The sequence below is a fragment of the Salmo salar genome, chromosome ssa02 (assembly GCF_905237065.1).
Source record: "Salmo salar chromosome ssa02, Ssal_v3.1, whole genome shotgun sequence".
Classification (NCBI taxonomy): domain Eukaryota; kingdom Metazoa; phylum Chordata; class Actinopteri; order Salmoniformes; family Salmonidae; genus Salmo; species Salmo salar.
Window position 1 is genome coordinate 84,262,072 of NC_059443.1, and position 205,686 is coordinate 84,467,757.

General features: G+C 42.8%; 6 protein-coding genes and 2 long non-coding RNA genes across 13 annotated transcripts; 5 read left to right on the plus strand and 3 right to left on the minus strand.

Annotated features, from left to right (window-relative positions):
* Positions 1–933: 933 nt before the first annotated feature.
* On the minus strand, positions 934–8,249 carry LOC106593219 (Golgi apparatus membrane protein TVP23 homolog A). Of its 3 annotated transcripts, XM_045711349.1 has the most exons (7): positions 7,233–8,249; positions 7,043–7,131; positions 5,398–5,542; positions 5,239–5,328; positions 5,033–5,158; positions 3,629–3,779; positions 934–1,845 (listed from the first exon to the last, which is right to left on the minus strand). In XM_045711349.1, exons 1-7 carry the CDS (start codon positions 7,239–7,241, stop codon positions 1,535–1,537), a joined length of 921 nt encoding a protein of 306 aa, XP_045567305.1. In that variant the 5' UTR covers positions 7,242–8,249; the 3' UTR covers positions 934–1,534. The 3 variants fall into 3 exon arrangements, with proteins under 3 accessions (XP_045567305.1, XP_045567314.1, XP_045567302.1); XM_045711358.1 differs by lacking the exon at positions 5,239–5,328; XM_045711346.1 differs by having other exon boundaries at positions 5,239–5,542.
* Positions 8,250–9,684: 1,435 nt separating this feature from the next.
* LOC106593218 (suppressor of cytokine signaling 1) lies at positions 9,685–18,372 on the minus strand. Of its 3 annotated transcripts, none has more exons than XM_045711343.1 (3): positions 17,690–18,372; positions 11,106–11,940; positions 9,685–10,452 (listed from the first exon to the last, which is right to left on the minus strand). In XM_045711343.1, the coding sequence occupies exons 2-3, from the start codon at positions 11,810–11,812 to the stop codon at positions 10,125–10,127; spliced, it is 1,035 nt and encodes a 344-aa protein (XP_045567299.1). In that variant the 5' UTR covers positions 11,813–11,940; positions 17,690–18,372; the 3' UTR covers positions 9,685–10,124. The 3 variants fall into 3 exon arrangements, with proteins under 3 accessions (XP_045567299.1, XP_045567287.1, XP_045567294.1); XM_045711331.1 differs by having other exon boundaries at positions 9,685–10,566; positions 10,812–11,940; XM_045711338.1 differs by having other exon boundaries at positions 10,173–10,452; positions 10,567–11,940.
* A 3,025-nt stretch (positions 18,373–21,397) lies between these two features.
* On the plus strand, positions 21,398–22,846 carry LOC123731979 (uncharacterized). The gene is made up of 3 exons (XR_006762954.1): positions 21,398–21,989; positions 22,423–22,590; positions 22,791–22,846. It is a non-coding gene; the product is annotated as an uncharacterized lncRNA (long non-coding RNA).
* Positions 22,847–30,936: 8,090 nt separating this feature from the next.
* On the minus strand, positions 30,937–35,169 carry LOC106591602 (uncharacterized). Its single transcript, XR_006762955.1, has 4 exons — positions 35,029–35,169; positions 34,798–34,868; positions 31,382–31,474; positions 30,937–31,269 (listed from the first exon to the last, which is right to left on the minus strand). It is a non-coding gene; the product is annotated as an uncharacterized lncRNA (long non-coding RNA).
* A 3,637-nt stretch (positions 35,170–38,806) lies between these two features.
* On the plus strand, positions 38,807–147,341 carry LOC106594520 (protein kinase C beta type). Of its 2 annotated transcripts, none has more exons than XM_045711380.1 (17): positions 38,807–39,355; positions 41,556–41,587; positions 92,038–92,117; positions 97,620–97,731; positions 102,663–102,791; positions 108,056–108,212; positions 119,046–119,180; positions 122,157–122,253; positions 122,973–123,116; positions 124,540–124,713; positions 130,136–130,227; positions 130,318–130,380; positions 136,005–136,143; positions 136,248–136,328; positions 136,439–136,546; positions 136,620–136,760; positions 140,448–140,921. In XM_045711380.1, exons 1-17 carry the CDS (start codon positions 39,153–39,155, stop codon positions 140,595–140,597), a joined length of 2,037 nt encoding a protein of 678 aa, XP_045567336.1. In that variant the 5' UTR covers positions 38,807–39,152; the 3' UTR covers positions 140,598–140,921. The 2 variants fall into 2 exon arrangements, with proteins under 2 accessions (XP_045567336.1, XP_045567342.1); XM_045711386.1 differs by lacking the exon at positions 140,448–140,921 and adding an exon at positions 146,679–147,341 and having other exon boundaries at positions 38,883–39,355.
* Positions 141,487–144,416, plus strand: LOC123731984 (phosphopantothenoylcysteine decarboxylase subunit VHS3). The gene is made up of 2 exons (XM_045711400.1): positions 141,487–142,317; positions 142,815–144,416. The coding sequence occupies exon 2, from the start codon at positions 143,826–143,828 to the stop codon at positions 144,222–144,224; it is 399 nt and encodes a 132-aa protein (XP_045567356.1). The 5' UTR covers positions 141,487–142,317; positions 142,815–143,825; the 3' UTR covers positions 144,225–144,416.
* Positions 147,342–161,669: 14,328 nt separating the features above from the next.
* LOC106594488 (voltage-dependent calcium channel gamma-3 subunit-like) lies at positions 161,670–172,220 on the plus strand. The gene is made up of 4 exons (XM_014185861.2): positions 161,670–161,997; positions 171,140–171,223; positions 171,346–171,486; positions 171,631–172,220. Exons 1-4 carry the CDS (start codon positions 161,784–161,786, stop codon positions 172,218–172,220), a joined length of 1,029 nt encoding a protein of 342 aa, XP_014041336.2. The 5' UTR covers positions 161,670–161,783.
* A 7,303-nt stretch (positions 172,221–179,523) lies between these two features.
* Positions 179,524–183,434, plus strand: LOC100194924 (retinoblastoma binding protein 6). Its single transcript, NM_001139953.1, is given in 3 exon segments — positions 179,524–180,548; positions 182,021–182,120; positions 182,342–183,434. Coding segments are annotated over 3 exon segments (354 nt in total). The 5' UTR covers positions 179,524–180,382; the 3' UTR covers positions 182,430–183,434.
* The last annotated feature ends 22,252 nt before the right edge of the window (positions 183,435–205,686 follow it).

Sequence of the window (205,686 nt, forward strand, 5' to 3'; positions counted from 1 at the left end):
CACATCCCTGACCAAGGTCCTTCTCCCCCGATTGCTCAGTTTGGCCGGGCAGCCAGCTCTAGGAAAAGTCTTGGTGGTTCCAAACTTCTTCCATTTAAGAATGATGGAGGCCGCTGTGTTCTTCAATGCTGCATAAATGTTTTGGTACCTTTCCATAGATCTGTGCTTTGACATAATCCTGTCTCTGAGCTCTACGGACAATTCCTTCGACCTCATGGCTTGGTTTTTGCTCTGACATGCACTGTCAACTGTGGGACCTTATATAGACAGGTGTGTGCCTTTACAAACCATGTCAAATCAATTGAATTTACCACAGGTGGACTCCAATCAAGTTGTAGAAACATCTCAAGGATGATCAATGTAAACAGGATTCTCCTGAAATCAATTTCTGGTCTCATAGCAAAGGGTCTGAATACTTATGTAGATACGGTATTCCTGTTTTTTATTTTTAATACATTTGCAAAAATGTCTAAAAACTTGTTTTCACTTTGTCATTATGGGGTATTGTGATGTCATTATGGGGTATTGTGATGTCATTATGGGGTATTGTGTGTAGATTGATGAGGAGGAAAAATAATAATTGAATACATTTTAGAACAAGGCGGTAACGTAACAAAATGTGGAAAAAGTCAAGGGGTCTGAATACTTTTCCGAATGCACTGTATATATTTTATTGTCACATACACCAGATAGGTGCAGTGAAATGTGTTGTTTAACAGAGTCAGCCGTAGTATTACGGCGCCCCTAGAGCAAATGAGGGTTAAGTGCCTTGCTCAAGGGCACGTCGACAGATTTTTCACCGTTTCGGCTCTTCCAACCACTAGGCTACCTGCCGCCCCGTTATCCTCAACCACATATCACAGTCATAGTCAGTATATTAACCTCAATAAAACAGCACAAACACAATATTACATCCAGAATGAGAGACACCGCTTCAATTCTTCAGTGTTTTAATTATGTTCATCAGACAGACAGGAAACAGGAAGATGTTTTTGTTCTATTAGCCATCAGACAGACAGGAAACAGAAAGGTGTGTTTGTTCTATTAGCCATCAGACAGACAGGAAACAGAAAGGTGTGTTTGTTCTATTAGCCATCAGACAGACAGGAAACAGAAAGGTGTGTTTGTTCTATTAGCCATCAGACAGACAGGAAACAGAAAGGTGTGTTTGTTCTATTAGCCATCAGACAGACAGGAAACAGAAAGGTGTGTTTGTTCTATTAGCCATCAGACAGACAGGAAACAGAAAGGTGTGTTTGTTCTATTAGCCATCAGACAGACAGGAAACAGAAAGGTGTGTTTGTTCTATTAGCCATCAGACAGACAGGAAACAGAAAGGTGTGTTTGTTCTATTAGCCATCAGACAGACAGGAAACAGAAAGGTGTGTTTGTTCTATTAGCCATCAGACAGACAGGAAACAGAAAGGTGTGTTTGTTCTATTAGCCATCAGACAGACAGGAAACAGATTATAACATCATCAGAAGTAAAAAATACTGTATATATTCATAGAAATATAAATTTAAATCAAAATAATTAAAATGCTGAATATGAAACTAATGTAATTCCAGTAGCTTTGATGTTGGGAGGCCTTGGAGAGGCTTCTGTAAATCCCCTTCTGAGTTCCAGAACATTTCCTGCTCTGTCTGTCACACACACACACACACACACACACACACACACACACACACACACACACACACACACACACACACACACACACACACACACAGAGAGAGAGAGAGAGAGAAGAAGGCAGCTGCAGGTGATTCCTATTCCATCACAGCATTCTAGAGATGATATCAGGCTGAAATACCAGGAACAGAGGAGACCAGTCACACAGGGTCCTGTTCATTAGAGAACAGAGGAGACCAGTCACACAGGGTCCTGTTCATTAGAGAACAGAGTAGCAAAACAAAAAGTCACAATAGGGGTTTCTTACTGGACCAATTAAAGATGTCATTATTGTCCAGGTTAGTCCCTCCCTGCCTGTTTCTTAAATGACTGTCATTATTGTCCAGGCTAGTCGTGAAACAGGCAGGCCATGTAATACAACATTAAGAAACATGTCTGCCAGAACACATCCCTTTGTCGTCAGATGGTAGCAGTGTAGTATGATCTGTGTGACAGCCAGAGAGGGAGTCTCAGATGGTAGCAGTGTAGTATGATCTGTGTGACAGCCAGAGAGGGAGTCTCAGATGGTAGCAGTGTAGTATGATCTGTGTGACAGCCAGAGAGGGAGTCTCAGATGGTAGCAGTGTAGTATGATCTGTGTGACAGCCAGAGAGGGAGTCTCAGATGGTAGCAGTGTAGTATGATCTGTGTGACAGCCAGAGAGGGAGTCTCAGATGGTAGCAGTGTAGTATGATCTGTGTGACAGCCAGAGAGGGAGTCTTAGCCCAGTGGCCGGGGAGAGATTCATTTTATTTCTATGTGAAATATGTAGTGGGTAGTTTCAGGAGTTAGCTCCACTAATACATGGTAAAAAAGTAAATAAACTACCACCAAGTTACTGCAAATTGTACTTAAATGACTAGTTGGATTACAGTGGGGTCTGAAATTAGCCCTTGATAAAGATGATCAATAATGACTGTATAAAAAAATGAATTCAAATACTGAGCTATATTCTAGGCTCAAAAATATTTGGAAATTATTTTATACGACCCATAATATTATTGACACACCTTAATATTATTGACACCCTTAAATATTATTGACACCTCTAAATATTATTGACACCCCTAAATATTATTGACACCCCTAAATATTATTGACACCTCTAAATATTATTGACACCCCTAAATATTATTGACACCTCTAAATATTATTGACACCCCTAAATATTATTGACACCCCTTAATATTATTGACACCCTTAAAAGATTATTGACACCTCTAAATATTATTGACACTCCTAAATATTATTGACACCCCTTAATATTATTGACACCCCTTAATATTATTGACACCCTTAAAGATTATTGACACCCCTAAACATTATTGACACCCCTAAAGATTTTTTAAAATAAAGTAGTCAAAAGTGCAGTATTTGGTCCCATATTCGTAGCATGCAATGACTACATCAAACTGGCGACCATTCATTTCTATTGGGCACAAAATAACCTTTAACCTCTACTACTCCCCAACACTGACTTTAAGCTCTGACCTCTACTACTCCCCAACACTGACTATAACCTCTAACCCCTGACATCTACTACTCCCCAACACTGACTATAACCTCTAACCTCTGACCTCTACTACTCCCCAACACTGCCTATAACCTCTAACCTCTACTACTCCCCAACACTGACTACAACCTCTAACCCCTGACCTCTACTACTCCCCAACACTGACTACAACCTCTAACCCCTGACCTCTACTACTCCCCAACAATGACTACAACCTCTAACCCCTGACCTCTACTACTCCCCAACACTGACTATAACCTCTAACCCCTGACCTCTACTACTCCCCAACACTGACTATAACCTCTAACCTCTAACCCCTGACCTCTACTACTCCCCAACACTGACTATAACCTCTAACCCCTGATCTCTACTAGTCATAGTCATTATGAAACAGACAGAGAGGGATTAACCTGGACAACTGACTATAACCTCTAACCCCTCACCTCTAACCCCTAACCTCACCCGGTGGAGGAAGTGCTGTCCCTGCAGGAAAGAGGAAGTGGATGTGGGTGGGGCTTCCTGTCTGCCGTTCTTGCAGCGCAGGTAACCATATAGATTTGCCACCTGGAGAGAGATACTGGCTACCACCAACACCTGGGGGGAGAGGGAGTACGTGAGTCTGTGTGTGTGTTTTATTGTGTACAAAATACAGCAGATATTGTTGTTGTGGGGGGAGACCAGAGGGAGGTGCTGATTCTGGAGGTGGGCTGCTCATTTGACTGTTACATGGAACCTGCCTGTTGCTGACAAGCTTCTTAAATACCAGCCCCTTGTATCACACACTTGGACAGCCTTGGTTACGAGTGCAGATAAGTAGCACTGATATTTAGTCGTCTCGGTCACGTACAGCGGCTATAGAAAACCTGCACGGCAGAGTTGGGTAAAGTTGATAGACTCTTAATGACATTTATTGATAGCTTTAATGGCTGCCAAAGGTGCTTTCACCAAGTATTAACTCAGGGGTGTGGAGACTTAACTCAGGGGGGATGGAGACTTAACTCAGGGGGGATGGAGACTTAACTCAGGGGGGATGGAGACTTAACTCAGGGGGGATGGAGACTTAACTCAGGGGGGATGGAGACTTAACTCAGGGGTGTGGAGACTTAACTCAGGGGGGGTGGAGACTTAACTCAGGGGGGATGGAGACTTAACTCAGGGGACTTAACTCAGGGGGGTGGAGACTTAAGTGGAGACTTAACTCAAGGGGGTGGAGACTTATCCAATTATCATATCAGTTTTATTTTGACAATTTCCTCTAACTTTCTTTAACTTACAATGGAGAAGGTACTGCTCTGTTTCAGCTGTTATGGTCAGTCTAGCTGTATGGAGAACAAGGTACTGCTCTGTTTCAGCTGTTATGGTCAGTCTAGCTGTATGGAGGAGAAGGTACTGCTCTGTTTCAGCTGTTATGGTCAGTCTAGCTGTATGGAGAAGAAGGTACTGCTCTGTTTCAGCTGTTATGGTCAGTCTAGCTGTATGGAGAACAAGGTACTGCTCTGTTTCTGCTGTTATGGTCAGTCTAGCTGTATGGAGAAGAAGGTACTGCTCTGTTTCAGCTGTTATGGTCAGTCTAGCTGTATGGAGAACAAGGTACTGCTCTGTTTCAGCTGTTATGGTCAGTCTAGCTGTATGGACAAGAAGGTACTGCTCTGTTTCAGCTGTTATGGTCAGTCTAGCTGTATGGAGAAGAAGGTACTGCTCTGTTTCAGAAGTATGGAAAGGAGATTCTTTCTGTATCCTGACAGGGTCCAATGCAGCCGTTGTGTGTGTTTGTGTGTGTGTGTGTGTGTGTGTGTGTGTGTGTGTGTGTGTGTGTGTGTGTGTGTGTGTGTGTGTGTGTGTGTTACCAGCCAGTGTATGTTCAGACAGAACAGGGTAGTGAAGAAGAAGCCGGTCCAGATGAGAGGACAGATGATCAGACCCGACCAGAAGATCCTGGCCTCCACCTCCGTACCACCGGCCTGGGGAGAGGACTACACACATAGACATCAGAGGACTACACAACACAACACCAACTTAGAACTGCATTGCCTTCCACACACCAGCGTCTCACCTTCCTGTCCTCAAACACCCAGAGGCTTCTCCCATCCTCATCGATCTGGTTCCACCATCGCAGACCCACCAACAACCTGCCTGTCACATTCTGACACACACACACGTGAGAAAGTGTGTGTGTGTGTGTGTGTGTGTGTGTGTGTGTGTGTGTTCTCACCTTAACGGACCAGAAGTCGCAGGACAGCAGAGTGATGATCATAATGAAGCAGGAAGTAAAGCTCTTGGTGAACCAATCACAGAGCAGGTAGGTTACTATGGCAGCCACTCGGAAGAACAGGTGCAGGAAGGAGGCGAGGGGATGTCTGGAAAGTCAGTCAATCAGCCAGTCAGTCAATCAGCCAGTCAGTCAATCAGCCAGTCAATCAGACAGTCAAACTTAAACAGAATAATTTCAAACCTGGTAATTTTACAATTTTTATATCCAAAAAGCGAAAATTGTAGAATATATAAACAGTACCAGTCAAAGGTTTGGACACACCTACTCATTCAATGGTTTTTCTTTATTTTTACTATTTTCTACATTGTAGAATAATGGTGAAGACATCAAAACTATGAAATAACACATATGGAATCATGTAGTAACCAAAGTAGCCACCCTTTGCCTTGATGACAGCTTTGCACATTCTTGGCATTTTCTCAACCAGCTTCATGAGGTAGTAACCTGGAATGCATTTCAATTAACAGGTGTCCATTTTTTTTTAAATGTGTGGAATTTCTTTCCTTCTTAATGCATTTGAGCCAATCAGTTGTGCTGTGACAAGGTAGGGGTGGTATACAGAAGATAGCCCTATTTGGTAAAAGACCAAGTCCATATTATGGCAAGAACAGCTCAAATAAGCAAAGAGAAACGACAGTCCATCATTATTTTAAGACATGAAGGTCAGTCAATACGGAAAATGTCAAGTTACTTCAAGTACTGTCGAAAAACCATCAAGCGCTATGATGACATTGTCTATCACGAGGACCGCCACAGAAAAGGAAGAACCAGAGTTACCTCTGCTGCAGATATGACTGTACTTGAAGAAACTTGCCATTTTCCAGATTGACTGACCTTCATGTCTTAGAGTAATGATGGACTGTCGTTTCTCTTTGCTTATTTGAGCTGTTCTTGCCATAATATGGACTTGGTCTTTTACCAAATAGGGCTATCTTCTGTATACCACCCCTACCTTGTCACAACACAACTGATTGGCTCAAATGCATTAAGAAGGAAAGAAATTCCACAAATTAACTTTTAACAAGGCACACCTGTTAATTGAAATGCATTCCAGGTGACTACCTCATGAAGCTGGTTGAGAGAATTCCAAGAATGTGCAAAGCTGCCATCAAGGCAAAGGGTGGCTACTTTGAAGAATCTCAAATATAAAATATGTTTTGATTTGTTTAACACTTTTTTGGTTACTACATGATTCCATATGTGCTATTTCATAGTTTTGATGTCGTCAATATTATTATACAATGTAGAAAATAGTCAAATTAAAGAAAAACCCTTTAATGAGAAGGTGTGTCCAAACTCCTGACTCGTACTATACATCCATGTAGACCTATAGAGGGTAGGTTACTGCTCTAGTCTCTATTACTGGGTACATCCATGTAGACCTATAGAGGGTAGGTTACTGCTCTAGTCTCTATTACTGGGTACATCCATGTAGACCTATAGAGGGTAGGTTACCTCTCTAGTCTCTATTACTGGGTACATCCATGTAGACCTATAGAGGGTAGGTTACTGCTCTAGTCTCTATTACTGGGTACATCCATGTAGACCTATAGAGGGTAGGTTCCTTCTCTGGTCTCTCCCTTACCGGATCTTTGCCCCCCTGAGCGCTCTCTGCTCCTCCTCCTCGGTACTGAAATCCAACTCCACATCCTCCGTGTCGTCCACGAGACCACCCTGAACCGGTGCACACACAACCGTAATCACACAAACCACTAGCTACCGACCGACCGGAGAAAGGATTTAATTAAAACAACAACACACGCAACCTAGCCTACCTGTTTCATTGTGAGCGATAGACGGGTGTTGTAGTCCAGACCTGTCCACTATTTGCTCAATAGGTCTGTTCTGACAGCCCTGTCCGTTGTTAATGGTGGATAGATTAGAGCAGGTGTCGCAGTGAAATGGGTCCGACTGGACCTCCTATCTAACCCACCAAAGAGACGGAGAGAGATGCTCTCGCATCAGCATCATCTGGAAAGAGAGATGCGAACTTTCTTTTTGTGAGAGAAACACGCTACGTTGCTATTTTAATATAGCCTACATTTAGCCGTATTATACAGTAGGCTATCCGGTCATCTGGGGTACTTAAGCTGTTGCTAAGACTTGTTTTATGTTTTGTTAGGTAGTAACGGACTGTTTTTTTTATGAGATTTTTTTCATCAGTAATAAGTGTTTACGTTCTTACCCGCTCTGACCAGCTCATGTCGCTGTCACTCCCAACAACCAACGGTTAGCGGCTCACTAGCAGCGCCCGTTCCAACAATAAAGTCAAAACTCTACCTTATTCCCTCCTTTCATTCCTGCTCTCCTGTCTCCTTTTGTGTGTGTGGTGTGTGTGTGTGTGTGTGTGTGTGTGTGTGTGTGTGTGTGTCAAGCAGTAATTTTATCATGAAACAGTATCAAAATATTGTATTCATTTTTAAATAACATAGAAAACGCTGAAGAAGTCTTTGCTATATTTAACAGACGCACGTTGATCATAAGACAACAGCTGTACAGTTAACACACATTCAACATTCAATATGTAGTTAATCCGGAAAATATTCAGACCCCTTCACTTTTTTCACATTTTGTTACATTACAGCCTTATAAAATGTATTAAATTGTGCCCACCCCTCATCAATCTACACACAATACCCCATAATGACAAAGCAAAAACAGGTTTTTATAAATGTTTGCTAATTTATTCAAAATAAAAAAACTTAAATATAACATTTCCATAAGTATTCAGACCCTTTACTCAGTACTTTGTTGAAGTATCTTTGGGTTCAAGTCCAGGTTTGGCTGTGCCACTCAAAGACATTCAGAGACTTGTCCCGAAGCCACTCCTGCGTTGTCTTGGCTGTGTGCTTAGGGTCGTTGTCCTGTTGGAAGGTGAACCTTCGCCCCCAGTCTGAGGTCCTGAGTGCTCTGGAGCAGGTTTTCATCAAGGATCTCTCTGAACTTTGCTCCGTTCATCTTTGCCTCGATCCTGACCAGTCTCCCAGGCCCTGCCACTGAAAAACATCCCCACATCATGATTCCTCCACCACCATGCTTCACCATAGGGATGGTGCCAAGTATGCTCCAGATGTGACACTTGGCATTCAGGCCATCAGACCAGAAAATCTTGAGAGTCCTTTAGGTGCATTTTTGCAAACTCCAAGCGGCTGTCGTGTGCCCTTTACTGAGGAGTGGCTTCTGTGACTACTCTACCTTAAAGGCCTGATTGGTGGAGTGCTGCAGGTTCTCCCATCTCCACAGAGGAACTCTGGAGCTCTGTCAGAGTGACCATCAGGTTTGTATTTGTATTTATTATGGATCCCCATTAGTTCCTGCCAAGGCAGCTACTCTTCCTGGGGTCCAAACACATTAAGGCACTTACATTACACAGAAAACCAAATTATTATTGTTTCAGTCCACACCTGCTCCAAGCAGTTTAGTCACCTCAACTTGCGCAATTTCCACATTATTCATTACGAGAGGTAGTTGAGGTTTAGGGTTTAGTGAATGATTTGTCCCAAATACAATGCTTTTAGTTTTGGAAATATTTAGGACTAACTTATTCCTTGCTACCCACTCCGAAACTAACTGCAGCTCTTTGTTAAGTGTTGCAGTCATTTCTGTCGCTGTAGTAGCTGACATGTATAGTGTTGAGTCATCCGCATACATAGACACTCTGCCTTTACTCAATAGCATGTAGCATGTCATTAGTAAAGACTGACCAAGGCCTTGCTCCCCTGATTGGTCAGTTTGTCTGGGCAGCCAGCTCTAGGAAGTCTTGTTGGTTCCAAAATTCTTCCATTTCAGAATGATGGAGGCCACTGTTTTGCTTCAATGCTGCAGACATTTTTTGGTACCCTTCCCCAGATCTGTGCCTCGACAAAATCCTGTCATCTCGGAGCTCTACGGACAATTCCATCAACATCATGGCTTGGTCTTTGCTCTGACATGCACTGTCAACTGTGGGACCTTATATAGACAGGTGTGTGCCTTTCCAAATCAAATCTATTGAATTTACCACAGGTGGACTCCAGTCAAGTCGTAGAAACATCTCAAGGATGATCAATGTACAGGTTGCACCTGAGCTCAATTTCAAGTCTCATAGTAAAGGGTCTGAATACTTATGTAAATAAGGTATCTGTTTTATTTTTTGCCCCAAATTCTAAAAACCTGTTTTCGCTTTGCCATTGTGGGGTATTGTGATGTCATTATGTGGTATTGTGATATCATTATGGGGTATTGTGATGTCATTATGGGGTATTGTGTGTAGATTGATGAGGGAAAAAATGATTAGATCCAGTTTAGAATAAGGAATAAAGGTTGGGAAACCAACCCACTGAACCTTCAGAACCACAGACCAGAACTACAGTACATGACCAGCCATAGAACAGGCCCAAGAGACAGAACCACAGAGAGACCAGAACCACAGACCAGAGACAGAACCACAGACAGAACCACAGACCAGAGACAGAACCACAGACCGAACCACAGAACCAGAACCACACAGATAAGAACCACAGACCAGAGACAGAACAACAGACCAGAGACAGAGAGGGTAAGAAACAGCAAATTCATATTCAGTTTTCTGGGGCTCCATTCCATTTTAGTTTTGGTCAGTACCGTCCAGAGAGTTTCAGTCTGTTGAAATGGAACTGGTCCCCAAACTCTCCAGTAGGAGGGTGAGTCTATATACTATAAGGATAGTCCTGTAGATACTGTGTGACCACCTGGTTAAGCTCAGGTAGTGAATCTATCCTCTCCGCTCCGTACAACTCGATGATTCGCCCCCTACACAGCTGCTGTAAGGTCATCGGTCGCTCCCTGCGCCACGCCCTCCGCAGCCGCCTATGGGATGACTCCATGTAGAACTGCAGCAAGGCGAACAATGAATCAAAGGCCTTGTTACTGCCGTTGAGGCGGAACCTCTGACTGGTTAAGAGGACGCGGACACTGATGGGCCCCTGGTCACCATGGTAACTGAGGGTGAAGAAGACGTCTGGCTGACTGCTGTCCCTGGCAACCACACAACCACATGACAGCACAACGTTACACAGGACGGAACAGCAGGGAGGAGGGGTGTGCTTGTTTGTTTCCTTACGAGGAACAATGTGTGTGTGTGGTGTATACCTGATGAGGAAGCTCCCAGGCGGTGTGTGTAGAATGGTGTGGTGTTTACCTGATGAGGAAGCTCCAGGGTGGTGTGTGTAGAATGGTGTGGTGTATACCTGATGAGGAAGCTCCCAGGCGGTGTGTGTAGAATAGTGTGGTGTATACCTGATGAGGAAGCTCCCAGGCGGTGTGTGTAGAATAGTGTGGTGTATACCTGATGAGGAAGTTCCCAGGCGGTGTGTGTAGAAGTGTGTGGTGTATACCTGATGAGGAAGCTCCCAGGCGGTGTGTGTAGAATGGTGTGGTGTTTACCTGATGAGGAAGCTCCAGGGTGGTGTGTGTAGAATGGTGTGGTGTATACCTGATGAGGAAGCTCCCAGGCGGTGTGTGTAGAATAGTGTGGTGTATACCTGATGAGGAAGCTCCCAGGCGGTATGTGTAGAATAGTGTGGTGTATACCTGATGAGGAAGTTCCCAGGCGGTGTGTGTAGAAGTGTGTGGTGTATACCTGATGAGGAAGCTCCCAGGCGGTGTGTGTAGAAGTGTGTGGTGTATACCTGATGAGGAAGCTCCCAGGCGGTGTGTGTAGAAGTGTGCGGTGGGCCTCCTCCATCTCCATAGGGCCCCAGTAGTAGCCACTGTGAACCAGCTGACGGTGTGTGTGTCGCACTAGAACATACTCCTGCTGGCTGAAGAAGGGCCGGAGGTGTGTGGTCCAGTAGTCTGGGATCGGATCGGGCAAGTGGAGAGGGGGTCTGAGGCAGGGGAGAGGAATGGGGAGAAGGCAGGGTCTGGGGCTTGGCCAGGGGAGAGGGATACTGGGTCTAGCCGTTCTAAAGCTGCTCTGTTGAGGCCACCAGAGATGGAGAGGACCGCCAGAACTGGTCTTGTCTGGAGGTCTGGTCAGGTTGTCTGTGCTGGTCTGGACTGTATTCTCTAGTTCTAAGAGTTGGATCTGTTGTTCTAAGTTCTGTTGTTCTAAGAGTTCATTCTCTTGACCTAGGAGTTCTAAGTTCTCGAGTTCTAGGACTTGGTTCTGTTGTTCTAAGTTCTGTTGTTCTAAGAGTTCATTCTCTTGACCTAGGAGTTCTAAGTTCTCGAGTTCTAGGACTTGGTTCTGTTGTTCTTGAACGCGGTTCTGTTGTTCTACGTGTTCTAGGGTTTTCCCTGGAAGCTGCTGGGTTCCGTCCTGGTTCTGTGTGGGTGCCGTGTGGTTCTGCGATGGTTCCACTGTGGTTGCTGCCAGAGTGTCTCTGACCATCATACAGAAGAGAGCCCTCCACTGGATCCCCCATCACCAGATCCCTACCATCCCATTGGTGGATCACTATCACATATCCAAATCCACTATAGGGGTGAGGAGAGAGAGATCCGGAATGATCTGGAGAGATCCTGGGAGAAGAGACAGACAGACAGGCGACAGTGTTATTGAGATGTTGTATAATAACATAGGCCACACACACACACACACACACACACACACACACACACACACACACACACTACAGGAACCACTAACGCTGGAAAGTTCAGTCTCCATCTCAGGTTTCAAGGACTCCGTCATGGACAGCTGTAGTTGTTATGGGAACCCAGTAATGCAGGCTGCTGATTGTGCTGCTTGTATTATGGTCTGCCATGTCGTTGCTGTGGATCTCCCTTCATGTAACCTTGTGGTCTCCCTTCTTGTAGTGTAGTGGTGTCATCTGTCCTAGTTAATGCTGTACCATGTGTAGGTGTTTAATATGTCTCCCTTCATCTAACATAGTGGTGTCTCTGTCTACTTTGTCCCTGGTGGTGTTATCGGTCCTAGTTAATGCTGTACCATGTGGTGGTGTTTAATGTTGGTCCAACATCTAGTGGAAATCCTTCCCAGAAGACTGCAGGCTTTTATAGCAGCAAATGCGGGACCAACTCCATATTAATACCCATGATTTTGGAATGAGATGTTCGAGGAGCAGGTGTCCACATACTTTTGGTCATGTAGTGTATCTGTGCTGTTGCCAAGAGTGTTCTGTCTATGTTCTCCATGTTTTTTATATATGTATTTAAACTTTATTTAACCAGGCAAGTCAGTTAAGAACAAATTGTTATTTACAATGACGGTCTACCCCTGGCCAAACCCCGGAGGACACTGGGCCAATTGTGCGCCGCCCTGTGGGACTCCCAATCACGGCCGGTTGTTATACAGGCTGGAATGGAACCAGGGTCTGTAGTGACGACTCTAGCACTGAGATGCAGTGCCTTAGACCGCTGTAATACAGCCTGGAATGGAACCAGGGTCTGTAGCGACGACTCTAGCACTGAGATGCAGTGCCTTAGACCGCTGTCATACAGCCTGGAATGGAACCAGGGTCTGTAGCGACGACTCTAGCACTGAGATGCAGTGCCTTAGACCGCTGTGATACAGCCTGGAATGGAACCAGGGTCTGTAGCGACGACTCTAGCACTGAGATGCAGTGCCTTAGACCGCTGTCATACAGCCTGGAATGGAACCAGGGTCTGTAGCGACGACTCTAGCACTGAGATGCAGTGCCTTAGACCGCTGTCATACAGCCTGGAATGGAACCAGGGTCTGTAGCGACGACTCTAGCACTGAGATGCAGTGCCTTAGACCGCTGTGATACAGCCTGGAATGGAACCAGGGTCTGTAGCGACGACTCTAGCACTGAGATGCAGTGCCTTAGACCGCTGTGATACAGCCTGGAATGGAACCAGGGTCTGTAGCGACGACTCTAGCACTGAGATGCAGTGCCTTAGACCGCTGTAATACAGCCTGGAATGGAACCAGGGTCTGTAGCGACGACTCTAGCACTGAGATGCAGTGCCTTAGACCGCTGTCATACAGCCTGGAATGGAACCAGGGTCTGTAGCGACGACTCTAGCACTGAGATGCAGTGCCTTAGACCGCTGCGCCACTCGGGAGCCCCCTTTCTTTTAATCCCCGCCCCCCTGCCCCACAGGAGGCTTTTTGCTTCTTGCCAGGCAATCATTCTAAATAACAATGTGTTCTTCATTGACCTGCCAAGCATTTCGCTACACCCGCAATAACATTTGCTAAATATGTGTATGTGACCAATAACATTTGATTTTGATTTAAAAAATAAAACAAATAATCACACACAGTGTCTTATCTTCCTAGTTCTAGCTGTTAACAGGACAGTGTCTTATCTTCCTAGTTCTAGCTGCTAACAGGACAGTGTCGTATCTTCCTAGTTCTAGCTGCTAACAGGACAGTGTCTTATATTCCTAGTTCTAGCTGCTAACAGGACAGTGTCTTATCTTCCTAGTTCTAGCTGCTAACAGGACAGTGTCTTATCTTCCTAGTTCTAGCTGCTAACAGCACAGTGTCGTATCTTCCTAGTTCTAGCTGCTAACAGGACAGTGTCGTATCTTCCTAGTTCTAGCTGCTAACAGCACAGTGTCGTATCTTCCTAGTTCTAGCTGCTAACAGGACAGTGTCTTATCTTCCTAGTTCTAGCTGCTAACAGGACAGTGTCTTATCTTCCTAGTTCTAGCTGCTAACAGGACAGTGTCTTATATTCCTAGTTCTAGCTGCTAACAGGACAGTGTCTTATCTTCCTAGTTCTAGCTGCTAACAGGACAGTGTCTTATCTTCCTAGTTCTAGCTGCTAACAGGACAGTGTCTTATCTTCCTAGTTCTAGCTGCTAACAGGACAGTGTCTTATCTTCCTAGTTCGAGCTGCTAACAGGACAGTGTCTTATCTTCCTAGTTCGAGCTGCTAACAGGACAGTGTCTTATCTTCCTAGTTCTAGCTGCTAACAGGACAGTGTCTTATCTTCCTAGTTCGAGCTGCTAACAGGACAGTGTCTTATCTTCCTAGTTCTAGCTGCTAACAGGACAGTGTCTTATCTTCCTAGTTCTAGCTGCTAACAGGACAGTGTCTTATCTTCCTAGTTAGAGCTGCTAACAGGACAGTGTCTTATCTTCCTAGTTCTAGCTGCTAACAGGACAGTGTCTTATCTTCCTAGTTAGAGCTGCTAACAGGACAGTGTCTTATCTTCCTAGTTCTAGCTGTTAACAGGACAGTGTCTTATCTTCCTAGTTAGAGCTGCTAACAGGACAGTGTCTTATCTTCCTAGTTCTAGCTGCTAACAGGACAGTGTCTTATCTTCCTAGTTCGAGCTGCTAACAGGACAGTGTCTTATCTTCCTAGTTATAGCTGCTAACAGGACAGTGTCTTATCTTCCTAGTTCTAGCTGTTAACAGGACAGTGTCTTATCTTCCTAGTTAGAGCTGCTAACAGGACAGTGTCTTATCTTCCTAGTTACCAAGGACAGTCTATCTTCCTAGTCTGCTAACAGGACAGTGTCTTATCTTCCTAGTTCTAGCTGTTAACAGGACAGTGTCTTATCTTCCTAGTTAGAGCTGCTAACAGGACAGTGTCTTATCTTCCTAGTTCTAGCTGTTAACATCAACATCGAAGATGGCGTAGCTGTCAGATGTCTTTGTCATGTCGCGTCCCATGTATATATCTTTTTATATCATTTTCTTCACATTCTTTTAAAAAAATGTCCTAAACCTCAACTTCTAAATACTCTCCTGCAACCTGCCTCACCCAATGTGGTGTGGATCTGTTTTTTTTCTAAAGTATTTCTATTTACCTCCGAACTGGAATACCTCAACTGAAGCTAGCTAGCTATCTAGCTATCGGCTATCAGTCAGCTAACCACTGCTAGCGGTCATCAGCTAACCTTTAGCTCGGAAAGCTCTCGCCAGTTCGTACAACGCGTTTCAAACCAGAGCATACCGGACCTATTTTTCTCTCCATATCCCCGGATTCCTAACGCAAACTCTGAACCTTTTCATCTGGATCATGGCAGCTAGCTAACCGCAACCCGGGTTGACTACTCCTGGCTAACGTTTCCGTCCCGGAGCAAACACCAACTAGCCTGGAGCTAGCCCATGCTAGACCCATCTCCCGGCTAGGGCTCCTGGGCTACTCCTGAAGCCCACTCCTCAGCTACAATATCCAGACCCCTTCTACTGCCGGTACGGGGCACGGAACCCCGCCGATCCTTCACGACTGGAATACCGACATAATCTGCCCGAGGATCCCAACATGCCCCTCAGGCGTGACGTCCCCTGAAGGCCCATTCTGCTAACTGCGGCCTGCTAGCTATCTAGAGCACATTGGACTGTTAGCTGATCCATCGGCCAGTTTCTTGGACCACTAGACCCATTTTTCCAATTGGACTTGGACCCCTCTGCCACTTGGAACCCTACTAATTCCACAACTGGTCTATCGACGTCACCGCACGAGGAGGCAAAAACAGACTTTCCCCCATCGCGACGTCCCTCTAAGGCCCTTATGCTAGCTTGCTAGCCCCGGCCTGCTAACTGTCTGAATCGCCGTGTTCCCAGCCAGCCCAACCACTCACTGGACCCATACGATCACTTGGCTACGCATGCCTCTCCCTAATATCAATATGCCTTGTCCATTACTGTCCTGGTTAGTGATTACTGTCTTATTTCACTGTAGAGCCTCTAGCCCTGCTCAATATGCCTTTACCAACCATGTTGTTCCACCTCCCACATATGCGATGACATCACCTGGTTTAAACGTCTCTAGAGACTATATCTCTCTCATCATTACTCAATGCCTAGGTTTACCTCCACTGTATTCACATCCTACCATACCTTTGTCTGTACATTATGCCTTGAATCTATGCTATCGTGCCCAGAAACCTGCTCCTTTTACTCTCTGTTCCGAACGTGCTAGACGGCCAGTTCTTATAGCCTTTAGCCGTACCCTTATCCTACTTCTCCTCTGTTGATGTGGAGGTTAATCCAGGTCCTGCAGTGCCTAGCTCCACTCCCACTCCCCAGGTGCTCTCATTTGTTGACTTATGTAACCGTAAAAGCCTTGGTTTCATGCATGTTAACATTAGAAGCCTACTCCCTAAGTTTGCTTTATACACTGCTTTAGCACATTCTGCCAGCCCAGGTGTCTTAGCCGTGTCTGAATCCTGGCTTAGGAAAACAACCAAAACCCTGAAATTTCCATCCCTAACTATAACATTTTCCACCAAAATAGAACTGCCAAAGGGGGCAATGTTGCAATCTACTGCAGAGATAGAACTGTGCAGGCTATCTTACTATCCATGTCTGTACCAAAACATTTCGAGCACACACCCGTAGCACGCGCTCAAGCAGGTATATCTCACTGGTCACCCCCAAAGCCAATTCTTCCTTTGGCCGCCTCTCCTTCCAGTTCTCTGCTGCCAATGACTGGAACGAACTGCAAACATCTCTGAAGCTGGAGACTCTTACCTCCCTCGCTAGCTTTAAGCACCAGCTGTCAGAGCAGCTCACAGATCACTGCACCTGTACATAGCTCTTCTGTAAATAGGCCATCCAATCTACCTCATCCCCATACTGTATTTATTTATTTATCTTGCTCCTTTGCACCCCAGTATCTCAACTTGCACATTCATCTTCTGCCCATCCTACCATTCCAGTGTTTAATTGCTATATTGTAATTACTTTGCCACCATGGCCTATTTATTGCCTTACCTCTCTTATCCTCCCTCATTTGCACATGCTGTATATAGATTTTTCTACTGTATTGTTTGTTTATTCCATGTGTAACTCTGTATTGTTGTATGTGTCGAACTGATTTGCTTTATCTTGGCCAGGTCGCAGTTGCAAATGAGTACTTGTTCCCAAATAGCCTACCTTTTTAGATAAAGGTGAAATTAAAAATTAAAAAAACAGGACAGTGTCTTATCTTCCTATTCATTGGCTGTTATAAACATAATCAGAGGAGCGATAACAGGACTGTGCCTGGAAGATTCTGGCAGCAGCAGCAAGACGGGTTGTAGGAAACACTTTCACTTTCGATCTGACTGTCATCAGCTCTGCGGTTGGTTCAATTATAACGCCTGGACATGCAAACCAGCTCATTGTGCAAACTGTCTCGAACTTCAAGTTACAGCTCACCAGTTGCCATTCAAACGTTCTTTATATTCTTTATACATTCATCGGTTTACCCCAATACAGCACAACACCACCCAACTTCATTCAAAGTAAAATACCTTCATATATTCCCGATAAATGCAACAAAAATATGACCGTAGTCTTGTTTCAAATGGAGCAAGTTGGGGAGCGTCAGGCGCTTACCGTTCTCTGGAGAGGCATGCGACGTTAACCAAATGGGTAGGTGGTGGGAGACTTCCCTCTAAGAATGTAGATACTCAGCGTGCAATGCGTAAGCTATAAATCACACCATTACGTTACCGTCAAGGTTTTCATGTCCCGTTTTCAGACACATGTAGCCATATATGCTACTTAAGTTTCACAGATCTTGGATGTAGTAGCCTGCCAGTCAACCATGTTGCCTTTACTGTCGTCTGCCTGAAACGGTATGTTGAGTTTAACGAAATCCAAAAAAAGTTCAACGAACACGGCACCGTAACTCCTCCCCTCAAAGTGTCCGGAGTCCTGTGACCGCACGCGTTTTCCAAGAACCCTCCAAACGTTCTCTTTCGTTATACATTGTATACTTCATTAAAACGGTCCCTTGTAGGTATATTAAAATCTGTACACTCCCCCTGGTGAAAAGGGGAGGACGAGAATCCTGTGCATGTGTTGTAAGGAGGAGAAGAGAGCTGCTTTGTGATGAGAGGAATTTGCAGCAGGGGTGTGACTGTGACAAGGGTGACTAAGTGTTTTTTGGCTTCCATACCTACTGTACTTGTTTAATGTACCTAGGGGTTAGGTTCTGATCAGATGTGTGTGAGAGAGAGAGAGATTTGACCTTTATTTAACGAGGCAAGTCAGTTAAGAACCCATTCTTATTTACAATGACGGCCTATCAGGGAACAGTGGGTTAACTGCCTTGTTCAGGGGCAGAATGACAGATTTGTACCTTGTCAGCTCAGGGATTTGATCCAGCAACCTTTCGGTTAAACAACGCTCTAACCACCAGTCTACCTGCCACCCCCCCCCAAAAAGAAAAAGATAGAGAGATGGAGAGAGAAAAAGAGAGAAAAAGAGAGAGAGAGAGAGAGAGAGAGAAAGAGAAAAAGAGAGAGAGAGAGGGAGAGAAAAGAGAGAGGGAGAGAGAAAGAGAGAGAGAGAGAGAGAAAAGAGAGGGAGAGAAAAGAGAGAGGGAGAGAAAAAGAGAGAGAGAGAAAAAGAGAGAGAGAGAAAGAGATGGAGAGACGGAGAGAGGGAGAGAAGGAGAGAGAAAAAAGAGAGAGAGAGATGGAGAGAGAAAAAGAGAGAGAAAAAGAGAAAAAGTTAGAGAAAAAGAGAGAGAGAGAGGTTCTGATCAGGTATGTGAGTGTGTGACAGGGTGAATATATACTGAACAACAATTTAAACGCAACATGCAACAATTTCTAAGGTTTTACTGAGTTACATTTCGTTTAAGGAAATCAGTCAATTGAAATAAATTCATTAGGCCCTAATCTATGGATTTCACATGACTGGGCAGGGCATAGCCATGGTTGGGCCTGTTGAAGTTATTTTAATTGACTGATTTCTTTAAACGAACTGTAACTCAGTAAAACATTAGAAATTGTTGCATGTTGCATAGGCCCACCCAATTGGGAGCCAGGCCGACCCACCGACCCACTAGGGAGCCAGGCCCAGCCAATCAGAATTTTTTTTTTCCCCACAAAAGGGCTTTATTACAGACAGAAATATTCCTCAGCAGAACCCCCCCCCCCCCGCACACACACACACTGATGAACCCGCAGGTGTAGAAGCCAGATGTGGAGGTCCTGGGCTGGCCTGGTTACACATGGTCTGCGGTTGTGAGGCAGGTTGGATGTACTGCCAAATTCTCTAAAACGACATTGGAAGCGGCTTATGGTAGAGAAATTAACATTACATTCTCTGGCAACAGCTCTGGTGGGCATTCCTGCAGTCAGCATGCCAATTGCACGCTCCCTCAAAATTTGAGACTGTGGCATTGTGTTGTTTGACAAAACTGCACCTTTTAGAGTGGCCTTTTATTGTCCCCAGCACAAGGTGAACCTGTGTAATGGCCATGCTGTTTAATCAGCTTCTTGATATGCCACACCTGTCAGGTGGATGAATTATCTTGGCAAAGGAGAAATGCTCGCTAACAGGGATGCAAACACATTTCTGCACAAAATGTGAGAGAAATAAGCTTTTTGTGCGTATGGAACATTTCTTTAATTTCAGCTCATGAAACAAGCACTTTACATGTTGCGTTTATATTTTTGTTCAGTGTAATTTGAGCGTCCAAGATTTACGTTAAATATGTTCCGTCTAGTCTATGAGATGGCTACATGTGAGGCTGCGAGGCTACATGTGAGTTCCCATAAGTGTGTGTGTGTGTGTGTGTGTGTGTGTGTGTGTGTGTGTGTGTGTGTGTGTGCGTGCCCGTGTGTGTTACCGTGTGTGTGTGTGTGCGTAAGTGCCCGTGTGTGTGTGTGCACGTGTGTATGTGTGTGCGTACGTGCCCGTGTGTGTACGTGTGTGTGTGTGTGTGCGTGCGTACGTGCCCGTGTGTGTGTGCGTATACGTGCCCGTGTGTGTTCCCATGTGTGTGTGTGTGTGTGCGCGTACTTGCCCGTGTGTGTGTGCGTATACGTGCCCGTGTGTGTTCCGATGTGTGTGTGTGTGTGTGTATGTGTGTGTGTGTGTGTGTGTGTATACGTGTGTGCGTATGTGTGTGTGTGCGTGCGTACGTGCCCGTGTGTGTTCCCATGTGTGTGTGTGTGTGTGTGTGTGTGTGTGTGTGTACGTGTGTGTGTATGTGTGTGTGTGCGTGCGTACGTGCCCGTGTGTGTTCCGATGAGTGTGTGTGTGTGTGTGTGTGTGTGTGTGTGTGTGTGTGTGTGTGTGTGTGTGTGTGTGTGTGTGTTTGGTACGTGTGTGCGTATGTGTGTGTGTGTGTGCGTGCGTACGTGCCCGTGTGTGTTCCGTGTGTGTGTGTGTGTGTGTGTGTGTGTGTGTGTGTGTGTGTGTCTGTGTGTGTGTGTGTGTGTGTTCCTGTGTGTGTGTGTGTGCGTATGTGCCCGTGTGTGTGTGTGTGTGTGTGTGTGTGTGTGTGTGTGTGTGTGTGTTGTGTGTGTGTGTGTGTGTGTGCGTATACATGCCTGTGTCTGTTCCCATGAGAGCCTTGGGTTCCTGCCAGCTGGTAAGAACACACTTTTACTTTCGCTTTTGCTCCCCTTTCTCAGAAATCATGTGATTTTTCAGCACTGTGTTTGTGTGTGTGTGTGTGTGTGTGTGTGTGTGTGTGTGTGTGTGTGTGTGTGTGTGTGTGTGTGTGTGTGTGTTGATAACATATGTTATGAAGATAGGGATATGAGAGGGTGACCTTGGGTCTAATGACCAGACTCAGCTCATTCAGACAGACAGACAGACAGACAGACAGACAGACAGACAGACAGACAGACAGACAGACAGACAGACAGACAGACAGACAGACAGACAGACAGACAGACAGACAGACAGACAGACAGACAGACAGACAGACAGACATGTTGAAGTCATTGTCTTATCTTGGCAAAGGAGAAATGCTCCCTAACAGGGATGTAAAATAATGTGTGCACAACATTTGAGAGAAATCATCTTTTTCTTTGTATGGAACATTTCTATGACCTTATTCCAGCTCATGGAACATTTATAGGACCTTATTCCAGCTCATGGAACATTTATAGGACCTTATTCCAGCTCATGAAACATTTATAGGACCTTATTCCAGCTCATGGAACATTTATAGGACCTTATTCCAGCTCATGGAACACAGGACCAGCCCTTGACATGTCACACTAGTTTTCATTGGGAAGGCAGATAAAGCGTTTTAATCTAAAGCTATAACTTTAGCATGTGAAAACACAGGATCCTACTCCTTTGTTTTGAGCCGACTTCGTCCTGGGCTTTGAACGGGGAACCTGGTTCACCCCCGGGAAGCAGCCCGGTTCCTAAACTAATGCAATTCACTTTCACCCGGTGCAAAACACACCTACCCTGGAGCCTGGGTCAGATTAATGGAATCCCCTCAATGAGACACCTACCCTGGAGCCTGGGTCAGATTAATGGAATCCCCTCAATGAGACACCTACCCTGGAGCCTGGGTCAGATTAATGGAATCCCCTCAATGAGCACCTACCCTGGAGCCTGGGTCAGATTAATGGAATCCCCTCAATGAGACACCTACCCTGGAGCCTGGGTCAGATTAATGGAATCCCCTCAATGAGACATCTACCCTGGAGCCTGGGTCAGATTAATGGAATCCCCTCAATGAGACACCTACCCTGGAGCCTGGGTCAGATTGATGGAATCCCCTCAATGAGACACCTACCCTGGAGCCTGGGTCAGATTAATGGAATCCCCTCAATGAGGTACCTACCCTGGAGACCGGGTCAGATTAATGGAATCCCCTCAATGAGAGACATTGGCATCTGTTGGCTCAGACTAATGGCGGATGATATTTGAGGTTTGTGGGCAGGGCTTCAATGAACCAATCGCTTTTTTACTTCACAACCCTTGACTTGTTCCACATTTTGTTGTTGTTACAAAGTGGATTAAAATAGATTTCATTGTCATCTTTTGTCAATGATCTACAACAAAATACTTGTGTAGATCATTTATTTGATATAATACATATATATATATATATATATATATATATATATATATATATATATATATATATATATATATATAAAATACTCTGTAATATGATGGGACCAACACATATTGTATTTATATTGTTGTTCAGTGTAGTAAGGTAGGCTTGTTTCCATAGAGACCACCTATAACTAGTAAGGTAGACTACCTACAGTAGGCTGTATAAGGGCCTGTCGTGCCAAATAGTGTCCCCCTCGACGTCACAATGGGATTCTATGAGTTCTAATTTCTGTTGCTAGGGCTGTTGCTAGGCGCCCGGGGAACAGTGGGCCAGTCTACATATGAAGATGTCCCAATGAAGAGCAGTGGTTCTCAGTTCTGGGGACTCAAAGATGGGCACATTTTTGTTTCTGCCTTCACACTGCACAGCTGATTCAAATGATCAACTCATCATCAAGCTTCAAGTGGTATTTATGTGTTCATTTGTGCTGCTATCCTTGATATGATCCTGTTATTGTCACATGCTACACATGTACATATGTGTGCCCATGCATCTATCAATCCAATGTTATCATGATTTGTTATCAGGGATATTATACTTTAGTAATCCACAATGACCTGGTGATGTAACAGTCTAATAATTACATTGTCTTCCATATTCCTACAGATACCTTGTAACTGGAGATTCCTTCAAAACGATTGCCTACAGTTACCGTGTAGGGCACTGCAAGGTTGGGTGACCAGGGTCATCTGGGACTGCCTCCTGGAGGAATTCAGGCGTGTGAAGGCTACCTGTGTCCTGCCTAACCGGTTGAAATATTGTTTTAAATTTGTATAAAGATGTGGGGTTTTTTTTCAGATATTGGCTGTGAAGATGGTAAGTTGTTTGGTAAGTATATAGCATACGTATCTGTCTTGTATTCCAAGTAATGTTTACAAGCATGTAAATATTTGTATATTTTTCCATTTGTTTGCTGGTAAATATTTGAAACTTGCTCGAATTGGCTGTAAATGTATACATTTGCATATTAAATGTATTCATTGCAAGTAAAATGTTCAATTGACTGAAATTCACTGTTCAGTTGCCCAGTTACAGACTTAAAAAAAAAAAAAAAAAAATGTAACCTTTGTTTAAATAGGCAAGAACAAACGCTTATTTTCAATGACGGCCTAGGAACTCTGGGTTAACTGCCTTGTTCAGGGGCAGAACAACAGACTTTTACTTTGTCAGCTCAGGGATTCAATCTAGCAACCTTTTGGTTACTGGCACAGTGCTCTAACCACTAGGCTACCTGGTCCTTAACCCCTTCTCCCTAGCCATTCATCTTCTGTGTCCAATTCCAAATCTAATTTTAGACCAGGGTTGGTATGGAATTGGACATTGGTTTTTAGTTAGTGTTTGCATATCTGGAGGTTCTAGATTTGTGTATGTAATATGGCAGAAGTGTCCCGGAGTCCATTACACAGCCGGGTTGAGTCAGCACCATATTGCTACACCTATCCAAGTCCATTACACAGCCGGGGTTGAGTCATCACCATATTGCTACACCTATCCAAGTCCATTACACAGCCGGGTTGAGTCATCACCATATTGCTACACCTATCCAAGCCCATTTCACAGCCGGGTTGAGTCATCACCATATTGCTACACCTATCCAAGCCCATTTCACAGCCGGGTTGAGTCATCACCATATTGCTACACCTATCCAAGTCCATTACACAGCCGGGTTGAGTCATCACCATATTGCTACACCTATCCAAGCCCATTACACAGCCGGGTTGAGTCATCACCATATTGCTTCACCTATCCAAGCCCATTACACAGCCGGGTGGAGTCAGCACCATATTGCTACACCTATCCAAGTCCATTACACAGCCGGGTTGAGTCAGCACCATATTGCTACACCTATCCAAGCCCATTTCACAGCCGGGTTGAGTCATCACCATATTGCTACACCTATCCAAGCCCATTTCACAGCTGGGTTGAGTCAGCACCATATTGCTACACCTATCCAAGCCCATTTCACAGCTGGGTTGAGTCAGCACCATATTGCTACACCTATCCAAGCCCATTACACAGCCGGGTTGAGTCAGCACCATATTGCTACACCTATCCAAGCCCATTTCACAGCTGGGTTGAGTCAGCACCATATTGCTACACCTATCCAAGCCCCATCAAGTCACACACTACAAAGATAGAGCAGGGGGTTAAAGGCCTTAATTAAAAAACGAAATCCTTCTCTCGGCCTGTACCTTGACGTGGTGAAAGGGCTTCCAACTAAACCAGGCCCATGTTATTGATCCCCTGCAGGGGCGCCATATAGGGGGGAAAGTTAGGACTGTTCTAAGGGCCTGTGACTGACAGGGGCCCTAAACAATTATTAGAACATTAGGTATATATTTTTTTCAATATTAAATTATTAACCTATTATAATAATAATATAATATTTGATTTACAATGTACTAATAAAACGAACGGTTTCGTTTTCCTTTCTTGTTTTTGGCAAAAAGTAAACATCCAGAGAGCCTCGCCCCCCCCTCTCTATTTACATGAAATGGTTCGGTCCTGCCCCCAAACCAGGCGGTACTTGCTAGCAGTGAATTGCCCATGTCTCAGCTTCCAAAATAAAAATCTGGCTTCCAAAAACGGAAAGAAAGAAAAGAAAGACAGGAGAGAGAAAAGAAACGGTGACAGAATGTCACCCATTTCTTCACAAAGGAAGGAGTGTGTAGTCCGTGAGTGGTGGAAATGAACCTGTTAGTTTAGTCCATAGTGAAACAGGCTACTTTTGCTCCCCTAACATTAGTTACTTCATATCTTCACGGAAAATGTTGAATGTTTACATTTCGCTCCTCTTTTATCCGACATTTAATCAATGCAAGAAAACCTTTAGCAAGCTATTCATACTAAATCCGTTGTCCCTGCCCCTGCCTGGTGCCAGGCCCTCCAGATACAGCTTCAGGCTCACCAGCCCTGTCTCCCCATCCCCCCCGAACCAGCCCCGTCTCCCCATCCCCATCCCCCTGAACCAGCCCTGTCTCCCCATCCCCATACCCCTGAACCTGCCCTGTCTCCCCATCCCCATACCCCTGAACCAGCCCTGTCTCCCAACTGAAGGAGGTGAGCAGCATTGTGTTGAATGACATGTCAGTTGGCATAATTGCAGGTTCTGCAATTCATTGAGGACAGGAATGTGATTCTCCAGTCAGGACAAATCTCACTTGACACAGTGGCAGCCAATATCAATAGCCTTAAAGGAAGAGATGCAGGCTCTTAGAGATGGATGGGAGTCTCTCCTGTCTGAGGCAACACTGGGATGATGCACCTCAATGTAGCACGGAACACAACCACCAGAGGAAAGGGAAGAGATTCCATGATGAGACCTCTCAAGAGGAGACAGCTCAGGACAGTGCAGTAATGGTGTTTTGGAAACAGTGGTTTTTAACTGCTATGGACAACATCCTAAGTAACTTGGACACTAGGTTCCACACCACTGCAAAAAATAGTAGAATCATTTTCTGCTGTTTTGAAAGTTGGGCAGATTAGTGAGGATAAAGTCCCTTCTGTGTGCCAGCCACTGATCATGATGTGTTCCAGAGATCTTACACCTGAGTTTCATAATGAAGTAAGACACCTGAACACTGGATATGCTGCCACTTTCCCCCCTAACGTGCCCCTCTTGGTCTCCTGAACACTGGATATGCTGCCACTTTCCCCCCTAACGTGCCCCTCTTGGTCTCCTGAACACTGGATATGCTGCCACTTTCCCCCCTAACTTGTCCCCTCTTGGTCTCCTGAACACTGGATATGCTGCCACTTTCCCCCCTAACGTGCCCCTCTTGGTCTCCTGAACACTGGATATGCTGCCACTTCCCCCCTAACGTGCCCCTCTTGGTCTCCTGAACACTGGATATGCTGCCACTTCCCCCCTAACTTGTCCCCTCTTGGTCTCCTGAACACTGGATATGCTGCCACTTTCCCCCTAACGTGCCCCTCTTGGTCTCCTGAACACTGGATATGCTGCCACTTTCCCCCCTAACGTGCCCCTCTTGGTCTCCTGAACACTGGATATGCTGCCACTTCCCCCCTAACTTGTCCCCTCTTGGTCTCCTGAACACTGGATATGCTGCCACTTTCCCCCCTAACGTGCCCCTCTTGGTCTCCTGAACACTGGATATGCTGCCACTTTCCCCCCTAACGTGCCCCTCTTGGTCTCCTGAACACTGGATATGCTGCCACTTTCCCCCCTAATGTGTCCCCTCTTGGTCTCCTGAACACTGGATATGCTGCCACTTTCCCCCCTAACGTGCCCCTCTTGGTCTCCTGAACACTGGATATGCTGCCACTTTCCCCCTAACGTGCCCCTCTTGGTCTCCTGAACACTGGATATGCTGCCACTTCCCCCTAACGTGTCCCCTCTTGGTCTCCTGAACACTGGATATGCTGCCACTTCCCCCCTAACTTGTCCCCTCTTGGTCTCCTGAACACTGGATATGCTGCCACTTCCCCCCCTAACTTGTCCCCTCTTGGTCTCCTGAACACTGGATATGCTGCCACTTCCCCCTAACTTGTCCCCTCTTGGTCTCCTGAACACTGGATATGCTGCCACTTCCCCCCTAACTTGTCCCCTCTTGGTCTCCTGAACACTGGATATGCTGCCACTTCCCCCTAACTTGTCCCCTCTTGGTCTCCTGAACACTGGATATGCTGCCGCTTCCCCCCTAACTTGTCCCCTCTTGGTCTCCTGAACACTGGATATGCTGCCACTTCCCCCTAACTTGTCCCCTCTTGGTCTCCTGAACACTGGATATGCTGCCACTTCCCCCTAACTTGTCCCCTCTTGGTCTCCTGAACACTGGATATGCTGCCACTTTCCCCCTAACTTGTCCCCTCTTGGTCTCCTGAACACTGGATATGCTGCCACTTCCCCCCTAACTTGTCCCCTCTTGGTCTCCTGAACACTGGATATGCTGCCACTTCCCCCCTAACTTGTCCCCTCTTGGTCTCCTGAACACTGGATATGCTGCCACTTCCCCCCTAACTTGTCCCCTCTTGGTCTCCTGAACACTGGATATGCTGCCACTTCCCCCCTAACGTGTCCCTCTTGGTCTCCTGAACACTGGATATGCTGCCACTTCCCCCTAACTTGTCCCCTCTTGGTCTCCTGAACACTGGATATGCTGCCACTTCCCCCCTAACTTGTCCCCTCTTGGTCTCCTGAACACTGGATATGCTGCCACTTTCCCCCCTAACTTGTCCCCTCTTGGTCTCCTGAACACTGGATATGCTGCCACTTCCCCCCTAACTTGTCCCCTCTTGGTCTCCTGAACACTGGATATGCTGCCACTTCCCCCCTAACTTGTCCCCTCTTGGTCTCCTGAACACTGGATATGCTGCCACTTCCCCCCTAACTTGTCCCCTCTTGGTCTCCTGAACACTGGATATGCTGCCACTTCCCCCCTAACGTGTCCCTCTTGGTCTCCTGAACACTGGATATGCTGCCACTTCCCCCCCTAACGTGTCCCTCTTGGTCTCCTGAACACTGGATATGCTGCCACTTCCCCCCCCTAACGTGCCCCTCTTGGTCTCCTGAATGCAGTCTGTAAGATGCAGTTGCAAAGCATTGTTGGAGAAGTGTTCATTGCTTTACGTATATTTTGCACACAGCCTGTGACTGTTGCTGGTGACGAGAGAGCTTTCAGTAAGATAAAACTGATTTTATTTCAACTATTTGAGGTCCACTATGTCCCAGGACAGGCTTTGCAGTCTTGCAATGCTGTCCATTGAAAGTCAGTTAGCTAAAAAGCTGGACTTCAAAGACTTGATCAGTGACTTTGCTAGCAAGAAGGCTCGGCGCTGGGCTCTTGGTGAGTAAGGCTGAGTAAGGGCCAGTGATAACTGTTAAATGGCATGACCATGGATATTGGATCACTACACACATGATACCCACAGGCTGAGAACAAGATATATCTCAAAGTGATTGCTGGATTGGCATAGAATTTGTTGTGCACAATCAAGACCCCAAGTGGAAGAAACCTATTGATTTGGTGACCTCTTGACCTTTCCTCTAGCGCCACCATCAGGCCTTTTCATTTCCATGTTGTTTTCCATTTCCACTTCTACAGCTGCTTATTTTCTAGTTGGTAAATATACTCAGTTCAAACATCTGCTGCTGATTTTATTCTTTTCATTATAGATGATAATGTTCATTTATTTTAATTGAAGAGGTTCATGAATATTTAAGTTATATTTATTTTAAGTTATTCATTAACGTTAAGAGAATTTTCCATTCAAGATTTTGTTACTATTAAAATGACATTTAGACTGTAAAAGATGGCCTTTAGCACATTTCTTATAGAGGGTATCAGTCTTGCATCAAATAGTGAATTCCACTGTATGCAGAATGTTGCATGCATGTCTGCAGTGTTATATTTTCACAGCTCACTGTCAGTAAATATCCTACAGTAAATACTGGATTACAGGAGAGTTGCGCAAGCCTGCAAAGGTAGAGTTATGTAAAGCTTTGAATGGGTGGATTGGGTTCTGGAGGTGTGTGGTTACAGGTAATTGTGCAGGGTTGGTGTGGCCTGTGGTGGTGGGGCCCAATGTGATATATTTTCATGGGGCCCAAAATCCCTGACTGAGACTGGCTGCCTGTCGAGGACACGTGACAGGAAGAACTAGCCGCAGCACCTGATCAAGCATCTCTTGATTCTGCCTCTCTCCTCATCCTTTCTCTCCTCTCCCTCCAGATGAAATTCTGCATCGAGTGACGTCTGATTGCCCAAGAATCTGCCCACTCATCCCCTCCTGCATCTCATTACAGCATGCAAAGCTACTGTTATTGTCACGTTGTCGTTATCTGCTAATAAAGTTTGCTAGCCGTATCATACTGGGCACATAATATGTGAGATACACAGATGAACTAAAAACACGCAGAACAAAAGAGAGCAGCAGAGGCTGGGCTTTGCAGTCTCCCTCTTCAAGTCCCTCTTCTGAGGCTGCCTGTTGAGAACAAGTGACAGGCAGAACCTCCCGACCACACAGCACCCAGCTCTTTATTACACACACACCAGAATTATGTATTTCATTCTGATTGCCATGTGAGTGGTCCCCCCCCCCCAAAAAAACATCTGTGAAAATAAATGAATGAGACAACTGTACCAAAAACTAATCAAAGTTTATGTATTAAAATCTTAAATATTGTCAGGTTGGTTTTCACAGCTGTTTCACAAGGTGTTCATTATTGTAAGGTTTCCTTTGATGGTATTTATTTGTTCCACATTATTCATTGTTGTATCCTAGAACCTACAATAGAGACATATATATATATTCAACCACAAGGGTGTACTAATGAGCAACGCGAGATCTATTTGTTTCTATCATAATAGAGGACTAGTGAAATGATATTATTTCAGCGTAGATGACGGAAGTTCAGGTTAAAATGAAAACATGACAGCCAGACAAGCCAGTGTATGAATTAAATGGATTTCCATATGAATGGAGTGGAAATTAGCTCACCTCCTGGTCTGTAGGGTAAGTAACTTTAATGTGTCAAGCAGATTACACGTTTTCTTTGCCATTTACGAAACGTAGCAACGTTTAAGACATGGATTTCATGTTGAAATGTTAACAAGGTACCAAAGAAATAGTTTGAATTAATGTTTTCATTTTATTAGCTAAACAAAACTTGTTTAAACAGCAAAATTGTAGTGGAAATCAGCCTTGTTTGCATAGCGATGATGAAAAGAACGTCATTTAGGCTGTAATGATCTCCAAAATTCTAATTATTAGGTCATCACACCGTTGATATAGCAACGGACGCTAATAGTTTATCCAATCCCATTGTGACGTAGAGGGGGACACTATTTGGCGCGACAGGCCCTTGTTTCCATAGAGACCATATATAACCAGAAAGGTAGGCTACATACAGTAAGGCTGCATATTTAAGCAATAAGGCCAGAGGGGACGTGGCATATGGCCAATATACCAAAGACTGATCTTAGGCACGACGCAAAGCGGAGAGCCTGGGGTATATTGGCCATATACCACAAACCCCCGAGGTGCCTTAGTGCTTTTATAAACTGGTTACCAACGTAATTAGAGCAGTAAAAATAAAATGTTTTGTCATACCCGTGGTAAACGATCTGATATACCACGGCTTTCAGCCAATCAGCACTCGAACCACCCAGTTTATGTAGTACATTCTCTCTCTCCCCCTCTCTCTCCACAGCGCCACCCCGTGGCCAGACATACACGCTGCAGCCTGGAGCTCCCAGTAGTGTGTTGTCATGGTTACCGGTTAGTCTGAATGCCAGGATGGATTCTGCTCCGTTCTATTCTGGGTTAGAGATTAAACCAAGACGACACAGAGACATCGTGACTGGATTAAATTCTATTTATTAACATTGAGAGAGAGAGCGAGAGAGAGAGAGAGCGAGAGAGAAAGGGAGGGAGGGAGCGGAAGAGAGGGAGGGAGCGGAAAAGAGGGAGGGAGCGGAAGAGGGAGGGAGCGGAAGAGGGAGGGAGCGGAAGAGGGAGGGAGCGGAAGAGGGAGGGAGAGAGTGAGAGTGAGAGGGAGGGAGCGGAAGAGAGGGAGGGAGCGGTAGAGAGAGGGAGAGAGTGAGAGTGAGAGAGAGGGAGGGGAGGGAGGGAGCGGAAGAGGGAGGGAGCGGAAGAGGGAGGGAGCGGAAGAGGGAGGGAGCGGAAGAGGGAGGGAGCGGAAGAGGGAGGGAGAGAGTGAGAGTGAGAGGGAGGGAGCGGAAGAGAGGGAGGGAGCGGAAGAGAGAGGGAGAGAGTGAGAGTGAGAGAGAGGGAGGGGAGGGAGGGAGCGGAAGAGGGAGGGAGAGAGGGAGGGAGCGGAAGAGGGAGGGAGAGAGTGAGAGAGAGAGGGAGGGGAGGGAGCGGAAGAGAGGGAGGGAGCGGAAGAGAGAGAGAGCGCTGCTGTTATGAATCTCTGATTTGGTAGTATTGGAAAACAATGTGAATATCAGGTCAATAAAGCGTTGGACATTGGACATTGAACATTGAGAGAGGGTGTCAGTCAGGCAGTGGGGCTGGCTACTCTGGGGTCCTCTTTACTCCGTTTGTGTATCATATAGGCTGCTGCTGACAACGCTAGGACACCATAGGTAGCCAGGACAAACTAGAGAGATAGAGACAGAGAGAGGTTATGTCAGCAGTATAATACTCTTCTAGAGCTATGGCAGCAGCAGCTAGTGTGTGTGTATATATAAATATATATATATATATCTTACGTTGCGTCGGCCCTGTAGTGTGTAGCTGTTGAAATGTCTCCTCCAGCCAGTCAGGTTAACAGTAGCTGGAGCCTCCATACCAAACAACTGTCTCTGTTACACACACACACACACACACACACAGAGAGATAGATAGACACACAGACAGACACGCAGACAGACAGGTGAGGACAATCTGAATGAACACATCTTGATGACATCACAGTGATTAGGTATTAGGGGATTCCATTAATCTGACCCAGGCTCCGTGTCTCATTGAGGGGATTCCATTAATCTGACCCAGGCTCCAGGGTAGGTGTCTCATTGAGGGGATTCCATTAATCTGACCCAGGCTCCAGGGTAGGTGTCTCATTGAGGGGATTCCATTAATCTGACCCGGTCTCCAGGGTAGGTGTCTCATTGAGGGGATTCCATTAATCTGACCCAGGCTCCAGGGTAGGTGTCTCATTGAGGGGATTCCATTAATCTGACCCAGGCTCCAGGGTAGGTGTCTCATTGAGGGGATTCCATTAATCTGACCCAGGCTCCAGGGTAGGTGTCTCATTGAGGGGATTCCATTAATCTGACCAAGGCTCCAGGGTAGGTGTCTCATTGAGGGGATTCCATTAATCTGACCCAGGCTCCAGGGTAGGTGTCTCATTGAGGGGATTCCATTAATCTGACCCAGGCTCCAGGGTAGGTGTCTCATTGAGGGGATTCCATTAATCTGACCCGGTCTCCAGGGTAGGTGTGTTTTGCACCGGGTGAAAGTGAATTGCATTAGTTTAGGAACCGGGCTGCTTCCCGGGTGTGAACCAGGTTCCCCGTTCAAAGCCCAGGACGAAGTCGGCTCAAAACATAAGTGCCGAAATTAAACACGTGGAGTGATGAGTAGGATTGTGTGTTAAGGGTCGACGGCAGAGGTGTGGTATTGGTTAAGGGTCGACGGCGGAGGTGTGGTATTGGTTAAGGGTCGACGGCGGAGGTGTGGTATTGGTTAAGGGTCGACGGCGGAGGTGTGGTATTGGTTAAGGGTCGACGGCGGAGGTGTGGTATTGGTTAAGGGTCGACGGCAGAGGTGTGGTATTGGTTAAGGGTCGACGGCAGAGGTGTGGTATTGGTTAAGGGTCGACGGCGGAGGTGTGGTATTGGTTAAGGGTCGACGGGCGGAGGTGTGGTATTGGTTAAGGGTCGACGGCGGAGGTGTGGTATTGGTTAAGGGTCGACGGCGGAGGTGTGGTATTGGTTAAGGGTCGACGGCAGAGGGGTGGTATTGGTTAAGGGTCGACGGCAGAGGTGTGGTATTGATTAAGGGTCGACGGCGGAGGTGTGGTATTGGTTAAGGGTCGACGGCGGAGGGGTGGTATTGGTTACGGGTCGACGGTAGAGGTGTGGTATTGGTTAAGGGTCGACGGCAGAGGTGTGGTATTGGTTAAGGGTCGACGGCGGAGGTGTGGTATTGGTTAAGGGTCGACGGCGGAGGTGTGGTATTGGTTAAGGGTCGACGGCAGAGGTGTGGTATTGGTTAAGGGTCGACGGCGGAGGTGTGGTATTGGTTAAGGGTCGACGGCGGAGGTGTGGTATTGGTTAAGGGTCGACGGCGGAGGTGTGGTATTGGTTAAGGGTCGACGGCGGAGGTGTGGTATTGGTTAAGGGTCGACGGCGGAGGTGTGGTATTGGTTAAGGGTCGACGGCAGAGGGGTGGTATTGGTTAAGGGTCGACGGCAGAGGTGTGGTATTGATTAAGGGTCGACGGCGGAGGTGTGGTATTGGTTAAGGGTCGACGGCGGAGGGGTGGTATTGGTTACGGGTCGACGGCAGAGGTGTGGTATTGGTTAAGGGTCGACGGCAGAGGTGTGGTATTGGTTAAGGGTCGACGGCGGAGGTGTGGTATTGGTTAAGGGTCGACGACGGAGGTGTGGTATTGGTTAAGGGTTGACGGCGGAGGGGTGGTATTGGTTAAGGGTCGACGGCAGAGGTGTGGTATGGCAGAGGTGTGGTATTGGTTAAGGGTCGACAGCGGAGGTGTGGTATTGGTTAAGGGTCGACGGCGGAGGTGTGGTATTGGTTAAGGGTCGACGGCGGAGGTGTGGTATTGGTTAAGGGTTGACGGCGGAGGGGTGGTATTGGTTAAGGGTCGACGGCAGAGGTGTGGTATTGGTTAAGGGTCGACTGCAGAGGTGTGGTATTGGTTACGGGTCGACGGCGGAGGTGTGGTATTGGTTAAGGGTCGACGGCAGAGGTGTGGTATTGGTTAAGGGTCGACGGCGGAGGTGTGGTATTGGTTAAGGGTCGACGGCAGAGGTGTGGTATGGCAGAGGTGTGGTATTGGTTAAGGGTCGACGGCGGAGGTGTGGTATTGGTTAAGGGTCGACGGCAGAGGTGTGGTATTGGTTAAGGGTCGACGGCGGAGGTGTGGTATTGGTTAAGGGTCGACGGCGGAGGTGTGGTATTGGTTAAGGGTCGACGGCGGAGGTGTGGTATTGGTTAAGGGTCGACGGCAGAGGTGTGGTATTGGTTAAGGGTCGACGGCGGAGGTGTGGTATTGGTTAAGGGTCGACGGCAGAGGTGTGGTATTGGTTAAGGGTCGACGGCAGAGGTGTGGTATTGGTTAAGGGTCGACGGCGGAGGTGTGGTATTGGTTAAGGGTCGACGGCGGAGGTGTGGTATTGGTTAAGGGTCGACGGCGGAGGTGTGGTATTGGTTAAGGGTCGACGGCGGAGGGGTGGTATTGGTTAAGGGTCGACGGCAGAGGTGTGGTACGGCAGAGGTGTGGTATTGGTTAAGGGTCGACGGCGGAGGTGTGGTATTGGTTAAGGGTCGACGTCGGAGGTGTGGTATTGGTTAAGGGTCGACGTCGGAGGTGTGGTATTGGTTAAGGGTCGACGGCGGAGGTGTGGTATTGGTTAAGGGTCGACGGCAGAGGTGTGGTATTGGTTAAGGGTCGACGGCAGAGGTGTGGTATTGGTTAAATACATTGAACTAAAGTGCTAAAGAACACCAACATATAAAGTGCTGGTCCCATGTTTCATGAACTGAAATAAGAACATCTCAGACATTTTCCATACGCACAAAAAGCTTTATTTTATCACAAATGTGTTTATATCCCTGTTAGTGAGCATTTATCCTGTGCCCAGATAATCCATCCACCTGACAGGTGTGGCAAATCAAGAAGCTGATTAAACAGCATGGCCATCACACCAGTGCATCTGGTGCAGTTGACATTAAAAAGGCCACTAAAATGTGCAGTTTTGTCACACAACAGATGTCTCAAGTTGAAGGAGTGTGCAGTAATGTCAACCAGAGGTGTTGATGTTCATTATTCTACCATAAACCGCCTCCTATGTCGTTACAGATAATTTAGCAGTATATTTAGTCGTCTTATGGCTTGGATGTAGAAGCTGGGGAGGGGGGGGGGGGTCACTCGGTTTACCGACCTTCACCTCGGTGATCAGATGACCGAAGCTCGTGAGCGGGATCCGTGTCTTTACCGGGGAAGTTGGCATGGCTGAGGAAACGGTTCACAACAAGATAACATTATTGGCTGAAGGTTAGGTTCATGTCACGTTCACTAGCCTGCTACAACACATGCAAATAACTAACCGGCGTTTCAAACCAGACAACAGTTAGAATACCATGAACACAGACTCATGCCACAATACACTCACCGTAACAGCTCGGTAAGGACACACCACTATCCTTCCTTACAAATTGTTTCGATATGTAACCTTTCTTCCGGTTTCATTTGATGGACAGTGTATGTACCCAGTCAGGCATTAACATTCAAAATCCCATCCAATGACAGTTACACAAGCGGCAATGTCGGATCCCAGCGTGTCTTCTCCTAAACAGCCAGCAGGTGGCGCCAGAAACACGCAGTTGAACAGAGAGCCGACAATGCTGCAGACATTTCATTCTAAAGGCCTTTAATGGCGTGGGACACATGTTTACATTCCCAGAGCAAGTTAAATAAACAGACAGTAACAGTAAACATTACACACACAAAAGTTTCAAAAGAGCATAAAGACGTTTAAAATGAAGAATTTCATTCCAAAACACAATATATACATTTTCAGAAATGTTGGTAAATTAACTTTTATTGTTTAAAGACATTATGAAGTAGATTAGATAGTGGGGGAAAAAACACACCAATTATGGCATGGGGTTGTTCAATGATAGATTTTAAACAAATACATGTCTTATCACTTGATGGTTTCACTACAGAGGGACAAATAATGTTGTTTTATTAAAAAAAACTCAGAGAAATAACATGTTTTATACTGTCAAATGAGACAAATAACTCATGTTTTATAAAGAACTGTGCAAATAATACATTTGTGACATCTATATATATATATATATATACAGTTGAAGTCGGATGTTTACATACATCTTAGACAAATACATTTAAACCCCCCCCCCCTCAGTCTCTACACTGTCAAAGCAGACAATGTACAGACAGCCACAGACAGACAATAGACCTCAATATGAGGTCTAAACGGTTAGTGTCACAAAACTACCGATAATTTACTAAAGTTACCGGAATCTTCAGTCATTTTGGTAAATAACAGGTAATCTATGGTAACTTTGGAAATGTATACGCTCCTCCGCTCTCTCCACTGGCTTCCAGTTGAAGCTCGCATCCGCTACAAGACCATGGTGATTGCCTACGGAGCTGTGAAGGGAACGGCACCTCCATACCTTCAGGCTCTGATCAGGCCCTACACCCAAACAAGGGCACTGCGTTCATCCACCTCTGGCCTGCTGGCCCCCCTACCTCTGAGGAAGCACAGTTCCCGCTCAGCCCAGTCAAAACTGTTCGCTGCTCTGGCACCCCAATGGTGGAACAAGCTCCCTCACGACGCCAGGACAGCGGAGTCAATCACCACCTTCCGGAGACACCTGAAACCCCACCTCTTTAAGGAATACCTGGGATAGGATAAAGTAATCCTTCTACCCCCCCCCTTAAAAGATTTAGATGCACTATTGTAAAGTGGTTGTTCCACTGGATATCATAAGGTGAATGCACCAATTTGTAAGTCGCTCTGGATAAGAGCGTCTGCTAAATGACTTAAATGTAATGTAATGTATACTTTAAAAAATATATATGAATATTATAGTATTCATGTTTTATATCTGTATGCTTATTGTCCATGAGTTTCTATTGGATAGATAGACCATATGGTATAAGACTAAAATAGCCAAATGAATGGGAAAAAAGCATCTAATCAACAATGTCATTATTTCCAATGACCTCTGCAACTCTTGACAACTACAGACTATTGTTGTTGTCCTCCTGAGGAAACCTGTGATGCAATGCTGTTGTAATGGAGAGGTGAACAATCACCACATTCCAGATGGAAGTGTGTGTGTGTGTGTGTTGTCCCTAGAGACACACCGACTACATTCATGTACATACTACCTCAATTGGGCCGACCAACCAATTGGCTAACCGGGCTATCTGCATTGTGTCCCGCCAACCCCTCTTTTACGCTACTGCTACTCTCTGTTCATCATATATGCATAGTCACTTTAACCATATCTACATGTACATACTACCTCAATCAGCCTGACTAACCGGTGTCTGTATGTAGCCTCGCTACTGTACATACATTTACATTTTAGTCATTTAGCAGACGCTCTTATCCAGAGCAGCTTACAGTAAGTAGTGAGTGCATACATTTCATAAAAAAATAATTGAGTATTTTTTTTTTTTTCTGTACATAGCCTGTCTTTTTACTGTTGTTTTATTTTTTTACCTACCTATTGTTCACCTAATACCTTTTTTGCACTATTGGTTAGAGCCTGTAAGTAAGCATTTCACTGAGGTCTACACCTGTTGTATTCGGCGCACGTGACAAATTTTGATTTGATATGATCCAAGGACATGTTTTCCTAGTGGTTTATCTCCTTGATGGTTCAGATCTGGAGAGAGGCTGGGCTGACCCTAGATCTTTACCTACCAGGATCCACATCACTCCCTTAGAGCTCTGTGGCTTCACCCTCCTATTCTACCGGGATCCACATCACTCCCTTAGAGCTCTGTGGCTTCACCCTCCTATTCTACCGTGATCCACATCACTCCCTTAGAGCTCTGTGGCTTCACCCTCCTATTCTATCGGGATCCACATCACTCCCTTAGAGCTCTGTGGCTTCACCCTCCTATTCTACCGTGATCCACATCACTCCCTTAGAGCTCTGTGGCTTCACCCTCCTATTCTACCGGGATCCACATCACTCCCTTAGAGCTCTGTGGCTTCACCCTCCTATTCTACCGGGATCCACATCACTCCCTTAGAGCTCTGTGGCTTCACCCTCCTATTCTATCGGGATCCACATCACTCCCTTAGAGCTCTGTGGCTTCACCCTCCTATTCTACCGTGATCCACATCACTCCCTTAGAGCTCTGTGGCTTCACCCTCCTATTCTACCGTGATCCACATCACTCCCTTAGAGCTCTGTGGCTTCACCCTCCTATTCTACCGGGATCCACATCACTCCCTTAGAGCTCTGTGGCTTCACCCTCCTATTCTACCGGGATCCACATCACTCCCTTAGAGCTCTGTGGCTTCACCCTCCTATTCTACCGGGATCCACATCACTCCCTTAGAGCTCTGTGGCTTCACCCTCCTATTCTACCGTGATCCACATCACTCCCTTAGAGCTCTGTGGCTTCACCCTCCTATTGCACAGTTCTATATCCTGGTGTTTTATCTATTCCACAGTTCTATATCCTGGTGTTTTATCTATTCCACAGTTCTATATCCTGGTGTTTTATCTATTCCACAGTTCTATATCCTGGTGTTTTATCTATTCCACAGTTCTATATCCTGGTGTTTTATCTATTCCACAGTTCTATATCCTGGTGTTTTATCTATTCCACAGTTCTATATCCTGGTGTTGTATCTATTCCACAGTTCTATATCCTGGTGTTTTATCTATTCCACAGTTCTATATCCTGGTGTTTTATCTATTCCACAGTTCTATATCCTGGTGTTTTATCTATTCCACAGTTCTATATCCTGGTGTTTTATCTATTCCACAGTTCTATATCCTGGTGTTTTATCTATTCCACAGTTCTATATCCTGGTGTTGTATCTATTCCACAGTTCTATATCCTGGTGTTCTATCTATTCTACAGTTCTATTCCATCATCCTCTACATTCTAGAGTTCCACCCATGTCCTTCTCTCTCTCACTGGCTGAGTGGCTGATCAGGTGATCTTCAACAAGGGTTTACTTGTTTATCTCCCTGGGGATGTTTTAGACCTACATTCACAAACATTCAACAACACAGCCCTTCTCTCTGTCAGTATCTCTGTCTCTCTCGTGACCTAGGCTAAACCCATACCTACTGTTCACGCAAATGTTTGCGACAAAAACAGTCCCTCTGTCTCTTCCTACACACTCACACCGTGCACCGTGGAATTCCGAGTAGATAAGGGGGAGGGCCTTCGTTGCCCCCTATCTCACGGTTTCAGCGCAACACTCTTCCTGCAAACAACATACACACTGCATGAGGCGCTCCGCTCACACACCAGCAGCACGTCGCCACAGCTGTAGCAGCGCTTCTCAGTCTCCGGGGGCTGTGGGAGTTCCGAGCGAACAGGGAAGCAGGGCCCACGGGGAGTCGGGGACCCAGCAGTGTGAGGCTTGGCAGGAGTCCGGATATTCACACCGAGCGAACACCGGGGGGAAACCGACACCGAGAGAGGAAGAAGGGAGGGAGGCACCTGCTGAAAAGGCACACAACTCTCTCTTTCCTCCTCATTTCAGAACACTTCCGCGTTAAAATGGCTGACCGCGAGCAGGGCAGCAGCGACGGAGAGAGCTCGAGCACCGGGGGATCCGAGCGGCGGGAGAGCGGGGCCGCGAGGGGCTTCGCGCGCCAAGGAGCTCTGCGCCAGAAGAACGTGCACGAGGTCAAGGACCACAAGTTCATCGCGCGCTTCTTCAAGCAGCCCACATTCTGCAGCCACTGCACGGACTTCATCTGGTTAGTGTGCGTGCGTGGGGGATGTGCGTGGGGGATGTGTGTGCGGCGCGCAGGGTACAGGTGATTCACTTGCTGCTGAATGACTTTAGCCAGACAGAGAGACGGAGAGACGGCATGAATCGCAAACAAGAGATTTAACCCACAGCCTCCAAAACCCGAATGGAACGTGGTTCTATAACCATGAATCCGTCAGTGTAGTGTCCTGTGTGTGGTCAGACCCATCAGACAGATAGGCAGTCTATCGACCGTTCTACCGCATCACACACTGACTCCAGGTTGTGTGTGTGTGTGTGTGTGTGTGTGTGTGTGTGTGTGTGTGTGTGTGTCAGTGTGACACCATTCAGGGATGTTATGATGATCTGTTTTATCTTCAACTCATTAAGTACAAACTTAATGGGGTGACAGGTAGACTGGTGGTTAGAAGGGGGGCAGGTAGACTGGTGGTTAGAAGGGGGGCAGGTAGACTGGTGGTTGGAAGGGGGGCAGGTAGACTGGTGGTTAGAAGGGGGGCAGGTAGACTGGTGGTTAGAAGGGGGGCAGGTAGACTGGTGGTTAGAAGGGGGGGCAGGTAGACTGGTGGTTAGAAGGGGGGGGCAGGTAGACTGGTGGTTAGAAGGGGGGCAGGTAGACTGGTGGTTAGAAGGGGGGGCAGGTAGACTGGTGGTTAGAAGGGGGGGCAGGTAGACTGGTGGTTAGAAGGGGGGGACAGGTAGACTGGTGGTTAGAAGGGGGGCAGGTAGACTGGTGGTTAGAAGGGGGGGCAGGTAGACTGGTGGTTAGAAGGGGGGGCAGGTAGACTGGTGGTTAGAAGGGGGGACAGGTAGACTGGTGGTTAGAAGGGGGGCAGGTAGACTGGTGGTTAGAAGGGGGGCAGGTAGACTGGTGGTTAGAAGGGGGGGCAGGTAGACTGGTGGTTGGAAGGGGGGGCAGGTAGACTGGTGGTTAGAAGGGGGGGCAGGTAGACTGGTGGTTGGAAGGGGGGGCAGGTAGACTGGTGGTTGGAAGGGGGGGCAGGTAGACTGGTGGTTGGAAAGGGGGGCAGGTAGACTGGTGGTTAGAAGGGGGGGCAGGTAGACTGGTGGTTGGAAGGGGGGGCAGGTAGACTGGTGGTTGGGAGGGGGGGCAGGTAGACTGGTGGTTAGAAGGGGGGGGCAGGTAGACTGGTGGTTAGAAGGGGGGCAGGTAGACTGGTGGTTAGAAGGGGGGCAGGTAGACTGGTGGTTAGAAGGGGGGGCAGGTAGACTGGTGGTTGGAAGGGGGGCAGGTAGACTGGTGGTTAGAAGGGGGGCAGGTAGACTGGTGGTTGGAAGGGGGGCAGGTAGACTGGTGGTTGGAAGGGGGGCAGGTAGACTGGTGGTTGGAAAGGGGGGCAGGTAGACTGGTGGTTAGAAGGGGGGCAGGTAGACTGGTGGTTGGAAGGGGGGGCAGGTAGACTGGTGGTTGGGAGGGGGGCAGGTAGACTGGTGGTTAGAAGGGGGGGCAGGTAGACTGGTGGTTAGAAGGGGGGGCAGGTAGACTGGTGGTTAGAAGGGGGCAGGTAGACTGGTGGTTAGAAGGGGGGGCAGGTAGACTGGTGGTTAGAAGGGGGGGCAGGTAGACTGGTGGTTAGAAGGGGGGGCAGGTAGACTGGTGCTTAGAAGGGGGGGCAGGTAGACTGGTGCTTAGAAGGGGGGGGCAGGTAGACTGGTGCTTAGAAGGGGGGCAGGTAGACTGGTGGTTAGAAGGGGGGCAGGTAGACTGGTGGTTAGAAGGGGGGGCAGGTAGACTGGTGGTTAGAAGGGGGGGCAGGTAGACTGGTGGTTAGAAGGGGGGGGCAGGTAGACTGGTGGTTAGAGCGTTGGACTAGTAACTGAAAGGTAGCTGGATCGAATCCCCGAGCTGACAAGGTACAAATCTGTCATTCTGCCCCTGAACAAGGCAGTTAAACCACTGTTCCCTGGTAGGCCGTCATTGTAAAATAAGAATTTGTTCTTAACTGATTTGCCTAGTTAAATAAAGGTTACAAACATAGTTAACTGTTTTATCTGTTGTTTTATCTGTAATGTGGATGCTTTGGTGTGTTTGGACCCCAGGAAGAGTAGCTACTGAGGATCCCTAATAAATACAACCACAATTCCAACGTTAGAAAGAGGTGTGTTGTCGTGAGGACATTCCATCATCAGAGTCTATACTAAACGTCATGTTTCATTTCTCTTCACAGGGGTTTCGGGAAGCAAGGTTTCCAGTGTCAAGGTAGGACTTATCAACAGGCCTATTGGCCTACTGTAGCAACCTAGTCTATATATTGTAGTAGGTTACTATAGCAGCCTAGTCTATATATTGTAGTAGGTTACTATAGCAGCCTAGTCTATATATTGTAGTAGGTTACTATAGCAGCCTATATATTGTAGTAGGTTACTATAGCAGCCTAGTCTATATATTGTAGTAGGTTACTGTAGCAGCCTAGTCTATATATTGTAGTAAGTTACTATAGCAGCCTAGTCTATATATTGTAGTTGGTTACTATAGCAGCCTAGTCTATATATTGTAGTAGGTTACTATAGCAGCCTAGTCTATATATTGTAGTAGGTTACTATAGCAGCCTAGTCTATATATTGTAGTAGGTTACTATAGCAGCCTAGTCTATATATTGTAGTAGGTTACTGTAGCAGCCTAGTCTATATATTGTAGTAGGTTACTATAGCAGCCTAGTCTATATATTGTAGTAGGTTACTATAGCAGCCTAGTCTATATATTGTAGTAGGTTACTGTAGCAGCCTAGTCTATATATTGTAGTAACTTATTATATACCACGTCATTATAATACAGTAGCCAAATGTATTGACTATAAATATTTCCCACATTGCTATGGTGATCTGTTGATGGTTAACGGTTAGACCCGATGTCTGCTCCTGTCTTCTGGTCCGTCTCAGTTGGTGACAGGGGGTTCCGTTGCCACCGGGAGGAGTAGGTTACAGGGGGAGGAACGAGGGCAGCGGGTGGGTGTCCAGCTGTGATGTCGCGCGGCGCTGTGATTGATCCCAGTCATTATTTATAGCAGGGATGGGTAACCGGGGGGCCTCATCATGATGGGTAACTTTGATGTGGGTGGGGGCCGCTCATCATGATGGGTCTTTGATGGGGTGGGGGCCGCTCATCATGATGGGTCTTTGATAGGGGTGGGGGCCGCTCATCATGATGGGTCTTTAATAGGGGTGGGGGACGCTCATCATGATGGGTCTTTGATAGGGGTGGGGGCCGCTCATCATGATGGGTCTTTGATAGGGGTGGGGGCCGCTCGTCGTGACGTTGGTGGGGGCCGCTCGTCGTGACGGGGTGGGGGCCGCTCGTCGTGACGGGGGTGGGGGCCGCTCGTCGTGACGGGGGTGGGGGCCGCTCGTTGTGACCGGGGTGGGGGCCGCTCGTTGTGACGTTGGTGGGGGCCGCTCGTTGTGACGTTGGTGGGGGCCGCTCGTCGTGACGGGGTGGGGGCCGCTCGTCGTGACGGGGGTGGGGGCCGCTCGTCGTGACGGGGTGGGGACCGCTCGTCGTGACGTTGGTGGGGGGCGGGCGCTCGTCGTGACGGGGGTGGGGGCCGCTCGTCGTGACGGGGGTGGGGGCCGCTCGTCGCGACGGGGTGGGGGGCCGCTCGTCGCGACCGGGGTGGGGGCCGCTCGTCGCGACGGGGGTGGGGACCGCTCGTCGTGACGTTGGTGGGGGCCGCTCGTCGTGACGGTGGTGGGGGCCGCTCGTCGTGACGGGGGTGGGGACCGCTCGTCGTGACGTTGGTGGGGGCCGCTCGTCGTGATGGGGGTGGGGGCTGCTCGTCGTGGCGGGGGTGGGAGCCGCTCGTCGTGGTGGGTGTGGGGGCCGCTCGTCGTGGCGGGGGTGGGGGCCGCTCGTCGTGGTGGGGGTGGGAGCTGCTCGCTGGTCTGCGTACCCACATCCATAACCCCTCTTGACAACAGAGATCATTTGTGGGGTGGAGAGAAAACGTTTCAGTTTAAACCACGTTTGCTGCAGTGGTACACGTTTCCACAGGGTGCAGAGAAATGTTTATTTTTGATATGATATCTGAGTGAGAGTGACTAACAAAATCAATATGGCCACCCCCCGGACGGTAATTAGACCATGTTGCCAAATTTAGATAGCTGGCTACCTGACTAATTTAGGGGCCCATCCCTGATTTCTAGAGATTGCATCATCAGTGTGTGTGTGTGTGTCAGGTATAGACTGTATAAGCAGTCAAACAGTACTATGAGGTATGAAGCAGAAGGCTGCAGAGATTTTTACATTTTAGTCATTTAGCAGACGCTCTTATCCAGAGCGACTTACAGTAGTGAATGCATACATTTCATACATTTTTTATTAATTTTTTCTGTGCTGGCCCCCCGTGGGAATCGAACCTACAACCCTGGTGTTGCACCATGCTCTACCAACTGAGCTACAGGGAAGGCCAGATGGTACCAGTGTCTAGCCAGAACGTACAACAGAGAGGAGATGGTACCAGTGTCTAGCCAGAACGTACAACAGAGAGGAGATGGTACCAGTGTCTAGCCAGAACGTACAACAGAGAGGAGATGGTACCAGTGTCTAGCCAGAACGTACAACAGAGAGGAGATGGTACCAGTGTCTAGCCAGAACGTACAGCCGTTGAAGATGCTGCACACGTGATGCTACTGTGTCTTGGGGTGTGAGTTGTTGCTTCGTCAGGGTGGTAACACAGGAAATGCAAAGAGGGTGAAATGCAACACACACAGAGAGGCAGAAACCCACCCTTTCCGTCCCCAACAAAGCGGAAACAGACCACACTTGCTGATCTAGAAGAGACCCACAGACTAAAATACTGGGCTCTAATACTATATGATCTCTGTCTCTCTCTCTGGATCTCTGTCTCTTTTTCTGTCTGTCTCTTTATCTGTCTGTCTCTCTCTTTATCTGTCTGTCTCTCTCTCTTTTTCTGTCTGTCTCTGTCTGTGGATCTCTGTCTCTTTATCTCTCTGTCTCTGTCTCTGTCTGTCTCTGTCTCTTTATCTGTCTGTCTCTCTCTCTTTTTCTGTCTGTCTCTGTCTCTGGATCTCTGTCTCTTTATCTGTCTGTCTCTGTCTCTGTCTGTCTCTGTCTCTGGATCTCTGTCTCTTTATCTGTCTGTCTCTTTATCTGTCTGTCTCTCTCTTTATCTGTCTGTCTCTCTTTCTGGATCTCTGTCTTTTTCTCTGTCTCTTTTTCTGTCTGTCTCTTTATCTGTCTGTCTCTATCAATGGATCTCTGTCTTTTTCTCTCTCTCTCTCTTTATCTGTCTGTCTCTCTCTCTGGATCTCTGTCTCTCTCTCTTTATCTGTCTGTCTCTCTCTCTGGATCTCTGTCTCTGTCTCTTTATCTGTCTGTCTCTTTATCCGTCTGTCTCTCTCTCTGGATCTCTGTCTTTTTCTCTGTCTCTGTCTCTATCTGTCTGTCTCTCTCTCTTTATCTGTCTGTCTCTATCTGTCTCTCGCTCTCTCTCGCTTTCTCTCTCTCTCCTTCAGCTTGTGGTCTGTTGACAGTTCTCACCATGGCTATTTTTTGCTCTAATTTCACTGACAAATTTCAGAGAAGGAGAGGGGCAGACAGAGGAGAAGTGAGAGTAGTTTAGGGAAGCAGGCCAGTGTCTCCATCAGCAGATGTAAAATAATAATGAATGGCAGCAACAAGGAAAAGTTTTTACAAGTCTCTCAATCACTGTTTCAGGGCTCTGTACTCCCACACAGAGAGAGAGACACGTTCTTTATCTTCTAGGTAAAACAAGTCAAGACAAGATGTCTGGCATTCCTCCTCTCCTCTGAAACGTGTGTGTGTGTGTGTGTGTGTGTGTGTGTGTGTGTGTGTGTGTGTGTGTGTGTGTGTGTGTGTGTGTGTGTGTGTGTGTGTGTGTGTCAAAGTGGTTGACAAAGTGAGTGTGTGTGGCATGTCAAAGTGGGTTACTGTAACAGTCTATAGAGAGAGGGTCTGACTGGTAGGTTACTGTAACAGTCTATAGAGAGAGGGTCTGAATGGTAGGTTACTGTAACAGTCTATAGAGAGAGGGTCTGACTGGTAGGTTACTGTAACAGTCTATAGAGAGAGGGTCTGAATGGTAGGTTACTGTAACAGTCTATAGAGAGAGGGCCTGAATGGTAGGTTACTGTAACAGTCTATAGAGAGAGGGTCTGACTGGTAGGTTACTGTAACAGTCTATAGAGAGAGGGTCTGACTGGTAGGTTACTGTAACAGTCTATAGAGAGAGGGTCTGACTGGTAGGTTACTGTAACAGTCTATAGAGAGAGGGTCTGAATGGTAGGTTACTGTAACAGTCTATAGAGAGAGGGTCTGACTGGTAGGTTACTGTAACAGTCTATAGAGAGAGGGTCTGACTGGTAGGTTACTGTAACAGTCTATAGAGAGAGGGTCTGACTGGTAGGTTACTGTAACAGTCTATAGAGAGAGGGTCTGACTGGTAGGTTACTGTAACAGTCTATAGAGAGAGGGTCTGAATGGTAGGTTACTGTAACAGTCTATAGAGAGAGGGTCTGACTGGTAGGTTACTGTAACAGTTTATAGAGAGAGGGTCTGACTGGTAGGTTACTGTAACAGTCTATAGAGAGAGGGTCTGACTGGTAGGTTACTGTAACAGTCTATAGAGAGAGGGTCTGATTGGTAGGTTACTGTAACAGTCTATAGAGAGAGGGTCTGACTGGTAGGTTACTGTAACAGTCTATAGAGAGAGGGTCTGAATGGTAGGTTACTGTAACAGTCTATAGAGAGAGGGTCTGAATGGTAGGTTACTGTAACAGTCTATAGAGAGAGGGTCTGAATGGTAGGTTACTGTAACAGTCTATAGAGAGAGGGTCTGAATGGTAGGTTACTGTAACAGTCTATAGAGAGAGGGTCTGAATGGTAGGTTACTGTAACAGTCTATAGAGAGAGGGTCTGAATGGTAGGTTACTGTAACAGTCTATAGAGAGAGGGTCTGAATGGTAGGTTACTGTAACAGTCGGTCCTTGGTGGATGTGGCCTTTACAATACCTGTTCTACAGGAAGGTGGAGGCTTGCTCTGGAGTATACTTCCTCTCTTTGTCGCTCTCTCTCCCTCCCTCTGTCTCTCTCTGTCTCTCTCTCCCTGTCAGTCCCGCTCTCCCTCTCCCGCCGTCTCCCGTTCACCCCCCCTCCCCTCTCTCTTAGGAGTTATCGTAACAGGGAATCTCTTGGGAGCAAGCCATGACTGGCAGAGGGTCAGGTGTGTGTGTTTTAGTTATGCTCTGACTGTGTTGACTGTGTGGACTGTGTTGACTGTGTCCCAATTATACATTCATTCCTTCCCTCTCTGTCTCTCCCTCTCTGTCTCTCCCTCTCTCCCTCTCTGTCTCTCCCTCTCTGTCTCTCCCTCTCTGTCTCTCCCTTTCTGTCTCTCCCTCTCTGTCTCTCCCTCTCTGTCTCTCCCTCTCTGTCTCTCCCTTTCTGTCTCTCCCTTTCTGTCTCTCCCTTTCTGTCTCTCCCTCTCTGTCTCTCCCTCTCTGTCTCTCCCTTTCTGTCTCTCCCTCTCTGTCTCTCCCTCTCTGTCTCTCCCTTTCTGTCTCTCCCTTTCTGTCTCTCCCTCTCTGTCTCTCCCTCTCTGTCTCTCCCTCTCTGTCTCTCCCTTTCTGTCTCTCCCTTTCTGTCTCTCTGTCTCTCCCTTTCTGTCTCTCTGTCTCTCCCTTTCTGTATCTCTGTCTCTCCCTTTCTGTCTCTCCCTTTCTGTCTCTCCCTTTCTGTCTCTCCCTTTCTGTCTCTCCCTTTCTGTCTCTCCCTTTCTGTCTCTCTGTCTCTCCCTCTCTGTCTCTCTGTCTCTCCCTCTCTGTCTCTCCCTTTCTGTCTCTCCCTTTCTGTCTCTCCCTTTCTGTCTCTCCCTTTCTGTCTCTCTGTCTCTCCCTCTCTGTCTCTCCCTCTCTGTCTCTCCCTTTCTGTCTCTCCCTCTCTGTCTCTCCCTCTCTGTCTCTCCCTTTCTGTCTCTCCCTTTCTGTCTCTCCCTCTCTGTCTCTCCCTCTCTGTCTCTCCCTTTCTGTCTCTCCCTCTCTGTCTCTCCCTCTCTGTCTCTCCCTTTCTGTCTCTCCCTTTCTGTCTCTCCCTTTCTGTCTCTCTGTCTCTCCCTTTCTGTCTCTCCCTTTCTGTCTCTCTGTCTCTCCCTTTCTGTATCTCTGTCTCTCCCTCTCTGTCTCTCCCTCTCTGTCTCTCCCTCTCTGTCTCTCCCTTTCTGTCTCTCCCTTTCTGTCTCTCCCTTTCTGTCTCTCTGTCTCTCCCTTTCTGTATCTCTGTCTCTCTGTCTCTCTGTCTCTCTGTCTCTGGCTCTCCCTCTCTGTCTCTCTCTCTCCCTCTCTGTCTCTCCCTCTCTGTCTCTCTCCTCCTCTCTCTCCTCCTGCTCTTCTGAACCATAGGACACCTGTAGTAATGGGAGAGTGGTCTCCATGGTAACATGATGTCTGTTGGACGCAGTATTATGGGATGGTGTGTGTCATGCTGTGTTTTTGTGGGACCTGTCACCGTTATCACAGTGGTGGGATGTTTTGGTCTGTGTTGAGGTGGAGAGAGAGTGTCGATGGTGCGTGTGTCTGCGGTGAGGGTTTGCATTCTGTACAGCAAGTGCCCCTCATCACTGCTTGCCGAAGAGCAGAGAGCGAGAGAGAAGAACACATTAACAATAAACAGTGCATTCAGAAAGTATTCAGACCCCTTGACTTTTTCCAAATGTTGTTATGTTGGTTATACAAATGATTGATCAGATATTATATTGGTTATACAAATGATTGATCAGATATTATATTGGATATAAAAATGATTGATCAGATATTATATTGGTTATACAAATGATTGATCAGATATTATATTGGATATAAAAATGATTGATCAGATATTATATTGGTTATACAAATGATTGATCAGATATTATATTGGATATAAAAATGATTGATCAGATATTATATTGGTTATACAAATGATTGATCAGATATTATATTGGATATAAAAATGATTGATCAGATATTATATTGGTTATACAAATGATTGATCAGATATTATATTGGATATAAAAATGATTGATCAGATATTATATTGGTTATACAAATGATTGATCAGATATTATATTGGATATAAAAATGATTGATCAGATATTATATTGGTTATACAAATGATTGATCTGATATTATATTGGTTATACAAATGATTGATCAGATATTATATTGGTTATACAAATGATTGATCTGATATTATATTGGTTATACAAATGATTGATCAGATATTATATTGGTTATTGGCGACTACTAAGTATTTGTTCAACTTCCCACTTTGGGCTGGATGTGTGAATGTGTAGATCCTACATGCAGCATCTACTGTCCTCTCTCAGTGTGTCACCAGATCTTTAGTTTGAAAGCAACAGTTTATTTAAGCTATACTGCATCATATTCCCCCCCCAGCCCCCTAGCGATTCAACTTTTAGCCAATGAACTTCAGCCCCTCGCCATTTGAGTGACAGCTAACAAGATGAGAGAGAGAGAGAGAGCTGCACATACCGTGCCTTCAGAATGGATTCATACCTCTTGACTTATTACACATTCTGTTGTGTTAGTTTGAATTCAAACTTTCACCCTTCTACACCCCCATAATGAAAAAGTGAAAACATGTTTTCACAGCCCTGAGTGAATACATGTTAGAATCACCTTTGGTAGTGATTTAAAGCTGTGAGTCTTTCTGTGTCCGTCTCCAGCAGCTTTCCTTTTTACCCATCTACCATGGTAACATGATGTCTATGGTAGCTAGGTCTATGGTAGCTAGGTCTATGGTAGCTAGGTCTATGGTAGCTAGGTCTATGGTAGCTAGGTCTATGGTAGCTAGGTCTATAGTAGCTAGTCTGGAAGGTGAGGTAATATGTTAGTAGCTAGTCTGGAAGGAGAGGGAATATGTTAGTAGCTAGGTCTATGGTAGCTAGATCTATGGTAGCTAGATCTATGGTAGCTCGTCTGGAAGGAGAGGTAATATGTTAGTAGCTAGTCTGAAAGGAGAGGTCATATGTTAGTAGCTAGGTCTATGGTAGCTAGATCTATGGTAGCTAGTCTGGAAGGAGAAGGCAACTCCCAAGTAGCTGCTGATTGATGACTTAGACTTTACACTGTCTGACCAATCAATGAGCAGAATGCTATTTCACTGACCCAAACCTGAACTAAGCGAAGAGTTGGGAAACCTCCCTGGGTACAGAGATGAGTTAGTCATTTAAAAATCATGTTAAACACTATTATTGTACACAGAGTGAGTCCATGCAACTTATTATGTGACGTGTTGAGCACATTTTTACTCCTGAACTTATTTACACTTGTCATAACAAAGGGGCTGAATACCTATTGACTAAAGAGAGTTCAGCTTTTAATTTTTAATTCATTTGTAAAAAGAAATGTCTAAAAACATAATTCCACTTTGACATTATGGGGTATTGTGTGTAGGTCAGTGACAAAATTCAGGCTGTAACGCAGCAAAATGTGTAAAAAGTCCAGAGGTGTGAATATCTAATGAAGGCTCTGAATGTGACCTAGTAAAGAGGTGTGAATACTTAATGAAGGCTCTGAATGTGACGTAGTAAAGAGGTGTGAATACTTAATGAAGGCTCTGAATGTGACGTAGTAAAGAGGTGTGAATACTTAATGAAGGCTCTGGATGTAAAGAGGTGTGAATACTTAATGAAGGCTCTGGATGTGAAGTAGTAAAGTGGTGTGAATACTTAATGAAGGCTCTGGATGTGAAGTAGTAAAGAGGTGTGAATACTTAATGAAGGCTCTGGATGTAGAAAGGTGTGAATACCTAATGAAGGCTCTGAATGTAACGTAGTAAAGCGGTGTGAATACTTAATGAAGGCTCTGGATGTGAAGAAGGTGTGAATACTTAATGAAGGCTCTGGATGTGAAGAGGTGTGAATACCTAATGAAGGCTCTGAATGTGACGTAGTAAAGAGGTGTGAATACCTAATGAAGGCTCTGAATGTGACATAGTAAAGAGGTGTGAATACTTAATGAAGGCTCTGGATGTAAAGTAGTAAAAAGGTGTGAATACTTAATGAAGGCTCTGGATGTAAAGAGTTGTGAATACTTAACGAAGGCTCTGGATGTGAAGAGGGAAAGAGGTGTGAATACTTAATGAAGGCTCTGAATGTGACGTAGTAAAGAGCAGTGAATACCTAATGAAGGCTCTGTATGTGACGTAGTATGCAATTTTCAGGGACCACTTTTGACTTGCGAGTGGTAATTTCAGAACTACTGGCAAAAAAATATATATACAAAAGTACCAGAGAATCTCTAAAATTATTTGATCAGAAATTGGCTTTTGGCTATTAAGGAGATTGATTATCTACTGGCTGTCTGTTAAAATGATTGATGTTGGCTTTGTGTGTGTGTGTGTGTGTGTGTGTGTGTGTGTGTGTGTGTGTGTGTGTGTGTGTGTGTGTGTGCGCGCATTCAATCTGATAGGCAGACGGTTTCCTTAGTTCAGGTTTGTGTCAGTGGGGAGTGAAATAGCATTCTGCTCATTGATTGGTCAGACAGTGTAAAGTCTAAGTCATCAATCAGCAGCTACTTGGGAGTTGCCTTCTCCTTCCAGACTAGCTACCATAGATCTAGCTACCATAGACCCAGCTACTAACATATGACCTCTCCTTTCAGACTAGCTACTAACATATTACCTCTCCTTCCAGACGAGCTACCATAGATCTAGCTACCATAGACCCAGCTACTAACATATGACCTCTCCTTTCAGACTAGCTACTAACATATTACCTCTCCTTCCAGACTAGCTACCATAGATCTAGCTACTAACATATTACCTCTCCTTCCAGATGAGCTTCCATAGATCTAGCTACCATAGACCTAGCTACCATAGATCTAGCTACTAACATATTACCTCTCCTTCCAGACTAGCTACCATAGATCTAGCTACTAACATATTACCTCTCCTTCCAGACTAGCTACCATAGATCTAGCTACTAACATATTACCTCTCCTTCCAGACTAGCTACCATAGACCTAGCTACTAACATATGACCTCTTCTTCCAGACTAGCTACTAACATATGACCTCTCCTTCAAGGCTAGCTACCATAGACCTAGCTACCATAGATCTAGCTACTAACATATGAACTCTCCTTCCAGACTAGCTACCATAGACCTAGCTACCATAGACCTAGCTACTAACATATGACCTCTCCTTCCAGACTAGCTACTAATATATGACCTCTCCTTCCAGGCTAGCTACCATTGATCTAGCTACCATTGATCTAGCTACCATAGACCTAGCTACCATAGACCTAGCTACTAACATATGACCTCTCCTTCCAGACTAGCTACCATAGACCTAGCTACCATAGACCTAGCTACTAACATATGACCTCTCCTTCCAGACTAGCTACTAACATATGACCTCTCCTTCCAGGCTAGCTACCATAGACCTAGCTACCATAGACCTAGCTACCATAGACCTAGCTAATAACATATGACCTCTCCTTCCAGACTAGCTAGCATAGACCCAGCTACTAACATATGACCTCTCCTTCCAGACTAGCTACTAACATATAACCTCTCCTTCCAGGCTAGCTACCATAGACCTAGCTACTAACATATGACCTCTCCTTCCAGACTAGCTACCATAGATCTAGCTACCATAGACCCAGCTACTAAAATATGACCTCTCCTTCCAGACTAGCTACTAACATATGACCTCTCCTTCCAGACTAGCTACCATAGACCTAGCTACCATAGACCTAGCTACTAACATATGACCTCTCCTTCCAGGCTAGCTACCATAGACCTAGCTACCATAGACCTAGCTACCATAGACCTAGCTACCATAGACCTAGCTACCATAGACCTAGCTAATAACATATGACCTCTCCTTCCAGACTAGCTAGCATAGACCCAGCTACTAACATATGACCTCTCCTTCCAGACTAGCTACTAACATATGACCTCTCCTTCCAGACTAGCTACCATAGACCTAGCTACCATAGACCTCGCTACTAACATATGACCTCTCCTTCCAGACTAGCTACCATAGACCTAGCTACCATAGACCTAGCTACCATAGACCCAGCTACTAACATATGACCTCTCCTTCCAGACTAGCTACTAACATATGACCTCTCCTTCCAGACTAGCTACCATAGACCTAGCTACCATAGATCTAGCTACTAACATATGACCTCTCCTTCCAGACTAGCTACCATAGATCTAGCTACCATAGACCCAGCTACTAACATATGACCTCTCCTTCCAGACTAGCTACTAACATATGACCTCTCCTTCCAGACTAGCTACCATAGACCTAGCAACCATAGACCTAGCAACCATAGACCTAGCTACCATAGACCTAGCTACCGTAGACCTAGCTACCGTAGACCTAGCTACCGTAGACCTAGCTACCGTAGACCTAGCTACCGTAGACCTAGCTACCGTAGACCTAGCTACCGTAGACCTAGCTACTAACATATGACCTCTCATTCCAGACTAGCTACCATAGACCTAGCTATCATAGACCTAGCTACCATAGACCTAGCTACCATAGACCTAGCTACCATAGACCTACCTACCATAGACCTACCTACCATAGACCTAGCTACCATAGACCTAGCTACTAACATATTACCTCTCCTTTCAGATGAAATAAGTATGGGCAAGATAAAGAGAATTCTCTCTCTTCCTCCATCCTCCTCTCTGTCTCCTATAATTTGGGCCTGTTTTCAGGGGTTGCTCTAGTTCCTGTTTGGGGGGGGTTGACACTAACGCTATTTGAAAGCTGCAGTTGTCCGTTGGGGACAGCAAGCGGGGGCTTGGTCTCTGAAATAGTTCTATTGGATGCTGCAGCTGTCCGTCAGGGACAGCAGGCGGGGCTTGGTCTCTGCAGTGGTTCTATTGTTTGCTGCAGCTGTCCGTCAGGGACAGCAGGCGGGGCTTGGTCTCTGCAGTGGTTCTATTGTTTGCTGCAGCTGTCTGTCAGGGACAGCAGGCGGGGTTTGGTCTCTGCAGTGGTTCTTCCTCTTTAACCCCTCGTGGGTTGGCACTGTTCTGCCGGTTGCTAAGCAACAGTCCAGAGGACCCTTAAACCAGTCGCTAGGTATGTCTCTGTCTCACTACTTAGGAATGCTGTATCTGTGTGTGTGTGTCTGTGTGGTGAGTTAATCAGCAGTGATTTTTGTCAACCAAACCCCCAAAATGCTATTCTTCTTTCTCTCTCTTTCCCTCCCTCCCTCCCTCTCTCTTTCTGTCTTTCTGAAAGAGATGAAAATACAGACGATTCCTCCGCCCCCTCACACTGCCTCAATCCCAGCTGTGCCTCCCTCCCACACACACACACACACACACACACACACACACACACACACACACACACACACACACACACACACACACACACACACCTAGTAATGCACATACACTGCACCATAGGAGAGGTGGAGAGGGAGGGAGAGAGAGAGAAAGTTAACTATTTCTGTCCTCCAGGGGAAGCGCCCTCTCTTTCTCCCCTGTCTTTCTCTTCTCTCTCTTTCTCTCTCTCTCTCTTTCTCCCACATCTTTCTCATCTCTCTCTTTCTCCCCCATCTTTCTCTCCGTCTCTTTCTCTCTCTCTCCGTTTCTCTCTCAGGAGAATCACTGCATCGCTTGTCATTACTGTCACAGTGTCAGTGTCATTCCTGACAGTGACACACAGAAGGGGTGTGTGGGTAATGTGTATATACAGTGCATTCAGAAAATATTCAGACTGACTTTTTCCACATTTTGTTACGTTACAGTCTTACTCTAAAATTAATTAAATAAAAAAATGTCCTCATCAATCTACACACAATACCCCATAATGACATCACAATACCCCATAATGACATCACAATACCCCATAATGACAAAGCGAAAACAGTTTTTTTAATGTTTGCAAATGTATAAAAAAATTAAAACAGAAATACCTTATTTACATAAGCACTCAGACCCTTTGCTATGAGACTATATATTGAGTTCAGGTGCATCCTGTTTCCATTGATCATCCTTGAGATGTTTCTACAACTTGATTGGAGTCCACCTGTGGTAAATTCAATTGATTGAACATCATTTGGAAAGGCACACACCTGTCTATATAAGGTCCCACAGTTGACAGTGTATGTCAGAGCAAAAACCAAGCCATGAGGTCGAAGGAATTGTTCGTAGAGCTCCAAGTCACGATTGTGTCGATGCACAGATCTGGGGAAGGGTACCAAAACATTTCTGCAGCATTGAAGGACCCCAAGAACACAGTGGCCTCCATCATTCTTAAATAAAATAAGTTTGGAACCACCAAGACTCTTCCTAGAGCTGGCCGCACGGCCAAACTGAGCAATCGGGGGAGAAAGGCCTTGGTCAGGGTGGTGACCAAGAGCCCTATGGTCACTCTGACAGAGCTCTAGAGTTCCTCTGTAGAGATGGAAGAACCTTCCAGAAGGACAACCATCTCTGCAGCCCTCCACCAATCAGGCCTTTATGGTAGAGTGGCCAGACGGAAGCCACTCCTCAGTAAAAAACACATGACAGCCTGCTTGGAGTTTGACAAAAGGCACCTAAAGGACTCTGACCATGAGAACCAAGATTCTCTGGTCTGATGAAACCAAGATTGAATACTTTGGCCTGAATGCCAAGCGTCACAGCTGAAGGAAACTTGGTACCATCCCTACGGTGAAGCATGGTGGTGGCGGTATTATGCTGTGAGGATATTTTTCAGCAGAAGGGACTGGGAGACTAGTCAGGATCAAGGGAAAGATGAAAAAGAGCGAAGTACAGAGAGATCCTTGATGAAAACCTGCTCCAGAGCTCTCAGGATCTCAGACTGGGGGTGAAGGTTCACCTTCCAACAGGACAACGACCCTAAGCACACAGCCAAGACAACGCAAGAGTGGCTTTGGGACAAGTCTCTAAATGTCCTTGAGTGGCCCAGCAAGAGCCCGGACTTGAACCCGATCGAACATCTCTGGAGAGACCTGAAAATAGCTGTGCAGCGATGCTCCCTATCCAACCTGACAGAGCTTGAGAGGCTCTGCAGAGAGGAATGGGAGAAAGTCCCCAAATACAGGTGTGCCAAGGTTGTAGCATCATAACCAAGAAGACTCAATGCTGTAATCGCTGCCAAAGATGCTTCAACAAAGTACTAAGGTCTGAATACTTATGAATACACATTTTCTAGAAACCTGTTTTTGTTTTGCATTATGGGGTATTATGTGTAGATTGATGAGGTGGGAAAAAACAGATTTTATTCCACTGTAGAATAAGGCTGTAAAGTAACAAAATGTGGGAAAAGGCAATGTATATACAGTAGGATGTTCATTATAGAGACCTATAGAAGAGACTGTATATACAGTAGGATGTTCATTATATAGGACTATAGAAGAGACTGTATATACAGTAGGATGTTCATTATATAGGACTATAGAAGAGACTGTATACACAGTAGGATGTTCATTATATAGGACTATAGAAGAGACTGTATACACAGTAGGATGTTCATTATAGAGACCTATAGAAGAGACTGTATATACAATAAAATGTTCATTATAGAGACCTATAGAAGAGACTGTATATACAGTAGAATGTTCATTATAGAGACCTATAGAAGAGACTGTATATACAGTAGAATGTTCATTATATAGGACTTTAGAAGAGACTGTATATACAGTAGAATGTTCATTATAGGACTATAGAAGACACTGTATATACAGTAGAATGTTCATTATATAGAACTATAGAAGACACTGTATATACAGTAGAATGTTCATTATATAGGACTATCGAAGACACTGTATACACAGTAGGATGTTCATTATATAGGACTATAGAAGAGACTGTATATACAGTAGAATGTTCATTATAGAGACCTATAGAAGAGACTGTATATACAGTAGAATGTTCATTATATAGGACTTTAGAAGAGACTGTATATACAGTAGAATGTTCATTATATAGGACTATAGAAGACACTGTATATACAGTAGAATGTTCATTATATAGAACTATAGAAGACACTGTATATACAGTAGAATGTTCATTATATAGGACTATCGAAGACACTGTATACACAGTAGGATGTTCATTATATAGGACTATAGAAGAGACTGTATATACAGTAGAATGTTCATTATAGAGACCTATAGAAGAGACTGTATATACAGTAGAATGTTCATTATATAGGACTATAGAAGAGACTGTATATACAGTAGGTTGTTCATTATATAGGACTATAGAAGAGACTGTATATACATTAGAATGTTCATTATATAGGACTATAGAAGAGACTGTATATACAGTAGAATGTTCATTATATAGGACTATAGAAGAGACTGTATACACAGAAGGTTGTTCATTATAGAGACCTATAGAAGACACTGTATATACAGTAGAATGTTGATTATATAGGACTATAGAAGAGACTGTATATACAGTAGGTTGTTCATTATATAGGACTATAGAAGAGACTGTATATACAGTCGAATGTTCATTATAGAGACCTATAGAAGAGACTGTATATACAGTCGAATGTTCATTATATAGGACTATAGAAGAGACTGTATACACAGTAGGATGTTCATTATAGAGACCTATAGAAGAGACTGTATATACAATAGAATGTTCATTATAGAGACCTATAGAAGAGACTGTATATACAGTAGAATGTTCATTATAGAGACCTATAGAAGAGACTGTATATACAGTAGAATGTTCATTATATAGGACTATAGAAGAGACTGTATATACAGTAGAATGTTCATTATATAGGACTATAGAAGACACTGTATATACAGTAGAATGTTCATTATATAGAACTATAGAAGACACTGTATATACAGTAGAATGTTCATTATATAGGACTATAGAAGACACTGTATACACAGTAGGATGTTCATTATATAGGACTATAGAAGAGACTGTATATACAGTAGAATGTTCATTATAGAGACCTATAGAAGAGACTGTATACACAGTAGAATGTTCATTATATAGGACTATAGAAGACACTGTATACACAGTAGGATGTTCATTATATAGGACTATAGGAGACACTATGTATTCAGTAGAATGTTCATTATATAGGACTATTGAAGAGACTGTATATACAGTACAATGTTTATTATATAGGACTATAGAAGACACTATATATACAGTAGAATGTTCATTATATAGGACTATAGAAGAGACTGTATACACAGTAGGATGTTCATTATATAGGACTATAGAAGAGACTGTATATACAGTAGAATGTTCATTATAGAGACCTATAGAAGAGACTGTATATACAGTAGGATGTTCATTATGTAGGACTATAGAAGACACTATGTATACAGTAGAATGTTCATTATATAGGACTATAGAAGAGACTGTATATACAGTAGAATGTTTATTATATAGGACTATAGAAGACACTATATATACAGTAGAATGTTCATTATATAGGACTATAGAAGAGACTGTATATACAGTAGAATGTTCATTATAGAGACCTATAGAAGAGACTGTATATACAGTAGAATGTTCATTATATAGTACTATAGAAGAGACTGTATACACAGTATAATGTTCATTATATAGGACTGTAGAAGAGACTGTATATACAGTAGGTTGTTCATTATATAGGACTATAGAAGACACTGTATACACAGTAGGATGTTCATTATATAGGACTATAGAAGAGACTGTATATACAGTAGGATGTTCATTATATAGGACTATAGAAGAGACTGTATATACAGTAGGTTGTTCATTATATAGGACTATAGAAGACACTGTATACACAGTAGGATGTTCATTATATAGGACTATAGAAGAGACTGTATATACAGTAGAATGTTCATTATATAGGACTATAGAAGAGACTGTATATACAGTAGAATGTTGATTATATAGGACTATAGAAGAGACTGTATATACAGTAGGTTGTTCATTATATAGGACTATAGAAGAGACTGTATATACAGTCGAATGTTCATTATAGAGACCTATAGAAGAGACTGTATATACAGTCGAATGTTCATTATATAGGACTATAGAAGAGACTGTATACACAGTAGGATGTTCATTATAGAGACCTATAGAAGAGACTGTATATACAATAGAATGTTCATTATAGAGACCTATAGAAGAGACTGTATATACAGTAGAATGTTCATTATATAGGACTATAGAAGAGACTGTATATACAGTAGAATGTTCATTATATAGGACTATAGAAGAGACTGTATATACAGTAGAATGTTGATTATATAGGACTATAGAAGAGACTGTATATACAGTAGGTTGTTCATTATATAGGACTATAGAAGAGACTGTATATACAGTCGAATGTTCATTATAGAGACCTATAGAAGAGACTGTATATACAGTCGAATGTTCATTATATAGGACTATAGAAGAGACTGTATACACAGTAGGATGTTCATTATAGAGACCTATAGAAGAGACTGTATATACAATAGAATGTTCATTATAGAGACCTATAGAAGAGACTGTATATACAGTAGAATGTTCATTATAGAGACCTATAGAAGAGACTGTATATACAGTAGAATGTTCATTATATAGGACTATAGAAGAGACTGTATATACAGTAGAATGTTCATTATATAGGACTATAGAAGACACTGTATATACAGTAGAATGTTCATTATATAGAACTATAGAAGACACTGTATATACAGTAGAATGTTCATTATATAGGACTATAGAAGACACTGTATACACAGTAGGATGTTCATTATATAGGACTATAGAAGAGACTGTATATACAGTAGAATGTTCATTATAGAGACCTATAGAAGAGACTGTATACACAGTAGAATGTTCATTATATAGGACTATAGAAGACACTGTATACACAGTAGGATGTTCATTATATAGGACTATAGGAGACACTATGTATTCAGTAGAATGTTCATTATATAGGACTATTGAAGAGACTGTATATACAGTACAATGTTTATTATATAGGACTATAGAAGACACTATATATACAGTAGAATGTTCATTATATAGGACTATAGAAGAGACTGTATACACAGTAGGATGTTCATTATATAGGACTATAGAAGAGACTGTATATACAGTAGAATGTTCATTATAGAGACCTATAGAAGAGACTGTATATACAGTAGGATGTTCATTATGTAGGACTATAGAAGACACTATGTATACAGTAGAATGTTCATTATATAGGACTATAGAAGACACTGTATATACAGTAGAATGTTTATTATATAGGACTATAGAAGACACTATATATACAGTAGAATGTTCATTATATAGGACTATAGAAGAGACTGTATACACAGTAGGATGTTCATTATATAGGACTATAGAAGAGACTGTATATACAGTAGAATGTTCATTATAGAGACCTATAGAAGAGACTGTATATACAGTAGGATGTTCATTATATAGGACTATAGAAGACACTATGTATACAGTAGAATGTTCATTATATAGGACTATAGAAGAGACTGTATATACAGTTGAATGTTTATTATATAGGACTATAGAAGACACTATATATACAGTAGAATGTTCATTATATAGGACTATAGAAGAGACTGTATATACAGTAGAATGTTCATTATAAAGACCTATAGAAGAGACTGTATATACAGTAGAATGTTCATTATATAGGACTATAGAAGAGACTGTATATACAGTAGAATGTTCATTATATAGGACTATAGAAGACACTGTATATACAGTAGAATGTTCATTATATAGGACTATAGAAGACACTGTAGACACAGTAGGATGTTCATTATATAGGACTATAGAAGAGACTGTATATACAGTAGAATGTTCATTATAGAGACCTATAGAAGAGACTGTATACACAGTAGAATGTTCATTATATAGGACTATAGAAGAGACTGTATATACAGTGAATGTTCATTATAGAGACCTATAGAAGAGACTGTATATACAGTAGAATGTTCATTATATAGGACTATAGAAGAGACTGTATATACAGTAGGTTGTTCATTATATAGGACTATAGAAGAGACTGTATATACAGTAGAATGTTCATTATAGAGACCTATAGAAGAGACTGTATATACAGTAGAATGTTCATTATATAGGACTATAGAAGAGACTGTATATACAGTAGGTTGTTCATTATATAGGACTATAGAAGACACTGTATATACATTAGGATGTTCATTATATAGGACTATAGAAGAGACTGTATATACAGTAGAATGTTCATTATATAGGACTATAGAAGAGACTGTATACACAGTAGGTTGTTCATTATAGAGACCTATAGAAGACACTGTATATACAGTAGAATGTTCATTATATAGGACTATAGAAGAGACTGTATATACAGTAGAATGTTCATTTTATAGGACTATAGAAGAGACTGTATACACAGTAGGTTGTTCATTATAGAGACCTATAGAAGAGACTGTATATACAGTAGAATGTTCATTATATAGGACTATAGAAGAGACTGTATATACAGTAGAATGTTCATTATATAGGACTATAGAAGAGACTGTATATACAGTAGAATGTTCATTATATAGGACTATAGAAGAGACTGTATACACAGTAGAATGTTCATTATATAGGACTGTAGAAGAGACTGTATATACAGTAGGGTGTTCATTATATAGGACTATAGAAGACACTGTATACACAGTAGGATGTTCATTATATAGGACTATAGAAGAGACTGTATATACAGTAGGATGTTCATTATATAGGACTATAGAAGAGACTGTATACACAGTAGGTTGTTCATTATAGAGACCTATAGAAGACACTGTATATACAGTAGAATGTTCATTATATAGGAGTATAGAAGAGACTGTATACACAGTAGAATGTTCATTATACAGGACTATAGAAGAGACTGTATATACAGTAGAATGTTCATTATAGAGACCTATAGAAGAGACTGTATATACAGTAGAATGTTCATTATATAGGACTATAGAAGAGACTGTATATACAGTATGTTGTTCATTATATAGGACTATAGAAGAGACTGTATATACAGTAGAATGTTCATTATAGAGACCTATAGAAGAGACTGTATATACAGTAGAATGTTCATTATATAGGACTATAGAAGAGACTGTATATACAGTAGGTTGTTCATTATATAGGACTATAGAAGACACTGTATATACATTAGGATGTTCATTATATAGGACTATAGAAGAGACTGTATATACAGTAGAATGTTCATTATATAGGACTATAGAAGAGACTGTATACACAGTAGGTTGTTCATTATAGAGACCTATAGAAGACACTGTATATACAGTAGAATGTTCATTATATAGGACTATAGAAGAGACTGTATATACAGTAGAATGTTCATTTTATAGGACTATAGAAGAGACTGTATACACAGTAGGTTGTTCATTATAGAGACCTATAGAAGAGACTGTATATACAGTAGAATGTTCATTATATAGGACTATAGAAGAGACTGTATATACAGTAGGTTGTTCATTATATAGGACTATAGAAGAGACTGTATATACAGTAGAATGTTCATTATAGAGACCTATAGAAGAGACTGTATATACAGTAGAATGTTCATTATATAGGACTATAGAAGAGACTGTATATACAGTAGGTTGTTCATTATATAGGACTATAGAAGACACTGTATATACATTAGGATGTTCATTATATAGGACTATAGAAGAGACTGTATATACAGTAGAATGTTCATTATATAGGACTATAGAAGAGACTGTATACACAGTAGGTTGTTCATTATAGAGACCTATAGAAGACACTGTATATACAGTAGAATGTTCATTATATAGGACTATAGAAGAGACTGTATACACAGTAGAATGTTCATTATACAGGACTATAGAAGAGACTGTATATACAGTAGAATGTTCATTATATAGGACTATAGAAGAGACTGTATACACAGTAGGTTGTTCATTATAGAGACCTATAGAAGACACTATATACAGTAGAATGTTCATTATATAGGACTATCGAAGACACTGTATACACAGTAGGATGTTCATTATATAGGACTATAGAAGAGACTGTATACACAGTAGAATGTTCATTATACAGGACTATAGAAGAGACTGTATATACAGTAGAATGTTCATTTTATAGGACTATAGAAGAGACTGTATACACAGTAGGTTGTTCATTATAGAGACCTATAGAAGACACTATATACAGTAGAATGTTCATTATATAGGACTATAGAAGACACTGTATACACAGTAGGATGTTCATTATATAGGACTATAGGAGACACTATGTATACAGTAGAATGTTCATTATATAGGACTATAGAAGAGACTGTATATACAGTAGAATGTTTATTATATAGCACTATAGAAGACACTATATATACAGTAGAATGTTCATTATATAGGACTATAGAAGAGACTGTATACACAGTAGAATGTTCATTATATAGACCTATAGAAGAGACTGTATATACAGTAGAATGTTCATTATAGAGACCTATAGAAGAGACTGTATATACAGTAGGATGTTCATTATGTAGGACTATAGAAGACACTATGTATACAGTAGAATGTTCATTATATAGGACTATAGAAGAGACTGTATATACAGTAGAATGTTCATTATATAGCACTATAGAAGACACTATATATACAGTAGAATGTTCATTATATAGGACTATAGAAGAGACTGTATATACAGTAGAATGTTCATTATAGAGACCTATAGAAGAGACTGTATATACAGTAGAATGTTCATTATATAGGACTATAGAAGAGACTGTATATACAGTAGAATGTTCATTATATAGGACTATAGAAGAGACTGTATATACAGTAGAATGTTCATTATATAGGACTATAGAAGAGACTGTATATACAGTAGAATGTTCATTATATAGGACTATAGAAGAGACTGTATACACAGTAGAATGTTCATTATATAGGACTGTAGAAGAGACTGTATATACAGTAGGGTGTTCATTATATAGGACTATAGAAGACACTGTATACACAGTAGGATGTTCATTATATAGGACTATAGAAGAGACTGTATATACAGTAGGATGTTCATTATATAGGACTATAGAAGAGACTGTATACACAGTAGGTTGTTCATTATAGAGACCTATAGAAGACACTGTATATACAGTAGAATGTTCATTATATAGGACTATAGAAGACACTGTATATACAGTAGAATGTTCATTATATAGGACTATAGAAGAGACTGTATACACAGTAGAATGTTCATTATATAGGACTGTAGAAGAGACTGTATATACAGTAGGGTGTTCATTATATAGGACTATAGAAGACACTGTATACACAGTAGGATGTTCATTATATAGGACTATAGAAGAGACTGTATATACAGTAGGATGTTCATTATATAGGACTATAGAAGAGACTGTATACACAGTAGGTTGTTCATTATAGAGACCTATAGAAGACACTGTATATACAGTAGAATGTTCATTATATAGGACTATAGAAGAGACTGTATACACAGTAGAATGTTCATTATACAGGACTATAGAAGAGACTGTATATACAGTAGAATGTTCATTATATAGGACTATAGAAGAGACTGTATACACAGTAGGTTGTTCATTATAGAGACCTATAGAATACACTATATACAGTAGAATGTTCATTATATAGGACTATAGAAGACACTGTATACACAGTAGGATGTTCATTATATAGGACTATAGGAGACACTATGTATACTGTAGAATGTTCATTATATAGGACTATAGAAGAGACTGTATATACAGTAGAATGTTTATTATATAGGACTATAGAAGACACTATATATACAGTAGAATGTTCATTATATAGGACTATAGAAGAGACTGTATATACAGTAGAATGTTCATTATAGAGACCTAAAGAAGAGACTGTATATACAGCAGAATGTTCATTATATAGGACTATAGAAGAGACTGTATATACAGTAGAATGTTCATTATATAGGACTATAGAAGAGACTGTATACACAGTAGAATGTTCATTATATAGGACTGTAGAAGAGACTGTATATACTGTAGGGTGTTCATTATATAGGACTATAGAAGACACTGTATACACAGTAGGATGTTCATTATATAGGACTATAGAAGAGACTGTATATACAGTAGGATGTTCATTATATAGGACTATAGAAGAGACTGTATACACAGTAGGTTGTTCATTATAGAGACCTATAGAAGACACTGTATATATAGTAGAATGTTCATTATATAGGACTATAGAAGAGACTGTATACACAGTAGAATGTTCATTATACAGGACTATAGAAGAGACTGTATATACAGTAGAATGTTCATTATATAGGACTATAGAAGAGACTGTATACACAGTAGGTTGTTCATTATAGAGACCTATAGAAGACACTATATACAGTAGAATGTTCATTATATAGGACTATAGAAGACACTGTATACACAGTAGGATGTTCATTATATAGGACTATAGGAGACACTATGTATACAGTAGAATGTTCATTATATAGGACTATAGAAGAGACTGTATATACAGTAGAATGTTTTTTATATAGGACTATAGAAGACACTATATATACAGTAGAATGTTCATTATATAGGACTATAGAAGAGACTGTATACACAGTAGGATGTTCATTATATAGGACTATAGAAGAGACTGTATATACAGTAGAATGTTCATTATAGAGACCTTTAGAAGAGACTGTATATACAGTAGGATGTTCATTATATAGGACTATAGAAGACACTATGTATACAGTAGAATGTTCATTATATAGGACTTTAGAAGACACTGTATATACAGTTGAATGTTTATTATATAGGACTATAGAAGACACTATATATACAGTAGAATGTTCATTATATAGGACTATAGAAGAGACTGTATATACAGTAGAATGTTCATTATAGAGACCTATAGAAGAGACTGTATATACATTAGAATGTTCATTATATAGGACTATAGAAGAGACTGTATATACAGTAGAATGTTCATTATATAGGACTGTAGAAGACACTGTATATACAGTAGAATGTTCATTATATAGGACTATAGAAGACACTGTAGACACAGTAGGATGTTCATTATATAGGACTATAGAAGAGACTATATACAGTAGAATGTTCATTATAGAGACCTATAGAAGAGACTGTATACACAGTAGAATGTTCATTATATAGGACTATAGAAGAGACTGTATATACAGTAGAATGTTCATTATAGAGACCTATAGAAGAGACTGTATATACAGTAGAATGTTCATTATATAGGACTATAGAAGAGACTGTATATACAGTAGGTTGTTCATTATATAGGACTATAGAAGAGACTGTATACACAGTAGAATGTTCATTATACAGGACTATAGAAGAGACTGTATATACAGTAGAATGTTCATTTTATAGGACTATAGAAGAGACTGAATACACAGTAGGTTGTTCATTATAGAGACCTATAGAAGACACTATATACAGTAGAATGTTCATTATATAGGACTATAGAAGACACTGTATACACAGTAAGATGTTCATTATATAGGACTATAGGACACACTATGTATACAGTAGAATGTTCATTATATAGGACTATTGAAGAGACTGTATATACAGTAGAATGTTCATTATATAGGACTGTAGAAGAGACTGTATATACAGTAGGTTGTTCATTATATAGGACTATAGAAGACACTGTATACACAGTAGGATGGTCATTATATAGGACTATAGAAGTGACTGTATATACAGTAGGATGTTCATTATATAGGACTATAGAAGAGACTGTATACACAGTAGGTTGTTCATTATAGAGACCTATAGAAGACACTGTATATACAGTAGAATGTTCATTATATAGGACTATAGAAGAGACTGTATACACAGTAGAATGTTCATTATACAGGACTATTTAAGAGACTGTATATACAGTAGAATGTTCATTATATAGGACTATAGTAGAGACTGTATACACAGTAGGTTGTTCATTATAGAGACCTATAGAAGACACTATATACAGTAGAATGTTCATTATATAGGACTATAGAAGACACTGTATACACAGTAGGATGTTCATTATATAGGACTATAGGAGACACTATGTATACAGTAGAATGTTCATTATATAGGACTATAGAAGAGACTGTATATACAGTAGAATGTTTATTATATAGGACTATAGAAGACACTATATATACAGTAGAATGTTCATTATATAGGACTATAGAAGAGACTGTATACACAGTAGGATGTTCATTATATAGGACTATAGAAGAGACTGTATATACAGTAGAATGTTCATTATATAGGACTATAGAAGAGACTGTATACACAGTAGGTTGTTCATTATAGAGACCTATAGAAGACACTATATACAGTAGAATGTTCATTATATAGGACTATCGAAGACACTGTATACACAGTAGGATGTTCATTATATAGGACTATAGAAGAGACTGTATACACAGTAGAATGTTCATTATACAGGACTATAGAAGAGACTGTATATACAGTAGAATGTTCATTTTATAGGACTATAGAAGAGACTGTATACACAGTAGGTTGTTCATTATAGAGACCTATAGAAGACACTATATACAGTAGAATGTTCATTATATAGGACTATAGAAGACACTGTATACACAGTAGGATGTTCATTATATAGGACTATAGGAGACACTATGTATACAGTAGAATGTTCATTATATAGGACTATTGAAGAGACTGTATATACAGTAGAATGTTTATTATATAGGACTATAGAAGACACTATATATACAGTAGAAAGTTCATTATATAGGACTATAGAAGAGACTGTATACACAGTAGGATGTTCATTATATAGAACTATAGAAGAGACTGTATATACAGTAGAATGTTCATTATAGAGACCTATAGAAGAGACTGTATATACAGTAGGATGTTCATTATGTAGGACTATAGAAGACACTATGTATACAGTAGAATGTTCATTATATAGGACTATAGAAGAGACTGTATATACAGTAGAATGTTTATTATATAGCACTATAGAAGACACTATATATACAGTAGAATGTTCATTATATAGGACTATAGAAGAGACTGTATATACAGTAGAATGTTCATTATAGAGACCTATAGAAGAGACTGTATATACAGTAGAATGTTCATTATATAGGACTATAGAAGAGACTGTATATACAGTAGAATGTTCATTATATAGGACTATAGAAGAGACTGTATATACAGTAGAATGTTCATTATATAGGACTATAGAAGAGACTGTATATACAGTAGAATGTTCATTATATAGGACTATAGAAGACACTGTATACACAGTAGGTTGTTCATTATATAGGACTATAGAAGAGACTGTATATACAGTAGAATGTTCATTATAGAGACCTATAGAAGAGACTGTATACACAGTAGAATGTTCATTATATAGGACTATAGAAGAGACTGTATATACAGTAGAATGTTCATTATAGAGACCTATAGAAGAGACTGTATATACAGTAGAATGTTCATTATATAGGACTATAGAAGAGACTGTATATACAGTAGGTTGTTCATTATATAGGACTATAGAAGAGACTGTATACACAGTAGAATGTTCATTATACAGGACTATAGAAGAGACTGTATATACAGTAGAATGTTCATTTTATAGGACTATAGAAGAGACTGTATACACAGTAGGTTGTTCATTATAGAGCCCTATAGAAGACACTATATACAGTAGAATGTTCATTATATAGGACTATAGAAGAGACTGTATACACAGTAGAATGTTCATTATATAGGACTATAGAAGACACTGTATACACAGTAGAATGTTTATTATATAGGACTATAGAAGACACTATATATACAGTAGAATGTTCATTATATAGGACTATAGAAGAGACTGTATACACAGTAGGATGTTCATTATATACGACTATAGAAGAGACTGTATATACAGTAGAATGTTCATTATAGAGACCTATAGAAGAGACTGTATATACAGTAGAATGTTTATTATATAGGACTATAGAAGACACTATATATACAGTAGAATGTTCATTATATAGGACTATAGAAGAGACTGTATATACAGTAGAATGTTCATTATAGAGACCTATAGAAGAGACTGTATATACAGTAGAATGTTCATTATATAGGACTATAGAAGAGACTGTATATACAGTAGGATGTTCATTATATAGGACTATAGAAGAGACTGTATATACAGTAGGTTGTTCATTATATAGGACTATAGAAGAGACTGTATATACAGTAGAATGTTCATTATATAGGACTATTGAAGAGACTGTATATACAGTAGAATGTTCATTATATAGGACTGTAGAAGAGACTGTATATACAGTAGGTTGTTCATTATATAGGACTATAGAAGACACTGTATACACAGTAGGATGGTCATTATATAGGACTATAGAAGAGACTGTATATACAGTAGGATGTTCATTATATAGGACTATAGAAGAGACTGTATACACAGTAGGTTGTTCATTATAGAGACCTATAGAAGACACTGTATATACAGTAGAATGTTCATTATATAGGACTATAGAAGAGACTGTATACACAGTAGAATGTTCATTATACAGGACTATAGAAGAGACTGTATATACAGTAGAATGTTCATTATATAGGACTATAGAAGAGACTGTATACACAGTAGGATGTTCATTATATAGGACTATAGGAGACACTATGTATACAGTAGAATGTTCATTATATAGGACTATAGAAGACACTGTATACACAGTAGGATGTTCATTATATAGGACTATAGGAGACACTATGTATACAGTAGAATGTTCATTATATAGGACTATAGAAGAGACTGTATATACAGTAGAATGTTTATTATATAGGACTATAGAAGACACTATATATACAGTAGAATGTTCATTATATAGGACTATAGAAGAGACTGTATACACAGTAGGATGTTCATTATATAGGACTATAGAAGAGACTGTATATACAGTAGAATGTTCATTATAGAGACCTATAGAAGAGACTGTATATACAGTAGGATGTTCATTATATAGGTCTATAGAAGACACTATGTATACAGTAGAATGTTCATTATATAGGACTATAGAAGAGACTGTATATACAGTTGAATGTTTATTATATAGGACTATGGAAGACACTATATATACAGTAGAATGTTCATTATATAGGACTATAGAAGAGACTGTATATACAGTAGAATGTTCATTATAGAGACCTATAGAAGAGACTGTATATACAGTAGAATGTTCATTATATAGGACTATAGAAGAGACTGTATATACAGTAGAATGTTCATTATATAGGACTATAGAAGACACTGTATATACAGTAGAATGTTCATTATATAGGACTATAGAAGACACTGTAGACACAGTAGGATGTTCATTATATAGGACTATAGAAGAGACTGTATATACAGTAGAATGTTCATTATAGAGACCTATAGAAGAGACTGTATACACAGTAGAATGTTCATTATATAGGACTATAGAAGAGACTGTATATACAGTAGAATGTTCATTATAGAGACCTATAGAAGAGACTGTATATACAGTAGAATGTTCATTATATAGGACTATAGAAGAGACTGTATATACAGTAGGTTGTTCATTATATAGGACTATAGAAGAGACTGTATACACAGTAGAATGTTCATTATACAGGACTATAGAAGAGACTGTATATACAGTAGAATGTTCATTTTATAGGACTATAGAAGAGACTGAATACACAGTAGGTTGTTCATTATAGAGACCTATAGAAGACACTATATACAGTAGAATGTTCATTATATAGGACTATAGAAGACACTGTATACACAGTAAGATGTTCATTATATAGGACTATAGGAGACACTATGTATACAGTAGAATGTTCATTATATAGGACTATTGAAGAGACTGTATATACAGTAGAATGTTCATTATATAGGACTGTAGAATAGACTGTATATACAGTAGGTTGTTCATTATATAGGACTATAGAAGACACTGTATACACAGTAGGATGGTCATTATATAGGACTATAGAAGTGACTGTATATACAGTAGGATGTTCATTATATAGGACTATAGAAGAGACTGTATACACAGTAGGTTGTTCATTATAGAGACCTATAGAAGACACTGTATATACAGTAGAATGTTCATTATATAGGACTATAGAAGAGACTGTATACACAGTAGAATGTTCATTATACAGGACTATTTAAGAGACTGTATATACAGTAGAATGTTCATTATATAGGACTATAGTAGAGACTGTATACACAGTAGGTTGTTCATTATAGAGACCTATAGAAGACACTATATACAGTAGAATGTTCATTATATAGGACTATAGAAGACACTGTATACACAGTAGGATGTTCATTATATAGGACTATAGGAGACACTATGTATACAGTAGAATGTTCATTATATAGGACTATAGAAGAGACTGTATATACAGTAGAATGTTTATTATATAGGACTATAGAAGACACTATATATACAGTAGAATGTTCATTATATAGGACTATAGAAGAGACTGTATACACAGTAGGATGTTCATTATATAGGACTATAGAAGAGACTGTATATACAGTAGAATGTTCATTATAGAGACCTATAGAAGAGACTGTATATACAGTAGGATGTTCATTATATAGGACTATAGAAGACACTATGTATACAGTAGAATGTTCATTATATAGGACTATAGAAGAGACTGTATATACAGTTGAATGTTTATTATATAGGACTATAGAAGACACTATATATACAGTAGAATGTTCATTATATAGGACTATAGAAGAGACTGTATATACAGTAGAATGTTCATTATAGAGACCTATAGAAGAGACTGTATATACAGTAGAATGTTCATTATATAGGACTATAGAAGAGACTGTATATACAGTAGAATGTTCATTATATAGGACTTTAGAAGACACTGTATACACAGTAGGTTGTTCATTATATAGGACTATAGAAGAGACTGTATATACAGTAGAATGTTCATTATAGAGACCTATAGAAGAGACTGTATACACAGTAGAATGTTCATTATATAGGACTATAGAAGAGACTGTATATACAGTAGAATGTTCATTATAGAGACCTATAGAAGAGACTGTATATACAGTAGAATGTTCATTATATAGGACTATAGAAGAGACTGTATATACAGTAGGTTGTTCATTATATAGGACTATAGAAGAGACTGTATACACAGTAGAATGTTCATTATACAGGACTATAGAAGAGACTGTATATACAGTAGAATGTTCATTTTATAGGACTATAGAAGAGACTGTATACACAGTAGGTTGTTCATTATAGAGCCCTATAGAAGACACTATATACAGTAGAATGTTCATTATATAGGACTATAGAAGAGACTGTATACACAGTAGAATGTTCATTATATAGGACTATAGAAGAGACTGTATATACAGTAGGTTGTTCATTATATAGGACTATAGAAGACACTGTATACACAGTAGAATGTTTATTATATAGGACTATAGAAGACACTATATATACAGTAGAATGTTCATTATATAGGACTATAGAAGAGACTGTATACACAGTAGGATGTTCATTATATACGACTATAGAAGAGACTGTATATACAGTAGAATGTTTATTATATAGGACTATAGAAGACACTATATATACAGTAGAATGTTCATTATATAGGACTATAGAAGAGACTGTATATACAGTAGAATGTTCATTATAGAGACCTATAGAAGAGACTGTATATACAGTAGAATGTTCATTATATAGGACTATAGAAGAGACTGTATATACAGTAGGATGTTCATTATATAGGACTATAGAAGAGACTGTATATACAGTAGGTTGTTCATTATATAGGACTATAGAAGAGACTGTATATACAGTAGAATGTTCATTATATAGGACTATTGAAGAGACTGTATATACAGTAGAATGTTCATTATATAGGACTGTAGAAGAGACTGTATATACAGTAGGTTGTTCATTATATAGGACTATAGAAGACACTGTATACACAGTAGGATGGTCATTATATAGGACTATAGAAGAGACTGTATATACAGTAGGATGTTCATTATATAGGACTATAGAAGAGACTGTATACACAGTAGGTTGTTCATTATAGAGACCTATAGAAGACACTGTATATACAGTAGAATGTTCATTATATAGGACTATAGAAGAGACTGTATACACAGTAGAATGTTCATTATACAGGACTATAGAAGAGACTGTATATACAGTAGAATGTTCATTATATAGGACTATAGAAGAGACTGTATACACAGTAGGTTGTTCATTATAGAGACCTATAGAAGACACTATATACAGTAGAATGTTCATTATATAGGACTATAGAAGACACTGTATACACAGTAGGATGTTCATTATATAGGACTATAGGAGACACTATGTATACAGTAGAATGTTCATTATATAGGACTATAGAAGAGACTGTATATACAGTAGAATGTTTATTATATAGGACTATAGAAGACACTATATATACAGTAGAATGTTCATTATATAGGACTATAGAAGAGACTGTATACACAGTAGGATGTTCATTATATAGGACTATAGAAGAGACTGTATATACAGTAGAATGTTCATTATAGAGACCTATAGAAGAGACTGTATATACAGTAGGATGTTCATTATATAGGTCTATAGAAGACACTATGTATACAGTAGAATGTTCATTATATAGGACTATAGAAGAGACTGTATATACAGTTGAATGTTTATTATATAGGACTATGGAAGACACTATATATACAGTAGAATGTTCATTATATAGGACTATAGAAGAGACTGTATATACAGTAGAATGTTCATTATAGAGACCTATAGAAGAGACTGTATATACAGTAGAATGTTCATTATATAGGACTATAGAAGACACTGTATATACAGTAGAATGTTCATTATATAGGACTATAGAAGACACTGTAGACACAGTAGGATGTTCATTATATAGGACTATAGAAGAGACTGTATATACAGTAGAATGTTCATTATAGAGACCTATAGAAGAGACTGTATACACAGTAGAATGTTCATTATATAGGACTATAGAAGAGACTGTATATACAGTAGAATGTTCATTATAGAGACCTATAGAAGAGACTGTATATACAGTAGAATGTTCATTATATAGGACTATAGAAGAGACTGTATATACAGTAGAATGTTCATTATAGAGCCCTATAGAAGACACTATATACAGTAGAATGTTCATTATATAGGACTATAGAAGAGACTGTATACACAGTAGAATGTTCATTATATAGGACTATAGAAGAGACTGTATACACAGTAGAATGTTTATTATATAGGACTATAGAAGACACTGTATACACAGTAGGATGTTCATTATATAGGACTATAGGAGACACTATGTATACAGTAGAATGTTCATTATATAGGACTATAGAAGAGACTGTATATACAGTAGAATGTTTATTATATAGGACTATAGAAGACACTATATATACAGTAGAATGTTCATTATATAGGACTATAGAAGAGACTGTATACACAGTAGGATGTTCATTATATAGGACTATAGAAGAGACTGTATATACAGTAGAATGTTCATTATAGAGACCTTTAGAAGAGACTGTATATACAGTAGGATGTTCATTATATAGGACTATAGAAGACACTATGTATACAGTAGAATGTTCATTATATAGGACTATAGAAGACACTGTATATACAGTTGAATGTTTATTAATAACATGAAGACACTATATATACAGTAGAATGTTCATTATATAGGACTATAGAAGAGACTGTATATACAGTAGAATGTTCATTATAGAGACCTATAGAAGAGACTGTATATACATTAGAATGTTCATTATATAGGACTATAGAAGAGACTGTATATACAGTAGAATGTTCATTATATAGGACTGTAGAAGACACTGTATATACAGTAGAATGTTCATTATATAGGACTATAGAAGACACTGTAGACACAGTAGGATGTTCATTATATAGGACTATAGAAGAGACTGTATATACAGTAGAATGTTCATTATAGAGACCTATAGAAGAGACTGTATACACAGTAGAATGTTCATTATATAGGACTATAGAAGAGACTGTATATACAGTAGAATGTTCATTATAGAGACCTATAGAAGAGACTGTATATACAGTAGAATGTTCATTATATAGGACTATAGAAGAGACTGTATATACAGTAGGTTGTTCATTATATAGGACTATAGAAGAGACTGTATACACAGTAGAATGTTCATTATACAGGACTATAGAAGAGACTGTATATACAGTAGAATGTTCATTTTATAAGACTATAGAAGAGACTGAATACACAGTAGGTTGTTCATTATAGAGACCTATAGAAGACACTATATACAGTAGAATGTTCATTATATAGGACTATAGAAGACACTGTATACACAGTAAGATGTTCATTATATAGGACTATAGGAGACACTATGTATACAGTAGAATGTTCATTATATAGGACTATTGAAGAGACTGTATATACAGTAGAATGTTCATTATATAGGACTGTAGAAGAGACTGTATATACAGTAGGTTGTTCATTATATAGGACTATAGAAGACACTGTATACACAGTAGGATGGTCATTATATAGGACTATAGAAGTGACTGTATATACAGTAGGATGTTCATTATATAGGACTATAGAAGAGACTGTATACACAGTAGGTTGTTCATTATAGAGACCTATAGAAGACATTGTATATACAGTAGAATGTTCATTATATAGGACTATAGAAGAGACTGTATACACAGTAGAATGTTCATTATACAGGACTATTTAAGAGACTGTATATACAGTAGAATGTTCATTATATAGGACTATAGTAGAGACTGTATACACAGTAGGTTGTTCATTATAGAGACCTATAGAAGACACTATATACAGTAGAATGTTCATTATATAGGACTATAGAAGACACTGTATACACAGTAGGATGTTCATTATATAGGACTATAGGAGACACTATGTATACAGTAGAATGTTCATTATATAGGACTATAGAAGAGACTGTATATACAGTAGAATGTTTATTATATAGGACTATAGAAGACACTATATATACAGTAGAATGTTCATTATATAGGACTATAGAAGAGACTGTATACACAGTAGGATGTTCATTATATAGGACTATAGAAGAGACTGTATATACAGTAGAATGTTCAAATATAGAGACCTATAGAAGAGACTGTATATACAGTAGGATGTTCATTATATAGGACTATAGAAGACACTATGTATACAGTAGAATGTTCATTATATAGGACTATAGAAGAGACTGTATATACAGTTGAATGTTCATTATATAGGACTATAGACCTTTTACAGAGAATGTTCATTATATAGGACTATAGAAGAGACTGTATATACAGTAGAATGTTCATTATAGAGACCTATAGAAGAGACTGTATATACAGTAGAATGTTCATTATATAGGACTATAGAAGAGACTGTATATACAGTAGAATGTTCATTATATAGGACTATAGAAGACACTGTATACACAGTAGGTTGTTCATTATATAGGACTATAGAAGAGACTGTATATACAGTAGAATGTTCATTATAGAGACCTATAGAAGAGACTGTATACACAGTAGAATGTTCATTATATAGGACTATAGAAGAGACTGTATATACAGTAGAATGTTCATTATAGAGACCTATAGAAGAGACTGTATATACAGTAGAATGTTCATTATATAGGACTATAGAAGAGACTGTATATACAGTAGGTTGTTCATTATATAGGACTATAGAAGAGACTGTATACACAGTAGAATGTTCATTATACAGGACTATAGAAGAGACTGTATATACAGTAGAATGTTCATTTTATAGGACTATAGAAGAGACTGTATACACAGTAGGTTGTTCATTATAGAGCCCTATAGAAGACACTATATACAGTAGAATGTTCATTATATAGGACTATAGAAGAGACTGTATACACAGTAGAATGTTCATTATATAGGACTATAGAAGAGACTGTATATACAGTAGGTTGTTCATTATATAGGACTATAGAAGACACTGTATACACAGTAGAATGTTTATTATATAGGACTATAGAAGACACTATATATACAGTAGAATGTTCATTATATAGGACTATAGAAGAGACTGTATACACAGTAGGATGTTCATTATATACGACTATAGAAGAGACTGTACATACAGTAGAATGTTCATTATAGAGACCTATAGAAGAGACTGTATATACAGTAGAATGTTTATTATATAGGACTATAGAAGACACTATATATACAGTAGAATGTTCATTATATAGGACTATAGAAGAGACTGTATATACAGTAGAATGTTCATTATAGAGACCTATAGAAGAGACTGTATATACAGTAGAATGTTCATTATATAGGACTATAGAAGAGACTGTATATACAGTAGGATGTTCATTATATAGGACTATAGAAGAGACTGTATATACAGTAGGTTGTTCATTATATAGGACTATAGAAGAGACTGTATATACAGTAGAATGTTCATTATATAGGACTATTGAAGAGACTGTATATACAGTAGAATGTTCATTATATAGGACTGTAGATGAGACTGTATATACAGTAGGTTGTTCATTATATAGGACTATAGAAGACACTGTATACACAGTAGGATGGTCATTATATAGGACTATAGAAGAGACTGTATATACAGTAGGATGTTCATTATATAGGACTATAGGAGAGACTGTATACACAGTAGGTTGTTCATTATAGAGACCTATAGAAGACACTGTATATACAGTAGAATGTTCATTATATAGGACTATAGAAGAGACTGTATACACAGTAGAATGTTCATTATACAGGACTATAGAAGAGACTGTATATACAGTAGAATGTTCATTATATAGGACTATAGAAGAGACTGTATACACAGTAGGTTGTTCATTATAGAGACCTATAGAAGACACTATATACAGTAGAATGTTCATTATATAGGACTATAGAAGACACTGTATACACAGTAGGATGTTCATTATATAGGACTATAGGAGACACTATGTATACAGTAGAATGTTCATTATATAGGACTATAGAAGAGACTGTATATACAGTAGAATGTTTATTATATAGGACTATAGAAGACACTATATATACAGTAGAATGTTCATTATATAGGACTATAGAAGAGACTGTATACACAGTAGGATGTTCATTATATAGGACTATAGAAGAGACTGTATATACAGTAGAATGTTCATTATAGAGACCTATAGAAGAGACTGTATATACAGTAGGATGTTCATTATATAGGTCTATAGAAGACACTATGTATACAGTAGAATGTTCATTATATAGGACTATAGAAGAGACTGTATATACAGTTGAATGTTTATTATATAGGACTATGGAAGACACTATATATACAGTAGAATGTTCATTATATAGGACTATAGAAGAGACTGTATATACAGTAGAATGTTCATTATAGAGACCTATAGAAGAGACTGTATATACAGTAGAATGTTCATTATATAGGACTATAGAAGAGACTGTATATACAGTAGAATGTTCATTATATAGGACTATAGAAGACACTGTATATACAGTAGAATGTTCATTATATAGGACTATAGAAGACACTGTAGACACAGTAGGATGTTCATTATATAGGACTATAGAAGAGACTGTATATACAGTAGAATGTTCATTATAGAGACCTATAGAAGAGACTGTATACACAGTAGAATGTTCATTATATAGGACTATAGAAGAGACTGTATATACAGTAGAATGTTCATTATAGAGACCTATAGAAGAGACTGTATATACAGTAGAATGTTCATTATATAGGACTATAGAAGAGACTGTATATACAGTAGAATGTTCATTATAGAGCCCTATAGAAGACACTATATACAGTAGAATGTTCATTATATAGGACTATAGAAGAGACTGTATACACAGTAGAATGTTCATTATATAGGACTATAGAAGAGACTGTATATACAGTAGGTTGTTCATTATATAGGACTATAGAAGACACTGTATATACAGTAGAATGTTCATTATATAGGACTATAGAAGAGACTGTATACACAGTAGAATGTTCATTATACAGGACTATAGAAGAGACTGTATATACAGTAGAATGTTCATTATATAGGACTATAGAAGAGACTGTATACACAGTAGGTTGTTCATTATAGAGACCTATAGAAGACACTATATACAATAGAATGTTCATTATATAGGACTATAGAAGACACTGTATACACAGTAGGATGTTCATTATATAGGACTATAGGAGACACTATGTATACAGTAGAATGTTCATTATATAGGACTATAGAAGAGACTGTATATACAGTAGAATGTTTATTATATAGGACTATAGAAGACACTATATATACAGTAGAATGTTCATTATATAGGACTATAGAAGAGACTGTATACACAGTAGGATGTTCATTATATAGGACTATAGAAGAGACTGTATATACAGTAGAATGTTCATTATAGAGACCTATAGAAGAGACTGTATATACAGTAGGATGTTCATTATATAGGACTATAGAAGACACTATGTATACAGTAGAATGTTCATTATATAGGACTATAGAAGACACTGTATATACAGTTGAATGTTTATTATATAGGACTATAGAAGACACTGTATATACAGTAGAATGTTCATTATATAGGACTATAGAAGAGACTGTATATACAGTAGAATGTTCATTATATAGGACTATGGAAGACACTATATATACAGTAGAATGTTCATTATATAGGACTATAGAAGAGACTGTATATACAGTTGAATGTTTATTATATAGGACTATGGAAGACACTATATATACAGTAGAATGTTCATTATATAGGACTATAGAAGAGACTGTATACACAGTAGAATGTTCATTATATAGGACTATAGAAGAGACTGTATATACAGTAGGTTGTTCATTATATAGGACTATAGAAGACACTGTATACACAGTAGAATGTTTATTATATAGGACTATAGAAGACACTATATACAGTAGAATGTTCATTATATAGGACTATAGAAGAGACTGTATACACAGTAGAATGTTCATTATATAGGACTATAGAAGAGACTGTATATACAGTAGGTTGTTCATTATATAGGACTATAGAAGACACTGTATACACAGTAGAATGTTTATTATATAGGACTATAGAAGACACTATATATACAGTAGAATGTTCATTATATAGGACTATAGAAGAGACTGTATACACAGTAGGATGTTCATTATATACGACTATAGAAGAGACTGTACATACAGTAGAATGTTCATTATAGAGACCTATAGAAGAGACTGTATATACAGTAGAATGTTTATTATATAGGACTATAGAAGACACTATATATACAGTAGAATGTTCATTATATAGGACTATAGAAGAGACTGTATATACAGTAGAATGTTCATTATAGAGACCTATAGAAGAGACTGTATATACAGTAGAATGTTCATTATATAGGACTATAGAAGAGACTGTATATACAGTAGGATGTTCATTATATAGGACTATAGAAGAGACTGTATATACAGTAGGTTGTTCATTATATAGGACTATAGAAGAGACTGTATATACAGTAGAATGTTCATTATATAGGACTATTGAAGAGACTGTATATACAGTAGAATGTTCATTATATAGGACTGTAGATGAGACTGTATATACAGTAGGTTGTTCATTATATAGGACTATAGAAGACACTGTATACACAGTAGGATGGTCATTATATAGGACTATAGAAGAGACTGTATATACAGTAGGATGTTCATTATATAGGACTATAGAAGAGACTGTATACACAGTAGGTTGTTCATTATAGAGACCTATAGAAGACACTGTATATACAGTAGAATGTTCATTATATAGGACTATAGAAGAGACTGTATACACAGTAGAATGTTCATTATACAGGACTATAGAAGAGACTGTATATACAGTAGAATGTTCATTATATAGGACTATAGAAGAGACTGTATACACAGTAGGTTGTTCATTATATAGGACTATAGAAGACACTATATATACAGTAGAATGTTCATTATATAGGACTATAGAAGAGACTGTATACACAGTAGGATGTTCATTATATAGGACTATAGAAGAGACTGTATATACAGTAGAATGTTCATTATAGAGACCTATAGAAGAGACTGTATATACAGTAGGATGTTCATTATATAGGTCTATAGAAGACACTATGTATACAGTAGAATGTTCATTATATAGGACTATAGAAGAGACTGTATATACAGTTGAATGTTTATTATATAGGACTATGGAAGACACTATATATACAGTAGAATGTTCATTATATAGGACTATAGAAGAGACTGTATATACAGTAGAATGTTCATTATAGAGACCTATAGAAGAGACTGTATATACAGTAGAATGTTCATTATATAGGACTATAGAAGAGACTGTATATACAGTAGAATGTTCATTATATAGGACTATAGAAGACACTGTATATACAGTAGAATGTTCATTATATAGGACTATAGAAGACACTGTAGACACAGTAGGATGTTCATTATATAGGACTATAGAAGAGACTGTATATACAGTAGAATGTTCATTATAGAGACCTATAGAAGAGACTGTATACACAGTAGAATGTTCATTATATAGGACTATAGAAGAGACTGTATATACAGTAGAATGTTCATTATAGAGACCTATAGAAGAGACTGTATATACAGTAGAATGTTCATTATATAGGACTATAGAAGAGACTGTATATACAGTAGAATGTTCATTATAGAGCCCTATAGAAGACACTATATACAGTAGAATGTTCATTATATAGGACTATAGAAGAGACTGTATACACAGTAGAATGTTCATTATATAGGACTATAGAAGAGACTGTATATACAGTAGGTTGTTCATTATATAGGACTATAGAAGACACTGTATATACAGTAGAATGTTCATTATATAGGACTATAGAAGAGACTGTATACACAGTAGAATGTTCATTATACAGGACTATAGAAGAGACTGTATATACAGTAGAATGTTCATTATATAGGACTATAGAAGAGACTGTATACACAGTAGGTTGTTCATTATAGAGACCTATAGAAGACACTATATACAATAGAATGTTCATTATATAGGACTATAGAAGACACTGTATACACAGTAGGATGTTCATTATATAGGACTATAGGAGACACTATGTATACAGTAGAATGTTCATTATATAGGACTATAGAAGAGACTGTATATACAGTAGAATGTTTATTATATAGGACTATAGAAGACACTATATATACAGTAGAATGTTCATTATATAGGACTATAGAAGAGACTGTATACACAGTAGGATGTTCATTATATAGGACTATAGAAGAGACTGTATATACAGTAGAATGTTCATTATAGAGACCTATAGAAGAGACTGTATATACAGTAGGATGTTCATTATATAGGACTATAGAAGACACTATGTATACAGTAGAATGTTCATTATATAGGACTATAGAAGACACTGTATATACAGTTGAATGTTTATTATATAGGACTATAGAAGACACTGTATATACAGTAGAATGTTCATTATATAGGACTATAGAAGAGACTGTATATACAGTAGAATGTTCATTATATAGGACTATGGAAGACACTATATATACAGTAGAATGTTCATTATATAGGACTATAGAAGAGACTGTATATACAGTTGAATGTTTATTATATAGGACTATGGAAGACACTATATATACAGTAGAATGTTCATTATATAGGACTATAGAAGAGACTGTATACACAGTAGAATGTTCATTATATAGGACTATAGAAGAGACTGTATATACAGTAGGTTGTTCATTATATAGGACTATAGAAGACACTGTATACACAGTAGAATGTTTATTATATAGGACTATAGAAGACACTATATACAGTAGAATGTTCATTATATAGGACTATAGAAGAGACTGTATACACAGTAGAATGTTCATTATATAGGACTATAGAAGAGACTGTATATACAGTAGGTTGTTCATTATATAGGACTATAGAAGACACTGTATACACAGTAGAATGTTTATTATATAGGACTATAGAAGACACTATATATACAGTAGAATGTTCATTATATAGGACTATAGAAGAGACTGTATACACAGTAGGATGTTCATTATATACGACTATAGAAGAGACTGTACATACAGTAGAATGTTCATTATAGAGACCTATAGAAGAGACTGTATATACAGTAGAATGTTTATTATATAGGACTATAGAAGACACTATATATACAGTAGAATGTTCATTATATAGGACTATAGAAGAGACTGTATATACAGTAGAATGTTCATTATAGAGACCTATAGAAGAGACTGTATATACAGTAGAATGTTCATTATATAGGACTATAGAAGAGACTGTATATACAGTAGGATGTTCATTATATAGGACTATAGAAGAGACTGTATATACAGTAGGTTGTTCATTATATAGGACTATAGAAGAGACTGTATATACAGTAGAATGTTCATTATATAGGACTATTGAAGAGACTGTATATACAGTAGAATGTTCATTATATAGGACTGTAGATGAGACTGTATATACAGTAGGTTGTTCATTATATAGGACTATAGAAGACACTGTATACACAGTAGGATGGTCATTATATAGGACTATAGAAGAGACTGTATATACAGTAGGATGTTCATTATATAGGACTATAGAAGAGACTGTATACACAGTAGGTTGTTCATTATAGAGACCTATAGAAGACACTGTATATACAGTAGAATGTTCATTATATAGGACTATAGAAGAGACTGTATACACAGTAGAATGTTCATTATACAGGACTATAGAAGAGACTGTATATACAGTAGAATGTTCATTATATAGGACTATAGAAGAGACTGTATACACAGTAGGTTGTTTATTATATAGGACTATAGAAGACACTATATATACAGTAGAATGTTCATTATATAGGACTATAGAAGAGACTGTATACACAGTAGGATGTTCATTATATAGGACTATAGAAGAGACTGTATATACAGTAGAATGTTCATTATAGAGACCTATAGAAGAGACTGTATATACAGTAGGATGTTCATTATATAGGTCTATAGAAGACACTATGTATACAGTAGAATGTTCATTATATAGGACTATAGAAGAGACTGTATATACAGTTGAATGTTTATTATATAGGACTATGGAAGACACTATATATACAGTAGAATGTTCATTATATAGGACTATAGAAGAGACTGTATATACAGTAGAATGTTCATTATAGAGACCTATAGAAGAGACTGTATATACAGTAGAATGTTCATTATATAGGACTATAGAAGAGACTGTATATACAGTAGAATGTTCATTATATAGGACTATAGAAGACACTGTATATACAGTAGAATGTTCATTATATAGGACTATAGAAGACACTGTAGACACAGTAGGATGTTCATTATATAGGACTATAGAAGAGACTGTATATACAGTAGAATGTTCATTATAGAGACCTATAGAAGAGACTGTATACACAGTAGAATGTTCATTATATAGGACTATAGAAGAGACTGTATATACAGTAGAATGTTCATTATAGAGACCTATAGAAGAGACTGTATATACAGTAGAATGTTCATTATATAGGACTATAGAAGAGACTGTATATACAGTAGAATGTTCATTATAGAGCCCTATAGAAGACACTATATACAGTAGAATGTTCATTATATAGGACTATAGAAGAGACTGTATACACAGTAGAATGTTCATTATATAGGACTATAGAAGAGACTGTATATACAGTAGGTTGTTCATTATATAGGACTATAGAAGACACTGTATATACAGTAGAATGTTCATTATATAGGACTATAGAAGAGACTGTATACACAGTAGAATGTTCATTATACAGGACTATAGAAGAGACTGTATATACAGTAGAATGTTCATTATATAGGACTATAGAAGAGACTGTATACACAGTAGGTTGTTCATTATAGAGACCTATAGAAGACACTATATACAATAGAATGTTCATTATATAGGACTATAGAAGACACTGTATACACAGTAGGATGTTCATTATATAGGACTATAGGAGACACTATGTATACAGTAGAATGTTCATTATATAGGACTATAGAAGAGACTGTATATACAGTAGAATGTTTATTATATAGGACTATAGAAGACACTATATATACAGTAGAATGTTCATTATATAGGACTATAGAAGAGACTGTATATACAGTAGAATGTTCATTATAGAGACCTATAGAAGAGACTGTATATACAGTAGGATGTTCATTATATAGGACTATAGAAGACACTATGTATACAGTAGAATGTTCATTATATAGGACTATAGAAGACACTGTATATACAGTTGAATGTTTATTATATAGGACTATAGAAGACACTGTATATACAGTAGAATGTTCATTATATAGGACTATAGAAGAGACTGTATATACAGTAGAATGTTCATTATATAGGACTATGGAAGACACTATATATACAGTAGAATGTTCATTATATAGGACTATAGAAGAGACTGTATATACAGTTGAATGTTTATTATATAGGACTATGGAAGACACTATATATACAGTAGAATGTTCATTATATAGGACTATAGAAGAGACTGTATATACAGTAGAATGTTCATTATAGAGACCTATAGAAGAGACTGTATATACAGTAGAATGTTCATTATATAGGACTATAGAAGAGACTGTATATACAGTAGAATGTTCATTATATAGGACTATAGAAGACACTGTATATACAGTAGAATGTTCATTATATAGGACTATAGAAGACACTGTAGACACAGTAGGATGTTCATTATATAGGACTATAGAAGAGACTGTATATACAGTAGAATGTTCATTATAGAGACCTATAGAAGAGACTGTATACACAGTAGAATGTTCATTATATAGGACTATAGAAGAGACTGTATATACAGTAGAATGTTCATTATAGAGACCTATAGAAGAGACTGTATATACAGTAGAATGTTCATTATATAGGACTATAGAAGAGACTGTATATACAGTAGAATGTTCATTATAGAGCCCTATAGAAGACACTATATACAGTAGAATGTTCATTATATAGGACTATAGAAGAGACTGTATACACAGTAGAATGTTCATTATATAGGACTATAGAAGAGACTGTATATACAGTAGGTTGTTCATTATATAGGACTATAGAAGACACTGTATATACAGTAGAATGTTCATTATATAGGACTATAGAAGAGACTGTATACACAGTAGAATGTTCATTATACAGGACTATAGAAGAGACTGTATATACAGTAGAATGTTCATTATATAGGACTATAGAAGAGACTGTATACACAGTAGGTTGTTCATTATAGAGACCTATAGAAGACACTATATACAATAGAATGTTCATTATATAGGACTATAGAAGACACTGTATACACAGTAGGATGTTCATTATATAGGACTATAGGAGACACTATGTATACAGTAGAATGTTCATTATATAGGACTATAGAAGAGACTGTATATACAGTAGAATGTTTATTATATAGGACTATAGAAGACACTATATATACAGTAGAATGTTCATTATATAGGACTATAGAAGAGACTGTATACACAGTAGGATGTTCATTATATAGGACTATAGAAGAGACTGTATATACAGTAGAATGTTCATTATAGAGACCTATAGAAGAGACTGTATATACAGTAGGATGTTCATTATATAGGACTATAGAAGACACTATGTATACAGTAGAATGTTCATTATATAGGACTATAGAAGACACTGTATATACAGTTGAATGTTTATTATATAGGACTATAGAAGACACTGTATATACAGTAGAATGTTCATTATATAGGACTATAGAAGAGACTGTATATACAGTAGAATGTTCATTATAGAGACCTATAGAAGAGACTGTATATACATTAGAATGTTCATTATATAGTACTATAGAAGAGACTGTATATACAGTAGAATGTTCATTATATAGGACTATAGAAGACACTGTATATACAGTAGAATGTTCATTATATAGGACTATAGAAGACACTGTAGACACAGTAGGATGTTCATTATATAGGACTATAGAAGAGACTGTATATACAGTAGAATGTTCATTATAGAGACCTATAGAAGAGACTGTATACACAGTAGAATGTTCATTATATAGGACTATAGAAGAGACTGTATATACAGTAGAATGTTCATTATAGAGACCTATAGAAGAGACTGTATATACAGTAGAATGTTCATTATATAGGACTATAGAAGAGACTGTATATACAGTAGGTTGTTCATTATATAGGACTATAGAAGAGACTGTATACACAGTAGAATGTTCATTATACAGGACTATAGAAGAGACTGTATATACAGTAGAATGTTCATTTTATAGGACTATAGAAGAGACTGAATACACAGTAGGTTGTTCATTATAGAGACCTATAGAAGACACTATATACAGTAGAATGTTCATTATATAGGACTATAGAAGACACTGTATACACAGTAAGATGTTCATTATATAGGACTATAGGAGACACTATGTATACAGTAGAATGTTCATTATATAGGACTATTGAAGAGACTGTATATACAGTAGAATGTTCATTATATAGGACTGTAGAAGAGACTGTATATACAGTAGGTTGTTCATTATATAGGACTATAGAAGACACTGTATACACAGTAGGATGGTCATTATATAGGACTATAGAAGTGACTGTATATACAGTAGGATGTTCATTATATAGGACTATAGAAGAGACTGTATACACAGTAGGTTGTTCATTATAGAGACCTATAGAAGACACTGTATATACAGTAGAATGTTCATTATATAGGACTATAGAAGAGACTGTATACACAGTAGAATGTTCATTATACAGGACTATAGAAGAGACTGTATATACAGTAGAATGTTCATTATATAGGACTATAGAAGAGACTGTATACACAGTAGGTTGTTCATTATAGAGACCTATAGAAGACACTATATACAGTAGAATGTTCATTATATAGGACTATAGAAGACACTGTATACACAGTAGGATGTTCATTATATAGGACTATAGGAGACACTATGTATACAGTAGAATGTTCATTATATAGGACTATAGAAGAGACTGTATATACAGTAGAATGTTTATTATATAGGACTATAGAAGACACTATATATACAGTAGAATGTTCATTATATAGGACTATAGAAGAGACTGTATACACAGTAGTATGTTCATTATATAGGACTATAGAAGAGACTGTATATACAGTAGAATGTTCATTATAGAGACCTATAGAAGAGACTGTATATACAGTAGGATGTTCATTATATAGGACTATAGAAGACACTATGTATACAGTAGAATGTTCATTATATAGGACTATAGAAGAGACTGTATATACAGTTGAATGTTTATTATATAGGACTATAGAAGACACTATATATACAGTAGAATGTTCATTATATAGGACTATAGAAGAGACTGTATATACAGTAGAATGTTCATTATAGAGACCTATAGAAGAGACTGTATATACAGTAGAATGTTCATTATATAGGACTATAGAAGACACTGTATATACAGTAGAATGTTCATTATATAGGACTATAGAAGACACTGTAGACACAGTAGGATGTTCATTATATAGGACTATAGAAGAGACTGTATATACAGTAGAATGTTCATTATAGAGACCTATAGAAGAGACTGTATACACAGTAGAATGTTCATTATATAGGACTATAGAAGAGACTGTATATACAGTAGAATGTTCATTATAGAGACCTATAGAAGAGACTGTATATACAGTAGAATGTTCATTATATAGGACTATAGAAGAGACTGTATATACAGTAGGTTGTTCATTATATAGGACTATAGAAGAGACTGTATACACAGTAGAATGTTCATTATACAGGACTATAGAAGAGACTGTATATACAGTAGAATGTTCATTTTATAGGACTATAGAAGAGACTGTATACACAGTAGGTTGTTCATTATAGAGCCCTATAGAAGACACTATATACAGTAGAATGTTCATTATATAGGACTATAGAAGAGACTGTATACACAGTAGAATGTTCATTATATAGGACTATAGAAGAGACTGTATATACAGTAGGTTGTTCATTATATAGGACTATAGAAGACACTGTATACACAGTAGAATGTTTATTATATAGGACTATAGAAGACACTATATATACAGTAGAATGTTCATTATATAGGACTATAGAAGAGACTGTATACACAGTAGGATGTTCATTATATAGGACTATAGAAGAGACTGTATATACAGTAGAATGTTCATTATAGAGACCTATAGAAGAGACTGTATATACAGTAGAATGTTTATTATATAGGACTATAGAAGACACTATATATACAGTAGAATGTTCATTATATAGGACTATAGAAGAGACTGTATATACAGTAGAATGTTCATTATAGAGACCTATAGAAGAGACTGTATATACAGTAGAATGTTCATTATATAGGACTATAGAAGAGACTGTATATACAGTAGGATGTTCATTATATAGGACTATAGAAGAGACTGTATATACAGTAGGTTGTTCATTATATAGGACTATAGAAGAGACTGTATATACAGTAGAATGTTCATTATATAGGACTATTGAAGAGACTGTATATACAGTAGAATGTTCATTATATAGGACTGTAGAAGAGACTGTATATACAGTAGGTTGTTCATTATATAGGACTATAGAAGACACTGTATACACAGTAGGATGGTCATTATATAGGACTATAGAAGAGACTGTATATACAGTAGGATGTTCATTATATAGGACTATAGAAGAGACTGTATACACAGTAGGTTGTTCATTATAGAGACCTATAGAAGACACTGTATATACAGTAGAATGTTCATTATATAGGACTATAGAAGAGACTGTATACACAGTAGAATGTTCATTATACAGGACTATAGAAGAGACTGTATATACAGTAGAATGTTCATTATATAGGACTATAGAAGAGACTGTATACACAGTAGGTTGTTCATTATAGAGACCTATAGAAGACACTATGTATACAGTAGAATGTTCATTATATAGGACTATAGAAGAGACTGTATACACAGTAGGATGTTCATTATATAGGACTATAGAAGAGACTGTATATACAGTAGAATGTTCATTATATAGGACTATAGAAGAGACTGTATACACAGTAGAATGTTTATTATATAGGACTATAGAAGACACTATGTATACAGTAGAATGTTCATTATATAGGACTATAGAAGAGACTGTATACACAGTAGGATGTTCATTATATAGGACTATAGAAGAGACTGTATATACAGTAGAATGTTCATTATAGAGACCTATAGAAGAGACTGTATATACAGTAGGATGTTCATTATATAGGTCTATAGAAGACACTATGTATACAGTAGAATGTTCATTATATAGGACTATAGAAGAGACTGTATATACAGTTGAATGTTTATTATATAGGACTATGGAAGACACTATATATACAGTAGAATGTTCATTATATAGGACTATAGAAGAGACTGTATATACAGTAGAATGTTCATTATAGAGACCTATAGAAGAGACTGTATATACAGTAGAATGTTCATTATATAGGACTATAGAAGAGACTGTATATACAGTAGAATGTTCATTATATAGGACTATAGAAGACACTGTATATACAGTAGAATGTTCATTATATAGGACTATAGAAGACACTGTAGACACAGTAGGATGTTCATTATATAGGACTATAGAAGAGACTGTATACACAGTAGAATGTTCATTATACAGGACTATAGAAGAGACTGTATATACAGTAGAATGTTCATTTTATAGGACTATAGAAGAGACTGTATACACAGTAGGTTGTTCATTATAGAGCCCTATAGAAGACACTATATACAGTAGAATGTTCATTATATAGGACTATAGAAGAGACTGTATACACAGTAGAATGTTCATTATATAGGACTATAGAAGAGACTGTATATACAGTAGGTTGTTCATTATATAGGACTATAGAAGACACTGTATACACAGTAGAATGTTTATTATATAGGACTATAGAAGACACTATATATACAGTAGAATGTTCATTATATAGGACTATAGAAGAGACTGTATACACAGTAGGATGTTCATTATATAGGACTATAGAAGAGACTGTATATACAGTAGAATGTTCATTATAGAGACCTATAGAAGAGACTGTATATACAGTAGAATGTTTATTATATAGGACTATAGGAGACACTATATATACAGTAGAATGTTCATTATATAGGACTATAGAAGAGACTGTATATACAGTAGAATGTTCATTATAGAGACCTATAGAAGAGACTGTATATACAGTAGAATGTTCATTATATAGGACTATAGAAGAGACTGTTTATACAGTAGGATGTTCATTATATAGGACTATAGAAGAGACTGTATATACAGTAGGTTGTTCATTATATAGGACTATAGAAGAGACTGTATATACAGTAGAATGTTCATTATAGAGACCTATAGAAGACACTGTGTAAACGCTAGAAGGAAAAGCCTGGGATGTAATGTTTGATGAATAGAGAATCCAGGAAGGTTAAACCAGGTTCATGTTTGTCGGAGGAGGAGGAGGAGGAGGACTGAACGTCAGTTTAGTGCAGTAGAATAACATTATGTTGATCTACAGGATGACACACACACGCACCCTGCAGGCCCTGTTGGGCTCTCTCCGTGCCGCTAGGAACCCTGGGTAGGCCCCACCAGTTGCCAGGAGCTTCCTGCATAGTTAATGAGTCTGAATAATAAATAATGTCAACCTGTCTGACCTCACACACACACACACACACACACACACACACACACACACACACACACACACACACACACACACACACCTCTGTGATACCTTGTTGTGATGTGCAGCTGTGTCTAGGTGATGTGCAGCTGTGTCTAGGTGATGTGCAGCTGTGTCTAGGTGATGTGCAGCTGTGTCTAGGTGATGTATAGCTGTGTCTAGGTGATGTGTCTAGGTGATGTGTCTAGGTGATGTGTCTAGGTGATGTGTCTAGGTGATGTGCAGCTGTGTCTAGGTGATGTGTCTAGGTGATGTGTAGCTGTGTCTAGGTGATGTGTCTAGGTGATGTGTAGCTGTGTCTAGGTGATGTGTCTAGGTGATGTGTAGCTGTGTCTAGGTGATGTGTCTAGGTGATGTGTAGCTGTGTCTAGGTGATGTGTCTAGGTGATGTGTAGCTGTGTCTAGGTGATGTGTCTAGGTGATGTGTAGCTGTGTCTAGGTGATGTGTCTAGGTGATGTGTAGCTGTGTCTAGGTGATGTGCAGCTGTGTCTAGGTGATGTGCAGCTGTGTCTAGGTGATGTGCAGCTGTGTCTAGGTGATGTGTCTAGGTGATGTGTCTAGGTGATGTGTCTAGGTGATGTGCAGCTGTGTCTAGGTGATGTGCAGCTGTGTCTAGGTGATGTGATCTACAGTCTTTGGTTACCGTAGTAATGTGAAATATTATAGGATGTTTGTCCTGACACTTTCTCTCTCTCCCCTCCCCCCTCAGTGTGTTGTTTCGTGGTTCATAAACGCTGTCATGAGTTCGTCACCTTCTCCTGTCCGGGGGCTGACAAGAACGCATCAGACGTAAGTACTAACTCTCTCTCTCTCTCTCCTCGTAATGGTGATTCATCACTGATATCAACTCATATCCTTCCTCTCTTCATATCTCCCTTCCTCCCTCTCTGTCTCCTCCCTCTCTGGACTGTTCGTATCACAGTAACTTCTTTAACCCCAGATGTCAGTCAGTCTCTCCATTCCTCCCTCCATATCTCCATTTCTCCCTCCATATCTCCATTCCTCCCTCACTCTCTCCATATCTCCCTTCCTCCCTCTCTGTCTGGACCCCAGATGTCCTCTCTCGTTCCATTCTCGAATCGTTCCCAGCAGGAAAACCTTCCCCGATAACACACAACCCTCCCGTAGTATTCCCACCACGTTCCCAACAGCGTTCCCACAGTATTCCCACCTTTCTCCAATGTCCCCCCAGGGAAAAATCACAGGGATAAGACAGGCGCGTGGAGCGGGTTTGTGTGTTTGTGTTTTGTATGTGTGTGTTTGTTAAATATTGATTATGTGGCCACTGATTAAATGGCTGTTAAATGAGCCTGACATTAATAAAGACAAGGTCAGCACTGTCCTGTTCTTCTGGCTGCTCTTGTTTCATGGGTCTGTCTAAAAGAACAGGAGAGGGTCAGTCTCTCTCTCTCTCTCTCTTTCTGTGTCTCTCTCTCTGTCTCTCTCTCTCTCTGTGTCTCTCTCTCTCTCTCTCTCTCTCTCTCTCTCTCTCTCTTTCTGTGTCTCTCTCTCTGTCTCTCTCTCTCTGTGTCTCTCTCTCTCTCTCTCTGTCTGTCTCTCTCTCTCTCTTTCTGTGTCTCTCTCTCTGTCTCTCTCTCTCTCTGTGTCTCTCTCTCTCTCTCTCTGTGTCTCTCTCTCTCTCTCTCTGTGTCTCTCTCTCTGTCGCTCTCTGTGTCTCTCTCTCTCTCTCTCTCTCTCTCTCTCTCTCTCTCTGTGTCTCTCTCTCTCTCTCTCTGTGTCTCTTGCTCTCTCTGTGTCTCTCTCTGTGTCTCTCTCTGTGTCTCTCTCTGTGTCTCTCTCTGTGTGTCTCTATCTGTGTGTCTCTCTCTCTGTCTCCCTCTGTGTCTCTGTCTCTCTCTGTGTCTCTCTCTCTGTCTCTCTCTGTGTGTGTCTCTCTCTCTCGCTCTCTCTCTGTGTCTCTTGCTCTCTCTGTGTCTCTTGCGCTCTCTCTGTGTCTCTTGCTCTCTCTCTGTGTCTCTTGCTCTCTGTGTCTCTTGCTCTCTGTGTCTCTTGCTCTCTGTCTCTCTCGCTCTCTCTCTGTCTCTCGCTCTCTCTCTGTGTCTCTCGCTCTCTTTCTCGCTCTCTCTCTGTCTCTCGCTCTCTCTCTGTGTCTCTCGCTCTCTTTCTCGCTCTCTCTCTCTCTCGCTCTCTTTCTTGCTCTCTCTGTCTCTCTATGTGTCTCTCTGTCTCTCTCTCTCTTTCTGTCTCTGTGTGTCTCTTTCTCTCTCTGTGTCACTCTCTGTGTTTGTGTCTCTATCTGTGTCTGTCTGTGGTAAAGGAATGTTGACCATTGCCCTCTCCCCTGTTGACCTCATAAAGCATGAGAGATAATGGAATGTACAACGTGGCACCGCTAGGTTAATCAACTAATAACACACCTCCCTCAACACATACAGTTGAAGTCGGAAGTTTACATACACTAAGTTGACTGTGCCTTTAAACAGCTTGGAAAATTCCAGAAAATGATGTCATGGCTTTAGAAGCTTCTGATAGGCTAATTGACATCATTTGAGTCAATTGGAGGTGTACCTGTGGATGTATTTCAAGGCCTACCTTCAAACTCAGTGCGTCTTTGCTTGACATCATGGGAAAATCAAAAGAAATCAGGCAAGACCTCAGAATAAATATTGTAGACCTCCACAAGTCTGGTTCATCCTTGGGAGCAATTTCCAAATGCCTGAAGGTACCATGTTCATCTGTACAAACAATAGTACGCAAGTATAAACACCATGGGACCACGCAGCCGTCATACCGCTCAGGAAGGAGACGCGTTCTGTCTCCTAGAGATTAATGTACTTTGGTGCGAAAAGTGCAAATCAATCCCAGAACAACAGCAAAGGACCTTGTGAAGATGCTGGAGGCAACAGGTACAGAAGTATCTATATCCACAGTAAAACGAGTCCTATATCGACATAACCTGAAAGGCCGCTCAGCAAGGAAGAAGCCACTGCTTCAAAACCGCCATAAAAAGGCCAGACTACGGTTTGCAACTGCACATGGGGACAAAGTACTTTTTGTAGAAATGTCCTCTGGTCTGATGAAACAAAAATCAAACTGTTTGGCCATAATGACCATCGTTATGTTTGGAGGAAAAAGGGGGAGGCTTGCAAGCCGAAGAACACCATCCCAACTGTGAAGCACGGGGGTGGCAGCATCATGTTGTGGGGGTGCTTTGCTGGAGGAGGGACTGGTGCACTTCACAAAATAGATGTCATCATGAGGGAGGAAAATGATGGGGATATATTGAAGCAACATCTCAAGACATCAGTCAGGAAGTTAAAGCTTGGTCGCAAATGGGTCTTCCAAATGGACAATGACCCCAAGCATACTTCCAAAGTTGTGGCAAAATGGCTTAAGGACAACAAAGTCAAGGTATTGGAGTGGCCATCACAAAGCCCTGACCTCAATCCCATAGAAAATGTGTGGGCAGAACTGAAAAAGCATGTGCGAGCATGACCTACAAACCTGACTCAGTTACACCAGCTCTTTCAGGAGGAATGGGCCAAAATTCACCCAACTTATTGTGGGAAGCTTGTGGAAGGCTACCCGAAACATTTGACCCAAGTTAAACAATTTAAAGGGAATGCTACCAAATACTAATTGAGTGAATGTAAGCTTTTGACTCACTGGGAATGTGATGAAAGTGTAACGATCGTCGTTGTAATGATGGTCGGACCAAGATGCAGTGTGGGGTAGGTTAATCATATTTATTAATGATAACCAGCAACAAAACAAGAAAGAGAAACCAATGAAACGTACAGCCCTGTAGGGCTCTACAGCAACAATACAACAAAAACAAGATCCCACAAACAGGTGGGAAAAGGCTGCCTAAATATGATCCCAAATCAGAGACAACGATAGACAGCTGCCTCTGATTGGGAACCATACCAGGCCAAAATAGAAATTCAAAAAACTAGAGTACCCCCCCTAGTCACACCCTGACCTAACCAAAATAGAGAATAAAAAGGCTCTCTAAGGTCAGGGCGTGACAGAAAGAAATAAAAGCTGAAATAAATCATTCTCTCTACTATTATTCTGACATTTCACATTAAAATAAAGTGGTGATCCTAACTGACCAAAAACAGGGAATTTTTATTTGGATTAAATTTTAGGAATTGTGAAAAACTGAGTTTAAATGTATTTAGCTAAGGTGTATGTAAACTTCCGACTTCAACTGTATTGTGAGTGACCCACACAAAGGGTATCTCTCTCTCTCCCTCTCTCGCTCTCTCTCCCTCTCATCTGTCTGTCTCTCTCCCTCTCTCTGTCTCCATGTATTCCTTTCTGTCTTTTTCTTTTCCCTTCTCTCTGGTTTCTGCTTCTCCCTCCATATAATCTTGTTCCCATTCGCATTATGAGTTCCAGGGGTAACAGTCACATTATGAGTTCCAGGGGTAACAGTCACATTATGAATTCCAGGGGTAACAGTCACATTATGAGTTCCAGGGATAACAGTCACATTATGAGTTCCAGGGATAACAGTCACATTATGAGTTCCAGGGGAGTTATGTTGGATAACAGTCACATTATGAGTTCCAGGGGTAACAGTCACATTATGAATTCCAGGGATAACAGTCACATTATGAGTTCCAGGGGTAACAGTCACATTATGAGTTCCAGGGATAACAGTCACATTATGAGTTCCAGGGGAGTTATGTTGGATAACAGTCACATTATGAGTTCCAGGGGTAACAGTCACATTATGAATTCCAGGGGTAACAGTAACATTATGAGCTCCAGGGGTAACAGTCACATTATGAGTTCCAGGGGTAACAGTCACATTATGAGTTCCAGGGATAACAGTCACATTATGAGTTCCAGGGATAACAGTCACATTATGAGTTCCAGGGGTAACAGTCACATTATGAGTTCCAGGGATAACAGTCACATTATGAGTTCCAGGGGTAACAGTCACATTATGAGTTCCAGGGATAACAGTCACATTATGAGTTCCAGGGATAACAGTCACATTATGAGCTCCAGGGGTAACAGTCACATTATGAGTTCCAGGGATAACAGTCACATTATGAGTTCCAGGGGTAACAGTCACATTATGAGTTCCAGGGGAGTTATGTTGGATAACAGTCACATTATGAGTTCCAGGGGTAACAGTCACATTATGAATTCCAGGGATAACAGTCACATTATGAGTTCCAGGGATAACAGTCACATTATGAGTTCCAGGGGTAACAGTCACATTATGAGTTCCAGGGATAACAGTCACATTATGAGTTCCAGGGATAACAGTCACATTATGAGTTCCAGGGGTAACAGTCACATTATGAGCTCCAGGGGTAACAGTCACATTATGAGTTCCAGGGGTAACAGTCACATTATGAGTTCCAGGGGTAACAGTCACATTATGAGTTCCAGGGGTAACAGTCACATTATGAGTTCCAGGGGTAACAGTCACATTATGAGCTCCAGGGATAACAGTCATATTATGAGTTCCAGGGGTAACAGTCACATTATGAGTTCTAGGGATAACAGTCACATTATGAGCTCCAGGGGTAACAGTCACATTATGAGTTCCAGGGGTAACAGTCACATTATGAGTTCCAAGGGTAACAGTCACATTATGAGTTCCAGGGGTAACAGTAACATTATGAGTTCCAGGGGAGTTATGTTGGATAACAGTCACATTATGAGTTCCAGGGGTAACAGTCACATTATGAGTTCCAGGGATAACAGTCACATTATGAGTTCCAGGGGTAACAGTCACATTATGAGTTCCAGGGGTAACAGTCACATTATGAGTTCCAGGGATAACAGTCACATTATGAGTTCCAGGGGAGTTATGTTGGATAACAGTCATATTGTGGTCTGACCTTATTTTTGTTATGGTCATATTGTGGCTACAGAAGCTCCCTCCCTCACTCCCTCTCTCAATTAAATGTAATTCAATTCAAGGGGCTTTATTGGCATGAGAAACACAATTTTACATTGCCAAAGCAAGTGAAATGGATAAACAAAAGTGTAATAAACAATTTTGATAATTAGCGGGTATCGGCCTAATTCAGAGGATATTTTTGTCTAGTTAAATAAAGGTTAAATAAATAAAATAAACATATATTTTAGCAAAATTCTGCATGCAGAGTCTCAATTTGGTGTTTATCCCATTTTGTGAATTCTTGGTTGTTGAGCGGACCTCAGACCTCACAACCATAAAGGGTAATGGGTTCTATAAATGTATTGAAGTATTTTTAACGAGATCCTAATTGGTATGTTGAATTTGATGTTCCTTTTGATGGTGTCCATCCCTCCACCATCTCTCTGTCTCTCTCTCTCCAGGACCCGAGGAGTAAACACAAGTTTAAGGTCCATACCTACTCCAGCCCTACATTCTGTGACCACTGTGGATCTCTACTTTACGGGTTGATACACCAGGGCATGAAATGTGACCGTACGTAGCACTGTGTGTGTTGCTGTGAGACTGGACATATTGCTGTGTGTGTGTGTGTGTGTGTGTGTGTGTGTGTGTGTGTGTTGCTGTGAGACTGGACATATTGCTGTGTGTGTGTGTGAGTTGTTGTGAGACTACATATTGGTGTGTGTGTGTGTGTTGCTGTGAGACTACATATTGCTGTGTGTGTTTATAGCAGAATACATATGTCTCCCAGTAACAGTAGCTGCTGTATGTGATACATACACCAACCCTGTAAGACAGTGACACCTAGTGGAATACAGCAGCTCTATGGTAATACCCTGTAACAGCCATAGAACTGGAGAGACATACAGCAGCTCTATGGTAATAACCTGTAACAGCCATAGAACTGGAGAGACATACAGCAGCTCTATGGTAATAACCTGTAACAGCCATAGAACTGGAGAGACATACAGCAGCTCTATGGTAATAACCTGTAACAGCCATAGAACTGGAGAGACATACAGCAGCTCTATGGTAATACCCTGTAACAGCCATAGAACTGGAGAGACATACAGCAGCTCTATGGTAATACCCTGTAACAGCCATAGAACTGGAGAGACATACAGCAGCTCTATGGTAATAACCTGTAACAGCCATAGAACTGACTGGAGATGCATACATACACTGAGTGTACAAAACATTAGGAACACCTTCCTAATATTGAGATTCACCCCGTTTTGCCGTCAGAACAGCCTCAATTCATCGGGTCATGGACTCTACAAGGTGTCGAAAGTGTTCCACAGGGATGCTGGCCCATGTTGACTCCAATACTTCCCACAATTGTATCAAGTTGGCTGGATGTCCTTTGGATGGTGGACTATTCTTGATACACACCGGGAAACTGTTGAGTGTGAAAAACCCAGCAACGTGGCAGTTCTTGATACAAACCGATGCGCCTGGCACCTACAACCTTACTGGCACCTACTACCTTACTGGCACCTACTACCTTACTGGCACCTACTACCGTACTGGCACCTACTACCGTACTGGCACCTACTACCTTACTGGCACCTACTACCTTACTGGCACCTACTACCGTACTGGCACCTACTACCTTACTGGCACCTACTACCGTACTGGCACCTACTACCTTACTGGCACCTACTACCTTACTGGCACCTACTACCTTACTGGCACCTACTACCGTACTGGCACCTACTACCGTACTGGCACCTACTACCTTACTGGCACCTACTACCTTACTGGCACCTACTACCTTACTGGCACCTACTACCGTACTGGCACCTACTACCGTACTGGCACCTACTACCTTACTGGCACCTACCACCTTACTGGCACCTACCACCGTACCCCGTTCAAAGACACTTAAATAGGTTTCTATCTCATTCACCCTCTGAATGGCACACACACACACACACACACACACACACACACACACACACACACACACACACACACACACACACACATACTCCATGTCTTAATGTTTCCAGGCTTAAAGATCCTTCTGTAACCCATCTCCTCCCCTTCATCTACACTGATTTGAAGTGGATTTAACAGGTGGCATCAATACGGGATCATAGTTTTCACTTGGTCAGTGTGTCATGGAAACAGCAGGTGTTCTTAATGTTTTGTCCACTCGGTGTCCAGCAGCTCTATGATCAAACCCTGTAACACAGTGCCTCCTTGTGGACAGAAACAGGAACTTCAATACATTACATCAAACAATTAAACAAAATCTTGTTTAATTGGCCTCAGATGCTCCATTTAAGATCTGGGTAGATGCAACACAGTGCCCCCCCCCCACCCCCCCACCCCCCCACCTTAAACAGAGACTCTCAGTCAAAGCATGGGCCAAATATCCACCTCCCATCCCATATTTGAAAAAATCTAAATGATCAGTGATGAAATTCTGCGTCCTGGAAACAAAGTTCCTGGTTAGTCGTCATGGCTACGGTCTGTTGACAGACGCTACGGTCTGTCCATCAGAGATGGTATACTGTGTTAGAGAGACTCTACGGTCTGTCCATCAGAGGTGGTATACTGTGTTAGAGAGACTCTACGGTCTGTCCATCAGAGCTGGTATACTGTGTTAGAGAGAGACGCTACGGTCTGTCCATCAGAGATGGTATACTGTGTTAGAGAGAGACTCTACGGTCTGTCCATCAGAGATGGTATACTGTGTTAGAGAGAGACTCTACGGTCTGTCCATCAGAGATGGTATACTGTGTTGGAGAGAGACTCTACGGTCTGTCCATCAGAGATGGTATACTGTGTTGGAGAGAGACTCTACGGTCTGTCCATCAGAGATGGTATACTGTGTTAGAGAGAGACTCTACGGTCTGTCCATCAGAGATGGTATACTGTGTTGGAGAGAGACTCTACGGTCTGTCCATCAGAGATGGTATACTGTGTTGGAGAGAGACTCTACGGTCTGTCCATCAGAGATGGTATACTGTGTTGGAGAGAGACTCTACGGTCTGTCCATCAGAGATGATATACTGTGTTGGAGAGAGACTCTACGGTCTGTCCATCAGAGATGGTATACTGTGTTGGAGAGAGACTCTACGGTCTGTCCATCAGAGATGGTATACTGTGTTAGAGAGAGACTCTACGGTCTGTCCATCAGAGATGGTATACTGTGTTAGAGAGAGACTCTACGGTCTGTCCATCAGAGATGATATACTGTGTTGGAGAGAGACTCTACGGTCTGTCCATCAGAGATGGTATACTGTGTTGGAGAGAGACTGTCTGTCCATCAGAGATGGTATACTGTGTTGAGAGACTCTACGGTCTGTCCATCAGAGATGGTATACTGTGTTGAGAGACTCTACGGTCTGTCCATCAGAGATGGTATACTGTGTTAGAGAGAGACTCTACGGTCTGTCCATCAGAGATGATATACTGTGTTGGAGAGAGACTCTACGGTCTGTCCATCAGAGATGGTATACTGTGTTGGAGAGAGACTCTACGGTCTGTCCATCAGAGATGATATACTGTGTTGGAGAGAGACTCTACGGTCTGTCCATCAGAGATGATATACTGTGTTGGAGAGAGACTCTACGGTCTGTCCATCAGAGATGGTATACTGTGTTGGAGAGAGACTCTACGGTCTGTCCATCAGAGGTGGTATACTGTGTTGAGAGACTCTACGGTCTGTCCATCAGAGATGGTATACTGTGTTGGAGAGAGACTCTACGGTCTGTCCATCAGAGATGGTATACTGTGTTGGAGAGAGACTCTACGGTCTGTCCATCAGAGATGGTATACTGTGTTGAGAGACTCTACGGTATGTCCATCAGAGATGATATACTGTGTTAGAGAGACTCTACGGTCTGTCCATCAGAGATGGTATACTGTGTTAGAGAGAGACTCTACGGTCTGTCCATCAGAGATGGTATACTGTGTTGGAGAGAGACTCTACGGTCTGTCCATCAGAGATGGTATACTGTGTTAGAGAGAGACTCTACGGTCTGTCCATCAGAGATGGTATACTGTGTTGGAGAGAGACTCTACGGTCTGTCCATCAGAGATGATATACTGTGTTGGAGAGAGACTCTACGGTCTGTCCATCAGAGATGATATACTGTGTTGGAGAGAGACTCTACGGTCTGTCCATCAGAGATGGTATACTGTGTTGGAGAGAGACTCTACGGTCTGTCCATCAGAGATGATATACTGTGTTGAGAGACTCTACGGTCTGTCCATCAGAGATGGTATACTGTGTTGGAGAGAGACTCTACGGTCTGTCCATCAGAGATGGTATACTGTGTTGGAGAGAGACTCTACGGTCTGTCCATCAGAGATGGTATACTGTGTTGAGAGACTCTACGGTATGTCCATCAGAGATGATATACTGTGTTAGAGAGACTCTACGGTCTGTCCATCAGAGATGGTATACTGTGTTAGAGAGAGACTCTACGGTCTGTCCATCAGAGATGGTATACTGTGTTGGAGAGAGACTCTACGGTCTGTCCATCAGAGATGGTATACTGTGTTAGAGAGAGACTCTACGGTCTGTCCATCAGAGATGGTATACTGTGTTGAGAGACTCTACGGTCTGTCCATCAGAGATGGTATACTGTGTTGAGAGACTCTACGGTCTGTCCATCAGAGATGGTATACTGTGTTGAGAGACTCTACGGTCTGTCCATCAGAGATGGTATACTGTGTTGAGAGACTCTACGGTCTGTCCATCAGAGATGGTATACTGTGTTGAGAGACTCTACGGTCTGTCCATCAGAGATGGTATACTGTGTTGAGAGACTCTACGGTCTGTCCATCAGAGATGATATACTGTGTTGGAGAGAGACGCTACGGTCTGTCCATCAGAGATGGTATACTGTGTTAGAAAGAGACTCTACGGTCTGTCCATCAGAGATGGTATACTGTGTTGGAGAGAGACTCTACGGTCTGTCCATCAGAGATGGTATACTCTGTTAGAGAGAGACTCTACGGTCTGTCCATCAGAGATGGTATACTGTGTTGGAGAGAGACTCTACGGTCTGTCCATCAGAGATGGTATACTGTGTTGGAGAGAGACTCTACGGTCTGTCCATCAGAGATGGTATACTGTGTTAGAGAGAGACTCTACGGTCTGTCCATCAGAGATGGTATACTGTGTTGAGAGACTCTACGGTCTGTCCATCAGAGATGGTATACTGTGTTGAGAGGACTAGGCTTAATATCTGTTCTGAAATTCCTGTTTTCTCTTTAATGTTTTCAATGAGGAAAATGCATGATTGGAATTTGGTTTGATTTCTGAATTGAAATGGAATTGACCCGTGTGTGTGTGTGTGTGTGTGTGTGTGTGTGTGTGTGTGTGTGTGTGTGTGTGTGTGTGTGTGTGTGTGTGTGTGTGTGTGTGTGTGTGTGTGTGTGTGTGTGTGTGTGTGTGTGTGTGTGTGTGTGTGTGTGTGTGTGTGTGTGTGTTTCTCTCTCTCTAGATTGTATGATGAACATCCATAACCGGTGTGTGTCTAACGTTCCCAGTCTGTGTGGAACAGACCACACTGAGAGGAGAGGACGCATCCAGATCACCGCAGATATCAAGGACAACAAACTCACCGTCTACAGTGAGTGTATATGCACACACACAGGAAACACTCCCTGCACCGACTCATTAACCCCTTAGAGTGGTGGATTGACACACCAGTGCATCAGTCTAAGTTCCATAACAAAACAATCCCCATCAGAGTCTTTGTTTAAACTAGAGATATCTGTTTGTTTGCTTCTCAATCCACAACATCTGCAGTGAAAGGTGACAGTTAGAGCGATGTTTGTCAGTCTGAGACATCCCGAATATCGGCCTTCACACGAAAACGTCTGTAGCGTCCGAACAGTTTGACCTACTGAAATACTCTATGGGAAGGGGAGACTCACAGGACCGTGTTCTCCGTTTAGCTCTACGACCCCCACAGGACCGTGTTCTCCGTTTAGCTCTACGGCCCCCACAGGACCGTGTTCTCCGTTTAGCTCTACGACTCCCACAGGACCGTGTTCTCCCTTTAGCTCTACGGCCCCACAGGACCGTGTTCTCCCTTTAGCTCTACGGCCCCACAGGACCGTGTTCTCCCTTTAGCTCTACGACCCCCACAGGACCGTGTTCTCCCTTTAGCTCTACGGCCCCACAGGACCGTGTTCTCCCTTTAGCTCTACGACCCCCACAGGACCGTGTTCTCCGTTTAGCTCTACGGCCCCCACAGGACCGTGTTCTCCCTTTAGCTCTACGACCCCCACAGGACCGTGTTCTCCCTTTAGCTCTACGACCCCCACAGGACCGTGTTCTCCCTTTAGCTCTACGACCCCACAGGACCGTGTTCTCCCTTTAGCTCTACGGCCCCACAGGACCGTGTTCTCCCTTTAGCTCTACGGCCCCACAGGACCGTGTTCTCCGTTTAGCTCTACGACCCCCACAGGACCGTGTTCTCCCTTTAGCTCTACGACCCCCACAGGACCGTGTTCTCCCTTTAGCTCTACGACCCCCACAGGACCGTGTTCTCCGTTTAGCTCTACGACCCCCACAGGACCGTGTTCTCCGTTTAGCTCTACGGCCCCCACAGGTGTCAGGAGACTCATCTGAAGTCTGTACCGTCCATGTGCCAACGTTTGTTTGGTAGCGTCCGAACCGTTTGGGCTACAAACTAATGGGAGGCCACTGTGGAAAGGGGAGATTTTCATGAACAGAATGGCCCCCCCAGAATCCCCACACACACACACACACACACACACACACACACACACACACACACACACACACAAGTTCGACCTCCACAAGTGTCACCGGACTCGTCTGAAGGTAACCAGTACCGTTTTTTTTTAAACGAATGGAAGTTTAAAGGTAGTTTTGTGCCGACCCAGAAAAAGGGTTAAATATTTCTCCTAGATTTAGGACAGACACTTCAAAACCTTGTTTCTTATGATACATTTTTTTGACTGTCGTTTTTGCCATTTCTGAATGTGTTTCTATGGGCTATAGTCGTAAAGGCCTAAATCTAGGATTTATCTATATATTTTCTGGGGGGGTACCTAAAGGGGTCCTACAATTCAGCTAACTGATCTATGGTATGACCATCTTAAACAATTCCATATGTCACCTCAGCACCCCTCCCTCCCCGAACGTCTTAGACCCTGAAGAATTAACAAGCAGGGTGGGGCTTTAAACTGGAGACCTGAGTCTTGTTCGGAGGTGTGTGTGTGTGTGTGTGTGTGTGTGTGTGTGTGTGTGTGTGTGTGTGTGTGTGTGTGTGTGTGTGTGTGTGTGTGTGTGTGTGAGTGATGGGGCGATGGGGCGGAACTGGAAAGTCCATTATTTGATCAATGACCCAACGATTGACCCACATCTCCGGAACACTCGGCTCTCCCAGAGAAGAGAATTGATTGTTCTGTACTGACTAACTAAACTGGTGGTAAGTGTTAACAAATGGAGCATTCAGAACCAAGTAGAGATAGAAAGAGCTGTTTAGAGAGGGAGAGAGAAGGGGGAGAGGGAGCTGTTCAGGGATAGAGAGGGGGGGTAGAGAGAGACCTGTTCAGGATGGACAGCTATATAGCTGTTGAGCTAGAGAGAGAGAGAGCTGTTGAGCTAGACAGAGAGAGCTGTTGAGCTAGACAGAGAGAGCTGTTGAGCTAGACAGAGAGAGCTGTTGAGCTAGACAGAGAGAGCTGTTGAGCTAGAGAGAGAGCTGTTGAGCTAGAGAGAGAGCTGTTGAGCTAGAGAGAGAGAGAGCTGTTGAGCTAGAGAGAGAGAGAGCTGTTGAGCTAGAGAGAGCTGTTGAGCTAGAGAGAGAGCTGTTGAGAGAGAGCTGTTGAGCTAGAGAGAGAGAGCTGTTGAGCTAGAGAGAGAGAGCTGTTGAGCTAGAGAGAGAGAGCTGTTGAGCTAGAGAGAGAGAGCTGTTGAGCTAGAGAGAGAGAGCTGTTGAGCTAGAGAGAGAGAGAGCTGTTGAGCTAGAAAGAGAGAGCTGTTGAGCTAGAGAGAGCGAGCTGTTGAGCAAGAGAGAGCTGTTGCGGTAGAGAGGGGGAGAGAGAGCGAGAGAGAGCTGTTGCGGTAAAGAGAGAGCTGTTGAGCTAGAGGCAGAGAGCTGTTGCGCTAGAGAGCAAGAGAGAGCTGTTGCGGTAGAGAGGGGGAGAGAGAGCGAGAGAGAGCTGTTGAGCTAGAGGCAGAGAGCTGTTGAGCTAGAGAGAGCGAGCTGTTGCGCAAGAGAGAGCTGTTGCGGTAGAGAGAGCTGTTGAGCTCAGAGAGCTGTTGAGCTAGAGAGCAAGAGAGAGAGCTGTTGAGCTAGAGAGAGAGAGAGAGAGCTGTTGAGCTAGAGAGAGCTGTGTTGCTGTACCCTGGCCTGCTGTGTTACTGTGTTGCTGTACTCTGGCCTGCTGTGATGCTGTACCCTGGCCTGCTGTGTTACTGTGTTGCTGTACCCTGGCCTGCTGTGTTATTGTGTTGCTGTTCCCTGGCCTACTGTGTTACTGTACCTCGGCCTACTGTGTTACTGTACCCTGGCCTGCTGTGTTACTGTACCCCTGGCCTGCTGTGTTACTGTACCCTGGCCTGCTGTGTTACTGTACCCTGGCCTGCTGTGTAACTGTTACTGTACCTCGGTCTACTGTGTTACTGTACCCTGGCCTGCTGTGTAACTGTTACTGTACCTCGGTCTACTGTGTTACTGTACCCTGGCCTGCTGTGTTGCTGTACCCTGGCCTGCTGTGTTGCTGTACCCTGGCCTGCTGTGTTGCTGTACCCTGGCCTGCTGTGTTGCTGTACCCTGGCCTGCTGTGTTACTGTACCCTGGCCTGCTGTGTTGCTGTACCCTGGCCTGCTGTGTTGCTGTACCCTGGCCTGCTGTGTTGCTGTACCCTGGCCTGCTGTGTTACTGTACCCTGGCCTGCTGTGATGCTCTACCCTGGCCTGCTGTGTTACTGTACCCTGGCCTGCTGTGTTACTGTACCCTGGCCTGCTGTGTTACTGTACCCTGGCCTGCTGTGTTACTGTACCCTGGCCTGCTGTGTTACTGTACCCTGGCCTGCTGTGTTACTGTACCCTGGCCTGCTGTGTTGCTGTACCCTGGCCTGCTGTGTTACTGTACCCTGGCCTTCTGTGTTACTGTACCCTGGCCTGCTGTGTTGCTGTACCCTGGCCGCTGTGTTACTGTACCCTGGCCTGCTGTGTTACTGTACCCTGGCCTGCTGTGTTGCTGTACCCTGGCCTGCTGTGTTGCTGTACCCTGGCCGCTGTGTTACTGTACCCTGGCCTGCTGTGTTACTGTACCCTGGCCTGCTGTGTTGCTGTACCCTGGCCTGCTGTGTTACTGTACCCTGGCCTTCTGTGTTACTGTACACTGATTACTGATTATTGATCTTTGAACAGCAGTAGTGGACAGATGTAGTGGTTCTGGATTGTGTTTGGAGCTAAATAGTTTATTGATTTTAAATTCCCCTGCTGGTGGTTTTATTCAACCTGTCAGATATACAAACAGAGATGAATGTTTTCTTCAATCACTCTCATTGAGCAGCCCTCTCTCCATCCTCTCAAAGCAGCAATACAGTAGACAGTTCATTTCATTTGAATTACAGTTTGAGAGAGGGAGAGAGCGAGAGAGAGCGCGGTTGAGCTAGAGAGCAAGAGAGAGCTGTTGAGCTAGAGAGAGAGAGCTGTTGAGCAAGAGAGCTGTTGAGCTAGAGAGAGAGAGCTGTTGAGCTAGAGAGCAAGAGAGAGCTGTTGAGCTAGAGAGAGGGAGCTGTTGTGGTAGAGAGAGAGAGCTGTTGAGCTAGAGAGCAAGAGAGAGCTGTTGAGCTAGAGAGCAAGAGAGAGCTGTTGAGCTAGAGAGCAAGAGAGAGCTGTTGAGCTAGAGAGCAAGAGAGAGCTGTTGAGCTAGAGAGCAAGAGAGAGCTGTTGAGCTAGAGAGCAAGAGAGAGCTGTTGAGCTAGAGAGCAAGAGAGAGCTGTTGAGCTAGAGAGCAAGAGAGAGCTGTTGAGCTAGAGAGCAAGAGGGAGCTGTTGAGCTAGAGAGCAAGAGGGAGCTGTTGAGCTAGAGAGCTGTTGTGGTAGAGAGAGAGCTGTTGAGCTAGAGAGAGACAGCTGTTGTGGTAGAGAGAGAGAGCTGTTGTGGTAGAGAGAGAGAGCTGTTGTGCTAGAGAGAGAGAGAGAGAGAGCTGTTGAGCTAGAGAGAGAGAGAGCTGTTGTGGTAGAGAGAGAGAGCTGTTGAGCTAGAGAGCTGTTGTGGTAGAGAGAGAGAGCTGTTGTGGTAGAGAGAGAGAGCTGTTGTGGTAGAAAGAGAGAGCTGTTGAGCTAGAGAGAGAGAGAGCTGTTGCGGTAGAGACAGAGCTGTTGAGGTGGAGAGAGGTTTTGAGCTAGAGAGAGAGCTGTTGAGCTAGAGAGAGCGCTGTTGCGGTAGAGAGAGAGAGCGCTGTTGTGGTAGAGAGAGAGAGCGCTGTTGCGGTAGAGAGAGAGAGCTGTTGCGGTAGAGAGAGAGAGCTGTTGAGCTAGAGAGAGAGAGAGAGAGAGAGAGAGCTGTTGCGGTAGAGAGAGAGAGCTGTTGAGCTAGAGAGAGCTGTTGCGGTAGAGAGAGAGAGCTGTTGAGCTAGAGAGAGAGCGAGAGAGAGCTGTTGAGCTAGAGAGAGAGCGAGAGAGAGCTGTTGAGCTAGAGCGAGAGAGAGCTGTTGAGCTAGAGCTAGAGAGAGAGAGCTGTTGAGCTAGAGAGAGAGAGCTGTTGCGGTAGAGAGAGCTGTTGAGTTTGACAATTTAACTATTTATCTTTATCCTCTCCCTCCTTTCCTCCCTCCCCCTCTCCCTCCTTTCCTCCCTCCCCTTCTCCCTCCTCTCCTCCCCTCACTCCTCCGCTCTCCAGTCCAGGAGGCTTGTAACCTGGTCCCCATGGACCCTAACGGTCTGTCTGACCCCTACGTGAAGCTCAAACTCATCCCCGACCCCAAGAGTGACACCAAGCAGAAGACCAAGACCATCAAGTGTAACCTGAACCCCACCTGGAATGAGACCTTCACATTGTGAGAAATCTCTACTCTTTATAATATCTTTGTTATACAGACCATCACATTTAGAGATATATTTCATGTTTATGTCTTTGGTTATAAAAATCAAATGGTGCGATATCTCCTGTGTTTATAATATCTTTGTTATACAGACCATCACATTTTAGAGATATATTTCATGTTTATGTCTGGTTATAAAAATCAAATGATGCGATATCTCCTGTGTTTATAATATCTTTGTTGTAGAACCCTTAGAGTTGGGAGAGCTCTAGACTTGACATTATCTTTGTTTTAAAGGAGATCCAGGCAACACACAGATAAACATACAGTAGAAAAGGTTGTGTTACACTTTGTTTCTCTTCCTCCTCCCTTCTGTGGTGCTGTGATGGAGTCTGATAAGATCTCTGATCTGTCTGGTGTGTAGTCTCTGTTGGTCATCAGTAGTTAGCTGGTTGTAGTTGATCGGTACCACATCATCATCAGTAGTTAGCTGGTTGTAGTTGATCGGTACCACATCATCAGTAGTTAGCTGGTTGTAGTTGATCGGTACCACATCATCAGTAGTTAGCTGGTTGTAGTTGATCGGTACCACATCATCATCAGTAGTTAGTTGGTTGTAGTTGATTGGTACCACATCATCAGTAGTTAGTTGGTTGTAGTTGATCGGTACCACATCATCATCAGTAGTTAGTTGGTTGTAGTTGATTGGTACCACATCATCATCAGTAGTTAGCTGGTTGTAGTTGATCGGTACCACATCATCAGTAGTTAGCTGGTTGTAGTTGATCGGTACCACATCATCAGTAGTTAGCTGGTTGTAGTTGATCGGTACCACATCATCATCAGTAGTTAGTTGGTTGTAGTTGATCGGTACCACATCATCAGTAGTTAGCTGGTTGTAGTTGATCGGTACCACATCATCAGTAGTTAGCTGGTTGTAGTTGATCGGTACCACATCATCAGTAGTTAGCTGGTTGTAGTTGATCGGTACCACATCATCATCAGTAGTTAGTTGGTTGTAGTTGATTGGTACCACATCATCAGTAGTTAGTTGGTTGTAGTTGATCGGTACCACATCATCATCAGTAGTTAGTTGGTTGTAGTTGATTGGTACCACATCATCATCAGTAGTTAGCTGGTTGTAGTTGATCGGTACCACATCATCAGTAGTTAGCTGGTTGTAGTTGATCGGTACCACATCATCAGTAGTTAGCTGGTTGTAGTTGATCGGTACCACATCATCATCAGTAGTTAGTTGGTTGTAGTTGATCGGTACCACATCATCAGTAGTTAGCTGGTTGTAGTTGATCGGTACCACATCATCAGTAGTTAGCTGGTTGTAGTTGATCGGTACCACATCATCATCAGTAGTTAGTTGGTTGTAGTTGATCGGTACCACATCATCATCAGTAGTTAGTTGGTTGTAGTTGATTGGTACCACATCATCAGTAGTTAGCTGGTTGTAGTTGATCGGTACCACATCATCAGTAGTTAGCTGGTTGTAGTTGATCGGTACCACATCATCATCAGTACTTAGTTGGTTGTAGTTGATCGGTACCACATCATCAGTAGTTAGCTGGTTGTAGTTGATTGGTACCACATCATCATCAGTAGTTAGCTGGTTGTAGTTGATCGGTACCACATCATCAGTAGTTAGTTGGTTGTAGTTGATCGGTACCACATCATCATCAGTAGTTAGTTGGTTGTAGTTGATCGGTACCACATCATCAGTAGTTAGCTGGTTGTAGTTGATCGGTACCACATCATCATCAGTAGTTAGTTGGTTGTAGTTGATCGGTACCACATCATCAGTAGTTAGCTGGTTGTATTTGATTGGTACCACATCATCATCAGTAGTTAGCTGGTTGTAGTTGATTGGTACCACATCATCATCAGTAGTTAGCTGGTTGTAGTTGATCGGTACCACATCATCATCAGTAGTTAGTTGGTTGTAGTTGATCGGTACCACATCATCATCAGTAGTTAGCTGGTTGTAGTTGATTGGTACCACATCATCAGTAGTTAGCTGGTTGTAGTTGATTGGTACCACATCATCAGTAGTTAGCTGGTTGTAGTTGATCGGTACCACATCATCATCAGTAGTTAGTTGGTTGTAGTTGATCGGTACCACATCATCAGTAGTTAGCTGGTTGTAGTTGATCGGTACCACATCATCATCAGTAGTTAGTTGGTTGTAGTTGATTGGTACCACATCATCAGTAGTTAGTTGGTTGTAGTTGATCGGTACCACATCATCATCAGTAGTTAGTTGGTTGTAGTTGATTGGTACCACATCATCATCAGTAGTTAGCTGGTTGTAGTTGATCGGTACCACATCATCAGTAGTTAGCTGGTTGTAGTTGATCGGTACCACATCATCAGTAGTTAGCTGGTTGTAGTTGATCGGTACCACATCATCATCAGTAGTTAGTTGGTTGTAGTTGATCGGTACCACATCATCAGTAGTTAGCTGGTTGTAGTTGATCGGTACCACATCATCAGTAGTTAGCTGGTTGTAGTTGATCGGTACCACATCATCATCAGTAGTTAGTTGGTTGTAGTTGATCGGTACCACATCATCATCAGTAGTTAGTTGGTTGTAGTTGATTGGTACCACATCATCAGTAGTTAGCTGGTTGTAGTTGATCGGTACCACATCATCAGTAGTTAGCTGGTTGTAGTTGATCGGTACCACATCATCATCAGTACTTAGTTGGTTGTAGTTGATCGGTACCACATCATCAGTAGTTAGCTGGTTGTAGTTGATTGGTACCACATCATCATCAGTAGTTAGCTGGTTGTAGTTGATCGGTACCACATCATCAGTAGTTAGTTGGTTGTAGTTGATCGGTACCACATCATCATCAGTAGTTAGTTGGTTGTAGTTGATCGGTACCACATCATCAGTAGTTAGCTGGTTGTAGTTGATCGGTACCACATCATCATCAGTAGTTAGTTGGTTGTAGTTGATCGGTACCACATCATCAGTAGTTAGCTGGTTGTATTTGATTGGTACCACATCATCATCAGTAGTTAGCTGGTTGTAGTTGATTGGTACCACATCATCATCAGTAGTTAGCTGGTTGTAGTTGATCGGTACCACATCATCATCAGTAGTTAGTTGGTTGTAGTTGATCGGTACCACATCATCATCAGTAGTTAGCTGGTTGTAGTTGATTGGTACCACATCATCAGTAGTTAGCTGGTTGTAGTTGATTGGTACCACATCATCAGTAGTTAGCTGGTTGTAGTTGATCGGTACCACATCATCATCAGTAGTTAGTTGGTTGTAGTTGATCGGTACCACATCATCAGTAGTTAGCTGGTTGTAGTTGATCGGTACCACATCATCATCAGTAGTTAGCTGGTTGGTTGTAGTTGATCGGTACATCATCATCATCAGTAGTTAGCTGGTTGTAGTTGATCGGTACCACATCATCAGTAGTTAGCTGGTTGTAGTTGATTGGTACCACATCATCATCAGTAGTTAGCTGGTTGTAGTTGATCGGTACCACATCATCAGTAGTTAGCTGGTTGTAGTTGATTGGTACCACATCATCATCAGTAGTTAGCTGGTTGTAGTTGATCGGTACCACATCATCAGTAGTTAGCTGGTTGTAGTTGATTGGTACCACATCATCATCAGTAGTTAGCTGGTTGTAGTTGATCGGTACCTCATCATCATCAGTAGTTAGCTGGTTGTAGTTGATTGGTACCACATCATCAGTAGTTAGCTGGTTGTAGTTGATCGGTACCACATCATCAGTAGTTAGCTGGTTGTAGTTGATCGGTACCACATCATCATCAGTAGTTAGTTGGTTGTAGTTGATCGGTACCACATCATCATCAGTAGTTAGCTGGTTGTAGTTGATTGGTACCACATCATCATCAGTAGTTAGCTGGTTGTAGTTGATTGGTACCACATCATCAGTAGTTAGTTGGTTGTAGTTGATCGGTACCACATCATCAGTAGTTAGCTGGTTGTAGTTGATCGGTACCACATCATCATCAGTAGTTGGTTGGTTGTAGTTGATCGGTACCACATCATCAGTAGTTAGCTGGTTGTAGTTGATCGGTACCACATCATCATCAGTAGTTAGCTGGTTGTAGTTGATCGGTACCACATCATCAGTAGTTAGTTGGTTGTAGTTGATTGGTACCACATCATCAGTAGTTAGCTGGTTGTAGTTGATCGGTACCACATCATCATCAGTAGTTAGCTGGTTGTAGTTGATCGGTACCACATCATCAGTAGTTAGCTGGTTGTAGTTGATCGGTACCACATCATCAGTAGTTAGCTGGTTGTAGTTGATCGGTACCACATCATCATCATCAGTAGTTAGTTGGTTGTAGTTGATCGGTACCACATCATCATCAGTAGTTAGCTGGTTGTAGTTGATTGGTACCACATCATCATCAGTAGTTAGCTGGTTGTAGTTGATCGGTACCACATCATCAGTAGTTAGCTGGTTGTAGGTGATTGGTACCACATCATCAGTAGTTAGCTGGTTGTATTTGATTGGTACCACATCATCATCAGTAGTTAGCTGGTTGTAGTTGATCGGTACCACATCATCAGTAGTTAGTTGGTTGTAGTTGATCGGTACCACATCATCAGTAGTTAGCTGGTTGTAGTTGATCGGTACCACATCATCATCAGTAGTTAGCTGGTTGTAGTTGATTGGTACCACATCATCAGTAGTTAGCTGGTTGTAGTTGATCGGTACCACATCATCATCAGTAGTTAGCTGGTTGTAGTTGATCGGTACCACATCATCATCAGTAGTTAGCTGGTTGTAGTTGATTGGTACCACATCATCAGTAGTTAGTTGGTTGTAGTTGATCGGTACCACATCATCAGTAGTTAGCTGGTGGTAGTTGATCGGTACCACATCATCATCAGTAGTTAGCTGGTTGTAGTTGATCGGTACCACATCATCAGTAGTTAGCTGGTTGTAGTTGATTGGTACCACATCATCATCAGTAGTTAGCTGGTTGTAGTTGATCGGTACCACATCATCAGTAGTTAGTTGGTTGTAGTTGATCGGTACCACATCATCATCAGTAGTTAGCTGGTTGTAGTTGATCGGTACCACATCATCATCAGTAGTTAGTTGGTTGTAGTTGATCGGTACCACATCATCAGTAGTTAGCTGGTTGTATTTGATTGGTACCACATCATCATCAGTAGTTAGCTGGTTGTAGTTGATTGGTACCACATCATCATCAGTAGTTAGCTGGTTGTAGTTGATCGGTACCACATCATCATCAGTAGTTAGTTGGTTGTAGTTGATCGGTACCACATCATCATCAGTAGTTAGCTGGTTGTAGTTGATTGGTACCACATCATCAGTAGTTAGCTGGTTGTAGTTGATTGGTACCACATCATCAGTAGTTAGCTGGTTGTAGTTGATCGGTACCACATCATCATCAGTAGTTAGTTGGTTGTAGTTGATCGGTACCACATCATCAGTAGTTAGCTGGTTGTAGTTGATCGGTACCACATCATCATCAGTAGTTAGCTGGTTGGTTGTAGTTGATCGGTACATCATCATCATCAGTAGTTAGCTGGTTGTAGTTGATCGGTACCACATCATCAGTAGTTAGCTGGTTGTAGTTGATTGGTACCACATCATCATCAGTAGTTAGCTGGTTGTAGTTGATCGGTACCACATCATCAGTAGTTAGCTGGTTGTAGTTGATTGCTACCACATCATCATCAGTAGTTAGCTGGTTGTAGTTGATCGGTACCACATCATCAGTAGTTAGCTGGTTGTAGTTGATTGGTACCACATCATCATCAGTAGTTAGCTGGTTGTAGTTGATCGGTACCTCATCATCATCAGTAGTTAGCTGGTTGTAGTTGATCGGTACCACATCATCAGTAGTTAGCTGGTTGTAGTTGATCGGTACCACATCATCATCATCAGTAGTTAGTTGGTTGTAGTTGATCGGTACCACATCATCATCAGTAGTTAGCTGGTTGTAGTTGATTGGTACCACATCATCATCAGTAGTTAGCTGGTTGTAGTTGATCGGTACCACATCATCAGTAGTTAGCTGGTTGTAGGTGATTGGTACCACATCATCAGTAGTTAGCTGGTTGTAGTTGATTGGTACCACATCATCATCAGTAGTTAGCTGGTTGTAGTTGATCGGTACCACATCATCAGTAGTTAGTTGGTTGTAGTTGATCGGTACCACATCATCAGTAGTTAGCTGGTTGTAGTTGATCGGTACCACATCATCATCAGTAGTTAGCTGGTTGTAGTTGATTGGTACCACATCATCAGTAGTTAGCTGGTTGTAGTTGATCGGTACCACATCATCATCAGTAGTTAGCTGGTTGTAGTTGATCGGTACCACATCATCATCAGTAGTTAGTTGGTTGTAGTTGATCGGTACCACATCATCATCAGTAGTTAGCTGGTTGTAGTTGATTGGTACCACATCATCAGTAGTTAGTTGGTTGTAGTTGATCGGTACCACATCATCAGTAGTTAGCTGGTTGTAGTTGATCGGTACCACATCATCATCAGTAGTTAGCTGGTTGTAGTTGATCGGTACCACATCATCAGTAGTTAGCTGGTTGTAGTTGATTGGTACCACATCATCAGTAGTTAGTTGGTTGTAGTTGATCGGTACCACATCATCAGTAGTTAGCTGGTTGTAGTTGATCGGTACCACATCATCATCAGTAGTTAGCTGGTTGTAGTTGATCGGTACCACATCATCATCAGTAGTTAGCTGGTTGTAGTTGATTGGTACCACATCATCATCAGTAGTTAGTTGGTTGTAGTTGATCGGTACCACATCATCATCAGTAGTTAGCTGGTGGTAGTTGATTGGTACCACATCATCATCAGTAGTTAGCTGGTTGTAGTTGATCGGTACCACATCATCAGTAGTTAGTTGGTTGTAGTTGATTGGTACCACATCATCAGTAGTTAGCTGGTTGTAGTTGATCGGTACCACATCATCAGTAGTTAGCTGGTTGTAGTTGATCGGTACCACATCATCATCAGTAGTTAGCTGGTTGTAGTTGATCGGTACCACATCATCATCAGTAGTTAGCTGGTTGTAGTTGATTGGTACCACATCATCATCAGTAGTTAGTTGGTTGTAGTTGATCGGTACCACATCATCATCAGTAGTTAGCTGGTTGTAGTTGATCGGTACCACATCATCAGTAGTTAGCTGGTTGTAGTTGATTGGTACCACATCATCATTAGTAGTTAGCTGGTTGTAGTTGATCGGTACCACATCATCATCAGTAGTTAGTTGGTTGTAGTTGATCGGTACCACATCATCATCAGTAGTTAGCTGGTTGTAGTTGATCGGTACCACATCATCAGTAGTTAGCTGGTTGTAGTTGATTGGTACCACAATATAATCAGTAGTTAGCTGGTTGTAGTTGATCGGTACCACATCATCATCAGTAGTTAGTTGGTTGTAGTTGATCGGTACCACATCATCATCAGTAGTTAGCTGGTTATAGTTGATCGGTACCACATCATCAGTAGTTAGCTGGTTGTAGTTGATCGGTACCACATCATCAGTAGTTAGTTGGTTGTAGTTGATCGCTACCACATCATCATCAGTAGTTAGCTGGTTGTAGTTGATCGGTACCACATCATCAGTAGTTAGCTGGTTGTAGTTGATTGGTACCACATAATCAGTAGTTAGCTGGTTGTAGTTGATCGGTACCACATCATCAGTAGTTAGCTGGTTGTAGTTGATCGGTACCACATCATCAGTAGTTAGCTGGTTGTAGTTGATTGGTACCACATCATCATCAGTAGTTAGCTGGTTGTAGTTGATTGGTACCACATCATCATCAGTAGTTAGTTGGATGTAGTTGATCGGTACCACATCATCATCAGTAGTTAGCTGGTTGTAGTTGATCGGTACCACATCATCAGTAGTTAGCTGGTTGTAGTTGATTGGTACCACATCATCATCAGTAGTTAGCTGGTTGTAGTTGATCGGTACCACATCATCATCAGTAGTTAGTTGGTTGTAGTTCATCGGTACCACATCATCATCAGTAGTTAGCTGGTTGTAGTTGATCGGTACCACATCATCAGTAGTTAGCTGGTTGTAGTATATTGGTACCACATCATCATCAGTCCCTGTAGCTCAGTTGGTAGAGCATGGTGTTTGCAACGCCAGGGTTGTGGGTTCGATTCCCACGGGGGGCCAGCACAAAAAAAAAAAAAATGTATGAAATGAAATGTATGCATTCACTACTGTAAGTCGCTCTGGATAAGAGCGTCTGCTAAATGACGAAAATGTAAATGAAAATGTCATCATCAGTAGTTAGCTGGTTGTAGTTGATCGGTACCACATCATCATCAGTAGTTAGTTGGTTGTAGTTGATCGGTACCACATCATCATCAGTAGTTAGCTGGTTGTAGTTGATTGGTACCACATCATCATCAGTAGTTAGCTGGTTGTAGTTGATTGGTACCACATCATCAGTAGTTAGTTGGTTGTAGTTGATCGGTACCACATCATCAGTAGTTAGCTGGTTGTAGTTGATCGGTACCACATCATCATCAGTAGTTGGTTGGTTGTAGTTGATCGGTACCACATCATCAGTAGTTAGCTGGTTGTAGTTGATCGGTACCACATCATCATCAGTAGTTAGCTGGTTGTAGTTGATCGGTACCACATCATCAGTAGTTAGTTGGTTGTAGTTGATTGGTACCACATCATCAGTAGTTAGCTGGTTGTAGTTGATCGGTACCACATCATCATCAGTAGTTAGCTGGTTGTAGTTGATCGGTACCACATCATCAGTAGTTAGCTGGTTGTAGTTGATCGGTACCACATCATCAGTAGTTAGCTGGTTGTAGTTGATCGGTACCACATCATCATCATCAGTAGTTAGTTGGTTGTAGTTGATCGGTACCACATCATCATCAGTAGTTAGCTGGTTGTAGTTGATTGGTACCACATCATCATCAGTAGTTAGCTGGTTGTAGTTGATCGGTACCACATCATCAGTAGTTAGCTGGTTGTAGGTGATTGGTACCACATCATCAGTAGTTAGCTGGTTGTAGTTGATTGGTACCACATCATCTTCAGTAGTTAGCTGGTTGTAGTTGATCGGTACCACATCATCAGTAGTTAGTTGGTTGTAGTTGATCGGTACCACATCATCAGTAGTTAGCTGGTTGTAGTTGATCGGTACCACATCATCATCAGTAGTTAGCTGGTTGTAGTTGATTGGTACCACATCATCAGTAGTTAGCTGGTTGTAGTTGATCGGTACCACATCATCATCAGTAGTTAGCTGGTTGTAGTTGATCGGTACCACATCATCAGTAGTTAGCTGGTTGTAGTTGATTGGTACCACATCATCATCAGTAGTTAGCTGGTTGTAGTTGATCGGTACCACATCATCATCAGTAGTTAGTTGGTTGTAGTTGATCGGTACCACATCATCATCAGTAGTTAGCTGGTTGTAGTTGATCGGTACCACATCATCAGTAGTTAGCTGGTTGTAGTTGATTGGTACCACAATATAATCAGTAGTTAGCTGGTTGTAGTTGATCGGTACCACATCATCATCAGTAGTTAGTTGGTTGTAGTTGATCGGTACCACATCATCATCAGTAGTTAGCTGGTTGTAGTTGATCGGTACCACATCATCAGTAGTTAGCTGGTTGTAGTTGATCGGTACCACATCATCAGTAGTTAGTTGGTTGTAGTTGATCGGTACCACATCATCATCAGTAGTTAGCTGGTTGTAGTTGATCGGTACCACATCATCAGTAGTTAGCTGGTTGTAGTTGATTGGTACCCCATCATCAGTAGTTAGCTGGTTGTAGTTGATCGGTACCACATCATCAGTAGTTAGCTGGTTGTAGTTGATCGGTACCACATCATCAGTAGTTAGCTGGTTGTAGTTGATTGGTACCACATCATCATCAGTAGTTAGCTGGTTGTAGTTGATTGGTACCACATCATCATCAGTAGTTAGTTGGATGTAGTTGATCGGTACCACATCATCATCAGTAGTTAGCTGGTTGTAGTTGATCGGTACCACATCATCAGTAGTTAGCTGGTTGTAGTTGATTGGTACCACATCATCATCAGTAGTTAGCTGGTTGTAGTTGATCGGTACCACATCATCATCAGTAGTTAGTTGGTTGTAGTTGATCGGTACCACATCATCATCAGTAGTTAGCTGGTTGTAGTTGATCGGTACCACATCATCAGTAGTTAGCTGGTTGTAGTATATTGGTACCACCTCATCATCACTCCCTGTAGCTCAGTTGGTAGAGCATGGTGTTTGCAACGCCAGGGTTGTGGGTTCGATTCCCACGGGGGGCCAGCACAAAAAAAAAAAAATGTATGAAATGAAATGTATGCATTCACTACTGTAAGTCGCTCTGGATAAGAGCGTCTGCTAAATGACGAAAATGTAAATGAAAATGTCATCATCAGTAGTTAGCTGGTTGTAGTTGATCGGTACCACATCATCATCAGTAGTTAGCTGGTTGTAGTTGATCGGTACCACATCATCATCAGTAGTTAGCTGGTTGTAGTTGATCGGTACCACATCATCAGTAGTTAGCTGGTTGTAGTTGATCGGTACCACATCATCAGTAGTTAGCTGGTTGTAGTTGATCGGTACCACATCATCAGTAGTTAGCTGGTTGTAGTTGATCGGTACCACATCATCAGTAGTTAGTTGGTGTGCAGAAGCCTTTGGGATAGACCTTTTAACATTTACAATATTTGTGAACGATACTTTACACTCTGTCAAGATAAAGACATGAAGATAAAGTCTGAACGGTTGCATCTTGGGAAGTATTGATTCTCTCTCTCTCCCTACAGTCCTCTGAAGGACTCTGATAAGGACCGGCGTCTGTCGGTGGAGATCTGGGACTGGGATCTGACCAGCAGGAACGACTTCATGGGAGCGCTCTCATTCGGCGTCTCAGAGCTCCAGAAACAAGGAGTGGATGGATGGTGAGAGGGAGAGGAGGATGGAGAGATGGAGGGAGGATGGAGAGATGGAGGGAGGGAGGGAGGGAGGGAGAGGAGGATGGAGAGATGGAGGGAGGATGGAGAGATGGAGGGAGGGAGGGAGAGGAGGATGGAGGGAGGGAGGATGGAGAGATGGAGGGAGGGAGGGGAGGATGGAGGGAGGGAGAGGAGGCTGGAGGGAGAGGAGGAGGAGGATGGAGGGAGGGAGGGAGGGAGAGAAGGAGGATGGGGAGGAGGAGGATGGAGGGAGGGAGGGAGGGAGGGAGGGAGAGGAGGAGGATGGAGGGAGGGAGAGGAGGATGGAGAGATGGATGGAGGGAGGATGGAGAGATGAGGGAGGGGAGAATGGATGGAGGGAGGGAGAGGAGGATGGAGGGAGGGAGAGAGAGGAGGATGGAGGGAGGGAGAGGAGGCTGGAGGGAGGGAGAGGAGGAGGATGGATGGAGGGAGGGAGGGAGGGAGGGAGGGAGGGAGGGAGGGGGGAGGAGGAGGGAGAGGAGGAGGATGGATGGATGTAGGGAGAGGAGGAGGATGGAGGGAGGGAGAGGAGGATGGAGGGAGGGAGGGAGGGAGAGGAGGATGGAGAGGTAGAGAGAGGCATCCACAAACTCCAGAAACAAGGAGTGGGCGGATGGTGAGATGGAGGGAGGGAGAGGAGGATGGTGAGATGGAGGGAGGGAGGGAGGGGCTTTTTGCGTGGAAGGGCTGGGTTTAATGAATAAGCAAGTTGTGGGTGTGTCGAGAGATGGCCTTTCACTGACCAATCAGAACGTGCTCCATGCTGAATTATGTGGTTGTTTCAAGTTGTGTATTTATGATATTTTATGTTTTTGCCTTGGAATCAACTCCAGAAATGAAATAACAAAACTCCAGAAATGAAATAACAAAACGTAGAGCTATCTTTACTAAATACATTGACTTGAACCCATTTGCAGTCCACAGTACTTCCATGGCTTCAATAACGTTCACACTGATATAGGGACTAGGTGTACTGTAAATTACATTATGGCTGAGCATGGACAACACTGTCAATTAGCAGATTCCATTCACTATTGATAAGACCTGAAAACAGAACGATTTTTATTCTAATCAAATTCTAAACAAAATGAAAACAACTTGTTTTAAAATAGGCTGTTCCACACTTACAGGCACCATCATTTCTCCCCGTGGCCATATAATATTAAAACAACACAGACTATGGCCATATAATATTAAAACAACACAGACTATGGCCATATAATATTAAAACAGACTATGGAGGGTTTTACATCCAAACTGTTCCCAGTTGCTGGGAATGTCCTCTCCGCTGCTCCCCAATAGGAAGGGAGAGAATGTCCTCTCCCCCGTTCCGCTGCTCCCCAATAGGAAGGGAGAGAATGTGAATCATTCATATCAGATTGCTTGTTTTCATTTCATTTTATTACAGTCAATCAGTAAAAAAAAAGTAAAACAACAATAAATAAATGTCAAATATAATGACATCATAAAATCTTCAGGATAAACAAGACAGGCATTGCTGTTGAAGGTCCCCAAAGCACACATACATCTCTGGGTCGCTCGTCTTTTCAGTTCGCTGCAGCCAGCGACTGGAACGAGCTGCAACAAACACTCAAACTGGACAGTTTTATCTCTTCATTCAAAGACTCAATAATGGACTCTCACTGACAGTAGTGGCTGCTTCGTGTCAAGTATTGTTGTCTCTTGCCCTTTGTGCTTGTTGTCTGTGCACAATAATGGTTGTAGCATGTTGTGTTGCTACCATGTTGTTGTCATGTTGTGTTGCTACCCTGCTGTGTTGTCATGTGTTGCTGCCATACTATGTTGTTGTCTTAGGGCTCTCTTTCTGTAGTGTTATGGTGTCTCTCTTGTCGAGATGTGTATTTTGTCCATATTTATATAAATATATATATTTGTATTTATTTTTAATCCCAGGCCCCCGTCCCTGCAGTAGGCCTTTTGGTAGGCCGTCATTGTAAATATGAATTTGTTCTTAACTGACTTGCCTAGTTAAATAAAGGTTAAATAAAGATCATTTAAAAAAAGCCTTCGTTATAGCAGGCCTAGGGGTGGGCTTGGGTTTAGAACATATGAAACGGAAAACAAGCCATTTTTTTACAGGTTACAGAGAACTTCTAAATACCAGAATCACCGATATTCACAGAGGGTCTCGTCTCTCGTTTCATGACGGGCATGGACACGTAGCCTACACCATGGGGAGGGGTTACACACCTCCAAAATGGGACCTACATGGATAAAATAATGTGGGTCTGTCTACAAGGTAGAGATCCAAAGGGAATGTCAGCTCACCGTTTCACTCCTCTCTAACTTGATGTTTTAATAAAGCCTTGGTGATTTAACATTTATTTCCAAGCGGTCTCAGGAGCCAATCCCTTTATCGACAGTCTTGACTACTTCACGATTGCATTGGGCAGACAAAAAAAAAGCCTTAATTGTTTTTTTAAATTGTTTTTTAAAAATCAAATACCACAAAATGGGAGAAGAAAAAAACCTTAGTTTATGTTTCTAAATAGGAAGTATACAGGCACCAAAAGCACGTTAGGCTGCTCTTGTTCCATGTACATATGAGCAGTATGCATCACAGCTGGATAGGCTGAGTTTCCTCTGTCAGAGTTCATTCCAGAACCAACAGCGTTACCGCTAAAAACCTGTTTTTGGTTGGTCTTAAATATCCCCATCAGCTCTGCCTGAAATGACCACTTTGGATCGTGTTTTTAAGGACACGCCTAAAATATTTCCACCCCTCCCATCTGAGCGCAGGGCTGATATAAAACAGGTACATTGCCAAACCTGGCGTTAGGGCTGGGAAATGCCAGTGGGCCCTGTTTTTACCCAACGAAATGTCAAAGTAACGTGAATTTGAAACTAGTGCCACTTTAACGCCAGCCAAACACAGAGCCAATGGTATGAATCTGTAGTGTTAATCCGTATATTCTACAGGTTTAAATTGTTGTCCCAAGAGGAGGGAGAGTACTTTAATGTTCCTGTCCAACCAGACGGAGAGGACGGCAACGAGGAACTACGACAGAAGTTTGAGGTGAGAGAAACCAATGACATCACTGGCGGGAGGTGAGTGTGTCAGCCAGAGGGAGGGCTGCTAGTATTATATCCTAGGCTCCAAATACGTTATTTTTACCCACTCAGCCGTGGTGCTCTCCACTTTCCCTCGGGGGAATCCCCGCCGAAACCAGATGCAGTTTGATTTCCATCTTAAGTGGAGGTCCAGTTCACTAATGTTACCCCATCGGCTCTCCATTTAGGCCAGTTCCAACCTCTATGTAACAGTCCCCTGTTCCAACCTCTATGTAACAGTCCCCTGTTCCAACCTCTATGTAACAGTCCCCTGTTCCAACCTCTATGTAACAGTCCCCTGTTCCAACCTCTATGTAACAGTCCCCTGTTCCAACCTCTATGTAACAGTCCCCTGTTCCAACCTCTATGTAACAGTCCCCTGTTCCAACCTCTATGTAACAGTCCCCTGTTCCAACCTCTATGTAACAGTCCCCTGTTCCAACCGCTGTATGTATGGAACAATCCCCTGTTCCAACCTCAGTATGTATGTAACAGTCCCCTGACCTTGATGAATGATGTGAGCTTAATGTTTAGAGAGAGAAAAGCAGATATTTATACTATTCAGTCCTGACTGCAATTCTTCTAGATTGAAGAACATGTAGTTAAGTTTTCTGGCAGTTATCAAACCCAAAATGTTGCCATAAGAAACTGTAACTCTGATCATAAGTTGTCTCTCCCCGTCAGAGGGCTAAGATCGGTCCTGGTAAGAACACAGACGGCTCCTCCTCTAACTCCACCTCTAAGTACGATAGCAACGGTAACCAGGACCGCGTCAAACTGACAGACTTCAACTTCATTATGGTGTTGGGCAAGGGCAGCTTCGGGAAGGTACGTGGTGGAGAGACTGTATGTGGGGGACGGAGAGACTGTATGTGGGGGACAGAGAGACTGGATGGAGAGACTGTGGGGGACGGAGAGACTGGTTGGAGAGACTGTGTGTGGGGGGGTGGAGAGACTGGTTGGAGAGACGGAGAGACTGTATGTGGGGAACAGAGAGACTGTATGTGGGGGACGGAGAGACTGTATGTGGGGGACGGAGAGACTGTATGTGGGGGACAGAGAGACTGTATGTGGGGGACAGAGAGACTGGTTGGAGAGACTGTGGGGGACGGAGAGACTGGTTGGAGAGACTGTGTGTGGGGGACAGAGACTGTATGTGGGGGACAGAGAGACTGTATGTGGGGGACAGAGAGACTGTATGTGGGGGACAGAGAGACTGGTTGGAGAGACTGTGTGTGGGGGACGGAGAGACTGTATGTGTGTGCGTGGGGGGTGGAGAGACTGGTTGGAGAGACGGGGACGGAGAGACTGTATTTGGGGGACGGAGAGACTGTATGTGGGGGACGGAGAGACTGTATGTGGGGGACGGAGAGACTATGTGGGGACGGAGAGACTATGTGGGGACGGAGAGACTGTGTATGTGGGGGACGGAGAGACTGTATTTGGGGGACGGAGAGACTGTATGTGGGGGACGGAGAGACTGTATGTGGGGGACAGAGAGACTGTGTATTTTGGGGACGGAGAGACTGTATGTGGGGGACGGAGAGACTGTATGTGGGGGACAGAGAGACTGTGTATTTGGGGGACAGAGAGACTGTATGTGGGGGACGGAGAGACTATGTGGGGGACGGAGAGACTGTGTATGTGGGGGATGGAGAGACTGTGTATTTGGGGGACGGAGAGACTGTATGTGGGGGACGGAGAGACTGTATGTGTGTGCGTGGGGGGGTGGAGAGACTGGTTGGAGAGACGGGGACGGAGAGACTGTATTTGGGGGACGGAGAGACTGTAAATGGGGGACGGAGAGACTGTATGTGGGGGACGGAGAGACTGTGTATGTGGGGGACGGAGAGACTGTATTTGGGGGACGGAGAGACTGTATTTGGGGGACGGAGAGACTGTATGTGGGGGACGGAGAGACTGTGTATTTGGGGGACGGAGAGACTGTGTATTTGGGGGACGGAGAGACTGTGTATTTGGGGGACGGAGAGACTGTGTATTTGGGGGACGGAGAGACTGTGTATTTGGGGGACGGAGAGACTGTATGTGGGGGACGGAGAGACTGTATGTGGGGGACGGAGAGACTGTGTATTTGGGGGACGGAGAGACTGTGTATGTGGGGGACGGAGAGACTGTATTTGGGGGACGGAGAGACTGTGTATTTGGGGGACGGAGAGACTGTGTATTTGGGGGACGGAGAGACAGTGTGTTACTCTGTTAAAGATCCTGTTAAATATCCCCTCATCTCTAGGTGATGTTAGCAGAGCGTAAAGGAGCAGACGAGCTGTACGCCGTAAAGATCCTGAAGAAGGATGTGGTGATCCAGGATGATGATGTGGAGTGTACCATGGTGGAGAAGAGAGTCCTGGCCCTGTCAGGGAAACCTCCCTTCCTCACACAGCTCCACTCCTGCTTCCAGACCATGGTAAACACACACACACACACACACACACACACACACACACACACACACACACACACACACACACACACACACACACACACACACACACACACACACACACACACACACACACCATTCTCAAGAGCAGGTGTTCTGCTTTTATCAGTGTTTTCTGAGGTGGAATTCTGGGAATACCTGGGGAATACTGAACAGTCTCTTCTCTCTCTCTTTCTCCTCCCTTGCTTTCTCTCTCTTTTTCTCTCTGTCTCTCTCTCTACCTCTCTCCTCATTCTCTTTGTCTTCTCTTGAGAGCCAGGTCTGTCTATGGTGGCCTCTTTCAATAGCAAGGCTGTGCTCACTGAGTCTGTACATAGTCAAGGATTTCTTTAATTTTGGGTCAGTCACAGTGGTCAGGTATTCTGCCACTGTGTACTCTCTGTTTAGGGACAGATAACATTCCAGTTTGCTATGTTTTTTGGTTGATTCTTTCCAGTGTGTCAAATAGTTATATTTGTGTGTTTCTGTCCTGGGGCTCTGTGGGGTCTGTTTGTGAGCAGAGACCCAGAACCAGTTGGCTGAGGAAACTCTTTTCTAGGTTCATCTCTCTTTAGGTGAGGGCTCTGTGTGGTGTTGTGTTTGTGAGCAGAGACCCAGAACCAGTTGACTGAAGAAACTCTTCTCTAGGTTCATCTCTCTTTAGGTGAGGGCTCTGTGGTGGTTGTAGAATTGAACAGCTCTTTTCTGGATTTTGATAATGAGCGGGTATAGTCCTATTTCTGCTCTGCCTGCATTGTTTTGGGTTTTGCGTTGTACACAAAGTATATTTTTGCAGAATTGAGTGTTTGTCCCATTTTTTGTGAATTATTGGTTGGTTAGTGGCCCCCAGACCTCACAACCATAGAGGGCAATGGGTTCGATAACTGATTGAAGTATTTTTAGCCAGATCCTAATTGGGATGTTGAGTTTTATGTTCCTTTTGATGGCGTAGAAGACCCTTCTTGCCTTGTCTCTCATATCGTTCATAGCCTTGTGGAAGTTACCTGTGGTGTTGATGTTTAGACCGAGGCAGGTGTAATTCTTTGTGTGCTCTAGAGCGACAGTGTCTAGATAGAATTTGTATTTGTTGTCTTGGCTACTGGACCTTTTCTGGAACATCATTATTTTTATCTTCCTGAGATGTACTGTCAGGGCCCAGGTCTGACAGAATCTATGAAGAAGATCTCGGTGTTGCTGTAGGCCCTCCTTGGTTGGGGACAAAAGCACCAGATCATCTGCAAACAGTAGACATTTTGATTTCTGAATCCAGTAGGGTGAGGCCGGGTGCTGCAGACTGTTCTAGTGCCTTCGCCAATTTTTTGATAAATATGCCGAAGAGGGTGGGGCTCAAGCTGCATCCCTGTCTCACCCCACGGTCCTAAGGAAATAAATCTGTGCGTTTTATTGCCAATTTGTTGTTTGTGTACATTGATTTTATAACGTCATATACTTTCCCCCCCAACACCGCTTCCATCAATTTGTATAGCAGACCTTCATGCCAAATTGAGTCAAAAGCTTCTTTTTTTTAAATCAACAAAGCATGAGGAGACTTTGCTTTTGTTTTTGTTTGTTTGTCAGTAAGGGTGTGCAGGGTGTATACGTGGTCTGTCGTATGGTATTTTGGTAAGAAACCAATTTGACATTTGCTCAGGACAATGTTTTCATTGTGACAATGTTGATGATACTGCAGAGGATTTTTCAGAGATTGCTATTGACGCATATTCCACTGTAATTATAGGGGTCAAATTTGTGTCCACTTTTGTGGATAAGGGAGATCAGTCCTTGGTTCCAAATATTAGGGAAGATGCCAGAGCTGAGAATGATGTTTAAGAATAGCCAATTGGAATTTGTGGTCTGTATATTTTAGTTTAGTATACCATCAACACCACAGGCCTTTTTGGGTTGGAGGGTTTGTATTTTTACCTGTAGTTCATTCAATGTAATTGGAGAATCCAGTGGGTTCTGTTAGTCTTTAATAGTTGATTGTAAGATTTGTATTTGATCATGTATATATTTTTTGCTGTTTGTTCTTTGTTATATGGCTAAAAGATTGGAGAAGTAGTTTATCCATACGTCTACATTTTGGAAAGATAACTCTTCGTGTTGTAGTTTGTTTAGTGTGTTTCCGATTTTCCCAGAAGTGGTTAGAGTCTATGGATTCTTCGATCACACTGAGCTGATTTCTGACGTGCTGTTCCTTCTTTTTTCTAAGTGTTTCACTGTAGTGAAGACGTAGGCTCAGGTTTTCTGTTTCTCTGTTTTTGGTTGGATAGGTTTCTCAATTTCTTTCTTAGGTTTTTTTGCATTTTTCATCAAACCATTTGTCTTTGTTGTGGTCTGATAGGGGTGTCAGTGGGCTGACTGGTCTGATAGGGGTGTCAGTGGGCTGACTGTGGTCTGATAGAGGTGTCAGTGGGCTGACTGTGGTCTGATAGAGGTGTCAGTGGGCTGACTGTGGTCTGATAGAGGTGTCAGGGGGCTGACAGTGGTCTGATAGAGGTGTCAGTGGGCTGACTGTGGTCTGATAGAGGTGTCAGTGGGCTGACTGTGGTCTGATAGAGGTGTCAGTGGGCTGACTGTGGTCTGATAGAGGTGTCAGTGGGCTGACTGTGGTCTGATAGAGGTGTCAGGGGGCTGACTGTGGTCTGATAGAGGTGTCAGTGGGTTGAGGTCAGTGATAAAGGAGTCCACAGTACCACTACAGAGAGATGAGCTATAGGTCTATCTACCGTAGGAGTCTCCTTGAAGCCTACCATAGACTATGTATCAAATCACATTTTATTTGTCACATACACATGGTTAGCAGATGTTAGTGCGAGTGTAGCGAAATGCTTGTGCTTCTAGTTCCGACCATGCAGTAATATCTAACAAGTAATCTAACAAATTCACAACAACTACCTTATACACACACAAGTGTAAAGGAATGAATAAGAATATGTACATATTAATATATGGATGAGCGATGGCCGTGCGGCATAGGCAAGATGCAGTAGACAGTATAAAGTACAGTATATACATATGAGATGAGTAATGTAGGGTAAGTAAACATTATATAAAGTGGCGATATTATAGTGACACATTTATTAAATCCATTTTTAAAGTGGCTGGAGTTGAGTCAGTATGTTGGCAGCAGCCTCTCTCTGTTAGTGATGGCTGTTTAACAGTCTGATGGCCTTGAGATAGAAGCTGTTTTTCAGTCTCTCGGTCCCAGCTTATATGCACCTGTACTGATCTCGCCTTCTGGATGGTAGAGGGATGAACAGGCAGTGGCTCGGGTGGTAGTTTGCACCCGGTGATGCGTTGTGCAGACCGCACTACCCTCTGGAGAGCCCTGCGGTTGTGGGCGGTGCAGTTGCCGTACCAGGCGGTGATACTGCCCGACAGGATGCTCTCGATTGTGCATCTGTAAAAGTTTGTGAGTGTTTTAGGTGACAAGCCAAATTTCTTCAGCCTCCTAAGGTTGAAGAGGCGCTGTTGCGCCTTCTTCACCACACTGTCTGTGTATGTGGACCATTTCAGTTTGTCCGTGATGTTCCACCTTTTCCACTACTGTCCCGTCGATGTGGATAGGGGGGGTGCTCCCTCTTCTGTTTCCTGAAGTCCACGATCATCTCCTTTGTTTTGTTGACATTGAGTGAGAGTTTATTTTCCTGACACCACACTCTGAGGGCCCTCACCTCCTCCCTGTAGGCCATCTCGTCGTTGTTGGTAATCAAGCCTACCACTGTAGTGTCGTCTGCAAACTTGAAGATTGAGTTGTGGGCGTGCATGGCCACGCAGTCGTGGGTGAACAGAAAGTACAGGAGAGGGCTGAGAATGTACATACCCAGCGTGCGACAGAGCTGCAGGAGTTGTGACACGTTTTTGTTGGTTATGTTGTCATAGTTGTGCCTGGGGGGGGAAGGAGCTCATTTCCTTTTGAATTTCTATCCAAATGTAAAATGTTCCTGTTTTGACTAATTTAATAGAGTGGGTTAGGTCTGCTCTATACCAAGTTAGCATATCCATTGAGTCTCTTCACTGTTTTACTCCTGGTAGGTTGGTTTCTGCTATTTGGGGCAAAGGCAGATAACCTCAGGCCTTGGATAATCCAGGATGAGATAGTGAAGGCTTTGTGTTCCATAAAGTGTCCAATGTTGCTAGTCGTGTGGTTTGGCCTCAGAAGAGTAAGTATGAGCAGAGCCTGCTGGGCATCCGGTGCATGCCATTGGCTTGTGCTAGTGTAAGAGTGGGGGTTGGGCCTGTTCGTCTGCTCACGGCCTGGGCGTATGTGTGACTTCCATGTTGAGGCCCTCTTTGCGGGAGTGGGGGGCATGGGGTGGGCAGGAGAGGCATAGGTCTGATCTGAGGGAGCCTATATGAGTACAATCTGTTGCTTGTGTGTGTCCTCAGTGGGTGTGGGGTGTTGTCAGGGGGGGCTGACGGGGGTTGCTAGGAGGGGGTGGGGTCCCCTGGGTTTGGGGTTCTTCATTTATCTGTCCTGCTGTGATGTTGAAGCTATGGTCTGAGATGGACTGTTCTGCTGTGGTGTGGAGACTTTGGTCAGGATCTGGAATGGACTGTTCTGCTGTGGTGTGGAGACTTTGGTCAGGATCTGGAATGGACTGTTCTGCTGTGGTGTGGAGACTTTGGTCAGGATCTGGAGTGGACTGTTCTGCTGTGGTGTGGAGACTTTGGTCAGGATCTGGAGTGGACTGTTCTGCTGTGGTGTGGAGACTTTGGTCAGGATCTGGAGTGGACTGTTCTGCTGTGGTGTGGAGACTTTGGTCAGGATCTGGAGTGGACTGTTCTGCTGTGGTGTGGAGACTTTGGTCAGGATCTGGAGTGGACTGTTCTGCTGTGGTGTGGAGACTTTGGTCAGGATCTGGAATGGACTGTTCTGCTGTGGTGTGGAGACTTTGGTCAGGATCTGGAGTGGACTGTTCTGCTGTGGTGTGGAGACTTTGGTCAGGATCTGGAATGGACTGTTCTGCTGTGGTGTGGAGACTTTGGTCAGGATCTGGAGTGGACTGTTCTGCTGTGGTGTGGAGACTTTGGTCAGGATCTGGAGTGGACTGTTCTACTGGCTTCTCTGCGGGGGTGGCCAGCTCTCTAATGGGTTGTTCCTCTGTCACACGTCATCGTTCTCACCCTCTCCTCCAGCAGTCTGATCCTCTCCTCTAGTGCTCTGTTCTTCTGCTCTTTCTCCTGTTGATGTTGCCTCACCACAGTCCAGAGTGCAGATATGTCTCTCTCCACCTCCAGCTCTCCGGGTCTGCTTGAAGGGGTGTTCTTGTTGATGGAGTGTCTCTCTCTGTCTCTCTTTCTCTGTCCCTCTCTCTGTGTCTAGCTCTGTCTCTCTCTCTGTTTCTATCTCCCTCCCCTCTCTCTTTAACCCTTCTCTCTCTCTCTCTCTCTCTCTCTCCAGGACAGGTTATATTTTGTGATGGAGTATATCAACGGAGGAGACCTCATGTATCAGATCCAGCAGGTCGGCAAGTTCAAGGAACCCCACGCTGTGTGAGTACACACACCACGCGCACACACATGCACACACGCACGCACTCCTGTGCCTGGTCTAACTCAGTGTGTGTGTGTGTGTGTGTGTAGTTTCTATGCAGCGGAGATCTCCATCGGCCTCCTCTTCCTCCATTCCAAAGGCATCGTTTACCGGTGAGTGACTGTTTTACTTCATGTTTGTTACGTGTGGTATTCCGTCTGGCCCCGCGGCCTTCTGAATGTTTGTCAGCAAGACAAAAGGAGCTGATCGTGGACTACAGGAAACAGAGGGCCGAGCATCAACCCGTTGTCGTGCAGCGTCCACATCCCTAATGGTCTATCATGGTCCAAACACACTAACACATCCCTAGTGGTCTATCATGGTCCAAACACACTAACACAGTCGTGAAATGGGCACGACAACACCGCTTCCCCCTCAGGAGACTGAAATGATTTGTCATGGTCCCTCAGATCCGCAGCAGTCTAAGGCACTGCATCTCAGGGATAGAGGCGTCACTACAGACCCTGAATCGATTCCAGGCTGTATAACAACTGGCCGTGATTGGGAGTCCCATAGGGCGGCGCACAATTGGCCCAGCGTCGTCCGGGTTTGGCCGGGGTAGGCCGTCATTGTAAATAAGAATTTGTTCTTAACTGACTTGCCTAGTTACATATTACCTCAACAACCTCATACCCCTGCACATTGACTCGGTACTTGTACTCCTTGTACATAGTCTCATTATTGTGTCACTATTTCCTTTATTTTTTTGCAGATTTGTCTTACTTTTTAACTCTGCATTTTTGGGAAAGGGCTCGTAAGTAAGCATTTCACAGGAACAGCTGGTGCTCTCATGCATGGTTCAGTGTAGCTTGTCTCGAAGCAAGCATAGAAGGCATTTAGCTTGTCTGGTAGCCTCGCATCACTGGTGTCGTGATTTGACTTTTAACATTAATCTAAAGACTTATTTATCGAATCAACCTAAATATGGTTAATTGTTACCCAATTTAAATTAATCATATAACAATTAACTCTGGCCTTACTTCTGATTCAGTACTACACAAATTGGTTTATTATTTATTTACTAGCTAACTAAATGGTAAAATAGGATAAACATGCACAAAACAGGCCCCTAGCAGACTGACAACAATGTAGCTGCTTGTTACAAAAGACATGGAAAGGGCGAGAGAGAGAGAGAGAGATAGAGACCGGAACCGGGCCGCCTTGGTAAGGCTCTGATTGTCCCAAAATGGTTCCACAAGTCTTCTTCTACTGTTGTTCTCCTCTGCGGTTGTCTGGTATCTGGTGACTTGTCGTGTAGTCCTGAACAGAACTACAGAGTTGATTCTCCTTCCATTCGCTCTTAAAAATGCCTCTTTGAAGATAGGCTAGCCAGCCGTGTCGATGATTCCCAGTGAGGTCATGAGATGGTTTGAGCAGACTAGTAGAATGGTCCCACTTAAATTTCCTTTTCTAGATTCATTACAGCTAATCAGCCGTACCAGTGATTGTCCGGGAGGTGAGTTTATCGTCTCTACCTCGTGTTGAGATTGAGTTCAAACCACTTTAAACGTGAGCTGCAGCTCTACGTCGCTCTGGTCTAATACTTTAAACGTGAGCTGCAGCTCTACGTCTCTCTGGTCTAATACTTTAAAGGTGAGCTGCAGCCCTATGTCTCTCTGGTCTGGTATGTTAATTCTTAACCCATCATTTTATACAGTTTGTACAAAAGGGGCGGTACAATCAGGCTGACACGTTCTCTGACCTCACTCAGGGGCGTGACTTGTCACTGTATAAAGTTTATGTAAAACAATTATCTCTTATGGCTTCTAAAATCATACCCCTCTCTTAACAGAAACACTTTCATCATTGTTCATATTTCATGCACAACGCATAGGATGGACACATCACTCATGTAGTGGATAGACTTTCCAAGTTACAGTATTTCCTTTATAACATTTTTAATGACATCACAAAATAACAACCTAAATGACATTAGTGTTCTATAGATCGCCTCTGACCGTTCCCCGCATTATATGTTAGAAATATTGTTCCTTTATTCGCTTTAGAAGGTGTTAGAGTTTTAGCGGGAAAAGTATTCTTAAAACAAAGCACATTCCTTGGCTGAATTTGTAGAGGGAGACCTGAATCTTCTCTCCTTGATTTACACCCGGGCGTGAGTTGTTAACCTCCACCAGTTCCACCCTCTGTGGGTGAGAGTGGGTCTGGTTGAAGTTATTCATTGCAAACCTGATCTGACCTTTTTGGATCCTCACAGGACTGGGCAGCTTGCGGCTAGGTTTCCCTTTTAATCCGTAATAGTTTGCAAGTCCTGAAAGATCCGTCGAGCGTCAGAGCCAGCCTAGTAGGATTCGATCTTAGTCCTGTAGTGACGCTTTGATTGTTTGATGGCTCGTCAGAGGTCGTAGCGGGATTTCTTATCAGGATTAATATCCCTCTCCTTGAAACCGGCAGCTTTAGCCTTTAGCCTTTAGCTCAGTGCGGATGTTGCCTGTAATCCATGGCTTCTGAATGAACCATTACATAATGGTTACATAATGCTTCATTCATTTACATAATGGTTACATAATGGTTACATAATGGTTACATAATGGTTCATTCATTTACATAATGGTTCATTCATTTACATAATGGTTACCTGGAGGAAAATGGGGGGAGGGTCTTGCTTTTTCAATTTCAGCCTAGGGGATGGTTTAATATTTTTGTCATTTGTAATTGATGAAATGTCAATTTTTTTTCTCAGTTTTTCTAGAATTAGTTGCTTATTAGGCTGTATATATTGATTGGGGATGGGTTGTTCGCGAACGAACAGCTCTTTTTGAACATCTCTTTTTTTGTGAACATTGGGAACCAAATTGCATCGGTGAAAGAGTCGTTCATTTGGTTCCTCATTTGAACACTGCTGCTACTGCTTTTTGATCTGAAAACAATGTGTTAAACTTAGAGGGTGAATCCTGCAGAATGATTTTCTGAAGAGGGTGAATCCTGCAGAATGATTCTCTGAAGAGGGTGAATCCTGCAGAATGATTCTCTGAAGAGGGTGAATCCTGCAGAATGATTCTCTGAAGAGGGTGAATCCTGCAGAATGATTCTCTGAAGAGGGTGAATCCTGCAGAATGATTCTCTGAAGAGGGTGAATCCTGCAGAATGATTCCTGAAGAGGGTGAATCCTGCAGAAACAATAAATAGTGGGAAGATCGTGTCAATCTGGTCCACAATTATCTTTTTAGTGCATAAAAAATTGCAGGTGATCAAATAATTTCTCCAGGAAAATATGTATTTCAACACACATTTCACGATCTGACAATGATAATAGTAGCCTATCTTTTGACCTAGGAGCGCCGCCTCTGAATGTGCTTTACAGCTCATTGAGTGCGGTCTTAGTGCCAGCATCGGTTTGTGGTGGTAAACAGACAGCTACGAATAATATAGATAAACTCTCTTGGTAAATAGAATGGTCTGCAGGGATTCTAACTCAGGCAAACAAAAACTCTAGGCTTTCTTAACATTAGAAATTGCACACCGGCTGTTGTTAACAAAGGGATGCAACCCTCCCCCTCTCACCTTACCCGAGTCTGCCGTCCGGTCTTGACGATGCATAGAAAAACCAGAGAGTTGTATATCCTACAAATACCTAGGTGTCTGGCTAGACTGTAAACTCTCCTTCCAGACTCATATCAAACATCTCCAATCCAAAATCAAATCTAGAATCGGCTTTCTATTTCGCAACAAGCCTCCTTCCCTCACGCTGCCAAACTTACCCTAGTAAAACGGACTATCCTACCGATCCTCGACTTCGGCGATGTCATCTACAAAATAGCTTCCAATACTCTACTCAGCAAATTGGATGTAGTCTATCACAGTGCCATCCGTTTTGTTACCAAAGCGCCTTATACCACCCACCACTGCGACCTGTATGCTCTAGTCGGCTGGCCCTCGCTACATATTCGTCGCCAGACCCACTGGCTCCAGGTCATCTATAAGTCTATGCTAAGTAAAGCTCCGCCTTCTCAGCTCACTGGTCACGATAACAACACCCACCCGTAGCATGCGCTGCAGTAGGTATATCTCACTGGTCATCCCCAAAGCTAACACCTGCTTTGGCCGCCTTTCCTTCCAGTTCTCTGCTGCCAGTGACTTGAACGAATTGCAAAAATTGCTGAAGCTGGAGACTTACATTTCCCTCACTAACTTTAAACATCAGCTATCTGAGCAGCTAACCAATCGCTGCAGCTGTACATTGTCCATCTGTAAATAGCCCACCCAATCTACCTACCTCATCCCCATATTGTTATTATTTACTTTGCTGCTCTTTTGCACACCAGTATCACTACTTACACACCATCATCTGCTCATCATCATCTGCTCATCTATCCCTCCAGTGTTAATCTGCTAAATTGTAATTACTTTGCTACTATGGCCAATTTATTGCTTTACCTCTATCCATTTGCACACACTGTATATAGACTTTCTTTTTTTCTATTGTATTATTGACTGTACGCTTATTTATTCCATGTGTAACTCTGTGTTGTTGTTTCTGTCGCACTGCTTTGCTTTATCTTGGCCAGGTCACAGTTGTAAATGAGAACTTGTTCTCAATTGGCCACCTGGTTAAATAAAGGTGAAATAAAAAAATAATAAATCCACGTCCCTGTTCAGCAATGACTCCGAGGAACATAAGATCGTCTTGAACGGAGCTCATCCAGTTCGTTCTGCACGTTCGCCAACAGAGGGAAATCGCGGTCTACATTCTCGCAAACGTAGTCTTGTCATGACGGCGCCACGCTAGCCTCTTTCCCCGCCGCTTCCCGGGGATTAGGGCCAGATCCGGGGTAAGCTAAACGTCCAGAGCTGCCAACTCGTTGAAGTAGAAATCTTCTTCATCCAAATCGAGGTTAGTAATCGCTGTTCTGATGTCCAGACGCTGTTGTCATGGAGACAGTACGTCGTTCTTAACGTGTGTTCGTGCTGACTGGTCAGATTCGGCTGTCGGACGGCCAGATTGTGAAGCGTGATTCATCACTCCATAGAATGCATTTCCGCTGCTGCAGAGTTCAATGGCGGCGAGCTTTACACCACTCGGCCGACGCTTTTGCATTGCGCATGGTGATCTTAGCATTGTGTGCGGCTGCTCGGCCATGAAAACCCATTTCATGAAGCTCCTGACGCACAGTTCTTGTGCTGACGTTGCTTCCAGAGGCAGTTTGGAACACAGTAGTGAGTGTTGCAACTGAGGACAGATGACTTTTATGCGCTTCATGCTTCAGCACTTGGCAGGCCCGTTCTGTGAGCTGGTGTAGCCTACCACTTCGCGGCTGAGGCGTTGTTGCTCCTATACGTTTTCACTTCGCAATAACAGCACTTAAAATAAAAGCTCTAGCAGGGCATAAATTTGACAAACTTACTTGTTGGAAAGGTGGCATCCTGTGACAGTGCCATGTTGAACATCACTAAGCTCTTCAGTAAGGCCATTCTACTGCCAATGTCTGTCTGTGGAGATTGAAAGGCTGTGTGCTCAACTTTATACACCTGTCAGCAACGGGTGTGGCTGAAACAACCGAATACACACATTTTGAAGGGGGTACTTTTGTATATATAGTGTATGTTTAAAATGTATGTTTAACGTGTGTGTGTGTGTGTGTGTGTGTGTGTGTGTGTGTGTGTGTGTGTGTGTAACGTGTGTAACGTGTGTAACGTGTGTAACGTGTGTAACGTGTGTGTGTGTAACGTGTGTGTGTGTAACGTGTGTGTGTGTAACGTGTGTGTGTGTCTCTCCTAGGGATCTGAAGCTGGACAACGTGATGCTGGATGCAGAAGGCCACATTAAGATAGCTGACTTTGGGATGTGTAAAGAGAACATGTTAGACGGTGTCACCACCAAGACCTTCTGTGGGACCCCAGACTACATCGCTCCTGAGGTAATGGTCTCTTCTGTTCTTCATCCCCCTATCCTCTTCTTTCTCCTCTCCTCCCGCCTTAGTCCTCTATCCTCCTCCTATCTCATCCCTCTCTCCTCCTCCAGATCATAGCGTACCAGCCCTATGGGAAGTCCGTGGACTGGTGGGCCTTTGGCGTTCTGCTGTATGAGATGCTGGCTGGACAGGTAGGGGGGTGTGGGTGTGGGTGATATTTGTCTCGCTACATAGTCTTACAGTACGTAGTGCAGAATGTCAGCGGTGTCCTCTCAGTGGTGCTCTGTGTGTCCCTCCCCAGCCTCCGTTTGATGGTGAGGATGAGGATGAGTTGTTTCAGTCCATCATGGAGCATCACGTCTCCTACCCCAAGTCCATGTCCAAGGAGGCTGTCGCCATCTGCAAAGGGGTGAGTATACACACTTACACTCTCTGTCTCTCTCTCACACACACACACTCTGACCTCTGACCCCTGTCTCTAGTTGATGACTAAGCACCCAGGGAAGCGTCTGGGCTGTGGTCCGGAGGGGGAGAGGGATATAAAGGAACATGCCTTCTTCCGTTACATAGACTGGGACAAACTGGAGAACAAGGAAGTCCAGCCGCCCTTCAAACCCAAAGCTGTGAGTCTAACCTATATAACCTATCTCTCTCGCTCTATATATATTGATATATATAGCCCTCTATACCCTCATTATAACTACCTACTACCCCTTCAAACCCAAAGCTGTAGAATAGATCCACTGGATCTCTAAGTTGTAGAATAGATCCACTGGATCTCTAAGTTGTAGAATTGATCCACTGGATCTCTAAGTTGTAGAATAGATCCACTGGATCTCTAAGTTGTAGAATAGATCCACTGGATCTCTAAGTTGTAGAATAGATCCACTGGATCTCTAAGTTGTAGAATAGATCCACTGGATCTCTAAGTTGTAGAATAGATCCACTGGATCTCTAAGCTGTAGAATAACTTCACTGGATCTCTAAGCTGTAGAATAGATCCACTGGATCTCTAAGCTGTAGAATAGATCCACTGGATCTCTAAGTTGTAGACCTATAGAATATTCTTGATCCACTAGATCTGATAAAAACAGGTACTTTTTCCAAATGTTATGTAACAGCCTGAATTTAAATTGGATTCATTTGAGATTTTGTGTCACTGGCCTTTACACAATACCCCATTATGTCAAAGTGAAATGATGTTTTTAGATTTCTTTTTTTACATTTTGAAAAATTAAAACCTAACATGTCTTGAGTCAATAAGTATTTAACCCCTTCGTTATGTCAAGCCTAAAGAAGTTCAGGAGTGAAAATGTGCGTAACATAGTAAATTGCATGGACTCTGTGTGCAATAATAGTGTTTAACATGATTTTTGAATGACTACCTCATCTCCGTACCCCACACATACAATTATCTGTAAGGTCCCTCAGTCGAGCAGTGATTTTCAAACAAAGATTTGAACATAAAGACCAGGGAGGTTGTCCAATGCATCGCAAAGAAGGCCATCTATTGGTAGATGGGTAAAAATAAAAAAATAAAGACATTGATTATCCCTTTTGAGCATGGTGAAGTTATTAATTACACTTTAAATGGTGTATCAATACACCCAGTCACTACAAAGATACAGGCGTCCTTCCTAACTCAGTTGCCGCAGAGGAAGGACACTGCTCAGGGATTTCACCATGAGGCCAATGGTGACTTTAAAATGGCTACAGAGTTTAATGGCTGTGATAGGAGAAAACTGAGGATGGATCAACAACATTGTAGTTACTCCACAATACAAATCTAAATGGCAGAGTGAAAAGAAGGAAGGCTGTACAGAATAAAAATATTCCAAATTATGCATCCTGTTTGCAATAAGGTACTAAAGTAAAACTGCAAAAAAAATGGCAAAGAAATTAACTTCATGTCCTGAATACAAAACGTTATGTTTTGAGAAAATCCAACACAACACATCACTGAGTACCACTCTTCATATTTTCAATCATGATGGTGGCTGCATCATGTTATGGGTATGTTTATCATCGTTAAGGACTAGGGAGTTTTTTAGGATAAAAATAAACAGAATAGAGCTAAGCACAGGGAAAATCCTAGAGGAAAACCTGGTTCAGTCTGCTTTCCAACAGACACTGGGAGACAAATTCACCTTTCAGCAGGACAATAACCTAAAACTCAAGGCCAAATCTAAACTGGAGTTGCTTACCAAGACAACATTGAATGTCCCTGAGTGGCCTAGTTACAGTTTTGACTTAAATTGGCTTGAAAATCTATGGCAAGACTTGACCATGTCTGTCTAGCAATGATCAGCAATCAACTTGGCAGTGCTTGGATAATTTTTTTAAGTATAATGTGCAAATGTTGCACAATCCAGGTGTGCAAAGCTCTTAGAGACTTACCAAGAAAGACTCACAGCTGTAATCGCTGCCAAAGGTGATTCTAACATGTATTAACTCAGGGGGTTAAATACTTACCTGATCAAGAAATAGATTTGTTTTATTTTTCATACATTTTTTTTTACAAATGTTACAATTTTTCTTCCACTTTGACATTTCAGAGTATTTTGTGTAGATTGTTGATTAAAACAATGACAATTAAATCCATTTTAATCCACTTTGTAACACAACAAAATGTAGGAAAAAGTCAAGGGTGAATATTTTCTGAAGGCACTGTAAGTCAAACAGCAATTGGTTCATTCATCCTCCAAGCCCTGCCCACAAACCTCAAATATCATCCGCCATTAGTCTGTGCCAACAGATGCCAATGTCTCATTGAGGGGATTCCATTAATCTGACCCAGGCTCCAGGGTAGGTGTCTCATTGAGGGGATTCCATTAATCTGACCCAGGCTCCAGGGTAGGTGTCTCATTGAGGGGATTCCATTAATCTGACCCAGGCTCCAGGGTAGGTGTCTCATTGAGGGGATTCCATTAATCTGACCCAGGCTCCAGGGTAGGTGTCTCATTGAGGGGATTCCATTAATCTGACCAAGGCTCCAGGGTAGGTGTCTCATTGAGGGGATTCCATTAATCTGACCCAGGCTCCAGGGTAGGTGTCTCATTGAGGGGATTCCATTAATCTGACCAAGGCTCCAGGGTAGGTGTCTCATTGAGGGGATTCCATTAATCTGACCCAGGCTCCAGGGTAGGTGTCTCATTGAGTGGATTCCATTAATCTGACCCAGGCTCCAGGGTAGGTGTCTCATTGGGGGGATTCCATTAATCTGACCCAGGCTCCAGGGTAGGTGTCTCATTGAGGGGATTCCATTAATCTGACCCGGTCTCCAGGGTAGGTGTCTCATTGAGGGGATTCCATTAATCTGACCCAGGCTCCAGGGTAGGTGTCTCATTGGGGGGATTCCATTAATCTGACCCGGTCTCCAGGGTAGGTGTGTTTTGCACCGGGTGAAAGTGAATTGCATTAGTTTAGGAACCGGGCTGCTTCCCGGGTGTGAACCAGGTTCCCCGTTCAAAGCCCAGGACGAAGTTGGCTCAAAACATAAGTGCCGAAATTAAACACGTGGAGGGATGAGTAGGATTGTGTGTTTTTCAAAAGTGATTGTTTTCTGATTAAAATGCTTCATGTGCCTTCCTAATGAAAACTAGTTTGAAAATTCAAACATATATATTTGGTGGAAAAGAGGTGATGTATGTTTCTGGTCGATGTACCATGATGCCTTGTTGACAACATGACCGGGCGGTGTAGATTACTGTTCTGTTAGAGAAGGATGCTCCTCCCTCACCGCCTGGTCACATCACAGGCCTCAGCCCGGTGTCCCACGGCACAGCATAATTCAACCCACTGGTTTGCGTTGTCACTAGGTCACAGGATGCTGAGGCTTCATTGGCTCATTTGAACCAATGAAAGTCCAAGAATGTCCGGTCCGAATTGTGATTGGTTGGCTGATTTTATTATCCAATCCAATATTCTCATTCTTACGTCACTAGTCCATTCATCCAATGACCAGCTTTTACCCCTTGAGTTTCTGTTATTTATTTTTTTCCTCCAGGGTCGTGTTAAGTTGGCATGAAATGAATCAGCACAACACTGGTGGAAAAAATATAGATTTCTATTCTGTTGTGGATGAGGACCGGATGACTCTCCGTCCATCTGCTTCATTATATTTCTATTCTGTTGTGGATGAGGACCGGATGACTCTCCGTCCATCTGCTTCATTATATTTCTATTCTGTTGTGGATGAGGACCGGATGACTCTCCATCCATCTACATTATATTTATATTCTGTTTCTCCTCTACTTTGTGTTTTTATTTCCTTCATCCATCCATCCCTCTTCTCTCTCCCTCCTCCACAGTGTGGTCGCGATGCAGAGAACTTTGACCGTTTCTTTACACGCCACCCCCCCGTCTTGACCCCCCCTGACCAGGAGGTCATCATGAACCTGGACCAGGAAGAGTTCCAGGGATTCTCATTTGTTAACCCAGAGTACCCCGACATGGACTGACCAATCACGGCGCTGCATTAGCTCCATGATCCTGCCCCTCTTCCAGATCTCATATCATTTCATTACCAGGATATGGTTTAGGAGCAAGGGTGTGTCCCAATTATCTCTCCTCCCTCTTGAGTGTGCACTTGTCCACTACTCCGAGTGGTCTAAGGCAGTCTAAGGCACTGCATCTCAGTGCAAGAAGCATCACTACAGTGCCTGGTTCGAATCCAGGTTGTATCACATCCGGCCATGATTGGGAGTCCCATAGGGCGGCGCACAATTGGCCCAGCGTCGTCCGGGTTTGGCCGGGGTAGGCCGTCATTGTAAATAAGAATTTGTTCTTAACTGACTTGCCTACCGTAATTTCCGGACTATTAAGCGCAACTGAATATAAGCCGCACCCACTGAATTAAAATTTTTTTATTTTGAACAGAAATAAGCCACACATGTCTATAAGCCGCAGGTGCCTACCGGTACATTGAAACAAATTAACTTTACACAGACTTTAACGAAACACGGCTTGTAACAAAAATAAATGGGCTTTAACGAAACACGGCTTGTAGCAAAAATAAATAGGCTTTAACGAAACACGGCTTGTAACAAAAAATACAAAATTAGTAGTAAGCTTTAGTTGTCTTTTTGCACTGAGTCAATTCCTCACGCTGCTGTTTCCAACGTCTTATCATCGACTCATTAAGACCAAGCTCCCGTGCAGCAGCTCTATTTCCTTTTCCAACAGCCAGATCAATCGCCTTCAACTTGAAAGCTGCATCATATGCATTTCTCCGTGTCTTTGCCATGATGAGGGTCACAAAATGACTACCGTAATCAGAATGATGGGAAGTTTGAGAGCGCTCGATTTAATCTAAACAGTAAACAAAAAAGTTGTTTGACCTTAACCCGTTCGGCAATTTCATTGGTCTAATGAAAGCTTCATGCCGCCAAAAAACTGAGCACGTCACAGAATGTGTTTTTTTGGAGAAAAAAAATGTGAAAGCGGGAAAAACCCGTCATTGTTTAAGCCGTGATGTTCAAAGCGTGGGAAAAAAGTTGCGGCTTATAGTCCGGAATTTACGGTAGTAAAATAAAGGTTAAATAAATAAAATTTAAAAAACACACAAATGTAAAAACATTGTATTGGTATAAACCTGGAGTAGAGTTTCCATTTACCACTCATTTCCTTTCAAGTGAACAAGTGCATACTTTGGGAGGAAGGAGAGAGAATTGGGACATAGCCTTGTCCCTACCCATATCTACTGTTCAAACCCTAACTTAAACACAGATCTAGGATCAGGTTCCCCATGCCCCAGTCTTAACCTGAACCATTATGGAGATCTGACCTCTGATCAGCGGTTAAAGACAACTTCTACTCAACAGAACAGAAGGACCCATGTGTATGAAATCCTATAAATGCTGAGTCAATCGATTTTAACGAATCGATAATCAAATCAATCAGTTACATTCCACCATCAACCAATCAAATGACCTCCCACTGATCTGGGACCAATATTGACCGACTGATCGAACTGATCGACTTTCTACTATTAATGATCAATCAGGGTATTGTTTTTGTATTGATTAGGGATTCCTGTTAGGGATTTACTGTCAGAGATTTACTGTCAGAATACTAGAACTGTTATGACGTGTTAGCATCATGTTGTTACAGGGAGGGATGCTGAATATACGTAGCCTCCTTGGTACTGTCACCACCACCACTGTCACAACTTCCGCCGAAGTCGGGTCCTCTCCTTGTTCGGGCGGCGCTCGGCGTCGCCGGTCTTCTAGCCATCGTCGATCCACTTTGCATTTTCCATGTGTTTTGTCTTGTTTTTCCACACACCTGGTTTCAATTCCCTCATTTACTTGTTGTGTATTTAACCCTCTGTTCCCCCCATGTCTTGGTGAGGGATTGTGTAGCGGGGTGCGTAATTGGCGGCAGAGAAGTCAGGCGCAGGAGAGCAGAACTGGGTATTAACCGGAGATTTATTAAGCAAAACCAACGGCATCCAGAACAACAAGATAAATGGGCACAAAGATAACCCGTCGTGCGCTCAGGGGGAACGTGCACAAGCACTACAATAAGCAATCCCAGACAAAGACATGGGGGGAACAGAGGGTTAAATACACAACAAGTAAATGAGGGAATTGAAACTAGGTGTGTGGAAAAACAAGACAAAACACATGGAAAATGCAAAGTGGATCGACGATGGCTAGAAGACCGGCGACGCCGAGCGCCGCCCGAACAAGGAGAGGAGCCGACTTCGGCAGAAGTCGTGACAACCACCACCTCACACACCATGTTACGTTACTGTAAAAGTGTGCCAAAGCAGGGTCAGATTTCAGGGTCCAGTGTCCTCCATTACAGGAAGACACACTGCAGCCATTTTGTGCCACAGAGCCCAACAACCACACCTCAGAATAGCATTCACTGCAACTGGAAACACACAGACACACCAGGGTTCATCTCCAATAGTCTGTCAACCCAGTCCAACCACCCATCTCTAGATATCGCTCTGAGACCAGGGCCCATTCCCTCTATAGTGACCTGCTATTGACCAGGGCCCATTCCCTCTATAGTAACCTGCTATTGACCAGGGCCCATTCCCTCTATAGTGACCTGCTATTGACCAGGGCCCATTCCCTCTATAGTCACCTGCTATTGACCAGGGAGGGCCCATTCCCTCTATAGTGACCTGCTATTGACCAGGGCCCATTCCCTCTATAGTGACCTGCTATTGACCAGGGCCCATTCCCTCTATAGTAACCTGCTATTGACCAGGGCCCATTCCCTCTATAGTGACCTGCTATTGACCAGGGCCCATTCCCTCTATAGTGACCTGCTATTGACCAGGGAGGGCCCATTCCCTCTATAGTGACCTGCTATTGACCAGGGCCCTGGCCCAGTAGAAAGTAGTGCACTGCATAGGGAATAGGGTGCGATTTCAGACACTGTCTAGGAATTATCTGACCACTGCCAAACAGGGATGTTGTAGTTGATACTTAACCAGGGGAGTTAGTTAGTACTAGTTTAGTTTACCAGGGGAGTTAGTTAGTACAAGTTTACTTAACCAGGGGGGTTAGTTAGTACTTGGTTACTTAACCAGGGGGGTTAGTTAGTACTTGGTTACTTAACCAGGGGGGTTAGTTAGTACTTGGTTAGTTAACTGGTTATTAGTACCAGGGGGTTGGGAGGTGTTCTGTAACTGTTTAAAGAGAGATCTGATTATATTAACAAGCAGTTAAATGTGTCAAACAGTAAAATACTGGAAAGAGATTTTTTTTCTTGTGTCAAGAGTGACTGGGTATGATGAGGAGGATTACAATGAGGATGATGATGAGGATGATGATGAGAATGAGGATGATGATGACAATGAGGATGATGATGAGGATGATAATGAGGATGATGATGACAATGAGGATGATAATGAGGATGATGACAATGATGAGGATGACAATGAGGATGATGATGAGGATGATGATGATGATGACAATGAGGATGATGATGATAATGAGGATGATGACAATGATGAGGATGACAATGAGGATGATGACAATGATGAGGATGATGACAATGATGAGGATGATGACAATGATGAGGATGATAATGAGGATAATGATAATGAGGATAATGATGATTGCTGAATCTTGTTTTGTGTGTCTGCTGAGCTAAAGGCTATAGGCCTTATCTGATCTTGGGGAGTTAACTCAAGTGTCTACTGTCTTACAGGAAACTTACAGAGATTTGTAAAGATGTAGGGAGATGGTGTGTGTCGTTGATCTTGTAAGTGTAAATCTGTCTTCTGATTGGATGATAATATAATATAACTCAACTCACCTCCTCGTGCCTAACGTCTCAACCAGCATACTGCTCTCTGTCTCATTACACACACACACACACACACACACACACACACACACACACACACACACACACACACACACACACACACACACCCTTAATTGAAGTGCATTGAGGAACAGACAGTCTACTAGTCCATATAGAAACCCCTTGAGGAACAGACAGTCTACTAGTCCATATAGAAACCCCTTGAGGAGCAGACTGTCTACTAGTCCATATAGAAACCCCTTGAGGAACAGACGTCTACTAGTCCATATAGAAACCCCTTGAGGAACAGACAGTCTACTAGTCCATATAGAAACCCCTTGAGGAACAGATCAGTCTACTAGTCCATGGAGATGGAGAGATGGAGATGGAGAGCAGAAGGTAGGAAATAAACGAGTGTTCCTGGAAACTATCTCTCTCTTCTCTCCGTTCCTCTCTTCCTGGGGCTTTCTGTATGTCATTCTATAGCTCTCTCACTCTGCCGGTCTGTAACACCCTCTCTCTGCCAGTCTTTAACGGTCTGTCTCTCTGCCAGTCTTTAACGGTCTGTCTCTCTGCCAGTCTGTAACACCCTCTCTCTGCCAGTCTGTAACGGTCTGTATCTCTGCCAGTCTGTAACGGTCTGTCTCTCTGCCAGTCTGTAACGGTCTGTCTCTCTGCCAGTCTGTAACACCCTCTCTCTGCCAGTCTGTAACGGTCCGTCTCTCTGCCAGTCTGTAACGGTCTGTCTCTCTGCCAGTCTGTAACGGTCTCTCTTCCAGTCTGTAACGGTCTGTCTCTCTTCCAGTCTGTAACGGTCTGTCTCTCTGCCAGTCTGTAACGGTCTGTCTCTCTGCCAGTCTGTAACGGTCTGTATCTCTGCCGGTCTGTAATGGTCTGTCTCTCTGCCAGTCTGTAATGGTCTGTCCCTCTTCCAGTCTGTAACGGTCTGTCCCTCTGCCAGTCTGTCTTTAAGTCTATGCCATAGTCTATCAGTCTGTTGCTTGTCTGTACCGGGGTCTGTATATTTTCTCTCTCAGGTTGTCTGTTGACTTTTCTATGTTCTGTAGACTTAGGAGTCTCCTGGGTGATCCTGTCTGTTTAGTGGGTGGTCTGGTGTCTCCTGTCTCCTGGGTGATCTTGTCTGTTCAGTGGGTGGTCTGGTGTCTCCTGTCTCCTGGGTGATATTGTCTGTTCAGTGGGTGGTCTGGTGTCTCCTGTCTCCTGGGTGATATTGTCTGTTCAGTGGGTGGTCTGGTGTCTCCTGTCTCCTGGGTGATCCTGTCTGTTCAGTGGGTGGTCTGGTGTCTCCTGTCTCCTGGGTGATCCTGTCTGTTCAGTGGGTGTCTGGTGTCTCTCCGGTCTCCTGGGTGATCTTGTCTGTTCAGGGGTGGTCTGTGTCTTTTGGTCTGGGGTGGTCTTTGTCTTTTTGTCTGGGGTGGTCTGTGTCTGTTTTGGGGTGGTCTATGTCTGTCTGTTCTGGGATGGTCTGGGTCGGTCTGTGTGTTTGTTCTGGGGTGGTCTGTGCCTTTGGTCTGTCAGTTTGGCTCCTCTTGTGTCCAGACTCGCTGCTCTCTCTGTCCTCTGCCTCTGTCTCTGTTCACATAAACATTACTGTTATTGTGCTCTCAGCTGCTCTGGGGCTGCACCCCCCCTGTCTTCACTTTGGTGCGGTCCGACTGTTCTGTCTTAGGTATGGGGCTGTACGGCCTCAGTTCGTAGAGAGGGGTGTGTCGTGTTTGAACACCTCTCTTCCTTCAATTCATCCTCAGAACCTGTGTGCTGATTGGTTTTCACTATCTCTCTCTCTCTCTCTCTCTCTCTCTTTCACTATCTCTCTCTCTCTTTCACTATCTCTCTCTCTCTCTCTCTCTCTCTCTTTCACTATCTCTCTCTATCTTTCACTATCTCTCTCCTTACCTCTCACTCTTAACTCTTCCTTCCTTCCTTCCTTCCTTCCTTCCTTCCTTCCTTCCTTCCTTCCTTCCTTCCTTCCTTCACTCACTCACTCACTCACTCACTCACTCACTCACTCACTCACTCACAATCTCTCCTTCTCCCCCCTTCCTCTCTCTCTCTCTCTCTCTGAGCTCGATTTCAGTCATGTTTCTAATTAATAAGCTTGTCTGTTCAGAGATCAATAACCTGATTAAAATAACATATCTTCTTTTCTCTCCCCTCTCTTTCTTCCCTCCTCTCCCCCTCCCTCTCCTACCCTCGCTCTCTCCCTCCTCCCCTCCCTCCCTCCTTTCTCTCCTTTCTCCCTCTAACAGAAGAACCGTCGGGACACAGGGAACTTTGATAAAGAGTTCACTAAGATGGCAGTGGAACTGACTCCTACAGACAAACTGTTCATAATGAACCTCGATCAGAACGAATTCCAGGGATTCTCCTATACCAACCCAGAGTACATCATACAGGTTTAACCCTATAGATGAAATAACATGATACTCACCAACCCAGAGTACATCATACAGGTTTAACCCTATAGATTAAATAACACGATACTCACCAACCCAGAGTACATCATACAGGTTTAACCCTATAGATTAAATAACACGATACTCACCAACCCAGAGTACATCATACAGGTTTAACCCTATAGATTAAATAACATGATACTCACCAACCCAGAGTACATCATACAGGTTTAACCCTATAGATTAAATAACATGATACTCACCAACCCAGAGTACATCATACAGGTTTAACCCTATAGATGAAATAACATGATACTCACCAACCCAGAGTACATCATACAGGTTTAACCCTATAGATGAAATAACATGATACTCACCAACCCAGAGTACATCATACAGGTTTAACCCTATAGATGAAATAACATGATACTCACCAACCCAGAGTACATCATACAGGTTTAACCCTATAGATTAAATAACACGATACTCACCAACCCAGAGTACATCATACAGGTTTAACCCTATAGATTATACAGTACCTGTCAAAAGGGGGGCCACACCTACTCATTCAAAGGTTTTTATTTTTACTATTTTCTACATTGTAGAATAATAGTGAAGACATCAAAACTATGAAATAACACATGGTAACACTGTGGTAACCAAAAAAGTGTTAAACAAATGTAAATATATTTTATATTTGAGATTTTTCAAAGTAGCCACCCTTTGCCTTGATGACGGCTTTGAACACTCTTAGCATTTTCTCAACCAGCTTCACGAGGTAGTCACCTGTAATCACCTGGAATGCATTCAATTAACAGGTGTGCCTTGTTAAAAGTTAATTTGTGGAATTTCTTTCCTCCTTAATGCATTTGAACCAATCAGTTGTGTTGTGACAAGATAGGGTTGGTATGCAGAGATAGCCCTATGGTAAAAGACCAAGTCCATATTATGGCAAGAACAGCTCAAATAAGCAAAGAGAAATGACAGTCCATCATTACTTTAAGACATGAAGGTCAGTCAATACTCAAGAACTTTGAACGTTTCTTCAAGTGCAGTCGCAAAAACCATCAAGCGCTATGATGAAACTGGCTCTCATGAGGACTACCACAGAAAAGGAAGACCCAGAGTTACCTCTGCTGCAGAGGATGTTCATTAGAGTTACCAGCCTCAGAAATTACAGCCCAAATAAATGCTTCAGAGTTCAAGGAACAGACACATCTCAACATCACTGTTCAGAGGAGACTGCGAATCAGGCCTTTATGGTTGAATTGCTGCAAAGAAACCACAACTAATGGACACCAATAAGGCACTTATGTTTTTGCGTTATTAGATATTAATTCATGAAAAGGGAGGCAGTTAGCCTAGTGGTTAGACCGTTTTGCCAGTAACTGAAAGGTTGCTGGATCAAATCCCCGAGCTGACAAGGTAAAAATCTGTCGTTCTGCCCCTGAATAAGGCAGTTAGTTAACCCACTGTTCCCCGGTAGGCCGTCATTGTAAATAAGAATTTGTTCTTAACTGACTTTCCTAGTTAAATAAAGGTTACATTTAAAATAAAATCAAAATAAGAAGAGACTTGCTTGGGCTAAGAAACACGAGCAATGGACATTAGACCGGTAAAGATCTGTCCTTTGGTCTGATGAGTCCAAATTTGAGATTTTTGTGTCTTTGTGAAACGCAGAGTAGGTGAACGGAGGATCTCCGCATGTGTGGTTCCCACCGTGAAGCATGGAGGAGGAGGTGTGATGGTGTGGGGGTGCTTTGTTGGTGACACTGTCGATGATCTATTTAGAATTCAAGGCACACTTAACCAGCATGGCTATCACAGCATTCTGCAGTGATACTCCATCCCATCTGGTTTACGCTTAGTAGGACTATAATTTGTTTTTCAACAGGACAATGACCCAACACACCTCCATGCTGTGTAAGGGCTATTTGACCAAGTAGAGTGATGGAGTGCTGCATCAGATGACCTGGCCTCCACAATCACCCGACCTCAACCCAATTGAGATGGTTTGCTATGAGTTGGACAGCAGAGTGAAGGAAAAGCAGCCAACAAGTGCTCAGCATATGTGGGAACTCCTTCAAGACTGTTGGAAAAGCATTCCAGGGGAAGCTGGTTGATAGTGCTAAGAGTGGGCAAAGCTGTCATCAAGGGGGAGGGTGGCTGCTATGAAGAATCTCAAATATAAAATCTATTTTGATTTAACACTTTTTTTTGGTTACTACATGTTTCCATACAATGTAGAAAATAGTACAAATAAAGAAAAACCCTTAAATGAGTAGGTGTGTCCAAACTTTTTACTGGCACTGTATATACGTCTTATAACATTCTACACAATACCATTACCAGAACAGACCCATTCAACAGCAAACTAGCTAATGCAAACCCAGCCAGCCAGCCACACCAAGCCTTCACCCACACCTCTAATCCTGACAACTGTTAGTCTACTAGCTCCCATCAACATGGACTGTACCAACATCACAACCACCCCTCTGTTCCTGCTGCACGGTTTAGTTTAACCCAACAGAACCACAACCAACTCCACCTGGAACCAACTGGTCTGAAGAGGTTTCAAGAGGAGCCAGGAGAGACTGGTTCTCTTCCAGAATGTTCTTCCATCACTCTGTTTGGACTCTGAGCTGTCTGGCCTGTTCACTATGTAGTGGTAACCGTGGGAGATGGCTAAAAGCAGAGACATGTATTTAGAGAGTTGGGCCAGCTTCCAGAATGTTCTTCCATCACTCTGAGCTGTCTGGCCTGTTCACTATGTAGTGGTAACCGTGGGAGATGGCTAAAAGTAGAGACATGTATTTACAGAGATGGGCCAGCTTCCAGAATGTTGAATATTGTTCTAATTCTAGATATTCACTTAGAGAGCACTGTTTAAATATTCCCAATGTAATGTTAATGGAGATCTAACATGGCTGTTATAGAACGTTGTAGTGTCATGTAAATACATCATTCTAGACATTCTATTCCCCATGTAATGTTAATGGGGCGCTAACAACTCTAAATACATGGCTCTGGTCTAAAAGCAGTGCACTATATAGTCAGTAGGGCGCCATTCAGGACGTGACCTATTACGTGTGTTTGTTTACGTGTTCTCTTCTTCAGCCTGTAACGTGACGTTATGACCATTCCATAACATGTATGAGCAAACGCGTGTGACACCTTGGTCTCACATCCCAGTGTTTCTAGAACTCATATCTTAGTGTTCCAGAACTCATATCTCAGTGTTCTAGAACTCATATCTTAGTGTTCCAGAACTCATATCTTAGTGTTCCAGAACTCATATCTTAGTGTTCCAGAACTCATATTTTAGTGTTCCAGAACTCATATCTTAGTGTTCCAGAACTCATATCTCAGTGTTCCAGAACTCATATCTTAGTGTTCCAGAACTCATATCTTAGTGTTCCAGAACTCATGCTCCAGTGTTTCTAGAACTCACGTCTTAGTGTTCTAGATTAGAACTCATGGTGTCCCAGTCTTTAGAACACGTCTGGTCTTCCAAACTCGATGCAAAAAAAACTGTCTGACAGAGAGAAGTGAGATCTGATCTGTAGACTGCTGCAGTGCCGGTCTCTCTCTGTCCCTCTTCCTCTCTGTAGCCCTCTCTCTCTGTCCCTCTTCCTCTCTGTAGCCCTCTCTCTCTGTCCCTCTTCCTCTCTGTAGCCCTCTCTCTCTGTCCCTCTTCCTCTCTGTAGCCCTCTCTCTCTGTCCCTCTTCCTCTCTGTAGCCCTCTCTCTCTGTCCCTCTTCCTCTCTGTAGCCCTCTCTCTCTGTCCCTCTTCCTCTCTGTAGCCCTCTCTCTCTGTCCCTCTTCCTCTCTGTAGCCCTCTCTCTCTGTCCCTCTTCCTCTCTGTAGCCCTCTCTCTCTGTCCCTCTTCCTCTCTGTAGCCCTCTCTCTCTGTCCCTCTTCCTCTCTGTAGCCCTCTCTCTCTGTCCCTCTTCCTCTCTGTAGCCCTCTCTCTCTGTCCCTCTTCCTCTCTGTAGCCCTCTCTCTCTGTCCCTCTTCCTCTCTGTAGCCCTCTCTCTCTGTCCCTCTTCCTCTCTGTAGCCCTCTCTCTCTGTCCCTCTTCCTCTCTGTAGCCCTCTCTCTCTGTCCCTCTTCCTCTCTGTAGCCCTCTCTCTCTGTCCCTCTTCCTCTCTGTAGCCCTCTCTCTCTGTCCCTCTTCCTCTCTGTAGCCCTCTCTCTCTGTCCCTCTTCCTCTCTGTAGCCCTCTCTCTCTGTCCCTCTTCCTCTCTGTAGCCCTCTCTCTCTGTCCCTCTTCCTCTCTGTAGCCCTCTCTCTCTGTCCCTCTTCCTCTCTGTAGCCCTCTCTCTCTGTCCCTCTTCCTCTCTGTAGCCCTCTCTCTCTGTCCCTCTTCCTCTCTGTAGCCCTCTCTCTCTGTCCCTCTTCCTCTCTCTCTCTCTCTTACCCTTCTTCTGTGTGTGTGTGTGTGTGTGTGTGTGTGTGTGTGTGTGTGTGTGTGTGTGTGTGCGTGTGCGTGCGTGTGTGTGTGTGTGTGTGTGAGGTTAGCGCTGTTCGCTAGTCCGGTGTGTGTGGTTTTTTCTAATCCGTGAAACCAGCTTCACAACGCATGCCTTTAGAGCTAGCTAACCCCCCCATAATATTATGAGCCCTTAGTTACCAATGAACTACTTGACGGTTGGTAACACTTTACCTAACTACTGAGGGTCAGGGTGGGTTTGACGTCATCTATATTATACTGTGTATATTTACTGATGTATGTGTTCTGTTGGTGTACTGTACCTGTATATATCAGTGTTCCCCTGTCTTCATAGACCTCTGGTCTAAAGTAGTGCACTACAGAGGGCCCAGGGTGTTCTGTTGGTGTACTATACCTGTATATATCAGTGTTCCCCTGTCCTCATAGACCTCTGGTCTAATGTAGTGTACTATAGAGGACACGGGGCCATTTCAGACTCACTTTTTGTGTGTATAAAGGTGGTAGCAGTCTTCCAGTCAGATAATTGTGTTCTATTGGTGCTCTAGTTTTATAACCCCGCCCCCTTTTCCTAATTTAGGGCGTGGTTACAATGTGGGTGACTCTTCACCCGTCTCTCTGTAACCAATAGCACGCCCGGCAGTAGTCTCTATCACCCGGAATTAGTAGAAGTATTAAGCTGCCTGCTAAATCAAATCCCCTGGGAATGGGGGAATGGTTTTCCCAGGGTGCATCTGGCTAAAGAAGAGGAAGAAAAACAACAGGAGAAATGGAACCAAAACAGAAATATTTAAACTATGCAATATGGAAATACAAACAACAACAGAAAGAGAAAATGATGGACATATGAGGAAATGAACAGGCGGGGAGGGCGTGATGGGGACGGAGGTCATTCTAAGGTCACGTGTTGCATGCCCTGTGTGTGACTGTCATGTCATGTGACTTGAGACATTCTCATGTTATTATACAACACCTGGCGTTTGACAACACACTGTCTGGTTCTCATGTTATTATACAACACCTGGTGTTTGACAACACACTGTCTGGTTCTCATGTTATTATACAACACCTGGTGTTTGACAACACACTGTCTGGTTATTATAAAACACCTGGTGTTTGACAACACACTGTCTGGTTCTCATGTTATTATACAACACCTGGTGTTTGACAACACACTGTCTGGTTCTCATGTTATTATACAACACCTGGTGTTTGACAACACACTGTCTGGTTCTCATGTTATTATACAACACCTGGCGTTTGACAACACACTGTCTGGTTCTCATGTTATTATACAACACCTGGTGTTTGACAACACACTGTCTGGTTCTCATGTTATTATACAACACCTGGCGTTTGACAACACACTGTCTGGTTCTCATGTTATTATACAACACCTGGTGTTTGACAACACACTGTCTGGTTCTCATGTTATTATACAACACCTGGCGTTTGACAAAACACTGTCTGGTTATTATAAAACACCTGGCGTTTTGACAACACACTGTCTGGTTATTATAAAACACCTGGCGTTTTGACAACACACTGTCTGGTTATTATAAAACACCTGGCGTTTGACAACACACTGTCTGGTTATTATAAAACACCTGGCGTTTGACAACACACTGTCTGGTGAGACATGTTATCATGTTATTGTCATGCAGCTCTAAACCACGAAGCAGGTTTAGTTCAACTCGGGATAAGCGGTCACATGGAAGTTGCTTTTTAAGCCAGGTGCGTTTCTATGTCAACGAATCCCCCAGATATTATATTAACTTTTATTAAAAAACATTTTTTACAGGAAATTAGCTTTAAACTGCAACATATTGTCACAGCTTTCTGAAGGATTGGACCAAAACGCAGCGTGTTCATAGTTCCACATCTTTTTATTAATCGTGAAACTAAATGCAATACACCAACCACTTTAAATAACAAAACAACAAAAGCCGTAACACAGAGCAGGCAAACACTACTCAAAAATTACAACCAACGAAATACAAAAGGAAAACCCCCTACATAAATATGATCTCCAATTAGAGACAACTCGAACCAGCTGCCTCTAATTGGAGATCATCCCAATAACCCCCAACATAGAAATCTAGAAAACCCACATAGAAACAGAAAGCAAGAAAACCACCCAAAACACCCCCTGTCACGCCCTGACCACTCTACTATAGAAAATGACCCCTTACAAAGGTCAGGACGTGACACATATTCTCTCAGCCTCATGGCAAAATGTGTAGAATAGCAGGAAATTATCTCAGGGATTGTTGAAAGTCAGGACAATCCTTGTCCGGCAGAGAAACTTTCTTTTTATTGTTGAAAAAATATATTTTGTTGCATTATTTGAGCTAAACATTTACATTTAGGGGGTATTTTATCAGGAAAAGAATAGTTTTATGACATTTCTAAAAACGTTGAATATTATTCATTTCCATGTTAGTTTTATGCCTGGAAATGCCCTTTTCCAGAGCAAAGGATCCAAATGTTAAACTACAAAAAAGTGTTTAAAGAAAAGGCAATAATAAGTATTAACTGAGAAATTATCGTATGTAGCCCTCTGTGAATTTTTAGAATATTTATCTCAAAACTGTGATTCCTAAAAGATGGCAAATTTGGTCGGCTCTCTCAGATTTGTCTAAAATCCAAAATGAATCAGGAATGACCAGGGACAGCTCTAGCATAAGGACCCCTTATTCATGTCCTCATTACATGTAGTGCCGCAAAACTACTCATGGTCTGGAAAGTTCTCTACTTGTCATAGATTTAAACAAACAATATTGAAATCGCCATAGATAACCACCCATAAACTGTTATCTCCATCTGCCTTATAGAATTAGAATTTGTGTTAATATATTTATATTTAATTAGGTTTTAGAGTCATTAATCAACTGAGAAAAACTAAATTGCTACTGTGTATACCACTTGAATGAAGAAGAAAAATGACATTCATGTCAACTCTGTAAAATAACAACTCTGTCAAATTTTGGTGTAACGTGTAACTCCGTCAGAGTGCTGAAAGATCTAATAGAATGGTGATGTTTTTATTGGGGATTTTCAAATAAATAGTTTTCCATATTTTACTAATGTTTGTATTGAACTATATATCTGCTGCATTAGACCTAAAGGATAATGTTTGCTTCATAAATGTTATTTTACAATGCATTCGGAAAGTATTCAGACCCCTTGACTTTTTACACATTTTGTTACATTACAGCCTTATTCTAAAATGGATGAAAGTTTTTTCCTCCTCATCAATCAACACAATACCCTATAATAACAAATTAAAAACAAGTTTTTATAAATTTGCGCAATATCAGAAACTGAAATATCACATATATATATATATATATATAAGTAATCAGACCATTGACTCAGTACTTTGTTGAAGCATCTTTGGCAGTGATTACAGCCTCGAGTCTTCTTTGGTATAACGGTACAAGCTTGGCCCACGTGTATTTGTGGAGTTTTTCCAGCTTTTCTCTGCAGATCCTCTCAAGCTTTGTCGGGTTGGATGGCAAGCGTCGCTGCACAGCTATTTTCAGGTCACTACAGAGATGTTCGATCGGGTTCAAGTCCAAGCACTGGCTGGGCCACTCAAGGACATTCAGAGACTTGTCCCGAAGCCACTCCTGTGTTGTCTTGGCTGTGTGCATAGGGTCGTTGTCCTGTTGGAAGTTGAACCTTCGCCCAAGTCTGAGGTCCTGAGCGCTTTGGAGCAGGTTTTCATCAAGGATCTTTCTGTACATTGCTCCGTTCATCTTTCCCACAATCCTAACTAGTCTTTCAGTCCTTGCTGCTGAAAAACATCCCCACAGCATGATGGTGCCACCACCATTCTTCACCGTAGGGATGGTGCCAGGTTTCCTCCAGACGTGACGCTTGGCATTCAGGCATTCAACCCCGAAACACTCTAAACAAACACCCCTCTCAAAAAAGAACATAGCCCAACAAACCCCGAAACACTCTAAACAAACACACCCCTGCCACGTCCTGACCAAACTACAATAACAAATAACCCCTTATACTGGTCAGGATGTGACACTGAGAGTCCTTTAGGTGCCTTTTGGCAAACTCCAAGCGGGCTGTCATGTGCCTTTTACTGAGGAGTGGCTTCCGCTGGCCCCTACCATAATTTTTCTCAATGTGAATCCATCTTTCGGGTTTGGTGCCAAGGCTTAGCGCGGAAAGTTGTTCAAACTTAAAAAATTAGACATTTCTCGGACAATTTACTCATGGCTTGTCTTGACCTTACTTAGACAGGTGTGTGCCTTTCCAAATCATGTCCAATCAATAGAATTTACCACAGGTGGTCTCCAATCAAGTTGTAGAAACTTCTCAAGGATGATCAATGGAAACAGGATGCACCTGAGATCAATTTCCAGTCTCATAGCAAAGGGTCTGAATACTTATGTAAATAAGGTATTTAATTTATTTAAAAAATGTAACCTGTCATTATGGGGTATTGCATGTAGATTGATGAGGACATTTTTCATTTTAATACATTTTAGAATACGGTTGTAGCATAACAAAATGTGGAAAAAGTCAAGTGGTCTGAATACTTTTCTGAATGCACTGTATGTTCTAGAATCTAGAACAACATGCCATAATGCTAAAGAAATTAATCTTGGAGCCTTTAATAAGTTTCCTTTGTATATCCTGTTATACTGTTATATCCTGTTTCACATATCCGGGTTACAAGAAGTCAAGAAGGCTGAGTTGCAAAGAAAAATAACTTAGTTATATAAAAAAAGTAATACAGCTATAACTGGCTATAACAACTGAAGAAGAATAACTTAGTTATATAACTAATACAGCTATAACTGGCTGTAACAACTGAAGAAGAATAACTTAGTTATATAAAAGTAATTCAGCTATAACTGGCTGTAACAACTGAAGAAGAATAACTTAGTTATATAAAAGTAATTCAGCTATAACTGGCTGTAACAACTGAAGAAGAATAACTTAGTTATATAAAAGTAATACAGCTATAACTGGCTGTAACAACTGAAGAAGAATAACTTAGTTATATAAAAGTAATACAGCTATAACTGGCTGTAACAACTGAAGAAGAATAACTTAGTTATATAAAAGTAATACAGCTATAACTGGCTGTAACAACTGAAGAAGAATAACTTAGTTATATAAAAGTAATACAGCTATAACTGGCTGTAACAAAAACAGAAATGAGTCCTGGAGCCTTTAATAAGTTTGGAGATTTGTTTTACACATTTAAATAATCTAATGTTAGAATTAAACAATCAAGGCCTTTAAACACTTGTTGGACAATAAACTTGTTGGACAACAAACTTATTTTTCTGAAAAGATGTTTAAAAAATAATAGGCTGCTGTTGTTCCTTTACTTCCCAGGTGTCCGACTCATTCCACGGAGGGCCGGTATGTCTGCAGGCCTTCTTGATTTATTCATTAAGGTACTCTCACGGGCTATGTCTGCAGGCCTTCTTGATTTATTCATTAAGGTCACTCATTCGTAAAGAACTCCACTCACCTGGTTGTGTAGGTGTTAATTGAATGAGTTGGTCACCTGCTCTACATGGTGTGATAGCTGATACTCTATCAAAATATAACTTGTTAAAAACAAGTCCATGGTGTGATAGAGTATCAGCTATCAAAATATAACTTGTTAAAAACAAGTCCATGGTGTGATAGAGTATCAGCTATCAAAATATAACTTGTTAAAAACAAGTCCATGGTGTGATAGTATCAGCTATCAAAATATAACTTGTTAAAAACAAGTCCATGGTGTGATAGAGTATCAGCTATCAAAATATAACTTGTTAAAAACAAGCCCATGGTGTGATAGTATCAGCTATCAAAATATAACTTGTTAAAAACAAGTCCATGGTGTGATAGCTGATACTCTATCAAAATGTAAAAACAAGTCGATGGTGTCCCATGTTTCTAGAATCCCTGAGCTCTAAAATGGCAACGTTTTCTCTCAGCCTCTCGGGAAAATGTGTTAAATATACTGAACAAAAAATATAAACGAAACAATTTTCATTGATTTTACTAAGTTACAGTTCACATGAGGAAATCAGTCAATTGAAATGAATTCATTAGGTCCTATTGGATGGATGTCACATGACTGGGAATACAGATATGCGTCTGTTGGTCACAGATACCTTCAAAAAATTTAACTCACAACGGGCCTCAGGATCTCATCACTGTAGTTGTTTGCATTGAAATTTCCACTGATAAAATGCAATTGTGTTCGTTGTCTGTAGCTTATGCCTGCCCATACCATAACCCCACCGCCACCATGGGGCATTCTGTTCACAATGCTGACATCAGCAAACTGCTCGCCCACACGACGCCAGACACGTGGTCTGCGGTTGTGAGGCCGGTTGGACGTACTGCCAAATTCTCTAAAACGACGTTGGAGGCAGCTTATGGTAGAGAAATGAACATTCAATTCTCTGGCAACAGCTCTGGTGGACATTCCTGCAGTCAGCATGCCAATTGCACGCTTTCTCAAAACATGAGACATCTGTGGCATTGTGTTGTTTGACAAAACTGCACCTTTTAGTGTGGCCTTTTATTGTCCCCAGCACAAGGTGCACCTGTGTAATAAGCATGCTGTTAAATCAGGCTCTACACGGGGAGGGGAGGAGATGGGAGAGGAGAGGAGGAGACGGGAGGGGAGGGGATGGGAGGCGGGGGGAGGGGAGTAAGGGAGAGGAAAGGAGAGATACCACACACACAACAGAGACCACACAACGGAGACCACACAACGGAGACCACACAACAGAGACCACACAACGGAGACCACACACAACAAAGACCACACACAACAGAGACCACACAACAAAGACCACACACAACAGAGACCACACACAACTGAGACCACACACAACAGAGACCACACACAACAAAGACCACACAACAGAGACCACACACAACAAAGACCACACAACAGAGACCACACACAACAGAGACCACACACAACAGAGACCACACACAACAGAGACCACATACCAGAGACCACACAACAGATGCCACACACAACAGAGACCACACAACGGAGACCACACAACAGAGACCACACACAACAGAGACCACACACAACAGAGACCACACACAACGGAGACCACACAACGGAGACCACACAACAGATGCTACACACAACAGAGACCACACACAACGGAGACCACACACAACGGAGACCACACACAACGGAGACCACACAACAGAGACCACACACAACAGAGACCACACACAACTGAGACCACACACAACTGAGACCACACACAACAAAGACCACACAACAGAGACCACACACAACAAAGACCACACAACAGAGACCACACACAACAGAGACCACACACAACAGAGACCACACACAACAGAGACCACACACAACAGAGACCACATACCAGAGACCACACAACAGATGCCACACACAACAGATGCCACACACAACAGAGACCACACAACAGAGACCACACACAACAGAGACCACACACAACGGAGACCACACAACAGACCACCAGAGACCACACAACAGATGCCACACACACAGATGCCACACACAACAGAGACCACACACAACAGAGACCACACACAACGGAGACCACACACAACGGAGACCACACACAACGGAGACCACACACAACGGAGACCACACAACAGAGACCACACACAACAGAGACCACACACAACAGAGACCACATACCAGAGACCACACAACAGATGCCACACACAACAAAAATCACACAACAGAGACCACACAACAGAGACCACACAACAGAGACCACACACAACAGAGACCACACACAACAGAGACCACACACAACAGAGACCACACACAACGGAGACCACACAACAGATGCTACACACAACGGAGACCACACAACGGAGACCACACAACGGAGACCACACACAACAGAGACCACATACCAGAGACCACACAACAGATGCCACACACAACAGATGCCACACACAACAGAGACCACACACAACAGAGACCACACACAACAGAGACCACACACAACGGAGACCACACAACGGAGACCACACAACGGAGACCACACAACGGAGACCACACAACAGAGACCACACAACGGAGACCACACAACAGAGACCACACACAACAGAGACCACACACAACAGAGACCACACACAACAGAGACCACACACAACAGAGACCACACACAACAGAGACCACACACAACGGAGACCACACACAACGGAGACCACACACAACGGAGACCACACACAACGGAGACCACACACAACGGAGACCACACACAACGGAGACCACACAACGGAGACCACACAACGGAGACCACACAACGGAGACCACACAACGGAGACCACACACAACGGAGACCACACACAACGGAGACCACACAACGGAGACCACACAATGGAGACCACACACAACGGAGACCACACACAACGGAGACCACACACAACGGAGACCACACACAACGGAGACCACACACAACGGAGACCACACACAACGGAGACCACACACAACAGAGACCACACAACAGAGACCACACAACAGAGACCACACAACAGAGACCACACAACAGAGACCACACAACAGAGACCACACAACAGAGACCACACAAAAGAGACCACACAACAGAGACCACACAACAGAGACCACACAACAGAGGCAGAGCAGCAGCTGTCATTTATGGACTGCAACTGCGGTAGCTTCACTCTCCCAGACAGAACTGGACTGTGGCAGTGGACTACTGGCAGTGGACTACTGGCTGTGGACTACTGGCTGTGGACTACTGGCTGTGGACTACTGGCAGTTTGCTACTGGCAGTGGACTACTGGCTGTGGACTACTGGCTGTGGACTACTGGCTGTGGACTACTGGCTGTGGACTACTGGCTGTGAATGATCCTTGGACAGTTTTGTGTTTTCACTTCTCAAACCTTAATTTATCTAGGATATCCAGCCTTACAGATAACATCTATTTTTGTTCAAAAGGGACCTGGATAAAAAAAGGTTATTTTATTTAATATGTTATTTTTCTATCTATGCTTAAGCACTGAGTCAGTTTGTGGTGAGTTTGATGTGTGTGTGTGACAGGCTGTGAATGGGTCTGACAAGACAGAAACGGTAATGGTGTTGTCAGAGCTGACAGAAGAGGAGAGAGGTTGGGTGTCCCGGGATGCTGTTAAACTGGAGAGAGGTTGGGTGTCCTGGGATGCTGTTAAACTGGAGAGAGGTTGGGTGTCCTGGGATGCTGTTAAACTGGAGAGAGGTTGGGTGTCCCGGGATGCTGTTAAACTGGAGAGAGGTTGGGTGTCCCGGGATGCTGTTAAACTGGAGAGAGGTTGGGTGTCCCGGGATGCTGTTAAACTGGAGAGAGGTTGGGTGTCCTGGGATGCTGTTACACTGTAAAGGCACACAGTGTTAAACTCGAGAGTGGACCCTCACTGTGATGAGTTTTTAGCCCTTTCATGACACATCCATCCCTAAAAAACATATCATTTTTATGTAAACCAATAATGATTAATATAAAGGAAGTGGACCTCTCCAAACCACTAATGATTAATGTAAGGAAGTGGATCTCTCCAAACCAATAATGATTAACATAAAGGAAGTGGACCTCTCCAAACCAATAATGATTCATGTAAGTGGACCTCTCCAACCAATAATGATTAATATAAAGGAATTGGAACTCTCCAAACCAATAATGATTCATGTAAGTGGACCTCTCCAACCAATAATGATTAATATAAAGGAAGTGAACCTCTCCAAACCAATAATGATTAATATAAAGGAATTGGAACTCTCCAAACCAATAATGATTAATGTAAGGAAGTGGACCACTCCAAACCAATAATGATTAATATAAAGGAATTGGACCTCTCCAAACCAATAATGATTCATGTAAGTGGACCTCTCCAACCAATAATGATTAATATAAAGGAAGTGAACCTCTCCAAACCAATAATGATTAATATAAAGGAAGTGGACCACTCCAAACCAATAATGATTAATATAAAGGAAGTGGACCACTCCAAACCAATAATGATTAATATAAAGGAAGTGGACCACTCCAAACCAATAATGATTAATATAAAGGAAGTGGACCACTCCAAACCAATAATGATTCATATAAAGGAAGTGGACCACTCCAAACCAATAATGATTCATATAAAGGAAGTGGACCACTCCAAACCAATAATGATTCATATAAAGGAAGTGGACCACTCCAAACCAATAATGATTCATATAAAGGAAGTGGACCACTCCAAGGCACCTCCCACTCTGGACTTAGAGCTTCACATTCTGTCTCTGAGTGAGGATGACGGAGTCACTCATTTCCATCGTTCCTCTAAAGAAGAGAATGCCTGGGACTATAACTAAGAAGCCGTAAGAAAGAGGAGATGAAGAAGGATTACAAGTTGTTGTGAAACTAAAAACTCCCGCTAAACGCTGTTATGAAGCCTGGACTATAAACGAAGTACAGAAAGCCTTTATGAAGGCTAGCAGTTGACTGTAACTTCCTTTGCCGTGATGAAGTTGTATAACCGGGGAGCGCTGATGCTGGTGACCACGGCGTTATCCTTCATAGCGTTCAGCCTGATGACCATCGCAGTGGGAACGGACTACTGGCTGTACTCCCGGGGCGTCTGCCGGTCCAAGACGTCGCTCCATGACAACGAGACCATCCGCAAGAACGAGGTGGTGATGACGCACTCCGGGCTCTGGCGCACCTGTTGTCTCGAAGGTGACTGTTAATAACGGGTTGTTTGTTTTGATTGATTTGATTGGATCTTTTGGTTACGGGTTTAAAGTACAACTATAGCAGTTTGGGTCCGTTTTAAGTGTTGATTTGATTGGATCTTTTGGTTAAGAGTTTTAAACGTGTGTGTGTGTGTGTGTGTGTGTGTGTGTGTGTGTGTGTGTGTGTGTGTGTGTGTGTGTGTGTTGGTCACCGATGGTGTCCGGATGGGTCTGGCTCTGCTTTTGATTCGGTAAAGTTTAACACAACCCAGCCTACATTAGAACAACCAAGTAACATAGGGAACACACCCACTCCATTGGGCACCGACATCAGTTCGACGTTCAGTTGTGATTTACGTTTGGTTGAGTTGTCAATTTACCGTTTATCAACATGAATATAATTGGATTTCAGTTACAAGTTGGGTGAAAAAAAATAGGAATGATGACTTTTTTAAAATCCAAGAGTTTCCCACGTTGACTCAACGTCATCACATTGATTGGTTCATTTTTTATGATGTGGAAACAACGTTGATTTAAAAACAAATGTGCCCAATGGGACAACCAGACACACAAATCAATCCAAATGTATTTGTGACGTGCCGAATACAACTGGTGTGGACTTTACCGTGAAATGCTGCTTACGAGCCCTTCACAACGATGCAGAGTTTCTAAATAAAATTGGGACACTAGAGGAATAAGTGGTTAATACACCAGAATGGAGCTGCGGTGGCCCCTTGACTTTTTACACATTTTGTTGTGTTAAAAAGTGGGATTCAAATGGATATAATTGTCATTGTTTGTCAACAATCTACACAAAATATATTATATAAATAAAATACTACACAAAATATATGATATAAATAAAATACTACACAATCTCAAAGTGGAAGAAGATCTCTAACATTTGTAAAAAAAAAAATTATATATATATATACACACACACAGTGCCTTCGGAAAGTATTTAGACCCCTGGACCTTTTCCATGTTACCTTACAGCCTTATTCAAAAAAATATTGTATTTTTTATTCAGCAATCTACACAAAATAATCCATAATGACCAAGCGAAAACAGTTTTTTAGATATTTTTGCAAATTCAAAATAAATAAAGAGATACAGTACCAGTCAAAGGTTTAGAACTCATTCAAGGGTTTTTCTTTATTTTTAATATTTTCATTGTACAATAATTTTTAATATCTACATTGTAGAATAATAGTGAAGACATCCACACTATGAAATAACACATATGGAATCATGTAGTAACCTAAAAAAGTGTTAAACAAATCTAAATATATTTTAGATTTGAGATTCTTCAAAGGAGCCACCCTTTGCCTTGATGACAGCTTTGCACACTCTTGGCATTCTCTCAACCATCTTCACCTGGAATGCTTTTCCAATAGTCTTGAAGTAGTTCCCACATATGGTGAATACTTGTTGGCTCTTTTTCCTTCACTCTGCGGTCCAACTCATCCTAAACCATCTCAATTGGGTTGAGGTTGGGTAATTGTGGAGGCCAGGTCATCTGATGCAACACTCTATCACTCTGCTTGGTCAAATAGCCCTTACACAGCCTGGGGGTGTGTTTTGGGTGTGTGGGTGTGTGGAGGTGTGTTTTGGGTCATTGTCCTGTTGAAAAACAAATGATAGCCCCACTAAACAGATGGAATGGTGTATCGCTGCTGAGTGCTGATCTGCCCTGCGGTTGGAACCAAAAATCTCAAATTTGGACTCATCAGAGTTCAAATTTCCACCAGTCTAATGTCCATTGCTTGTATTTCTTGGCCCAAGCAAGTTTCTTCTTATTATTGGTGTCCTTTAGTAGTGGTTTCTTTTCAGCAATTCGACAATGAAGACCTGATTCATGCAGTCTCCTCTGAACAGTTGATGTTGAGATGTGTCTGTTACTTGAACTCTGTGAAGCATTTATTTGGCTAGTAACTCAAATTAACTTATCCTCTGCAGCAGAGGTAACTCTGGGTCTTCCTTTCCTGTGGCGGTTCTCATGAGAGCCAGTTTCATCATAGCGCTTGATGGTTTTTGCGACTGCATTTAAAGAAACTGTCAAAGTTCTTGACATTTTCCAGATTGACTGACCTTCTTGTCTTAAAGTAATGATGGACTGTCGTTTTTCTTTGCTTATTTGAGCTGTTCATTCCATAATATGGACTTGGTCTTTTACCATATAGGGTTATCTACTGTATACCAACCCCACCTTGTCACAACACAACTGATTGGCTCAAACACGTTAAGGAGGAAAAAAAATCCACAAATTAACTTTTAACAAGGTACACCTGTTAATTGAAATGTATTCCAGGTGACTAGCTCATGAAGCTGGTTGAGAGAATGCCAAGAGTGTGCAAAGCTGTCATCAAGTCAAAGGGTGGCTACTTTGAAGAATCTCAAATATATTTGTTTAACACTTTTGTTTTGGTTATTACATGATTCCATATGTGTTTTTTCATAGTTTTGATGGCTTCACTATTATTCTACAATGTAGAAAATAGTTAAAAAAATTAAGAAAAACCTCTTGAATGAGTAGGTGTTATTAAACTATTGCATCATCTGTGGATCTGTTGGTTCCTCTCTTGTCCAGGTGGGTGAGGGCAGTGTGGAGTGTGATTCAGATTGCATCATCTGTGGATCTGTTGGGGCGGTATCAGAATTGAAGTGGGATGATGTGTGTCATAACCATACTTTTTTTTATACCTTTATTTAACTAGGTAAGTCAGTTAAGAACAAATTCTTATTTTACAATGACGGCCAGGGAACAGTGGGTTAACTACCTTGTTCAGGGGCAGAACGACAGATCTTTACCTCGTCAGCTCGGGGATTCGATCTTTCAACCTTTCGGTTACTAGTCCAACGCTCTAACCACTAGGTTACCTGCCACCCAGTTTCAAAGCACTTCATAATTACAGATGTGATGTGCCTTCAGGGCGATAGTCATTTAGGAAGGCTACTTTGGAGCTGTTAAGGACAATGATGGTCAGCTTGATTAGAGACCAGGAGAGATTGAAAATGTCCTTGAAGACACTTGGCATGTTTTGAGAACGCCCCCTGGTATTGTGTCTATTCTAGAGGCGAAAGAAATGCACACCTGTTTAGGAGAGGTGCTGGCTAGCAGAGTAGAACACCTGTTTAGGAGAGGTGCTGGCTAGCAGAGTAGAACACCTGTTTAGGAGAGGTGCTGGCTAGCAGAGTAGAACACCTGTTTAGGAGAGGTGCTGGCTAGCAGAGTAGAACACCTGTTTAGGAGAGGTGCTGGCTAGCGGAGTAGAACACCTGTTTAGGAGAGGTGATGGCTAGCGGAGTAGAACACCTGTTTAGGAGAGGTGCTGGCTAGCGGAGTAGAACACCTGTTTAGGAGAGGTGCTGGCTAGCGGAGTAGAACACCTGGTTAGGAGAGGTGCTGGCTAGCAGAGTAGAACACCTGGTTAGGAGAGGTGCTGGCTAGCGGAGTAGAACACCTGTTTAGGAGAGGTGCTGGCTAGCAGAGTAGAACACCTGTTTAGGAGAGGTGCTGGCTAGCAGAGTAGAACACGTAAAAGACAAAGGAGAGCCGCACACTGTAGGAGCTCAGATGCAAAAATATTTATGTCCAACGTTTCGACAGACAAGCTGTCTTCATCAGGGTATAATAATTCTGTCTATTCTGACACACAACACAGAAACACACAATACACAACACACACAACACACATATAACACACACATATAACACACACACACACACACACACACACACACTCTAATGTTTGCTGACCTCTATCTGTTAAACATCGAAGTGGTGTAATGAGTGGACACACTGTTAAAGGACATCAATTGTGTGTGTGTCTGTGTGTATGTGTGTATGTGTGTGTGTGTGTGTGACTGTGTATTGAGGACCATTGAACAGTTGACAGCCCCTTTGGGGAAGATCACTCCAGGACTGTTAGTGCTCTGCTCTGACCTGGCAGTTGGCCGATGTAACTATCAGAATAAAGGAAACATCAACATATTAAGTGTCTTAACAGGGCGTTGGACCACCAGCCAGAACAGCTTCAATGCTCCTTGGCATAGATTCTACAAGTGTCTGGAACTCTATTGGAGGGGTTTAACACCATTCTTCCACCAGAAATTCCATAATTAGATGGGATGTATGTAGTACTATTAGTACTATATATATGTTATAGTATGTTGGATGCATACCTGTATGTAGTAATATTAGTACTATATATACGTTATAGTATGTTGGATGTATACCTGTATGTAGTAATATTAGTACTATATGTATGTTATAGTATGCTGGATGTATACATGTATGTAGTAATATTAGTACTATATGTATGTTATAGTATGCTGGATGTATACCTGTATGTAGTAATATTAGTACTATATATATGTTATAGTATGCTGGGATGAATACCTGTATGTAGTACTATTAGTACTATATATATATATGTGTGTGTGTGTGTGTGTGTGTGTGTGTGTGTTATATTAGGCTGGGATGTGTATGTTATATTATGCTGGGATGTGTAGCTGTATGTAGTAATATTATTACTATATATATGTTATAGTATGTTGGATGTATACCTGTATGGAGTAATATTAATACTGTCATGACGTGGCCCTCTTTGGGTATAGCGAGTGCCTTCCCCCTCTCTCTCCCTCTTACACCCAGGCTCTGTTATCTCAGGTTGTAAATTCCTAGAGGAGACTCTCCTCAGGGCCAGGCAGTATAGCAAGCAGAAAGAGACACATAGAGAGAACAAAGGAACTTCTTCTACATCACAGAACTTGAGAACTGAACAATATCCATGTTTTGGAGAATGTGTAAACGGTCGGTGGAGAAACCAGCTACGACCCGATCCATTTTGTTTTATGATTGAGAGAATTGTATTTCTGTTTAAAGTCATTGGCCCGCCCCATGAGCACAGACATCAATCTGGCGTCATGGGACAGCCCTTTTCTACTGTTACGAATATAACCCCCAGCTGAAGGAATGCCCTTCAGACCATGCGTACCTCGATCACAGAGGGGGCGAAGGTTTGAGTAGAGACTATAAAAACCTCAGTATAAGCTAAGGTGTAATGGTCGCTGAAACTCTGAGACTATCGATTCTGACAGAATAAGAGCAAATCTTCGATACTAATTACTAGTCTGCAGCTAGAAGTTATGTCGACCTGAAATGCGAAGACCGACAACTGCCGAAACATCTATTCTATAAGAACATTTCTGAATGGGACTCTGAAGTATCCATTCTAACAACGAAAGACTTCATGAGAGAGACTTTAAACTTTCCAACAGAAAGACGGATGATTCCAACAGAGATCACGAAGACACACTGAGCGTAAATATATATTGATTGCAATTATTCCCGAATGAGTGAGCATTCATGTGCAAAGAATTAGCATTTTGTCATGACGTTGCCCTCTTTGGGTTTTCTATGCCCCATCCCCCTACCTCTGTCTCCCACACCCAGGCTCTGTGAGAGCGGTCGTAAATTCCTAAAAGAATGTCCTGCCTCATGGCCACAGTTTTAAGACAGAGTGGGTTTCATAGAAAGAACCAAGGGGTTCTCCCACCTCACAGAATTGGAGAACCGAACAACATTTATGTCTGGAGAAGGTATAAAAGATCGGTGAAGAATCCAGCTACGAACTGGTCCATTTGGTACAATTTTGTGAAGCTCATGAGAGACAATACGGCCACATTACCATGGCGCTGTTAATATAATAGCCTCAGTTGTGAGACTTACATATAATGGTTGTATAAAATGAATGAATAAGGATAAAGCTATTTGGAATATGTTGGGATGCTTGTAAGATGTTAATGTGAGAGAATTGTATTTCTGTTTAAAGTTTCACCAAGTCATCGGCACGCCCCCATAAACAGACGGGACCTGGCGTCATGAGACAGCCTTTTTCTGTTATTCCGAATATAACCCCCACCCAGGGTTTCTATCACCAGACCAGCTTACCTCGATAACGAGAGGGCCAAGGTTTGACCATGCATTCCTCGTTCTGAACTTTAACCATACCACATGGTTAAACTCTTAGACTATTGATACCGACAGAATAAGAACAAGTCTGTGATATTAATTACTAGTCTGGAGCTAGGAATTCGGTATCATTGAACGCGAAGACCGACGAAACATCTGTCCTATAACGACATTAATGAATGTCACTTTGAAATATCCATTCTAACAGAGAGAGAGAGAGAGCGAGAGAACGCGAGAACAAACTCTCCAACAGAACAAACTTTTCAACAAAGATCCCAACGACACACTGAGCGTAAATATATATGGATTGATTGCAATTGTTCCCGAATGACTGCGCGTTCATGTGCAAAGGTTTAGCATATCAATTGTTATAATTGTCAACTCTTTTGTCTAACAAGCCGCCATGCCGGTTTAGCCCACTAGGGCACATTCTCCTATCATTTCCTTGTAACCATATCTACTGTTTGTTATGCATTTCTGTGAATTACTTAGTTAGTAAATAAATGATTTTAAGACAATTGATGTATGGATGACTCATAGTGAAGACTGGGTTTGTGCATATAACCAACAATTTACGATGTTTGGAATGAGACTGACGAGGTAAAGAATACATCATTAATCCGAAGACTAATAGATCAGATATTATGATATCTGAAAGTTATATTAGGAAAATTATAACTTTGTAATCTGAATATTTTCCTTGGTGCCTCGACTTCCTAGTTAATTACCGTTACACGATTAATCAGGTTAATCGCGTAATAATAATTACAGAGAGTTATTTGATAAATATGTCTTCAGTTTTAATGATGCCAAAGACATGACATTTACAATTGTTATAACTATCAACTGTGTAGTGAGTTTTGTCTTTCGCTCCCTTCTCAGTCCACACCCACTTCCTTTTGTCCACCACTAGGGCACATCCTCTATCATTTCCTTGAAACCATATCTACTGTCTGTTTGTTTGTTTATGCATTTCTGTGATTATTTAGTTAGTTAGTAAATAAATGATTAAGACAATTGATGTGTGGATGACTCATAGTGAAGACTGGGTTCGTGCAGATAACCAACAATTTAAGACGTTTGGAATGAGACTGATGTGAGGTAAAGAAGAATTCATTATTTAGAAGACTAATTGATCAGATATTAAAATATCTGAAAAGTTATATTAGTAAAATTATAACTTTGTAATCTGAAGATTTTCCTTGGTGCCCCGACTTCCTAGTTAATTACATTTACATGATTAGTTTCATCACGTAATAATAATTACAGAGAATTGATTTGATAAAATAACAGTCTTCACTTTGATGACGCCAAAGACAGACAGTACTATATATATATATATATATATATATATATATATATATATACACACACAGTGAGGGAAAAAAGTATTTGATCCCCTGCTGATTTTGTACGTTTGCCCACTGACAAAGAAATGATCAGTCTATAATTTTAATGGTAGGTTTATTTGAACAGTGAGAGACAGAATAACAACAAAAAAGTCCAGAAAAACGCATGTCAAAAATGTTATAAATTGATTTGCATTATAATGAGGGAAATAAGTATTTGACCCCCCTCTGCAAAACATGACTTAGTACTTGGTGGCAAAACCCTTGTTGGCAATCACAGAGGTCAGATGTTTCTTGTAGTTGGCCACCAGGTTTGCACACATCTCAGGAGGGATTTTGTCCCACTCCTCTTTGCAGATCTTCTCCAAGTCATTAAGGTTTTGAGGCTGACGTTTGGCAACTCGAACCTTCAGCTCCCTCCACAGATTTTCTATGGGATTAAGGCCTGGAGACTGGCTAAGCCACTCCAGGATCTTAATGTGCTTCTTCTTGAGCCACTCCTTTGTTGCCTTGGCCGTGTGTTTTGGGTCATTGTCATGCTGGAATACCCATCCACGACCCATTTTCAATGCCCTTGCTGAGGGAAGAAGGTTTTCACCCAAGATTTGACGGTACGTGGCCCCGTCCATCGTCCTTTTGATGTGGTGAATTTGTCCTGTCCCCTTAGCAGAAAAACACCCCCAAAGCATAATGTTTCCACCTCCATGTTTGACGGTGGGGATGGTGTTCTTGGGGTCATAGGCAGCATTCCTCCTCCTCCAAACACGGCGAGTTGAGTTGATGCCAAAGAGCTCCATTTTGGTCTCATCTGACCACAACACTTTCACCCAATTGTCCTCTGAATCATTCAGATGTTCATTGGCAAACTTCAGACGGGCATGTATATGTGCTTTCTTGAGCACGGGGACCTTGCGGGCGCTGCAGGATTTCAGTCCTTCACGGCGTAGTGTGTTACCAATTGTTTCCTTGGTGACTATGGTCCCAGCTGCCTTGAGATCATTGACAAGATCCTCCCGTGTAGTTCTGGGCTGATTCCTCACCGTTCTCATGAACATTGCAACTCCACGAGGTGAGATCTTGCATGGAGCCCCAGGCCGAGGGAGATTGACAGTTCTTTTGTGTTTCTTCCATTTGCGAATAATCGCACCAACTGTTGTCACCTTCTCACCAAGCTGCTTGGCGATGGTCTTGTAGCCCATTCCAGCCAAGTGTAGGTCTACAATCTTGTCCCTGACATCCTTGGAGAGCTCTTTGGTCTTGGCCATGGTGGAGAGTTTGGAATCTGATTGATTGATTGCTTCTGTGGACAGGTGTCTTTTATACAGGTAACAAACTGAGATTAGGAGCATTCCCTTTAAGAGTGTGCTCCTAATCTCAGCTCGTTACCTGTATAAAAGACACCTGGGAGCCAGAAATCTTTCTGATTGAGAGGGGTCAAATACTTACTTCCCTCAATAAAATGCAAATCAATTTATAAAAATGTTTACATGCGTTTTTCTGGATTTTTTTGTTGTTATTCTGTCTCTCACTGTTCAAATAAACCTACCATTAAAATTATAGACTGATCATTTCTTTGTCAGTGGGCAAACGTACAAAATCAGCAGGGGATAAAATACTTTATTCCCTCACTGTATATATATATGTTATAGTATGCTGGGATGTATACCTGTACGTAGTAATATTAGTACTATATATATGTTATATTTGGCTGGGATGTATACCTGTATGTAGTAATATTAGTACTATAGATATGTTCTCTGTGAAGGGACGTTCAGAGGGCTGTGTAAAGAAACCCCTGAACACCTCTGTTCTCTGTGTAGGGACGTTCAGAGGGGTGTGTAAAGAAATTGATTATTTCCTCGAGGATGCAGACTATGAACAGGATGCTGCGGAATACCTACTGAGTGAGTACACATACACACACACACACACACACACACACACACTGAATTTTGAGTGTAATTCTGACTTTTCTCTCTTTTTATGTGTGTGTGTGTGTGTGTGTGTCTGTGTGTGTCTGTTGAAGGAGCAGTGAGAGCCTCCAGTATATTCCCCATAATGAGTGTAGGTCTGTTGTTTCTGGGAGGAGTGTGTGTGGCCGGCAGCGAGTTCTACAAGACACAACACAACGTCATGCTTAGCGCCGGGATACTGTTCGTCTCCGCAGGTCAGCTCTCTCTCTCTCTCTGTCTCTCGTCTACATCTCAGCTAACTCTCTCTCTCTCTCTCTCTCTCTCGTCTACATCTCAGCTAACTCTCTCTCTCTCTCTCTCGTCTACATCTCAGCTAACTCTCTCTCTCCACTCTCCAGGCCTCAGTAACATCATTGGCATCATCGTCTACATCTCGGCTAACTCTGGTGACCCGGGTCAGAGCGACAGTAAGAAGAGTTACTCCTACGGCTGGTCCTTCTACTTCGGGGCGTTGTCCTTCATCTTGGCTGAGATGGTGGGTGTTCTGACAGTTCACGTCTTCATAGAACGCCACCGCCAGCTCCGTACCCGCGGCCGCCGCTCCCTCACCAAACCCCCTCTGTTCCGCTCCGCGTCCTACTACAGCCGTTACAACCGCTACAGACGCCGCTCTAGTTACCGCGGCAACGTGGACTCTCGTCACTCGATATCGTCGGCGGGGCAGCTGCGACCTCGTGACCCCTCGCCGTTGCCAGCGGCCTTGTCCGTGTCAAAGGTTGTCGCTGCGGGGCCAGCGGGGTCAGAGTTCACCCTGTTCACGTTGGCCCCACACAAACTAACCCCGCCCAACAACAAGATGGCAGCCGCCACAGGAGGAGGAGGGGTGGATGTCGCGAGGAGCGTTTTCCTGTCACCACTGACAAGCAAGCCCAACAACAAGGAAATGTTGCCTAGCAATGCTGCCAACAGGAGGACAACACCTGTCTGAGAGAGGGAGGGAGGGAAATAGAGAGAGAGAGAGACAGGGGGGGAGGATGAGCAAATGGGAGTGAGGAATAGAGGGAGGGGTGGAGGGAGGTATGGAGAGAGAGAAAGGAGAAGAAGGACAAAAATTGTCATGGATTGTTGAGTCCTACTCTGACTGGATGGAACACTACCTCTTTCTAATGACCATAGAACAGGCAGGATGGAACACTACCTCTGTCTGATGACCATAGAACAGGCAGGATGGAACACTACCTCTGTCTGATGACCATAGAACAGACAGGATGGAACACTACCTCTGTCTGATGACCATAGAACAGACAGGATGGAACACTACCTCTGTCTGATGACCATAGAACAGACAGGATGGAACACTACCTCTGTCTGATGACCATAGAACAGACATGATGGAACACTACCTCTGTCTGATGACCATAGAACAGTCAGGATGGAACTCAACCTCTGTCTGATGACTGACAGGATGGAACACTACCTCTGACTGATGACCGACAGGATGGAACACTACCTCTGTCTGATGACCATAGAACCGATATGATGGGACACTACCTCTGTCTGATGACCATAGAACAGACAGGATTTAACACTACCTCTGTCTGATGACCATAGAACAGACAGGATGGAACACTGCCTCTGTCTGATGACCATAGAACAGACAGGATGGAACACTGCCTCTGTCTGATGACCATAGAACAGACAGGATGGAACACTGCCTCTGTCTGATGACCATAGATAGAACAGGCAGGATGGAACACTACCTCTGTCTGATGACCATAGAACAGGCAGGATGGAACACTACCTCTGTCTGATGACCATAGAACAGACAGGATGGAACACTACCTCTGTCTGATGACCATAGAACAGACAGGATGGAACTCAACCTCTGTCTGATGACCGACAGGATGGAACACTACCTCTGTCTGATGACCATAGAACAGACATGATGGAACACTACCTCTGTCTGATGACCATAGAACAGTCAGGATGGAACTCAACCTCTGTCTGATGACTGACAGGATGGAACACTACCTCTGACTGATGACCGACAGGATGGAACACTACCTCTGTCTGATGACCATAGAACCGATATGATGGGACACTACCTCTGTCTGATGACCATAGAACAGACAGGATGGAACACTGCCTCTGTCTGATGACCATAGAACAGACAGGATGAAACACTGCCTCTGTCTCATGACCATAGAACAGACAGGATGGAACACTGCCTCTGTCTGATGACCATAGAACAGACAGGATGGAACACTGCCTCTGTCTGATGACCATAGAACAGACAGGATGGAACACTGCCTCTGTCTGATGACCATAGAACAGACAGGATGGAACACTGCCTCTGTCTGATGAGCATAGAACAGGCAGGATGGAACACTACCTGTGTCTGATGACCATAGAACAGGCAGGATGGAACACTACCTCTGTCTGATGACCATAGAACAGACAGAATGGAACACTACCTCTGTCTGATGACCATAGAACAGGCAGGATGGAACACTACCTCTGTCTGATGACCATAGAACAGACAGGATGGAACACTACCTCTGTCTGATGACCATAGAACAGACAGGATGGAACACTACCTCTGTCTGATGACCATAGAACAGACAGGATGGAACACTACCTCTGTCTGATGACCATAGAACAGACAGGATGGAACACTACCTCTGTCTGATGACCATAGAACAGACAGGATGGAACACTACCTCTGTCTGATGACCATAGAACAGACAGGATGGAACACTGCCTCTGTCTGATGACCGTAGAACAGACAGGATGGAACACTACCTCTGTCTTATGAACGTAGAACAGACAGGATGGAACACTGCCTCTGTCTGATGACTATGGAACATTTACAACACTCATATTACTGTGCAGAACAGTATAGAATTGATCTGTCTGTCTTTCTCTGTCTGTTCAGTTTGTTTCCTGGAAGCTTAAATGACCCCTGACCTCTGTCGAGAGCCAATGACAGACCCAGATCCAGTGTAGCTGTCCGACCTGACATCCAATAACATCCCTTTTGTTTTCTGTGTGTGTGTGGGTGGGTGTGGGTGGGTGGGTGGGTGTGCGCATGTGTCTCCTAGGACTCTGTGGACTGAGAAAACACCTGAATCTGTGGCATCTCAGGTGTAGAGTGCTTTGAACCACCAGCCAAAATTCAACGTACAGATTACTGTCAACAAACAAACGCAACCCATCACTCACCGCACACACACACACACACACACACACACACACACACACACACACACACACACACACACACACACACACACACACACACTATTGAGATAACAAAGTATAGTGATTCTCCTGCTAGGGCTCAGTATTGGTCCTGTATAAAAGCCTCTTTCGGTCACTTTACTCTCCTGAGGTGTAATGCCATTACAAGTATTCAATTCTATTTCTTACAGTTATTTTAATCGCTTTAGTACTATTTATAGAACATAAGTATGTGCTACAGACATCAAAACTATGAAAAAACACATATGGAATCATGTAACCAAAAAAAGTGTTAAACAAGTCAAAATATATGTTATATTTGAGATTCTTCAAAGTAGCCACATTTTGCCTTGATGACATCTTTGAACACTCTTGGAATTCTCTCAACCAGCTTCACCTGGAATGCTTTTCCAACAGTCTTGAAGGACTTCCCACATGAACCTACCAGGTACCACCCCAAAGCCGTAAACACGGGCACCCTCACAGATATCATCCTAACCAACTTGCCCTCTAAATACACCTCTGCTGTTTTCAACCAAGATCTCAGCGATCACTGCCTCATTGCCTGCATCCATAATGGGTCAGCGGTCAAACGACCTCCACTCATCACTGTCAAACGCTCCCTGAAACACTTCAGCGAGCAAGCCTTTCTAATCGACATGGCCCGGGTATCCTGGAAGGATATTGACCTCATCCCGTCAGTAGAGGTTGCCTGGTTATTTTTTTTAAATGCCTTCCTCACCATCTTAAATAAGCATGACCCATTCAAGAAATTTAGAACCAGGAACAGATATAGCCCTTGGTTCTCTCCAGACCTGACTGCCCTTAACCAACACAAAAACATCCTGTGGCGTTCTGCATTAGCATCGAACAGCCCCCGTGATATGCAACTTTTCAGGGAAGTTAGAAACCAATATACACAGGCAGTTAGAAAAGCCAAGGTGAGCTTTTTCAAGCAGAAATTTGCTTCCTGCAACACAAACTCAAAAAAGTTCTGGGACACTGTAAAGTCCATGGAGAATAAGAACACCTCCTCCCAGCTGCCCACTGCACTGAGGATAGGAAACACTGTCACCACCGATAAATCCACTATAATTGAGAATTTCAATAAGCATTTTTCTACGGCTGGCCTTGCTTTCCACCTGGCTACCCCTACCGCGGTCAACAGCACTGCACCCCCCACAGCTACTCGCCCAAGCCTTCCCCATTTCTCCTTCTCCCAAATCCAGTCAGCTGATGTTCTGAAAGAGCTGCAAAATCTGGACCCCTACAAATCAGCCTGGCTAGACAATCTGGACCCTTTCTTTCTAAAATGATCTGCCGAAATTGTTGCAACCCCTATTACTAGCCTGTTCAACCTCTCTTTCGTGTCGTCTGAGATTCCAAATGATTGGAAAGCAGCTGCGGTCATCCCCCTCTTCAAAGGTGGGGACACTCTTGACCCAAACTGCTACAGACCTATATCTATCCTACCCTGCCTTTCTAAGGTCTTCGAAAGCCAAGTCAACAAACAGATTACCGACCATTTCGAATCTCCCCGCACCTTCTCCGCTATGCAATCTGGTTTCAGAGCTGGTCATGGGTGCACCTCAGCCACACTCAAGGTCCTAAACGATATCGTAACTGCCATCAATAAGAAACAATACTGTGCTGCCGTATTCATTGACCTGGCCAAGGCTTTCTACTCTGTCAATCACCACATCCTCATCAGCAGACTCAATAGCCTTGGTTTCTCAAATGATTGCCTCGCCTGGTTCACCAACTACTTCTCTGATAGAGTTCAATGTGTCAAATCGGATGGCCTGTTGTCCGGGCCTCTGGCAGTCTCTATGGGGGTGCCACAGGGTTCAATTCTTGGGCCAACTCTTTTCTCTGTATACATCAATGATGTCGCTCTTGCTGCTGGTGAGTTTCTGATCCACCTCTACGCAGACGACACCATTCTGTATACTTCTGGCCCTTCTTTGAACACTGTGTTAACAACCCTCCAGACGAGCTTCAATGCCATACAACTCTCCTTCCATGGCCTCTAACTGCTCTTAAATACAAGTAAAACTAAATGCATGCTCTTCAACCGATCGCTGCCTGCACCTGCCCGCCCGTCCAGCATCACTACTCCGGACGGTTCTGACTTAGAATATGTGGACAACTACAAATACCTAGGTGTCTGGTTAGACTGTAAACTCTCCTTCCAGACTCACATCAAACATCTCCAATCCAAAGTTAAATCTAAAATTGGCTTCCTATTTCGCAACAAAGCATCCTTCACTCATGCTGCCAAACATACCCTCGTAAAACTGACCATCCTACCGATCCTCGACTTCGGCGATGTAATTTATAAAATAGCCTCCAATACCCTACTCAATAAACTGGATGCAGTCTATCACAGTGCCATCCGTTTTGTCACCAAAGCCCCATATACTACCCACCACTGCGACCTGTACGCTCTTGTTGGCTGGCCCTCGCTTCATACTCTTCGCCAAACCCACTGGCTCCAGGTCATCTACAAGACCCTGCTAGGTAAAGTCCCCCCTTATCTCAGCTCACTGGTCACCATAGCAGCACCCACCTGTAGCACGCGCTCCAGCAGGTATATCTCTCTGGTCACCCCCAAAGCCAATTCCTCCTTTGGCCGTCTCTCCTTCCAGTTCTCTGCTGCCGATGACTGGAACGAACTCCAAAAATCTCTGAAACTGGAAACACTTATCTCCCTCACTAGCTTTAACTACCAGCTGTCAGAGCAGCTCACAGATCACTGCACCTGTACATAGCCCATCTATAATTTAGCCCAAACAACTACCTCTTCCCCTACTGTATTTATTTATTTTGCTCCTTTGCACCCCATTATTTCTATTTCTACTTTGCACTTTCTTCCACTACAAATCTACCATTCCAGTGTTTTACTTGCTATATTGTATTTACTTTGCCACCATGGCCTTTTTTGCCTTTACCTCGCTTATCTCCCCTCATTTGCTCATATTGTATATAGAATTATTTTTCTACTGTATTATTGACTGTATGTTTGTTTTACTCCATGTGTAACTCTGTTGTTGTATGTGTCGAACTGCTTTGCTTTATCTTGGCCAGGTCGCAATTGTAAATGAGAACTTGTTCTCAACTTGCCTACCTGGTTAAATAAAGGTGAAATAAAATAAATAAATAAATATGCTGAGCACTTGTTGGCTGCTTTTCCTTCACTCTGCGGTCCAACTCATTCCAAACCATCTCAATTGGGTTGGGGTCGGGTGATTGTGGAGGCCAGGTCATCTGATGCAGCACTCCATCACTCTCCTTCTTGGTCAAATAGCCCTTACATGGCCTGGAGGTGTATTGGGTCATTGTCCTGTTGAGAAACAAGTGCAAACCAGATGGCGTATTGCTGCAGAATGCTGTGGTAGCCTTGATGGTTAATTGTGCCTTGAATTCTAAGTAAAATCACTTAGTGTCACCATCACACCATCACACCTCCATGCTTCATGGTGGGAACCACACATGCGGAGATCATCCGTTCACCTATTCTGCATCTCACAAAGACATGGTGGTTGGAATCAAAAATCTCAAATTCGGACCAAAGGACAGATTTCCACCGGTCTAATGTCCATTGCTCGTATTTCTTGGCCCAAGCAAGTCTCTTCTTCTTATTGGTGTCCTTTAGTAGGGGTTTCTTTGCAGGAATTCGACCATGAAAGCCTGATTCACCTGGTCTCCTCTGAACAGTTGATGTTGAGATGTGTCTATTACTTGAACTCTGTGAAGCATTTATTTGGGCTGCAATTTCGGAGGCTGGTAACTCTAATGAACATCCTCTGCAGTAGAGGTAACTCTCTGTCTTCCATTCCTGTGGCGGTCCTCATGAGAGCCAGTTTCATCATAGCGCTTGATGGTTTTTGCGACTGCTCTTTTAAAGTTCTTGACATTTTCCAGATTGACTGACCTTTATGTCTTAAAGTAATGATGGACTGTCGTTTCTCTTTGCTTATTTGAGCTGTTCTTTCCATAATATGGACTTGGTCTTTTACCAAATAGGGCTATCTTCTGTATACCACCCCTACCTTGTCACAACACAACTGATTGGCTCAAACACATTAAGAAGGAAAGAGATTCCCCAAATTAACTTTTAACAAGGCACACCTGTTAATTGAAATGTATTCCAGGTGACTACCTCATGAAGCTGGTTGATAAAATACCAACAGTGTGCAGAGCTGTCATCAAGGCAAAGGGTAGTTTGGATGTCTTCACTATTATTCTACAATGTAGTGGTTTATCGTGTATTATAAACTAGGTGGTTTAAGCCCTGAATGCTTATTGGCTGACAGCCATGGTATATCAGACCCGATACCACGGGTATGAAAGAACATTTATTTTTACTGCTCTAATTATGTTGGTAACCATAATAGGGGTTTATAATAGGGGTTTGTGGTATATGGCCAATATACCACGGCTAAGGGTTGTATCCAGGCCATCCAGGTTGCGTCGTTCTTAAAGAACAGCCCTTAGCCGTGCGATATGGCCATATTCCGCACCTCCTCGGGCCGCATTGCTTCATTCTACAGCTCACTAGAGGGCGCTAGCTGCAGACAATGTTGCACACGTCACCAAACGTCTAAACCGACATTTCGCTTTGTGGTGTTTATTGTAACTGTTAATAACTGTACTGGTCATGTGTCAACATTTTTTTTAAATAAATTGGACATCAATTGTGGATACGGAACAAAAGTTTCTGGGCCTGAAAGAATTCACAACGGAAGACCTTCAAGTGGTTTGTTGCTATGGAAGAACTACCCCGCCTTCCCATGCTCCTGAACCTGTGGGGATCAGTTTTGACTTTATGATTTTAACAGAAGTAGAGTGAATTGTATTTATTTGTATGTATCATTTTTGTTGTTGTTGTTTTTGCTAGTTAGTATGAATATTTTCATCCAAAACGTTTTTTTGTGATATTTTACTACCTCGCACAGTAGGTTGCACCTTATAGATTGTAGTCCGCCAATGAACAGTAAAGAGAGTGGGGAATCGTTTCCGTTTTCTTGTCAGGCCAGTTTCCGGGCCCGCCATGATGTTCAGAAGACAACGAGGAGCAACGGAAAGACCGTCGAAATGGATGTTATGGATTTAAACAACGAAAATTATAGTTTGGAAGGAGATAATTACCGTCGTTTTGGATAAGAGCCTAAGCTAACTGGTTATTAAAGTGGTTGTTTCCAGTGGCCATTTTTTAACCAGTTAACTAGCTACCCAAGTACTGTACGCTAACGTTAGCTGCGGGTAATGTTTTTGTTTTGAGTGGTAGGTACACTGACCTAGGCCGCAGATTTCCTTGTCTCGTAATTTCATCGTAGGTCATACAAGGATAAACATCGTTGCTGCGTGGACTGCAACTCCGAAAAGGATCGTTTGAGGACTTATTTTTGGACGTTTGATTTTCAGTTTCCGGACGGATAGAAGATTTTGGACTAAGCCATTTACGGCGGAAGAGCGAAGCTTGCGGCCTCGCATGGACTCCTAACCGCGAACTCGGTGCCTCGCTGCTTTCAGCAGCTACAAGGCCCGTGTTTCCGCGAGAGACTCTACTGACTGTATTAACCGTGAAAACCGTAATGGACACTTCTGGAACTGTACTTTTCTTGTGTTTTACCGGACTCTTAACGAACTGACCAGGTTAAAGACGCTGCTTGCTGGTGTCCCGGCCTTTCACTACTAGTAGCTTGGTGTCTTTGACGTATACAGCTACAAGGACTATCTGTGAATACTTCCTCTTAGTTCATTGCCTGTTTTCCCTTCGATATTATCTTAGACTAAACTGGTAGCTTTCCCTTCAGTCTCAGATCATATCGAGTACTGGTTATTGTTATTCTTAACTAACTTGTTGTTTTCCCTTGTCTGAGTTTGATTTAAGTGATAGTTGTGAGAATGTCGTGTGTTCATTATAAATTCTCGTCCAAACTGGACTACAACACCGTGACCTTTGACGGGCTGCACATCACCCTAGCCGAGCTGAAACGGCAGATTATGGGCAGAGAGCGCCTCAAAGCCACCGACTGTGACCTACAGATCACCAACGCACAGACCCGTGAAGGTAAGAACTAGCCAAGAGCGCCCCCGGCATTCTTAAGTAGTACAGGTTGTTCTACAACGAGCTGATGTCAGTGATTCTATGCAATTTATGGTGTGTACTTCCTGGTAGGGATCGGCGATATGGGCCTAAAAAAGTATCTATATATAGATACAAAAGTTGGATTGTATTACTGTATTTGACCCCCCAAAAAAATATATATTTGTAATTATATAAATGCTAAATTTGCTTTTATGAGTAGTGCGTGACCCTAGTGTGGTCTTTCTCCATTCTGATTTATTTTTGCTTTAATTTAATATTATAAAACAATTTTCAGCCTGTTCATACATTTCTGCATTTACTGCACTCATTTGAGATCATTTCCACGCGGTCGTGTAGGGCTGCGCGATATGGGTCATATTTTGAACCAAATGTTGCAATTGAACATGCGATTTAGAGCAAAACACTTGTCAACTGTTGGAATTATAATGATTATTCTATAGTTAGTGGGCACTTTGAATACAGTGTTTTTGATGAGGGAGACCTTGTGACAGGGTAGGAACCTAAGTGTTTCTAGGGGAACATATAGTCTTGGGCTACATTGAATGTTTTCTCTTACCTACTTCATGTAGCTAACATATTCTTGCTTTGTTTATACCTCTTTAATTTAGACGATACTGTTGTACAAACAACATGCTGATTTGAGGTATTACGAGACTGTATAAGTACGTTTGCTATAACTCAGTACATCTATTAGCTAACAGGAGATTAGCATTAGCGGCTAACAACATTTAGGCCCGTACTTGCTAAGAAATGACAAGCTAGCTGTTTGTATATGTAAAAATAATAGTGCAACGTTAATCTTTGAACGCGAGTGGATTTATATTAAGAAGCAAAGTGAAAACAGCATTGTTGCATTAGCTGCATTGACCATGCAGACTGAACGCAAGTGTCTCATTGTTGAGGAACCAAAATAAAACTTTTCCCATCAACAAAAGCATATGTATAATCTCTAGGAACTCATGGGGAAGAGATGTTGAGTCCAATCTCTCTACGAGTTTAGGCTGGGGTGACTTTTTACATAGGGAAGAAAGATGTGAATTTAACCGATTTTTGTTTGATGTCCACATCCCCAAACACTATGTATTACTAATGATATATTATATTCCCTGTGGTTCTATAGACTACAGTACTGATGATATATACTGGATACCTTGTGCTTCTATAGACTACAGTACTGATTATATATACTTGGTATCTTGTGCTTCTATAGACTACAGTACTGATGATATATACTGGATACCTTGTGCTTCTATAGACTACAGTACTGATTATATATACTGGGTATCTTGTGCTTCTATAGACTACAGTACTGATGATATATACTGGATACCTTGTGCTTCTATAGACTACAGCACTGATGATATACTGGGTATCTTATGCTATTATAGACTACAGTACTGATGATATATACTTGGTACCTTGTGCTTCTACAGAGTACACTGATGAGGAGGTTCACATCCCCAAACATTCATCAGTGATCGTCAGACGCACCCCCATCGGAGGGGTCAAACCAGCAGGCAGAACGTTCATTGTGTACGTAGCTATGACATCGTGACCCTGTCTATCTGCATGACATGAGTATGGTAGTAACCCCCCCCCATCGCCTGTTGATCCTAATAACCTCCACACGGCCACACACTAGTATCCAGTCAAACCAGCCTAGCTATTCTAAAGCTACAACTTCTCTCTGTTTTATAGTCCATGTCTGTGGTGGTTGTTGACATGTTTTTTTGTTTCTTCCTGTTTGTTTGTAGTGACCGTTCTGACATGGCTGCTGGATCCTCCAGACCCGTATGTAACAAGCACTCTCATTTCCTTACTATCTCTGTCCTCCTTTTATAATCTCTGCTCTGATTTTTTGGTTAAACATATTGTGTAAACTCTGTTCTGATTGGTCACCAGTTAACTCTGAGTTGTCATGGTGATAATATTCTGTTTTGATGGTTCCAACTGATGTTCTCTGTTGTGTAACTCAATGTGTTTTTAATGTTGTTCAATGTGTTGATGGATCTGAACTATATTGTGATTGTATTTCATATTGAAACAACGGTTAGCGTGGTGTTGTTAGCCTGCCACTGTACAGAGCCCCCCCCTGTGTGTTGAGACAATGCTTCATAATCCTACAGGCATGATGATGCCTGGTTATTACTATGCTGCTTTACCTCAAATGAATGGGGAATTCTGCTTTTTCTTTCACATGGTGTTGTAGCAATGACTTTGTGCCGTATTGACTGTAAGACTAATGCACAGATTTGTATGGATACCTGTGTGTGACTGTGTGTGTGTGTGTGGGGGGGTGGGGTTAATCAGTAAATCATTTGCTTCCTGTTCAACAGTGTTCTCAAACTGAAGTTAATTGCTGATATTTGGCTGTCCTAATGTTGTTCTCATCTTATTCTGACATTTAATATGGACTGGACATAGTTGATCCTTTGTTCTCTCAAGAAAGTTTATTTTTTTAATTTATTTTTATTTTTTACTCCAAACTACTTAGAAATGCAATGCATTTTGTCTATTTTGCAATAATTTTTTACTTAAAGCTAAACTGTAAACTAGGTGTTACGTATTTACTATGATGACTACTGAATCCACGATCATGTTTGGTACAGAGTTACAAAAAAAACAAAAAGCGTTGTGATGATGATGATGATGATAGCATTACGACATCACAGAGACTATTATGACATCACTGAAATGATCTATTATGACATCACAGGGTTCTAACGGGGCTGACTGTGTGGCATGGTAGGTTCCCGTGGCGACAGGGTTGTGTTTGGTTGCTGCTGTACGCTGCCAGAACTGTCAATAAAGAGGTTATGTGTTCTGTTGTGAGCACGTGCACCACCACACCAGACCCTGTGTCTTCCCTTCACAGTGACCTCTGAACCTCCCAACCTACCAGCCTCTACTATGATGATGATGACAACGACGAAGAGTTTATAGCTTACTAAACCAGATCTCTCTACCCTCCCTCTTCCCCTTTGTCCCTTGACTAGTGTTATGATGGCTATTGTTTACTACTATATTGTAGTGAAAGTATTGTTTAAAGGAACACATTTTATTATACTGTTTTGCAGTGTTTCCATAATGCGCTAGATAGATCATCCTAAGTGGACCCATAGCTCCTCACTCCAGGCACCGCTGTAGATGAGTAGTGAAGGCAACATGGGTAACTTCAACTGTTACCATAGAAGTAGGATCTTGTGTTAACTGGTGTAACGTGAGCTAATTGGTTACCTGGACCAGCCTTGCTCTAAAACTGAATCCTGTTAGCTCATAGTCTGTTATCTAGACCGGCCTAGCTCTGGACTTAATCCTCTTAGCCCATAGTCTGTTGCTTAGCTCTGAATTTAATCCTGTTTGCCCATAGTGTAGTAAAGGGCCACAACAACAGCTATTATTACTACTACTGGTGTAGCTAGCCAGGCTGTAGTACCGACTACTACTACTGGTGTAGCTAGCCAGGCTGTAGTACCGACTACTACTACTGGTGTAGCTAGCCAGGCTGTAGTACCGACTACTACTACTGGTGTAGCTAGCCAGGCTGTAGTACCGACTACTACTACTGGTGTAGCTAGCCAGGCTGTAGTACCGACTACTACTACTGGTGAAGCTAGCCAGGCTGTCGTGCCGACTATTACTACTAGTGATGTAGCTAGCCAGGCTGTAACACCAATTACTACAGGTGTAGCTAGCTTAGCTGTAATACCAACTACTATTACTACTACTAGTGGTGTAGCTAGCACAGCTGTAGTACCAACTACTACAGGTGTAGCTAGCTTAGCTGTAATACCAACTATTACTACTAGTGATGTAGCTAGCACAGCTGTAATACCAACTACTACAGGTGTAGCTAGCTTAGCTGTAATACCAACTACTATTACTACTAGTGATGTAGCTAGCCAGGCTGTAAAACCAACTACTACTACTAATGCAGCTAGCTCAGCTGTATTCCCAACTACTGGTGTAGCTAGCCAGGCTGTAGTTCAAACTACTACTGGTGTAGCTAGCTCAGCTGTAATACCAACTATTACTACTAGTGATGTAGCTAGCCAGGCTGTAACACCAATTACTACAGGTGTAGCTAGCTTAGCTGTAATACCAACTACTATTACTACTACTAGTGGTGTAGCTAGCACAGCTGTAGTACCAACTACTACAGGTGTAGCTAGCTTAGCTGTAATACCAACTATTACTACTAGTGATGTAGCTAGCACAGCTGTAATACCAACTACTACAGGTGTAGCTAGCTTAGCTGTAATACCAACTATTACTACTAGTGATGTAGCTAGTGCAGCTGTAAAACCAACTACTACAAGTGTAGCTAGTTTAGCTGTAATACCAACTACAATTACTACTATACTAGTGATGTAGCTAGCCAGGCTGTAGTATCAACTACTACTGGTGTAGCTAACGGAGCTGTAATACCTACTACTAATGCAGCTAGCTCAGCTGTAATCCCAACTACTGGTGTAGCTAGCCAGGCTGTAGTTCAAACTACTACTGGTGTAGCTAGCGCAGCTGTAAAACCAACTATTACTACTAGTGATGTAGCTAGTGCAGCTGTAAAACCAACTACTACAAGTGTAGCTAGTTTAGCTGTAATACCAACTACAATTACTACTACTACTACTACTAGTGATATAGCTAGCCAGGCTGTAGTACCAACTACTACTGGTGTAGCTAACGGAGCTGTAATACCTACTACTAATGTAGCTAGCCAGGCTATAATACCAACTACTACTACTGATGTAGCTCGTCAGGCTGTAGTACCGACCACTACTGGTGTAGCTAGCCAGGCTCTAATACCAACCACTATTACTACTAGTGATGTAGCTAGCACAGCTGTAATACCAACTACTACAGGTGTAGCTAGCTTAGCTGTAATACCAACTACTATTACTACTACTAGTGATGTAGCTAGCTCAGCTGTAAAACCAACTACGACTACTGGTGAAGCTAGCTCAGCTGTATTCCCAACTACTGGTGTAGCTAGCCAGGCTGTAGTTCAAACTACTACTGGTGTAGCTAGTGCAGCTGTAAAACCAACTACAATTACAACTACTAGTGATGTAGCTAGCCAGCCTGTAAAACCAACTACTACTGATGTAGCTAGCTCAGCTGTAATAGCTACACAAGTAGTCGTAGTTGTTAACTCAGCTGTATTACCAACTACGACTACTGGTGTAGCTAACTCAGCTGTAATACAAACTGCAACTACTGGTGTAGCTAACTTAGCTATATTACCGACTACTGGTGTAGCTAGCCAGGCTGTAATACCTACTACTAATGTAGCTAGCCAGGCTGTAATACCTACTACTAATGTAGCTAGCCAGGCTGTAGTACCAACTACTGCTGCTGGTGTAGCTAGCCAGGCTGTAGTACCAACTACTGCTGCTGGTGTAGCTAGCCAGGCTGTAGTACCAACTACTGCTGCTGGTGTAGCTAGCCAGGCTGTAGTACCAACTACTGCTGCTGGTGTAGCTAGCCAGGCTGGTGTAGCTAGCCAGGCTGTAGTACCAATGTACCCCCCCCCCAGCATCAGTTCCTGTGTGAACCTCAATGTTTTGCGGTTCCTCCTCACGTCGTATTGGAGGAGAAGGACGGTGAGGAAATGGTCAGGCTCTGCTGCGTTCGTCCCCTCGGTACAGATCTAGGATCAGCTTCCCTGCCACCAATCCTTACATAACCATTCGTGTGGAAATGAAGAACTGGGCCCAGATCAGTGTTTAGGGATGGAAACTTGAACCTACAACATGGTGTTCCTGATGGTCTTCTGGTCAGAACTACTGAACCATAACATTGGTGTAACTGTCACATTGTATTAGTGATATGAGTTGACTGGATGTATATGATCTGCCTTTCTGGCTATGGAATGGGTGATCAATCTGTGTGTCCTTGATTCTTCACCTCCTGCCTCCTCCTCAAAAGACAGGTGGATAGTATCTTCTCCAATGTCTTTTCAGAAGGAAACAGGAAACCATGCCATCTCTAGATTCAGCCAGTGTCTGCTCCCAGGCAGACAGGTGGTGATGTCCGCTTTGACTCTGTTCTGTCTTAATGTTGCTCTTCTCCTTCAGACCGACTCTTCACCGTCCGTCTCCCTGGCCCAGCTCTCTAAGGTACTGTCTCTCTCTCTCTCTGTGTGTTTGGTCTTTGGGAATCAGGTTGGGGTTAATTTAATTTCAACTCATTAATTCGGGGCATGAATTAAAATGTAAATTGATTAACTCTTGTCATCTTCCTCTAACTCCTCTCCTCATTCCTCTCGCCCATTCTCCTCATTCCCTTCGCCTCATTCCCCTCGCCTCATTCCTCTCGCCCATTCCCCTCGCCCCATTCCCCTCCCTCTCTCTTCAGACTGCCAACCTAGCGGAGGCCAATGCATCAGAGGATGACAAGATCAGAGCCATGATGTCCCAGTCCAACAGTGAATATGACCCCATACAGTGAGTGTAACACCCACAGTAGGGTTGGGCGGTATCCACATGATCACATTGTCATGCCGTCCTTCTCATCCCAGAGGATTTACAGTATTAATGTCTTAGTACTGAAAATACAACAACAAAAATCCCATTGTGTGTCCATTACCGGAATGCTAACAAAATTAGCACAACTGATAGAGAATTTCCATGGAGGCTGCTAGCTAAATATGCTAACGAGAGCAAACTAAAATAACTAATTGCAAAGACAGGCAATCCAGCTCATAAAGATATACACACTGCATGGCCGTGAAGTATGTGGAGACCTGTTCCTCGAACATCTTATTCCAAAATCATGGGCATTAATTTGGAGTTGCCCCCCCCCTTATAACAGCCTCCACTCTTCTGTCAAGGCTTTCCACTAGATATTGGAACATTGCTGCAGGGGACTTGCTTCCATTCAGCCACAAGCATTAGTGAGGTCAAGCACTGCTGTTGGGCGATTAGACCTGGCATGCAGTCGGAGTACTAATTCATCCCAAAGGTGTTTGATGGGGTTGAGGGCAGGGATCTGTGCAAGCCAGTCAAGTTCTTCCACACTGATCTCGACAAACCATTTCTGTATGGACCTCGCTTTGTGCGTGGGGGGAGTTGTCATGCTGAAACAGGAAAGGGCCTTCCTCAAACTGTTGCCAAAAAGTTGGAAGCACAGAATCTTGTAGAATGTCATTGTATGCTGTAGCATTAAAATTTCCCTTCACTGCAACTAAGCGGCCTAGCCCGAACCATGAAAAACATCCCCAGACCATTATTCCTCCTCCACCAAAATCTACAGTTGGCTCAATGCACTCAGGCAGGTGGCATTCTTTGGCATCTGTAGAATCACACATTTTTATTCAAGTCACGTAAAAAAAAATATCTATAAATACAATGTCTTCAACTCCAAATAGAACCGTATAGTCCCCAGGTCTCATCTAACATTTTAGTTAAAAATGAAGAACCATCTAAAGATATGTTATACAGTGCTTTCGGAAAGTATTCAGACCCCCCCCTTGACTTTTTCCAAATTTTTGTTATGTTACAGCCTTATTTTAAAATTGATGAGGGGGGGACAATGTAATCCATCTACACAGAATACCCCATAATGACAAAGCAAAAACACATTTTTAGAAATGTTTCCAAATGTATAAAAAATTTGTCAGAAATGACATTTACATAAGTATTCACTAGCCAATCAGTCTGTCTCTAGCTGCGTGAGGAGTAGCATAATCTACGGAGACTCCGTGCCAGAAAATTAGTGACAAAATGTTACATAACCTGGCCAAATTCTAGTCCTCAACCTCAAGTCAAATTAGAGGTCAAGTCTCAAGTTTTATTTTCTATCAAGTCGGGTCTCAAGTCATCAAATTTGTGACTGGAGTCCGACTCGAGAGTGGACTCCACACCTCTGCTGTTTTAGTAAACTTTAGTCTAGTGTTTAAACTGAGACTCAGTGGCAGGATGAACTGCAGATGATGGGTGACGCAAGATGATGCTCTCTGTCACGAAGTTTCTGTGTACGGGTACGGTTCATGCGTCAATGTGGTAGCTACGGGACCAAAATGGGGACAAGTTTAGCCTCACACTTCAACGCTCTTTAGTTGTGTGGGAATCGACCCCGGTATTGCGGTCTACTTGGTGCTCACTGACTCTACCTTTTTCAATGTGTTTTTCTGTGTCTCTCCTCAGTTACTCTAAGAAGGCCGTCGGACCGCCTCCTGCACATTACACCTGCTATCGCTGTGGCAAGAACGGACACTACATCAAACACTGCCCAATGCAGATGGTACGAATCTACATAACACTACATATACATTCACTGGCCAGTTTATTAGGTACACCCATCTAGTACCGGGACGGAAACCCCCCCCCTCTGAATTCTTCAGGGCATAGATTCTTCAAGTCGGAAACATTCCACAGGGATGTCGGTCCGTGCTGACGAGATGGCATCATGCAGTTGCTGCAGATTGGACAACGGTACACCACCGCCACCAGCCTGTACCGTTGACACCAGGCAGGATGGGGCCATGGACTGATGCTGCTTACCTCAAATCCTGACTGCCAGTAGCCTGTACCGTTGACACCAGGCAGGATGGGTCCATGGACTGATGCTGCTTACCCTAAATCCTGACTGCCAGTAGCCTGTACCGTTGACACCAGGCAGGATGGGGCCATGGACTGATGCTGCTTACCCCAAATCCTGACTGCCAGTAGCCTGTACCGTTGACACCAGGCAGGATGGGTCCATGGACTGATGCTGCTTACCCTAAATCCTGACTGCCAGTAGCCTGTACCGTTGACACCAGGCAGGATGGGTCCATGGACTGATGCTGCTTACCCCAAATCCTGACACGATTATTGCCATTCTCCTTCGACCTCTCATCAACGAGCTGTTTTCACCCACAGGACTGCCGCTGACTGGATGTTTTTTGTTTGTCGCACCCTTCTCAGTAAACCCTAGACAGTGTTGTGCGTGACAAGCCCAGGAGGGCGGCCGTTTCTGAGATACTGGAAACCGGCGCTCCCGTCAGCCTTCGATCATACCACGCTCAAAGTTGCTTAGGTCACTAGTTTTGCCCATTCTAACGTTCAATCAAACAGTAACTGAATGCCTCGATGCCTGTCTGCCTGCTTTATATAACAAGCCACGGCCACGTGACTCACTGTCTGCAGGAGTAAACCATTTTCATTAACTGGGTGGCGTACCTAATAAACTCTCTGGTCAGTGTACACTACATAAACACTACACTTGCTTTCGCTGTGGCAAGAATGACCACTACATCAAACACTGCCCCATGCAGATGATACGAATCTACATAACACAACATGATTTAACCCTACATGCTGTGTTGTAGGATAAGAGTGTAGAGGCTCCTAAGCCAGTCAGGACCAGTAAAGGCATCACTACATATACACTACATAACATGACATATGGTATCTGTGTTGTAGGATAAGAGTGTAGAGGCTCCTAAGCCAGTCAGGACCAGTAAAGGCATCACTACATATACACTACATAACATGACATATGGTATCTGTGTTGTAGGATAAGAGTGTAGAGGCTCCTAAGCCAGTCAGGACCAGTAAAGGGATCCCTCAGAGCTTTATGGTGAAGGCTGAACCAGGAACTAAAGGAGCCATGTTGACCAGCACTGGAGAATACGCTATTCCTGCTATAGACGCGTACGTACCACACCCTCTCTCTCGCTCTCTCTCGCGCTCTCTCTCTCTGCTCATTTTGTGTTTTCGTGTTCTAGGTAGTAAGGAGAGAGTATAGATATTATAATGTCTTACAGGGAGGCCTATGTTCTGGGTAAGTAGGAGAGAGTATAGATAATATAATGTGTTACAGGGAAGCCTATGTTCTGGGTAAGTAGGAGAGAGTATAGATAATATAATATGTTACAGGGAGGCCTATGTTCTGGGTAAGTAGGACAGAGTATAGATAATGTCTTACAGGGAGGCCTATGTTCTGGGTAAGTAGGAGAGAGTATAGATAATGTCTTACAAGGAGGCCTATGTTCTGGGTAAGTAGGAGAGAGTATAGATAATATAATGTGTTACAGGGAGGCCTATGTTCTGGGTAAGTAGGAGAGAGTATAGATAATATAATGTGTTACAGGGAGGCCTATGCTCTGGGTAAGAAGGAGCGTCCACCCTTTGTTCCTCGTGAAGCGTCATCGTCTGAAGATGAGGCTGATCCAATCCCTGATGAGCTGCTCTGCCCCATCTGTAATTAACGCATTCATTATTATTACATTTAATTATACAATTTGTTTATTGTTTTGATTTAATTTAACTACAATATCTTTTGTCAAACCCCCCAAAAATTACATCTGAGCAGCGATTTGTTGTTAAAATGTCTTTGAAACGCGTCTTTGAATCACTTTGTCTTCTAATCTGTTCCAGGTAACGACCTGATGAGTGATGCTGTAGTCATACCCTGCTGTGGTAACTCCTACTGTGATGACTGTGAGTTAACACAGGGGTTTTCAAACTTTTCTTCACCAGTATAGTGTACAGTATAGCCGAATAGTGTTGCACTTCTGTTGTCATGGGATGAAAACAAAGCTATTTTTATTTGAATGTTTTGCAAACATTTATTTAGTGTGATGAACTAGTCCCCTGATCACTCTACTGAAGTAACACAACATGTATTTAGTGTGATGAACTAGTCCCCTGATCACTCTACTGAAGCAACACAACATTTATTTAGTGTGATGAACTAGTCCCCTGATCACTCTACTGAAGCAACACAACATTTATTTAGTGTGATGAACTAGTCCCCTGATCACTCTACTGAAGCAACACAACATTTATTTAGTGTGATGAACTAGTCCCCTGATCACTCTACTGAAGCAACACAACATTTATTTAGTGTGATGAACTAGTCCCCTGATCACTCTACTGAAGCAACACAACATGTATTTAGTGTGATGAACTAGTCCCCTGATCACTCTACTGAAGCAACACAACATTTATTTAGTGTGATGAACTAGTCCCCTGATCACTCTACTGAAGCAACACAACATGTATTTTGTGTGGTGAACTAGTCCCCTGATCACTCTACTGAAGCAACACAACATGTATTTAGTGTGATGAACTAGTCCCCTGATCACTCTACTGAAGCAACAACATTTATTTAGTGTGATGATGAACTAGTCCCCTGATCACTCTACTGAAGTAACAACATTTATTTAGTGTGATGAACTAATCCCCTGATCACTCTACTGAAGTAACAAAACATGTATTTATTGTGATGAACTAGTCCCCTGATCACTCTACTGAAGCAACACAACATGTATTTAGTGTGGTGAACTAATCCCCTGATCACTCTACTGAAGCAACACAACATTTATTTAGTGTGATGAACTAGTCCCCTGATCACTCTACTGAAGCAACACAACATGTATTTAGTGTGATGGTGAACTAATCCCCTGATCACTCTACTGAAGTAACACAACAATTATTTAGTGTGATGAACTAGTCCCCTGATCACTCTACTGAAGCAACAACATTTATTTAGTGTGATGAACTAGTCCCCTGATCACTCTACTGAAGTAACACAACATTTATTTAGTGTGATGAACTAGTCCCCTGATCACTCTACTGAAGTAACAAAACATTTATTTAGTGTGATGAACTACAGTGAGTGGAAAAAAGTATTTGATCCCCTGCTGATTTTGTACGTTTGCCCACTGACAAAGAAATGATCAGTCTATAATTTTAATGGTAGGTTTATTTGAACAGTGAGAGACGGAATAACAACAACAAAATATCCAGAAAAACGCATGTCAAAAATGTTATAAATTGATTTGCATTTTATTGAGGGAAATAAGTATTTGACCCCCCTCTCAATCAGAAAGATTTCTGGCTCCCAGGTGTCTTTTATACAGGTAACGAGCTGAGATTAGGAGCACACTCTTAAAGGGAATGCTCCTAATCTCAGTTTGTTACCTGTAAAAAAGACACCTGTCCACAGAAGCAATCAATCAATCAGATTCCAAACTGTCCACCATGGCCAAGACCAAAGAGCTCTCCAAGGATGTCAGGGACAAGATTGTAGACCTACACAAGGCTGGAATGGGCTACAAGACCATCGCCAAGCAGCTTGGTGAGAAGGTGACAACAGTTGGTGGGATTATTCGCAAATGGAAGAAACACAAAAGAACTGTCAATCTCCCTCGGCCTGGGGCTCCATGCAAGATCTCACCTCGTGGAGTTGCAATGATCATGAGAACGGTTAGTAATCAGCCCAGAACTACACGGGAGGATCTTGTCAATGATCTCAAGGCAGCTGGGACCATAGTCACCAAGGAAACAATTGGTAACACACTACGCCGTGAAGGACTGAAATCCTGCAGTGCCCGCATGGTCCCCCTGCTCAAGAAAGCACATATACATGCCCGTCTGAAGTATTCAGAGGACAACTGGGTGAAAGTGTTTTGGTCAGATGAGACCAAAATGGAGCTCTTTGGCATCAACTCAGCGTGTTTGGAGGAGGAGGAATGCTGCCTATGACCCCAAGACACCATCCCCACCGTCAAACATGGAGGTGGAAACATTGTGCTTTGGGGGTGTTTTTCTGCTAAGGGGACAGGACAACTTCACCGCATCAAAGGGATGATGGACAGGGCCATGTACCGTCAAATCTTGGGTGAGAACCTCCTTCCCTCAGCCAGGGCATTGAAAATGGGTCCTGGATGGGTATTCCAGCATGACAATGACCCAAAACACACGGCCAAGGCAACAAAGGAGTGGCTCAAGAAGAAGCACCTTAAGGTCCTGGAGAGGACTAGCTAGTGTTCAGCCCTTAATCCCATAGAAAATCTGTGGAGGGAGCTGAAGGTTCGAGTTGCCAAACGTCAGCCTCGAAACCTTAATGACTTGGAGAAGATCTGCAAAGAGGAGTGGGACAAAATCCCTCCTGAGATGTGTGCAAACCTGGTGGCCAACTACAAGAAACGTCTGACCTCTGTGATTGCCAACAAGGGTTTTGCCACCAAGTACTAAATCATGTTTTGCAGAGGGGTGAAATACTTATTTCCCTCATTAAAATGCAAATCAATTTATAACATTCTGACATGCGTTTTTCTGGATTTCTTTGATGTTATTCTCTCACTGTTCAAATAAACCTACCATTAAAATTATAGACTGATCAGCAGGGGATCAAATACTTTTTTCCCTCACTGTAGTCCCCTGATCACTCTACTGAAGCAACACAACATTTTTTTAGTGTGATGAACTAGTCCCCTGATCACTCTACTGAAGCAACAACATTTATTTAGTGTGATGATGAACTAATCCCCTGATCACTCTACTGAAGCAACATTTATTTAGTGTGATGGTGAACTAGTCCCCTGATCACTCTACTGAAGCAACACAACATGTATTTAGTGTGATGGTGAACTAGTCCCCTGATCACTCTACTGAAGTAACAACATTTATTTAGTGTGGTGAACTAGTCCCCTGATCACTCTACTGAAGTAACACAACATTTATTTAGTGTGATGAACTATTCCCCTGATCACTCTACTGAAGTAACACAATTATTTAGTGTGATGAACTAGTCCCCTGATCACTCTACTGAAGCAACACAACATTTATTTAGTGTGATGAACTAGTCCCCTGATCACTCTACTGAAGCAACAACATTTATTTAGTGTGGTGAACTAGTCCCCTGATCACTCTACTGAAGTAACACATTTATTTAGTGTGATGAACTAGTCCCCTGATCACTCTGAAGTAACACATTTATTTAGTGTGATGAACTAGTCCCCTGATCACTCTACTGAAGTAACACAACATGTATTTAGTGTGATGAACTAGTCCCCTGATCACTCTACTGAAGCAACACAACATGTATTTAGTGTGATGAACTAGTCCCCTGATCACTCTACTGAAGTAACACAACATGTATTTAGTGTGATGAACTAGTCCCCTGATCACTCTACTGAAGCAACACAACATGTATTTAGTGTGATGAACTAGTCCCCTGATCACTCTACTGAAGTAACACAACATGTATTTAGTGTGATGAACTAGTCCCCTGATCACTCTACTGAAGCAACACAACATTTATTTAGTGTGATGGTGAACTAGTCCCCTGATCACTCTACTGAAGTAACATTTATTTAGTGTGATGGTGAACTAGTCCCCTGATCACTCTACTGAAGCAACACATTATCTTTCAATATAAAATGCAGATTATTTAATCTGTGTTTTGGAAATGCAGATTTCTGAAAGCTAACGGGGGAGTCCTTATTGCCTCAAGTAACAGTTCTGTATTTGTTTCACCCCTGACCTTTTAACCTCTAGGTATCAGGACCAGTCTGCTGGACTCAGAGGAACACACCTGTTTCACCTGCAAACAGTCTGACGTCTCACCTGACGCTCTCATCGCTAACAAGTTCCTACGACAGGTACACACACCTAGACACACACATTAAGACAAACCACTCACTCACTCACTCACGGTCGGTCGGTCAGTAATTAAACTACACTCATACACACTATAGCTTTATTTATTCATTCAAAATCTCTCTTCCCCTCTCTCTCCGTCTCTCTCTTCCCCTCTCTCTCCGTCTCTCTCTTCCCCTCTCTCTCCGTCTCTCTCTTCCCCTCTCTCTCCGTCTCTCTCTTCCCCTCTCTCTCCGTCTCTCTCTTCCCCTCTCTCTCCGTCTCTCTCTTCCCCTCTCTCTCCGTCTCTCTCTTCCCCTCTCTCTCCGTCTCTCTCTTCCCCTCTCTCTCCGTCTCGCTCTCTCTCCGTCTCGCTCTCTCTCCGTCTCTCTCTTCCCCTCTCTCTCCGTCTCTCTCTTCCCCTCTCTCTCCGTCTCTCTCTTCCCCTCTCTCTCCGTCTCTCTCTTCCCCTCTCTCTCCGTCTCTCTCTTCCCCTCTCTCTCCGTCTCTCTCTTCCCCTCTCTCTCCGTCTCTCTCTTCCCCTCTCTCTCCGTCTCTCTCTTCCCCTCTCTCTCCGTCTCTCTCTTCCCCTCTCTCTCCGTCTCTCTCTTCCCCTCTCTCTCCGTCTCTCTCTTCCCCTCTCTCTCTCCGTCTCTCTCTTCCCCTCTCTTCTCCGTGTCTCTCTCTTCCCCTCTCTTCTCCGTGTCTCTCTCTTCCCCTCTCTTCTCCGTCTCTCTCTCTTCCCCTCTCTTCTCCGTCTCTCTCTCTTCCCCTCTCTTCTCCGTCTCTCTCTCTCCGTCTCTCTCTCTTCGTCTCTCCGTCTCTCTCTCTTCGTCTCTCCGTCTCTCTCTCTTCGTCTCTCCCTCTCTCTCTCTTCGTCTCTCCCTCTCTCTCTCTTCGTCTCTCCCTCTCTCTCTCTTCGTCTCTCCCTCTCTCTCTCTTCGTCTCTCCCTCTCTCTCTCTTCGTCTCTCCCTCTCTCTCTCTTCGTCTCTCCCTCTCTCTCTCTTCGTCTCTCCCTCTCTCTCTCTTCGTCTCTCCCTCTCTCTCTCTTCGTCTCTCCCTCTCTCTCTCTTCGTCTCTCTCTCTCTCTCTTCGTCTCTCTCTCTCTCTCTTCGTCTCTCTCTCTCTCTCTTCGTCTCTCTCTTCGTCTCTCTCTCTCTCTCTCTTCGTCTCTCTCTCTCTCTCTTCGTCTCTCTCTTCGTCTCTCTCTCTCTCTCTTCGTCTCTCTCTCTCTCTCTTCGTCTCTCTCTCTCTCTCCGTCTCCGTCTCTCTCTTCCCCTCTCTCTCCGTCTCTCTCTTCCCCTCTCTCTCCGTCTCTCTCTTCCCCTCTCTCTCCGTCTCTCTCTTCCCCTCTCTCTCCGTCTCTCTCTTCCCCTCTCTCTCTCCGTCTCTCTCTTCTCCTCTCTCTCTCTTCCCCTCTCTTCTCCGTCTCTCTCTCTTCCCCTCTCTTCTCCGTCTCTCTCTCTTCCCCTCTCTTCTCCGTCTCTCTCTCTTCCCCTCTCTCTCTCCGTCTCTCTCTCTCCGTCTCTCTCTCTCCGTCTCTCTCTCTCCGTCTCTCTCTCTCCGTCTCTCTCTCTCCGTCTCTCTCTCTCCGTCTCTCTCTCTCCGTCTCTCTCTCTCCGTCTCTCTCTCTCCGTCTCTCCGTCTCTCTCTCTTCGTCTCTCCGTCTCTCTCTCTTCGTCTCTCCGTCTCTCTCTCTTCGTCTCTCCGTCTCTCTCTCTTCGTCTCTCCCTCTCTCTCTCTTCGTCTCTCCCTCTCTCTCTCTTCGTCTCTCCCTCTCTCTCTCTTCGTCTCTCCCTCTCTCTCTCTTCGTCTCTCCCTCTCTCTCTCTTCGTCTCTCCCTCTCTCTCTCTTCGTCGCTCTCTCTCTCTCTCTTCGTCTCTCTCTCTTCGTCTCTCTCTCTCTCTCTTCGTCTCTCTCTTCGTCTCTCTCTTCGTCTCTCTCTTCGTCTCTCTCTCTCTTCGTCTCTCTCTCTCTCTTCTTCGTCTCTCTCTCTCTTCTTCGTCTCTCTCTCCCCTCAGGCAGTGAATAACTTTAAGAATGAGTCTGGTTACACCAAACCAGCACGAAACAAAACCCTGCAGCAGTCTGCCCCGCCCCCAGCACGGCCTCAGCCATTCAGAACCCTCGGCTCACGCCAGCAGGACCCCCTATTGGCCAACGCTCGCCAGCAGGACCCCCTATTGGCCAACGCTCGCCAGCAGGACCCCCTATTGGCCAACGCTCGCCAGCAGGACCCCCTATTGGCCAACGCTCGCCAGCAGGACCCCCTATTGGCCAACGCTCGCCAGCAGGACCCCCTATTGGTTAACACCTCTCGCCCCCCAGCCTCCCTCACTCCTCCTTCTGTCACCCTGACACAAAGCCTGCCCATTCAGACTCCACCGATTGGACCGCCTGAGGTGTCAATCTCTCCTGACCCCACCCCTGAACCACACCGGGCAGAGCCACGGCACTTGGCCAATCACAACGAGCCACCGCCGCCAGGGTGAGTTGCCGTGACTATGGACGCCACACAGATACACATCTCAACCATTGATGATTGACTGATTTGATTAACTGACTGATTCATTGGTGGGGGGTTTTTCTCAGTGAGATGGAGGCGGGGCCTTACATGATATCAGAGCCACCAATCAGATCAGCCGACAGCGGACCTCAGGTGAGACACACCTGCTACTAGTTGTCTTAGAGGTTACATAAGGCTCTTATGACCTGTCATAGCCTCTGTAGATTCTAAGACACACTATTCCCATTTGTTAAACCTGTATGTTATTTGCGTTTCCTAAAATGTTCCTATGTATTTCCTTGAGCTTTTCTCTGATTGGTTCCCCAGGGATACCACATGCCTATGATTGGTCACCCTCCACCCATAAGGCCCTCCCACCCATCAGGTCCACCTCCACAGCCCTCCCATTCCCTCAGAGGAGGACCCAGACCACCTTGGGACAGGTACGACACTGATCAAACAGGGCTACTGTAGAATACAGGACTATAGAATATAGTGGTCAACTGGTCAAAACAGGGCTACTGTAGAATACAGGACTATAGAATATAGTGGTCAACTGGTCAAAACAGGGCTACTGTAGAATACAGGACTATAGAATATAGTGGTCAACTGGTCAAAACAGGGCTACTGTAGAATACAGGACTATAGAATATAGTGGTCAAAACAGGGCTACTGTAGAATACAGGACTATAGAATATAGTGGTCAACTGGTCAAAACAGGGCTTCTGTAGAATACAGGACTATAGAATATAGTGGTCAACTGGTCAAAACAGGGCTACTGTAGAATACAGGACTTTAGAATATAGTGGTCAAAACAGGGCTACTGTAGAATACAGGACTATAGAATATAGTGGTCAACTGGTCAAAACAGGGCTTCTGTAGAATACAGGACTATAGAATATAGTGGTCAACTGGTCAAAACAGGGCTACTGTAGAATACAGGACTATAGAATATAGTGGTCAAAACAGGGCTACTGTAGAATACAGGACTATAGAATATAGTGGTCAACTGGTCAAAACAGGGCTTCTGTAATGCTGTTTTGTCACCTTTGCATAAGAGCTACTAAATGACTCAAGTCTAAATTGTAACCCTCTCTCTCTCTCTCTCATCCCCCTACAGACCCTACAGACCTCTTTCTGACCACGTCCCCCCCCCTCGCCATCCCCCTCCTTCCGCCCCGGGCCCAGCCCCTCACCTCTACCCGGGCCCTAACCTCTACCACCCTCCCCCCAACCCCCACTCCATCCCGCCCCAGTCCTACCCCCCTCCCTACTCCACCGGACCCCCTCCCCCTGTTAACTACCCCCCCCAGCCCCTCTACCCACATGGCCAGATGCCTCCGGGGGTTAATGCCCCCTGGGTTCCCCCTCCCAACACCCAGCCCCACTCGCTGGGCCCCCCGCCCCTCCTATCCTCCGGACCCCCCCTCTCCAAGGAGGACTTCTACAGACAGAGGAGACTCCGACAGGACCAGTGAGTTGCACCTGATTTCATTCATTGTAATGATGCTAGGCTGCTAGTCTGAGGCTGGTACCTTCACATTACTGGGATAGTAAACAATGGCTGGTTTACACAGGCAGCCCAATTCTCATCTTTTTCAGATCTGATCATTTGAATTGCTGCCTGTGTTAAACGCAGACGATGTGCCAAACTAGCCCACCATGGCATGGCGCAGAATGTTACCCAGGCTAGTAGTGGGGAATGTTACCCAGGCTAGTAGTGGGGAATGTTACCCCGGGCTAGTAGTGGGGAATGTTACCCCGGGCTAGTAGTGGGGAATGTTACCCCGGGCTGGTAGCCCAACTGGCCAGTATCCTAAATCCTTGCATTCTGTGGCTTAGAGAGATTGACCTGTTCAAAGGTTTCCTTCAGACATGTATTATGGGATGTGACCAGTTCTGCCTCTCTGGGTTACCAGGGTAACGTCCAAGCTGGATGAGTTCACTAAAGACTTTGCCAAAGAGCTGATGGAATACAGACCTGCTCCCAAGAGACGGAGACGCTCCTACTCCAGGTAACACACAGAATGACATCTGAGACATATTTCTGGATTAAACCTCTTGAACTGTTTATAGAGATATATTCTCTGATATCTAGGACAGAGATGATATGAATTGTGTAGAGATGGTAATCAGACATCAACTTTTTTTTCTCCCATTCCTTACCAGGTCTCGTTCCTACAGTCGTTCTCCATTCAGCCGTTCCCCCTACTCCCGATCCCGTTCTCCTCGCTCCCGCTCCAGGTCTTACTCGTACACCCCCAGCCGCTCCCGCTCACGTTCCAGGTCTTATGGACGCTCCCCCTTCTCCAGACGCAACGGAGGCCGGGGAGGACGCAGCCGCTCCTACGGCCGCTCGCCGCGGTCCCGCTCACGCTCCCGTTCCTACGGCTACCGTCGCTCCGGCTCTCCTCGCTCCCCTCCGCCTTACCGAGGTGGTGGTGGTGGTGGTGGGGGGGCTGGGAAGGAGGAGACGGAGCTGAAGGAGGAGGGGGGTATCGGCCCAGGTCTCGCTCCCCGGGGGGCTACAGGAGGAGCAGGAGTCCAGGAGGGGTTAGAGGTCACCATAAGCCCCCCCCTCGAGAGCCGCCCCCTTACGAGCATAAAGGTGGACCTGACCTGTCTCCCGGGGGCAGGGAGCGCTGGGAGAGAGACAGCTACAGACAGTGGGAGAAAGAGTACAGGGACTGGTACAACAAGTACTACAAAGACTACAGTACCCAGCATGCCTCAGTGCACCACCGCGGTGGCCGGGGCAGCAGAGAGAGGGACCGCCTCACCCCTCCACCCAGAGACTACTCCCCCCAGGGGCGGGTGAGGAGAGGTGAGAGAGGGGGACCTCCCGGACCCCACAGAACTCACCACGCCTTGTCCTCTATACCCTCCACCTCCGCCAGGGGGGATGGAAATAAGGAGCGCACACAGGGGGACACTAGTAAAGAGCGCACACAGGGGGGAACCAAAACGTCAGAGGGCGGAACTAAAACTCTGAAAGCGAAGAAACTGAAGAAGAAGAAGAACGGGGAGGAGCTGGATTCAGCCAACCAATCACTGGACAGAGGTGATGCCACACCCGTCAGGGACGAGCCAATGGATGAACTCCACACCCTGACCCCTAGCAAAGCCCCACCCACCTCCACCAAGGTCTCGACCAATAAGGCAGCGCTGCTGTCTGGTAAAACCCCTCCCACCTCGTCCAGCCAATCGGAGAAGAGCAGGAAGGAGAAGGGGGGTAAGGTGAAAATAAAGACGGAAGGCAAGGTGAAAGGAGAGAAGGTTAAGAGAAAGACAGGAGGAGAGGCGACGGTCACAGCCTCAAAGAACAAGGAGTCTTCAGCCACTAAACCAACCAAAGCATCGAAGGTCAAACCAGACGAGCTAATCAAGAGAGAGAAGGGGCGGAGCACCCCTACTGTTAGAGGAGGTATGGTTAAACTCCCCCTGCCCCGCCCCCCTCCCCCCTCACCCCCACGACCTCCCTAAACACCTGGGCGACGCCCGCGGAGGAAGGAGAGATCCCATTCACAGTGTCGGGGTACGCCCCCCTGGTCGCCCCCTCCAGCCTACACCTCCCTCCCCAGCAGAGAAGAGGAGGAGAGTGGAGGAGAGGGAAAGGGGGAGGGGGGATGGACAGAGGGATGGGGGGCCCCCCGGCTAAGCTCCGCCGTGCCGAGGGTCCGTACCTCCAGAGAGGACTTCCAGCCAAGCCTCCCCTCCTCCTGAACCTGGCATGCAGAGAGACGGGTAGAGGAGAGGGTCTGCTCCCCATCCCTGGTACCTCACAGACAGGGAGGCTAGACCGTTTCCATCCCATCTCCATCTCCATCCCTGGGCCTGGTTCCTCCATGGACCTGGGGAGAGAGGGGAGAGGCGACGGGCTGCTGCCCACCCCAGGGAGCTCTGAGGCAGGCAGAAGAGAGAGTGACAGGGGGTCTATCTGGCCTCTCATGGGTCTGCAGGTCAAACCCTTCCCCCAGAGGAGAATCAAACTGAACAGAGACCTGGGGAGGAACAGCAGTATGTCCCGCCCAGAGGAGAGACCAGCTCCAGCTACTAATATCACCACTACTACTACTATTACCTCTACTGGAGAGAGACCTGCTGCTCCTGAGAGAGGAGCAGAGAGAGATGGAGGGATGGAGAGGGTGGCGGTGATGGTGGAGCGGAGGTCGTCTGGCGAGAGGTCAGAGGTCAGGTCTGTTAGGTCAGAGAGGCCGTCGTCAGGGGAACGTTTGCCGGAGAGAGGAGGAGGAGGAGGAAGGTCGGTCTCTCTAGACCGCATGACCATCGCGGAACGCTCGGCCATCGTTAAGAAACCTGATGTCACCAGGGACAGAACAGAGAGCGAGTACACTCCGCCCACTGAGCGAGAGAGACCAGCTGAGAGCTCCAAGGAGAGAGAGAGGCCAGCATCAGCCAAGACAGACAGGTCATCATCCAGGGAGAGGTCAGCCACCAGGGAACAGAAAGGAGAGAGAAGAGAGAAGGCCTCGTCCTCCGGAGACAGACCTGCCTCTACAGGAGAGAGAGCGGCAGGGACCCAGAGAGAGACTGTAGCTGAAGACAGAGCAGCAGTGGTGAAGGAGGGTTCTGGGAAGACCAGAAAGATCAGCAGAAAGAGTTCTGAGCCCACGGTCCACCACTCATCAGACCACTCTGTCACTTCAACTGGGTGAGTTGCCCTTTCAATCTCTGACCTTCCAACGGTTCTTTATTAACCCGTGTTGTTGATCAATCATCATCAACGTTCTAGAGTTTTCTCCTTTAGTTAACAACGACCAGACTGTTAGAACTTCGCTCAACGTTCTAGAGTTTTCTACTGTAGTGAGAATTGTGATTGAATATTCTGCACAGACCGGTGCAACACAACCAATCAGAGCTGCAGTAGGCCTATATGCAAATAGCCATTGCAATATATGGATCTGTGCCATTCACTGAACAAATAACCACAGTAGCCTACTTGGCCACTGTTAACTGGAACTTAAAGCAGGTACAGCCTTCACGGTAAACGGGCAGGGCCCTCACGGTAAACGGGTGCCGGAAGTTGCACAGTGTTTTCACAACATTCAAGTTTGCGCTCAGCAGACCTGAAATTTGCTCAGTGCCGAAACAAATTAGAGGGAACATTGGTTATATAATGGTTTCCCAGTTGATGTCGCTAACCCCTGATCCTAGATCTGTGTATATAACATGGTTATAATGCTTCCTAGTTGATGTTCTCTCTAACACCTGATCTTGGATCTGTGTATTGTGTGTTCCAGCAGCAGCAGGGCTGTAGAGGAGAGGTCTGAGCCGGGCCAGAGCCAGGGTGCTGTGTCTAAACCCCGGGACCTCCAGACCCAGAGGAGACCCAGTCCCGTCCAGTTCCCCAGCCCAGGCAGGGAGAGGGACCGTGGGACCGGAGGAGTCCTCATCCAGCCACCACCCCGGTCCAAGTGGGAGAGAGAGGAGGAGGAGGAGGAAGAGGAGCAGCACTCAGGGTCCAGGGAGAACGGGGCGTTGGCGGTTTCCTCCTCCGTGCCCAGAGACGCTCTGAGGAGAGAAGTCTCACCAGCACCACCTAGTGGCCAAGGCAGGGAGATGCAGGGTAGTGTCTCTAAAACAGCCAACACAGAGGGGAAGAGAGGGAGGGAGGAGGGGACTAGAAGGAGGGAGGAAGGCAGAGGGCTTAAAAAGGGGCAGGTGAACTTTAGAAAACCAGCTAAGACCGAATCCAGAGGGGTGAAGGAGGAAGGAAGAGGAGGGGTAGGGAGGGAGGAGAGTCGAGGGACGGGGCCAGAGCCAAGGCGACAGCGTCTGTGTTCTGACCTGGGTAGAGAGACGGACGAGGCAGCCTTCGTCCCCGACTACAGTGAAGGGGAGGGGTCAGACGGGGAGAGAGGCAGTGGCCTGAGCCATAGCCCCTCCCACAACACCCAGAGCCCCGCCTCCCAGAGCCCCGGCGGCTCCCCTAGCAACCACAGCGGCTCCACCGCGACGGACAAGAAGAAGAAGAAGAAACACAAGAAACATAAAAAACACAAGAAGCACAAGAAGCATTCTGCTGACGCTGAGCCTGCCGCCGAAGGAAGGAAGGAACACAAACACAAGAAGAAGAAGCACAGGAAGAATAAAGAAGAGGAGGAGGAGGGAGGAGGAGGGGAGGCAGAGGAGAAGACTGGTCAGGAGTCAGCCACCATCTGAGACCCTGCTAGCTCATGATAGCTCATGGTTACAACCTGAGTTTTCTAGTTCATGCTAGCTCTGTTAGTATCTAGCTAAAGACTACCACTGAGACTGCTAGCTCTGTTAGCATTTAGCTAAAGGTTACAACTGGACTTAACCTTCTTGGGGGATACTTTGTCAAATTCTTTTAAATACTTAAGCTGAGCTGGATATAGTTTGGTTATGTATAATGGAACCACTGGAATAAGTGGAGCTCACCTCAGATATTTGTAAATATTCTGTGTTTTCTGTTAATGTGATGCAGGCTCTCTCTCTGATGCAGGTTCTCTGTGAATCTGTTTTTGTACATAGAATATACTGCAGCGTCATCTATTACCCTGATCTATGGCTATAAGGTGTCTGAAACTCTGAAGTGTCCCAAATTAAACCCTTTTCACGATATATTGCACAACGTTTGACCAGAGTCTTATGGCCCTAGGCATTAGAGCCCTAGTCTTACAGGACTCTGGTCAAATGTAGTTCACTATAAAGGGAATAGGGGTTAATTTGTGACACTTCCCTGATGTATAGTAGGTTATCTCATCATGTTCATATGAACTGATCTGAAGTCAGGCTAACTGAATGGTGACTAGTGGAAGTTACTGTAAACTTTTTTTTTTTTTTATTAAAATGTTTTTTCCCCTTTAAACTTTGACTGTTGTCTTTTCATTTATAGTTTGGTGAATAAAACATGTCTAATATTTATCAGAATCCCACAGTTCTTGTGTTTATTGACTTTGACACATTTTTCAGATGTTAAATGGTTTATTTTCTAAACTCATAGCTGGTTTTACAGGTGTTATCTTATGTTCAGAACCTTTTCATCAGGCATTCATTGGAGTTCAACACTTCTCTCATTAATGTGAAACACCATATGTACATTCAGTTTAGTCACCAATCCATAATGATAAACTCCCTGGTTAATCATTCTGACTGACATTTAGCTTAGTCACCAATTGATAAATTCCTTTATGTTTAAGGTATTTTATATCTTGATGATAATAATCAATTCGCCTTGACTAATGCCCAAGGTTTGTAAGACAATGGGTTAAAATAATTAGGCAAGGACTCAGCGTTCTGCAAAAGGTTTATGTAGCTTTATTCATGAGAACGTTCTGGCGTCAGGATAACAAAACAGTCACATAGTTCTTGCTTACTTACGCACATGCATTTACACACAATCCGTTGGTGACCTGCAACCCCCATTGACTTCTCACGCTGTTTATCACATTCTGGCTCAGCCTGTTCCTTTCCTTCAAGGTTAGGAACTCTTTGAAGTTTTACTCCCTTGACCATCTGCTTCTCTAGCTCTCTATACTAATTGCATACACACATTTCTTTCCCTCTCCAGTGGTTCCTGGACTTTCTGGAACTAATCAGACCAATCGATCCCTACATTGATTATTCATTAACCATGCTGTATGACTAATAATTCATCATGGTTTATTGATTCATTTACCTCTATATAGATAATTATCTTATCAGGTAATGACTAAAGTATTCCACCCTGAAACTGTATAACAGTGAAATGTATTAGAATTATAAGACTATAATTCTCTGTGTGTACATAGGAAGACTAAGACAGTATGTTACTATTTGACAATACGCAGAAGTATAGTTGAGACATTCAAGGAGAAGAGGAACTGTCAACAGACAACTTGTGACCACTGTGAAACTGATAACAGGAAGGAGGTCTCCCCACCCAGGGAGGGGAGAAACCGTTGGGCTTGCAGAAGATTATGGAACATGTTGCAGAATAAGATAAGCAATGTATGGGTAGAACATTGGGACAGAGTTAGAGGGGCAGTTATAAAGTGTATGTTATAACCAAATGTGAGGTATAAAAGGCTATGTGCATTGTATGATTTTCAGAACGTTCTCTGAATAAAGAACTAATCTTTTGCAGAATTCTGTGACTTTGTCAAATTCTTCTATTAACCAGGGCCTTACAACCTCTGGGGAATTGGTCAAAGCTCTGGTGATTATTATCATCCTTGGGATTAGAAATTCTCGTGACCCCAATCCATAATG

What these genes read in the sequence shown, in the direction of transcription:
- LOC106593219 (XM_045711346.1), bottom strand. An exon ending in CTCAGGGGGGCAAAGATCCG is followed by an intron (nt 5,543 to 7,042) that starts GTAAGGGAGAGA and finishes CTGACTTTCCAG; the next exon opens with ACATCCCCTCGCCTCCTTCC. An exon ending in GGGTGTTTGAGGACAGGAAG is followed by an intron (nt 5,159 to 5,238) that starts GTGAGACGCTGG and finishes CTATGTGTGTAG; the next exon opens with TCCTCTCCCCAGGCCGGTGG.
- LOC123731984 (XM_045711400.1), top strand. Translation starts at nt 143,826, where the DNA reads ATGTGTCAAACAGTAAAATACTGGAAAGAGATTTTTTTTCTTGTGTCA.
- LOC106594488 (XM_014185861.2), top strand. Translation starts at nt 161,784, where the DNA reads ATGAAGTTGTATAACCGGGGAGCGCTGATGCTGGTGACCACGGCGTTA. An exon ending in TGCTGCGGAATACCTACTGA is followed by an intron (nt 171,224 to 171,345) that starts GTGAGTACACAT and finishes TGTCTGTTGAAG; the next exon opens with GAGCAGTGAGAGCCTCCAGT. An exon ending in GATACTGTTCGTCTCCGCAG is followed by an intron (nt 171,487 to 171,630) that starts GTCAGCTCTCTC and finishes TCCACTCTCCAG; the next exon opens with GCCTCAGTAACATCATTGGC.
- LOC106593218 (XM_045711331.1), bottom strand. Translation starts at nt 11,812, where the DNA reads ATGATGGTCAGAGACACTCTGGCAGCAACCACAGTGGAACCATCGCAG. An exon ending in CCTGGGAGCTTCCTCATCAG is followed by an intron (nt 10,567 to 10,811) that starts GTATACACCACA and finishes CTTCCTCATCAG; the next exon opens with GTATACACCACACACACACA.
- LOC106594520 (XM_045711386.1), top strand. Translation starts at nt 39,153, where the DNA reads ATGGCTGACCGCGAGCAGGGCAGCAGCGACGGAGAGAGCTCGAGCACC. An exon ending in GCAAGGTTTCCAGTGTCAAG is followed by an intron (nt 41,588 to 92,037) that starts GTAGGACTTATC and finishes CTCCCCCCTCAG; the next exon opens with TGTGTTGTTTCGTGGTTCAT. An exon ending in CCAGGGCATGAAATGTGACC is followed by an intron (nt 97,732 to 102,662) that starts GTACGTAGCACT and finishes CTCTCTCTCTAG; the next exon opens with ATTGTATGATGAACATCCAT.